Genomic DNA, 288,358 nt, shown 5'->3' with positions numbered 1-288,358 from the left:
GACTTAATGGGGCTATCAAAATGGCTAGGTAGGGCCATGGGTGAAAGTGGGGGGGACGAAAAGGAAAGTGAGTCTTCACTGGGAGTAGATGTAGCAGGGGGCGCCCACAGCTGGTCAGACGGTGGTATTTCTGGGGCCAAATCTGGTGGTTGTTGTTGTGGTTCTGCGGTTGGGTCCTTAGCTGGCGGTGGTTGTTGTGATGCTGGTGCAGCTGAGTCCTTAGATGGAGGTGGTTGTGGTGCTGGTGCTGCCGGATCCAAGTCTTTGACCGATGGTGGTGGTGGAGGTAGTTGTTGTTGTTGTTGCCGTTGTGCTGTGGTTCCTGGGACACTGGCTCGGTCCTTCCTTACTGCCTTTTCAGGGCCTTGGCCTCTATGCCCCAGAGCGTGGAGTAGGTTCTTTACTAACTCTCTTGCTCCACCTCTGTTCAGGTGTGGGCCTCTTCCCATGAATAGGTCCTTTCGTTTCCAGAACGTATTGAAGTTCTCAATGTAATAGAATCCTCTGGAAGCACACTCTCTGGAGAGCCAATTGTTCAGCTGAAACAGACGGCTGAACTTGAGTGACACCCCATCGATGTTAGGAAGAGGTCCACTGATGAAGGCTTCAACCTCTACTTTGTCAATCTCTTCAAATAACTTGATGAAATCTTTTTTCAAACGTTCAGATTGTTCTTTTTTGATATCGACAGCACCTACATGGATGATTATTCGTTTGACTCCTTGGTACAAGACTTTAGATAAGAGTCCTGTAATCACTGGAACAGTAGAACTTGGGCAACATAAAGTTTGCATTCTTCTGTGGCTGACTCCACTGATAGCGCCATCTCCAAGCAGCAGCGTATCTCTGACCTTGAGGTTTGGCACAGATTTTCTTTCTGCCTGTGCTTTGTTTCCAACATTATGACTCCTATTCTGTGGTCCAATTTCACTTTGTTCTTTAACATCACATTGTGTTAGGGGTAAAAATCTGTTTGTGAGCTTTATTTCGGATGTTCTGTCATCTTTACGCTTTGGCTTAACACAGAGTTCCTCCACAAAGACGCGTATGGAACTAGTCATTCACTAATGAATGCACTGAAATAGACCGGAACAGGGAGCTTGTGGCTCACCAATTGTAGAATTTCTGCTCCTGATTCACAACAATTTGAAAAAGGAAATACTCAGACATGCAGTTTTAAGTCGAATTTTCTTTACAAATGTCCTCCCTCATGTGAAAAATGGTAAAGAAAACAACACGATTTTGATCGGAGTGGGTCTTTAAATAGGCATCAGTTGTTATAATGAGTTTTTTTATTTATTTATTTACTTTGTATTTTATATTCTTCAATAAACTTTATGCTTGTAATTATAACTTTCTTCTTATTATGATTGTAGCCCCAGTTTTGTTGCCGTGATTCCTCAGGTGGCTGGGGTTCAGCATTGCTGCCTGACAGCTGTGGAACGGACCCTGAGTGGGCGCTGTCCCAGTGTGTGTATATATATATTTGCTTGTTTTTAACTGTAAAGTGCTTCAAACTCCTTAAAGCGTGAAATGCACTTTCTTAAAAATAAAGTTTGTTTTGATTTTGGTGGCGTCAGCAAAGCAGGCCTTCACATTTTTACTCTCACGTCTTCTGCTCAGCACCTGGGACTTTACTGCAATGTTTTTCTAAGGATTTAAGAAGACCCCCCCCCCCCCCCATCACCACCTTTCGAAGCACCCAGCAAACCCATCCCATTACCCAAGCGATGGTCAATTGAGATGATCAATTTGCATAATGGAGCATTAAATTGGGCCCATCACACCCTCTTCTCAGCAGCTTGCTCCCATGGATGGCTCACTGAGAATCGCAATTGCTTTTGAAAGAGGGGCATGTATCCTCCGTGCTGGAGTATCCTTTCATCATCCAGGCTGAAGCGTTCGGTCGGTGAACAGAACGCTCACCATTGAATAATGCATGCTCTTATTCGTGTGTTATGGACTTAACCATTCGAGCTAAAGCCAAGTTCAAGAAAAAAATGTTTGGGCTCAAATGTCAAAAACTACAAATCAAAAGGAAAATGTCTCCATTTTTGACATTGTGAGCTGGAACTTCAACAAAAAAAACATTGAAACTAAAACTAACATAAAAACTAAATGGTTCGTGATCAAACCTGTCAATTATAACAGTCAATGTTTTGATTAGGCAATAATTTAGCTCATTTTCCAACATTAACCTTACAGTGTGCTTAATTATGTTCTCTCATCCTTCGAGTGACCAGCGCTTATTTTGTAGACAGAGAGCAGATCGTTCTGATTAACACCCAACCAAGTAAACCCATGACTGCTATCTTAGGCAGATTAGTCGAGCCTTTCAGAGGCATGTCAGTGCCTAAGGACCTGTGACAAATTGCATCCAAAGAGCTGACTGGAACTGGGGCCAAAAGACTGATGATTGATGTGTGTCCCGTGAGTGGCAGAAAGAATGAGATAGAGACATCATGGTCCTTTGCTCTGTGTTCCCTTTTATTTGAGGGAATTCCTCTAGGGGAAATGCTAGAACGGGCAACAGACTTTATAGGTGTACAGGCTTTGTAAACTGGACTCTTTTAGCAAAACAATACATAAATTAAAAAAAATCTGCAGTGTTTAAAAATGTAAAGACCCACTCCAATGAAATTTGTGTTTTTGTATTTTTTACACATTCTTGTAGCATATTGCTCGCTATTTTTGTTGCACCAGTAATGCTGTGAGTGTGAAGAGCTTCAAGCAAGCAGGAGAGAATGTTAACAGATGGATGATGGGAAATGGGGCCGGGCTGACTCCATGCCAAAGGTCCAGCCAACAACTCAGAGGCAAATTTCTGATAACCTCCTGCTGCTCTGCAGGAACTATGTCCTAGAAAATGACCAGTGTTGGGGGTAATGGATTACAAAGTTTTGTTAGTAACAGAGCAATGTAATGAATTACAGTTCACCTTTTGGTAATTAAAATACAATTACTAGACTACAGAGACACTCATTACTTCATTATTGTGATTTTACGGCGTGAAATCATAGGTGACTAATAAAACAAATTAATTTGTGTAAACAGTTGGCTCTGACATTGTGTCTTGGTTAAATGAATCAAAATAGATACTAATAAAAAAACACACACACACAAAAACACAGTTACTGAAGTGTGCATGCCCGTATGCGCCCTAAAGCTGAGTTGGAGACAGGTCAAAGTAAGATGAAGAGAGTGGAAATATGGATCTGGACAAATTTGTAGGGTCATTTGGCAGCTGGGTGTTTGAAGTATTTCCAGAAAACTAAGGCAAAAACATTGAAGTCAAGTGCAAGTTGTGTCCTGGAGATGCACTACTTTCTACTCCCCTTGGGTCAATGAACAACCTGTCTATACGCTGTGTTGGCTACTATATAATGTACATTTTCTAATGTTCATATGGTGAATTTAATGAGGTGTTGCTAAAAAACCTAATTGCCCTTGTGAAGACTGATTCTATTTCTTGATTTTACAAGGATATCTTGTTTGTGTTAGCTTTATTCCCTTGAGAATATGCAAGTGGAAAAAAAGTAAAGTAACAAGTAGTGAATTACTTTTTAAATTAGGTCATGAGTAAAATAATTTAATTAAAATTTCATCCAGTAACTAAAGTAAAGTAATCAATTACTCTTTAAACGTAATTTACCCAACACTAAAAAAGACAGATTCTTTGACTTTGGCTAAAACCAGCATGATTAGAGATAAAAGACCACTGAGAACACTTTGGAAATACCTCAAAAAAGGAGCAGAACGTGAGTTTAAAATGATAAAAAATGTTTTTTTAATTGTCTATTGACAATAGTCCCTTTTTGGGGGGATGTACGAGTCATTTGAGTCATAAATGCTGAAAAGAAAATTTAAACCTCAGTGCTATGCTTCCCCCTTTTTCTCTTTTTCTTACCTTTGCTACAGGCAGCCTGTTGGGTGGCTGGCAACTCATCAGCTCCAGCCTGACAGGTGACTGACATCAAAGTACAAAGGCAGTTCTGAGTCAGTAATCTGATATGTTTTTACAATGCATCACCACTGAAAAAGAGAGAAAGTGTAGCCTGTTTTTTTTATTTTTATCTAAACATCAAAAAGACCAATCGAAACAATTATTAAAGAAATTCTGAGAAGAGACAGTACTGCCTCCAAAGGTATATCCAAACCTTAGAATGACAAAAAATAATGTATTTTTGAAAGGACACATTCGTATTAACTAATCAACTTCCTCCTGATTAAGTTGTAAAAAATTCTTGTGCAAAGACTGCATAAAGGCCCGTACACACCAGGACGAATTTCGCCCGCGATATTTGCCGACGTTCAACGCCTTTTGACTAAACAAAGGGCACCAATATGAGCGTGCACACCGACGCGAAAAAACGCCACGCTTCAAAGCGTCACTTTTTAAAAAACGCCTCGGGTTCGTTTTTTTGGTTTGACGCGCCGCGCCGAAAACTAAACGACCAATGACGATGGCGCTTTTGCACACGTGTCTGGAGCTTCTGAAGTTACAGTAAAACACAACTTGGGGGCGCTCAAACACAAAACTGCGTTGCTGAGCACACATACCAGCGAAGAAGATAGACGCCAAGTAGCGTCTACACAGCCGCGAAGCAATAATGACGGACATTCTCAAATATCCCCGAACCAAGCACCAGTTGGAGCTACTGGTGCTTGAAATAATCATGTTTTCTTTGTATGATTCTGACAAGCGTGTAAATACTTGCTCTCTTCTTCTTATAAGCGACTTTAAGAAGCGTAAAGTTGCGCAGCGCCACCTTGTCTACAGGAGTATTTCTGTTTTACATTAAGCGCCATCTAATGTCAGGGAATGAAATTGCATGTTCGCTCGGCTCATCGTCAGCGAAAATCGCCTGGGTGTGAACGCAAAAAACGTGGCGAAAAACGCTGGCGAATAACGCCTGGCGAATATTCGTCCCGGTGTGTACGGGCCTTAATGCTTAGTAAGACAAAGCTTTTTTTGGCATGCCTGTTCTTTGGATTGTAGGTGTGTATGTAACTGTGCTCCCCTTCCAAATCTTCCTATATGTGTGTCTCTGTGGGTGAGCTGGAGAGCTTTATCCAATCTGTTTTTTCTGTTTTGAGTTTGAAGCCTCACGCGGCCTGGTTGGCGGTGGGATTAATTGGTAAGCCTCTGCATGCCTGAGTGTGATCTAATTTACCCCATCACTTGATGCACAATGGTATATGTGGCTAAACAGGTATTGATGAAACACATTTGTGGGTTTTGTTCCTGTTCGGCGTCTGGTCCTGTTAAAGCAAATGCAGCCTGGTGCTTTAATTCAAGACCGTCAAAAAGGCCAGAGTAAAAACGTCCTGCTGTTTGACTGGAACCCAGAACTCCCTTCATTGCTTTCTAAATGTCAGGCTCCAAAGACAACATGACTGAGTATTTGCTCCTCTCTGCTCCAGATCCATACCATTAGCATAAACGGGGAATCAATTATTTCAGATCTGATGGAAATGATCATGGAGGGACAATAAAAGCAGAAGGAAGGAGTCATAATTACCAGATGACCTACGTCGCCTTTGCAGCATCACCACTATCTCAGCATTATGCTGCTATTTCATAGGTGAGTCAGTCATTTTCTGATAAGAAAATGCACTAAAAAAAGCCAAACATCTGTCCATTCTTTTTGTCTTAAATGTTGCTCTCTGGCTTTGCTGCACGGTCAAACATAACTTCAGGAGCTCAGTGGCTGCTCCAGTGGCCTTTCTGAACCCACAAAGACTCATCCATCGCACAAATCCAGTGCAAAAAAGCAAGACTCCTGCCCCATTTGATGATAATATCCAGCACAGCTCTCTGAGGGCCGAGGTATACAATTCAAATGGCGTTATCTCCTGAGGCAGAGGTGCTGCAATGTGCCAGGCACTCAGCGGCACAACCCACAACCAGCATGTGCACAGAAGTGGGGCTTATAAGGCTTACGTGTCAGGTCTGTCGAAATGAGAGAGGAGGGAACTGGGAGGCAGACCGACCGAGCAAAAGAAACACGTGAAGGAAAATGTGGGAGTGCACCGCAACTTTTATCTCTGGTGTCGCTGCTGAATTAAAAATCTCACCTCATAAAATCTGCTCGACTGGGTGCCAGGGGAAATGCCAAAGAGGCGGTATTAAGAGTCGCAAATGACTATCTGCTAAATGAGGATTGTGCCTGCGTCTTTTACACCAATCATGACCAGAAGCAACCTCTAAGCCATTAATCTTTTTACTGAATTCAGCCCTGAGCCCCATCCAACATTTATAACTCCTTTGATTCGAATAGACAAGCAGGCCTTTCATGCAGCATCATACTTGTTCTTACTTTTCAAGAGCCTGCTTGAAACATGGTGAGAGAAAACACTGGGAAACCAGCTGAATAGCTTCTGAGTGACATTAGCAAATGTGCTGCAAGATGTTCTGAATTATTTACATCACTGGAAACACAGCATCCTCTTTAGAAGATGACTTTAAAGGCTCCCTTCCTCCCATCTTCATAATAATTTTGACTACAGTAGCACAAACAAGCAGCATGCTTGTACGGTTCAGTCTGAGCAGGAATCGGTGGGAGATCAGACGCCACTTCGTCATTTTCAGCTCTGCCGTCCCACTGCCTGGCTTTGAAGTGCCTGGCTGCAAAGAATAATGAGGAGGCAAGGTCATTTGGGATGACTGGGGTACCAGCCCATGCACAAATGCACATCCACTCACATACAATTCAGAAACATGTCTAAGGTCAGTACTGAAAAGTCTAATGTTTAAATAATAAATCCTTTTATTTCTATTAAATTGTGCTAAATACTTCATGAAAGCACTGTGAATTGAATGCTCAGTTCTTTACTCCAAAACGTAAGAACTAAATCACAGAATTAATGCAAACTCATGTCTAATGAGGATCATAACTGATTTATTAATTATGCCATATAAAAGTTGGAAGAGTCTATCCAAAGAACTTTTGTTTCCACCTCCCCAGTGGATAGAAGAATAAATAAGAGCTGATGGTGAAGTCCTCAATTAGCAGAAATGTCTTCCAGCAGAACCTTGAATTTTTCACGAGTCAGGCCTCGTTTCTGGCACCTTTCAAGGCTGCTGGACTCACTTGTGTCCGTCATGTGTCGAGGCATCCTGGCAGAGCTACAGGAATCTGGGACAGTTGGACTCAGTAAGCGAACGGGGGCATCCTGCAAATCTGTGCCACCACAAGAGGACACTGTTGATGTAGAGCTTAGGAGATGCTTTCATTGATATTGATGCCCTAGCCTTTTTTTTTTTTTTTTTTTTTTAGAATTTCAAGCCACTTCAATTTGCCACTGCATTTAAGATCAGAAGTGTGTTTTCATCAATTGAGTATTTAAATAGGTGAAAGTATTTTTTCTTACTCTGAGTGCATGTGCACACACAGCGAGGACCTGTCACAGTGTATGACTTGCTGTAATTGTCCACAAGTAAAATGAGAATTTTGGGTTGTAAGATAGCAAACGATCAACAGTATGCGTTCTAATGATAAGGATACAAAGAAAATGACACAGAAGAAAAGGGAGTAGATAGTTATCACCAGAACTTCCCACAAGGCAACCTGAGCTCACAGATACTTTCTGCCGATTCCCAAATGACTTCCTGCCACGTTGATACAGATCAAGGCTCAGCTTTTGGGTGTAGAGAATCACAGACCCAGGTGCTTAATCACTGAGCGAACATTGTTGTGCTGCAAACAAACATTTTCATCATTTCCATTAACAAGCAGTCAAAGTTATATGCATTTTTGTTAGCAACAAATGGTCTCTAGAGCAAAAACTGGAGGCTACCATCTTTTAGATTGCTTTTCTTCTGGAGGGCGTTTGTTATGTTTTTATATCTTAAAGTTGAAGAATTAATTTGTCACACTTTCATAAAAATCCCAGGAGCTGAAGTTTAAAGGGTGGCTTTGTAAATCTGAGGATTTAATACAATGTTTTTCTCCTCAGCAGTTCCATTAAGTGGCTCTGAAATGTATTTGTTTGGACACTTTTTCTTTATTTCTTCTTCTAAATTCAGCAAAAAAGAGTTTATGAAGTTTTGAGTGGGCTGCCAGAACTTGCAAATAAATGAGGGATTGTTCTTAACTGTTAAACGTAACCTCAATGAGTTATTAGATATTCTAGTCTAAAGACGATGTATTATTTAAAAATATTTTAAAAGACGTGCAACGCTTTGACATTTTGCACAAAGCCTCTTCCAGCTGTAGGTACACAGTCTGTGCGAGCAACAAATGCTGAGGATTAAAAAAACAACTGTGCTTTTTTTTTCTTTTTTTTTTGTAAAAGAAACCTAGTTAGGGCTGCACATATTATTTATTTGTATTGACTTTTTACAAGGTTAATGGACACCATCATAATAATCTAAAATTTTAAACAGAAAATAACAGACACGTGAGTCTATTCACACTATGACAATACAATAAAGACACCATCAAGAAGAAAAAAGCAGAAAAAGAAAAGTAAATGAAACCTTTCCCAATGTTGCACACGGCAAACAGACGTGAAGTCAGTTTGATCACATTTCTGAATTTTTTTCCAGTCTTTTATTCAAAACAGGCTTAGGTTCCTCTTTTTATGTTCAGGTTCACTCACCTCCAGATTTTCTCGACTTTAACCTCTTGAAATAATCCAGATTGATCAGCAGGGCATAAGCAGAGTTCAATTGTATCAGAGCTGAAACATATCAAAATCATCTCTTTTAAAAAAAATTACATTTGTAAAATGTATGAATGCAAACCAACACAGCTGATGCCATTAATAAACAATCAAGTTACTTGTCATTTTTCAAAGAAAATAAGATTTTCATTTCTTTGGTAAATGTATGTTTTTACATGGTGGTTGCAGGATTTCACAGCTAAGGGGACCTGTTTCAAATCACAGCTGGCCCACATAATTTAGCTTCCTCTGTGCGTTTAAAAGGATTTGTGATAGGTTGATGGAAAATTATGAATTGCCCTGAGTGAGCCTGTGTGGTCAACTGTCAACATCTGACCCTGTAATGGACTGCAGATCCGTCTGCATGGGGCATAACCTGGTTTCACCAGAAGACAGCTGTGACCCCCACGACCTTGAACAGGAAGAAATGGGTGCAAAAAAAATGTATTTCCTCTTCTCATATATTGATTCAATGTTTACCATAGTGAGGAAAACCAATACAGTGTTACCATAGTCCACCAAAATATTTAGCCAATTACAGCAAAACTATGGTTGCATGTAGTGAAAACTTGAATTAATTAAAAGGCAGCTCATAAAGACGTGGCTGCATCTTCACACATCTTTCAACAGTTTCGGCCCTGTAACCCTTGTGCTCTTAGAAGACCCCACCCTTACATTGACGTGTTCTCTCTACCATGACAAAGGTGGAAAGATTTCATGTAATCCATGGACACCAGTGAAGATCACAAATCATTGAAGAAAAAAGGTTCAGTGCACTGTCTAGTGGGTCCAGATGACCCAACTCCCAATGTTAAAGTGCCTAGGATAGCACAAGGGTTAAGCTGACAACAATAAAACCTGTCTGTTAACAAAGAGGTGCAGCAGAAAAGGCGATTCAGGCTCTCTACAGAGTGTTGAAATGTTACCAAATGGCACTGCTAGCAATTCGTGAAGGAATTTCTTGCTTCATGAGTTACATATTTGCAGGAGACCGTGGCAAGATGCACAATACCCACAATCCTAAGCAGAATTTCAGGCTCTGAGAATCTCTCTTGGAGCTTACTGGTTATTAGGTTATGTTGTAGCTTGGGGCCCGAGGCAACTGCCTCGCATTTTCTGATGATAAAGCTTGGCTCTCCCTGCAGCAGTACAAAGCTGATCAACGCTCAGCAACATCTTGATTCAGGGCGTTTTTCACAACAATAGCTCTGATTGGCTAATTAATGATTGTTAGATCTCTGAAAGGTGATCATTAGACTCTTGCTGTTTAATTAAGAAGCATTGTTTTATGTAAAGATGAGAGGCTAGTGAGTAAACTAGAGTGACAATCAACATGTTCACAAATTCATGTAGCATGAAAAATCTCCACTGAACTGGATGAAGCAGCCGAATTACGTGGACAAACCCTCAGCTATGATGTATTTCAACGACACAGAAGTGACTCTCACTGTCATTTCAACCAGAAATCTTACAACTAAAAGAAAAAAAAACATCCTAAACGGCAGATTCCAGTGTGTTTTTTTGTTTTTTTTGGTGTTTTTAATATGCTCTTGTAGCATTTTTCTCATTAGGGAGGACATATGTAAAGAAAATTCAGCTGAAAATGGCATTTCTGAGTTTTCTTTGTTCAAACCAGGAAACAGACCAAAAAATGCAGTTTTTGCAGTTTCAAAAAAAAAATGCAGTTTCAAAAAAAAAATGTAGTTTTTACAACTTACAATCGGCAAGCCACAAGCTCCCTGCTCTGCTCCATTCTGATGCATCCACTTGCAGACAAATAGATCCATGTACGTCTTTGTTTTTCTTGTCCAAGCTGGGTCAGAGCTATATGGCCAAATAGCTGCTCCAATATTGCTTGCCATTTTTTTTGTACCAGTAATGCGAGATTGTAGGTGTGAGGGGCTGTACATGAGAGGAAGAAAGGGTATAAGCCAGTCCTGGTCACACATTTCTTAAGAATTCCTACTGCTCTGCAGAAACTATGTCCTAAAAAATACACAGATTTTTGATTTTGGTTGAAAAAAAGGCATGGCCATAATTATAAGACCCCTGGGAATACTTTTACAATAAATCAAAAGAAGAGTTGAGAGGGAATTTAAACCTTTAAGGAAAGTCTGTAATGAGAAAATTCACATTGTCATGGATGTCCACATCCACCTGGGACAAAGCATCTCTACTGTAGTCCTCATTTATATCGTTTACAGTCTTCTCTAATTACAATTACAAAACACTTTTTAGTTGTCAAGCTTCAATTTTTGCCCTTTTTAAAAAAAATGTACGCAACAGTAGTTCATGTTTATGTGTAAGGCTTTTAAATTTGATTAACTTCTTTAAAATTTAATGTGAATCATATTTTCAAAGAAGCTGTTACATCAACAGAAGACATTTGCTTGATCAAATCCTGTTAACTCTTAGTCATTTTTTATAAATGTAATTGTAAAATGGAACAGTGATGCACACAAGTTGACAGATCCTTCAATCTTTTGTTTCATGAACTCATTCTGTTTTAGTTTTATTAATAGAATTTTTGTAATCAGCTTTAAAACGACACCAACTGCTGTTTCCACTGAAGCCCTGATTGTACGAAGGGTATTTTCTAACCTCAGAATATGGTTTTACGTGTGTGCCATCCACTTCTCACTTGTGTTCAAAGCATCCTTTCTTGTTATTCCAAAACAGGTTTTCATGATTGCTTGCTGACCTGCATGTGTCAGTTTAGAGGTGATACGTCTGTGAACATGTACTTGTATCCATCATGCTGCTGGCACACAGAAGTTTCACATTAAGATAGATCTGGACTATTTTTAAGCTTTCAAAATTCATACAACACAGATCTTTTTAGGTTGTTGTTGATAAAGATGGTCCTATGATGCTGTGAGGCGAGGTATAGTTGAAGTTATGTCAAATACATAAACATTGAATAAAAAATGTCCTCCTCTCTGTCTTAAAAAGTTCTATTTAAGAAATTAATAAAATGTATTTCATTTTATAAAATTGTGGTTTAGCAAAAAAATGTGAATTTTAACATTATTCAAAGAAAATCCATTCACTTAATTTTTTTGCAATTTGACATTATGCCTTTAAATATAAAGTCATCATTCAGACGTGTAAATGGAATAAAGCTGTTCCTCCTAAGAGAAGCTTTACGGTTTTTAGCAAGCTTTGCGTGTCTTAACCTGAAGACCAAGGCGTTTGTTAAAAACACACCTTTCTGTTACCAAAAATTTCGTAGAGGAACATTTAGTAATCAACAATTATTTGAACTGAAGTCTTCTGGACTTGCCGTGTTAGAAAATACTGTGCAGGAATAAAAATCTTAGACGTGAAAGTCTTGCTGAACTTTCTACAAGAACGTTTGATTCAAGCAGATCCCAAGATTTCTAGCTTTAGCTTGATTTTCTCCTTCAGGCTAAATGGCTTCTCTGAGAAAAGACGGGAGATGTTGAACATGTGAATGATGGGGTTCAGATTCTTAACTGTCTTTGTTCTGATGAAGCCATGGAGCAGTGGTGCTGCTGGGGCTTTAAGGAACCTTGTTTGAATGTAAGTCTTTGCACCAAAAAATGAAAAAGGCTGATTTGATATTTTCGAGCTTATAAAATTTAAGAAAACATATGAGATTAAAAAAAAAAGTCTGTTCAACAATAGTAGATTCTTTTAAGGCTACTTAATAGAAAAAGTACGTACTTGCAATTAAGGAGCAATACTCACAAAGACCACCATTGTTGCAAGTGAAATTATGTCATTATAAGGTGTTACAAGCAAATTAAGAAAGTTCATATTCAGTAACAGATAGGAAGATAGACAATTTTTCTATTAAAAGAAACCCAAAAAATCTGTTATTTGAGGTCATTTCTTATGCAGCTCATAAAAGAAACAAAAGAAAAAAGTCTCATTTAGCCGAACACGTGTCTGTTTTATATGTTTATCTTGACTGTTGGAGGTCATCAGATATCTGTAAGAAACACATGTCTCTTCAAGCTGATAATGATCTGCTGACAGAACAAGACACTGTTGGTGCTTTTATAAGGTTAAATTCTACAAGCAAGGAGATGATACCAGCCAGCTGTTGGAACACAAACTTAGGCAAAAATCCTCCTTCCAGCCTATTTTACAACTACACACTGAAAGCAGGGTTTCCCCTGGTTCAAGTATAATAAACAACACATATAAAGATTTCCATATTTATTTAGATTCATCAGAGCAAGCTTGACGTACCTGTGGAGGTATGGAAGTGCCTAGGAGAGACAGCAGTGGAATTTCTAACAAGGTTGTTCAATAGGATTTTAGAGAGTGAGAAGATGCCTGAGGAATGGAGGAGAAGCGTTCTGGTTCCGATCTTTAAGAACAAGGGTGACACGCAGAACTGCAGCAACTATAGAGGAATAAAGTTGATGAGCCACACAATGAAGCTGTGGGAAAGAGTAGTGGAAGCCAGGCTTAGGAAGAAGGTGGAGATTTGTGAGCAGCAGTATGGTTTCATGCCCCGTAAGAGCACCACTGATGCCATTTTTGCTTTGAGAATGTTGTTGGAAAAGTACAGAGAAGGTCAGAAGGAGCTGCATTGTGTGTTCGTAGATTTAGAGAAGGCGTATGACAGGGTGCCGAGGGAGGAGCTGTGGTACTGTATGAGGTCGTCTGGAGTGGCAGAGAAGTATGTCAGAGTAGTTCAGGACATGTATGAGAGAAGTATGACGGTGGTGAGATGTGCTGTAGGTCAGACAGAGGAGTTCAAGGTGGAGGTGGGACTACACCAAGGATCAGCTTTGAGTCCTTTTTTGTTTGCTATGCTGATGGACAGGCTGACAGACGAGGTAAGACAGGAATCTCCCTGGACAATGATGTTTGCGGATGACATTGTAATCTGCAGTGAGAGTAGAGAGCAGGTGGAGGAACACCTAGAGAGGTGGAGGTTTGCTCTGGAAAGAAGAGGCATGAAGGTCAGTCGTAGTAAGACAGAATACATGTGTCTGAACGAGAGGGATCAAGGTAGAAGCGTTAGGTTACAGGGGGCTGAGGTGAAGAAGGTGCAGGAGTTTAAGTACTTGGGGTCAACAGTTCAGTGTGATGGGGGGTGTGGAAAAGAGGTGAAGAGGCGAGTGCAGGCAGGTTGGAGCGGGTGGAGGAAAGTGTCAGGAGTGTTGTGTGACAGAAGAGTGCCAGCAAGACTCAAAGGAAAGGTGTACAAGACAGTGGTGAGACCAGCTCTGCTCTATGGGTTAGAGACGGTAGCAGTGAGACAGAGACAAGAAGATGATTTGGAGGTAGCGGAGATGAAGATGTTGAGGTTCTCCTTAGGAGTGACCAGGTTAGACAGGATAAGGAACGAGTACATCAGAGGGACGGCTCATGTTGCCTGTGTTAGCGACAAAGTCAGAGAAGCCAGACTGAGATGGTTTGGACATGTTCAGAGGAGGGATAGTGGATATATTGGTAGAAGGATGTTGGAGATGGAGCTGCCTGGCAGGAGGGCAAGAGGACGGCCAAAGAGGAGATACATGGATGTCTTAACAGAGGACATGAAGTTGGCTAATGTTAGGGTAGAAGATGTCCATGATAGAGTGAGGTGGAAAAGGATGATTCGCTGTGGCGACCCCTGATGGGAAAAGCCGAAAGAGAAAGAAGAAGAGCAAGCTTGTATTAAATGCCTTTTTTTTTCAAAGATAACATCCTCTCTACTGACAATACTGAAAGGAATATTTAGGATGGAATTTTGCATCTTATAGGACAAATAGTTGTCAAATTTTTACAATGCAAAGCAATTTATTTACATATTTAAAAATTATACCGGATGTTTGTAACTCAATACCAGGTTTTTGTGGTCTCCCGAATATTTATGATTTGGACTTCTTTTTGGAGCACTCTTCAACTAAAGCTATGATCACACCAGGTGTGAATGTGCATTTTTGCGCTGTAACGGTCAAGGGGGCGGAGTACCTCTTTAGGTGTCCTTTAGTGATGAGGTCATCAGTTTGCTTCACGGCACTGAAGCGTGCACTCAGTTTGCTTCTGCTGTACCTACTTTTTTTGGTAATTGTGACACTCGGATTGTGCAGCTCCTGTTTTTTTATGAATATTTTGAGACAGTAGCTAACCTACCAGGCTTTAGAGGGTGATGGTCATTATTAATAAAGCAACGGACACTGTTGGAGCCCCAGAATCTGCTTATTCATGAAGTTGTTTTTTTTTTGCTGCCACCTTGACTTTTCTTCCCTGCTGAGCTCCCGTGGTCTTTTGTGCAACCTGTAAATGTTACACCACGTTTAACCCTTGTGCTATCTTAGATGACCCCACCCTTACATTGACGTGTTCTCCCTACCATGACAAAGGTGGATAAAGGTGGAAAGATTTCATGTAATCCATGGACACCAGTGAAGATCACAAATCATTGAAGAAAAAAGGTTCAGCGCACTGTTTAGTGGGTCTAAATGACCCAACTCCCAATGTTAAAGTGCCTAGGATAGCACAAGGGTTAAATAGACTACGCATTCCTAAGGGTGATGTGAATCTAGCTTCAAGGACCCATCTCTGCTATCTACTTTCATATATTCATTCATTCATTCATAGCACGAAAGTGTCACCAGATCAAACTTGGGAGGCGATTTTAATAGGGGGTGCACTTGTTTTGTGCAAAACATGCATTTCTTTAATTTTTAATCCCAATCCAGTGAAGCTCGGCTTGCAAAATTGTTTGGAAACCTGTCTACGGCCTGCAACAATGTTGTCAGAACTCTGCAATTACATTCACATGTTTTGGCTCCGTACAACATTACACCTACTGGTTTGACATTTCTGAAAAACTGTCAAGAGTTTTAGGGTCAGACATTCAGCTAAATGCAATGACCGCTTTATTTGGGGTTTCTTCTTTTATTGCTGACATCTCAAAATCCAGCAAAGATACGATAACCTTTACTCCTCGACTGAAGAGAAGATTGATCCTGTTAAAATGGAAATCCCAAATCTCACTTATTCACTCACAACAGATCAGAGAGGTTCTTTACTTTCTGAAAAAAATGCATACTTAAAGATGTGTGCTCTGAGGTTTAGTGACATGTTGAATAGGAAATTGTAAAAACTTAAGTAAAAAGAAATGAAAATTAAATCTTTGAAAACGTTTTTGCCTAAGTCATTGGTAGAGAATTAACTGAATCCATAGATTCAGAAAGCCTTAGGTTGCACATTTTTGGTGATAAAATCAAACTCACATTAGAGTTTATTGTTCTACAGGACTCAGAAATATTTTCCAATTCAACACCTGACACTGATGACTGAAAGAGAATTTTAAATCCTGTTCACGCTAGCTCTTTGAAAACTATAACATGCATATTTTATAAGATCGTATTTCATTTTCTTTTGTGTTCATACACAAATGAAACACTCAGTTTTGGCACTGTGTAAGCTACTCTATAGCCTTTTGTTTTATCTTTGTGTGACGACTGGTATAGGTCTGTATTTGGGTCTTTGTAGTTGTGACTCCATTATAATATGAAGGCATGAGGGATGATCAACACGAGTCGTTTCTGAGGCTCAAAACCTAAATCAGGATTCGGATGAGAAAAAGGTTATCAGGGATAAAGGTTGTGATAAGTTGGTTTAGTTTGGGTTAGAATCAGAAGCTAAGATATCCATTGGTAATAACAATCCCAATGAGATAGAAAGACAAGAATGTGTGTGTATGTGGAAACCATTATGGCTGTCAACCAGGCTCTCATCCAGTAAGTTACTTTCAGACATTCACAGCTGTTGGGACAATCCTCCACGGCAGTCCTGGTACACTTTCATTTTCATGAGCACTTATCCAATTAAGTCTGATTTCATTTTGGCTCAGGCCCAGTCACAGTAAAAACCTAGAAAAAATGGTTTCCCTTGATTTTCTGTGTCACTGCAAAATGTTTGATGCGTTGCTGATATCCGGCCTTGCAAATAAGCTTGAAAGGCATGTGTCTGCTTGTGTGGGGTTTTGCTGACAGCGGGAAAAGCCTGTGAGCCCTCTGGAATGATGCCTCAGATATGGAGTAGCCTTGTCATAGACTGACAGCTCTGCGTGACAGAACAGCCAAACCAGATTCACTCTTTGTTATGAGCTAATCAGTCTCTGACTTGTCAATAATTTAGTTTCTGTCCCTGCAGCTTCTTTAAGGCCAATCTTTTATCAACCCTATTCTTTCTGCCGGTGTTTGACACTGTCTTAATGGAATATTTGTACTTCTGTCTTTTGAAAAAAGTATTTACTTTTTTTTTACGTAAACAAGTTGCCTGCATCAGACCAAAAACAGATCTATGAAAAGAAGTATCTTTTCCAACACTCCAATCAAAATTTTTAGTTCTGAATTTAATTAAATACAAACAAAAAATAAATATGAAATTGTTTTATACTGTGTTTGTGCTTTGGCGAATGAAATAATTCTCAACTTAAGGTGCAGCTTTCTTCGTTACCAGTCCCCAATTTGGAGTTACTGTTACTGGACGCCTTTTTAAGGCTTTAAGTTTATGATTTTGTCCTACTTGTGTTTTAATTCTGCAGTATGACTTATGTTTTGTTTTTTGTGTTGTTAGCAGGAACTATAGCAGAAGAGATCACATCACTCCTGTGTTGGTTTCGCTCCATTGGCTCCCAGTTGATTCTAGAATCATGTTCAAGATCCTCCTGTTAACCTATAAGGCCTCATGGCCCCGTCCTATATTAAGGACCTCATAGTCCCTTACCATCCAATCAGAAAACTTCGCTCGCAAAATGCAGGACTGCTTGTGGTTCCTAGAATTAGTAAAAGTACGGTTGGAGGTAGAGTGTTTAGCCACCAAGCCCCTGTCTTATGGAATAAGCTCCCAGCTCATGTAAGAGAGGCCGACTCAGTTTCTACATTCAAAGTTAGACTGAAAACATTCCTCTTTGGACAGGCTTATTGTCAGACTAGTTAGTATTCAGAGATTATTTAACTTAATGTTAATGTGTTTAAATTAAACTTAATAACAATAACTATTTGTTTCAAAAGGCTGCTAGAAGTTGAAGCTGGGGTAACTATGGTACACTGGGGTTCTGTCCTCCTTTCTCATCTACTTCTACGCTTCCTCTCCTCTATTCTTGATTATTATTCATCATTTAGTTCTCCATGCCTCTGTTTGGTGCAGTGCGATTCATGTATTGTCCCTCTTTTCCTCTCCCCTCCTGGGGAGTGGGAGTGCTTCCAGACTCCAGTTGGCTCATCCGTGCTCCTGTTCCTGACCGTGTACCTCGCCTTTGCTCCCGCTCCTACACCTGGCTGTGGATCCTGCCTCTGGCTCATCTCTGCTCTGTACCTGGCCGAGTACCTCGTCTCTGCTCTTGCTCCTACACCTGGCTGTGGTTCCTGTCTCAGGCGCGACTCGCGCCTTTGACTGTCCCCACAACCACGGCTGGATGAAGCTCGTCTGCTGGACTTTATATATGTAGTTGTAGAGTTAGATAAGTTAATTCTTCTCTAAGAGTTCTGGTAAATCGCCTGTCCGTCCTGGGGGAGGATCCCTCCTTCATGTGGGCACCCCTGAGGTTTCTTCGTTTTTTTCCGGAATCCGTTTTTTATGAGTTTTTCCTTACCGCAAAGGGGGTCTAAGGGCAGGGATGCCAGTATAGCTTAGTCAGTTTGTTAGTTCATTTTAGTATTTTCCTATTGAACTCTATGTATTCATGATCCCTTTGAGTTCATGTTTCACTTCGAAGCCCATCGAGACAACTGTTGTTGTGATTTTGGGCTATACAAATAAAATTGAATTAAAATAAATTGAATTGATATTTGGACCTTGAGTCTGTATTAATAATCTCCTCTCCTCTCCTCTCCTCTCCTCTCCTCTCCTCTCCTCTCCTCTCCTCTCCTCTCCTCTCCTCTCCTCTCCTCTCCTCTCCTCTCCTCTCCTCTCCTCTCCTCTCCTCTCCTCTCCTCTCAGCAGTACAAGAAAACAAGGTAAACATTTTAATTTCTAAATGGTTCACATAACACCTCTTAGTATCTAACCTCCAGGGGCGGAGCTAGAACATTTTATATGGGGGGGGGGGTGGGGTGGCAGAAGACTTTAGAAGGGTGGCACCAGATTGTATAAGGATCAAAAATATGTATTTCCTAACAATTTTATCAATTAAATATTATTATTATTATTGTTTTATTTTCATTTAATATTGCTTTTGCTATTTTTGCAATGCTTAAAGAAGCTAGTATAGATGATTTCTTAATATTTGTCAATAATGATATAATGTTGACTCAAAAATTAGGAGGGGACGTGTGGGGCAAAGCTTTTTGTTTGGGGGGCAGCTGCCTCCTTTGCTTCCCCTGTAGCTCCGCTCCTGGTAACCGGTATTTCACTGATCTATTTTGTGGGTTTTAATGTTGAGAAGAAGGTCACTCTGAGTCCGCTGAGCCCAAGCTTTCTCTGTGGAGACAGTGGTGGATTATCCAGTTACAGTGGTTATCCCTCCGTATCTCTGAAGTGGATTTCCCCAAGACGTCAGCAGCCACATGGCATCAGACAGCACAGCCTGCTGTCATCTGTGTTGCCATTTTTATCCATATGTGAGGATGAGATCTCAAATGACTAGTGGATGCCAGAGTGGACCCTGACGAGTTTGCTCTTTTTTCATGACCAGAGGCAATGGGCAGTGGCACTGTTCCATTTTCCATGGTATATCATTATGTGTGACACCCCAGAGAAATGTCTACAGAAAATGTGCTCAGTCTTAATTATAAAATTTAAAAGAAAAGAAGAAAATTCCAGTCTTTCTGAGACACTACGCCTGACCAAACATTACCAGCCAGCTCCCCCTGCTACCTCAGGCAAGGTTGAAAAGGGGAAGTTCAGATTACCCGGAGGTCTCAAAGACCCAAATCCTCTAACACATCAATTTAGATAACTTAGTTTATAAATATATAAACCAAATCAAGATTAAATCTGATCAGAAAATGTGATACGGATAGAAAATAAGTCAAATTCAAATACAATAAAGCTAACTTATCTCCAGCAATTACATTTTAGTCCTATATTTCAATATATTTATTGGTATCTGTTTTCATGCAGTTACCCGTTTATAAAGAAAAATGTAGCTTCCAGAGAAAAGAAAAAAAACTCAACAGATTGCATTAAATCTTCACTTCTGTTCACTTCCCCTTCAAGCATATAAGGGCTGTGGGCAACAGTGGAGAGGAAAATTGCCTTTTAACTGGATGAGTTCTCCTGCAGAACCAGACTAATGAAGGATGACCATCTGGCTCGTGTTGGGGGGGCCGAGGACACAAACAAACACAAAGTTTAACACGATAACAAATGGCATATACATGCCTCACTCATGCGTAAAAATGTCATCACCTGCCTAGCATTGTGGTTTGGCTGTCAAAAACAGTCATTTGACTTAACAAGACCTGTTAAAGGTGCTGAATTATTTGGCACCAAGATCAAAACAGGACGGCCCTTTTGGAAATAGAAAATATCGGCATGAGTGACCCGACTGGTCTGCAGCTCCACTTATATCCAACTCTAACAAACGTTGAAATTTGATATCCATCCTCCCAGAACCAGCTTTAACCGCTTTGGTAACATGACCACACAAGTCAGCCTTTACAAATCTCTTGCATTAATGCATCTTGGATGACTTGATCCCACCGTCAGATCATCCTTTTTCCTTCTTGGACCACTTTTTAATAAAAACTGATCAAAAACACCATCAATAAACTGCAGTTTTATGTGTGAATGACTCACCTGGTTCAATTTCTCACTTAAATTCTTGCTCCTGATTCTTAAAAAAAATCAAGTTTGAAGAAACCTGAAACAAAACATTTTTTTAAAAACAATAAAAAAAGTTTGAGCCAAAACATCAAACAGTGAAGGATTCCCGGCTTACCAACATCAAACTGTGCACTGCTCCTACAGGAGAATAAACTCTGGGAAACATAAGAAAGCCTGCTTCCTGTGATTAGTATGACGCACTTAAAGCAGCTTGATAAACAATTAATGACTACAATGACAACTATTTTCCGTTCTACTCTGAATTAAACACGAAGCAAATTAAGAAAAACCATCAATTTGAAAAACAAGACGTCTCCAGCCAATTCTTCCCATAACCCTGCACCACTTCAGATAAGCTGAAGGCTTTACAAATGTTTTTGTGACAGCTTGGCCATATGGAACTGATTCATGTTGCCAAACGAAATCAGTGATTGGTAAAGCTTTTCTACATCCCTGTGGGATGATATTGCATGAGGTGAAATAAATATACTGTTCACTGAAAAATGCATCGACACATGCACAATAGGGTTCATGATATGCAGCACAGTTCAAAATGTATCCAGTGTTTGAATTACTCAAAATAACATTTCAACTATTGATCTTCTAAGGTGATCAAATTTACCACCAAATTCATCTTTGGACAAGCAACTCTGTCTTTGGTTCATCAGAGTGCATTAATTCAAGAAGTCTTTGATTCAATATTCATTGACATGCTGAAAACCTCATGATGCTCTTTGGATCTTGGTCCCATGGCAACGCACTTTGATTCAAAGATATCAGTAAATCTTGAATAGCCCTGCTTTTAGAAAAGACAAAACTGGTTTGTCAATTCTGATCATTTCAATCATATACCAGACTAACCCTCTGGTTTATAGATCCACAGACGTGTTAAACTTTTGAACTCGGCACACAGGTGGCCTGCAGGAAAAAGCAAGGTCATAGACCAGGGCTTGCCAACCCTGGTCCTCAAGAGCCACAACCCCACCACTTTCTCAGCTCCCTGGACTGCTTGATACCGATCGCAATCTTTGCAGTGCAGTCTGTTAGAATTTAGGAAATTTTGCAGTCCTGTGGGCACTTATTTATCAAAAACACACCTCATACAGGCAGTTTTTGTGTACAGCCAATAAGGAGCCAGTACGCACACCTTACTAATGACTAGAGTGTGGTGTAAGGGCACAATACGACAGGATCGCTTGTACATAATAAGTGTGTGTGACTTACATTTGTCTTATAAATACTTCACAATACACTTATAACAACAATGGCACAGTCCATTTTCATGATGTCCCATGAGGTAGCGGTACGAGCCTCAAGGGTAAGACACACTTGCGCTCCCCTTAAGATGCAGCTCCTCCTGTCTACGATCCGCCCGGTAATCAGACAACCCAAAAATCTGCAGCACCTGTACGAGTCAACCCCTCTGTGAGGATGCATGTGACTAAGGTTTTAGTTCAGTCACCAGTGGGACCAGATACATCAGTCGTTGAAGGAAACCTGATAAACTTTATTGGAGTTACTCTGCCTCACGTCGTTAAGTGATGAGGAATTTGTCTGGTTTGGGTCCATGTAGATTAAGAGCTCCAGTAGTCATAAATCCAAGTGACTCTCGGCAGTGGTTAATGGCTGACCTTTACTAATACAGCTTGAATCATTGGTGTTTGCTACCTCTTTCAAACCTGGTTGCGATGGGCCTTTTACAGTCATGCTGAGTGCTTGCAGCCTCTCTGCCCAACACAGAGGAGCTGGAGCTTGGCCTAAGTAGTGTGTGATGTAAGCTAGCCACAGGCCATCAACGTGCTGCTCCAGCTTCCCCTTCCCTTTCTTTCCCTTTCCCACTCTCTCGCTCCAAGTCTCTGAGGCATACTGCACCTGTCCCTGCACCAAAAATATCCAGGGATGCTAGCAACCCTGCAATATGTCACCTCCAGGGCCTTACTGACATTTTTAATCATAAAGTGATAGGATCACAGGTATGGATGATATTTACCCCTTTATCAAACTGGCTACCCATACTCAAGGCTTACCTTGAAGAGTGATTTGTGAGGATCAATGTGGTTGTGAGTGGTGCACATTGCTTTTGGAGAGAGGTAGTAAAAACAGGGGCTTTGTTTCCATCAGAGGTTTTTGTCTCTGCTCAGGCTGTGGGGGTACAGGCAGCCGGTGTTTGCTCAGACAGATGTACATCAGAGGATACAGATGATCGATACGAATTTCTCGACTGTTGGGAATAAGGGCCGGTGTTTAAAACCCGCTTTGTCCTTTCTCACCTTCCTATGGTTATTTGGACTCGGGAACAACAGCACTGTCTTGAACTTAAAGGCAAAATAATATAAAGTGCTCTAATAGCTTTTTTTTTTAAAAAACACTCACAGCTTTTGTCCCACTTACATTTTTCCCCAAAAAGTGAATGTTAACGAAAAGTTTTCATTGAAAAACATTTTTTGCATCAAGGGATAATGAAGCTGATGGAAAAAGTCCTCTGAGCAGAATGTACTAAATAAATCCAAAATGGTACTCGTTTTTTTTTCTTTTTACCTCACCAGCAGTAATGGATAATTAATGCCAACGTGAACAGAAGGAATTGGACTCCACATACGGGCAGATGTTCCCCTCAGGCGACTAATTTGTGGAGGGACTTTCTTTTCTGCACTTTTTTTTGCGTTGGACGATGGGAGGGGAAATTAGAGAATCCTCTTTAGGTGTGTGAGAGGAACGGTGCACGTATTCATTAGCGTGGCTGTGGGTTGTCGAGGCAGACAGGTGAACAGGGCAAGTAATCAAATGAGAAGTTCAAAATCCACCAACCCCACCAGAGAGATAAGCTGTGCTCCTCCGTCAAACTTAGCTGCTATATAATTAGGGGTTATGGAGTGTCTCTCATCTCATGATTCTCCACTGCTCTTTGTCAGTGGTAGCCCATAAAATCTGCTGTGGCTGTGTCCCATTTTCAAATAAAAATGCCCGGGTAGGGACATGGCTGTCATTTCCTCCATGCGATGTTCTCACTCTCCAGTCCTTTGGGGATTACACTTCTACTGTAACCTGCTAGAGTAAAGGTTGTGGCAGTAATTAAAACTAAATATTTAAGAGTCGGCTGGCTATCCAAAGCCGAATTTCTGGATCAATATGGGCCAAGCCTTTTGTCTTCCAATGCAGGGCTGAATGTGCTCCGTTGAGGAAGTCAAACACATTGCATCGCTTCAGCTGCTGGGTAAATCACTTCTCTGGTGTAAAGCTCTTTGCCTGACTGGGTATTTTTTTCCCTTCAGTGTTTACTGAAGACATGAAAAGGAAACAGCTGCTATGTTTTCAACAAATGGAGAAAAATATAATCTTCATGTTGGTCACACTAAAAGCAGCTATAAAATCGTTCCATCGCACTAAACTGACCACCTTGTTCGGTGCTCTAAATGTTTAGAATGCAGATGTAAAAAAAGAAGCAGCTAAAGAGCATTTTGCTTCTAGATTCTTTCCAACAAAAAGATGAAAGGCCATCCTTTTTCCAGAGCCAAAGGGTCACTGAACATTTTTGAACACCACTTTGCAGCAGCCTTGGTTCAGAGTAAAGTGGTGTCTTTTGAAACGAATGACTAATCTACATCAAAAATATTCTGACACTTATGGTCACTCAGTTTGGTCTCAAGGTAAACTATGATGAAGGCATGAAATCCTATTTTTGAGTCAATTTATTTGGTTTGTGTTAAACAAAAGAATCAACAGTCTTAACCCTTTGAAGACTCACTCTAATGAGAACCATGTTTTCAGTGTTTTTAATATGTTCTTGTGACATTTCCTCATAATGGAGGACATATACATAAAGAAAATTAAGCTTAAAGTTTCAAATCTGAATATTTCTGTATTCAAATCATTGTGAATCAGGACCAGATGGAAAAACTTAGTTGGAAACGGCTTAGCTGTGATGTAGGGGTTACAATGGACACGCCACAAGCTCCCCGTTTTATCCACTGGCAGACAAATGGATCCATGTACGTCTTTGTTTGAATCATTTGAGCTGCACCTGGCACCAAACTGTACGGCTGGATAGCTCCAAAATTGCTCGCCATTTTTGTTGCGGTAATTTTAGGTTGGGGTTATGGGTGGCTGTAAGCTAGCAGGAGATTTTTGATTTTGGCTAAAAATGGCATAATCTTAATCAAAAGACTACTTTGAATGCTTTTACAATAGATCAAAGGATGATCGGAGCTGGACTTTAACATAGGAGGTGTGGACGGCAACATCTAAGTAACAAACGTTTTTGACCGTATCTCTTGGCTGTTTCTGTGATCAATGTGAATCAGCTTATTCTGACGCGGATAAAAGTGTCTTTTAATACCATAACGTGGCTTATATAATGGTGCAAAGCCACTTTTCTCAGTTTATGTACATTGATTGCACTTCAGCCCAAGGCTGTTGTTAAAGGGTTAACAAGGCAGATAGATGAGTGCCGATATACAGGTGTCTCTGTGAGGATGGTCCTTAGCTGAGCTCTGATAGTTTTGTTTAAACAGAATTAATTTGTGTAAGGTGAAACTGAAGTCTAATACCAAAAAAAAGCTTTTAGGAAAACTCACTTGGGTTTCCTGCAGAACAGCTGTATTAAATTCACTAATAAGATTTTTGGCCTCCAGGTTATATTCACTAGAACAGTGAATATATTACTTCTGTTTTTTTACCCATAATGCCTGAGTGTGAGCACAGAGAATGTGTCAAACTTTTCTGCAATGATACGGTATGTGAGAAGCTCAGAAGCGTCAACATTAACCAACACCATTATTTCTGAACTGTTGGCTGCTTTTTTTAGTCGCCAAAGATTTTCATCAGACCTGCAATCAAAGAGGCTCCCCCCCCCCTCCATGAGTCTCAGTGTTCTGCACCGATTCTGCAATGCATGGACAGCTTTAAGGAGAAAGGTCACAATGCAGCTCACAGCAAAGCACTTTATTGTAGGCATTGATAAAAACAGGTCTGGTGATGATGAGGCATTTAGCATGTGTAGGATCCTTGGAAACTCCCACTAAAGCTGGCAATTTTTGCTGCAACCTAATTGAAAAAATACTTTTTAATGTGTCGTTCTTGGATTTAATATTGAATTTAAGAAATGATAATTTTGAGACATTAAAAAAAAGGAAACTTCATGACTTAAATTCTATTTTTCATTGTGTTTATTCTCAGCCCAAAAGCCCATAATTTCTAGCAGCTGCTCTTCCCTGCAAACCTTCTCATGTAGGCAGTTTCTGGGTCATCTGAAAACATTGTTTGAGTATCAGAGAAGCTTCCCCCTAGGCCAAAACCTTAAGACTTTACTGACTTAAAATATTCCCCCACCCAGTCCTCTTTATCTTCTGAATTTACACTTGATAATCGCGAGCGGAAAATAGAGTAGGTCACACAATGCAATTAAACAACTTTCTTGTGCATATTTCAGGATATTTTTACTGCACTTGTCGTTAAGGTTCAGCGTGGTTTCTTCAAGGTACTAAAAGATGTCAGTTAAGCAGGCAGCAGCATGGTCATGGCGTTCTTGGGAGAATAAATTAGCCGGCCTGAATACTTTTGAAACACAATTTAAATCTGCTGTAAAGACAGTGTGGCGTACGCATGGATTACGGCAGAAAATGGAAACAATTGCCGGTCCTTTGTTGTGTGGGGGCTTTTTCAGTGCCATCAAAGCCACTGAAGGAAAACCATTTGAGCAAGCAGACTGGGAGCTGAAACAATAGAATATTCATACAGAAGAGAAATGCTTTGAGCCTTGCTATATATTTTTTTAATGTTAGTTGCTTTTATTTTGAGCTTAAATGCACGTTGTGCTTCCAAGAAACGTTATTGTTTAAAGAATGTTGCAGTCAGGCTTCAACCTGCCTGCACCTTCTTACTGCTACATCTATGAGGCTTTATTTTGTAGCAGAACGCTTGAAGGAAGAAACTGGTTCGATAAAGGAATGAAGCTTAAAAATAATGCCCTAAATAGGTTTCCAGTCAATACCAACTGCTTTCCATCTTCATAACCTTTTGCTTTACCCTAAGCCCTCTTAGTGATTGCCAAAACTGTTTTTGAGGCAAACCAAAAAGCCTTCGTTTTGGTTTTCTTCAAAAACCAAGGATTTTTCTGTCTTTAGAGAAAAGAAGATACAGTCTATTTTACGGTGCAAGATTTATAACTGCAAATCAAAATGACATTTTATTGAATGTTTGTAAGTCAGGTATGATGTTGGACCTGAACTTTGCCATCTTAATGATTGTAGCTAAAGCAGACATCTGAATCCCCATTCCAAAATGATCAATTCTTTTAAAAACATATGCAGTCCGCCCTCTCTATGATACAGATGACCAAACCTGACAAATCAACAGAAAAATCTGAAAACAAAAATCTAGCAAGTCTCATTCATAGATTTGAATCGGAAAAACGGGATCAGAATAAAGAGAAAAGGAAAATCTACACATTTTATAAGCTTGAAAGTGGGCTATTTCCTAATTCTTGTTCATTTGTTAATTTTTAAAGTTGTTTACGTTGAGGACAAAAATCCTTTTACTGTTAAGTCATTTTAAAGTCTAATCAAAATAAACCACAGGATGAATGACAACTATGTCGTGTGACCTTCATATTAGAAACAAACCAAATTTTTGATACATTATAAAAAAATTCGTAAAAACTTTTAATAATGCTCTTTAAATATGATTTTATGCAGTTTAATATCTGAAGTAGTAAAATAAACCTCATTGTAACTTTGATCACTGATTTTTTTGGGTAAAAGTGGATTAAAGAGTAAAAAATAATTTAAAAAGTATTTTAACCTCACAGAGACCAGCAGAAATTACCTTCAAAGACCAAATGTGGTGACATGATTGTGTGAAGTAATTATTTTTTTTTAAATGTTTAAATCATGAAGCTGCACATTCTCCTCTTGGTGAGGACCTTTGTTATGGTTCTCATCTTCGTCACTTGCCATTCTAATAAAAGCATGACTGTTCTATCAGTCCACATGGTTGTAACTCATCTTGTGAGCTGAGAACAGAGATTCAAACAAGCATTTCTTTTAGACCAAAACAGGAATTTCTGTCGGGTGCACAAAGATGTTTCACTGAGAACATTTAAATTTTAAAAGGAAGACAATCCAGAGATCAAGAGCCAGACTTCTCTATTCTATTTAATTTTTATTGCTACATGAGTGGAAATCTTTTGGAGAGACTTTAGTCACATGCATGGGAGTGCAATGCATGATATCATGCACATAAAGGGCAATATTTACTAACATGAAAGGATGTCTGTCAAATGCTTCAAACAGAAAGTCCTTTAAAAATACATCAAGAACGTGATGGATAGGTTTCAGTAATATCAAATCCATCAAAAATAACTTGAAAATGGTTTGTTTAGCTTCTGTTTAGACTAAACCAATCTCAGTGGACTCAGATTTAAATTTTGTCCTCAATGAGCTATGAAACAATCAGAAGAACAAATTAATATTGACATGTATTGAGGGGTGTGTTAACAATAAACAAATAAACAGGCTAATTCTGATTATAAATCAAATTGTCAGCATGAGAATGTGTGCTGCTTATTTAATTGCTAAAGAAAGAAACGTACACAAACTGAATTGTTTAAATAAGCATTCAGTAATTGGGTATTTAAGTGAGGAACATAAAGGAACATTAAAGAAAGAATTGGAAAATGAACAAATTATTCCAGATAAAACGTTAAAAGATAAAAAGACAAAAAAGAAGCAGTTGTAAAATAAAAAAAATAAAAATTACTCTAAATATCCCTTTTTTATTTCCTCATTTCCTTATTTTGCATCTTGGACTTTTTTTTTTTTTAAACGATTTACCCTCTGCAGTTGCCCTTTCCATTTTAATGCTCATGTGACATTTTGGGTTCTGAGCTGTGAAAATGAGACTTAATGCTTCCCTTCTCCTTGAATGCAGCCAGATTTCAGTCTGCTAAAGTAAGGTCAATGTAAAATAATACGAATGTGGTTCTTTTACACTGATGTGTTCCCTGCTAGACGAGGCCCTGTGACAGAAGCAGGTCACTCAGATGGGACCAAACAGGGGGAAATCCCATTGTCTGCCTGGATAATGTAGTCGGGGGGGTGGAAGAAGGTGGTCTGGACTAGAGGGCTGCATTGGGATCGGGTCCCGCCGGGTCCCGCGGGACCCAACCCAAATCTCGCGGGATTGGGCGGTTTGGATTGTGCTGCGGGCGGGAGCGGGCGGCAAAAAAAAAAACCCGCGGGATCAGTGCTGCCATGAATATCTCATGAATATATATTAGCGGACTACGTTAGGCTGTGCGGCTGTTGGATTCTTATGTACTGAAGCTCCGTGAAGGCACCAGGTAGAGACGCCCAATGGCCTCTGTCATCTAACCTGATGTTGAGGGTGCGCCCCGCCCCGCCTCTTACTAAGAGCGCGCTTCAGGCCGTCTGTCTGCGCGCGCACACACGCACACTTTTAACAGAACAGGATTTGTGAAAATATATTTAATATTTAAATTGCACATTACACAAGAGGTATGCATCAAAAGATGAGGCTGGAGGAGGACATGAATCTCTTTAGTAATAATATCAATACAAATACGTGTTTTTTTCCTGCGGGACGGGGGACGATACAAAATCAATGCATCTCTATTACTGTGCGGGACTAAATTCTCTGAGTTTTGCGGGTGCGGGCGGGAGTGGACATACATATTGCGGGAGCGGGCGGGAGTGTAACGCATACGTTGCGGGAGCGGGCGGGATTGGTCAAAAATTCAGCGGGCGCGGGCGGGAGCGGGATGAAGAAAATAGTCCCGCGCAGGGCTCTAGTCTGGACCTCCTTGTCTGTTTTCTACCCTTCAAAGTCCCACCCCAATGAAAATTGTGGTTTCGACATGTACTTGTGGCATTTTTCTGATGATGAAGAGTATATATTAAACAAAATTCAGCTTAAGACTGCACTTCTGAGCATTTCTTTTTTCAAATCCTGAATCAGGAGAAGACGAAAAAATGCCGTTTGAAAAAGAGGAAAATATGGGTGGGCCTAAAGCTCCTTGCTCTACTCCATTCTGATGGATTCACTTGTGGACGACTAGATCCATTAACGTCTGCGTTTTCCTCGTCTGAGCTGGCATCTGGCTCAAAAACTGTACAGCTGGATAGCTTCAGTAAGCCTCACCATTTTTATTGAACCGGTAATGTTGGGGTGGGGGTGTGAGGAACTATAAACTAACGGGAGAGCTCATAAACAGCTCCGTTATGTGTGATGAAAATAGGGGGTGGGGTTGCTCCATGGAAATGGGACGGCCTAAACTCAGAGGCAAACTTTTGTTTTGATTTTTAACTTGTCCTGTCCAAACGCTGAGCCAACAGATGTGAGCTGAATGGCTCTTGTTTTGGACAGATTTTACTGTTCCAATAGGCAGGGTTATGAATCTGCTGACACACTCGGTGTACATTTGTATAAACTCTTTCCCCATTTGTGGCTAAACTTTATTTTTATTGCTTATGTTTGTATACTGTTTTTTGGACCGGCAGAAAAGGAAGAAGAGAAAGAGGGATGTTAGAGTAAGGGAAGTAAAGGAATGGGAGAAAATAGAAGTAGAGGAGCACTGTTGGTGTCTTTGACTGGCACTGAGTTGGTTTATGTTGGTCAACAGTGCAGTCATTTTTTTTTTGTTGCCCGGGTTGTAGCAACATGCTTGATTTACCTGGACACTTGTTATTTTCCTCCAGACAAACCTGCTGGTGAAAAATCAATAGGGTTCTGCTTGGTAACACGGCAGTGGGACGCGCTCACAATAACACTGTCATTGCACGTCAGGAAAGTTAGAAAAATAGCACACTTTGGCCGACCCACCAACCCCATGTGACATCCGCGAGATAGTACCACGACATTCACCGGGAGCAAACAAACGGCTCATATCTGGATTTTGGAATCGTGACATCTTTCATGCAGAATGTGTTACCAAAATGTTAATGTCAACGTAGCATTGTTGAATCAAAACCAAATCCAGTGAGAGCAATTGCTTACACAATTTATTTTTCATTTTGAAGAATCTGATCTAAAATCATGAAGAAAACTAGGATATTTTGGCTTCCTTTGTTGGAACTTCAGTTCCCATCTTTTCCCCCGTGTGTCTCATTTCTGTTTTTCCTGGGAGTGCCTCATTTGCTTCGTCAGCCGGAGCTGGAGCCTGGTCACTGGATGCTCAGGCTGAAGAAAACAAGGGCAAATCAACACCTCAGCTGATGACTCTCACCAGGAGGAGCCTGATGAGAGTCATCATGGCCTAATGAAACCCATTTCTTGGAAGGTCCATTTATTTACTGGGTCACCAGAGGAACCTTGTTAATACCTCGTCCACATCATACTGAGCTGGCATAAAAACCTTCGGAATTGTACACTTTTCCATTTGCTCTGCGCACTGAATCTTTCTTGTAACAAATTTGATTATTTTGTAAATTACACTTTTAACTCTGTGTCAGAGCTTTGAGGTTGTTGCGTTTTTGAATCACCTGCAGTGCTTTGTAAACATCCTCAAAATTCACACCGTCTCCGTGCAAAAGTTTGGCAAGCTGAAGTCCCACCGCTCCTCTTTATCTGATTATGTTCATGAGCGTTGGGACTGGAGGTGGAGCAAGGAAGTGAACTGATCAAAAGACCAGTTTCCTATGTGTGGGGGCCATGATGAGGGTAAGGATCAAACTGTGGGTTACTTTGTTCTTCAGCTTCTGATCATCCATCTTTCTAGTTTTAGTACACATGCAGCGGTTAACATGTTTACTATGTGGATCAAGCCACAAACACTAATAGAGCAAATCTCAGACTTTGCTTATATGAAATATTTACTTTTTTTAAGTTTCTTGACGTTTTAGTTGTACAATATGAGGCTAGTAGCACCATCCCAGTTTCTTATTGGGATAGCTGCAGATTCCCTACTCCAGTCGAATGCAAAAACCTGCGGCTTCCTTCCACAGCCCAAAAACATGCTTCATAGGTTAATCTGCATTTCTAAATTGTCCTTAGGTGTGCATGGGCAACACGCTAGTGAGCCTTCCTTCTTCCAACAGTAGTTGGGATAGGCTCCAGCAGCCCTGTTACCCTAAAAGGGATTTATAAGGTTTTGAAACTGAACGGATGGAAAGTTCTAAACATTTAAAAATTGAAATAGTTAAGTTTGAATGAAGTCAAACGTAAAAAAAAAGTTTAGATAAAATAAAATACCAAAAAAAAGCAATTGTGAATAAAAACCCTAAACATTGAGCTCTTTTTACGTACAGGCTGATCACGTCCTGGCACTCACAAGCAAATGAAGATAGAACAAAGAAAAGATCACATGTGAAGTTACCCAAATAGGGCACATAAGAGGAAAATTGTTTAAACTCTTCTACTGGATAATTCCAAAATTAAAATGTTTTATGGCCTTAATTTCTGGGCAGCAACAAAATCGATATAGCTTAGTGAGTCTACAGTTTATAAAGTCTTGTTCACCTTTTGGCATATCCCTTCAGAGATCGCCACAGCTATCCCTGATTTGCAGAGCTGGTATGGCAGAGTTTCACGCCGGATGCCCTTCCTGACACACTCTGTGTTTTATCCACCTGGGGACCGGAACAGAGAGACCCAGATTTTGGGACACCTTGTGACTACTTAGTTAGGCAGTAGCGCCAAAAGAAGTCTTGCCCAAGGATCCACACTGTGGAGTTTATAGCAAAGATTTTGTTTTTCAGGTAAAGTCTGTTATAAAAAACTATCTGCACTTGTGCGGGGAAAGAAAAGAGTAACAGAAATAAACTTTTTTTTAGAATTGGTTGAATTGACAGTAAAAAGAGGAAAGCAAATTGTGACTTAATACTTGTTCCAGTAAAATGACCTTTATAAGATGTTATTCACATAAAAATGTCCTTAAACTTTACACATTATTACCTAACTGATCAGTCAAAGTTTAACAAGACTCAGAAGATGGTTGTCACTTTTACCAATTCTTGTCAGAAAAGGGTAATGACTTGCCATTAGGTAAATTTTGTCACCATGGTCCAAAGCAGATCCCGACCACTGTGTTTTAGTCAGTAGGGGCTCTGTGCTCTTTGTGTCTTTCTGCAGGCGACTCTGCAGAGGGGCGGTGAAGGGGTGGTGGTGGGGGTCCTGTTGCTAGGATACAGATCGTGGTTCTTAAAAGGGAGCTTGAAGAAAACAGTGAAGCGGGTGATTTTGCTAGCAAACAAACCAGGCTGCTCAGCCATTACAAATATGTCACTGTCCAGTGACACCATCGAGTCTTCGCCTCATCCTGTGTTACAAGTGGAGGTGACATTCCCAAATTCATCTGCAGTTAGAAGAGCAAATGATCCAGAGAAATCAAGGAATTAGAACTTAAAAGTCATCAGTGATGTTGACATATAAAGTCTATCATTAATTTTCAGCAATCGTTAATTCCCCATTTTGTATCCTTTAATTGAATGAGTTAAAGCTTTAGAACCGTTTAGGTGAAACAAGCATCAGCCTTTTGTGCTGCAGCCAGGTGGTTAAAGTTCACAACACTTTGTTAAAGTGACTTTTTTCTCCCATCAATCAACAACAGCACTGACCCTGAAACCCTGCGTTGTAATTGCCTCCAGGATTAAAATGGATTGGCGCCTTGGCATGCATTTCCCATTAGTCGTCACGAGGAAGAAGTTTGCAGATGTGGACTTTAAAGTAGTGGGTGCGAGAAAAATCTTGGATTAGTTTATTCTCTATTCTTATGAATATTCAAAATACTGGCTGGGGAGCATAGAACATAAGAAAAGAAAAGCAGGCTAAGCTGTTTATCTTGACAGTGTAATTTGATTTGATTTTTTGTTTTTGTTTGCTTCACGCAAAGGAAAAAAATACTCTCAATACTGTAAGGAATTTTTCATGTGCTGAGTCTTTATTAAGAGATATGATCCTTTTAGGTCTTGTGTTGTCTGGAGTGAGTAATAGATGTAATTATATCAGACATTAGATTACATAACATTTGATTACAGCTGGGTGCCTATAGTGGATAGAGAGAAGGTCAAATGACTCACTAGATTGCCTGTAATGTGATTACACTTTAGTCAATGGAGAATAGGCGTCCATAAAAGAAAAATTATATCATCACATTTCTGTCACAGAAGCTGTGAGACGTTAATGTTTTGCTTCTGCTTTAAAAGCCAGTGCAGTGATAAAAATAGGAGGTATCAAAACAGTAGAGGTTTTGCATATTTATGACACAAAGAATATTGTTCATACATTAATTGGGGCTGAGCTTACTAGTCCATAAATAGAAACATGCAAATTACATGCTGCAACTAAGTATGCCCCACCCTTCCATTAATGACTGTTAACTCTCCCTTCGCTGCTGTTCTGTCACAGGGAAGAGCGAGTCCTTGTGCAGCTCTGGGGAGGCACTGCAACCTACTCCCATTAGGAGACAATGATGAGCTGTGCTGTCTTCTCCCTCAGTGCTGCAGTAGCATGTATTTGTGTGTGTGTGTGTGTGCGTGTGTGTGTATGTGTGTTCACACTCATTATTGCCAGAATTTAGCATACAGTATATCACGTCCCCCAATCTAGAGTTTGCTGCATAAATGGAGTTGCCAAAAGCACAAGCGTCTTTAACATGCATCAGTCGCTTGATGCTCTCTTATCTGGAGCTCCCTTTGACTCACTCATCAGCCGAAGAGGATCAATAAGGGACCAGATCATGCTGTATTTCTTCTGAGACCACAGCAAAGTGCATTCTGCTTGTTAGTGAAATATTTCACTCTGCTGTTCAGTTTGGTCTTGTTACTGTCTCGTCCTGTCTAGCATTAATTTCGGCATGCCAAATCAATGTTTCTTTTTATATAGAGAGGAAAAAGAACATAAATTACAGATAACTGCGAGGCGTCTCCACAAAGACATGTCTTGATGTAAGGGCTCTCTCAGTACAAGTTTGACTCATATTCCTTGTGGCAAGGTGCTTTCAAACACATTGCCCTTCAACTGTTTTCCTTTAATCTCTTCGCCAAGAAATGGAGAGTTTTAACGTGGGTGTTGTGTCCAGTAAGTCTTCACAACTAAAGATATTTCTGTAAAAAAACGGTTTTACCACCTTTAAAGTAAAGTCTATTGGATGAAAAACTGTGGTTTTGTGACTTGAGGTTGCATCAGAACTTGCTCACACACTACTACCTTATATCTTCCAACAGGCTGACAGAAAACATGAAAACACATTTTCTGCCTGAAATCATGGAGCTCTGTAATTGCAATTTTCAGCTGTAGCATGTTCTTTTTTTGATACACAATGAGGTAAAAAACAAAAACAATCCCAAAAGGACCAGTTCAGTCCCTTTGTCAGTTTGTTGTTGCATGCTGCTCCTGTGAGAATGGACTAAAACAATTTGCTCTGTGTTTTATTGAGCAGCAGTGGTGATGCTTCCATTTTTCTGCCAATTTGATGCAGAAATTTGTGTTTCTCATCTCACAGCAGGCTGCTGATCCAAAATAATTTTTTCAAATCTGAGAACCAACATTGCTCAAATTCTGGGCTTAAATCTTTATTTTTTGTCATAACCTACCGTGCTTTATAGCCGTATGCAATGGAGGGTCATTAGGGTGCAGATTATTGCAAAAAAAGCCGTCAGTAGACCATCGGTACATTCTTTTAAAATTTTCTTGGATTTTAGAAAGAAAAAATCTACTAAATCCAGTCTACAACAAATTTTATTCACTAATTTGTAAGTGCATAAATTAAGTGAATACATTAACAGAAAAGACAAACATGAAATGGTTTAATGAAAGTAAGACAATAAGATAAGAAAGAGATTTAAACTCTTTTAGCCTTAGTCACATGTATCCATACGGGGTGGTTCACCCATATGGGTGCTGTAGGTTTTGGGTTGCTGGTTCTGTGGAGGTTGCAGAGAAGAGTGGGTGCATCTTAAAAACCCACTTCATTCAAAATATGTTCTTGTAGTATTTTGTCTGATAATGGAGGACGTATTTAAGGAAAATTAAGATTAAATGTGCATTTCTGCGAATTTAAATTTGATTTTAATTTGATTTTATTGATTTATTTCAGCCATTGTAGTCAAAGCAATAAAGAATTTACACATATTTATCAAACTCATTACAGAAATGATGAAATGCATAGATTAAAAAGACAGAAGATAAAACAAAACAAAACCTCACTTGAATCACATTTGCTTAATTAAATACAGTGATCATTAACTAAAGTATAAGTAGAGTTTGATTTATTCCTTGAAAAGGAGTGGGAAGAAGCAAGCTTATATAATCCCACCCCTACTGAGTTCATTCATTTGATAGTTTTACAGTGTTTTAAATCCGGTTCTGATCAGATAGATTGTCTTGAAATAATAAAATCCAGTGCCTAGAAATGATTGATGATCTTCAGAAAACATTCATTCATGATTTCAGTAAACAATAACGGTACCGATATGTAATAATCATCGATTATCATTAGAACACATGATCACAATAAACCAGAAATTATTGCTACACATTGCAGATCAAGTTAACAAAATCAATAGCTTATTGATTGTAATTTAAACATTTCAGTAATCATTATTGCACATTACAATGTAATACTCAGTGGTTGTAATTAAAAGAGCTTTGATTATTTCACCACAATCAAGTTCACACATGTTTTTGGAATTATTCAAACACCTGTTGATCCTTAAATCCTCTTATCTTCATATCCTGAAATAAGAGTTTCTTTATACATTTTCTTGAATATTTGAACTTTTCTTGAGCTCATTACTTAACTCGTTCCAAAGTTTAGTGCTACACACGACACACAGAAACTTTTCTTTGTGGTTCTTATCAATTTGATCTTGAACTTCCTACATCCCCTCAGTTTGTAGCCTGCTTCATTTTCTAAGAACTGTTTTTGGATATTGAATGGTAACGATTTCCAACTGGCTCTGTATAAAAGTTGCGCAGTGTAAAAATCCACAAGGTCATGCAGTTTTAAAAGTCTTGATTGATAAAATAAATTGCTTGTATGATCAAGATATCCGGCTTTATGTACAATTCTGACGGCTCGTTTTTGAAGTAAAAAGAGAGAATGTAGTGAGCTCTTGTAATTATTCCCCCAAATTTCTATGTGAGTGCATCAGTATTTTCAAATTGTGGTGAATCAGAAGCAGACAAATCAATGCTTTTTGAAAAAGCTTGTAGTTATAGCGTACAAACTACAATGCCACAAGCTCCCTGCTCCAATCCATTCTGATACATCCAACTGCGGACAAATAGATCCACAACTGTCTTCATATTAGCCGTGCGCAGATATGCAACACGTGAAAGCGGCAAAAGTGCTTACTCAATCAATCCTAATCAGCTGATTCTGTCGACAGGAAATCTGATTGTGCTGCTAACGCAACGTGTTGGATAATGGCGCAAAGCAGATATGAAAAGCTCATTTTCTCCACGTCAGAATTAGTGGATTTATGTTGATTGTAAATGGTTGAAAATGTATGGTGTGTCAAAGAGCGTGAATTATTTGGTGTTAAAAGGTTAGGGGACGTCATGAAAATGGAACGTACAATTGTATGATCATGTCAGTTGCATCCACTTCTGATGTAACGGTGATGCTGTACCTAATGGCACACTCCAGTCATTAGTAAAGTTTACGTACTGGCTCCTTACTGATCGCGCACAAATGGGGTGTGCAGGTGATGTGTAAGTGCCCAGAGACGCTCATAGAATTCTCACATAAACTCTTATTATCTCATTTCTAACAGTCAGGCTGCATGCAAGGAGCGCACACTTATCAAGTGAACAGCACTAGGCCTAACGGGCCCCAGTTGGTGTGCAGGATAGTGGGGGGGTGGAAAAAGGACAAATCTATACAATCCGCCTGTGTCTCACCTACTTTATCCCTACGTGTTGTTTAAATCTTTCTTACAAGTTGTCGCCTGCAGCATGACTGTAGAAAAAAAATGTGCATGAACGTTTTTACTCTTTGGGCTCACAAAGCGGTCTAAGATCCTACAATTTTGTGAGTCACCCCCGTGCTTGGTACAGGTTTGCCTGCAGACAGCTCATATCTACCCCCAAGGGCAGTTGTGGCTATGGCTTTAGTAACACAAGCATTTATTAGGAATTTACTATTAGTAGTAGTACAAATCTCAGCAGAAGAGATGCAACTTTTCCTTGTTTGTGCAAAAGCATGCCTACTCAGTTTCTCTTACAGACCTATTGATTTATGGGCTGCCCTTTTGAGGGCTCAAGTTCAACTTTGGACATAACTAAGATCATGAGAGAGCTGAAGCTTTCAGAATAGAAGATGACAGGATTCAGAGACCCATTGAAGTCAGTCTGCCTGTAAGTCCCTGAGCTGCAGAAAAGCAAACTTTCACTCCTGCTTCATGTCTGGCTCTGCACCATCTATGTGTACAAAGAAATAATGTCCTTTTATGTTATAGTTCAGAATTCTTGCAGCAGTTTGTGAAACGATCATGAAACATAAATGATCTGTTTATTTATTCCTTCATACAAACACTTCCTTAAATGTAAAATTTTTATTTTATATGTTTTTTTTGTTTCACAAAGCCAAGCTAAAAGAAGAGGAAGCTGATTCATCACACTTTGCAGTTGTTTAGTAATGTTTCTCTTTGTGTACATAATTGTGGGATACTTCAGAAACCCCGCAGAGATCATCGCAGGTGTTTGATTTGTTCGTGTTTCACAACAGTTCAAGTCTTCTCTTTATGAAACCCAGAGTTGGACAAATATAACACGGTGAACGGAGGGCAAGTCTTGTGCTTAGAAGAGTGTTTTTCCGACATGAAGCCCTTTTTATTTATTTATTTTTGCCAAAATGTGATTTTATTTAAACATTTTTGGATGACTGGTTGCATCAAGCATCATCTGTCGGGAACTGGTGATGATGTGACATTTAGTATCGTGGCTTTAAAGCCTGTGCTGAGTAGTGGAGGGGGGTGTTCCCGTAATACGCGTATCAAGGTTTGACTCATTCAGGGGAGGAGCTGAAAAAGAGGATGTCCAAAGCCTCGTTGCCGGGCTGTATGGCTTGACGGATTCAGGAAGTTGTTTGGGTTTTTGCCACAAGTTTTGACAGAAATATGTGTGGGTGTTTGAGGAGTTACAGTCAGTGAAAGTGCAAAGATAGTTTGGGTAGAGGTAGAGAAGTTTGGAGAGAGTTTGAAAATGTAGAAGCTGTTTTTAAATAAAAACCAATTATGTGTCCCCTAAATCCTACTAACTTACATCAACATTACAAAAGCACATGTATACTAATCACTGCGTTCCTTTGTTTGTTGTAGAAGTTTCATTATAAAAATAACTCGCGATAGGTGAAATTCACAAAGTAGGATAATAGATGTTTCAAGGCAGTACACCCCTCACCAAAAACTTTACACTTCTCAGACATTTAAGTTCAAACCTTCATAAAACAAAAATAGGTCCAGTATTATAGAATGAAAAAAAATATCTGTTTGCAATTGAAGATTTATGTCAATTTTGAAGACTGAATGTATTCTGTGCAGCAGAAACAACAGGGAGGAGAATGACAAGATCTAAAAAAAATAAAAAAAATAAGTAATGCAAAATTGCAATGGAAAAAAATGTGAGATGTAAACTACAATATAGTGCGGTCCCACTGACTGCAACATACCCGTACAGGTTTGCATGTTTTGCAAAAGTCTTTATTTTGCTCGGTTTTATTATGCAGAACGCCACTCTTCCAATTCATACTATCTGACATGTTTGCACCCAATAGATGTCCTACTAGAACAAATGAAGCTTCAAGAAGCTTTGCACTGAAGGGAGTCAATTGGGTGAAAGGCTACAGTGCTTCACAAACTTCATCTGCCCATCACTATATTGAAAAAACAGAATCTTAGGTTAAAAAAAAAACATTTGTTTCAAGAAAAATTGTCCTGCAAGAAAAATAATCTCATCTAGAAAGTATCAACAGAAGAACAATCTTAGTTTGAGAAAACATGTCTGAGATATTCTTTTAAATAGGAATTCTTGGTGAGATCATTTATCATATCCCAATGGCAGAGTTGTTTGCTTTTTGAATTTTTTTTTCCTAATTTTGAGAAGCCTGACCTCTGTTTTTGCACAAGAACTGGTGACGGTAAACAGATACACCAATTTAAAGCACAACAAAACTATGAAAAAGAAAAAAATACAAAGAGATGACAAAGCAGACAACCTGCAAACCAGACCCTTAAATAGACTGAGGACCATTAACCTAAAGGAAGACAGCTGTGGATAATTAGCACTTGGTGTGACTGTGACGGGGAAAAAACCTGAGAGAAAGAAAGAAAGTGACAAGAAAATATAACTGAAAACAAACTAAAGGACACAATCTTTATTTCAGATGTTGTCTCTTAATGCAATGAGTTTCTATTCTGTTCAGATACAAAAGATGTCTTCTCACTGCCAACAGTCAATATATCATCCATAGGTCTCCTGTACAGGACACTACACCCATTGGCACCTTCCTCGTGTGTATAATACATCATGTCATGCTTTCAGTCGCTTCCGCAGCTTCTAAAACCAAGCTTCCCTTCATCAGTTCTTCTTTAAGTCTTCTTACTTGGACAGACTTGTATTTTTTTAGTCGCATTAGATGACAATGGATTAAGAGAAGCAGTTCCTTTTTTCCAAGAAAACTGAAAGTCAGGCAGCCAGCCAGTGTGCGGTGATTTAATTGGAATAATGTATAAAATGAGTCAGACTCGCAGGCAGGGAGTGTTAACTCTCAGCTCTGCCAGCTTCGACAGAGATCAATGCACCTAACCTCAATTCAAGAAAACATTCTTTAATGGATCCCCCCGGGATGTGAGCGTAGCCTCTTCCCTTCTTCTCACTTATTTATTTATTTTAATCATTCTTTTTCCTTTTCGACAGTGGCGCACACTTTTTAATTATCCGCCCGAGGATTACCATGCCAGTGGGAGAGGATCATTCTTTATCCTGTCATACCAGACAATACTGTTTTTAATGTGTTTCTTTCATTCAGGATCTTTTTCTTTGCCGTTTTTTTGTGCGTTGTCTATTCATGAGGATGCTTTACCTGACAACATTTGTCAAGCTATACTTTGATTTTTCACTGTCTTAACATTGACATTATGTTTTGGATTGAAAGCAGCTCAAACCTAAGCAGTCAAATGGCATAAATCTGCAAAAGCAAATCCCTTCTAAACATCTCTAGTGTGAAAAAGATTTTTTTTTGTCTTTTGCCCTTCTATTTTTCTGCAAAAAGTCAGACTTTTCTTCTAAATATGAAAACAAGCACATATGTCTGAATAATACAGTACTTCTAATTTTTTTTAAAGGCAATTAACCATTTGTAAAATTTTTCATATATACTAAATAAGATTCATTAAACAGCTGCAAAAAAAACAACTTTCTTATACAACGTACTAATAGGCTGCAGCCTCAAAAAAAGCAAACAAGAGAAGGAACTTTGTCATAGTTTATGTCTCTTTTTTCATCCACTTGGGATTCACTGATTATTCATGAGAGTGATTTAAGCCCCAACTAGGGAAAAAGATCTCAAACAATACCAAGAAAAAGCTCTGTTCAACAGTCTCGCTGCAGCTGTGTGTTCTCCGTCTAAACGTTTCTTTAAGTGGAAGCCAGAGGCAAGTGTCCATTCATGTGCCGTCACAAGTCTATTTGCCCTCTTTTATTCATAAAATACACTGTTTTTCTGTTAAGAAGACAGAAAAGCAATATAACATTCTTAACAGTTATACTTTTAACTTTCTTCTATACTGTTTGACCGAGTTGTGATGTATTTTGATGATTTACTCCATTTTCATAAAGTTATTCCACTTGTCTCAGTTTTGTTTTCTTTTTGGAGGTTTTGCAGCTACTTCATATTGATAGACTTGATAACATAGAGTTTAAAAATTCTATGTTTATTTAGCATTTTAGTTATACGGATTATACCTTCACTTTTCAAGGAAGTGAGCTTCTATAAACCCTGAAAAGTCACAGAAAAAAGATTTTGTCATGGTTTGGGTTTCTTTGTATTGGTTTTTGCTTTCTGTCTTGTTCTGTCATGGTTGAGTTCTGTTTCCTGTTTTAGTTTGAAAGGTTTCCTGTTTTGTTATGTTATTGAGTTTTACGTCCTTGGTCCCAATCTGCTCTGATCATGATCACCTGTGTCTTGTCAGTCCTGTCTGTAAATAAGTCTTGTCTCTGCCTTCCTCTTGTGCTGGATTAATGTCTCTCATGTAATGTCTTTAACGTCCCTGACTCCCTTCATGCCATGTTTTCATGCTATGCCACAGTAAATTTAGTTTTAGTTTTGTTACCCTGCTCTGCAGCGCCTTTTGTTAGTTAAATCCCTTGCCTTGGAACCGTGTGCCTCCGTCTCTGCATTTTGGGTCCTCCGTGCTCACCTGCCCCTCCCTACCTGACAGATTTTGCTTTCAAAACTGTGCAAGACAATGCTGGGATGTTTTAGTAGCAATATGCTAATTAAAATTCTGATTTGTCTTGAAAGAAGGGTACAAAGAGTTGGAGGAACAAAAAATCCTCAACTTGTGTTGAAATTCATTTAATTATGAGAATGTCTACACAAATGCAGATTTCCTGAACCTTGATGAAACAATAACTGGTTGAAGTGGTGGTTCTGTAGAGAAAGAAAAGCAATATGCCTATTTCTTTCATTTTAATAACATGAGTTACAAGATTATACACATTATTGCATGGTCTTAATTCCAATCACACATTTCTATTAGTTTAGATACCTAAGAAATGCAAATACACATTTTTATTTTATTTTAAAAGATGTTTGAGGTTTTCAACAGCCACATTTATAATGAAATAGTAGGTAAATATTGTGTTTTATTAAATATATATTTTTGCCCTGTCTTTCCCTTATCTGTGAAGATTTTCATTTAATATATTTGGTATCAGGTGTAATGTTGCAATGACATTTTTAGCTTTATTAGAGCAAATTTGTGGCTGTCCACGACCGTTCCAAGTACAGTATAGACCAAAAGTTTGGACACACCCTCTCATTCAAAGAGTTTTCTCTATTTTTTCTTGACTATGAAAATTGTAGAGACACACTGAAGGCAATCTAACTATGAATTAACACATGTGGAATTATATACATAACAAAAAAGTGTGCAACAACTGAAAATATGTCATATTGTAGCTTCTTCAAAGTAACCACCTTTTGCTTTTATTACTGCTTTGCACACTCTTAACATTCTCTTGATGAGCTTCCAGAGGTAGTCACCTGAAATGGTCTTCCAACAGTCTTGAAGGAGTTCCCAGAGATGCTTAGCACTTGCTGGCCCTTTTGCCTTCACTCTGCGGTCCAGCTCACCCCAAACCATCTCGATTGGGTTCAGGTCTGGTGACTGTGGAGTCCAGGTGGCGCAGCACCCCATCACTCTCCTTCTTGGTCAAATAGCCCTTACACAGCCTGGAGTTGTGTTTGGGGTCATTGTCCTGATTTGGTCCAACTAAACGCAAAACGAAAATAAAGAAAACTCTTTGAATGAGAAGGTGTGTCCAATGTACTGTCCGCGTATGTTAACGCAGTTTTCATGTGTTTCATTCTTTTATATTGTGTTTATGGCGCACATATAATATCTGTATGGTTCAAACTCATTGCAACATAAGACATGGTAGATCTTAGAATTTCTCAAGCAAGAGCAACAGGTCCAAAAAAGAAATGACACATTCTTTTATCAGTATTATTAACCTCTTGTGTGGCTAAATTAATTGCACTGAAAAACTTTATCTCCGAAACAGCTTCATCTAGACTTTAGGGTACCACTTGAGCTGTTAAATGCCAAACAACAAAGGCCAAAAATTACCCATCACAAAGCATCAATTTACTTCCCACACACTGAGAAGGAGGCTTTGGTGCTGAAAAGTCTCTGAAGTTTAATCTTTTGTGATCTTCTCTGATGATTGTCTAATCAGAAGCAGCCAATATTAAAGCATTCGAGTTATGAATCTATTTCCTCCTGAAAAAAAGCCAACTTTGCTACAGTCAAGCTTAATTTTATGAAACACGAACTCAAACACAACTAGTTTCAGTTCTGACATCTACTCAGCAAAGCTTGGAGATATTTGTGGTAAGGATAAATCTGCACAGTGCATACACTTATTCATCAAGACCTGTTGTTGCACTGTACTTGTTTTGACTTTAAGTGAAGAGCTGCATAAAGTGCATTGTGAGTAGAACTAAATGAATAATCATATCCGAACTTAAAAGCTCAATGCTAACAAAGTTGAACAAACTGTAGGGAAACCAAAATCAGGTTAATTGAAATCAAAATAATACTAATCCAAAAACTAGCGCCAAGTCAGCTAAATAATTTGTAGAATCTCAGAAGTTAACAAAACAATGTTTCAAAAATGCTAATAAAGACGCCAAATTAGCAAAGCAGCTTACGGTTTTGAAAAATTTAAAGTTGTACTGTTATAATGGCAAGCTTGTACAGTAATGTGGTTCAAGTCAACCAAATGATTTTACTAAGGTTTGAAAGCATGTGGCCTAAAAAAAAGCTCTAAGGAGCACAAAGGTGCCCCGTCCCTTTTGCAATATCAAATTGGTCTAGAGCCCTTTTTCAGAGCTCCTGGACCAAACTTTATTCAAACTAAATCCTTATAATTTTCAATGTCTCTTAAATGATTCTTTCTAAATATATAGAGCGAGAGGTTTTGACCAACACCACAGTTCCACTGGGTCTTAAAACTCACCTGTTTGGGGATTGTAGGACTGTTTCTCGTTTACAAAGACATCGTTGAACTTGATGGTCCCTGAAGCTCTCATGGGGCGAGTCAGTGCGGCAGAGATAGAAAGGCGTGGCACATGGGCCTCAGACCCTGCAGGACCTATTCAAAGACCAAAAAACACAAAGAGGAGGATTCAGTGTGAATTACAGATCAAAGATGCTCGGGTGCTTTGATTTGTTAGCAAGAACAACCTACCCTGTTCTCCTCTGAGGCCTAAATAATGGGACCAAAGAAAACCGAAAACACTGATGAGACTGTCAACCAAAAATTAAAATCTTCTTTATTTACATTTAAAAAGTTACAAATCTGATCTCATCTTAACCATCTGTTTGTTTTTACCTGGCGGTCCTTGTGGGCCTCTTGAACCTGGAAGTCCTACTACTCCCGGGGGTCCAATACGCCCTTGAGGGCCACGGTCACCTTCCTCTCCAGTAGCCCAGGTGGACCACGTGGACCTGGAAGAAACCAACATTAACAGTTATAAAGCAAGGCTTAAAAACATATCACTTTAGTTAAACAATCCTAGTTTTAATTTAGAAAAACAAAAATGCAATGTTTCCAGCTCAGACTTGAATTAAGCTTTCTGTCCTAATGTTTACTAGAATGTAACCTTAACACAGATTAAAATTCTTTCCTTTGGCCTGTTTTCACTTTCAGCCAAGTGTGTTATTATCTTTTGAGAGAGTTCATTTCCTTCACACGCGATAATTCCCATGATCCTGCCATCTATAACTCACCCGTAAAATCCTGTGCTGTGAAAACGCGGAACTGTCTTCCCAAATCCAACACAGAGGAGTTCAGACTGTGTATCTTGGATTGGACATTCTCCAGTTGGACGTTCTGTATATTGTCAATCATAACTCCGTGAGACGTCACTGTGACTTTGAGTCCATCAACGCAGCTCCATAGGCCAGTCACGTGTCTGTTCAGGCCGTCCTTGATCCTTTCTAGACTGTCGGAGAAGGAGTCCAAGCGTCCACAGACTCCCTCCAACTCGGAGAGTCTTCGGTCCAGACCCTCGCTGGACTGCAGACACCCCTCCACCTCTGTGATGTAGTTGCTCCTTATCAATTGGATCTCCTTAGTAAGTAAATTAAATCTTATTTTTTTCAATAAGTCTACAAAATTTGACAAATTTTAAAAATGTTTTGGTTATATCAAAAAACCATTGTGCGAAGTGCTAAATTTAAAACTCAGAAACATATCTCCAAACAGAGCAAAACATGCTGCTGCAGCTTTTTTGTGAATTGGTTAGACACAGAAACTTAATGTGTGAAGGTTCACACAGATGATCCCAGATAGCACTAATGAAGAAGAAAACCTTGCAAAAGGGAAGCCAGCAGAAGACAAAAAGGGAAAAGAGAGATTCCCCACCCACCAACCCAAGCATCATCTTGCTGGCTCTGCGGATCATTAGCACTCTGACAACCCACTGAATGAACTATCAGCTGATGTTTGCATTTCTAGACCTTAACTGCCTACTTTTAATTGCAACAGTGAGGTTCTTAAATAAAAAAAAAAACGTGTTTGCAAAATGGACAGGAAGTAGCTGAACTTTATCTCGCTTTAGTAAGTCTCATTTTACTATGCACTATATTTCATGTTTAAACATGTATGTTGCATTCATGTTTTATACATTTATATTTGTAATGACCCTGCAACAGATTGGCGAAATGTTTAAGATGTACCTCGCTTTCATCCAACAGTAGCTGGGATAGGCTCTAGCAACGCCACGACCCTGAAAGGAATTAAAGACCCACTGAAATTACAATCGTGTTTTCTGTTTTTTTATTTTCTTATTTGGTGGTCTTGTGGCATTTTTCTGAAATAACGAAATGAAGCATTTCTGGGAAATTATTTATTCAAGTTGCTAAGAATCAAGAAAATACTGTTTGAAAGATTGTATTTGTGAAATAATAAATATGCTGGGTAGGACACAAGCTCCCTGCTCCGCTTCATTCTGAAGCATCCACTTGTTGATGACGTTTTCCTCGTCTGAGTTGGCATCTGGCTCAAAACTGTACATAGGTTGCTATTTTTGTCGCACTGTAATGTTAGGGTGGTATTGTCAATGTCACAAGAACAGGCAGACAGCTGGATCCAAGTGCAGCAGGTTTATTAGCTCAGCTAAAACTCCACAAAACTAAATAAGGGTCAGGCAGGCAAGGGTCAATAATGAGCATGAGAGCATTAGAGAAGTTACAGGGTAGTCAGAATCCAGGCAATATTCAGGGCAGGCGGCAGGCAAACAGAGTCAGAAACAGCAGCAGGAAACAGAAGATCAGGTCTAGCTATGATGCTCGGTAATGCAGGCAGAGTGAAGTATAGCTAATTGTTTATTGTTTACACCATGCAATGTTTTTTAATATTTTTAATGGTGCTGATAATTTTTTTTTCAGAGAGATTCAACAATGTTCTAAATCCATTAAAGTGCCCAGAGTGGTTCTGGATTCTGTGATTTGTTCCTTCTCTGTTACAGACTCAAATCTTTTTGCTTAGCGTTTAAATGTGCATGTTTGTGTTGGATGACTTGCACCAAATTTGGGGGATCAAAAAGCGATGGACAATCTTTTGACAAATGAAGTCAAGGTTGCACACAAAGTAACACACAGACAAAGCTGTTTTGACGGCTCTACTCTTCATGTGGGTGACCAACAAACCACAAATAAAGAGTCACTAGAGACAAAAATCTAATAGATCTCTGGCCAAGAAGTGCTAAGAGAGCTAAACAAGTGTTTTTTTATATCCCCCTGGCATAGGTTAGCTGGCTGATCAAATCAGCAGCTGCCTTCACCAAGGACATAACCCCCACCTACTTCTCAGTGATCTTACTGTTTCCACTTTACTGTGCTGCGAAGCATCAGGAACTGCACACCTGCTCACAGCTTAATTAACAGAATTACTTAATGTGCTTTGGTCCTCCAGAAGGGAGAGGAGTTGTGAGGTGAAGCTGTGGGGGTTGATGGACCTTCCAAAGATATTTCCAGCTATTTTTAAGTAAAAGTAACTATCCATTTTGAGATTGATCTGTGATGCATTTCTCAGCTGGAATGCCAATCTTTGTTGTTTTGTTCAGTCACTGACCTGACTCCTAAACGCATTGCTCTATCAAACCAGCTACTTCTGAATTTAAAAAGAGTTTATAGATTTAAGGTTTTCCTGTCTGTGGTTGACTTAAATTTAGAATTTAATAGGAAGATATTTTTATTTTTTATTTTTTTTATTTTCTGTTGTAGAAGAATTGAATTGAAAAAACAAATGTTTTATAACACTTTTTGCACATTTGTTGGCACAGAGGAAAATAAAAAAGTATTTAAGAAAAGATCTCCTAGTCCATGGGTGGGTAATTATTTTGACTTTTTGACAAAGGGTTCTAAAACTATAAAGAAGGGCTGGACCAGGAGCAGATGATTGGTATGTTTCAGAAATTGATCTCTCTGAACTGGGATGGTTCAGGAGGAGCAGGCTAAGATTTATTATAATCGGAAATGAAGAATAAGGCAATCAATAAATATCAAACACATTCTTTTTTTTTTTTTTTTTTTTTAGAATGCACTTAATAAAAAACAGTGTTTGCAGCAAAAAAAATAAAAAAACGGTCAAGCTTTATAATTTTTCCCCAGAATTTTACAATTTGTTAAACCAAAAGTGGGTCATATAGTCTCCTTTTCGTCATTAGCACTGTATTTAGTTTGTAGGTTCAAAGTGTAAGTTGATCATGTTTATGCTTCTTTAAACGCAGATCCATTATTTACAGAATTTTAACACTATTAATAAAGACTAAATTACAAAAGTATTAACTTTAACCCTTTCAAAAATGATATTTAAAAAGTTTCAGAATTGTTTCTCCAGCCTGGATAGAATACAGGATTGTGTCAGGAAGGGCATCCGGCTTTAAAATCACTGCTAAATCACCTCTATGGTTCAGTGTAAGCTGATTCGCAGTGGTGACCCCCAAAAGGCTACGCCGAAAGGTGAACTGCAACAACGTTTCAAAATTTTGTAACACTTATTAATATTAAAGCTTAAAAATGTTAATAAATAGTAACTGTTAAAGTCACCTGTACAAAATAAACAGCTGCATTTTGAACAGCCTGAAGACACGCGGCTAGCAAAGAGTTACAGTAATCCAGCCTAGATGTAATAAATGCATGGATTAGTTTTTCAGCATCACTCTTTGATAGTATATTTCTGATCCTAGACATTCCCCTATTCACACACCCATTCACACACATTCAAATATTCACACACTAATGGTGTCTCTGCTGCAGAACACTGGCACCAACCTCCCACCAGAGACAACGGTGGGGTTCAGTCTCTTGCCCAAAGACACTTCTACGGGTGTGCAAGGGAATCGAACCCCCAATCTTCCTATCAGTGGTCGACTGCCCTAGTGCTATAGGGGTGATGTCTCTACATGGAAAAATACAAACTTGGAAAAATGCTGACTTTGTGTGGTATTGAAATGGCTAGAAAAATGACTGCCCAACTCAGAAAACACACGTGAACATTGGAAAAACAAATCTTCCAACAACACACCCTTCACCTTTCGGCATATCTCTCCAGGGGTCGCCACTCTACATGAACTTTCACTGGTTTGCACGTGTGGTTTGGCAGAGATTTTTATGCTGGATGGCCTTCCTGAAATACCCCTGTGTTTATACGGGCAGGGGACTGGCACAGGGGGACCCAGACTTGGGCTCCCTTGTGGCTGCATATTTAGGCTGTAGCGTGAAGGGTCTTGCCCAAAAAACCACACTGGATGAAGCTCATCGCGCCCCCTGGGAAACGAACACTGTTTTCTCATGAGCCAGGCCTTCATGCAGCCAACTGAGACATCCAGCTGCCTCGTAACACCACATAAATGTAGAATAATCTTTAGCATCTTAACAAAAGTTAATGTGTTTGTGGTGTGCCGCTTTATCGCTACCAGATTAAATAGCTTAAAGGGACTCATATAGCCTCCAGACCGTAGTATTCCCACATCTGTCCTAGTCCATTCTTTTAAAAAAAATCTCAAATTACTATATATTTATTGGAAGATTCCCTATTTTTGTTCATGTTTTGGATAACTAATCATGAGATATTTACCAACATCTTTGTTTGATTTACACACTTGCTGCAGCTCTGTTTTCTTGGTAAGCTCTCACTTTTTTGGTGTGTATCCTAAGCACACAGTATAGAAAAAGACAGAGAGTGTCTTTACTTCTCAGCTGAAGCTGAAGGTGTTTTTTTGTTGTTGTAACAACTCTAACAAACCCTCCTGTGTTTTATTTGTGTTGATTAACAATCATGCGGCGGGAAAAGAGTCGACACCCTGCCCGGCTGCCAGCTGAAGTGGCTGTTTGTCCAGCCTGTCATGAAGTGTTACAGTCAGTGTGCCGCAGTCACACTCAGGGTGAAACACAAAAAGCAGCGAAAGCACACTCAACACAAACAGACTGTTTGACAAGTGAACGTCGCTCTGACTTCTCAGATCTGAAGAAAAAATATTGTCAGCCAAATATTTCTGTTACAGAAAAACACGTTTGCATAAGCTGATGCAGCGGATGCATTTATTTTTGGTGTAAATGACACAGCATCACTCACAATAGTTTCTACCATATAGCTAAAAAAAACAAAAAATAAACTTCACCCACGATGCTGTGTTTACAGTGTTTTCATGCTCCAGTGTTCAGCAAGTGTACATCCTGATGGGAGGATTTGTGTGGTTAACAGATGTGACAATGCCTTTCCCTGCTGTTTATGCAAGCGTGGATCTCCTCCTGCCACTCCAGTCCCACATCATCTGCTGGCCATGACATGTCACACGGAGATCTCCTCATCAAAAGCCAGAGCTGTCACCAAACCCAGACCCCCCCCCATTTTCTCCACTCTCGGTGCCTTGTCAGAAAGAAAGCAAACCTCCCCTCCTTCCGTCCCTCCTGCTGCCTCTGTCAGTTAATTAGAAGGAGGTAGCAGAAGATTCCTTACATCCTCAGCATCATTTTTCTCTTGTGACTTGAACTGGCTTAATGTACTTTGGCGGCGTACAATAAGCAGTACGAAATTGGACCATTGGCTGTGGTTCTACATTAGTTCAGCTCACCATATCTTCACTCGAACGACAATATCCAAAAATTGAATTCAGTTAAGGTGACGTTGTGAAGTCAAATTCACAGTCTCTGGAACAAGGAATAAATGGCTGCTTTGTCCTCCTAAATTAAAGAACTCAACTTCTCCTACATATTCTGCCACACATGGCTGCCTCCATTGTTGCTCCATTGTGAGTTTATGAATACCCTGATTACAGCAATCTTGATGACAGAGGTATCTGCCCTCTGCATTTATTCACACAGGACTTTTGGGATGGTGTGGAGGCTTAGCTTCTTTTTCTTCCCCTTCTGTCTCACAAGTCAGGAAAAGAAAAGGTGGAGGTCAGAGGTGTTTGTAAGTGACATATTGTCCTCCAGTTTATGGCATTATCATTTATATAAAAATATATAATTGTGTTGTAACATTTAAGCAAAAAATTTTCAAACTAAATAATCTATAATTTTATATTATCATGCAATGGACAAAGCTTTGTCAATGAAAAAAATACACATTTTTCCATGATCTTTTTTTGAATATGTTCAATGTAAATATCCAAAAATATATCATTTATACATAAAGGTGAATTTATTGAAAAAATATATTGCTACAGTTCCAAAAGGTGATTATTAGCAACAACATTAACTTTATTTAAAAACACTGAAAATGAAGTTTATATGACTGTGTTTAACCATCAATAATAAAGTCTTAATTGATCCAAAATACAAATATTTTTAATTGTAATAGTTAATTCATAAAAACACAACAAAGGCTGATAACTTTTTTTATTTTGGTAGCCTAAATTTTATATCAGGAAAAATTTGAGTGATACTGCGAATCTAAAGACCCAAAGAATGAAGGATAAAAACTTTAATAATTTCTTTAAAAATACGAAACAAGCAAAAAAAAATGAAACAAATGCGAGGTAATAAAACTAAGATTAGAAAATAAATGTGACAAGACTAAAAAAACTGAATAAAATAGAGAAATTATAGACACTGAAACTATTTAATTAAGACATGGAGTTAGAAAAAACACTGGCCTAAGAACATGACACATAAACAAATTACCAGTTAAACTTGGTGTACAAAAAAAACAAGCTAATACAAAACCAAAAGAGTAATAATGACTTCAATAATATAAAGACTAAAACCAAGGAAACTTAATGAAATGGTTCCATTCATCCATACTAATCAATACCATGAGCACAATAGGGGTGCAAATGTTTACATTTGCTTCCTTTCACCCTTTTTCAAGCAATTATATAAGCAGTTTTTGACAGACTTAACATTTAATGAATTAATTGTGTCATGAATTGAATGTATAAGTGAAAATGTAAATTTATGCTTCAGATTAATCATGGCATCATTTTATACATGTATGATTGAATATGTACTTTAAATACCTTTTTTTGTTTCCAATCTAATTATGGCAAATCATTTCAAGTTTAGATATATATCACTATTGTTTATCTTCTTTGTTTGTGTTGATATCTTAAAATTAATCCATTTCAATTCTAATCTACTTGTGGTTCAGATGACACAAACTGGTTTGTCAAAACTTGAAAAAAATAAAAACACCAGGGTTTAAATACAAACAATGATCTTTCATTAGGTAAAGTTCTAAACTCATACATTATAGTACTTTGCTAAATCTGTAGAAGAGGCATGAAGGGGTGAAACTGTTTCATGCTGGTTGTTTCAAACTGAGCAACAGAAAACAGAAGGCACCTTAGGAAATGGCATGTGGCTGGAAACGAGGGAAGCTCAAATGTTTACCACAGCTTAGCTCTTGAGCTCTCTGGAGAACTGGCCAGGCCCACCCAAAATAAGCTTAGCCACAGCCCACTCACAGAACACCATCTGTACCAAACTATGTCAAAAGCATGATTGGGGGTTTGATTTCTCACCATCCTTTCCTGCGCTCCAAATACTCCTTCACCATTTGTGCCTGAGCAAACTTTTATGTTTGCTGGCACAGTAGGTGGTGGTTACACTTCTGCAGGCTTCATGCAGGCTTCATCAATCACAGACCTCCAATATGCATAGTAGGGGTTTGTGGCCGAGTGTGCAGCGGCTGGGATGAGGGTCAGCACCGCTAAGCCTAAGGCCATGGTTCTTGACCGAAGAAAGGTAGTTTCTCCTCTCTGGCTGGATGGAGTGCTCCTTCCCCAGGTGGAGGAGTAGAAATATCTCAGTATCTTGTTCACGAGTGAACAAAGATCGGAGCATTAGATTGACAGATGCATTGGTACATTGTCCACTGTTATGCGGTCACTGTACCGCTTCATTCTGGTGAAGAGAGAGCTGAGCCAGAAAGCGAAGCTCTCAATTTACCAGCCAATCTTTGTTCCAGTACTCACCTATGGTCATAGGTCATGACCGAAAGAACCTGGTCCTGCTACAAGCAGCTGAATGAGCTCTCTCGTAGGGAAGGTCCAAACAAAGGATGCAGGACATCTACAATCTTTAGACAAATGTTCTAACCACCCATGTTAATAGACTGCTTTATTGTAGCTACGCAAAACAATCTTCCATTTCTTCCCCCCAGGGAATCACCACAAAACCCATTGGGGTGCATGATTGAATGAGTTCTGCAAGTCCATAAAATACGTATGCAACTTTCTAAAATCCCTTGAGGATTTTTGTAAACTAGACCTCCTTATATAACACATTGTTATGTTTTGATATTGAACACCCATACAAAAAAAAATATTAAAACTCTTACAGTACTTGATCTTTTTCCAGACACGCAGACCATCTGTGTTTATTTATCTCTGTTAAAGCAAAATTCAAACGCAGCAGAGAGAAAAAATGCATTCGTAATTTTGTGAAGGGCACACGCGATCCATTCTTTAAACTAGTTTACTGTGCGTACAGAGGCACTCGGAGCCTGACTAGTAATAAAGCAGAAACATTGTGCCTGTATTGAAATGGTGTATAATGTGCATACTATTTGCATGGCATATTAATTCAATGCATATCACATGCACAGAAAATAGAGTGTCACATACCATTTTCAGGCACAAATGAACAATTGTGTTCTCACTAAGGTTTTTCTTTTTATGGCAAACTGCTTTTGTTGCACATGTCACCTTCATTAGGCTGCACTGCTTTGGTTTTCCACTTGTATTAGCATCTGCAGAGCAGATCATCACCTGTAACTCGTATTATCATTATCATCTGAGGAATCACTTTGAACAAAGAACAAGGGTCACGGCAGGTGAGCGTTTGTAATTCCTTTGTGTCTTTTTGCAAAGGATTTAAAAGCACACTGACTGCGCATTGTCACATACCAAATATGTTTTCTCTTGAGGTTGCCACAGCCAATCCTCTAACTCCATAACCCTACCTGCGGGATCCTCCTCACTGACACCAACCATACTCATGTCCTTCTTCACTACATCCAGTATGGAAGCTCTGTTCATCTTTTTGACTTTGTTGGCTATTCTATTTCTGGAGCTGACACAGCAAATCATCCACCTCCATCTAATTTAATTATCTGCTTTCTCTTCACTCACACCAACCACCCTCATGCCCTCTTTAACTACATCCATGACCTCTTCTTTGGTCTTCTTCTTTCCTGGTAGCTCCTACGTCAGCATCTTTCACTGTCTCTCTTAACACGTTCATTAGCTGTTCCCCTGATGGATTTATTCCTGATCTTATCCATCCTCATCACTCCCAAAAAAAATCTCAACATCTTCAGCTCTGCCTCTTGTCGCTTTTCTAGGGTCACTGTCTATAAGGCCTTAGTCACAACTGCTCTTCTGGGTAGATAACTGCGGGTGGAAAATAGGCATATCTGTGCAGATCATTTAGTAGGTCCGCAGGGAATTTTAAGATTGTAAACCATTTGGTAAGGCAAAAATGTTCATGCACGTTTTTTTTTATTTTTTTTTTTATGGGTATGTCCGGTTGTAGTGAACACTTAAGCAACACTCAAGGATAAGCCAAGGGGAAGTAGGTGAGACACAGATGTGTTCTACAGATTTTATGTGCATTCAGATGTGCATTCAGCGGAACAACGTCGTTTTTCCAAGCCTTAAAATGCCGTCTGCAAAGAAATATGCGTATGAAGCGCAGTTTTAACTGCAAGCTATCACCCACGCAGAGGAACAAGGGAATCGAGCAGCTGCCAGAGAAATCAATATTAATTAATCCATGGTTTGCAAGTGGAGGAAGCTGGAAAATGAACTCCGACAGGTGAAGAAGAAGCAGCTCAGTTTCCGCGGAAAAAAGGCGAAGTGGCTCGAGTTGGAAGACTGACTCAAGTGACTTAGTAATATTCAGAGAACAGCTGGGAGAAGCGTCTATACGGTCACCATTCGACTAAAGGCAGTAACGCTTGCAGAGGAAACAAAAATAGAAAATTTCAAGGAGGGCCGTCTTGGTGATTTCGATTTATGAAACACCAGCATCTTTCCATCCGGGCTAGAACTACAGTTGCGCAGCAACTTCCAGCGGATTACAAGGAAAAGCTGTCCATCTTCCGTTTAGACTGCAGCAAAAAGATCGCAGACAAACTTATCCAGCCCTGCCACATCACCAACATGGACGAGGTGCCACTCACTTTTGACATCCCAGTGAGTCACACTGTCAAAAAGAAGGGGACCATCACGATAGCAATATGCACAACGGGGCAGGAAAAGTCGGCTTTTACTGTTGTGTTTGGCTGCATGCCCACGGACAGAAACTGCCACCTATGGTGATTTTTAAGAGGAATACTCTACCGAAAGATAGCTTTTCAGCAGGAGTCATTGTAAAGGCCAATGAAAAGGGCTGGATGGATGAGGAGAAAATGAAAGAGTTGCTGAGTGAGGTGTGCATAAAGAGAGATGGTTTTTTCCATGCGTCACAGTCTCTTTTAATCTGTGACTCCATGTGCGCACATCTCACAGACGCTGTAAAGGTAAAGCAAATGAACTCGGAGCTTGCCGTAAACCTGGGAGGCTTGACAAAGGAACTCCAATCGCTGGACATTGGCGTAAACAGGGCGTTCAAAGTGAGGTTGCGAATGCCATGGGAGCAATAGACGATGGACTGCGAACACGGTTTTACTAAGACTGGGAGGCAGTGGCGGGCGAGTTACGCCACAATTTGTGGATGGACTGTTGAAGCTTGGGCTAACATGTCTGCTTCCACTGTTGTTCGAGCTTTTGCAAAAGCCGGCATCATTGATGAGGAGCCGCACGGCAGCGAGACGGACTCTGACAATGATAAAAGTAATCTTCCGTGTTTGACAACATTTTAGCCCTGCTGTTCATTTCTGATACCACAGATGAGGACTTTGATGGATTTTAGGATGCTGTTTTATGACTGAAAAAAAAAGTACAACCAACTCTGTTTTGCTCCCGCTGCCTTTTTTAAACACACACTTGGGCTGTGGATTGAGTGTGTGTGTGTGCCAAAGCCGGTGTGTCTCTGCGCTCGTGCGTGTGCAGTAAGGGGGGGGGGCAGAGTGCTCAGCGCGAGCGCATATTCAGTTTGTGTTAGTCAATCACGGAGAACGGTAAGAAAAAAGATTTTTTTCTATAAGATCGGAGATTGGTTCTCTCATTAACCCGCTTTGGAGGCTCTGAGAGTCCGAACAGGGAAGTGAACCCCGAAGGAAGATCCACCTTCCACCTATGTTTGCATACATGCCCGCACCCTAACACCTCTTTTGTTTGTGTCAAATACTGAAAAATCACTCATAACCGAGACTTCGCCCTATGGTCGTGAAAATACGGTACTTGTGTACACATCCCACCCATACTTAAAGCATTTGCTCGCAGTCAGTAAGCCAGTGCATGCACCTTACTAATGGCTAGAGTGTGGACACCATACGTCAACATTACCCGTATGTCTTAAGTGTCTGTAACTTACATTAGCCTTACCAATACTTTACAATACACTTATCACACACAGGTTTCATTTTCATGACGTCCCTTAAGGAGGCAGGACAAGTCTCAAGGGAACTACAAGACACACGTTTGCTCCCTTTAAGATGCAGCCGCACCTGTCTATGACCATCTATGACAACCCAAAAATCCACAACACCCATACAGGTCAACCTCCTGTACCAGAGCATGTGACTAAGGCTTTGACCAACAACATGGTTGCCTTCACCACGGCCTTTTACACCTTTCCATTCACTCTTTCTGACACTCTTTATTCACACATCACAACTGAGACCTTCTTCCAACAAAGTTCTTCACCTCTTTCCCACACTTTCCTTCTTGAACTTTTCTTCTACCCTGTACCACTCAAACAACTGTTTTGGAATGCTATTGACCAAACTCATTTAGCTTGATCTGCTTTTTGCTTCATTTTCTTTATTCAGGTTTCCACAGGAGATCTCACAGAGTATTTGTTCAGCTCACAGCCCAAATGCCCATGGTTATTCAGTACACATCTTTATTGCTCATGTAACAATTTAGATTATGTGAATGCCATCACAAGGGGGAACATTCCAGAGCTTTTATGTGCCAAGTCTGGCTAAGTGCAGGAGGTTGTGTCAAGAAGGGCCGAATTAAAATTACAAAGGTTGGCATCGAGTCCAGAAACAGAAGGGGAGTTCTGATGAATTGCTGAAATGAATAAGGATGAAGATACAAGAGGCCAAACCACACAGCTCAATTCTAGTATATAGGAGAGGTCATTTATTTAATCTCCTTTTCTTGGTGTGCACACCATTTTGGGTGCATAAATGTGGGTTTCTCCTAAAAATGTCTTGGAATTTTGATCCAGATAGTTGTATTGGATGATGGAGCTGAATGTCCCACAGTCCCCACCATTTATGTGTGAATGACCATTGTTCCAAAAATCGTCTTTTGTACCCTCTCGCACACTAGCCACAGTCAAACTAATGATTATGGAAACCTATGAATCAAGCTGTCAGTCAGCAGCTTTTTACCAGGTGCCACAGGTCAGCCAATCCTCTGGTTGAAATCCAACAGAGGAGAGCTGCTGAGGTGCCGCTAACTGCTTATTATGTCAAGCAACTATGAAAAAGCTGAGGTGAGGCCAGGGGGTCACCATTTATTTTAAACACTTGCCCTGAAATCATTAACAGGCCCTTGACTCTGCAGGCAGAAAAATACCATACCACAAGTAAACAGAGTGCATTTAATAGCAAGAGCAACAACAATCTTAAAGGTAATTGCGCACTTATCAGAGGGTTCATTATGGCTCCGTAAAACTCAAATCTGTCTCAGGATTGGCTCTTGTTTTGTGTGTAATTTTCTTATTATAGGAAGCTTGTTATTTCTGAGAAGTCCCTTGTAAATGCTCCCATCCGACCTAAATAACCTGTAAACATCTACGGTTAATGTCATGTCACACTCAGCCTCCAAATCTGCCGGAAAATGGTTCATTATTTTCTCTGCTTCAGCCTGACACGCCGCCCTCTGTAATGAAGAAAAAACACACAACGCCATCCTGGAATTTCTTGCCTCATCAGTCAGGTAAATTTGTTAGCACTGTGGTGATGATGATAGGCTTTACACTTATCTGTAAGTCTTTGTGGAATTAGTTATGGATATTACACCGGGCATTACTCAATTAACAACCACCACCTCCTTTAAAAAGATCGTTTCAGACCAAAAAAAAAATTACATCTCTATAAGGAGAATTAGAGAAGTTACAGACCAAGTTGGGGGTTGACAGGTTTACGTTGTCCGGCCCTGCAGAGGGTTCTAGAAAGGAGGGGCTGCCTTCATTGACCGTAAATAGAGAACTGGACTGAGCAAGCGATACTTCACCCATAGAAAAAAACTCACTTCCGGTTCCAACCAAATGAAGTCAATTTAGTCGCCATTTTTCTGCTAAATGTCAGTTGCCATGTTGGAACCAATCGTCCTCAGTAAGCCATGATTGGTCAGTATCGGTCTTAGTCTATATCTCAATGGCAACCAGTCTCTCCAATCAGCAGTGAGCATGTTAAAAGGCCACACCCCTTCCACTAACAGCGGGCTAAGGAGAATCTGTCAATCAATCGTTTCAAACGTTGGCTGCAAGGCCACCTATTTTTATTGGGGGATTATCAAGAACCTGTCAAAAAGATGTAGCACAGCGAGAATACTTATTCTGAAAAATACAATGAATAATTCCATGTTAATCTTTCAACAGAAACCTTTTTTGGGTCTAACGGGTACTTCCTATTTGGTACGTTAGGGGTCACTCCCTTCAGTTCTCTGTATACAGTCAATCTTGCAGCTCTGTCTTGCAGTTCTTTTGAAGCTCATGCAGCCACCTCAAGGGATTTCTTGACAGTGGAATATACTATTGTCATGCATCTAGTAAGTTTATTGTGAAGTAATTAAAACGAAAGTGTAAGCTGAATGCACTTATGACGTATGGGTGATGCTGCCATAAGGTGCCCTCGTGCCGCACTCCAGTCATTAGTAATGTGTGCTCACTGGCCCCTTACTGACTGCACGCAAATAATACATGCTCGGGTGTGCAGGTGATATGTAAGTGTGAGTTGGATGCCTGTAGGATTCCCTTACAAATGCTCTAATTTCCTCAGGCTGCGTGCAAAGGATGCGCAAGGAGTGCGCACCTAACAGCAATAAGGGGCTTCCTGCACAGTCAGCAGAATTTGGGGGAGGGTGGAAAAATTAAAAATACATACAATGTGCCTTGTCTCACTTATTTCACCCTTACCTACCCTTGTGTGTTGTAGGAGTGTTCACTAAGACCTGTTGTCCACAGCATGCCAGCAGAAAAAATGTTCTCAACCACCTAGCAATCTGATGCTTTGATACCTGCGTGCCTCCTACAGGTTTCCCCCTTTTTTGCCTGCAGACAGCCCACCCAGAAGGGTAGTTGTGACTAAGGCATGAGGGAAATTTAGTTAAAATAAAAGTAAAAAATACTAATAATTTGTTGAACTTGTGGGTCAAAGTCATGCTGCAGACTTCTTTGTGAAGCAGAACTGTTGCTTTTAACACATTTTACTTTTAATTTGTCAGCTCGAGTTCAGAAAGTGAATATCAGTGCCTTTGAACCCATCTGGCCACCTAACGAAACACTTCACAGAGATGCTTTGGTAAAATAAAATAATAACTTACAGCCTGATAAAAACATAGCACAAAAAAAGGGAACTTTGTGAAAGAAAAGGAAATAATAACAAAAGAAATTTTCTATTAAGCTTAAGATGATCAGAAAAAAAACCCACTTCTCAGGTCTGAACTGTGAATACTCATTGCTTTGTAGCCATTAATATAATGAAAATACAGCTAAATGCTTAGTGTTTTAATTGTCTGAAAACATAAAATAGTTTAAAAAAAGCGTAAAACTTAAAAAGTCAAATATGCTAAAGAAGTGCAAAAACAGAGCTACAAACACTTGGAGACAAAATAATGACTTAAACATTATTCTAAATTTAAGTGAGGTAAAATTGTGAATTTTAGCTGTTTCTGTCATTTGATTAGAAGACACTGTCATAATGACAGCTGACTAATTTTGCTGTGAATGTTTCCTTTTTTTCAGAGACACACGTTGGTTTAACTGCATCTGAATTGGCAAAAATCACAAAATAAAAGTTTCATCTGTCTTCCATCGTCACCTCTTTTCCTGCAATTACATGATTTGAAATATCATAGCAAAAGTCACCCCTTGTGGGGCAAATTCCTTTTTTGGCACATGCTCAAACTAACTTTGTGCTTGTAATGACTTCATAGACCAACACTTTAAATTTGCTCACTCCAGCAGACCATTCCTCACATCCAGGCTTTGTTCCACATTTGCATCCTCTAGACGCATTTGTGAAGACAGGCGATTTGTCAAATAATAAATAATGATAATGGTAATCAAATTAATTCTCCTGATCAGGACCCATGCAACCTGAATGTAGATTACCATGTAAACATAATCTGTGTGGTTTTGAAGGATGTGAGCCTAGATCGGGGCGCCGCACGCACTTCAAGGTCTAATGAAATAATAACTTTACCTGCTAAAGCACAGTCAGTCATCACAGTTTCACCTCTGCTTTTCATGCACTAACAACAGCTCTACTGCCTGCGATGCAACGTTAGCCATCAATTATGCAGTAGTTTGGAAATACCCAGGCTCTGCCACAAACTAGCAAATTACAAATTTTACACAGTTTAATGATTTCAGAGGATTGAAAAGCCAATACAAATAGGCTTTCAAATTGAGAAAAGGATGTAGGCTAATAGAGTTGACCTTAAAATGGCATTTTGTTCACAAATAAAAGCAGAATGCAGCAGCTTTTGGGTGTTAATGAGTTATTTTTGCTAAATATGTAGCTTCAGCTTGTCGGCACTTCTCACTTTTCAGCCTAACTGCTGAAAAAAAAAGACTTTTTTTTTCATTCTACAGCTGACATAATATTTATAGCTCTGTTTTTTTTTTTTTTTTTTTTTGTATTTTGTTTTTTTTGCACTACATTGCTGTTCTACCGACTTGAACATTTCTACTTGAACAATTTCTTTATGCAAATCCTCATTTGTACAACACAGATTTCAAGTAGGGTTTGTGTTATAGGATTTGACAGCAGGCCTAAAATGCAGAGCCATTACGCCGCGGAGGGCTGCTCATCTACACAAAAAGCAGGTGCGTGCGCACAGACTCCTCACAATGTCTCAGCATTAGCTGAGACATTTATGCATTGAATGTCAGCTAAGGCTGTGTATGTGCAGCATGTGGTGAATTGCTTAGAGCACTTTTTTAGCTGGAATTAATCATTTATATGGTAAGCTTTTAAAGCAGATATTCATTTATCCCCTGTTCAAGGAGACACACGGGGCTTAAAACACTCGTCAATGATGTGTTTTTTTTTAAAAGAGATCATAGTACGCTGTCAGGCGTGGATGGAATGTGCACCACGCACTGAGAGATCACTAAAGGCACAATTGTCTCTGCCATAAAGAGATGAGCATATATGCAGAATAATGGAGATTGGACCTGAGTTTTTTTTCTCTCCAGAAGCTGCCACTGCAAATTATCACCTGTCACATCTTTGATATTTCTGCAAAGGCTCTCGATGTGCTAGTGATCCTTACATCCTCTGTTAGAGCCTCATAATTCTCTGCCATATCCGTTGATCTTAAGATGATTGATATAAAAAATGAGACAGTTGGCTGAGATCAGAGCCAGGATAAGTAGTTTTGCAATTCACCATCGCTAATCATTAACAGGCAAGAAGTGCATGACAGATTAAAACTGTACAGACATTGATATGTTGCAGAGCAGCCTCAGATCATAGTTATATCCATGTCTGTCTTATGAAAGCAATAGAAATTTTCATTTTTTTATTGTTATTGCCTGTGTTGTGAGAACACACCTTCAATTCAGGAACCCAATAATGAGAAACACCTGTAATTACTTGGAAATGTCAAGTTGTGTGACAAAATAAGCAAATGTACGTGTTGTAGACACTGGAGAGTAACAGCTGCTATGAAAGCTCACGTCTGGAGGTAAATTGCACAGTAAGTCATTTGGTCATGCTGCCCGCTTCTTTAATCATCTTGTTTTTCTGTTGAAGTTTTTCCTAGGGGAGAGCGCTGCGATGCAGCTGACAGAGTCGGAGGACACGCTTATTCCCACGTGGGATTTTTTTGTCATGCGTCTCTGTGAAGGTAACAGGCCACCTTTTGGCTCCACCTGATTCCATGGGAGCAAAAGCTGCCCAGAAAATGCCAGTTAGAATGCAGACGAAGGCATTGGGCTTTTTAACAATGAGACACACGCACCTGTGATCGTGCGGGGTCTCCCCGTTCAAACACTGAACTCCTTGAAAGAAAGGAAGTCCTAATGTTCCTCATGCAGCTACTTTCAGCAAATAAATGCTTCAATGCTGCCCTTAAACTGTCAATGAAACACAAACCTGCCAGGACAAGGAAAGTTTCCTAAAATGCAACAACAAATTCCATCAAAAATCCTTTTACCAAAGCTTCCAAGTTAGTTCAACATAAGGAGGCCATACCATCTGCATCAACAAGCTCGTGAACTGATCCCACTTCAGTCAAGTGATGCACAGCATATATCCAGGTCTGCTCTGATTAGTTTAACCCAAAGCATAAAACAAAAGCCAGACTACTCACTGTTTGTTTTTAACTGGCTTTCGGGCCATAAGTGGAGCAACAGTAATCTCGATTGACAGAAACACAAACATGTAGGGGAGATATGTAAGCTGATAAAAAGCCTGAGACTTTGATAGCTTTAGATGATATGATCTGGATATTGGCCAAGTGAAGACCATGCAAATTTCTCAAAAAGAATCCAAATCTGTTAGCCTTCTGTTAGCATTACAAACAAAAAAATCTATCAAATCTACCCTTCTCAGTAGCTTTTAAGATAAATAACCATGGCTTCTTTTACACATCCCTGTCAATTTATCGAGGGGGACTTTGTTGCAGACAAGATCCAAACATCCTCAGCTGATTTTAGAATTGTAGGACCTTTTATTAAACTTTTTCATGTAAATAAATTGTGCAACATGAGGTTAAAATGGTAATCGTTTTATTCCTTTCAAAAAGGATATTAAAAAGTCTTCAGATTTGCAAAACTGTTACAAAAACTGTAGCTTTCCAACCCTTAGTGCGATCGACGTGAATTATGCCGGTATTTAATACTTTGTGTTGCATATCGGTGAAAATCTGGTTTAACCCTTGTGCTATCCTAGACACTTTAATGTTGGGAGTTGGGTCATCTAGACCCACTAGACAGTGCTCTGAACCTTTTTTCTTCAATGATTTGTGATCTTCACTGGTGTCCATGGATTACATGAAATCTTTCCACCTTTATCCACCTTTGTCATGGTAGGAATAACACGTCAAAGTAAGGGTGGGGTCATCTAAGATAGCACAAGGGTTATAGTGTTCCTTACAGGTGCAAAGCAGCTTTTTTCTGCCAATCAGCTGATTCGTGTTGATTGCGTAATGAGTCACTGTCAGAGCAAAGCAGGCTTTGTCAGAGACGGGTCCTGTGTTAAAAATTTAACACTTAAAACTGAAAAAAATAAAATAAACACAGCTGTTAGGGACACCAGTTAAATGAGTGATTTTGGACCAAAAAAAGAGCATTTTTCGACCAAAATGGGGGTAGCACATGAACGTTCAGTTCCGGACTTCCAGTTCCAGCTAATGACGCGCCACGTTGATATCTGCAACCAGGTCCTCTTGAATTTATCTCGAATTATCTTTGGTCACATGATACCAACTTATCTTACTCAGAAAGATTTCCTATCTTCATATTCCTAGCCATTTTTAAAACTACCCGATTAGTTTGTTTTTTTTTTTTATTCAAATTTTATACATAGTTGTTTTCCATGAAACATCACAAACAAAATCTTCACATCTGCATCTCTGTACCGAAAAAAATAAAATGAAAACTGCATTCACTGCTGCTTGACATAAATAATCCCTGGGAACATAAAATGACACCTTCACATCCTAAAAAAAACACATTTTGAGCATCTTAATAAGTCCAATGACCTTGAACGGCTATAAAAACTGAGCACAGGCACAAGTGAAACCATGAAATGTATCAGTAAAGTAATGCTACTTTTACTACCACTTTTACCTCTTAAATTGCCATAAAAAGTGACAAATGAAAAAAAGAATTGAAACAATAAATTTTCCTGAGCTCAGAGCAAAATCCCTGCAGAGGCAAAAGAGAAATGCCCCTCTTATAAACAAGGACCAAAGGCTGCAGCAGTGCAGTAATGGTGCTCAGGCTACAGCTGGACGAGCAGCCATCTCCGTTTTATCTGCAGCTAATGAGCACAGTCTGGAGCCTGGGTCAGCTTTGTGTGCAGATGATCATAAGGGGGATGTTCAGATGATGTGTGGTATGTTGACTGCTTTTCAAACAGCTAAAGTGGTTCATGAGCCAACTATCACCTCGATGCTGAACATCAGAATATTCTCTAACTGTCTCCTTTCTTACAGTCTCATTACTGGGACTTTCCAAAACCTCCTCAGAATCTTCATGCACCTGCAGCTGCTTGTCACCCTCACTATACATAAGAGCATCATTTGCAGGAATGTAATGGAGGACTTATAAAATTGTAGAAGCAAATTCAGAAAAATATCTCACATATTCAAATGAATGTTTTACTGAATTTAACAAGCCTTTTGATGATTTCTACATCACTTTTAAATTGCAACCAAAAATTATTTTGAAAAACTGAGTAAATGAATGGCAGCTATGCTGCTAACCAAAAGCCATTAAGTTAAAAAAAAAATACTGTAATGCAAAAATACTGCTGAATCATATTTACAGTAATAATTCTGCAAGAAAATACAAAAAAGTCATGGTTTTACTCTGTGGTTGATAATATTTTTAATCATTATTATCATTATTATGTGCTCTCTTGTTTTCATATTATTTCTCATTGTCAAATTCCTTTCAATTGTTGTTGTTTTTTTACAGGAAGTCAAATTAAGTCAGATGTCTTGCAGAAAAAATCCTGTTTTCTATTAAACAAAGCAAAAGTTCTGATCCAATACTTGCAAGCATGTATTTCAACTACTAAAGCAAGTTTTTTTTCACTCTGGTTACAAGTTGCATTAAAAAGGTATAATAAGAAATATCTGGCTGACCAGTTAATTTCCTCTTCTTGCCTAAACAGAGCTTAGAGCTAACCCTGGAGAGAGTGACAATGTAAAAGGAAAAACTTTCTTATCGTAACAGAAACAGCAGACTTCCGACTTTTCCATTTTTATAAAATGTCACGGTTTGGAGCGTTCAGTTATTCTGACTCAGAATCATTCAAAGGGGGGCGGGGCTGGTCACTTTCTTCACTCTCTTCACTTCGAAAGCTTGTTTTTTTTTTAAGTTTGTATATCTGTGATATATTACTTTTGACAAATTGCTCTGTTTCAGGTTTTTAGTTTTTTTTAAACATAATTCAGCTCATTTTCAAAGGACTTAATGAAGCGCAAGCTAACTTTTGTTTCCTCAAAGGTTTTCTGTGAAGCTTTTTTTCCCAACAAAGGAAATATTTCTTGTAACTAACAAAGAAAAGGATTTAAGAAAATCACCATGTAGAAGTGGCTTTCCAAGTGTGCATTAAAGCTTGAACCCTCACTACATACATTTCATTCATCTTCTTGACCGTTTATTCCCTTTTGGGGTCACGGGGTTGCCGGAGCCTATCCCGGCCACTTGGGCGTAGGCAAGGGATACCCTGGACTGGTCGCCAGTCTGTCGCAGGGTAGAATATCCTCAATCACACACCCATTCACTCTCACACTCACACCTATGGACAATTTAGAGTTGCCAATTAACCTATGAAGCATGTTTTTGGACGGTGGGAGGAAGCCGGAGATCCCGGAGAAAACCCACGCATGCACGGGGAGAACATGCAAACTCCACACAGAAAGGTCCCCCATTGATGTTGTGTTTTTCATGTCCCCCAGCCGGGACTTGAACCGGGGGCCTTCTTGCTGTGAGGCAAGAGCGCTAACCACTGCGCCACCGTGCAGCCCTACTACATACATTTACAATTTAAATATTGTATGGGGACCACACAGAAATTAATTTTAATTACCAGTTTTGTGCAAAAAAAACCACGACATGCCTTTTCATTTAGTTTGCTTTGTAATTGGGTCTTACGGTATAATAGATAGACAGTAACATTTATATTTATATCTATATGTGTGACCTTTACTCGCTTTCAGTGAGGCCTATAAAGGCTAAGATGATCTGCAGCATCAAGATGTATTTATACAAGTTTATGAAAGAATGGTATGTTTTTTTAGTTTTTTACAACCAAATCACATCCATAATTTCTTTTACAGAATGTAAACACACACACGCACGCGCACACACGCACACACGCACGCGCACACACGCACACACGCACGCGCACACACAAATACATTAGAGTTTCAAGGTCTACTTGTCCTTTTTATTTGATAGTTTCTCTTTTCTTTTTGTGCAATAAAAGCTTCAGAACTTTATGAAAGACCCTAACAAAGATATTAACTAAATACTACTGATAGACAAGCAAAGCAGAACGATCTTTGCAAATGATGCATGTATGTACGAAGTCTTAATTTCTTCAAAATAAACAGATATATGTTTTCTGCTGAAAAGGCTTTTGATCTTTGATGCTGCGGAAGGAACAGATTTTACGTTTTGGACATATTACCAAAACAACAAAAATAAACTGTTCAATGGTTTTCAACTTTTTCTTAATTAATTTTTCTAGAAGTTATATATGTGGTGGCTTTTCTTTTTGTTGTTGGTTTTTTCTTAGTTTGAAACTGGGCTTATTATTTTCATCTATATGAGAAAGAAGACAAAAACATCTACATTCTCTCTTCTTTAGTAAGTATTTTTTTAAGTTTTGGAGGGGCAGGTTGCAGTTTGACATCATGCTGCTAAAATTATTCAAACATGACTCTCGCCCCCCACAGAAAAGGGGATCTCTGAAGTTTTCAGTTTGTATCGTTCTCACATATCAAATTAAGAAATTCCAATCTAGAACTGGCTTGATGGCCGATAAGAAAAGAAAACAATTTTTAGGTTTTGTGAAGTAGAAAAAGTTATTTTTTATTCAAAAAGATTAAAAGATAACCACATACGTTATATTATTATCAGTACAAAAGGGTTCCCTTGTTAATCCTAAAGTCACGTTCTAAAAATACTCCATGAAAGGCAAAGTCCAAAAAGTAATCATCTTTATTTTTCTCAATTAAAAATTGATGTTTTAAGGTTATAAACTCCTCACTTCCAACTTTATATACTTTTCTCTGACAGACAAGAACATTTTTTACACTTTTCTCTTTTGATAAAATCCATCCATCCACCGGCTTAATCCCTTTTTAGGGTCACAGGGTTGCTGGAGCCTATCCCAGATACTGTCAGGTGAAGGCAGGTTTTCTGACCAGTTTGAAAACAGCTGTGATGTCAATTAAAGGACATACCTGAGTTCATCATGACCCCCCTGGGCAATTAGTTTTCAGTCTTTTATGGAGGTACCATCTTTTTTGTCCAGCCCTATTTCATTTGTTTTTTTGTTTTTTTTTTAATAATTCTGCTAATTAAAAACTCAAAAGTAATGGCTGATTTTATTTATTTAATTTTCAATACATTTTAATTTATTGTTGCTTTTGAACATTTCAGGTCATTTCAGTGAGCGTTGTGGACTTTCTTTCTTTAACTGAGGGGTACCAACAATTTTGTCCACCACTGTATTTGGATGCCTTGGTGCAATTTAGATTAATCATTTAACCTATAAAGCATGTCTTGGACTTTGGAAGAAAAATTGAGAAGACCCACACAAGATCATTCAAACTCTACTGAGAAAGTTCCCAGCCAGGATTCAAATCAGGCGAGAGTGCTAACCACAGCAGCATTACAGCATTTCATAACTCCTTCAAAAATAACTAAAGAACCTAACCTTCCATGGCATTAAAGGCTAGAAAGAGCCACCAAGGTCTCCTCATGAAAGACACTGTATTATTTGATCATCAGTAAGTGTGGGCACTTCTATAGAAGCAGGTCTAGAGTGTTTGCTAATGTTTATTGACACAGTGTCATGCAGAGATAACAATTGTGGATAAGCAGTGGTAGCTGCTCATCCATCTGAGAAGGGCCATTTTCTGTTCCTTTCCAGTCCATCATTCTTCGTGAAAAAAAGATGTGTGGAAAAACATTCAGATTATACAGTATTTTTGGCTCACAAAACATATTTGAGAAATTTTTATGCTAAATATGAATCTGTGAAAAACTGCATATGTATCTATTTTGGTTTTTTTCTTCTGAGGTCTCTGTGTCTCATTGTTTTATTCATTTGTGGTTTAATTCAATAATCCAAGGGGTTTATTTCATAATACCAAAACTTTCGTGGAGGGTTCTTTTCAAATATTGTAACCGCATTTGTAATTGGGAGCCAGCAGTTGCACTTTCACATGCCGCGCCCCAATGCAGAGTTTTAAAAAAAAAGTTCAAATTTTACAGCGACCGGACAATTTTTTTTGACATTGGTCAATGGCGGCCTGGGCACATTTGGTGGCACATTTGCTACACCTAATGTAGACTTCTGCTGAGGTTTGACCGCTAGGACCTTTGTTTTCTAGTGCTTTGCCCTTGCTAGGTGTTTTGATGGGCATGGTGTCTAAAAATGTTTAAATTTGCAAATGTGTAATAATAAATAATTTGTGCTCTAAATCTGATTTGCAAATGACCAGTGGTGCAGAATGGCCTACTTTTTACTGTATATAATAGCCCCAGGCTACCGAGTGGCTGGCGGCCGGTAAGACTTGATATGGATGGCCGCCGTCTGGAGACATTTACACATCGTCCAATCAGAGCTGATGCTGGACGGCGATTTGGCTGCCACAGCCCTGTGGCCCCCAGCTGCTGCCCAATTTTGTAATGGCATCATCCTCACCTGACTGACTGACGTCTGATGGCTACCGTCGACATTCATGACCACCACAATATTCCCCAAAAATTGGGCAGCGGCAGCCAATCTTGAAGATTCTGTCGAGGTTTCTCCATCGTGTGGTAGCAGTTGTATTATACATTCAATGGTTGTACCAAGAAATACAGTTTGTTTTCCCTGTGTTTTTTTTCTTTTTCTTTTTTGTCATGTTCGTCTTTTTTTTGAGTAAAATATAAGAAGGAAATATGTTGTGTCTGGAGTCAACAATTTTCTTTTTTAGCAAATAAACTTCAGCAATAAAGAATTGTGTCTTTCTCTTCAAAACTGTTTCTTGTGCTCCACTACAGGGACCAGATCACATATTTCTTTCCTGACAGATTCAATTAGGATGGCCTTAACCTTAAGAGTTTTGAACATTTAAACTGTAAGTTCGCTAAGAAAAGTTCAGTTAGAGTGCTTCCTTCTTTCGCTCAGTTTCTGCGGGGTGAATTTACACTGCAGATCTGTCCTCTTTGTCATGTCCACTCTCTCATGCTGTCAGGGTAATTCCCATTTAAACAGATGCCTTTGGCTGATATCTGCAAAACCATTAGTCAACCATCAGTACTTTGATTTTCACTACAGCTGAGGCTCAGACTGGCTGTCCTCTGATGGGGACAAAGCTTTACTTCGTCCAGCTCAGCCAATTTTATAACATCTGAACAGAACTTTAAATGTATTTAGACTGGACACATGTGGTTTAAAGTGAACCAGAGTTAGTTTTCCTGGATAATCCAGAGCAAATTTTCAGTATGAATACATCCAAGCAAACCCTGGTAATGGGACCAGGAACTTCTCTCGGACCAATCTTTTGAGGTGGTCTCGGTTAGTTTCCAATCGTACTGAGCTTCCGTTTGCTCTGAGATTCCTCAGTCTGAATACAATCCATCCTCAGAGCGGAACAATTGAACCAAGACGGCCACCGTAGCAGGTCGTCAGGTAATGTCAACAGATTAGAAATGACGCAACAGATGAGCCAAGGACAAATGTACAGCACCGATTGTCGTGTTATCAAACAGAAAAAAATGCTTACTTGTTACATTTATTTTAACGCAGCTGAAAACGCTTTTCTGTGTCTTGTTACACGGCATGCGCCCGGTGCTGCTGTGAATTCACCCTGAAATAAAATCTTAAAAACAATGTCATAACACTATAAGGAGGAGACACAGCAACTTAATGAAATGTAAATGCAGGCTTATTAAAACGACTTTTAACGTGATACACATTCCTTTCACTGTTTTCCAGAGAATCTATGTCATAAACACTTATCAGTGTACTTTCTTAGACATTGTCTTGCCAGTGACCACCTTGTAGCATGTCTCCAGCAGTCCAAAGTAGCAAGTAAAAAGTGTTGAGCTTGATGTTGATACAGACGTTCAAAATTGGTCAGTGGAATATAAAGTTTGTATAAGTCAACTATCCCAATAAGTATTACAAAGCGTAGAACTTCCGTAATTTCTGCCTCTAGTTGCTTTGCTCCACCTTCATGATTTCTGGCCAATGAGTTAAGAGATCTTTATTCACATGGTTTTGTTCACAAGCTTTGGTCTGGAACATGAAAGTACACTTGCCGGCAGTCTGAACACAGATGAAACACAAGGTTCAGAGCTCGATCCGGACTAAATTAGGCAGACTCTGTCCTAACAAATGGTTTTGTCAGTCTACATACACCCAAGTTTCATGTTAAACCCTTTGAGGTCCAAATTGTTGTTAGATTTAAAGCAGCATAAACAAAAGTCAAATAATTCAGCAGAACAACCTGAACAACTCAAACAAAACATGAATTAAATACAAAAAATATCTCAGATTCTCACAATGTATCATAACGTTTAAAAAGCGTATTATTCACTATTGTTGTTTGCTTAGAATAGATCCCAGATAAGAGAATAGAAAACAACCCAATGGTGGTGCAGAAACAAAAATGTATTACTCTTTTCATCCAACCCAAATATTATCAGATAAAACTCAGAACTCTGTCATTTCTGCTTTAACATTAAAGCCAACATCAAGCACCCACTACAAACTAATTACTTTCAGAGCAACTATTTCCTATCATTACCTTTAACAAGTTCTTTCCAACAGTGAAATAAATGTTTCGTTTATTTTTTAAACAACAGAAATTATAGTAGACACCAACACTGATATCTAAAAGCAGTACATGTATATGATGAAGATGCAGTAATATGTCTGGCTTGCTGGATATTTCTGTTGAAATATATAACCTATGAATAGATGTATAAGAAGTGGAAATTTGTGGACTACATTTTATTATGTATTTATTACAGCCATAAAATTGCATATTTGTTTTTTTCCAGAAGGAAAATTTCAATAAAACCTCCAATGTTCTTTGCTTGTTAGAGTGATTTGGGTTGAAGTGTGAGTCTTTATGTGAGAAATATTGCTGTGTAACATTACACAGACTGATGTTGGCTTACTCTGGCTGCAGCCCACATGTGCTTTGAGTCTCAGGGAGAGAAATCAATGCTTTCCAATGTTTGGAATTTGGCCTGGAGCACCTTTGTTCAATGCAGATGGCAATTGAGAAAAAAATAAATAAATAAACTGAGAATGACTCATAAACCACTGCAAAGTGTTACTGTCTGAGTCACTGATGAAATATGTTTCTGTATGCTGCCACTATTATTATGCACACATTTATTTTGGGTTGCAATGAGCTATTTAACCTGCATTAAATGCATTTTCTATTGTACTGTAGAGAAAGGTAAGCAGAATCCCCATGAATGAACCTCTTTTACAATTTAGTTTGATACAAATCTGCAACAAGTCAGAATTCCTAAATTCAAACCAAAACCTGTAAGCTGTTGGCATTTCATGATTATTGTGATTGTCACATATCACTTACACAAGACAAATGACAGAGTTGTTGGAACACAACCAGACTGGCAAATGTCTAAAAAAGAAGAGGTTGGTGAGAGGTTTGATACAAAATTACCATCAATCCTATTGTTAGAGATACTGAAAAAAGGTTTTGGAGCCAAACAAGTGAAGCTGTGATGCAATTTCATCTACCGGCCTTTACTTTGAACCAATAGGTAAATTGCTTGCCTTCTTCTTAGCCAATCACAATCTTATTTTTGCCTTTAAATTCACAAATGGTGGTCTCTCTCTGCATTCTAGACTGTTCACCAGCCCTATTTCACTCCTTTCTCCAACTAGAGCTATACTTTGAAATGTTTTGGCCTTTAACCACCATATATGATTTGCATCCTCTCTCTTTTTCCCTTGTGGGATATAGGTTTTGAGATAAAAAGCAAATACTTTGAGAAATAATTGATTAATTCGTTATACACATGATGTATTTTGTTTTGAAAGGAACTTGTATGTGCTGTTTTCTAAAACGAATAACATTTTATAAAAATTTATTGATCCCACAACACAGTAATAATTCAATTATAACTGTACAAATATAATAATAATAATACATTTTATTTATAATGCACTTTTCATTAAATGAAACCTCAAAGTGCTACAAGATATGAATAAAACTTAATTAAAAAGAATGTGCACATTTTAATACAAAACTAACTTAAAACTATAAAAGTAGCACTTAACAAGCAAAAAAATAAAGCTTTCAGCAGTCATAGGCTTTTTTAAATAGAAATGTCTTTAAAAGCGCTTTGAAAGAGTCCAGGGTCTGTGATGTTTTGAGATGAACAGGAAAGGAGTTCCAAATCCTTGGGGCAGCAGAACAAAATGCTCTGTCTCCCATCGTGCGGAGCCTGAATTTTATAAATAAAAGGCTTAAAGGACACACATATTTGTCCAAGCAGTAAAGTGGGACTTTGATGCTCTCTTTAGTCAATCAAGAAATATATAAATAGCTCTTTTAGCGCCAAAGGTTTCAGACCGCTGGTCTAGGGTCTGGGATTTATTCATCTATGGTCCAAGTTCAACCCAAGCAAGATGTCAACTTTGAAAAACTGTCAAAGATTATAGACATATCTGGAGCACATTTTTCTTTTATACACATAAATCTTTACTCACAGTCCTAATACTGTATCTCTACTTATTGAAATATGGTAATTTATGCTGCAAAGTTATGTTTTTTAACTGCATTTTTGAAGGAAACTATATATTTGATGTAATGTTAGCATTTTTTATGTCTTTGAATGATACTTCAGGTGTCTCTTACACTCAATGGCAAATAAACACAGTGCAGCACAAACACTAAAGAGCATTTGAATGCCTCACCATTAAAGCTCTCTTGTTTCGCATAGCATAATAGTCATCAAAGATGAAAACAACTTTTAGCAAATGCATCACTATTTGTTCCTCGTTTTAGAAAACACGGGCAGTGGCATGCTGAGAAGATTGCAAGGCTCCGTGTCTTAAGCATTTATTTGCTCCCATGTTTTGTCGCTTTGCCTTTGTTTTGCCTCTTTGAGGTATTATTTCCCCTTTAATGGCATGCCGTTCATTTGGGCTCCATTTTCTTGCAGGGAGAGGTGCCTTGTTAACAAACAGAGAAGAAAGACCATTAAAATGGATGAATTTCTAATCAAAAGGAAGCTACTAAAGCACAAAAGGCACATGTTGTTCTCTGAAATATCCTCTTAATCATCAGAAACAAAACCCAATTAAGGTTTTGTTCCCTGTGGACTTGGGCTGGTTCTCATTATTTGAATTCAGCAGCCTCAAAGTTCTTGCAGAGGTTCAACATACAAAGGATATAGAGCTCTAAGGATGTGTCACAGCACATTTTGATACAAATTTCCACAAAATGATGGAAAGAAAGAAGAAACCATGGCAGGGAAATATGTTAGCTCAGCAGGACATCATGCAAACAAACTTGCTCACCGTATTTTACTCAGTTCATCGTCGTCTGAAAATCTGGATGCTAAAGATACAGCATGACTCCGAGCCAGGTGTTTATGAGCGATGATGAATCATTGTTAAAGAAATCATCAGCAGCATGTTCAGCAGCTCCAGACAGCTGGCAAATGAATGACTCCATCTACTTAAGATACTCTTACCGGGTCACATAGAGAAGGTGTGCGGCAGATTTTAAACAATATATTCTAGAGATCCTATCAAGCGTACAGTGATGCTTTGTGAGGCACAAAATCTGTGCGTGTGCTCTGTCACAATGCCCTGTAATGACTTCCTCTCATGAGATTCCAGCTCAGATAGGATTGTGACAGCACTGACAGTTCTGAAGCTTCAGCAAAGTCCAACTGCTGGTTTTGGAAGACCAGCACAACACTTGATTAGTGATGCCTCTGCAGGGATGCTGTTGTGTTGTGCTGACATTAGAGTCAGGCAGGGCTGAGCCCAAAACAAAACAAAAAAAAACCAACAAGAATAGAGCTTTTTGGACCCTAAAATTATAGAGAGAGCAAAAGATATTATAAAGAAGGCTCTCACTGTCAAAGTTTATGCTCAGAAAAAACACCCCCCAAAACCCCCTCCCCGCTTTGCTCACACTGAATTTATCAGAGCTGGTTGTCCATATCTTTTTTTTACCCAAAAGACATTCCCACACACTCAAACTGGACTGATCATAAAAAGGAGTAAACAGATTAAGGCTTTAGTGACATGCACTTGTACGAGGGGGGGAGATTGACCTGTACGGTAGCATCTGAATTTTAAAGGACTATACCATGCAAAACCAATTTTTTGTTTTTTTATTTTAATCCGTTCACGCATTTCTGAGTATTCCACTAAAAACCTGCACTCTGAGCACCCGCCCCTCCCAACCCATGAAAATGAGGAGGTTCTCACGAGCTGACATAGTCGAGTGAGAACAGCCCCCAAGTGGCCAGCACCGCACACCCACTTTCATTTTATATGCACATCCATCTTTGCAAAAGTTCAGATGTTTTGTTTTTGTTGTGAGTGAAATGCAGATATGCTGCCCTGGCCGCGTCATGAAATGGGCGGCATCCACATGGTGCGAAAGCCGTTGCCTTAGAGATCGAGTTGTCTTATTGGAAAGAAACTCATATTTAATTGAAAAAAATATGTTCTTTTGAGTGCCACAAGTAATATGTTATGATTTTCCTGGATATTGTTTACTATAAAAAGCTTGAGGATGGCATGGTATAGGCCCTGTAAGAGGAGGTGTGTCTTGCTTTTCCTTTGAAGCTCATGCGGCCACCGCAAGAGACGTAGTGAAAATGGAACGTACCAATGTGGTGTGTGTGATAAGTGTGTCGTGAAGTATTTGTAAGAATAACGACTTATGAGTAATGCTGTCGTACGGTGTCCTTATGACATTTATTTAATAGTAAGGTGCGTGCCCTGGCTCCTTTCTGATAATAATAATAATCCATTTCATTTAAAAGTGCCTTTCAAGGAACCCAAGGACACTGTACAAAACAAAGGTCACAAATATAAATAGAAATTGACAGAAAATCAAAAGTGAATCAAAATGAGAAGGCAGAATTAAACGAATGAGTTTTGAGTTTTGATTTGAACATTTGTAAAGAGTCTATGTTACAGAGATCAGGAGGGAAGGAATTCCATAGTTTGGGAGCCGAGCAGCTGAAAGCTCTGCTTCCTCATGGTAACGAGTCGGGCTGGAGGAACAGAGAGCTGAACAGAGGCAGAGGACGGAAGAGAACGAGAGGGGGTTCTAATAAGGAGTTGGTTGGAAAGATAAGGAGGAGCCAGATCATGGAGGGCCTTTAAGGTAAACAGCAGGAGTTTGAATTTGATTCTGGAGGTTATGGGAAGCCAGTGCAGCTGGTAGATAACCGGGGTGATATAACTGAGGGCAGACATGCAAATGCTACATTTATGGGGTGTGCAAGTGATACATAACATTTTTGATCACCAAATGTTCAATGATCTTGCCTTTTTCCTGTAAGCCACCTGCTTACCCCGTACAACTTTGCCCATTTTTCTCCCACACCGCCCATATCCACCCGGTGTGACGGAGGCTAAGGAACACAGAACGGTGTTTTTACATAAAAAATGTACAAAAATGCAGGCAGGAAAAAGAAAATTACAAAACTTTCTAGGATCAAAATTTTTAATAAATGTAAATTGAAAACACAGGAAATCAATTAAAAAGACCAAACTACTTTATCAGGAACATCTTGTCCAATGGCCTAGTGTTGCAAATTTCTAATCAGTCAATAACTAATTTTAGGGTTTACAAAGAATGATCAGAAAAAGAGAAAATATCCAGTGAGCGGCAGTTCTGTTGGCAGAAATGCTTTGTTGATGCCAGAGATCAGAGGAGAATGGCCGGACGGGTTCCGGCTGATAGAAAAGCAACAGAAACCCTCTGTTCTGTAAACATCTGGTTCCTACAGAGGTCTACAGAACAGCATCTCTGAACGCACCACACGTCCAACCTTGAGGCAGATGGGCCACAGCAGCAGAAGACCACACTAGGTGCCATTCCTGTCAGCTAAGAACAGGAAACTAAGGCTCAAATTCACACAGGTTTACCAAAACTGGACAATAGAGGATTGGAAAAACATTGTTGGATCTGATGAGTCTCCATTTCTGCTGGGACTGGTTTCTTGAGCATGATGATTCATTGGACTCAAATGGTTTACACAGTCACCAGATCTGAACCCAATAGATCATCTTTGGGATGCGGTGGAACGGGGGATTGGCATCATTGATGTTCAGCCTGTCATGTTTACGAGGAACAAAAACAGACCCAGTTGCTGGAACCCGGAAAGACCACTGACACAAGGATAGATGTAGTCATACATTTATTGTCCAGGAGAAGAGACAGTCACTCTGGAAGGTGATCTGTGGCAGATAGAGGGATCTGCGAAGATCTCTTGGGATGATGGAAGAGCCTGAGTCCCAGTGGATGAGGGAGTGGCAACTGGACGAGGTCCAAGACGGTAAGTAAGCAATCTGTTTCCGTAGCGATGCATGGTTTACGCATGGTGAACCGAGGGAGCTTGTCTCGGAGGGTGGAGGAGGCGATTGCGTGGAGTCGTGGCATGGCTGGGGGTCGAGGGCCCAGGCGTAACTAGTCTGTCAGTAGATGGCTGGACCCAGGTCGGCGCTCGTAGTGTTTGATCCTGTTGACAAGGAGGCAGACGTAACTATATGAGAGGACGTGGAGCAAGGCATAACATAAGTACGTAGCAAGAGAACATAAACTGAACCATTGAGGGCAAATGAACTGCATATTAATACTGGAGAAGGTACCACTTAAGAAGTCTGGAGAGGTGAGGAGGAGAGTGCCAACAGCTGGGTCCAATCTGGGGAGGAAAAACAGAAAAGGGAGGAGGGAAAAAGAGAACTTCCTGGAGATACCATGACAAAGCCGACAAATCTTCTTCAACTGGGCGGTGCTATCATGTTAATATGGACGAAACTCTCTGATGAATGTTTCCAGTGCCTTGTTGAATCTATGCCATGAAGGATTAAGGCAGTACTGAAGGCAAAAAGGTGTCCAACCCAGAACTAGCTCTGCGTTTCTATTAAAGTGTATGGTGAGTGTGTAATGTAACTATGTAAATGACTATACTCCTTTCAGAATACAATTGTTTCAACATGCAAAAGAAAGTTGTTTCTTTGTTTACATTTTTTTGTAAAAGAATAAAAAGAAACAGAATTTAAGTATTTTCCGCTGAAACTGCAGGAGAGGGAAATTGGACTACTTATCCACTTAAAAAAAATTAAGCCAAACTGAATGAAGCTTCACAGAAAAAGCATTTTCAGTGTTCAAAATAGGAATGAAACTGCTCATTATCATTACCTGCAGAGGCTTATGGTCTAAGATCTTTGTTTTTACAAAACAATCTTTAGATTGTTTTGTATTGAATCAGAGAACAAGAAAAATCTTGATCCAACTCTGAAAGGAGATTATTTTAAGGGTCTTCTTTCTAGTATTAAGAAAAATACTATCAATCGGCTGCAACTTGTTTAAAACTCGTATGAACGCCTTTTAACTAGAACCAGAAAGGAGCACATTACTCCAATTTTGAAATCTTTGCTTTGGCTCCCAGTCAGCTTCAGGATCAATTCCAATTTTCTTTCATCAGTTTATAAAAAGTTTAAATGGAACTGGCCCCTCACAGAGGGTCTGTCGGTGCAGGTTTAGTGGTGGTTGCAAAAGTCAGGAAAGAAAAACACAGCGAGGCCTAATTTCGGCCTCGCCTGTGGAACAGCCTGTATGTAATTTAATTTAATTTAATTATGTAAGTTGCTGGTACAACTTTTCAAAACCTTTCAAAACCCTCAAGCCGTCTGAGAAATTCTACAACACTGTCCAACAAAGTAAAACATAATGCACAATTTGAAAACATAATTCAGTCTTTGTTAGGTTCAGGAGAACTTTCAGCTGCTAAAGAGGTGAACCTTTCAGGAAAATATATAACTGTGAATCAAACAGGCACATGTAAAGGCGTCCTAATATGCCATTGAATTCAGTTCAGAACACTTTTGTGAAAACTGAAACTAAATTCTTTTTAAGAAATAACAGCTTTGTTGCTCCTTTGAAGGAATTGAAGATGCAGTCGGTTCTACAGAATGCCTCTTATCCTGCATATTGACATCTGGAGCCACTGAAACTATTCTGTAAAGTAAAATGCCTAACATGTGAAATAAGTCCACATCTCTCTGTATTCTCACACAATTATATATTTATTAAAATGACTAAATACATTTCTTGCTTTGCGAAAGTCTTGCTTCTTTTGAAAAGGTTCATTTGAAAAAATGGATTTTTGATGTGCAGACAGAATATCAACCACGTCCAACGCGAAATTCACACTAAAGTTTCACTAGGACAGAAATTGAACCTTTTAAAACACAGAACAAAAGGAAGAGGAAATAACAAAGAGCACCAAACGACTCTTTAATATTGTAGTCAGACCTTTTTCTGTGTGAGAGTTTCAAATGGACCTTGACTTTTGCAATTCTTTGAACCGAAAGGCCTGTTCCACGCAGCAGCATTGATAAAACTTGACTGGCATTGACTGGGAGACTCTCTCATTGGTCAAAGCCATGCCAGCTCCCAAGAATTTTCCTGAAAAAACATATTTTTAAATGTTTTTATGTGATAAGTGAAAGAGCACTGCTGTCCTCACTGTCACACCCCCTAAAGACTGAAACTGAACACCCCTCCACTCCATGTCTCCTTAAACTTATGCAGTCTGGCAGGTGGAATCTGACTCCGATAACAAAAACCACTCTGTCCTCACTCGGGAGGGGGCTGTGAGTCTCACCGAAACACCTCTGCTTCTTACTCGAAGGCCTCCCCCCGGCAGCATCACCTCCAACCACGCATCCACTGCCCCTACATGTGTTGACACAAAGCTTGCTGTCACGCAGCGCTCCCTGTGAACCTCAGCTCTGTCTCTCTGCCACTTCATCTTTTCCACTTGAATTAGCACAATTCCAGACTTGTTGCACCATGTCTCTCAATCCAGTCCCAGAAGAGCAGGAAGCTGTCCTGTTTGAGACAATATTTACTGAGCGCACCAGGGTTTTACCGTGCGTCTGCACAGCAATGGCAGCTTTCCACAGGTCTTGTTTAGATTAGACATTGTTCTAGTTTTCCAATGGGATTCAAAGTTAAGTTGCTCAAAGACTACAATGTGAGGAAAACGAAAGATTTTCCTTTTCCAGGAGACCCAACTCTGTAAAAGTTGTAACTTTTAACCAGTTTTTCCAGCAAAACCACCTTACCCATCAACCATTTGAGTCTTCCCATTTATGTTTTGTCATTACAAATGTTCACCATTGACATCAGATATGATTTACAGCAATATGGACAACCTTTTTAGCTTTTCTTCATGCAAACAAGGACAGAACTGATCAGCACAGCCCATTAAACACCCATAATCTAATAATTAAAAATGAAAAAAACACCTGCACATACATTTAAAGAGACAAATTTAACTATTTTTGCTTGGAATATATTTTTTAATATTGACTTTTGAATATCAACTTTATATCAAAAAGCATAATTTGAATTTGATTGTGACCCCACACATGCACGAATGCACGCAAAAATCACTTTTAAACATGACAACATGAGCTGGTGATAACAAACTAAAGCTAAGCTCCTAAATACCCTGAGATTAAATTACTAACAAAGCAGCTGAGTTGATTGTAAATTTAAATCTGGTGTGAAAAGAGGCAGAAGCAGAAAAACTTATAACCTCTACAAAACCATTAAAAAAAATCCCTAACTCTAAATGTGTCTTTAGTGGCTTTAATTCCAACATCATACATATATCAAAGATATTTTAATTTCCTTAGCATCCAAACAGAACGGTTTGAAGTAAGACTATACACCATCTCAGTTACATTTAACTTAGGACTTTCGTTTGCTAAAGTTTTACTCACAGATTTACTGAACATGACTTTTGCTTGAATCATTTTACTTAAAACAGTCAGTACTTAAAGTACAGCTTTAATTGGCTTTTTTTGTTTTGTTAGATTGCCATTAGTTCTTGCATACATGTTTTGTAAGATTTGTAAGATTTGAGGGATGTACAACAATTTACTTTAAAATACTGCTTAAAATCTTTACTTTTTTCTCAGATTTCTACCCATTTGTCTAGCTGTTTTAATAACTTTGACAACAAAAAGAAAAAAAAACAGGAGGCTAATAAATAAATTAAAAATATTGGGTGGTATTTCTTTGAAAAAGGGATTGAATATTTGTTAACATATGCTTGAAAATATCAGTATTTTGTCAAAATTGAGGATTGTCTTTCTGATTGATTCAGTACGTGATTAAAGACATGTTAATGTCAAAAAGCATAAAAGCAGCATGTTATTTTATGATCAGCCAATTAAATTTGTTTCAGTGTCTGGAATTCGCTGAATTTCTACTTTCATTTCCATTCTTAGTTTTCCTAATTAAACAAGTTTTACACATTCATTATTTCACTTTTGAGCAATTACTTTTTACATTGACTCTAGACAATTGCTTTTGAAATTCTTCTTATGTATATTTTTCTAAACAACACGAATCTCACTTGTTTTTATTTTTAACACATAAAATGCAGCTTTTTGAAGTCATAGAAAAAAGAAATGGAAGCACTGGTTGGTTGACAGCACTATGGAGTGCTTTGTATTAACCTTATAAAGTAATGAGATTATCAATCCGCGTTTTTAAAATTGGGAAAATCCAAGAAAAAAGCTTGACTTTAGCCAGCAGGGGAATTTGAACAGTTTTTGTTTAAAAATCAGTGTTTTTAAATCTGGTTTTAAGAAAATCTGCAAATTTTAAGAAAGCATTGGTGAAAAGTCAAAGTTGAAGGGCTTCATTTATAGTATAAATAAATCAAATAGAAGCATGTCATCTACATGACAATAAAAATATAATATTAAAAATTGATCAAAATCAGAGTACAGCCCTAAGAGACAGGGGCAGAGAATAGAACCCTGTGGCACCCCGCAGGATGGAGCAAAGCAAATTGCATTGGTTAAATTTAAAGCAGGTTTTTTCCTTTTTATAGGAACATAAGGAGAAAACATAGCTGCTGAAGTTAATGCTATATTTCTCAAATGCTTTAAAATTGTGCATGTAAAAATAAAATCTAAAGACATTGAAATTATTCTGGTTGTTGTTCACATCAGGTATAATGAACCAATAGGAAGTACTCCACATGTGTTAAGGTTACTCATCCAAACAAAGCAATACATTTTTAATCTGGGCTGAAGCCAAGATGATCTTTAAGAATCCTTGCATAATGCTTTCATACAGGAAGCAGCTGCCACCTACATTTTAAAAGACTTTCCATAAGAGGCTTCAGAAGGGAGGCAGAATGAAGGCAGCTTGTTCAGCCTCTCTCTTCTAACACCATTTCAGAAACACAGTCTAAGCTTCTGGGGAGAGACTAAACATTGGCAGCCTTTTCTACCCTATTTTCCAATTTCCCAATGTGCCGTTTTCATTGTAAATTCTTTGTTGATGTCTTGCATGTGGCATTTTTGCCTTTGATTTCACACCATTTTGCAAGTTGGGAGAAACACAGCATTCTCTGCGGCAATGATTCCTGGATAGGAGACACTGATTGTGGTGAAGAAGCATGGAAATAGTTCTACAAACAAAGCTGTATTTTTGTTCTGCCCCTCACTGAGAACATTCACTGTCAGGATGGGGCCAACAACCTCAGCTGTACAGTAAACACCATGAAGTTTAAGATGAACGTAATTGGGATGCTTTTATAGATCCACACCAATGAAAATCATGTTTCTGGTGTTTTAAACATGTTCTTGAGGATTTTTTTTTTACGATGGAGGACAGATAAAAAGGAAATCAAGCTTAAACTGCATTTCAGGGTATTTCCTTATTCAAATAGCTGTGAATCAAATCAACCAAATCAAAATGAATTTAGTTTTCCAGGTGGACCTTCTTTGCCGGTAGAGACAAACAATCATCAGTAAAACCAATAAAACTCAAATACACTATAAAATACAGGCAATATGTACTTAGAGCTGTGGAAAAAACAAAGTGAAAATTTTAAAAGTACAATGTGAAAAACATTGTAGTTGTTATGTAGCAAATATGCTGGGTGGGTCACAAGATCCCTGTTTCGCTTCACTCTGATGCATCCACTAATAGACGATTAGATCCACCTATATCTTTGTTTTCCTCGTCTAAACTGGCACCTAAATCAAAAACGGCATGGCTGGATAGTTTTATTTTTGCTTTCCATTTTTGTTGCAACCATAGTGTTACGTTGGAGGTGTGAGGGGCTGTAAGCTAGTGGGAGAGAGTGGAAAGGAAGAGTCTTAGCAATGGGGAGGGGAAGGTAGTGGTCCTACCCACAGGTCAGAAATGAATTTCTAAAGAACTCCTGTTGCTCTGCAGAAACCATGACCTAGAAAACAACACACGTTTATATTTTGGCTAAAAATGGCATAATTATCATATGAAGACCACCGGGTACTCTTTGAAGTAGATCAAAAGATAATCAGGGAGAGTCTTTAATAAAGATCTATTTGTGAGAATTTGAGCTACTTTTGTTTTTTTTGTTTTTGTTTGTTTTTCTGTGCATAAAATTCAATGCAATGTAAATTTGCAAGACGAAAGAAGATAAAGGGATTGAGGTGCGTGTAAAGTAAAAAATTCAGAAACCACAATCACCACAAATAGATTAATTCCTCCTGCTGATGAGGAAGATTATTTCATCAACTGCTCTTTCTACCATCAGCAATGTTTACAATCATGGGTCAACAACATAAAAACTTTGTCTTCCTCAATCAAATATTCATATACAGCCGCCATATTTGAATGAAACAACACTCAAAAACGGCAAGACGCAGTTTAAAGCAGGTGAATATCAAAGGTAAATGTATATAATTAAACTTAAAACATCACAGATGGAGAAAAAGAGAGCTTTGAACAGACCTTCCCTGATAGATTTATGGAAATACTTTTGTGCAGCTGCTTAAATCCAGACCGAGATCATGCTGAGATAATACAGAATCCACGTCATGTGTGGGTAGCAAAGGCATGATTCATGCTGTTAGGTGTGTCATCGAAAGGTTTAAGGGAAATGATAGGTCTTTGAAGAGCTCAGGCATCAAAGCATTCAGATGTTCAGCCTGTAAACTTGGTAAATATAGAAACTTACAAAAGACTGCGCTTGGTGAGCAGACACAAGATGAATTTTGTGAATCTTGCATGTTTCCATTTTCCAAAGCTTTGCTAGTTTTTAATGACTGCAGCGATTTCCTTTAATAACTTCATGTCAGGCTCCTGTCCCAGTGCTCAGTCACCACTGACAGGAGACGTTCGGGAGAAAAAAATGGAAAACATTTCTACCAATAACACAATTTATTCCATAAATGATACACCGTGAAATATGGCGCACCGGAGCCATCAAAACCAGGCTCCGGGGTGAAACTGCATGAGGAGGCATTATCAGGCTTGTCAGCACGGCCTGTCTAAAATAAATACCATTTGCATCTTTCTACTATTTATCATGTGTTGCATTATGCCTGCTGTCCTCTCTTGTTGCTGATTAAATTTCCATTAGGCATGCTTACTGGTTGTGCTGGGGAGGGAGCCCCTGATAAATTCTCTCTGGATGTGTTTGCTCTCATAGATTGTAGGTTGGGTAATGGCGTGGCAGCGCGTTTTTTATTTTATTTTTTGTCTTCCTGGAGGGTGGCGATGGTTTGTGTTTGTGTGTGTGTGGGGGGGGCACCTTGTCACAGCACGTCTTTCTACCGTCACATTTTTAGCTCCTCCGTCTTGGAGGCTGGCAGGATAAGAATGCAAAGGAGGAAGGACAGTGTGCAGGATTCAAGGGCTGGAACAGAAGAACGCTTCGGCTCAAACGAAAACATTTATTTGGAATTTGCGCATTAGGACGAGAACCAGCGCTTCAGGGTGCTCAGAGATTATCTTTGAGGACGTATGCAAGAACTAATGGCAAGCACACTGCAAGATGAAGATTAAAGCAGACTTATTCCTCTTTCCAATTTTCTGTCATGTAGAGAACGTTAGTGTTAGATGTCCATATCAAACGTGTCCAAAATGAATGTGAACATAATCCTGTGATCCAGAAGCTCAGGCAGCTTTGAAGATGGGGTTAACTGTGTGTTTTTTATTTTTTTAAACACATGAAAACATTTTTAACCGCAGACGTTTTCACATTTCCCTTTTTATCCTCTTTTATTTTATGTTTGGGACATTTTCAGTTGCTTAAGCTTTCATCAAAACTACCCTAACGGGTGGAAACAGGCTGTCTGTGGGCGAAAAATGAACAAAGACATGCGGGACATGGAGGTGGCCCTGACGAAATTTTAAGAGCACAAAGGGCTAAGTAAGTCTGTAGTCTTTTCCTTTGGGCCTGCTGTGGGCAAGAGGGTGTAACGAAAACCTATGTAAAAAGTAAAGACAAGTTAAGGTGAAACAGGTGAGACGCTGACATATCATATGAAACTGCAAGATATTAAGAGCCTCAAGTGAACTGCTTTTTTTAACCCTTGTGCTATCTTGGGAGGAACTGAGGAGGAGACGACGAGGGTGCAAAGCAGGAGCTAAACGACGGATGAAGAGGAGGCGATTTAAACCCTGCGTCCCCGCGATCATCACCGGGAACGTCAGATCCCTGCCTAATAAGATGGATGAACTGGGGGCTCTCGTACGGACCCAGCGGGAGTATCGAGAGGCCAGTGTCATGTGTTTCACTGAAACGTGGCTTCATGAACTGACACCGGACGCAAACGTGACGATCACGGGCTTCCATACAGTGCGAGCGGACCGAGACACCACCGCGAGCGGCAAGAAGAAAGGAGGGGGGCTTGCTTTACTCGTAAACAAAAGGTGGTGCAAACCGGAGCACATCCATGTCAAGGAACGTGTGTGCAATCCCGATGTGGAGCTCCTTGCCATCGGACTTCGCCCATACTACTTGCCAAGGGAATTTACAAACGTGATCGCCATCAACGTCTATATTCCTCCGACCGGCAAAGCAGACGCGGCCTGTGACGTCATCCACTCAGTCACTGCCAACCTGCATACTAAACACCCTGGTGCCTTCTTCTTCATCACAGGGGATTTTAACCATGCCTGCCTCTCCTCCACTCTTCCCACATTCCATCAATACATCCAGTGCACAACAAGGGACAAAAAGACTTTGGACTTACTGTATGCTAATGTCACCAACGCATACACATCCACTGCACTTCCCCCACTGGGCAAGTCTGACCACAACCTGGTCCTGCTCTCCCCATCATACATACCGGTGGTCAAACAGAAACAAGTCACTGTGAGGAATATTACAAAGTGGTCTGACGGTGCCACGGAAAGCCTGCAGGATGCCCTGGAAACCACAGACTGGTCTGTTCTGTATGAAAGTCATGGTGACGATCTGGATGGACTAACAGACTGTGTCTCGGACTACATCAAATTCTGCACGGAAAACTTCATCCCGTCCAAGAGGGTGCGATGTTACCCGAACAACAAACCCTGGGTTACACGTGAACTGAAGGCCCTTCTAAATGAAAAGAAAAGGGCCTTCATGGCTGGGGACCGCGTGGAGCTCACTAGAGTTCAGAAGGAGCTGAAACGCAGCCTGAAGGAGTGTAAAGACGCCTACGGAAGGAAGCTGGAGGAGAGACTACAGAGAAACCAGACCAGGGATGTGTGGAGTGGGATGAGAGCAATCACCGGCCTTCAGAGGAAGGGAAAACCTGCAGCCGAAGGAAATGTGGATCGAGCCAACGAGCTGAACAATTTCTTCAATAGGTTTGATTCCAGCTCCCCCTCCCCCAGCTGTCCCCTTACTCCTCTGCTGAGTGATCAACGGTCTTCCTCCCACCTTCCAGGGCCATTAACACATCAGCTTCCCCCACCTCCCTCCCCCAGCTGCCCTGCACGGCATTCAAACCAGTTTTTAAACAGGTCTGACACCAGCTCCCCCTCCCTCATCAATCCACCCATTTATCCTCTGAACGACCACTGGACACCTTCCACTCATCTTCCAGGGCCATCATCATCATCATCATTAGCACCTCTGAAATCCCCACCCCCCTCCCCACAGCTGACATCCTTCACAGACCCAAAAACAGGCTCCACCACCCCCTCCTCCCAAAATGGCCTTCTCATCACATCCACTCAGGTGAGGAGGGAGCTGGAGAGGCTCAACCAGCGTAAGGCTGCTGGACCTGATGGCATCAGTCCCCGGGTACTCAAAAACTGTTCCAGCCAGCTATGTGGTGTACTTCAGCATCTGTACAACCTGAGCCTTAACCTTCAGAGGATCCCAGTGCTGTGGAAGACTTCCTGCCTCGTCCCTGTGCCAAAGAAAAACCATCCAGAGTCGCCTAGTGACTACAGGCCTATAGCACTGACCTCCCATGTTATGAAGGTCATGGAGCGGCTGGTGCTGTCACATCTCAGACCCCTGGTGAGCCCTTTCCAAGACCCACTGCAGTTTGCATACCAACCCAAGGCGGGAGTGGAGGATGCACTGCTATACCTGCTGCAGAGAGCATACTCCTCCCTGGAAAAGCCTAACACCACAGTGAGGATCATGTTCTTTGATTTTTCTTCAGCCTTCAATACCATCCAGCCGAGACTGATGAGGGAGAAGTTAGAGAAGATGCAGGTGGATGCCCCCCTGGTCTCATGGATTGAGGACTACCTGACAGGCCGACCTCAGTTTGTGAGACTGCAGAGCTGTGTGTCTGAAACCCTGACAAGCAACACTGGAGCCCCTCAGGGAACCGTGCTGTCCCCCTTCCTATTCACCACATACACAGCTGACTTCCAGTACCACTCTGAGCTCTGCCACCTCCAGAAGTACTCTGATGACACAGCTGTAGTCGGGTGTGTGAAAGATGGATGGATGGATTTGAACAAACTCATTAGGAAAGCAGGGTCTGTCATTGGCCTCAAGCCTGCCAAGCTGGAAGAGGTGGTTGGGGACAGACTACTGGCCAAACTGGGGACCATCATGGACAATCCCTCCCATCCCCTCTTCAGGGAGGTGGACAACCTGAGAAGCAGTTTCAGTGGCAGGATCATACACCCTCGCTGTGCCAGAGAACGATACAGGAAGTCATTCCTGCCATCAGCCATTAGACTCCACAACTCATCTGGCAGACTCGGATGTACATGAAAATTCTAGTCACAGACTACACTTTTCAAATTGTATTTTACCCAATTTTTGTCCTGTTCTACTCTCTGTATTTTTTGTGTCTGTGTTTGTCTTTACCCCCCCCCCCCCCTTTTCCCCTTTTCCTTAGTGCTGCTACTGCAACTAAATTTCCCTTCGGGGATTAATAAAGTTCTTCTTGAATCTTGAATCTTGAATCTTAGATGACCCCACCCTTACATTGACTAGTTCTTCCTTCCATGACAAAGGTGGATAAAGGTGGAAAGATTTCATGTAATCCATGGACACCAGTGAAGATCACAAATCATTGAAGAAAAAAGGTTCAGTGCACTGTCTAGTGGGTCTAGATGACCCAACTCCCAATGTTAAAGTGCCTAGGATAGCACAAGGGTTAAAGGTCATGTCATATAGTCACTGCCTGCATGTTATGGATGAAAATTGGTCATGCCTGCATATAGGCGGAAATAAAGTTAGAAAAGTTGTGGTCTTTATGTGAAATTGTCACAGATGTATCACAAATTAATCACATTAAAACCACAGAAGGGATACGAATAAACCATGAAAAAAAAACATGTAAATCAGTATGGACCATGAACTGTGCATGATTATTGCACTGTTTACTTTCAATTCATTAAGGATTTGTGCATCAATTGCAAAATGTTTATGTGATATATGTGTGCCAAATCCCAGATATAAAGGTTATACATCGGCGGTACATGTGGGAAAAGTCCGTTAGACATATGTGGACACATGTGGAACAGTTATTGTAAGCCACAAATTTGTGTATGCATCTCGTAAACATCACGAATGATCGTGAAAGATTTATATAATAATTGCATATAAACTACGTTTACTATGGATAAACTGCATAGCTCTGAACCAAGCAGAATTTTTGAAGTGCTCAAAACCGAATTCAACTCCTTAAGATCACCAATAACTTAGCTGTGACTGCAAACTAGGTTATTACAGTTGTAATTACAGGGTTGGGATGTTGAGTTATTTCCTCTCTGGATGACCTATTGTATCCTATGCTAAAGCAAAAGCATCACGTCTTTGCTTTAGTGTAGAATTTACTCAATTGAGATCAAAGGTGACTTAGTTACACACCTAACCACGACTCTCCGGGTTATTTTACTCATCCTAACTTTCAGATGGTTTCCAAAATCCTCCCGACACCCTTTCTGCTCCAATGTACAGTACAGACCAAAAGTTTGGACACACCTTCTCATTCAAATAAATGGGAAGGTGTGTCCAAACTTTTGGTCTGTACTGTATATTCAAAAGGGTCCCTTTTCATCATCCAGTCCTTTAAACGAGGTCATCCAGAGTCTGATCACATGGACTGGTTTCTGTTTTTCTGATATGGTTCCGTTATTTCTGATGGTTCTGTCCAACCTGTCTGTAAAGCTGCTCTCTCCACCTTAGAATGACAGACTCGGATCATTTTGTTAGACTTAAACTTACTGTTACAAGTCAATGTAAATTAAACACTTAGGATAATCAAGTCAGTCTTTTTGTCCATTAAGTAACTTGAGATCTCATGATACTGAGCTGTCCAATGCCGAGAGACTGCAAACTCAAGAGAGGAACCCACCAAACAAGGAAAACGTAGACTGGATTTGAAAATATCAGTCACTTTTTTTTAGAAATAGAGATGACATGTTAAAGCACAGTACAGGTGCAAGAAGTGAGCAAAAACATTTCAGACCAATAGTCAAGCATGGTGGTAGAAAGCTCATGGTTTGAATTCTATTTGCCCATTTCCTTTCTCCAACATTAGTAATCTAACTTTTAGGTTTTAATGAATCCAAAGTTCTAAGAAAGTTTGAGAAGCACTCTTAAAAAGCCAGATTATAAATGTAAGAATGAAGTTGCAGTTATCTTTTCTTCTTCTTTTTTGCCCTATTAGCCCTAAGGATTGATTAGTGCGGGAAAGGAGGGGTGGACCGTGTGGCCCGCTGCCTCATTACTCTCGGTTTGCAGGTGTTCTAGATGCTTCAGTGCTCCTGCTGCCTTGGCAAAGAGAAGACAGAGGACAGAGACCAGAGCCACCTCGTTCATCTTGCACCCCATGATGGAGGTCACGCAGGAAAGCACTCTTGCTCAGAATAAGTCGCAGGAAGTGACAGATGGAGTTGCAGAGCGGGAGGGGATCAGCTTAGCCTCAAAGGTTTCATTTGTTTTTCATCTCAGGAAGGCTGCTGTGGGCACAGTCTTCATGACAGCACCCGCCAGGCTCGCTTTTTGGTTATGTAAGGCTCCCTGACTCTGAGAGTTTGAGCATTAGCACAGCTCAGTGTAACTGTAAAACGTGCGCTGCATGCATGTTCATTGCAGGGTCAGAACAGAGTGTTGCTTTTGGAGAATTAGAGGAGCTGCTGCAGCTGCGGGAATAAAAACAAAAAGGCTTTTGACAAAAATCTATCCTCAAAAATTCTCAGAGTATGCACACATGCTAAATGTATACAAAAGTAGATTTGAATGTTTAACTGTAAGTATGGTTCCATTTGTTACATGTTCAATAAACACCTTGGGTCATTGATGTAGTTTCAAAGCAGTTTGAACTGAAAAAAGCAAAATGAGCATTTAATTCCTAATATTACATTCATCACAGTTATGTTTAAATATACTTTTTTTTTAAATAACTGAATTAAAGGGTTATTCTTTAGAAATAGGATTCAAGAAATCGAAGGGGTTTACTCTCATATGCACAGTAATGAAAAGGGTTTCCCTGTACAATGAGATGCTTACTTTGCTGTCTGCTCGAATGTCAAAAGGTTAAATAAAATAAAATAAAGACAGGGTTCCAAAATATGTTAAAAAAAAAAACTTCTAATGAGTGTCATCTCTTTTGTTGCCTTTTACAGAATTAAAGGAGAATACTATGCTGATGAACATGCTTCATCAAACAGCGGATTAGCTTAGACTGAGGTCATTTATATATCATGATTTTGAATCTATTTATTAGTATGACTTGTCAAAAAAAATCATCGCAGATTTCTATTCATTTCTAAAAAGTCGACCTTTTTAATCCTTGTGGTATCTTAGATGACCTCACCCTTACATTGACTAGTTCTTCCTACCATGACAAAGGTGGATAAAGGTGGAAAGATTTCATGTAATCCATGGACACCAGTGAAGATCACAAATCATTGAAGAAAAAAGGTTCAGAGCACTGTCTAGTGGGTCTAGATGACCCAACTCACAATGTTAAAGTGCCTAGGATAGCACAAGGGTTAAAGGGCTGTTTGTGTATCCATTTTTAAAAGGATCAGGAAAAAATGTGTCAAAACAAAGTTTGGATTCTTGTCTTTTTTTTTCATTCTTCTTAGTTGAAACCAGAAGAAAAACAACAGCCACTTTTCCGTCCAGCTCGTCACAGCTGGCCTAATTGCTGTGACAGCGCAGAGATCCGTCTGAGCCACAGGTCTCATTATTCTGACTTTTATTTCACAAATATTCTGCAAATTCTTCCCAGACTTCAGCTTCTGTCACTTATATGTTCCATCTCTGAGCAGAGGAGTTCTGGATGATAAACTTCATCTCCTCACATTAACATATTCCCCTCCAGAGTCACAGAACCTGCACTGGCCTCAGTTGTCTCCTCAGGTGGAGGAGGGGTTATCATAGAGAAGAGGAAGAAGAAAAAAGAAGTTATCAGGCAGAGGACCTGCACAGACTCTGAGATGAGACAATGTGACCGTTCACATTGTTCAAGTCTCTTCAATTTAAACAGCAAATTGCTGCGCCGTGCCTTTCCTCCGCATTCTCTTTGGGCTTTAATTATTGGAACTCTTTAAAGTGTGTTGTGGAGTTCATCAGCGCTCTGTAACACTAAACACAGCGCTGCCAAGACGAAAAAGGAGTTGGCAGGTGTGTGTGTGGGGGGGGGGCAATTAGAGTGGAGAGCAGCTTCTCACTCCTCTATCTTCCCACAGGGGTTTTGTCCTCACATTCGGTTCCAGTCAATAATCCAGCTGCTGGATTGAACTGTATGTCATCATATCAGACTCCCCTTTGGAACTGACTGATTCTTTGAGGGGCTGACGGGGAAAGACGACTGAATGCTACAACCAGCTCAAACACTATTATTGTGGAATCATTTTGTCTTACAGCCATGGTTAAACAATACCAACTTCGTGGCCTCGTGGTAGAGTGTCCGCCCTGAGACTAGAAGGACATGAACTCAAATCGACAGTCGAGTAAAAGCGAAGACTTTAAAAATGGGACCCAAAGCCTCCCTGCTTGACAGTCAGCATTAAGAGGTTCAAGTGAGGGGGTTAAACCACCAAATAGGGAATCAATCAATCAATCAATCTTTATTTAACAATTTTCATACTTGGTAATGCAAAGTGCTACACACCAAGATAAAAATATAAAACAAGTAAATGAATAAAAAAATAGAACCACCCCTTTGCCCAGACCACCCCACCCCCACCCCCTGGAGACCCAGAGGGACAGGCTCCAACTGAGGAAGCACTGGAAATAAAATGATCCTTAAAGTACAAATAGTAATACAAGCAATGACTAATTAGACATTAAAAAAAGGGAAATAAAAATAATGAAATAAGCTAAAATCCCAGTTGAAAAGACAGTTAAACCTTTTCTTAACTTAGTCTCTATGGTCTTCACGTCCTATGGCAGACTGTTCCATAAACAATGGACAGAATGCTGAAAAGATGCCTCTCTCTAGGTTTTTTTTTAAAATTTATTTTACTCACAATGGCTTCAGAAAATAGTTTTTGTTTGATTTAGCAAATTGGAGTTTAGGTTTGAAAAGTGTGCCTTTGGCTTTTTTAGGTTTCTATCCCACCGTAATAACAAACACTAGAATTAATATTCTTGAGAAGGTGCCAGATCACTTGTAAGATCAGATCATGTCTGATCTGGCTCAGAGTCACTGATACCCATGATCCTCCTGGTTTCAGGTTAGAGGAACCCCTCTGACCAACGTGTGAAAGTGCTTACAGTTGCTGTAATTCACTAACAGAGCTCACTAAATCCACTTTCCACTGGAGAATTATCAAGGGCAACATTTCAAACATTCATTATTTCTTATGGGAGCCCACACACTGATGCTGTCTTGTCAGCATTCCAGATGAAACCCTTCTCCTATATATTTACCCCCTTTATGTTTTTCTATGCCTCTAAGGATTCTTTATTTATATAAAACTTTAGTGTAAAGTGCAAATCCAGTTTCATTTTAACCGGAGCACAAAGAGAAAGCAAAAACTTTGTAATTTACCTCCTCGTTGACCTACCCACGTCCAGATGATTGTTTCGTACACTTAAAGCTGCATACATCACTGTTCACAGGTTTGAAAAAAAAAAAACAATTCTCTGTATTGCTAAACCATAAAAGCAGCATGGCAGTGCTCTCTAAAACGCAGCAGCGCTCAGCTCACACCAGCACTCATTCCAGGACACATACCAGGGCTTTTGAGGATTAAAGGGCTCAGATTAATCAGAGATGTAAGGGATAACCTCATATCCCGCCTCCTTGAGCTTCAGTTACAGTGGAGTGTGTGAATCTCTGGGACAACAAAATAAGTGTTCAGCTAACAACAAAATGTACACAGGTTTTTTTTTTCACTCACATATTTCACTTAAATCTATAATTCTCATAACTCATTCCCATCTATTCTCTAGTCTGTTGCTGACAAATTTTTGTTTGGATTCTAAATGTTTGTGACATAGAAAGCATCACTTCAAGTGAAACTAAAAATATATGAGAGAAAATATCTGCCAGTGAAAGTACTCAAAGCCGTTCCTTTAAAACATAAAATGAAAGTTCATTAATGCTGTGGGGTTATTTGACAGTCATCAATTCTGCAAGTTGCCCCTCTTACAAAGACAGCAGAGGTCTGTAATGTTCATACACCTTCGAGAGACAGAACATAAAACAAGAATCCACAAAATCTCATTGTATGTTTTTTAAAGAATTTATTTGTATAATGTTGCAGGAAATAAGTATTTGGTTAATAACAAAAGTTCACTTCATTACTTTGTAATGTAACCCTGGTTGGTAATGACAGATGTCAAATGTTTCCTGTTGGATCCACAGCAGGTTTACAGTGTATCTGCTATTTTGGTCCATTCCTCCATGCAGCTCTTCTCAAGAGCTGTGATGTTTCAGAGCTGTTGCTGGGCAACCCAGACTTTCAACTGTTCAACAGATTCTCTATTGATTTGAGGTTTGGAGATTCACTAAGCCACCGTAAAACTTTGAAATGCTTTTTCACAAGGACTCCTTAGCTGCCCAGGTGATGTGTTTGAGATCATTGTCCTACTGGAGGATCTGGCCAAGTTTCATCCTAAATACTCTCTCTTTGCCAAAAATCTCACAATTCATCCTTTCCTCCATGCAGATCAGTCGTCCTGTCATTTTTGTAGAAATGCTGCCTCAAACCATGATCTTTCTACCCCAATGCTTCACAGTGGGCATGATAGGAAATAAGATGTGACTCATCCTTTTTCCCCCTTCAAACATGGCAAGTGGTGTTTAGACCAAGAAGTTCAATTTTAATTTCGTCTGACCATGACATTCTTGTAATCCTCCTTTGGATCCTTCAGATGGAGAACTACAAACGGGTCTAGACTTATAGCTGGTAGAAGCAGGGGGACTTTTGAAGCACTGCGGGATTTAAAACTATGTAGTGATGCATGTAGATACAGTAATACCCAGCTCTCTTCAGTTCATTGACTCTAGTTACCCCACGTAGTTCTGGGTTGTATCCTCACTGTTCTCAAGATCATTTCTCCCGTACCAGGGGGGATCTGGCATGAAGCACCATCTGGAGGTAGATTGTCAGTGATTTGGAATGTATTCTATCATAATTAGTTTTGTTGACATGTGAAGATTTTTGGAACCAACATGTTTGTGGCATTTGGGTGTGTGTGTGGACAGGCCCCCCCCTAATAGACTTGTACATCTGAACCTCACTGTAATTATTATAACCATCCAGCAACTTGTTGCTTTATGCTGCTTCATGGTGTTACCCCCCCCCCCCCCCATAATCACCCTCCTACCCCTTCCTCTCTTACATCTCTCCCTCTTCTTACCTCCTTTCCTTTTCAGTCCAGTCCAACACAAATGGGGTTTATTCAGACAGACCTCTGGTTTGTCAGAAGATTCATAACCCCTGTTGTTAAAGTAAAATATTTCCAACACAAGAGGCTTTCAGCTCTCATCTGTTGGACAGAACAAGTTAAAAAAAAAAAAAAAAACCTTGCTCAAATTCCGCTTTTAAAACTTATTTTAAGTAATTATGTTCAGGAGATAAGATGTACTAATTACATTTGGTGTTTTAAAAACAAACACAATTATTAATCAAAAAAGATGAGCAAGACTATTAAATTAAATCTAGAAATCTGTTCTTTTAAATGACATTTTCATGCATCATTGTTGTCAGTTTTTGTCATTTTAGGATTCAGAAACCAATTAAATTCACAAAAAATAAAATGGAAGCAAATTTTATTTTATAGTTTTTTCTTTGACAGAACTCACTTTGACCTCAAAATTTTTCTCTTTATTACAGTTCTTTAGCGACTCTCAGATTTTCCTCCTGTGGCTTTTGTAGATATGAATTATTCAAATGAATCGACAGCTCGGCAGAAGCTTTTTAGAGGCAATGAGAGCTGCTTGTCTGAACATCGTTTGAGAAGTCCGAGTATCGATAAAGCTTAGAACTCTAAATCACATAATCATACATGATGATGATTATGATAAAAACAGATTTCAGCTGACATCGTTCTTGTCTAATAATGGATGAAAAGCTGCAACCACGAGTTTAAATTCAGTTAAGAGAAAAAAATGTTCCCCTTATTTTTAGTGTGATTCCACCTGCATGAAATCACCAACTTAAATTGAAACCCACAAATCACAATCCTAAGGAAGCAACAGTGTGATCTGCGTCCCAGACAAAAATTTTGTTAAATGTGCAAATGAACACCTGAACTACAGAGGAAGTGTTGTCTGAGAGGAGAGTGTGACCAACTCCACACTGGGAGGAGAAAGCCATTGTGAAAAAAGCAGATTTCAGTTTGCAGCTGCACATGTTAAACTCTTTATTTTGGAAACACGCTTTTGTCATGCAATTAAACAACTATTTTAAAGTCTGGAGAAAAGAAAAGGAAGAACAAAACCCCAGAAAGCCATGGTTACTATAAAGCACAGAGGTGGAAGAATCATGCTGTGGGGCTGCTTTGCGGCAAAATAAGGTAAAACTAGATGGTAACAAAGGATGACTAAGATTTACTTCAAACTAGTTTCACAGTGGAGGTTTTGGAGTGATCCTAAAAACCTGAAATTGCTCAGAAATTGTGCATTAGATCAGTGTTCCCCAACCTTTTTCGGACCGGACCGGTATGACGTCACACAAACTTTCACGGACCGGTCTTTCAAATATAGGCAGATGATTATTGTAGCATTACTAGGATGATGGAGGATCAATATTATATACACACATATATATATATATATATATATATATATATATATATATATATATATGTGTGTAAAAAAAAAAAAAAAAAAAAATCGCCCCTCTCACCCTCCGTGGGTGGTTTCTCCTACGCAGTATCTTAGCTGTCTTAGCACTGCGCTTTTCTGGACTGAGAGGTCTGAGGTCTTTCCAGGTATCTGTTGTAGCCACTCCTCCAGCTTGGGGGTTACTGCCCCAAGTGCTCCAATTACCACAGGCACCACTGTCACCTTCACCTTTCCAGGCTTTCTACAGTTCTTCTCTCTGAGTCCCTGGTATTTCTCCAGTTTCTCATGTTCCATCTTCCTGATGTTCCCATCGCTTGGCACTGCCACATCCACCTCAACAGCTTTCCTCTGTTCTTTATCCACCACTACAATGTCTGGTTGGTTCGCCATTACCATCCTATCAGTCTGGATCTGGAAGTCCCACAGGATCTTTGCCTTCTCATTCTCTACCACCTTCGGAGGTGTTTCCCATTTTGACCTTGGGGTTTCCAGTCCATATTCTGCACACATGTTCCTGTATATTAGTCCAGCCACTTGATTGTGGCGTTCCATGTATGCTTTCCCTGCCAGCATCTTACACCCTGCAGTTATGTGCTGGATTGTTTCAGGCGCTTCTTTGCACAGCCTACACCTTGGGTCTTGTCTGGTGTGGTAGATCTAAGCCTCTATCGCTCTGGTGCTCAGGGCTTGTTCCTGAGGTGCCATGATGAGTGCTTCGGTGCTGTCCTGTAGGCCAGCCCTTTCTAGCCATTGGTAGGACTTCTTGATATCAGCCACTTCAGTTATGGTCCTGTGGTACATCCCATGCATGGGTTTCTCCCCCCATGAGGATCTGTCCTCCAGCACTGTATCCTCTGTTCTCCATTGCCTGAGACATTCATTGAGCACACTGTCAGTTGGGGCCTTGAGCTTGATGTATTCATGGATCTTGGATGTTTCATCCTGGATAGTGGCTTCTACGCTCACTAGTCCTCTGCCTCCTTCCTTGCGGCTAGCATACAATCTCAGGGTGCTGGATTTGGGATGGAACCCTCCATGCATGGTGAGGAACTTTCGTGTTTTAACATCCGTGGTCTGTATTTCTTCCTTTGGCCATCTTATTATTCCTGCAGGGTATCTGATAACTGGCAGTGCGTAGCTGTTTATTGCCCGGGTCTTATTTTTGCCATTGAGCTGGCTTCTCAGGACTTGCCTTACTCGTTGGAGGTATTTAGCTGTTGCAGCTTTCCTTGTTGCCTGCTCCAGGTTGCCATTTGCCTGCGGAATTCCAAGGTACTTGTAACTGTCCTCAATGTCTGCTATTGTTCCTTCTGGGAGTGAGACCCCCCCTGTGTGGACTACCTTGCCTCTCTTTGTCACCATCCGGCTGCATTTCTCGAGCCCGAATGACATCCCAATGTCAGTACTGTAGATCCTGGTAGTGTGGATCAGGGAGTCAATGTCACACTCGCTCTTAGCATATAGCTTGATGTCATCCATTTAGAGGAGGTGACTGATGTTGGCCCCATTTCTGAGTCGGTATCCATAGCCAGTCTTGGTGATTATTTGACTGAGGGGGTTGAGACCTATGCAGAACAGCAGTGGGGACAGAGCATCACCTTGGTACATCCCACATTTGATGGACACTTGTGCAAGTGGCTTCCCATTGGCTTCAAGGGTGGTTTTCCACAGCTTTCTTTGAGTTTCCTATGAAGGCTCTTAGATATATATATATATATATAAGGCTCTTATATATATATATATATATATATATATATATATATATATATATATATATATATATATATATATATATATATATATATATATATATATATATATATATATATATATATAATATACTATTAAGAAATGTTTGTTTATTAGTTACATGTTTTTGTACATTGTTGTTTAGTGATGATTAAAAACTACACAGTAAGATCACACAAAAATACTTTAGTATTAACATATATGAGGCGTTTTATTACAAAGACAGAAAGCAGCGACTATCGTATGTCATGCTCTGCTGTAAACGGTGCAATGCAGGGAGCGTGGCATTTCCAAGCGCTGCTGGCTCCGTACAAAGCGCCTGCCACGGGAAAAACCCCGCTTCCATAATGAGCTCGTATTTATCGGGCGAGAACCGCAAAGCTGGTAGCAGAAGGACACACGGGGCGGCTTCAATAAACACTCCGCTTGTCCGGAGTGGTTTTATCCCAGGGACTTGAAGCGCTGCAGTCAGAAAGCGACTTTCTGATGACAGACAGAATTTGCGCTCAGTGAATTTAAACACGCCTGTGCAGTGACGTAGAAGATGTCTGATTGGCCGTTCTGCATGTCAATCTAGTCCCGTACTTCTCTGTGAGGATTTTGATTGGCTGGTGGATTGTTTAGAACAGGGGTCGGCAACCCATGGCTCCGGAGCCACAGGTGGCTCTTTCATCCTTCTGTTGTGGCTCCCTGTGACTTTGGAAAATAAAGAGTATTTTATAAAAATTAAATTTTATTTTAGTTTGTTCATTTTTCATGGCATTTCAAAGGCGCTGCTGGCTCCATACGAAGCGCGTGCCACGTAAAAAACAGCTTAATAATGAGCTCGTATTTATCCGGCGAGAACTGCAGAGCTGATAGCAGGAGGACACACGCGGGGCGGCTTCAATAAACACTCCGCTTGTCCGGAGTGGTCATCTGCCGGGAACTTGACGCGCGGCGGGGCAGAGAGCAACTTTCTGATGACAGAGCGTTTGAACTTAGTGTTTTTAAACACGCATGTGCATTGATGTATGTTTCAGAGCAGGGGTGCTCATTACGTCGATCACGATCGACCGGTTGATCTTCAAGGACATAAGGGTAGATCGCGGGACAGAGAAGATTAAAAAAAAAAAGAAAAAAAAAAGTACTTCTTAAAAGTCCACCAGCCAATCAAAATCCTCACCGAAAAGTACGTGACTTGATTGACATGTAGAATGACCAATCGCACATCCTTTGACACATACGTCACTGCAGACGCTTTTTTAAATTCACTGAGCGCAAACTCTCTGTCATCAGAAAGTCTCTTTCTGCCCCGCTGCACATCATGTCCCCGGCAGAAGACCACTCCTGACAACCGGAGTGTTTATTAAAGCCGCCCCGCATTTCTCCTCCTGCTATCAGCTCTGCAGTTCTCGGCCGATAAATGCGAGCTTGTTGAGGAAGCTGCGCGCTTCGTACGGAGCCAGCAGCGCCAAATGCCTCATTATATGCCACGCTCCCCGCATTGCACCGTTTACAGCAGAGCATCACATACGATGGTTGCTGCTTTCTGTCTTTGTAATAAAACGACTCATCTGTTAATACAAAAGTATCTTTGAGTAATCTTACTGTGTAGTTTTTAATCATCATTACATAAACAATAATGTTCAAATAAACATGTAACTAATAAACACGACGATTGAAAGAAAGAAGTACTTTTTAAAAAAAAATCTTTTCTGGCCCGCAATCTATGCTCATTTGATTTTGATTTTTGACTTTATTGATTCATTTCAAGCATTGTAGTCAAAGCAATAAAGAATTTACACATATTTATCAAACTCATTACAGAAATGATGAAATGCGTAGATTAAAAAGACAGAAAATAAAACAAAACAAAAACCTCACTTGAATCACATTTTCTTAATTAAATACAGTGATCATTAACTAAGTATAAGTAGAGTTTGATTTATTGCTTGAAAAGAAGTGGGAAGAAGCAAGCTTATATAATCCCACCCCTAATGAGTTCATTCATTTGATAGTTTTACAGTGTTTTAAATCCGGTTCTGATCAGATAGATTCTCTTCAAGAAACAAAATCCAGTGCCTAGAAATGATTGATGATCTTCACAAAACATTCATTCATGATTTCAGTAAACAGTAACGGTACCGATATGTAATAATCATTGATTATCATTAGAACACATGATAACATCAAACTAGTAATTATTGCTACACATTGCAGATCAAGTTAACAAAATCAATAGCTTATTGATTGTAATTAAAACCTTTCAGTAATCCTTATTGCACATTACAATGTAATAGTCAGTGGTTGTAATTAAAAGAGCTTTGATTATTTCACCACAATCAAGTTCACACATGTATTTGGAATTATTCAAACACCTGTTGATCCTTAACTCCTCTTATCTTCATATCCTGAAATCAGAGTTTCTTTATACATTTTCTTGAATATTTGAATATTTGAACATTTTTTGAGCTCATTACTTAACCCGTTCCAAAGTTTAGTGCCACACACCGACTCACAGAAACTTTTCTTTGTGGTTCTTATCAATTTGATCTTGAACTTCCTACATCCACTAAGTCTGTAGCCTCCTTCATTTTCTAGGAACTGTTTTTGGATATTGAATGGTAACGATTCAGTAACGATTCAACTGTATAAAAGTTGCGCAGTGTAAAAAATCCACAAGGTCATGCAGTTTTAAAAGTCTAGATTAATAAAATAAATTGTTTGTATTATCAAGCTATCCGGCTTTATGTACAATTCTGACGGCTCGTTTTTGAAGTAGAAAGAGAGGATGTAGTGAGCTCTTGTAATTATTCCCCCAAATTTCTATACAGTAGGTGAAATATGGTAATATTAAGGAGCAGTACAAAAAAATATCTACTGTTGTATCCTAATATATGTTTAGGGAGAGCTGAAAGCCAAATACTTAAATACACTGGGGTTCCTGCAGCTAAATGGAAATAAGGGACACTATGGAGAACCCCTCCCTAGAAACAGGCAGAAGGAGGATCAACGACGTACCAACGACTCTCAAAGGACATAAAAACATGAAGGGAGCAGTCCCTGCAATCCTCCTCAAGATAGGAAACATGAATAAGGGGAGGACCAGCAACCAACCATGGGAACAGGATGTGTGATGAAGAGTGGTTCAATTCAATTCAATTCAATCCAATTTTATTTGTATAGCCCAAAATCACAACAACAGTCGTCTCGATGGGCTTCGAAGTGAAACATGAACTCAAAAGGATCGTGAAAACAAAGAGTGCAATAGGAAAATACTAAAATGAACTAACAAACTGACTAAGCTATACTGGCATCCCTGCCCTCAGACCCCCCTTCGCGGTAAGGAAAAACTCCCAAAAAAACGGATTCGGGAAAAACGAAGAAACCTCAGGGGTGCCCACATGAAGGAGGGATCCTCCCTCAGGACGGACAGGCGATTTACCAGAACTCAAAGAGAAGAATTTACTTATCTAAATCTACAACTACATATATAAAAGTCCAGCAGACGAGCTTCATCCAGCCGTGGTTGTGGGGACAGTCAAAGGCGGGAGTCGAGCCGGAGTGGTCCTGGCAAACCTCCTCAAGAAGGTAAACGATGGGCTCCTATGTGTTTCCCTCCAGAACAGAAGCATGGATGTGGCGTAACTCATTTGATGTGGCATGGCATGGGATGATGTGGAACTAAGAGGCAAAAACCTTACCAAAAACTTTCCTGATGGCTCCTGGGTGGTCATGTCATACTGTCAGGAACTGGTAGTGTAGGACCCAAAATGCAGGAGACCAAGCTCGGTGTCAGAAACCTAAACATTTATAAAAAAAAAATAAAAAATTTGGAACGTGACAAAACCAAGGGGACAAAACAGACGACCTGATCACGAAGACCTGAAAACCAGACAGTTAAAAACCCTGGGGGGTCATTAACACACATCAGGATAGCTGTGGTCTGACTGACAACAGAAGATGATGAAAACTAAGGAAACATCACGAAAATCCAAGTGCAGAATTCTCACAAAACTTCACCTAACAAGGATTTAGGCTTCTCACTGCTGAAGGAAAGAAAGAGGAAAAGGCAAACAAATGGAAGTAGAAAAAAAATTTGTAAGTTATTATCAAATGTTGGGATTAAAAAGAAAATGTTTTGGTTGAAAAGTGTTAGTTTGTGTTGGAATATAGGAACTTTTTTGAGGTCCAGTAACTGTATTTTAGGTGCAGTACAGTCTGGACTTTAAATAGGTCATAGCCTCAATTCTTTCGTTTTTCTCTTCTTCGGTGCTGTGCCCCATATCATTGTCTCGGTGCATGACCTGATTTTAACTAAGCTGTCAGCTGTCAGAAGGATGGCTTCACTTTTGCCTCTGGAAAGCTCTGGTCTACAGAGGAGTTCATCATCATCTCCACGGCAAAGTGCCAATCGTCTGCTCACCTCTGTGCTGCAGAAAAAGGGTGTTGCTTCTGGGCACCACCACGCGGAAGATCTCCAGCATCTCCTCATCACATAATTGACTGGAAAACTTTTAGACTGTCACATTCATGAATACAGAACTGGGATCCATCCTCACTGCAGGGCCGGTCCAGACAATTCTTCTGGAACAGAAGAATGTTCCAGAAAAAACTTGTAGCTGTAATGCAGAAGCTACAGCCGTTGGCCACAAGAACCACTCTGCTCCATTCCGATCCAGACCACTAGATCCATGTAAATCTTTGTTTTCCTCGTCTGAGCTGGAATCTTGTGGCCTTTCTTCATGATAGAGGACATATATTTGGAAAATTAAGCTTAAAATTGAATTTCTTAGTACTTCTTTATTCAGATGGTTGTACATTTGGAGCAGACTAACAAATGCAATTAAAAAAAGATTGCATTTGTTATGTAGAAAATAGACTGGGCGAGCTCCATTCTGATCGACTTGCAGACAAATTGATCGATTAACACTTTCGTTTTCCTCGTCCAAGCAGGCATCGGGCTAAAAACTGTATGGTTGGATCCAATATTGCTAGCCATATCTTTTTAACGTTAGCTTACTGTTGTGAGGGGCTCTAAGCTGGCGCGAGTGTAAACAAGGGATCATGGGAAAAAAGCAGAGGCTAATTCCTAGTCAACAGTTCCAGCCACAACTCAGAGATGTGTTTCTGATAAACCTCTTGCCACTCTGCAGAAACTATGTCCTAGAAAACCACAGGCCCTTTGATTTGGTCTAAAAACAACATTTTTATAATTAAAAGACCACTTGAACACTTTCAAAATAGATCAAAAGATGATCGGAGTGGGAACTTGAAGAGAATTCAACTCAATTAAAAAATAAATAAATAAATATATATATATATATATATATATATATATATATATATATATATATATATATATATATATATATATATTAAGGGTCCTTTTCTGTACATAAAATCTTTCAGAAATAACAAATAAATGATTAAAAACTTAAATAATTCAAGTTTCTAATTTACCTTTAACCATTAAAAATATTTTTAAAAGAATTGTAAAAATGAAAAGGAAGCCAGGAAAAGTTGAACCTCTGAGGAGAGGATGTTGTCTTGGTGTTGATCGTAGGAGGAGGTTGCGTCCAGGCTTTGGTTGGAAGACGCTCCTCAGGTCTTGATTCAGTCGTCAGCGTCACAGAGAGAGGCGCTTCAGATAGCGAGCTTTCAAACACAAGCATTATCTCAGGCTCTGCATCGCTGGCTGGCAACTTATTTTCCAGCTGACTGGAAATAATGAGAGACAGGTTGACAAATGCTTGATGCACCCGCTTTTCTGAATGGCGTGCCCCTGCCTTACACTTTAGCAGCTTTTGTTTTTAGATAGTGAAGAACTGGGAGCGTCGCCATCATTTACTCCTTGTGTTCATACTGGATGATGTGAGAAATTTAGAATAAAAGAGGCCTATAGATTTTATTTTTTGTGTCTTTATTCTCCTTAAACTTTAAAGTAAGACTTTTGCACAGATAGGATATGGTGAATTTTTCTAGTTATTTGTTATTATTCTTCCTGGCTTTGACAGGAAGGATGGCTTCTGCAAGCAAAACAACAAGCATATCTACCAAGCTGAACCCACTCTTTTTTTCTTTATCCTGACAGCTCAGTATGCTGCTCAGGAACGTGGGATCGTGACTGCAGGAGCCAGGCAGCCCCTGGTGTTTAGCATTATAGAACCCCCCCATTTTAAACTGGAAAAGGAAGAGTTTCATTAACCACAAGGTCAGGCGGAATTCTTTTTCTCTCTTTAGAGAAACTACAGAGTTAATCATCTCATAAGAGCATGAATATGTGAATCTTAGAGGAAGACCTGCAGAAATCTGTCAATTGATGGTCTAAAAAATATAAAAATAAACAACCTCTTCATGCAAGAAGAAAACAAACTGTTGTATGGCGTCGCAGAGCAGAGCTGCAGCAGGATCAGCTCGTCATGTTTCTCTCAAACTGGCATCCACCGTCACACAACGCTGGTCCACAAATTAAGTCTGCCTGTTTTTAGATAATTTTTGTTGTTGTTGTTTTTGGCATCAAGTAGAGCATGGCAGCTGTAGAAGAGCTTGCATAAGCAAGCTTTAAAGTTGGAGATATAGCTCAAAAGTTTTGTAATTAGTCTGTGCAAAGATTTGTTGGGATTCAAGGAACAAAAACACATTTAACTCATCCATAAAATACTTTAAAGGCTCATTCTGAACAGGCTGAGATGACACGGCTGCAGTACAGAAGGCTTCAACAGAACAGGGCAATTCTGAACCGCAGGGGTGAATGGAAGGGCTTCGAAATGGGAAGTTAAAAAATTCAGGGGGAGGGAATGTGAGGCCATAAGAATACGCACAAGCATGAATATTTAAAATCCTCTTATCTTAAATTTAAAAGTGGGGAGATTTCTGTCTCTCCTGTCAGGCAGGTGAGGCGGCGCTAGCTGAGGGTGGGTGGCATGACCTCGTTTTGTATTTTACATCAACGTTTCCTTTTTATCTCGACTTTTCTGAGGAATGCCACACCAGGAGAGGCTTAAGTCAAGAGGCAGTCGAGGAAAAATTGGAGAAGTGTCTGGTCCTGGGTAGGTGTATTGTGCGGCGGAAGATGCAGTGAAATCAGGAGGATTTACGCGAGGATTCATGTCAGGCATCTATGCTGAGTGCATTTCAAAGTGTTGTGAGACAAGTGGTCTTTTGTCACAAAAAGGATTTAAGGTCAAAAGTCCAACCACTAGAATCACTTATAATGAAATTATTCTATATTTTTCACAGTTAAAAGAAATATGTCGAAAGACCCACTCCAAAGAAAATGTTGTTTTTGGTGCTTTTAACACGTTCTTATAGAATTTTTCTAAAAATTGAGGACATGTATAAGGAAAATTAAGCTTAAAATTGCATTTTTGATTATTTCTTTATTCAAATTGTTGTGACTCAGAAGCAGACGAACAAATTCTTTTGATAAAAGAGCTTCTTTATTATGTAGAAAATACACGGACCTTAAGCTCCCTGAAACGCTCCATACGGATGCATCCACTTGCAGACAAATAGATGCATGTAAGTCTTGGTTTTCCTTGTCTGAGCAGGAATCTGGATCAAAACTGTATGGCTGGATAGCTCCAATACTGCTGGCCATGTTTTGTTGTCCTAATAATGTTAGGTTGGTGGTGTGAGGGGTTGTGGGAGAGCGCATAAAACAGAGAGCTTTCAGTAACGGGAGGGTAAAAGGGGGCGGGGCTGCTCCATTCCAACCCTCCCACTCGCAACTCAAAGGCAAATTTTAAATAACCTTCTGCCGCTTTGCAGAAACCATGGCCTAGAAAATGACACTGGTTTTTGGATTTGGCTAAAAACGGCATAATCATAATTAAAAGACCACTGGGAACACTTTGAAAATAGAGCAAAGATGACTGAAATGGGATTTTTCAGTGCCACACACATTTAGATGATGTTTTACATGTTTTAGAGTATTTTATATGAAAAACATTTTTTTAACTCTTAGAAATATTCCACGATAAATTACAGCTTTTTGAATATTTCTCAAATCGTGTGCCCACATTAAACACACGGATGAGTTCCTGCATAAAGGTTGAGGCTGTTTGAATATTGTTTTTCTTTTCTTTCTTTTTTACAAAAACATTGAAATAAGCTTAAGAAAGAAGCTGGAAGTTTCCTAAAATATCAACAGCAAAAAAAATCCTAAGTCGTCATGTCTATTTGCTCTCCTGTGTATCAAGTGGATGCTAAATGTCTGACCTTTTTACAGACAGTACTTTGGTGTGGGACTCGTCGCCCCGGCAACCGAGCCGTTGGAGAAGAAACTTGTTGGTCTCTGTCATAGTGACATGTCATTTTAACACATTACGTGCCTTTACCGCATGATGCGTGTTTCCAAAGGTCAGGCTAATTTCACACGTGTCACCAGGATGAGGCTGAAAAACTAATTTTGTGAGGAACCCTCAAATGGAGTTGAGATGGTTCTCCATGTTCCCACAGTTTGTGATTAAAAAAGTTTTTAAAGCACATTTACTACAGAGGGTCAAAAAATCTATTTTTGAGACGGAACAAAAACCTGAAAAGAACATCTTTCAGTTATTTCCCCAAGAAAGCCAAATACTGGACTTCTCAGGTGAAGACGCACGGCAGTGGAGCCTTTCTAGTTATCACACAAAAGATTTAACCCTTAAGTGTACAATTAGTAAAAACCCTTCTGAGATGGCAGAAACAATCCAAGCGAGATGTCCCTATGATCAGCCCCTGACCTTCGTCACCTCTTCACTACCTCCAGCTGAGGTGGAGAAACCCAAATTTGATTTTTCTTTATTTTTTATATTAATTCTGGAAGGCACTGTTTTCCTTCGTCACCTGGAAGAGTTTCATTTTTCTGGATTAGATGATCAAAAACCTCAGTCTGGCATGTATGTCAAGGCGATGTCACACAGCCACTGCGTACATTTTGCGCGTATTGCACTGATGAAAATTGATCACACATGAATATATGTGCAAAAAGTGAGAAAAGTGGTGTTCTTCACATGAAATTTTTCACAGATGAATCACAGATGAATCACAAACTAACCACGTGAAAAACATGGAAGTAGTAAGGGTTAATGGCCGATGAAGTATGCATTATCACTTTTTAACGCATGCCGTGGAAGCCTGAACTGTCCTGGACGGTCGTCAGCGAAGTGCGTTAAAAAGTGAAAATGCACATACTTCGAAGGCTATTAACCCGCTCATACCATGGTCACTTACAAAAGAAATAAATAGTAACTAGTTTTTAGTCCTTATTTCTTGTATTTTTTTTCCCAACTTGGATCACTTTTCTCACAAAAAGTGCAATGTGTGGCACCACGTAAAAAAATAGTCCGCGTCGCGCCGCACCACCGCTGCAGTCAAGACTCTGCGATATAAAGCGATTATATATATGCGATTATATATATGCTGATCTTTCCGATGGGTTGAATAAAGCATCATTTCAGAGAGAAAGTTCACCTCTTACTGCTTGTTTTTGTCCAAATGATGAAGCAAAAGGTTGTTTTAAAGAAGCGGGCGCAGTGATACAGAGCATTTAAGGTAGGTGACTGGAACTTCTTTTTTCACCACGCGGTTATCCTGTGGTATATCACTTTTTAACGCACACCCAGCAGCCAATCAGAATCGAGTATTCACCCGGACCATGGTATAAGTACAAATAACCCACGCAAAGAACACGTAAATCAACGTAGAACATGAACCGTGTGTGGTTATTGCACTGTTTATGTGCAATTCCTTAGTTATTTGTGCGTCAATTACGTAATTATAACGCGATAAGTGCGCAGTACACTCGTGAATTACGTCTTTCATGCACATATCACGAAAGACTGAAACTCCTTACATGGTAAATGAGCCAAATGTATGTAGTGGCTGTGTGACATGGTCTTAAGAGGTAATCCACACCCAAAACTGATGGAAAAATATACATATAAAAAAAACAAACTTGAGGGTTTTGGTCTAGTGGGGAACAATTACCTGCAGAAATGTCCAGAGGAGGATGTTGTCTCATTAGTATGGCTCTTACAGTAATAATGACAAACCCCTTTGTGTGCTCATTAACTCAGATGTGAGTTTAAATTGTAACATGAAGAATTTTATTGCAAATAATATGGTTTGATAAAAAGGACTTGTTAATACCATATTCAAAAGAATCAATACCCAGTACATTTCATATGGAATAATAGCATGGCCTCAAGGGTTTAGACAAGCAACCAGCAAAACTCCAAACTATTACCAGTATGCCACAATAGTTATAATGATTTGAAACCAAAGAGCATTTGTTTCAGTTCATCAGCAAATGGAAAGAAATCACATACAAACACAGCCTGGTGATCTGTAGAAGGTATGTATTTTTCAGACCAGGTTCATGAACCAAAACCTTTGGAAAAACAAAAGGAAATGCTTCCATTCAATAAAAAGCCTGAAGATCTGTTAAATGTCCACCTTAAAAACACAGGTTAACTTTGACATGCAGTACAACCATACTCTCTGCACATCATCGAACACGCAAGTGTGTGAAAACTAGGACTACACACTGGCTCTACAGATCAAAAGGTACCTATTTTCTCCAAATATACACACATTGATTATGCTCTATAATACTGTTTATACTGGTTCACACCCCCTCTGGTCCAGAAAAGTAGGTCATCTGATTGCACACCTTGTTCCTTCGGCGTACCTTAATCAACAACAGTTATGGAATCTAAAAGAACCCAACAACATTATAAACTATGCCATACTGTGCCTTTTTCAAATACACTTTTACATATTTCAAATGCATTGTTTTTCATAAAGGAGGAGAATAAATAAACCCATTTGCAATATATCTTAACATTTAAACAAGATCATCTGGTGCAGTATTTTTTATAATTTTGTAAAACAAGCCCAGAAGAAAAGAAAGGTTCAAAAACAAACAACCACAAGTCGAATGACAGTGTTTGTGCTTTAAGTCTTTCAGCTGTGTTAGCTATTGTTCGACAGATCTGCAGACACAAGTTCATGTGGGGAAAATCCTTCATAAACTTGAGCATTGAGCCCCTTCCTCGTGGGGTAAATGAGAACACAGTCTTAACCCAAACACAACCGGCGGACATGTTAACCGGCACCACAGATACTGATGATCTGACATGTTTAAAAGTACCTGCAGGAGCCTTCAGCTTGTTGATATAATGCCTCATTCCAAAGACAAGTCAGCTTATGGTTTATGAACATTCACTTATCAGTGTGTCGGACGGATGAGCTGCTTCAGAGAGAGAGAGTCGCTTTGATTGAAGGGAAATCCATATTTATGGTACTATTAAGGCATTACAGTGCAGTACCTCTGTTTCAACCGCAGTTCGAGGATACTGGAGGATGAATGACAGATTCATGTGGAGACTACAAAACTCTTGCAGTAACGCAGATTTCCAGGCCTTCATCTGGTTGCCGTGTTACAGTACTTTCTGTCGCTTATGTCATGATTTCCTTTGCTCCGTTAGAAGCTGACTTTGAAGGTTTAACTCATGTTTGTGGAGATGAGCTTTCTCCCGGTGTGTCGGTGAATACTAAAGGAACTCAGGAGACTATTTGTTGTAAAAAGGAGTTTAAACAGAGTTAGCTAAACAAGTTTTTCTGCCTAAAGTTGTAGCTAAAGATCCCGTTTTGCACCTGCAGGGTCTTAATTTAAACTAAGCCAAATTTGGAGACAAAACCATCCAATATAAGCCAAATTTAAACTTAGGCTTCACTTGTTTTTAAAAATAAAACTTGTAGTGACATTGACTTTCTGTCCTCAGAAAGGAGCATGGGTGATGATGTACTGTGGTCTTTTTTAGGAGAAAATGTAAACGCAAGAGATCAACGCTCTTCCTGTACAAAGTAATGGTTTCTGTTTGTGTCCTTCGGATGAGAAAAAACTGGTCCCACTTTCCAACAAAGGCCTACACTATATAAAATATAAAGTTACAATACAGTTTCTTTTGCTACTTTGATGGCTGCTTGATCAAAGCTGTTCGGCAGGTTGAATAAATGAAGGACCCATTTCAGAATACAACAAAGCACACCTTCAACACTGTTCATCCACCTACTGAGTAGTCATGACAACACAGGTCCTGAAAATGCCCTGCCTATTTTTTAGTTTTATCTTTTTTTTTTATTCTTTTTTTTCTTTTATACATATTTTAAGCACACCCCTTAATCAAAGTGTATATTGTTAGGAATCTAAATGTCTTTCTTTCTTCAACATCCCATAATGCATACAGTACAACATTGTCATGATAATTTGGGAGAATTGGCACAATTGTTGTTGTTTTTTTTAAGCCATGTACAAAAATGAATGGGATTTTCTCACGATTGGCCGGACGGGGAAAAGATGCATGAAAGTAACTCGTTTGAAGCCTCGGAGCCTTTCGATATGATCGGAAACGGTAAGCAGTGATTCACGAGGCGGTCAGTCAACCAGAAGGGAAGGAAATGACAAAGGAAATAAAACCAATTAAAAAAATAAAATAACACATCGTAGTATTTACATGACATTGATTTCAGAAAGAAAAAAAAAATCCCACACAAAGTGAAGCTGATTATTTTTCCCACTTCCGCTTTCCGACAAACTGTACCAGATCCAGCCATCAGCAATGTCAAAAAGGATTCATAAATGCTGTTGACAGTCATTGTGTCTGGGTTGGCCTCTGCTAGTACACGCTGATGAGGGAGGAGAAGGCCAGGATCAGGTACCGGCAGGCCTGTGGGATGTGCGCACTTCCTGTGCTCCCATAGGGTGCAGTGTTGGGCGCTGTGGGCAGCAGACAAGAAAAGCTCTGATTAGTGGTGATTGCACTTTCATTGGGCGCCACTCACCATCTCCAAAACGCACAGTCAGCTTGGTGGGACGCCTGCAAAATGAGTCTGTGACAAAGTGTTTCTGTTACACACAACAGCAGAAACTTTGCAGAGTTTGATGTCATCTAATAAAGGTAGATTGTTAAGAGTTTGTTTTATTAACAATGTTGGAAAAGAAAAGTTTTTCCTTAAAGCCCTTCATTTCGGAATTTGTTTCTAATTATATAAAACATATATAATAATGCACAGTGTTTTCTCTTTTTAAGATGATGCTAAATTAAAAGAAGATCTGGAAAAGATAACAAGATTGAACCAAATGAAATATATTAACTCTTAGTAGAAGCTCCCTGTTTGAACTTTTATTTCTACTTTAAAATGTGATCCATTCATTTATTACTAAACAGTTTTTGCTCGATATCCATTTTTTAGTACAACCATAGCTTCTAATTTTTGATATATAAGTTTCATTATAAACACAATCATTCCACAATGAACCTGTTCAAAAAACTCAATTCTGTGGTAAATTGTTTTTTTTACCTCCAAAACAAAAAATAATAGATTAAACAGTTTTTAAATTATATTAAAAAACATAAAACATGTAGAGACAAAATAAAAATGTGTAAATCATAAAAGAAAGCAAATACAAAACAATGTAAAAAAAAGTAAAAAATAAAACAGGCAAAAGCTTCACAAAACTGTATAGAATCTATTCTAAGGGAGGTTCCAATCATGTGTCATAACTATTGTTATGCTTGTTTTATGCCAAAACTCTCAAAGCCTTTGTGTTAAATTTCGAATCAAATTTTCACTAATGGTGGGGTCATTTCTAAAGCCATAATAAACAACTGTGATTGGGCACATACAACAGTGAGTGAAGGGACAACGAAGGGTTAAAAAGCAATGGAATAAAACAGCCAAGAAGGCAGATGGTTCCAATTTGCTAATTACTTTCAATATGCGTTAACTATTTTTACGAAGCATAAAACAAATCTGTCCTTGACATTTAAAAGTCAGTTAAATGCAAAAAAGCAACAAACAACAGTTGGAAAAAGACACCAAACGAGATTTGCGTCAATGTCCAGACGCCACCAGAGGTTCCGGCAGAGCGTTTGGAAGCGCCAAGCGCAGCGCTCTAGCAACAGTGCTTTTTGGGCGGTGTGGTAGAAATTCTGAGCAATGTTTCCATAATTCAAACGATCAGAACTTTGGTGAAGAATTTGCATGGTGTCAGTTAATCAGGATCCCGCTTTGGCCTGTGACGGGTTGATGACATAAACAGCAAGTGGAGCCCAAAACCATCATGGAGGAGAATCCGATCCCTGATCCATGATCTGGAGAAAATAATAAAAAGGTCCTCAAATTTGATCTGTATTTTGTGGGACAGCAAGTCAAGTTTATGAACGCATTTTGGACTGCGCATCACAACAGAGGTGATGTATGGGGCCAAATCAGGATCAGCGTGAAATGAATGGAAATTGAAAATTGCAAATATGATGGTTTGGTTTTTCATTCGCTTTAATCTGATTTTGATTTGAACCCATAGCGGTGGACCCAAATCTACCACACACATCGCATTTGGTGTGTAGGTAGTATTAGAACACAGTCTTTTGTTAAAAACATGAAGCTTCTGTCTTATCTTTTCATGTTCTACACACTCACACAAAAACAGAAACCACACATTGCTTAGGTCTTTTCCTCTTTGTTGGGTAATTCATTGGCACTGGAGTTTCTTTGCAACATTTTCTTACTGTTATTGTTTTTAACAACTTTTCTAAAGGAAGGCTTAAGGCGGAGGGATGAAGAAGAGCAAAAAAGAAGAAGAGCTTGAGCTATTGTGTTGCTGTAATAACGTGTCCTTGGGCGAAATACGCAATAGCACGTTGCTCCTGGTGCTTTCATCTGTGTGATTGTGCTTATGATAGAAGAAATAAAAGAAGGTCCAGTACAGACTGAAGAAAAACTGTACAGAGTAAGAGAGTGCTTCTTAAATGCGTTGGGGTTTTAGACCAGGAAGGAGCTATTTCAGCTTTCTGCCTCTTCCCATTTTCTATTTCTCTCTTTCCTTTTTATCAGCTGGCCAAAAGAAAAAAAGCTATCAGTGGTGAGGAAGATAACTCCAGGCTACACATGCTATTTTTTTCAACACATATTTGAAGGAGGAATCTTGTTTTTAATGTTTTCTTGATGGTCAGACAGCCACAATAACGTGATAATGTCTCAGCGACTGCTGCGTCAGAGGAGGAGAGCAGCCTTTCACACTCTGCCTCCCCGTCAGAGATGAAATCTTTTCTCCTGTAGCTCAATAAAAACTGGCCTGGCAGGTTACAAAGCAGACACTCTATCAGGGCGCACATATAGCCCCGTGTACGGGTCACATGCATGCCTGCACACGAGGCGGCGCAAACAGACTCTGGTCCGCCAGGGGAAATCATGCGGCGCACAGCCCATATCAGCAAGGTGCCTCTATTTACACGGTCATGTAATTAGTTCACAATGTACAGTAGCTCCTCTGATGTACCCGTGCTGCACACACAGCAAAATGACCACACAAACACGGAGTGGGCAGACGGCTACGCACCAGAATTAGTGGTAGCTTTTAGTTTGTTTACAGAAAAAATAAAGGAGCTTCAGAAAAGTCACACCTTTAGTTAAAGTGTTAAGAGTGAAATTCACCACCAGGTAGATGGAGACGGGACAGGTGTTGTGACTAATGTGCTGGTGTAGATTTTAATGACGCAGTTGGACGCATGGAACCAACTGCACCGCCGTCCTCTTCCTTGTTGTTTCTGCCTTTTCATCTTCTCCTTCCACCTCTCCGCTTCCCTCCACTCTCCTTCTGTCCAGAGTACAGGATAATGACACAGTTTTCCTGGGCTGCCAGAGCCAGCAGAGAAACGGTAACCATAGCAACAGCTCCTGTCCTGCTCAACCGCTCCACTGTTGCCTGAGCTTGAGTGCGCCTCATTGTGCCAGCACAGAGGATGCTCACAAACGGACGGATGTCGCTGTTTACATTCTTCGGCTCCTCTTTGGGATTAGTGCTGTACAGTCGGTGGCTCGGTAAAGGCTGCGGTGATCGCGCTCACGCCGCGCTCACGCCGCGCTCACAGCTGATTGTTCACGCTGTTGTTCCACACAAAGAAACGACTAGTTAGTGCTGCCTGACCTGGAGAGCAACAATAAAGCCCTTGATGCTTTGGGAAAAGAAGCGATAAGTGAGGATGGAGTCAGCTCGCAGCGCTTGAGCTGATCCTTGTTTAATGTCTCCCCGTGTAAGCGGGAAAACAGGGGCTTCTGCTGTTTTGACTGTGTGGGCTGTAACTTTCTGTTTTAATTAACTCTCCAACCAAGAAGCGGCTGCAGCGCCGTCACTCTTGTGATTAACGCAAAGGGAATTAAGACAGGTACGAAGGAGAGACAGGTACACAGACAAGACGGCATCAAAGCAGAGAAAGGAGGCTGAAGAAGAAATGAAAGGCTGAGAGACTTCAGCTGAAAGTGGACCTGGAAGAGTTGAGAGGAGGGCTGGGAGGGGGGCTCTGCTGGAGTTTTTACTCTTTCGAGGATCCAATTTAATTGCAACGTACGTCAGCGACAAGCTTCCATGACAAACTGCAGTCCTGACAATATATCACAGAGAAGCAACTGTGCCAAAACGCACAAAGACATTCAGCACTGCAAAGAGAGAGGAGATAAACGGGGATGTTTACAGCCGAATTCAAAACCAGAAACCTCCCCAGCAGTGACCAGACTCCTAGCAAAATGAAATAAAAAGAAAACCGCCTGGTTTTCTCTGATGCTGGACCGGAGCCACTGGCTTTAAATAGCGCTTTCTCTGATGAAAGACTCCCTCGTTTTCTCATCGCTGTTTCCATCTTTTCACTCCTTCAAATCCCCAGGAACGCCACCTCCTCCTGAATCAAAAGCGGCGGCGCTGATCCTCGGCCGCTGTTGACAAACTGAGGAAATATAAGTGAAATGTGCATCTGTGACACAGAAGGTGTCAAGCTGGACTGTCATGGAGCAACATATAATTGTTTCTCATGAAATGATTTGTGCAGATTTCTGTTCCTCCTTGTTTCTCCTTAAGCCTCTCAGACAGTGATTTACCAACACAATCTGCATTTAAATAAACCTAAAAATCAACAAATAATACTCTAATTTCCTTTTTTCCAGGAAGCATTATTGTCATTTAGGGGCAAAAATCGAAATCTACTTCCTTTTTTTAAGATTGGATAATTTATAGGTGTTTATTTTTTGAAGCATTTGCACTTTTATTTGAGTAAAATCATGTCCTGCCTGCAGAAGGGCGTTTAAACCGCTGCACAGTCAAGGAAGTTAATGAATTAGTTGTGTGGAAGCTGATCCGTGGCTTTGCTTTGCTGCGGCCTGTCACTAACGGCATCCAGGCGGCAGGCAGCCAGGCCTGATTCCAGTCCCCTATGGAGCCGGCTTCAGAGAGGGTTCCTGTGAGCTGTGGGAGGAGGAGGAGGAGTTCAGTGTCCTTGACCATCAATCAGTGGCCTCTGGTCCTCCACTCACTGCTCCCCAGAGAGAGCCCACATGAGACACTCTAGAGCCAGGACTGATCCTGTACACACCATGCTGTAAATCGAGCTAAATCCCTCTACAAGAAAAGGTTCACAGAAGCTGCCAGCACCGTCTGCAACAGTGAAGCAAACGTTAAAAGCACTTTTCCAAGCGGCCCACAGGTTTGGTGAGTACTGTGAAGGGAGCATTCATTATCACGGTATTTGAAGACCCACTCCAATGAAAATTGGTGTTTTTAACATACTCTTGTGGAATTTTTCTGATAATGGAGGACATTTATTGATAAAATGAGAGACTTTCTTTATTAAAATCATTACGGATCAGGAGCAGACAAAAAAATGCCGTTGGAAAAAGTTTGCAGCAGTGACGTAGGAGTTACAACGGCAAGCTAAAAGCTCCTGCTTCGCTCCATCCTAATACATCCACTTTCAGACAAATACATCCTTGGTTTTCCTCGTCTGAGCTGACATCTGGCTCAAAACTGTACAGCTGGATAGCTCTATATAGCTCACCATTTCTGTTGCACAGGTGATGCTAAGTTGGGAATGTGAGGGGCTGTAAGCCAGAGAGCGTGTCAATAGAGGGATGATGGGAAATGGAGGCAGGCTTACAGTTGCACCCACAACTCAGAGGTTCATTTCTGATGAACTACTGCCGCTCTGCATGCACTATGTCCAAGAAAACGACACAGGTTCTTTGATTGGGGCTACTTAAAAGACCACTGGGAACGCTTTGAGAATAGATCAAAAAATGATCAGAGAGGGACTTTAAGCACAAAAGTGCTGTTTAAAACTAGGGATGCAACAATTCACGTTCCCCACAATTTGGTTTAAACCTCAATTTTTGCTGTGGTTGTATATATGAATTGTGTATAACAAAACAGCAAAACAATCAGAAAAAAGCCTTTTTTATTATTTTTATTAGGTAAGGAACAATGGAGGGAAGCCTTTCAATTGGCTCATAATGTAATGTGATATAACAATAAATAACAAATATATCTAGTGTTTCAGTGCAAACACGTGGAGTGGGAATGCAACAATTCACCCTCCCCACAATTCGGTTCAGTGGTGTAACGTTCGGTTTTAAACTGAGAATTGAGGCTTCCTTAAGTGAAACACACTCACCCCCATCAACATTTATCTGGCCGTCTCTTGCCTGTAGCGCGCTGCCATATTGAGCTGGAGCACAATTGACTTGCCGACCTACAGGCTCATTCATCCATTTCCCGTTTCCATTCCTTCTGTCCTTGTACAAGCAAAGTGTTCATCACCATCAGATACGGTGTTCAAACTCATCACCTGTCTGCCGCTACCATCCTCACGCAGCGCCGCTCCGCAGAGCTCTCCTTTACCGGCACCTTCGAGCTCATTAGCCCCACCAATCATTTGCATTAGTGCTAGTAAATGAATAGCCTCCATTAATAAGATGGCCTTCAGAGATCATTTACTCTGCTCCACCTCCCAGTGCTGCCATATTTTCCCTCCCATTTCAACACGCCCTGCTACCTGCCGGATATCCACACAGGGCGGGACGCATCCAACAGCTCCTCTCAGCATCAGTGTCTGAGCGGGGAGTCAGTGAGCATGAGACAGGTCACCAGACAGCTCCCCGTGTGAGCTGGGGGGCTCCTGACTGAAGGCAGGCTTCGGCCTTCAGCTTGACTTAATCAGCCCGCGTGTGGGGTATCTGGACACTTAAGAGAGCCCTCTGCACGGTTAGAGCAGGAAGGAATCCCAGCTGAAAGGACATTTCCGGCATTCCACCTGCAATTACTGTTCCCCTTTCTTGTATTGATCGCTTTCTCCGCTGCACACTGCACTTTCTCTTCCCTTCTGCTCTTTTCCTTTTTTATCTGAAATGCAGCCAGGTGTTCAAGAAAATCCTAAATGCACGGAGACCTCAACCCCAGTTTATTACTCCTATCAATCAAAGGACACGCTTAAAGCAAGAAATCAATGAACTTGAAAATGATGTGCTTCGCATGCATGCCTGATGGGTAAAACTCAATTTTTAAAGTGCTTTCTTGTGAAATTTTCCGTCAAAGCTAGAGGGTAAATTCATATCAGCTTGTTTGAGGATAAACAAAAGAATCCAGTGCTGAGTGGATTGAGAGCATTTTTAATAGCAGCATTTACAAAAAGCGTAATTACGCTGCGACTTCGGCTGCTCCCTCTAAATCTCTTTTATGTTAGCGGCTTAATAAAATGCACGGGGAGACAAACAAATGGCGTCAGCATGTTGTAAGTTCATCCAGCCGCTCGCTTTCGCACTGTCTCTGTAATAATCTCCCCTTCATATTCGGGTCCCTCGCACTCACTCTCTAATAATTCCCCATGGTCCCGTTTTTCCTAACTCTTTTAATGCTTATCAGAGGTTTATTTCTGTGCGAGTCCTGCTCCAGGCCCCAAGGATTTTTGCTGAGTCAAGCACTCCCTCGCTCTCATACCTCCCTCAGACGACAGCGACAATCTGGCAAAGTTATGAGGCATGTTTTGGAGGAGACTTTCATCTCCAGAAGCTGCTGCTGCATCAGTGAAGCCTGATAACATCTGAGAGGCAACCTTCTCTCTTAAAGACAGCTCTGTTGCCCCCATTTCTTTCACTTTCTGCCACCTCCTACAGCAACCCCCCCCACAGTCATGCAAGTGGGATTACAATAAGACAAGAGCCCTCCACTGTTTTCCATTAGACTGCTGATCCCACAGCAGGGCGGAATTGCAGAGGGTAAAAGTGCATTTTCTTTTTGATGGATATGTGATAACAATATCACCGCAGACTGTATTTTTTAATCACATTTCACCTGGGGCAAGTCAAAGCCGATGAGAATTTGCTCATGCAGAGCGTGTCTGCACAAACACACCGGCTGCAGCCAGAGTTTGCTCAGACGTATGCAGAGCAATCCATGGTTTTTGTTCATATTTACACACACCGAGCTGCCGATCGATTCCTCCCAGATCAATGCAACGGTTTACAGATATCATTGGACCAATGAAGAACGAATCAATCGGCAAGTGATTAGCAGGTGAAGTGGATCACTGGAAGCGAGGCGGCGCACTTGACTTTAGGCAGAGGGGGACGAGAGACACAATTCAGGGAAAGCTCCTGCCATATGCTTACATTAATTATTGCTAACAGAAAATGCACGCCCAGAAGCTGTTGGAGTGCCACACTTGAACTATTCCTTTAATTTAGAAAAACGCAACCTTAGGCAGTGAACGCAACGCCGGCTTTCTCCGCCTCGCACTTCAAATAAAAGCTAGATTGCGTGTAAATGGTTGCATCGGATATACGGTTTATTTTTTTTAGAGGTTCTAAAAAAAATTAAGTACACATATAACTTGGTCTTTGAGTGAAAACTACTTTTGTAATTCACAGCACAAAGTACTGGTTAAGTAGTTTAGTGATTTAACATAAGTTCTCACAAATCTAGCGCACAAAAAATAAAATGAAGTAACAAAAGTAATGCAACAAAGTTAAAAAAATATATTTCAAACTAACTTCATTTTATTTAGTAATGATAGTAAAAAAAAAAGAATCAATTTCACAATAAAACTAGCAAACTAACAGTAGAGCTGGTGATTAATTCTGATAGCCTCCATCTGTCGTCCTGGAAACGAGATGCACCAAAATGGCTGGAAACTAAGCCACTGATGTCAGCAGCAGTTAATCTGGTGACTGTATTTAAGGCACAAATAAAGAGGGGATTTGACATCTCTGACATCCCAGTGCCATTACTGTAGTCGGGCAGAATGAAACATGGCTTTAACAGATAATTACGACATGCAGCCTGTGCTACAGGTTCAGAAATGTGTTCTCTGTTATTAACGCTCTGTTACCTCTGTCTGTGAATGAGAAACAACTGGAACCATTTAAGCTCTCTACAATAACCTCACTGTTTTTACTCAGAATCATTCACAGTGGGCAAAATTGGTGCAAAAAAGATATTTTGAAAAAATAGTAAGTAGTTTAAAGCCCCACTCCAATCATCTTATGTGAAAGCGTTCCTAGTGGTCTTTTAACTATGATTATGTTGTTTTTAGCCAAAATAGAAATCGTTTTTCTAGGACATAGTTTCTGCAGCAGTACAACTTTGCCTCTGAGTTGTGGGGGGAATTGTGAGCATGGAGTAAGCCAGAGGTGGGCACTGAGGGCCGCATTCCTGCACGTTTTCCAGCATACCCTGCTCTGGCATGTTCTAATTGGCTGGACACACCTGAACCAGGTAATCAGCCATGAGTAGGGCAAGACTATCTGGAAATCATGCAGACACACCGGCCCTCGAGGCCTGGAATTGCCCACCCCTGGAGTAAGCCCTTCCCCATTTCCCATCATCTATTTGGTTACACTTTTTCTCGCTAGCTTACCAACTTAGCTTAGCTAACCTAACATTAGAGATGCATCAAAAATGGCGAGAAATCTGGCCGTGCAGTTTTGAGCCAGATGCCAGCTCAGACGAGGAAAATGAAGACGTCCATGGATCTATTTACTGCAAGTGGATGCATCAGAATGGAGCAGGGAGCTCACGGCCCGCCGATTTTCACTGCTACAAGATTTTACAAACAGCTTTTTTGTCAACTTAGGATTCACAACGATATTAAGCCAAATTTTCTTTTTATACGTCCTCCATGATCCGAAAAATGCCACAAGAACATCTTAAAAACACCCAAAAAACAATTTTCATTAGAGTGGGTCTTTAAATAAACTGCACTAAAACTGCAGGTGTTTGTGAAAGTGCAGCTTGAATGGAGGCCTGCACTTTATACTAAAACGTTGTGTTTCTAAACAGCAAATGAAACTTCCTCTCAGAAAATTTCCAGTGAAAATGACTCATGTCCACAGAGCTCTTTGATGCCTCTTGGTTGAAAAGCAACAGTTGCACTATAACAGTGAAAAGACAAGTTGGATAAAGTGAATATATATATATATATATAAGTGTCTCTTGTCAGAGTAAAAAAACTTTCTCTGTAAACTTTTAGCAGTGCAACTATTGATTACTGAATCTCAGCCAATGCAGAAATCAGTATTTAGACATGAATTTAAAGTAAAATATCCATATGACCTTTAAACCTAAAGCACATTTCATCCAGAATGTCAGTGCAGACACTAAAACATGCTTGAAGTGCCTCTAGAAACAATACATTGTTGATACTTTACACTTAGGCAGTGGTTACTTTAACCTTTATTTTCATTTTTCAGATAAAAACATTTTTAAAAAGAATATTCTGCCTTTAAAAGAACAAGATGTTCAACGAAAACATGAATTGCTTTGAGTCAAATAGTAAAACATCTGTAATGAATGTTAGCATTAACTCCTCAGTGAGAAATGCATCATGGGGGATGGTCTTGTTTGATGACTGGCTTTATTCTGTTTTAAGCATTAGAGTGATGAAAAGGAGCTGTTAAAACTCAGCAGAAGCTGCAACATTAAAGCAAATTGTTTCTAACAATGCTGTAACATTGGAAACTTATCTCTGTGTCGCCTGCCAACAGTTTTGTTGATTTCATTTGGAAAATATCAGGTAAGGTTTTAATCTCCGCATTTCAGATCTGTTTACTTTTAGGTTTCTCCAATCAATATTTGACAAAAAAAAAGGAAACACAAAGTTCCAATTATCCCTAAGAAATCTTTACCATTTATCTACCCGTCCACATCCATCATCTACCCAAATCTACTTATGTCTATTATAAGCAGGTTTCTTCTCCCTCTGATGCAACACTATCAATATGTTGTCTCAAAATAAGTAATGGTGATACGTCTATTTCTGTATTTATTGCCTTTGATGAAATACACACTTGGTGGTTTTGCATCCCTTGTACAACTCTCTGCCTCTGTGTTCCTGATTTTCTCACGAGGTCAAACATTATCGACTTGATTCTCTAAAGGAAGCGAGTCTGCATTTACTGACAAATTGGACCAGTGAACTGACCTTTGGTTCAACTTCAGCCAGATTCAAGGAGCAACAAATCTCAATGCAGCCTTTACAATACATAAACATATCTGTGTCATTAGGATGGCAGATTCATTCGTATTCATCCTCAAAATGGTCCAGTTTTTCATTGAAAGGTTAAGGGTGAGCATAGGAAATATTGCTTCAGTTATAATAGATTCATGATAAGATAGTTGCAGAAGCATTTACATGGGCTGGAAAATATCCCTACAGAAATCCTTAAAGCCACACATGTCCAGAAAGTAATGATTTAAGGTTTTTTCAGCTGTTTGAAAATGTTTTATTGATTTGTGTAACCCGCAATCCAATAAACAGGTCTGTCTTTGGTCTAAATGCTAATTTGTCTTGGAGTAATGTGTGAAAAAAACAAAAAATGAAATGAACCTCCATAAGACACTCAAGGCAGTATTTCCTGTACACATGTCCCATTTCAGTAAAGTCATAGAAACGTGCTGGACCCAGATATAATAACTAGCTATGATAGTAAAAGAAGTAGTACCAGAAGTTCTAACTTCTGTCCCAATCAGTTTGGTGTTTCAAACAAATCCAAGAAAAAGCCTCAAAATGCCCATTTCCCTTTGGAAATACAGACAATGTCAGCTGTTAGAGCTACACCACCTTATCTGAAAGAAAACTTCTGACCTTCGGGCATAAATTCTTTTTAAAAAAAATCTATTTATTCTTTTTTTTTTAAATCTATTTGTAACCCTTTAACACTGAAGATGTTGCTGGCAACACCTAAATAACACACACTCGTCGACATACAGTAACTGCTTGATCATTTACACAATCTAGGTGAATCCACTCTTTTTGAAGCAGAGAAAAGCTGCTCTACATTTTGGCTTTGCACTGTGTAAAATGTTGTATGACGGCGCAAAGCCGCTTTTCTTCGCTACAGAGTTAGTTGGTAGTCGAATGAATGTCAACACTGGGATTAAAGCTCAGGTGTTCCAAAGAGACTTAGAAGAAGTCTTCTCAATCGATCTGTCTGAGGCAGAATCAAATCAAATCGACCAGTGATTATCCTGTATTGCAGAAGTTGCTGAAGTATTTTTGGTTGAAAAAGAAAGAATCTCTGCTGATGTTTAGCATGCACTAGAATGCCGTCTGAAAACTATCTTGGGTAATTTATTGCTCTGTCTCAGCTCTGCTCCACAAGTAATTAAGATTTCTACTGATTTGCAGAAAAAGAAAGGATCTGCCAGTCAGCTCAAAGTCCACATCAATCATCCAAATGTCCAAAATAAAAAGCCAGTAAAAGGGAAAAAAAAGAGCTCATTTTGGCGTGTTGCAAGACGGTCAAGGGTCTGTTTCCAGTCATTTTCTGCCTAAGCTTGTTGGGATGCAGATCTGTAGCCAACGGCCCACTGGGAACCACCCACCATTACTATGATCTCTGCATGGAAGATGGCATTAGGAATAACAAATATAGAGCAAAGAGGTCTAAACTGCTTGTTCCCTTTCAAATCTGCTCTGACTGAAGCATCTGGCATTCTTAAGTGCTAATTAGCCATGTCACTGGTGACGCGACCCCGGCTTCGAGTGGCTCATTGATCGTTTTAAACATGCAGGAAAAGAAGCAACGTTCAACCCTTCAGAGGACGTTACAGTTTTGGTGCATTAAATGTGAAAAGGATGGCAGTAAAGGCGGCTCTCAGAACGCTTGTTGACCTTTATTCATCATTTGTGGACAAACCCTGGAAGAGCGTATCACCTGAAAGCCTGAGGAAATCCTAAACGGTTAATGTCTGCTGTGAGGGCCTCTAAGGCTTTCTTTTAAAGTACTTGCATTTCAGTTTCTCTGTTGCGTGAGGAGGACCGAGGAAAGGAGTGTGGAGCTGAGATAGCAATGAACACAGCACTCCGCGTAAAAAGTGTTTATGTGTGCTGGCATTTTGTTTGTGTGTGCGAATACTTAGATGCAAAGTAGTGTATCATTTACTGTCAGTATCAACCCTCCCAGTCATTCAACTAATGCATCTGTCCAAACACACATGAAACAGGAGCATCCTTATACTTTGCGAGTGCTTGCATGTGCGCGATAGCCTTCTCTACACTCTAAAATGTGCATTAAATATGAGTGACATGGCGTCTTTTTTCCCCATTTGAAAAGGGAAGCCTCTCTTTAGAGACGCCAACAGAGCCAAGAGGCTTTGAAATCGAGCAGATAAAACTAACCTTATTTAACGGACAGAGACCTGAACCATTTCCCCAAAGAGAATGCCCTTTCTGAATGTCATGACCTTTTTCTAACTGGGTTTTAAAAACTCCAAGGTCATTAGGGTTTGGTTTGTCAATAAAACTAACCTGAAGACTGTCGACAAGCCCTAAACAAGCAACAGAAGCTTTACTCTAATGTATCTGCGGTGAAGTGTTTTTTGGGGCTGAATAAGAGTGTTTTCCTTAACCCTAAGCACTTTTCTCTCCTCTATGCAAGTGTGTTTGTGTGTAAGTATTGAATTCATCAGCAGGCACAGATGGGTTCAATAGAAGTAATAAAGAACGTCAGGGACACCTCTGTGTATGAACACAAATTGCGTCTAATCCAACAGAAAATGTCCCGGTGATTGACAGTGAAGTTGTTTAAAGGAGCAGGTCTTTTTGTTCGAGCCCTTCAGAGGTAAATGTCTGCCAAAGAAAAGCAACACTTTGCTGCAGGTTGGCCTAAAGAGCGCTTCAACACTGAAGACCTCCATCCTGACCACAGAATTAAAAGGGGAAGAACTAAATAACTATAAAAACACATGACGAAAGGTGGAAAACCCTTGTCAGAAAGCCAATTTTACCCATCTATGTCATGTCCTCTGCTCTGACTGTGCTTCCACAGTGGAGGCCAAATGCATTTGGTTTCTGGGCTGTTATGCTTAGAGGAAACTTGAATTCTGCTAAAGTCAAGGTTGGAAATGCAAATCAACAAGAAAACTATTCACGGCTGTGATGACTGAAAGGCACTTTCATATACAAGTACTGTAGTGCGCGGTCAATTGCTGAAGTAGGGATAGAACACAGAAGTTAAAGTGAGGTCGCTCCAAACAAGCCTATGACGTCTTGTTATTGTGACTCAGTCATGTTGCAGTGTGGTGTCAGTGATCAGAGGAGCCACACAGGAGGGTTCCATGCTTTAAAAATGTCTCTTAGCTTACTTTTGTTCTGTTTATTTGCATTGAAATTGGTTGCAAGGTAAATATTACATGTTTTTTTCTATACATTTTGGGTATCATTCCAAACTATTACAAACATACTAAAAAGTTCAATTGCCATCATGTGTTCATGGGCCACCTGGGTAGAACTTAAAAATATGTTGTTGTTTTTTTTACCTTGTTCATTTAGCAAATTACAGTTTATTTTAAAAGAGGCATTTTTACCGACCAATTTCATTTTGTGTGATTTTTTTGAACATGTAATCTGGAGCTATACCACAAACGTTTTTTTTCCCTTTTATTAAAAAAAGAGAGTTTCCTTTTAAGACACATGAATAAAAAAAAAAAAAAAAAAAAGTTTTATTCCCCATCAACATCTGTAGCATCAGATTTATTTCAGTAAGGGACGGCGATCTAAGTTTATCTGATGGCCACAAATAAATAATGAGCTTTTTTTTGTTGTTTTAGGAAGAATATGAAACACATGATTTTTATTTCAAGCTGAAAACATTGTTTTTGTTTTAAACTCTTAGCAGTTCCAGTATAGCATACTCTCACAGAATGTGACACTTTAGAGATGAGAAGAGTCTAAAGTTCTGTTTATTTTTGTTTTTACACCTAAAGGATTATATGAAACTCACTGCAATCCACAGATTGTTTAAACAAGTTAGTTTTTGTCCATATTATTTAAAAAGATAGTTGCTTTGGTTCTGATAAGGTAGATTCAAAACAACCTAACTTTAGTGCAGAGTATGTGTAATATTACACCTAGTTTTGCATTTATCTTGTTTATATAGAGTTTTGCTACTAGTATAATGGTATGGCAGTTTAAAGAGTGCAGATATTATTCCTGAAAATCCTATTGCTGAAAGGCTTCAGGGAACATTCATACTCATTCTAATAGTCTAGATCTTCCTGGAACACCACTCTGCAGCTGTAGTCCTCAACTTACATTAGCTCCAGCATGAGTGAGAGTGCTACCAGACTATCCAATTATCTTCTACCAGGGTTTTACCACTACGAACACATCTACTTCCATCTCCTCCTGTCGAAAAAGAAGGCTCATGTCATTGATATTGCCTTGCTGGACTAGAGTGTAAAGTTACAGATTTCCTGATCTCAAAAATAGGAAACATTAGAAGAAGCTCTCGCTGTCTGGAGGTTCTCAAAAGTGTTTGTCTAGCAGCTGAGAGCACAGCGGAAGGCTGGCAAGTTCTTTTACCACGGCCATGTGCTAAATGGACCGTATCTCGGCAGAGTGCACGCAATGGCCACAGTATTTATTACTTCCACTCTTTTATTTTTTGGTGAACATTTTTTTCGCATCAATTTGCAGTGGTTTCCTCTTGTAGATAAAAATCACAAGCTATACTAGCCGGCGTTTAAAGAAGAAAACAAGATGCCCTTGAGATAAAATCACTCACGTATGGCCAAGCCAAATGGTTTTGTTTGTGTTCCAGAAATTATGCTTACAACTTAGTAAACTGCTGTGCAGCATAGATTATTCTGCCTTTGGCTGCCTTTTTGTCCTCTGGACACCGGAAACATACCTTATATGACTATAGAAGCGTGACCACAGTAGTACAAAAAAAACAGACGAGATTGGAACAAATATCTCAATGAGTTGTAGCAATTTGCTTTAGAATACAAAAAATTATTAATTAATAAAAAAAACAACGACAATTTTGACTAGAGTTATCACTAAATTCTAGGAAACTTTCGTTTCATTTTTTTGTACCCAAGTACTAATGTAACCCAAAGGAAGTAGAATAGTTTAAGTCACATTTTAGCTGCTTATTTCCATTTCTTTTACATTAAGTTATTCCTATTGACCTGGTTCAACTAAGTGAAGAATGGTAAAAAGTTCTACCTTAACTTGGTTTTCTTTGCATTTTCACATAACCAAACTAAATTCCCTGAAAAAGTCTCTTAGGTCTAACAATTGCCTAGCGAGAAAAGTAATCGTATCAAGAAAGAAATAATCTCAGTGTCTTAGTGACAGAATTTATTTCTTAAAAAATTCTCGGTAAGAGCATTTTTCTCACCTCATTTACTGTTCTTTTTATTTACTTTTAACCAAATGCACATTTTTCCCCTTCTTTTTGTTCCTTTTGCTCTCTTGTGCTCTCGACAGTTTGTTAGCATTACCACTGTCTGTAAACCACACCAGAGTTCCTTTGCCAAGTCAAACCAAGGCTGACGTGTTTGCATGGGTGAGTTCAAATCAAAGCACACTAACAGAGGGAATTCATCAGTGTCATAACACCCTCTGGACCAAATCTGGGATATTTTGGACTATGTTAGCCTTGATATAAAAGTAGGTTTAAACCCTTTGGTAGTCTATGTTATTGAAGCTTAAACACCTTAGGTGGTGTCCAAAACACACGATGATTTGAAGAAAAGCTTCTTTACAATTAATTAAGACATAACAAAGCTGTTTTTTTAATTTGTCAAGGACGATGGCAACACATGTAATCCGCTCGCCCTATGACTGATAATATTCTTATTTAACTTCTCAGTGGACTGTTCCTAACAGAGATAAGAACCAGAGAAGAACCAAAAGCACAGGGTGAACCCACTGCAAGGCAGAATCTGGCCCAAAAGCCATCTTTTTTGGTATACTGTAGCCTCTACTGTTTACTTTGTTCAATCACCCTCCCATTACTGCTAATCCAGTAACCATTACCCACTGTCCAAAAAGAAGAATATACCTACATGTCGCAATTCTATACCAAAAATGACTTTTTATGGCAGCCCATATAGAAGTGAAGGAGTATCCATTTTCTGCTCCAGCTCTCACACAGCCACCACACAGGCCTGGTTGTTTTTTGGGGAACTAAAACCCATCTTTCCAGCTGAATTGTCTTATTATTCACCCTGACTGCTGTGGTGAGGTGCTAATTAAAGCTGGGAAAAGATTAGCATTTTCTTTTTCTCTGCCCCGTTACTTTAGCTTCTCCTATGTGGCCATTATTTCTCATTTGCAAAACCGTAGAAAAGCGGGCTCAGTTAATCTTTTTTTTTTGTAGCTGTGAAAACAACATCATAACTCACAAAGAACTAACCTAAAAAAATACAAAAAAAAACGTGCTTTATTTTTTATTTACACAGCTCACAATATGTTGGATCTGTCGTTTAGCAAACCCAGAAGAGATATAACTTAAGACGGAAATAATGACAATTTTAGGCTGAAATAAACTCATAATAACTTACAAATAAAAAAGGCAAAGTCTTGAAAAAAATGTTTTTGTTCCTTTGAGGACATTTTTGGTTCTAATATTCACATGCAAGTCTCATCTCTCAGAGAAAGGAGCTGACAGCAAGACCACGTATAGATTTATTACTCCTGGAGAAATACGATGGAGGAGATAATCAGAGGTAGAGGGGCAAGAAGGGAGCAACAGAACAACAGGGCTGGAAAAAGACAGGCAGAGACAGAGAAACTGACACAGATGTGAGGTAAATACAATAATCTGCTGACAGACTGGGGGCTAAGCATTTATAATAAAGACTGACAAACAGGTGAAAGGCAGCGGTGAATGTGAGCCTTTTCAGGGAGCAGAGAGGAACAGTGAAGGTTAAGTCCAATGAAATACGGATAATAATCTATTTATGTAGTTAACACTGGAGGGATGAGAGGTAGGTAAGTGGGCCTTTGAGAGAGGGTTAAATGTGTCTTGAATACTTTATGAGTCTGGAAAATGTCAGACTATAGAGTTTTAATGCTAACACGCACTTGCTTTTCGCAGATTTTTCCGATATCCTAATTAAATGTGCAGCTCATCAATCTGCTTTAGGCTCTCAAATGGACCTGGGAAGCCACAAACCCCCTTTGCGGGGTAAGACATATCAGGTTTAATGGGCTGGTAACTACTTTGCTTCTTTTTTTAACTTGTAGTCGAATAATCAGTTTCCCTTTAAAATGATTTTTTTAAATGTCCAGTCAAGAGTCCATTTCTAGCAAGATTTCTTTGCAGCTAAAATTTGGAACTTATTTTTGACTCCCTCACATTGCAAAATGGGATTGTTGTTTTTTTTCTTTTTGAGGTCATCTATTATCTACAGTGTGCTCAGCAAGCTCAACGTACTAAATACCAATTTAGTTTCTACATTCTGTTTCTTTTTTTCACTAAATGAATAATTATTATACTTGGTTAGAGAAGCTAAAGTAATAACAATTTTTAGAGATACTTTGTTAAAAAATGAGCAAAAAACCTGTAACTTTTTTTCTTTTTAATAAAGTAACTACGCCTGTATAAAGCCTGGGCTGATCCCTGGACTTCATCCACTTAGCACAACTCAGTGGTCTAGTGGAAGAGTGTCCAGCCTAAAGCTATGTCACTGCGTTCTTGGCAACACCCTTTAAGCCAAATTTTCCAATGAAAAGTCTGTGTAAATGCACCTTTCTGGCTTTTGCGTTAAAGAAACTCTAATGCGTAGCTACGCATGTTAAAACCGTTTTTGAGCTTCATGTAAGAAACACGTGGTAATTGAAAGTTTGACCAATCAGGGACTTGGATTTGGTAGTCATGTATGGATGGCGTCGCTTTTATTTCCTGGAAGTTCCAACTGTTTGAAAAGTGATCATGGAGGACAAATGAAAAATTGCACTTTGTGCCTGGCGGGAATTCTAATCAGAATCAGCTGAGAATGAGCTGTGAAAGAAAACGCCTGGAGCAAGATTTCCAGAATTGCACCACTTTGACATTTTGCATCAAGTCCATTTTAACTGTAGGCGGTGGATATGCGCTTGCAAACAGTAGAAAAAGAAAAATAAGCAGAAAAAACCCCTTGTTCAGTGTGAACACCATGGGTTAAATGCACATTCAAGAACACTGTTTAGCACTTTCTTAACATGGGTCACTTGCCTTGTGTGTCCATAACTTAAGACTGGAAGTTGGTGACTTCAATCCACAGTCGAGTCACACCAAAGGCTCTAAAAATGGAACCAAATGTCTCCCTTAGTCAGCATGAAGGGGTTGGATTGGTTTGAGTGGGGGGGATTTGGGTTAAACCACCAAATGGTTCCCGTGGTGTGACTGCAGCTCACCGCTCCCCCAATGGGATGGGTCAAATGCAGAGGACACATTTGCATATCTGACAACTAATAGGACTTTAACTTCATTGAGACGTCTGAAAAATCCCTTAAAATGGTACAACAATGGTACCATTTTTTTGTTTTTATTTAACTTAACCTTGGCATTCGGAGCAGACAGCAAAGTAAGAATTTCATTGTGCAGGGAAACCCGTTTCCTACTGTGCCTATGACAACAAACCCTTTGAATCCTGAAACGGTATAATTGAAAAAAACAAACAAACTGCGATGCTACTGCACAAAACTGATGAGTAAATTAAAATCAAGCCACTCAAATGAAAAAAACTAGCTGGAATAAGTTTCTACTTCACAAAAAGTCTTTTTACAAGTCATCAGCTGAGATTGATAGAATAACAGAGTTGGCAGGACTGATAGAATAGCAATTGATGGACTTTAACAAACAAGCTTTTTTCTGTGGCAAATGAGGCTAAAACTGCTTTTCTACTGTTGAATACCAACATGTTTTACTTTGAGAGGCTGATGTTAATACTAATAGGAGGCGTGTTTTTATGTGTTCTGGCAGCCAAAGAGTGGGAAGTTTCACTCAGAGTACATAAAAGTAGGAACTGGAAACTTCCATTACTGGAGAAAAAAAGAAAAAGACGTGTAATTTAAAATTAGATTTGATTTAGTCACAGTGATATAAAATATTGGAGCAAGCACAAGCAGTGTGTTAGTAAATCTCTTCTTTATTACGTTCAAGTGAACTTTCAAACTGCAGGTGCGTAACACAGAGGTCATAGAAGGCGATAAAGATAGAATGGCTGGAAAATTCTGCTCTGCTCGGGTTTGTCATTAAAAAACTGAATTAATTTGTTACTAAATTATGTAATTCTAATATACTAATATTGTAAACATAAGAATTATTGTTCATATTACAATTGCTAATGAAGTAATTTCTCCTATTTAAGCCTTTTTGGAGTATTTGCTGTGCTGCATAATTATAACAAACGTATTTCTTAAATTTGCTAACATTTGTCTGATCCAAACTAATTATACATTGTTTAAACATGAATTAGAAAAAATAATAAATAAACCATTAAAGTGCTTAAATAATACATTGGCACAGTAAGTACACTTAAGGAACTAAAATGCATTTAATTGCAACTCAACCAACCTCAATGAAAGGGAATTTGAAGGAATGTCTTACATGACATGAATAAAAGAACAATAATTTGATCAAATTATCCTTTATCAAGGATTTAAAAGATACAAAAGGAGATCATATGTGGCTTAACGCGGGTTTCTTTGATGAAAGCACCGACTTTCAACATGGCATGACAAAACAAGTGTTTGAGTGGGAATGGGAGCTGTTGATCAGTCAAATTAGCTCTGGCAAGCTTTGATAATTCACAGTGTTGAGCTACAAAGCCGTGGAGCAACACCTTTAGTCTTACCATGTCTGCAGTAATGTAGGGAACAATACTTTTTAATATGCAGTTAGTGGAGACTTTTACCCTCCTGCCTGCTTTTCAACAGTACAATGTTTTTATGAATGAAGGTTTTTCTTCATCAGCATGTGCATTTTCTCATGAAGCCATTGTATCAGGCTTTTGTTTGTAGGGGGGGGGGGGGGGGGGTCGCATGTTTCCAGGTAAAGGACAAAATCCATCATCTATTTACACTGTCCAAGGATCAATAGGTCAAGTTTGATGGACGACAAGCCATCTGCTTATCAGGCCCTTCCAGAGGTGATTGCAGAGTTAGCACCCGGTAAAAATGAAGGTCAGCATATCACCTTAAAAAAAATGAAATGCATGAGGGGCAAGAGCTGTGGCAGCCATGCAGCAGAATGCCGAGGGGGGGGGGGGGGGGGGGGGACGCGCTATGGTTCGTGATCTTATAACCATGAAACTGATAAGCTGGTAAAAAATGCACAGCCAAAAAGGATTATCTGTGGGCAGCTCAGTGTATCTGACACCAGGCATGCTGGGTAAAGTGGAGGCTGTTTACTGTAGAGGCTCCACAAGCGATTTAACACACTAGTGTCAACAAGTTCAGTGCTCGAGGACTGAAACTGTTCGAGTCTGTCCACTCATGCAAGACCCCCCCAAAGGTTTGTGAGTTTGAGATACTCTGCTGAATATTTAGTAAAATACATTAAAAATGTCTCAAAAGAGACTGAGAAATGCTGCTTGACAAAACTCCCCTTCAGCATTTTTGGCTATCTGCAATGGACAGAAAGGTAAAAATCTGAACATCTGTTGAATGAACTAATATTTCCCACTTGGAAAATTACTGTTTAAAACAAAGAAAATCTTGAATATTTTTTAACTTTTAACACTGCGCCCCCTGCTGGTTCATCACCGTGGTGATCAAAAATCCTACACCGTCACAGCTCTAACGCCAACTATTTGCTGCCATTTAACTTTCTGTCATCACAAGTGTAACACTATGGTATTAGAACAAGAATTCTGTAATCGACTTTGATGCTGTATTATTACGTTATATGGAGCTCATTCATTAAAAAAACAAACAAAAAAAAACATTATCATCTATAAGAATTATACTGGAATTTATGGGACAATAACATTAAAATATTGTTGTTCTAATGTAAATTGTGTCTTAAATCCAAAAACATTGTAACCTGTGAGGGCCTAGTGAAGTTTATTTTCATCAGGAGGAGACTAGATGTTCTGGATTTATTTTAAAGTTACAAACAAAACCACGAATTCAGAACGGCAGCGTAATAAGAAGTGAAGTGCTTTTTGGGGGATTTTTTTCGCAATACTGAGTAGTGTATGTAAATATTTACACAAGTTATGTGTAGAAGAAGTGCACTGTTAATGTTTTATTAAATTATTTTCCATATATACTCAACATGGTTTTTTAAGGTTTAGTTAATTATGTCATATTAGTAAATCCTCACAAACATTTGATAGTTTAGTTCATTAGTAGTTGGCTAAAATTTATATTCTGATTAATTGTGTTATAAAAGAGCAAAAAAAAAAAGAAAACATCAAGGCAAAAACTGAAATATTCATAGATCTTAAACTTATTTTTAGGAAAAAATATTGGATTTCGAATGAAATGTGTTCCAAACAGCTAGCTGGCCGTGCCTGTTTTAGTTAAAACTGTCAATTAGAAGAGTCCATGTTCTGCAGGTCAAACACATTCAGAAAATGAATGAGCCTCATTAAGAGCGTGTGCAGCTGCAGAGACGGTGAGGACAGTGTTCACTCATTATACATGCACAATATGACTTGGAGAGACATGCTCACATGCAGCGGCGTTCGCGTCTGTTCCCACTGTAAATGGAAGATGCAAAATAATGATGGAATAAGAATTACATGAAGGCCACTAAGTGTTAATTGCTAATCTGCACGTCCTTGGTTTGTCTGTGATTTGCAGCCAATTGTTTGTCTGTTTTTGCTTGATACTTTATCATTTCAAACACAAATAACTTAAACATCCAAAACAACAAACAGAATTTATGAATGAACCAAATTTGGGGATGCAGAGTAGATTTTGTGAAGATCTAAAATGTGCACAGAAAAGGAAAACAAATGCAAGTCCCAAACTTTTAATGTAAATCTTGCTTTAAATAGTTACTGCTTTGGGTTGTGCCACATCACCATACTATTTAAATGATTCATTTTTGCTTTTAAGTTTGGCTCTTTTGGGCAGGAAGAGCCTCAAGTAAATAGTGGAAGTGAAAACTTGTATACCGTTCTTCTTTTCTATAATACCAAAGACAAAAAAACTAAAGACCCACAGTCAAGCCTGACATTATTTATTATATATATTCCTTTTGGTTAAAATGTAAAACGTTTTTGGGAGATGTCTGTGTCAAGAAGAAACTTGCTGGTTGAACAAAAGCAATTTGAAGTTAGAATTTGCTGGGCGTATGAATAACTGCAGGTTTGACTGTGCAACAGTTTCCTGGAGCTTTATTGAGGTCTCTTTAAAGGAAACTGACCAAGGAGCAGCATGATAGTTTTGAATCACAGTATTTCTTATTTCTGTTTCTCCGATTCATATGATTATAGGACATATAAATAAATACACAGTGGAAAATAAGTAAAAAGTTTTATGCAAATGTAGTCAGAAGTCTTTAGTCTAAGAAATTTCTGAAAGAAAAAAGCTAAAAGTGGTAAATGCACTTAAAGTGACTTTAAATCTACCCTGTGGTAACATCAAAACCTTCTTCTTTAATGCCATTCTCTAAAAACAACATTACCTCAGAGTTAAAATTATATATTTTTTGATTAAAGGAGCTTCAAATGTTGAAAAAATGTTGCAGTGATCTGATTAGCAAAGCCTTTTTTGCCTTGGGGAGTTGGTGACTGACTTTCATTTGGGAAGATCTCAGCAAAATACTTCAATAGGTAGATCATGTCTTTGATGTTTTGCTCTGGACCTTGAAAAAAGAAAGATGTAAAATCCACTTTCAGTCTCAATCATTTAGAGCATGAGCTTGATGAAGCAGCAACTATAAAAAGAGAGCAGGCCTCCAAAATGTAGCTTTACTTTCTCCACAATTTATCCTGGTATACTTTATTCCGTATGTTTGTATTAGAAGCAGAAAAATGTTCATTTTATCCATTTTCAAATCACGACTCAAAATCATCATATAATACTCATCTTTGTCTCCATTATATCTGATTAATTTTATTTTGTTGTTACTACTGTGTTTTATTTATACAAATTCACTTTTTTTAACAAAATCTATTATTATTATTAATAATAATCCTTTGTGTTTTTATTTTGATACTTTCAACCTTTAGGTTGCTGGTTTTTGCTTTAGGTACATAATATATTTTGTTCCCTCGGTGGTGCTGAAGGATGAACCACACAAAGAGTTTTGTGGCTAAGCACAGTGATAAATTTACTGCTTTTCTACTGTCAAGAGATTTGAAAAAAATAAACAGACCTGGCAGCCTGTGGGAGCATATGCTATTATCGCAGATCTACATTTCATTAGGATGACAGGATGGCACAGAGCCAGATGCTTTAGAGTATTGGATCTGTGGTTTATGTTTTGGTAAAAGCACACAAATCCATATGCTTAAGATGAAACGAGCTTAACACCTTCAGAGTGAATAAAAATACAACATAATGAAACCACAGTTTGCAACAATGTAAAAGACACGTGACCTTTTCTTTTTTGGTCTATTTCCGTGAAAGCTTTTAACCTTTGAGTGATCTTAAAAAACCACAAATATTTATTATTTTTATAAAACATATGTTGTTAATGAATGATCCATTGCTAGAATCGCCCCTGTGTAGTATAACTTTCTGACACAGTCACAGCACAGTTCATGCTTTGTAATTGCTTGACATTTAACTATGTGTGGTCCTTTTGATTGGTTTCTATAGCAACCCTTACCAATTTCCAAACTAATTGACACCTCATGGAGGTAGAAGGGATTGAATGTCCCATTGGTCCTGAAAGCTGTTGACCAGGCCAGTTAACCCTTGGGCGGGGTCTTCAATAGCAAATTGGTCCTGGTTAAGAGACCAGGGAGGGGGCAAGTTAAATAAAAACACGCATAAAATACGGATGCCCTTGGGTCAGGCTAGGAGGCAGGACTTTACTGTGAGCAGTATTGCTCAGATGGTTGTTAACCTGCTCCAGTCTAGACCAGATAAGGTACATGTGGCCACTCCCACCCCAGTAGATTTGGCTCTTAAAAGATCATATATACCCCCATTACACCGTAGAAGCACTACAAACCACTGACGTGAGACTCGCAGTCGTTAAAATAAAACACTTTTATAAGTAAAAATCAATATAAAACGCACAATAATCATACTGAACACACAATGGGGCAGCAAATATAATCATATCAGCAGAGCATATTCACTTAAGACTACAGACAAAAAACAAATTGTTAGGTGTTTCAAATATTTTAATTGTTTATGAGCTGTGTGTGAAATTAATACACAAAATACTCATTAGATCTTTTTTGTAAAATCTGGTTTCCTGTAGATCTATACACAGTAATAAAGTAATTAAGTAGGAAATTGCAAGAGGACCTGGTTGCAGACAACAACGTGGCGCTCCGACATCATTAGTCCAGTCCATCATTAGTAACTGGAAATTTACATTTTCCCGCCTCGCCATTTTGGTCGGAAAATACTCTTTTTTTTGGGTCCAAACCCCTAATTTAACTGGCGACCCTAATAGCTATGTGTTTTTCCGTTTTAGGCGTCAAAACTGTTACTCCAAACTCTGTCAAAGCCTGCATTGCCCTGACCGAAACACCTTACCTTACCGGCGCAAAGCCGGTAAGCAATACTTCAGAGCCTTTTGTTTATATCCTTTTTAAAAAGGAATAAAACAATTACCGCTTTTGCCCCGTTTTAAGCTCATGTTGGACACTGAACCGTTTATGCAGATGAAAAAGCTTTGCTAAAAGGTGCTAGAATTCTGCAAGCTTGTAGAATTTCTTTTACGGCTATTGATGCCTGGGTGCCATCTCGTCTCCAACCAGGTCCCCCTCGAAAATTGGGCCAACAACTGTCTGTGATGATTGCACTAATGCCTTTTGTAACAGATTATTTGTGCAGCATCATCTGTCACTGCACAGCTTGTTTTAGGTAGAAATGCAGCAACAGCGAAGGCCGACTGTCTGAAAGCGGTTTGAGACAGTCAGATAAAGGCGAGGGGATGCAGCTGGCTCTCTGAATACTCACAGCTTCTGCAAATGAACAGCTCTATGGATCTACCTTTGTCTTTCAGAGCAAAAGCCAGTAGCTGATAGTGTTGCTGAGGTTTAGTACGATAAAAGCAATTAGGAACTACATTTTTCTTTGTATGTCCTGGTTTAATAGATACCGCTCTGCTTTAACAGTGTTGCATCTTCGCTACGTACACACTGAGCATGTGATATGAGTTCAGATTATGCTAAACAGGCATTCTTCAAGGTGCTTTTAGCATATGGTGTTCACAGTAGACTGGCGCAACATTCTAGCACATATCCGTCACCGACAGTTAAAAGAGGCTTGGTGTCAAATGTCAAAGCGGTGCTAATCTTTTAAATCTTGGTCCAGGCTTTTTCTTTCACAGCTCTATTCCGATATATGAAAGACTTGGTGTGATGCAATTTCAGTTGCGCACAAACCACAATTATTATTTTCCCCCTGATCACTTTTCAAACGGTTGGCTATTCCGTGTTTTTAAAAAAAGGACACTGCCCATGCGTCACTACCAGATCGGAGTCTCTGATTGGTCAAAGTCCAACTTAACTTTCAACACGTTCAATGCCCTTGCATTTTCTACACAGAGCCCAAAAACTGACACTTAAAAACGTGTGTAGCGATGCGTAAATGCAAGAGTTTTGAACACACAAGCTCAAAATGCGAATGCGTGTACAAAGACTTCATTGGAATAGGCTGCTTGAAACTGCAATTCCGAGCCTGGTGGGAACGTAGCATTACACAAATGGCCTCTACAGAAAAAATTACAGTTTGCAAAACAGTTTGTTGTGCAGCATCTTTAAATCCCTAAAGCATTGGGCAATGCCTCCTTCCTGATGGGACTAATGTTGCCAGACCTGCCCAGATAATTTTATGTCCATCTGTAAATGGAGAATGAGAGAGAACAACTGAGGTTCTGAGGGTGAAAGTATGTTTCTAAATTTGTTAATGTGAGTCTACCCTGACTTGTAGCTTCAGCTGTTAAATGCTGTTTGTAAAACCTGCAGTTTTATGGAAAATATAAGACTTTTTTCTGTCATAGGATGGGATTTCTTTAGACTTCGCTCCACGGACATCTGTGTTTCAAATATAAAGGTCAAGTTTTAAACTGAATACCACATTTTTTCTGAAACCTTTCACAGGGGAAATACAAGCAGATAATAAACTGCTCGAGTTAATTATCAAAATTAATTACAAACTTTTTGGGACAAGAAGGCATTTACTGGTATCTGGGCAAAAAAAATCCCCTTAGGAAGCCACTTACAGAAAGTTCCATCAAAAAAAAAAAAACTTCTAACACAACTTGGAACAAAACAAGAACGGTGGCTCGCTCAGAGACTTTATCTGGGTCTGAAACCAGTGGTGTTCCTGTGAACCATGAAATTGTCATTTGTTCTGCAAGCATTCAATCAAATGAGAGTTCAAGGCCATGCCCCGATTGTTTGTTGTTACTGATTTTTTTCCACCTACTATTTGACTTAATCTCCAAGGATGAAAATGTTCAGTACAGACAGACAGACAGACAGACAGACAGACAGGCAGGCAGGCAGGCAGGCAGGCAGACAGACAGACAGACAGACAGGCAGGCAGGCAGACAGGCAGGCAGGCAGGCAGGCAGACAGACAGACAGACAGACAGTCAGAAGACACACAGACAGACAGACAGGCAGGCAGGCAGGCAGGCAGGCAGGCAGACAGACAGACAGACAGACAGTCAGAAGACACACAGACAGACAGGCAGGCAGGCAGACAGACAGACAGACAGTCAGGCAGGCACGCAGGCAGGCAGGCAGACAGACAGACAGACAGACAGACAGGCAGGCAGGCAGGCAGGCAGGCAGGCAGGCAGGCAGGCAGGCAGGCAGGCAGGCAGACAGACAGACAGACAGACAGACAGACAGACACACAGACAGACAGACAGACAGACAGAAAGTCAGAAGACACACAGACAGACAGACAGACAGGCAGGCAGGCAGGCAGGCAGGCAGGCAGGCAGGCAGACAGACAGACAGACAGACAGACAGACAGACAGACAGTCAGAAGACACACAGACAGACAGGCAGGCAGACAAACAGACAGACAGACAGTCAGAAGACACACAGACAGACAGACAGGCAGGCAGCCAGCCAGGCAGGCAGGCAGGCAGGCAGACAGACAGACAGACAGTCAGAAGACACACAGACAGGCAGGCAGACAGACAGTCAGACAGGCTAGGAAAAGGCTTCTATCCACAGATCAGGATGCAAAGCTCCTAAAAACACTCTACAAACGAATCATGCAGTATGAATTGCACACATGAGGTGATGGAGGAATAGATGAGTGGAACTTCAGTTGCTGAGTCTATAAATTATTTGTGGAAAATAATGTAACTAGCAGGGGAGATTAAATTATGAGACTTGCTTAAAACCATTAGAAAGAGAGGGAGGGGTTTAGCCAGAGAGGATTACTCTGTGCTGGAACGTGGAAGCAGGAGGACGCAGAGACGAGGGGAAACAAGGGTGACATTGACTGTGCAGCACCAACAACAGCAGCACTGGGAGGTTGCACAGATTTGCAGAGAAGCAACTCAGAGGAAAGTCAGAGAAAGTAACAAGAGGAAAAAAAAAGAAGAAGATACGTGAAGTCTCAGAGAAGAGTAGACAAAAAGCAGATAAAGCACAAGGACAGCAGCGATTTCATCTGACAAAACAGCAAACCAAAGCCCTTTGCCACCAATAATGTCCTTTCTTTCATCTACACTAGTAGAGAAGGGTCTTTTAATACAAAGCCAAAAAGGGATTAAGCAACATGAAAAGCACCAAACCCAAAAAGTATATGGAACAGCCACTTGATGATGCCACTGTTTGCTTTAATCGCGCATGGTGGTAAGGGTTGTGATAAAAGAAACAAGGGGGAGGGCGCTGCAATGTAGAAGCCAGCTCAAGGTTACACGTAAGATATTGAATTGATACAAAAAGACAAAAAATAGGCAATGCAAAAAGGACATATAATGAAGCTATACACCCAGCAGGCATTCCAGCCAAGGAATCAAAAAAATCAAGATGGTAGGGAGGGGACTCCAGCTCAGGTTAGTATGAGGCAGTGGACCTCTTTACTGACTTGGTGTACAGCATAGTAACATATACTGACCTGGGCTTGGGACAGCACTAGTTGAGGTGGGTTCAATAATTGCTACAGGGGAGGAAAGGGGGGGGGGATAAGGGAAGGGGGAGGGAAAGAGGACATTCATGTATTATTAACAGAATGGAGACGTAAAACAAAAGGAAAAAAGAAATGCATGCAAGGACAAAAAGGACAGGGAAGGGAGGCAAATCCTTTTCATGCATTAAGGACTGATGTCTCTGTGCGAGGATGCAGCTGTCACATGCTCACAAACATGTTTTATTCCCCCAGCTGTCTCAGATTTGCATGAGTTACAACTAAGACAAAAAAAAAAAAAAAAAGTGAGATGAGACCAGGAGCTGTTGCTGCTTAAACATCCGAGGGGGATTTGTGGCCGGGTGAAATCTCTATTCTGGCATGTGGTACAACTCGCCTTTTCTTGCTTTGATGCCGTATCACATCATGCTCTGTTCTACCAACAGTTTCAACAGCACCTTCTGGAAATGTACTAAGTTGTACAACTTTAATCTGTCCTTTGTCTCTGATGGTTGAAGCTCTGTCTTCTCTGTTTTTTTTTTTTTTGTCATGCATAAACTGATTTAAATGGCAGGGGGGCGAGGGAAACTCTGAAAGTCGCTGTTTGATCCCTCAGAATAGGAAACTAAGCTCATTCCGATTATCTTATGAACTCATTTCAGTCTGATCCCTCGGTATCCTGTAGATAAAACAGTGTGACACTGACATAGTTTTATTTTCACTTTGTAACAACTCAGGCTGTAAGACTGTTTTTCTTTTTAAAAATGCATGTTCCCTTGAGGATAGTACGGCCACTTTAAGGGACATCATGAAAATGGAACATCCTATCGTTGTGCGTGTGGTTTGTGTATCATAAGGCAAATGTAAGTTGGTCGCCCTTATGACATACGATTGATCCTCTTGTACGGTGCCCTTATGCCACAATCTAGTCGTTTGTATGATGGGTATACTGACCCCTTGGGATGTGCAGGTTATACATGAGTGCCCATAAGACGTCCTAAGAAAGCACACAAAAATTGGGCTCTGATTGCACAAGGAGCATGCAAGAGGTACGCAAGGGGTGCACATCATCACCCCTTGCGTACCCATAAATAAATATGTGCATTATGTTCCCTCTACAGGCTCAGCAAGTGGTCTACGGCCTTGATATGTTGTGCCCCTTACAGGTTTGCCTATTTTTTGTGCAAGGATGGCCTATAAGGGCAGTTGTGACTAAGATATTAGGACTGAACACTAATAGTAAACAAATGAAAGGTTTTTATTTAAGTTTTTATGCCAAGAACTGCGCAGCAAGATGCTAAATCTGAGATAAAGTTATCAAAAATCATTTAGTCTTTGTTTTTCTGCATAATTTCATTGTGACATTCCTGGTATAGCTATTTATACTTTTAATAAAGTTATTACGTAAGCTCAACTCTTCATAGATACTTCATAGTGAAGCTTATATATCACAAGTCATGATTACACTTCACATATTTCCATTTCAAAATAAGAGTTGCACGCTGAAGCTGCTGTATGTAGGCCAGGCCATAATGCAAATGCATGCCCAGACTTTTCATTATAATCCATTTACTTTGGAACTCAATGTGGCTGCTTTTGATTGCAGGGCAAATAAGGTACAGTGTGATCCACGCAGCACTCACTCTGTCTACTGCCTGGCTGTGATCTTCTAACAAATGTGCAATTATGATGTTGCTTTTTAACAGAGTGCCATCATCCCCACAACAGTAAAACATTTGCTTTCATCCCACTATATGACAGGGGAAATATTACTGGAATCAATATTCACACTTGGAATTATACGACTGCCCTTTTTGGTAAACTAGTGAGGGGACGGCAAAATTTATCTTTTCTTCCACAAATCTAGCTCCTTTGAGCATTTCAGGGGGAGCGAACATATAAAGAGCGTGTCTTTTCAGTTCTTTCTTAAAAAGGCAGCCGGGTGAAATCTGATTAATTCTTGAGCATGAATTCACCAGTGAATCACTTCATGAGCTCCCGACACTCCTCCATTACTGTGGAACATATCTTTTGACATGCAATCCCTCCTCCGTAGCTCCACACTGACTTCTATTCTCTTCCATTCAGCCGGGCTACACATCATTTCACGTAGTGTATATGCCATCCATTCTCATATACACAGCCAGCCCGCTTGCAAGATAAAATACATTAGTCTTCACAGCTATTTCATTGCCTGGATTGCTTTTCTTTTTGTTCTTTGTCAATGGGACAATTCAGGAGATTTATCTGACATGATTTGAGGAGACCAAAGTTCATGTGTGGCTCTGCTCAGGATGTACAGTCGGTCATTTCATGCATATAAGTGAGTTTCCTTTTGAAATGGATCAAAATACTATTAAATCTTCAGCCCAGGCTAGCTCTATTGGCTAAAACTTGCAAAAGCTACTCAGATCAGGAGTTGTGCCAAAATCGATCAATTACGATCTTTAAACACGCAAACAAAGCAGCCAAATGTGTTCGCATACGGCAAAGACCATTGCTTTTTTGAAAAAAATCAAAAAAGTTTCAGGGAATCCAGGACTAATGCCTTCATTCAAGGGTTTAAGCTGCTTTCTTTAGGAGGAAACGATTAAAATAAAACAGGGGGGCGAGGAGATGAACTAATGGCAAGATTGAGGAGCATTTTGGAAGCTCTAGCTTTAGGTTCCACCCAAGAGGTTTGACAAAGAACTCAACTTACGGACAGCTCATATATATCTGGATATCTAGATAAATATAGCTGAATGCAGGAGGGAGTCAGTGTTTAGGATTGACATCCACAGACCTTCTTGAAGGTTTATTTCTAAACTTCACAAATTCCACCTGTTGGGAATCTTCTCAAAACAGAATCTATAATTGAACTGAAAGACATGTAAGCCATGGAAAGAAATAATTCTAGCACTCAGTTTGATCATTCTATCAGTTTAAACCTTCACTTAAGTCGTTCCTCCTTGATGATGGAACAGTTACAGTTAAAGGTTGACTTTATCTGTGAGCCATCAAGCTACTTCTTCTTTTTATGTGATAGGGAAGGTTGGCCAGAGAATGTCTCATCGTGTGGGCGCACACTGGCATGACTCGTCCAGAGTGGAACAGTGGATGGTTCTAGCACAACTTGGCAAGGGTGGGTGTGGTGTGGGTGCAGTCAAATGTCATGCATTTACATTTTCTTATTGCTGGGACACAGAAAAAAAGTGCTAATGGCTTGTCTGTCAACCAAATCTGGAAAAAAATAAAACACATTAAAATGATTTGTATTGAAGGGAAGTGTCATTTGGTGTAAAATAAAGTGAACATAAAAAGGCTGAAAACATTTATATTTAATGTTTAAACTAAGACTAAAAACAAAAAAAGAAAAGAAAATGTGAATGAAACCCAAAAATTAGAACCAGCTGATTAACATCCACAAAGCTCATGGTGTGATTCACCACCATTCCAGGCTTTTATCACACACCTACATTTTGGATTTCACCTTTAGCTTCCATTATGATGGATCTGTGACTCAGGAAAAAATTCCACGGTGTGGGAATAAACAACATCATCAACAACAAAGGCAGATGAAGAGATGTGTCAAAATCACACCTACACATGCAGTGACTGATGAGCATGACAAATGAATAAAATGTTCATTAACCTACAAGCCAGCAGCGTCTCTCCTGCCTCAGTGACATAAAAGAGGGAGTCACTCCTTTTCCTCCACACCGGTCTTTTCAGGAATGAAGAAATAATAGATAAAGAAAATCTCCTTATGGGCTAAGCTGAAGTGGGCTGGGGGATGAGAGCTTCACCACTTAAGGGGGACAAATCCTCAGAAATTTTAGGTTTGAGCCGCCCAGCCCTTTTCACCAAAGTTCACTTCCATCTGCCACAATTAAAACAAGGACGCCAACCTGTTCATTGCAATACCTCACAATTTTACTCATTTTGGCATTTTGAATATGTTTTATTGATACATTTTGCCACAACAACTCCAAAATTTCTGCTATATAATCAAAGCCATGACCAGCAATCTCTGATGTCACCCACAGGATTCTGAACAGACAGACAAAATAAGGCCTAAATGGTGCAGCTCCACTGACTGGAATGTCATGCCTCCAACTCTGTGGCTCAAAAATTGGTTAGTTTTAAATTTTACTTTTTAGCAAGGGAGTCCATGCCAAATTGAAACCAACTGCCAGTGGTCACTTAGGGGACTACAAGCATTGATAATTTTTGATTTGTTTCAGAGGTGAAGGCTCAACCTTTATTCCTAATTCAAAATAAGAAAACATTTCAGCAAACAAATGTGGTTTTAAATTACAGTTGCTAAAAAAACAACAAAAAAAACCTACATTATCAAAAACAAACTGAGCAAATTCAAGGGGCCATTGTGTTATTATGTCTCTTCACAAAAACATTTTTCTCCTAAATGAGCTTTACTGAAGGGGAATTTTGCTAAACATCACCGTATGAAAATAACTTAATTGGTGCAGGGGTATCTTATTTTGAAAAGCAATAATGCAAATGAGTGTACACAAAATAAATAAATAAACAAACCAGCAATTTCTGCAGCACAGCCACAAACTGAGCAGGCGGCAGCACATCACCTGAAAACATGAGGGTGCCATAAATGCCAGTGAATCATGCTTGTTATAAACTGTGAAGCGACATCACAGGAGCGTAAACTAGGACACAAACACCAAAGGCTCCCATTGGCAAAACAGGACACAGCCACTGAAGGCCTCTGCGGCTACCGCATACAACATGCTGACAGACCACGGACGGAGCATAAAAGGGGCAGCAGCAGTGAAAGTTTGAAAAAAAAAAAATAAATGACACAACCTTACACATAAAAAAGAAACCCTTAGTAACTTTTCACTAAGCAGTGTTAAAACCTGAGAAACCCATGGAAAAGAAATGGAGTGTTATATATGTGGCATTTCATTCTGATGTGTTTTCAAATAAACTGCCTTATTTATATTTTGGGAAAAAGGTATGGTTGAAATTAATGGCAATTTACTTAAAGTCTTAGTCACATGCACCTGTATATGTGTTGCAGGTTTTTGGGTCGTCCGAGCCCATGGAGGGTCATAGACAGGAGCGGGAATTCCTTAGGCGAGCGCCTGTGTGTCTCGCAGTTCCCTTGAGGCTAGTACGACCCCCTCAATGGACGCCATTGAAAATGGAACGCAGAATTTCCGTGTGTGTGGTAAGTTTATCGTGAAGTATTCGGAAGGCTAATGCAAGTTGCGTGCACATATGACATACGGGTAATGCTGTTGTATGGTGCCGTTACGCCGCACACTAGTCTTAAGTAAAGTGCGAGTACTGGCCCCTCACTGTTCGTGGTGTGCGAATGCCGCAATCACGAGTTGTGCGCATGATACGTGAGTGCCTGTCAGAGGCCCTCACAAACTACACTCTGATTTCCTCATTTCCTAAGTCAGGCTGGACGCAAAGGGCCGGACTTACCACGTAAACCAAACTCACGAGCCCCTTGCACACTCTGCAAGATTTGAAGGGAAAAAAAAAAGACAATTCCTTTCCACGCGCCTGCATCTTCACCCTTACCCTTGCATGCGGTATAAGTGTTCGCTATGCCCCTCCGCCAGCATCATGCCCGTAGCAAAAAGGACATGAACATTTTTGCCCTACAGGGTCACAGAGTGATTTTCACGTATTTCAAGCAGGCCACCTCTGTGCGTCTACAGGTTTGCCCATTTTTCAACAGCCTGTTTCCACCCGTAAGGGCAGTTGTGACTAAAACCTCAGGTTGGTTTCAATTCACTTAAGTGACGATATAAAATATTACAATTCCATTCGAACATGAACTATAATTTATTCAAACAACCCTGCATACACATTCTACCTCATTCAAATACAGATATGGGAATAAAAGGAAGTGTGTGAGGGCCCAATAAGTCATGACAGAAGCTCTACATGTGCCTGCTTTGATGTAGTTTTACTGAATATAAAACACATCTTCATTTCAAAACATTTTTACATCCGCTTCATTTGCTTCCATGCACCATTTAGCTCCATTCACTGCTCCCTCTTCACGGAGCTGTTGTTCAAAAGTACTGACAATTGTGACAAGTGCTTCTCCACTTTGGTGTTTGTTCATTTACAGATGACCCAGGGGGCTTTGTTATTCAAAGTGTATAAAAAGATATATGCACTCTTGCACACTCGCATATGCACGGCATACGGTACTCTAACAAGTTGTACCAGAGGCTGTGTGATTGTACTCCTCTTCAAAGTTGGTGTGTTTTTCCACACATTTCAACAAAAGTGCCACTTTGCTGAAAGAGTTCACAGTCCCTGGGAGAAATTTTAACAGCATCAAATAAACACCAAAAAGTTCTAAGAAAACAGAATTCAATAGAAACTAAAGACCTAATAAATGAAAGGTATCTATTATGAGATATAGAATGTCACAGATTCTAACTAGGTCTTTGACTGGATAAACTAACAAATAACTGATGATTTCCCATTCCTGTTCTCCATCAACATTGTTTTATTAAACTCTATTTTCTAATTTATGCATAAATTTGGATTATAAAGGGATGCTGCTCCTGGGGTTAAGTTGCTAGGACACCGTCTCTGGCGAGGATCTTGAAGGTTTTTCAGCTGTGGCTAATCTCTGACTCTCTGTGTACCGTTCGTTGCCAAACCATTAAATCAATTCCATTTTGATTCAAAAGTTTACAGTTCAATTATATTCTGTTCCTTATTGTGCAGATCCTAAATCTCCATTCCAAAGCAATTTTAAGTGATTTTGTGAAGTACTCAACTAGTGGAGCTTTTATTTAGGACACTTTTGAAATATTGCATTGAAACTAACCAAAAAGAGATTATATTTGAACTCAGTCTTAACTTTGTTCGTCTACCTATTTTTAAATCTGTCGTTGCCTGACTGTTGTTTTAATATGTTTGAATAATGAAAAATCTAACAAACTGACGTTATTTTTGCTAGTGTTCTAAAGCAACAATCTTTTTCACTCATGAAGCCTTATTGGACTAATGTAAAAAACAATCTTAATAAGAGTTTTACAAATGTTTCATTATGATCAAGCTTGGATAATACTAGCACAGAGGAGGAAAAAAAAACAATCACAGAAAAACCTCATTATCGTGCACCAAACTTTCTCATCTCTTTCTACCTGGACATCTTGATCAATGTGATTTAAAACCACCCTTAGTTTTTTGCCGGTGACGTGTGCTGGAGACAAAACTTGTATTTTTATCGTGGAACTGACCTTTCCTATTAGTCTAATTTACAAGAGAAACAGGAACGGATGAATCGGGTTGTTATATGTTTGAATGTACAGTAGAACCGGCGAGGAGGCAATATGTGAAAAGTTAGAAAGAGATGAGATACAGTAAGAGAATGTAATGAAAAGATTATGGAATCTGAGTTAAAAAAAAGCCATGATAAAGAGAGAGACAGACAGAGATAAAGACAGAAAGGAGGAGGGAGAGAAGTTGGGGTTGGCTGCTTTCTCTGTCTATTCTTTGCTGCTCTCCCTTTGAGGCCTTCTTGGTGTCACATTAAGATCATCCATTTCAGTATCTGAGACAAGCCTTTGATGTTCTTTGTGCATACACAAACAGGGGAATGGAGGGCTCCTTTGACAATTGCCAACTCTACAGAAATATCTCTCTGATATTCGGAGTCTCTGCCCTGGTAGGGACAATGTTATCATCAGAGAGCGCCAAGCAAACGAGTGAATAATTTAATCTACCTGTTCATATTTTAGCACTGAGTGCATCAAAGTGGGTTTTTCCACCCAGCTCTGCTCTGAAACACAAAGATAAATACATTAGCCGACTCAGTCTGCCATCAGTTTTGATAAACAAAAACCCAAAAGCAACTGAGAGAACAAACTCAGCTTTATGCAGCATTACCTGGGAGAAAGAAACTCCTAATGGAGTGAAGCTAAATAAGACTTCAACCTTAAGGCTGTGTCACACAGCAACAATGTATATTTTGCGCTTATTGCACCAATGTAAATGTGTCATTTGTGACTATATGTAGATAAAGTGAGAAAAGTTGTGGTCTTTTGTTAAAGTTAAAATCCCAGAAGTACAAATAAACCACGCAAAGAACACCTATATCAAGATTCAGTTATATAATTTTATTCTATTTATTCATTCTTCTTTATTCTCTCTCCTAAATACATAATTTTAACATGATATGTGCATCTTATATGTGATATAACAGTTATACATTTTTATAAAAAACACATTGGAAAAGGAAAGCTACAAATATTCATATGCATATAGCAAAAAATCATGCACAGTTGCGCAAGATTAATCGTGTACAACCTACGTAAAAGATGCATTAAGCTTGCACATTCTCGACTAATCAAAAATTTTGAACAGCTCAAAACCGAATTCACCCATCAGCTCAACCCCTATACCGACGTCAGCGCACATCGACGAATTATGAACACAAGAAACACTAATGAATTATGTATCTCACGTACGTATCATCAAAGACCAAAATGTCATATGTGGAAAATGTATGTAGTTCCTGTGTGACACGGCCTTTAACAGCTAAACTCTCAGATGTAAAAAAACAAGGAAGAACTGTGGGCTTCTCTGTGTTTTCTTATCAGATAGCAACTGAAAAGAGGAATATTTGAATCATTGAAGTATGTTTTGATTTATTTTACAGATGATTTTGAGATTATTTTCAGTAAATGGATGCTTAAGTACTGTGGGAGTTGGACACAGTGCCTGACTATTACTGGAGTTATACCGCCTGAACTGAGTTTGTGATCAACAACAATACTGATAAACATTTTAATTTAGCATAGCAATTTTGTAGACTTTTACAACAGACTGCAGGAATCACTGCTGATCGGTGATATACTGAGCTTTTCCCAAACATCATCAGGCCAAAAACAGAATGCTTCCTGGATGGATGCTCAGTCCATGGCTGCCTTTCCACCTCAGAGTCATTAATGTGGACAGGGGTGTGATAACAGGCTCAATCATCTCCTGCAATTTTGTTTTTCTTTTCTTACTATAGCCTAAAGCAGGTTGCCTCATAACCTAAAAAGCCCATCTAGCTCCCCAGGCTTTTTAAGGGTTGACTATTTTTGTTATTATGTATTGTTGGCAGCTTTTTGAAATTCTTTCATGTGTCTAAACCAAATCATTTTAATTATAAATCAGTCATTTTTTTTAACTTAGTTTGAATAGAGGAGAAATGGTAATCAATGATACATGCTGTTATGTGATTAACATTGAACAAATGTGGCTAGTCATTAATGTATGGGCTTACAAATGTGAGTGAGCAAGCAAACAAATAAAGGTTTTCTCTAGCAACATCTTCGGTCACTTAAACATTTGTTTGTTTTTTTAAGAAAATATTATTTTATCTTTAATTTCCACCAAAAATAAAATTCAAAATAAAGCTGCAATGTGTATGTGTCTTGCTGTATAGTAAGCTCTCATACTTTGCATCTGATGTCTGCTGTTGTTTTTTAGACCTTTGGATCAATCAGTGACATCATTTAATAAAGAATATTTGCTTTTGTCCCTGTTGTTCTATAACAACACACAGACTCATAGAATACATGCTTTTTAGATCTGAAAAAACTGAACCTTTTATTAACCTGTTTCAGTTAAAGCTTGACTACAATTTAAATTTTAAATCAGACACTCGTTCTCACACAGATTGCGACCACAAAACATCATATCATAGCTAAAATACAAAAATAAAAAACACTTCCAGTGCTTAAATGTGGACTTCCAGTAATAGCATTGAGTTTACCGTGGTTTCCTTAATTTCGTATTCACCAAATGACCCTTAATTGAGGCTACTCCAGCACAACACTTAAGGACACACACCTCTCACTGACACCTAGAGCACTCTCTTAGCCGCCAGTCATTTAAGCACTCCACTTAGCCACAAGAAGGCGGAATGACAACTTACGAATAAGAGGCACACTGGCATTGGCCTTTCCTAGCTTGTTGGTGGCGACACATGTGTAGTTCCCGTAACGATCTTCTGTCACGTTGGTCACAGTGAGGACTGATCTGGAGCTGAGGCTCTTGATGTCAATCCCCTGTTCCTTGATAATCCTGATAAGAACAAAAGAGGAACAAATGAGGTTTTAGATTTTTCCATGAAATTGAAAAAGAGCAAAGACATTGCATGAACCAGGGTTGGTAAGAAAAGAAATATTTGTAAGTGGATCTGCAATGGCATAATAGTTTTGAAGACTTTTCAGCAAATCTCAACACCGCACTCTCTCTTCCTTTGGTAAACGGGACATTGTTATTCAAACACCCCCCACCAAAAAGAAAAATTAAAAAACCTTGTGCATAATGTGAGTTGACAAAACACTACACATCCTTATCTAAGCCAGCGTTTACACAATAGCTCCTCTTCCAACATAATTATGTCTACAGTCCTTAAATTTAATTCCTTTTTGCTTGAAGTTTTTTTCAAGTTTGACACTTTTATCTTTGAGGAAGATTGTAAAGCTCTTCTTACTGTTCTTTCAAAAGAAAATGTTGGTGCCACATATCAACTAGTGTATTTACTTTTGTTGTCATTTTGTGTATCATTAGTTGTATCTAGTACAGGGCTGTAACAATAAACTGACTGCTCGGATGTTCACAATCTGTTCCTGAAAAAAAAAGGAAATATATTTGTGACATCTGAGATCGCTGATTCACAAACTAATGTAGTAGAATATAGGAAAAATACTCTTTAGGCAATGTACTTTTTTATATAAAATTACAGAATAATATTGGATTTTATGTATATAAACCACAAACTGAATGTCAGTAATGGTAAATAACCCTTCAAATTAAAAGGTCTTAAAGGTTCTCATTTTCAAAATAAAACTATTACCGTACGTTTTTCTTTTGTAGATGAAAAAATGAGACTGAAGTTCAGTTTTGATGAAAGGACTGTGAGTGTTTTCTAGTTTATTGAGGTGTTGCTGTTTCTTCCCTTACTATCCTCTTGTCATCTCTCTACTGTAGTTGTGGTCAGTAAAACTTGGAGGATGGAAAAACTGTGGAGAACATTTTCAGGATTGGTTGTTAAATGATCCAAAGCAACAATGACGTTTCTGTTTTGTTGACGGCTGAAGTCAATCAGGAAGGTGGCTGAAAACCTTTGTGTGTGACATTGTTTAAAGTGTTTAATGACATTTCTTTCCTTCTAAATCTGTGTTTTTCTGTTTAGTTGATTCTGACTTTCTGTTCTAAATAAATGTATAAATGATGGTAACTAAAAACATACTATTTTTTATTTTCATACATGCAGTGGAAAAACATAGAAACCATTCAAATCTAATATATTAACTAGTAAGAACGAGTTTGATCCGTGAGTCATTGGTCTTGATTGAAGGCTTGTAATGTTTTGTTTGTATTTAACTGTGGCTGTGTGTCCTGTTTGCACATTTTCAGTCCTGTTTTTTTTTCCTTAAAAGACCAAGCCCAAGTTGTGAATCAGAACATGTTCTTGATCTGTCTTGCTTGGTTATACATGCATTATATAAAATCATTTCTGGGTCTTTTGAGTCGGCTTTAGGGAGATGCTGTGAAGGACTAAGACAAGAGAAAAATGACTGCAGGGTGAAGCAGCAGGGCGTCCCACGTCATGCTGTTCGTCCTTTAGTTTGAGGTGTGAGGATTAGAAGAAAAGTCGACAACTGTCTGGTGCCGACATCTTGTCCGAACAATGTTTTGTTAGATTAGTTGGTGTTGTGACTTTTGAAAGCCTAAAAGGATAACATTTATTTTGTCTAGAAATATGCTATGCATCCTGACAGTCGGGTGGCTGTGAAGGCTGTTTATTTTCATCTCAGTGGCTGCTGGGAAGTCCCAGTTTTGGCATTGCAAACAACAAAACCCTCCATTAAGAAGGCATGTTGGTGTTGGTCTTGTTGTGCCTCACTCATAATCTCTCGCTGAGTTCAAGATGCTCAAGATACACTATGTGTGACCTCATGTCCACCAAATATCCACAAATCTGTTGTTCCCTGTCCTGCTGTGACTCTCAGAGCTAGCTTAAAAATAACTGATAGTGTCTCCATATGTGTGTCCCCATCATTGGTTCAACATCAGACCAGTCAGTAGCAGAAAGCTCTTCAAGGTGTTCTTTTTATAACACATCAAATCAAAATTTACTTGTCAAAATTGTCAAAGTGTATCTGAAAAGAGCTGGATTGGTGTTATGCTTATATTAGCACAGAGCTTAAAGCAGGATTCTTCAGCCCATGTACAGAAAAGGTAGAGAAGAAATGTTCAGGTTATAAAAAGTGGAACATGTTTTGTGCTCAAGTCCTCTCTCAGGTGTTCTGTTCATAAGTAGATTGAAAAAAAAAATATCATAATTTAGCCATCTAAGAAGGTATAGACGAATCCAGTCCTTGAATTAAGCGAAGACTAGAATCATGCCAACTTGCCTCCTTAGCAATTTGAATAAATTGAATTGAATCACCCTGTAATTACAATTAGCACAGTGTGAGCAGATGATTGAAATTGTGCTCACCAGGAGTAGGTAAATGATGGGTACTAGCTCTAATTTGGCTTTTAAATTCAGGAACTGACACTTGAAAACCAGACTAATTGATATATGTGTGGCAGATGACTTAAGCCAGTTTCTGGCAAACGTTTCATTTGAATGCAAGGTGAGGTTCAGGCACACATGAGTCTGGCTCGAACACTTTCCAAGTCTCTGGAGGAAAGAGAAAACAACCAACAGGACAACCAAACAGTGCTTTAATATAAATGGAAGATGTTACTAGATGTTGCTATTGTCAAATGTCAAATGAAATGATTTTAAAGATAACGTCTGTTTGATCAAATGTCTCTGCTTTACCCATAAAGTGAAGCAACTTTCTTCTAAATGTTTTTCTTTTTACTATAAGATTGTATGGGAGTATTTTGGGGTGGCTGTGGTGCAGACGTAGAACGGTCGACCTCTAATCAGAAAATAGGAGGTTTGGTTCCCGCCCTGCCTGCCTATTTGTCCTTGGGCAACACACTTAACACTGCATTGCTCTTGGTGGGTCTATGTTGCCACAAGTGTTAGTCAAGGCACTGTGAATGTGTGTGTGCATGGGTGAAGGGACTGTGACTCTAAAGCACTTTGGGCCTTTTTAAGAAGGTAGTAAAGCGCTACATAGGTACAGTAAACCCTTGTTTTTCGCGGGGGTTACGTTCCTAAAGGAACCCGTGATAGGCAAAATCCGTGAAGTAGAATTCTTTTTTTTTTTTTTTTAACAATTATTATCCAATTAATTACTCTGTTATACATTGAAAAGAAAGAACAAACCATTTTACAGGCTCAAGCATTTGTTTCGCAAATAAAAGTGCTTTAGAAACGTTTTCTTCAACAAATAACTTCTGTACTGCACTGTCTAATAATAATTTTAATCATCATTGTGAACCGAAAGCTTCAAATTGCGGAGATTATCCCCGCCCACCGCGACCCGAGTAATTGGATTAAACGGGAGAAAATTTAAAATGATTATGAAAAAAATACAAAGTACAGTCGGACAAATAGTGACTCAGGTGTATTTCACTGCTCTTCAGACTGAGCCGCTGCATCCTGACTCCACTCTGCAGTGTTTTCTTCTTCTGAAGCCCGCGGTGCAGCTGTGTTTGTTCGGGTGAAGAACATAGTGATAGGCAGTTGTTGTCGCTCTTTTTCTATGGGTTTTAAAGAAACTCAAAATTGCTAGAGAATTTGCACGTATGTAATTTGAATTTGGCAAGCTGTTTTACATATTAAACTGCAACGTTATTGATGCACAGGTAGAGAAGAAGCAGAGTGACTTTTTAGCCAATCAGAATGCAGAACACAATGCACAATCCCAGCAACAAGGCTAAATATTTCCCCTAAAAACTGTGCATAAATCTATTACATAGGTATTTACTCAAGAATATATGTATTTTAATAACATAAACCTAGAATAAATATTCAATTACATAATTTTTTTTTTTTTTTTTTTTTAACTTGTCCTGTCCAACAGCTAGGCAGACAGATGAGAGCTGAGGGCCTCTTGGGTTGGACATATTTTACTTTAACAAGAGGGGTTATTAATCTTCAGACAAACCAAAGGTATGTCTGAATAAACCCCTTTTGTAATTGAGGCCAAACTTTATTAATTTCAAACATGTCTGAAAATCTTTGGTGTTGGACCGGACGGAAAAGGAAAGAGGGGAAGAAGAAAGAGGGACGTTAGAGAGAGGGGGGGTAGGGGGTGATAATAGGAGGGGAAGGGGGATAAGACCATGAAGCAGCATAAAGCAACAAGTTTACTGGTTGTTAATCATTATGGTAAGGTTCAAATGTAAAAAAAAAAACAAAAAAAAAAGGGCGGAGCCTGTCCACACACACACTCAAATGTTATAAACACACCTGTTAGTTGCAAAAATGTCCACCTGTCGACATGTACACAAAACAGATAGTGTTCACACGCATACTTATGCCTTAAAACCAACTAGTGTGAAATATTTCAGTCATTCAGTCTGTTGAGCTAACACCTGTGCTCAGGTGAGTGTTTATGTTCTTCTAAAATGGATGGTGGAACGTGAAAAGAAGGAGGGAGAGTGCCCAGCCATCCCCACCCCAAGACCCCCACCGCACCAGCAGCGGCAGCCGGATTCCCCCCAACACCACACGGGAACCGGCAGGGAACAACCGCCGCCCGGGCGACCAAGCCCGCCACCCAGGCCAGGGCCAGCAGGGCCGCCGCAAGGCCCCCAGAGCCAGAGAGCAGGGAGGCACGGAGGGAAAGAGGGCGCCGCCCCAGCCCAACCAGGAGAGCAGCCCCCCCGCCGCGCCGGGAGAACCCAACGCAGGGCCCCACCGGAGAAGGACGCCCACAGCCCCAGACGAGCACCCCACCACCACCCAGGAGTTCCGGGCATCCCCCCGCCCCAACCCCAGGTACGGGCCAGGACCCCCCAAGGGAGACCCACTCCGCACTCCAGGCAGCCATCCGCCCGGCCCACGGTTGGTCCAGGGAGGAGCGAGGCAGGGGCCCGCCGCCCCCGCCCAGGAGGGGGGAACCCCGGGGAAAAAAGAGGGCCCACAAGGGGTGTTGTAAATATGGCCCGACCAGGCTCGGCCACAGTTGGAAATTTGGCGGGGCCCAGCACTCAGGAGCAAGGACCAGAACCCACCCCCCAGGGACACGAACACCCCCGGCTCAGATGTAATGTGAACCCCCCCACCGCGCGGAGAGAGCACCGCCGGGCCCAGGAAGCCAGCACCCCGGGGACACAGCCGCCGTTGCAAAGGGGCCCGTACCCCCCACCAGGGAAGAGGCAGGGGACAGATGGTCCTAGGTCCCACCTTCCTTGCAAAATGTGTGTGCGTGTATGTGTGTTTGAGAGAGTGTGTGTGTGCATGTGTGTGTGTTTATGTTGGGATGTATATATTGAGGGGGGAGGGGTGTGTGTACTAAGGGGGGTGCGGTTAAAATTGGCGGGTAGGGCACTAAGGGGACGTCTCCTGATTACTCACAGTGACGTCCCCTCACCCTCCCCACCAAGGGGCCCTAAATGTCTAAGGTGCGGTTAAAATTGGCGGGTAGGGTGCTAGGAGGACGTCCGCTGCTTGCTGGCAGTGATGTCCAAGCACCCCCCCTACCAAGGGCCCTACATGTCTAAGGTGCAAATAAAACCGAAAGAGGGGGGGCCCACTCCATACGGCAACCACAGGAGGGGGGTCACTGCCTAGTAAACCCCCCCCCCCAAGGCTCATCGCAGGCTAAGCCCCCCACCCCCTCACCCTATTATGAGGTTATATGAGGAAGGGGGTAAGTTGGGGACAGATGATAGACTGTCCCCCGGTGGTCAAACAGCCGTCCCCCGCCCCCCCCCCCCCAGCAAGGGGGCCAGGCCCACCCAGCCCCGGGGCCCCACCCCCGGAGGCGCAGACACCCCAGGCCCAGCACCACCACCCCCACACAGAGAGAGGGGAGCCAGAAAGCGCCGCCCCCCCCGGAGCAAGCCCAGGCCCCTTCAATTACATAATTGAATACAAATATCCTAACTAGCCATCAGACAACACTCACCTTTTTTCTCCCTTGTACCATTCAAACGTTGGAGACGGCACGGCAGCAGCCTCGCACCGCATCAGAGCTGTGCGCCCCAAACCGACGCCGTGACTTTTCATTTCGTGGATTGATGGGGCAACTGAGGAAAAACAAAAAAAAAACACAGGATACCTTAAAGACACATATCTTTGAAGGGAAATGTATTTCTTTCTTTTTTTTTTTTTTAAATCTGCATCTTTACATCTGGCGGTGATAAAAGGGTTGAACTTGACATTTCAGTCATTCCACACATTAAAGACTGAACCCTGAGGTTGAGCTGGGAATGGAGAAAAGGCACCCATGCTTGGTGCTAGGAGAAAGAAATGAATAGCACAGAACTGTGATAAATAGCTTAATGGAAGTTCAAAGTCTGACTGGTAGGAGCAGGTTCTGTGATGCAAAATGAGGGCTCCTTTATGTGCTGAAACGTGGTGCAAATCTCTTTGGCAGAGTTATGAAGGAAGCTTTGAGCTTGGACAGCTTCCAAAGTAACAGGGTCTCTCGGTGCATTTACTTTCCTTTAGTCATGTACTAAAAGTCATTTTGTAAAATGCTCCATGTAATGTATGGCTGGTGGAAAATATCCTAAAAATCACATACTTTTTTGTTCAAATCAATAATACTGATGTTATTGAAAGACCAAGTCCTTCTCATCTGACAGATATTGTACTTGAGGTCACAAGAGTTTCCAGATGTGTTCTCTCCTTTATCGTGGGAGTTGTGTAATGTTTGCGAAAAAGTCAGCTTTATCTTTTACTACTACTGTTTTATAGATTCTTTAAGACTGTTAAACCCTTCACTTTTCTCAGACAGAGATTCATATTTGCAGACATTTTTCTCTTGTTTAAACTCTTTAAGTTCAATCTTTCATTAAAAAAAAATCCAGAATCATAGAAATAAAACCAAAGATCTGCTTGTGATCACGAATGTGTAAATTAGGTAAACTGAACGTATTCTGTACAGGAAACGTGGCACATGGGAGATTGATTGACAAAGTTCTAACTTGAAATAAAATAAAACCATTCAACATTATACTCCAACAAAAATCCATTTCAATACAGTAGCTGTGTTTCCATTCGTTCCCATGGAATTTGAAATTGTGCAATTTGGATTTGCGATAATAAATTTGCCTAAAAAAACGCTCCCATGTGTAAAAAGTTTGCCACTCAATGGCCAGAATACGCCACCAACATCTCCTTTGATAGATGATGATGAGCGCTAGTGCTGTGGCAGGAAGTGGAACTGAACTTTTGTAAATCAAAGTGTTGTTTACATTCATCGCTATGTTTTTGAATGACTCATCACTTTTGTTTATTAACATTATTACGATTTAACGGAAACAGTTTAATTGCGAAATTGTGTTTTTTTGACATTTCTAGAATTTCGATATGTGTAACCGAATGTGCATACGCGTTATGGAAATGCGGCAAGTGAAAGGTGAATATAGCAAGGGACCTTTGACCAGAACCTGGATTTGTTTCAGTGGTTTACTTTTCCTGTGATGCTAATACTTTACTGCCATGTCATGTAATTTTAATTATCTGCACTACCCCAATTTTTATGATAATTTCGGCTGTAAATTAGCATGACATTACACATGTTGATTTGTACATACTGCCTTTGTTATCTTGTGTTGTCATCTTTTACAGATGTGATAAATTTGGCAATGTTCTCTTAGTGTTTGTTTTTTTCTTTTAACAAAAGCTATTTTAGCCAGATGCTGGTAATGTGAGCAGACACAGCAAGTGTCCAACTGTTCAGCTTATTACTTTGGTGCAAAAGAGCCCTCCGCTTTAAAAAGCTCTGATTCCCTGCAGAACTGTGCTCATATTATGAATAATTTTCTTCGTATTCATAATAATAACAGAGGCACGAAAACAGAAAAACCAATCATTTTGACACACATGGCTCAATCTGTCAGTGTGGTGAAAATTTGGCTTGTCAAATCCTGACAAACACCAAATGTCTTCGGAACACACGAGAATCTGACCCACAATGCATGCATAATGGCTTTGCATCATTCACACTAGTTCTGATTAAAATGATATGATGCAAGGGAAAGTTCAGAATCTTAAATGGAGGTCATTCCTGCCTCCAGCAGTAAATTGCCTGAACACATTTGAAAGTAAAACTGGTGACTATTTATACTCTTGAATACAAGTACTTCAGAAAAATGTCTAAAACCTAAAAAGGTTTTCCCATCATATAAAACCAAACTTTATTGATATATAAGTATTTATATGTAAACAAAGCAAAGAAAAATATTTAAATTAAGTACAGGAACCATTTGGTAACAAGAAAAAAAAAACATTAATGACAGTAATGTGTTTTGTAGAAAAAAATAATTACGAGGTAAAATTTGCTCCACTGAACCTCAAAGTGGTAACTTTTAGGTATGTTAGGAAAAATAAATAAATAAATAAATAAAACAACTGGATTACTTCCTTCTTTTTTTTACTTTTGTTTTATTTCCTTTTTTTTTTTTTTAACTTGTCCTGTCCAACAGCTAGGCAAACAGATGAGAGCTGAGGGCCTCTTGTGTTGGACATATTTTATTTTAACAAGAGGGGTTATTCATCTTCAGACAAACCAAAGGTATGTCTGAATAAACCCCTTTTGTAATTGAGGCCAAACTTTATTAATTTCAATCATGTTTGAAAATCTTTGGTGTTGGACCGGACGGAAAAGGAAAGAGGGGAAGAAGAGAGAGGGACGTTAGAGAGAGGGGGAGGTAGGAGGGTGATAATAGGAGGGGAAGGGGGGTAAGACCATGAAGCAGCATAGAGCAGGCAGGTTTACTGGTTGTTTATCGTTACGGTACGGTTCAAATGTAGTACAAAAAGGGCGGGGCCTGTTCACACACACTCAAATATTATCAACACACCTGCTAGCCGCAAAAATGTCCACATGTCAACATGCACACAAAACAGATAGTGTTCACGAACGCATACCTATGCCTTTAAACCAACTAGTGTGAAATCTTTCATTCATTCAATCATGCAAACTATTAGTGCAAAGGTGAGCTAACACCTGTGCTCAGGTGAGTGTTTATGTTCTTCTAAAATGGATGGTGGAATGTGAAAAGAAGGAGGAGGAGCGCCCAGCCACCCCCACACCCATACCCCCGCCGCAGCAGCAGCGGCAGCCGGAGCCCCCCCAACGCCACACGGGAACAGGCAGGGAACAACCGCCCCCCGGGCGACCAAGACCGCCACCCAGGCCAGGGCCAGCAGGACCGCCGCGAGGCCCCCAGAGCCAGAGAGCAGGGAGGCGCAGAGGGAAAGAGAGCGCCGCCCCAGCCCAGCCAGGAAAGCAGCCCCCCGCCGCGCCGGAAGAGCCCAACGCAGGGCCCCACCGGAGAGGGACGCCCACAGCCCCAGACGAGCACCCCACCACCACCCAGGAGTTCCGGGCATCCCCCCGCCCCGACCCCAGGTACGAGCCAGGACCCCCCAAGGGAGACCCGCTCCGCACTCCAGGCAGCCACCCACCCGGCCCACGGTTGGTCCAGGTAGGAGCAAGGCAGGGGCCCGCCGCCCCCGCCCAGGAGGGGGGAACCCCGGGGAAAAAAGGGCGGCCCACAAGGGATGTTATAAATATGGCCCGACCAGGCTCGGCCATGTTGGAAGTTTGGCGGGGCCCAGCGTCCAGGGGCAAGGACCAGGACCCACCCCCCAGGGACACGAACACCCCCGGCTCAGGTGTAATATGAACCCCCCCACCGTGCGGAGAGAGCACCGCCGGGCCCAGGGAGCCGGCACCCAAGGGACACGGCCGCCATCGCCAAGGGGCCCGCACCCCCCACCAGGGAAGGGGTAGGGGACAGATGGACCCAGGTCCCACCTTCCTTGTAAAATGTGTGTGCGTGTATGGGTGTTTGAGAGGGTGTTTGTGTGCATGTGTGTGTGTTTATGTTTGAATGTATATATTGAAGGGGGAGGGGTGTGTGTACTAAGGGGGGTGCAGTTAAAATTGGCGAGTAGGGCACTAAGGGGACATCTCCTGATTACTCACAGTGATGTCCCCTCACCCTCCACACCAAGGGGCCCTAAATGTCTAAGGTGCGGTTAAAATTGGCGGGTAGGGTGCCAGGAGGACATCTGCTGCTTGCTTGCAGTGATGTCCAAGCACCCCCCCTACCAAGGACCCTACATGTCTAAGGTGCAAATAAAACCGAAAGAGGGGGGGCCCACTCCATACGGCAACCATAGGAGGGGGGCCACTCCCAAGTAGCCCCCCCCCCAAGGCGACTATTTATACTCTTGAATACAAGTACTTCAGAAAAATGTCTAAAACCTAAAAAGGTTTTCCCATCATATAAAACCAAACTTTATTGATATATAAGTATTTATATGTAAACAAAGCAAAGAAAAATATTTAAATTAAGTACAGGAACCATTTGGTAACAAGAAAAAAAAAACATTAATGACAGTAATGTGTTTTGTAGAAAAAAATAATTACGAGGTAAAATTTGCTCCACTGAACCTCAAAGTGGTAACTTTTAGGTATGTTAGGAAAAATAAATAAATAAATAAATAAAACAACTGGATTACTTCCTTCTTTTTTTTACTTTTGTTTTATTTCCTCTCTCAACGTTTAAAATGTTTAAGTTCACTAATTTGTATTGCTTACTGTATAATTTTTTTTTTATTTCTATTTAGATAATAGCACACATTTCCTGTCTATAGGAGATAGATATTGGAATTTGACACAGTTTTTAAGGTTTAAATCATTTCTTTTGCTTTTGTAAAGATAATACTTAGTTATAGCTACAACTCTTTATTTTATATAGTTCTTAGGGTATGGAGATAACATCATGTTGCCAATCAGGCCAGGGTAAGCACTTTTAGGTGAAGAGCTTTGTTTTAATTAAGTGAATGCAGAGTCAGCCTGGTTTGCGATAGCTTTTCTGCCAAACTGAAAATCAGCACAGATGGATGGGCTGGTGCATAACAGATCTGCACAGAATGAAAGAAACATGTAGTCTCTGTGCATGTCATGCACGATTATGTAACACAGACACAGTGAGGTGACTGTGCTTTGAGATGATAGATGCCCTTTGGCAAACCTTCCTTTGCATTCTGATAAGCACATTCATATGTGGAGACCATGTGGGTTTTATGTTCTTGTACATTTGCAGCAATTACAGTTAATTTTCTCTTCTCTGACTCAGCTAAAAAGAAATAAAAAGAATAACCTGGAGATGAAGTAAATATAAAACCATGGGTTATTCTTGAGCTTTCTCTGATCATTTGTTTAAGCTTCGGAAGGTACATACCATACTGATGGACGGTCATGCTGCCCATGCCATGCATGCATGGGTGGTAGTTTTTTTGGAAACATGCTTATTCTTCCTTTTGACTACTCCCTTTATGGGTTGCCGCAGTAAATTCGTTAATGATAAGCACATGTTATCTGGCTTCATCGTTACGGTTGGATGCCCTTTCTGGCCCGACCCTCTGTACTGACCAGGACTTGGGACACGCACAAGAAAACACTGGACAGTCCTGGGTATGTCCAGAATAACACGGCTGTACATTTTGATAAAAAATGTTTATCTAGTGTGTGAACAATTTGTTACTTCAAAGACTTCACAAATCATTTTACATCCTAGAAGAACTGGAAAGCGATTTTGATCCGTGGGATGACTGCAATCCTACATAGACAACAATGCTAATGAAAGAAGATCTGCACAATATTATCAGCACGTTTTTAGTACTGGCCCATGTTTTTCCAACTCTTGCTTATATAGTTCTGCTTTGATTATCATGGTGACCCTATACTTTTAACACATTGCCTGTGTTGGGACACCCTGTCAGTTTGTATCATTATGGTGCACCCTCTAATTAATGTCATCCACTATTTTTAAACATCGCTGCAAGTTTGCCTTTTTAAGATTCCTTAACAGTTATTTGTAGCTTTAAAAAAAAAAAAAATTACAAGGAGGGAACCACTGTTAAAAACACGACTAACAGTAGACTTCTGAACACAGCCCAATGGAATTTAAACAAAATCAATGAAGGTATCTAAACCTCCCCACCTTTACTGGCCTTTCGCAACACTTGGCAAGCACCTTGACTGAATTCTATTTTTGATAGATTAGTTCATAGGAAATTAAAACTCTGATGAACATAACATTTTTTAGATTTTATTCCGAATGACATTAACTTTAACTTTCAATGTAATTGAAATTAAATATAATTTGTTAAAAACTGCCTTCTTGCTTTGTTTTTTCGTAGATTTTTTTTTTCTTTCATAAAACAATCCATCTTCTAAACCCACTTAATCCCTATCGTGATCACAGGGTTGGTGGAGCTTATTCCAGCTACCAACACCTGTTTTAAAATATTGGCATTTCTGAAATTGGCAAAGGTTTCAAGTACTTCTACTTAAAAAAAGACACAATAAACCAAGACCTGTTTTAAATGTCTTTAAAAAAAAAAATCAAAATGAAACTGGCAGCGGGTAATTGAGTGGTTGTAATCCCCTATTGGTGTCATTGCGTTGACCCATTGATTATCTGAAGTCTGTGAAAGTATCAGGGTGACCTGCTGCCGCTCTGTACTGTTATCCAGACAGCGGACACAGTGGCCCAGGCAGGTGTGTCAATACATGAAACCCCATACACAGGGTCAAGCGTCTCTGTTACAAGATTGAAATCCAAGGGGAATTTTCTCAATATCTGTGCTCCTTTTGCAGGGCAGAGCTTTTCCATAAATGTTTTGAGTCCGTAGGACAATATTTTGACAGGTAAAAGTTGTGTAAAATCATAGACCCGACCACAGAGTAGATTAAATGAGGTGGACAGTAGGGTTGTCCATCGTGATGGCTGACTGACATCACGATGGAGATACACCATTGTGATGTCACGCCCCCGCCACGCTGCGAGTCGACACCATAAGCCGTGGTTTCATGTGCAAAATATCTTGATCGGATCAATGGTCGGATTAGAATTCAACCGTGTACATGGGCCCAGAAAACCTTTTTCCGATTATAACATACGTTCACATAGGTCACACTTTCAGTCGGAATAAATCATTTGCACATGCGCAGTAGTGTTTGAAATACCGGTAGAGGAAATTAGTCCCGCTGTAAACAACCCGAGCTGCAACATAAATAGATATCTGGCAGCTCGGTAATATACAAGATAATTTTCTAAATCTGCTTTTATTATTGTTACGGATATTATGAAGCGCCTGTTCGCTAATCATTTTAATTTTAATCTGTGTGGTCAGTGTTTTTTTGTGGAAGAATGGAGCCAGAAGAAGCCAGGGTTAGGAGAGGCTAACATGGGCGAACAACATTTAGCCTTTGATGAACATAAAATCCACGCGGAAAATGCTGCAATCTGCAGCTTGGCTGCAAGTTAATATGTGGGAATAACATCAATAACATCAGTCGGGACACGACTGGAAACACAAATCCACGTGATTGTTTGAACGGTTTTTATGGACTGAGCGACAGTCCCTAAAGACGCTGTGGGAGCTGGCGGTCCGAGCTCTGCCCGGACACACACTTTTACCGGGAGACCCAGTTCTCCTGAGTTTGGTAGCTCGTTCACCAAGAGCTGCGGGACGGATCGCGGTGTGAGGTCTCCCACACGTAACAAAGCATCCTCCCTTCCCCGTCAAACACAAAGCTGCAGGAGCAGACTACTTCTTTTCTATTTTGTTTGTTATTTTTTTTGTTAAAGTTACTTATCCTCATTTTTTCATCCCGGATGAGTCATTAGTTGGGAAATAAAATAAATAAAGTAATAAAGTAAAATAACGAATAATAGTTATATAATAACGAAAAATTATCCCCCCCTCCCCCCCTCGATGATATCATCGTCTATCCCGATGTTTTTCAGTAGACATCGTTAACTGCCAATTCTGGGACATCGCCCAACTCTAGTGGACAGTTATTGGTGAACTTTAGATGAATGCTAGGAATCTCCAACAAACATTGTGAAGGTTAAAAGATGTTCATGAAGTTGTTGCTCTTCTCTGTTGAACATAAAAACTAACACTTGTCGGAACAGTTTACCAAGCTACTTCAATACCATGAAAAGCACACTTTGAAGTCCAATATGCAAAACATTTACAGCAACAGTAATAACAAATTGTTAAAATATGTCAAACTTTGATTCTTTATTATAACTTTATGCACACAGTCTCCAGACATTTTTAAAGAAAGGCTCAAAGGCTTTTGTACTTTCAATTTCTTTTTTTGAAAATTTGAGTTTTGATTTTGTAACAACTGAGTAAGTTTTCTTACCTGGCTAGCACAGGAGCTTGGGATTTTTGGTCACAAATTTCCCACAAGCTGATTTAAAGAAGTCATTCAACCACCCTAGAAGCCAAGTGACCTTAACCGAGCGAGCCTTACAGTCTTTTTGGTGGAGACCAAAAACTTTCCTCCACCTAGCTGAAGAATGCAGTGCAAGGCGAGAACACTACTTTTCCGACCAGATCGCTGTTAATAGGACCTTCCTCTCATTCTCGATGGGTTAAATCAGGCCAGCTGTCTTCAGCCCTTCGCTCGTGCAGTCCCTGCTTGGCGGACAGATTAAAGATTAACTTTGAAATTACCGATGTGAGGTAATGGCTTACCTTTCCCCTTTGCTTTGAAAAATTGCAAAAAATCCACTTCCTCTCTGCAGAATCATCTTCTTCTCATTATGTAACATCATTGATTTTACAGACCGAACACTCAGTACCTCCACACAAACACACACACATATGTTATCTCTTTTTAATTTTGATTTTCCAGTTTATTCATTTAAACTCATGTCTATGTTATTCATATATTTAATGCTCTTTAATACTCAATTTATTCAATAATTATTCAAATGACATTCAAGCGATATAAATGACTAAGGGTGTATTCAGACTGGAAAAATCCGTTGGTCCGGATCCAGTCCGCTTAATTTGGTCCGGATTGAGTCCTCAACCTTGTGTTTAGTCTGTATTCAGACTAAACAAACCCTGTAACTAAACATCTCTTCACTCATTAGGCAGAATTTACGAGGGTGGAGCAAAGCAACTAGAGGCTGAATTATGGAAGTTCTACGCTTTGCATTCCTTGTTGGGATAATTCACTTATCCAAAATTTATATTTCAAACTAAAAGTCCTGCACTTTTAGTTCATTCAAACTTTATATTTTTCACACAGGTTTTGAACGTCTGTATCAACGTCAGGTTTTTTTTTTTAATTCACTTTGTCAGTACGGTGCCGGCACGCTGCAGGGCGGTTACTGACAAGAACACACCTAAAAAGCCACACTAATAAATGTTTGATATAGATTGTCGGGAAAACAGTGAGAAGCAATTTGTATCACATTAAAAGTTGTTTTGATGAATCTGAATTCATCCAATCCCATTTCAATGAGTGACTGTGTCTCATCATTGGGGTGTTTTGCCGTTATATCCTGATAAGAAACTACAAGGTAGCTTTTAGGATGACATCACAGCGGCGCCTGTCGGGTGCGTGCTGCTTAACAAGACACAGAAAAGCATGCAAGAAGCGTTTTCATTAACGTTTTAACAAGTAAACAGTAGGACCCTTTTTTCTGTTTGATAACACGACAATCGTTGCTTTACATTTGTCCGCGGCTCATCTGTTGCTACATTCCTACTCTGTTTACAGCCATTTTGGTGCAGTTGTTCTGCTCCGAGGACGGATTGTTTTCAGATTGAGGAATCGCAGATCAAACCGAGATCTGAGTGTGATTGGAAACGAACTCAGATCACTTCCACAGGTTGGTCCTAGATCAGTTCCTGGTCCCGCACCAGGGTCCTTTTGGGTGCATTCAGACTGAAAACTTATTCTGGATTATTAGGGGGAAACAAACTCCGGTTTACTTTAAGCGGACCAAATGTGTCCAGTCTGAAAACACTCTTAAAGTAAAGAAATTCATTTTTTATTGCATTTTTGGTTGGGTAACAGCTGATAATTATTGAGAAATATTTCTCCTTATGTCCTTTTTTAAGGTTGAAAATCTACTTGGAACTGCTTGAAAAAGCAGTCAATCAAATGAAGCTTTACTAGTAAAAAAAGAGGAAAAAATATCCTTCAAAGGCGCTGAAGGAGGTCCAGAATGCAATAGTTTTTTATGCAGATCAATAATTTCAAATAATTCCAATTTGGATTTTGGCAGTGGAATCTGTTAAGACAAATCACCCAGTCAAAACCAATAATTAAAATTTGTACTTGCTGGCATGTCCTATATCATCATATGGTGCACAATACAGCCGCATGATTTGAAGGGAATGCAAAGTAGTGCACTAAAAAAATCATGAAGCCCCAATAATCCAGGCAATTTAGTGTCTAGAGAATGATGTAGCCATGTTGTAAATCACGCTTGAAGCCGCAGTGACTCCAACAGATGGGGTTGAGGGGTTAGGTCCAGGAATAGCACAGGCATGGCAGAAAAATGAGCCCTATAAGGCTATGGAGGTTGACAAATGGGCAGTTGCAGGTTCATTGCAAGCTAAATTCTTTTGCATTGGTGTTATCCTCAGCTTGTCAAAAGAACAATGTTCCACACGTCTTTGTAATGTTGACAGATACTGATTAGTCAAAAAAAAAAGCAAACATTTTGGTCAATTCGACCTTGAAAAAATGTTGAATTTTCATCAGGAATCACTAGTGAAATGAAGGTCTACATTTCACTAGATGTTTTGAGCAATATTTGGGTGACTATTGATGACTGATTGTCTTTAAAGAGTAAATATGATTTATTTAGCAAACTTTTGTTTGCTAGGAGAACCCTGGTTCTGCCAGCTTTTTAATTAAAAGATCAATTCATAACCCTACCTCCTTCAGCCAGATTTGAAATGAGTTTTCACTGCAATTAAAAAAATGGACTCATCAGTGCATGACTTGTCAGCTAACACACACATGCACTGTTCCACACTGCCATCTGTGGGCTTCATTGTCCTGCTTTTAGAAAGGGTTTTACTGCCAACATTTATTAATTCATTAACAATTCAATTCAAAACAGAGAGAACATTGTGTTCCTTCTTTTTAAACAATGCAGGGAATATAAATAACCACCTTTGTGGTTCAGGACCGTGTGGGATGACAGCAGGGATCCAATCTATTGTCTGTGTTTAACACTAAATGGTTCAAGGTTCATAAATCCCTACAAATTTCCTTGAATCAACAAGAGCCAGTCAGACATTTCTGGTGTAAGACAGTCGTACCGGCAGGATATATGAAAACGCTACCAATCTGGTTCCCTACAGAAGTTCATCTCTACTTGTGTAAACCCACATTTAATGCTATAAGCAGCCGGCTGTGTCTTACTACACATATTAGCATTTTGAATAAATGTAGGTTGAAATTTAAGCCAATGAAGCTGCAGACCATGAATAAGAATGAAGTTTCTGTGTGCCAATGTATTCTGAAATCTTACTAACCAGAACATTCGTTTTGCAGGAGATGAAGATTCCACTCATTTATTCAAACCCCTTATGCATGGAGACATCCAAATAGCAATCAAGATGAGAGCTTTGGAGAGATGTAGAGGGATAGATTTACATCTAAACAGCTTGAGGGCACTTGCTTTTTACTCTACTTAGGATTGGATCAGACTTCAATTCTAGGAAGCCATCTCTTTTGATTTGCTAAGGCAGAGTATTTCACTTTGGTGCAAAGCGAGACTTTGTACCCCATTTTAAAACACAGAAAATGAAAGCTTTCATTAAGATGTCAAATGAGCGTTTCTGTTAATGTTAGAGCTGTTTTGGAACCTGCCATTGAGCTCAGTCCTGCACTCACATACACAGCATGTCAAAAATCTATGTTGTCAAATTTAAATGAACACCTATGCAGCCAGTAGGGAATATATTGACTGTCTGTGCAATACTGCGAAGACAGGCCCACACTCCAGCAGTAATTGGACATTTTGTCATCATTACTTGACAATGCAATATAGGATTCTTGTGTCTTGTACCTTTTTTTTGTGATAGTTATAACTCCAAAAAACAACTGTCAGATGTTGATGATGATGTGGATGTCACTGAGAGAGGGCATGAACTTCAAACGTCTCTCGGGTGACTGAGCAAAACTAATGTATATAGCGTTTATGGTATTTTTCGGAGTCTATGTCATATTCATTTTTAATAGCTTTGCCAAGGGTGCGACTTATCCTCAGAAGCGAATTGTATCGGATTAACAAAAGGCAATAGGTAAAAGCAGCTAACAAAACTCTATTGCACTGTCTCTTAGATACAGTAAACTCAAAACTTATTTTACATATTAGGAGGACAATATTAAAAAAAAAAGCGAAATTAAATGGATGAAAATGAAACATCACTTTATCAAACCGTTTTTCCTTATGAAGGACACTACCTTATTTGTTAAATTTTCTCAACCAAACAAAATTGTGTGTAGAAGGAAATTTAAATAAAGTAAAACATAATATGGATGGTATTGTATACATTTCCTGCTTCCCACTTCTTTTCAAGAAACTAATTAAACTATTTGAAAAAATCTTATGCCCATTGGATTTTCATGTGTGTTCTGTATGTATAAGTGCAGCAGCAATTATATAATGTCCGGAAACTAGCATCATATTTCTTTTTTAAGTCAATATATGAATAATATCTTAATTTGATGTATGTCTGTATTTGTTTTTTTTTATTGATTACGTTGCTTTGTTTTGCTAGCGGAAAATGCATGAACTAAACCAAATAGAGCAGTTTTGTATTAGTTCGGTTTGGATTTGATTCAGTGGTTTTGCAAAGATTTTCAGCCCTAATCATTCATAAAGAACTCAGGTACGTTTGAGGGTAATGTGATTACATTTGATCATCACAGTAATCGTTACAGATCAAAGGTAACCTTTTCCTTATTAAAAGAAAAGCTGCTGGAAAGGTGAAAGTATCAAAAGAAAATGCAAATAAACGGTTGAGATTTAAAAAAACAAAACAAAAGAAAAGCACATTGTAAAAGAGAAAAATTAATAGAGCAATATAAATAGGCTCATTTATATTCCACAAACAACCGGTTGCCCTTTAGCTGTTGTTTCCCGCTAACAACCACTAGAGGGCCCTGTAGGTGTATGTTTCAGTATTTGCTACCAAGAGTAACACAGAAGAAGCAAAACAATCAAGCAAAACAAAGAGGGAATCGTTCTGTACATTCTGCTTCTGAACATCAGGACATTTTTCTAAATTGCATCGAGACATTAGTATTTTGGTTTATATTTTTGTCTTCCTCTGACTAATGCGGGACAGCAAGTCATCAAACTGGGAGTACCACCTAAATCCCTGTCACTCAACCACAGCTCCTACACTACAAGAGAATAGATCACCACAAAAAAAAAAAAAAAAAAAAAAAAAACGATCTCATGAATCCAGACATGGAGATGTGATTACCGATGCTTTTGTAGGGCTCTTCAAAATAAATATATAATCCCTAAATATCATCCGTGTTTTCCATGTATTGTGAATAAAATATACAATCGATGCCTCCATGCAGCGATGAGGTTGAAAACTTCTCATGTAGCTTCTTCCACACGCGACAGGAGCGACAAGTTTGGTGAACACATTTTTAGACAAGCATTAAGCAACAAATTTGATACGTGAAAATAAAAGAAAAGATGTAGTGTACGTGAATTTAATGCATGAATTCGATGCAGCATTACTACAGACTTGGCAGATTTTTTTTTTTTTTTCTGGTAGCTTCCCAATGACTTTCTATCTTTCAATTTTTATGTTTTATTTTTATATTGTGTTATTCAGCAATTGTTAGCCGAAGAGGAAGAAACAAAAAATAGGTGTTTTTGGTTTTAAGAAACACAGTCACGGTGCATATGGAAGCAGAATTCACAGCTGCAGGGTGCTGGAAGAGGAAGAGGGCGTGAAAATGGCTGGCACACACCGAAGCACACAGGGCACTCTCCACAAAGCAACTACAACACAGCAATGAAGAAAAAGAAGCATCTAACGAAACAGCAAAAGACAGGGACGAAACCCTACACTCTTTTACCGTGGATCAAAAATAAGTATGCATAGATATAACAAGGAAAAAAAGACCAATTCTTCCATGTTGCCAAGCAAATATTTCATCCAACTGTTTGGACAGCTTGGCATTTCAAAAAAGTCCTACGAATCTCCTAACCTAAAGAAAATGCAGCTGTTTTAAGATGAGAACATTTGAATCAGCTATATAGGAAAAGAAGAAGACGTGCCATGAAAGAAAGGTTCCTTGTAACCCACATCAATATTTTAGGCACTATAACTTCTTCTTTTTGCTATTTTTCCTCTGAAAACTGACTTTATGTGTGAAAATACAAACCTAAATAGAAAATCAGGAACATCTGGCGTGGTTTTCAAACAACTTCATCTGAAATATAAAATACATCAAAAGCCAGTCGGCTGTCTGCTTTTCTTTTGCGCCCATCTAAAGTTAGTACAGACTGTCAAATCATATCTCGCAGCTACAAAGTGAACAGCAGATAAGTGTGTTTGGAGGGAAACAGCTTTAGAAACAACAAAGCGCGGTCAAACATTTCCTATCTTGATACAGGAACAGGTTGTAGTTATTAATTTATCTGTAATACTAGTGAAGGATCCCTTCATCCTGCCTTCACTCTTAGACTAGAACCCTTCATTAATTCATCAAACATTGGGTTTTTCTTTTCTTTTTTTTTATCTCAGACGGTGGTTTTCCACAGTGGTTTCTTTCCCATTCATCCTTCTAACTCTAAATGCGATATTTATGCTTTTGAGTCCCACTGTGCAGAGAGAATTCCAGCCAATAACTGCACCCACCTGCAGGGAAGATGAATATGCAGATCTGAGTAGCGGGTCAGAGATAACATTTCATTGGGTTAAATCACAGCTGAAAGATCCTTTCGCCAAGGAGGCCCCACAGCCAATCAGATTATAGTGCAACCTACTGGATGACTGCCATCCTTCAAGGTTCAACTGATAAAAGTCGGCCTTCATTTATCACCGGAAGTATAAAAGCAAGGAGGCCACTCAGAGCGGTAATTTAATCAAAGTTGTCTTTAGAGCGTTGGAGAAATCAAAGCTGAGGTTAGAAGAGCTGAGACTCCAACCGGCCGTCTCAAACTTATATCAATGTAGGCAACATTTCTGGAATAATGCTCGGCTGTTATTAAAACTGCACATATGAAGGAGCTTAATTTTATTTCCATTAACTTGAGTTTGCTTATTTTAATTAGCGGCCCTAATCTGCAATTAGCCCACAGATCAAGTGTACTAGTAACTATAAAAAGTGATTGTTTTGAAAGAGCGCGTTAATTAAACTGTTAACCCATGAAATGTCAGTGTCACTCATCCATAAGCTGTCTTCTTAGAGTCAGAAAAAAAGAAAACAAGAGACAGGACTAATGAATATTTGACTTCATTTCACTGAACTGAACTGCTATTAATGACAAAAAGCCCTATCATTGTTAAGGCTTTACTCAGGTCATGTAAATGCATTCTTCCAAGAGTTGACTACAAAATCCAGGGACATGTTGAGTCAGCATAAGAATAAAAAAACATGAATTCCTCTAATGAATCCCTCTTATTTGAACTTCTATGAATAAAAAACCAAAGCACACTGTTGATTAAAGACCCACTCCGATCATCTTTTGAGCTAAAAGCGTTCCCAGTATAGTCTTTAGAATATGATGATGCCGTTTTTAGCCAAAATGAAAAACCTGAGGTTTTATCTAGGACGAAGCTTCTGCAGAGCGGCAGGAGTTCATCAGAAATTCATCTCTGAGTTGTGGATGGGGCTTGTAGTGCAGAGTAAGCCCATCCTCTTTCCTATTGCAAAATTCCAAAAGGAAACATTGACAGAATAGGAGTAAAGCAGTAAACCAAAATGAATGTGCTCCCATACAGTCTATGATTTTCAAACCCAATCATGTCATTTTTCCTGTTATGTAATGATCCTCTTTTCTTCCTACTTTTCATGAACATCTATATCTTTGCTGAGAATACGGCGCTCTTAAGGCTCATTAATGCCTCACGCTACCAGATGAATATGTTCTAATGTGGGACAGTGGAGCATGAATGATGTACAACAGGTTATGATATGATCTTCTCATTATGCTTCTCATCTTCCTGCACATAAGAAGAAGTGCAGCAAGGTGGAGAGGAGGAAGTGAAGAGTGAATGCCTGCTGGCTCTTTTTTAGCAGCACTTATTAGTCATTTTTTTAAGAAAAGTAAAAATGTGTAAGAAAAAAGGCAATAGGTAAAAGCAGCTAACAAAACTATATTGCACTGTCTCTTAGATACAGTAAACTCAAAACTTATTTTACATATTAGGAGGACAATATTAAAAATAAAAAGCGAAATTAAATGGATGAAAATGAAACATCAGTTGATCAAACCGTTTTTCCTTATGAAGGACACTACCTTATTTGTTAAATTTTCTCAACCAAACAAAATTGTGTGTAGAAGGAAATTTAAATAAATTAAAACATAATATGGATGGTATTGTATACATTTCCTGCTTCCCACTTCTTTTCAAGAAACTAATTAAACTATTTGAAAAAATCTTATGCCCATTGGATTTGGTGTATCATGTGTGTTCTGTATGTAAAATAGCATCATCTTTCATTTTTAAAACAATTCATAAATAATATCTTAACTTGATATATCTCTGTATTTTTATTTTTTAATTGATTAATTTCCTTTGTTTTGCTAGCGGAAAATGCATGAACTAAACCAAATAGAGCAGTTTTGCATTAGTTTGGTTTGGATTTGATTCAGTAGTTTTGCAAAGATTTTCAGCCCTAATCATTCATAAAGAACTCAGGTACGTTTGAGGGTAATGTGATTACATTTGATCATCACAGTAATCGTTACAGATCAAAGGTAACTTTTTCATTATTAAAAGAAAAGCTGCTGGAAAGGTGAAAGTATCAAAAGAAAATGCAAATAAATGGTTGAGATTTAAAAAAACAAAACAAAAAAAAAGGTGCACATTGTAAAAGAGAAAAATTAATAGAAATGTTGCTAGTTTTCCTTGTTCAAACCTTATTGGAACGTATGTTGTTCATTTTCAAATGTTTATTGGTTGTATAGCAATTTGACAGAAAAAAGAAAAAGTCTTTGTGAAGCAAGAACAGCTCTTCATCTGGAAGTCTGTGTTAACCATAAATCAAGCAGCAGATAAGCAACAAAGAGGGAATTAAAGCAGCTCAAGAGTGAGCAGACACAACCATCAAGGAGACCAAACATTATTCACACATTTGAAATTAAAATGCAGCTTATTTGCACTGGAACTGGCTCAACTGTCTGATATCTCACGTCAAGAGATATTACATTTTGAGATACTCATCACTTATCACCCTCGAACATGAACAGTGTCTCCACCTTTAATGATAATAACGCCTGATAAAAAAAAATAAAAATCTTGCTGCAGGGAATGGAGCAGCTACTTTTTATCTCAGTTTCAGAGGAATCTTTGCAGAGTTTGGGCCATTTCAATGATCATTGAGCATAAAAAGGCCGTCACTGAATCCCCAAAACAAACACTTTGGAGATAAGACACGGACTCTTAAAATCCTAATGAAAAGTTAACTCTACAATCATTCTGCAAAGTGTTGATAAGGCTGTGCACTTAGTAGTACGTTTTAGGGTTAATGATTAATCAGTTACACTGTTATGAACCATGTAAAGTTGAAATTATTCAGCAAATCAGCGCCAAATGAAAATCTATATATGTTTTAGTTTGAATGAAACTCTGACTGAGCTTTTCTGTGTGTGACCTATGAGAACCTCGTTTTTGATTTCAGCATAAAGTACCTGCTAGTTGTCTAAACAACCATCACCATGGAATCCATGTCTACATAGAGCTCTGAATAACTGGTCCTCAAATCTACACCGAGGTGTGGCTCAATAGAGACAGACAATGACTACAGAGACGGTACAATTGAATAGAAACATAAAGCATAAGCCCAACATGGAGCCTTATTCCGCTCATCTCTGGAAGGAACTGGTTGTCGAAAAGAAGATGGAAACGCATCGACACAAAAAACAAAACAAAAAATCATTTGAGTAAAATACTACGTAAAGAAAGAGACCAAATGGCAACAGTTCTCAGTTGTCTTTTCACAGACGGTTAAGTTTCATGTGATCACAACAGCTAAAGCCCGCCATCATTCACTAATGCCTGAGCTCCTAATTACCGTCTCCCCACACTTTGGAAAGACTCATTACCTGCATAATGGAATGGTGCTTAGAACAGTCAGACCTTTGCATTGTGAGAATAAATGACCTACATGCACAGACAAAACAGGGATTCTTACATTAACTACAAAGAACATTCCACTATGGAGTTTCCCTTTTTTATTTGTCTATAAGGTGTTAATGCATGAAAGCAGAATAGAATAAAAATAAAAGACATACTTACAGTTGACTGTGACTTTTACTGTTTTGGTATCCGGAGAGGCAATATCATTTAAAGCGCTGCACTCGTAGTTCCCACCTTGGTCTCGTGTGATGCCAGTAATGTTGAGATATTCGCCGCTCTCGTATTTCTTCCCTAAAAAAAAAAATAAAAATAAAAAATGAAGCAAAAATATTTAAAGGAAAAAGGGTCTAACGGGGATACAAAGCAGCACCACGCTTTAGTTGTATCATTGTTGAGCGTGGAAAACTGCAAATTGTGGGAGACAGATTTCTCTGTACAACCTGAACAGAAGCTTGTCAAACTCCTAAAACAATGCAATGGGATGCTTCAGTTCATGGTACAGGAGTCTGCAACATGTGGCTACAGAGACACGTGTCTCTTTTAAACTCTCCATTGTGGCTCTGTGGCGTTAAAGAAAAACGTTAACAATGTGAATTAAATGGGTTTGTAGTTCCTTGGATAATAGAAAACTATTCGTTTTTCATCTCCAAAGTGTGCAGAAAGGCTTTTTCCTGAAAATGTCTTTTAACAGCTTTCTGTGCCTTTACTGGATTAAAGCCACAAACATCTGCATTCCTGTCCATTCAGTGCTCCACCAAACACAAAATTCTTATTTACTAACAGTCTTATAACTAATTCACTTTAAACACTCAGAAAATGCATGAGAAAACAGGAGGCTCTTAAAAAGATCCTTATGCGCGCACTCCAGCTGAGTGTGCTTTCCAGGTATTTATTTGTGCACACACTTGAACTTGCCAAAGAGGCTTTTTTCATTTGCAAGTTCAAAACCAGAGCAGCAAAAGCTGGAAAGAAAACAAAGGCTTTGACTCGGTTTCATCAACAACGAAAGTCGGCTTCTATCAGAGTTGAGTGCATGCCGCTTATTGTCTCCTTTGGCTTTACAGCTCCAATGAAGATGCTGATTTATTGATGGCTAAAAAATTAAGCTGGCAGCTATTTTAGGATTCCATTAATCTCGTTGCTCATTCATCATGAACTCCAAGGTCCCAGTTTCACTGTATTCTCAGGCTGAATCTGAGCCGGCAACTGTCTATGAAGTCTACAATGCTTGTCATACGTGCACTAATCCATCACCTTGGGCTGTGCAAAACTGAGTGCATTTTTCAGTTTAAGGCAGATAATCAATAATTAATCAATCTTGAAAATAGTTTTGACTTAAAGCTCATTTTAGTCTATTAGAAATGTGTTCAGGATGACAAAATAGAAAAGAAAATAGGTCCCCCAATCCAAGAAAAATAATAACAAATTGCAATGAATAAACATATGCAGAAGAGATATATGGGATTAATATAACACAATGACTTTCACATTTAGACAAATCTTTTTCCAGTGTTTCTGTGTTGAATAAAGTGCTTTTTGACCACAGCAGGCTGTGTGGATGCAGTCGTTTGTCTTTGTGACCCGGTGACTCTCACTGGAAAATTCACACTACATTTCACAGTAGTGGAGATTGGTTTACGATAGACGATGCACACTCATATTTAAAGAGGCGTGGAGGAACAAACAGAGCGCGCAATCAGGCAGCTGAGATCCAAACACTATTCAGAAACACCAGGGCTTGACACTGACTCAGCAATATCTCATTAAAGAGGAGCCGGAACCAAAACAATAAATGCTTTGAGAGTGGAGAAACCTTCACTCGGTGGAGACAGTTTCTACGCAAGTGAGTTGAATTCCTAAATGAAGGCATAGCCTTATTCTGAAACACTGCTTGCTTTTTATCCACTGACGAAGAAAAAAAAGAAAAAGAAAAAAAGTGGAAACTTGAAACTAAAGGCCCTGCCGGTAATGAGCTTCTCTGTCTCTTCTCTCACTGTGGCTGCAACAATGAAGTCCAAGAGCCTTTGTAGACATATCGGTGCCAACGTAAACAGCAGTAAAGACAGAAAGTGGAGGAAAACAAGAAATTCCAAAGCAAAGACAGGATGTGCCTAAAAGCAAACCTCTAAACAAGCCAGGAGAGTCTCTGTTCTGTTCATTTGGAAACATTTTCAGCAATTAAAGCCTTTCAGTTTTTATTCACATTATATCCTCAGGGATTTGGGAGAGGTGCAATGAAGGGCATTTATGATTTGGGAAATAACTAAAGCTGAAAAAAGGAAAAAAGATTTAGCTGAGAGTTTATTTAGAGTCAGATTCCTCTGAAAACGAAAACAATAAAAAAGCATCTTGGAGTGACAGTGAGAGGATGCCGTTTCAGGACTGTGTGGAAGTTTTACAGCAGCGGAAGAGTCAGCTCCCGCTTAAGCTGTGAAGAAGAAGTTTAAGTAAAAGGATGGCAGATGCAGAGGGAAGGCCATTATCTGTTTCACTGAGCAAGTAGGTCTCATGGTACACCAGCAACCAAACTCTGAAACCTGCCTCCTCCTTCCACTGAAGATGTTACACGGGAGAAAGGGTTTGGACTGGTTGTGCTGTTTCTGTAACACCATGTAAACCATGGTACTGCATCACCGTTTCTGAAACAATTATTTATAAAATGTAACCCTAAAACGTAACATTTATTCTCTGTTGTTCATTGGGTCAATGACTTGGTGAAATGTAAAACATACAGGGCTGCTCTGATCTTGCCCAAAAGTAGCATAAATCAGAGATTCATTTTACTGAACGCCTACTTATCCCAGGCAACGCTTTCACTTATTAGTACCGTCCATTAGAGTCTGCCACCCACCCGCCCCTACCACAAAATACACTATATTATTGCGCAACACTGATGATTTAAACAACTGGCTTTGATCTGGAGCTACACAGTGTTTCACAACAGCATCGCACACATAGAAATCCATTGAGCACACTTCAGTCTTTCTGTGACATCAAAAGAAAACTGTGAAACCAGGTTCTTGGTGCGTCTGCAATTTGCAAAACGCCCATTTCAACTGCTGTTTTTCACCAGGAGGCATGAGGACTTATTTTGTTGTGTTGCTTAGAACTCATTTGGCAAAGGAAGAAGTCTGCTTGTGAAAGATTAGAGCAATTAGAGAGAAAAAAACATTAATATGAAAAGAGGCTCTGGAAGATGTTCAGATAGCATAGCAAAAGGGTGCAACAGAGTAAACAAGACAAAGGTTGGCTGAACACCTTTACTTGCAAAAAGAAACCCAAAAAAACCTGCACACTTTGTGCAAACTCCATGTCTCAGGGTAATCTGCACAAAAAATCATAACCTTTGCTAAAATGATTCAGATATCAACCTTCCCTTCTTGCTCATTTTACCCCACCGGTTGCCTGTACATTTTACCATCATTTTAAAAACCACCTAATTTATTTTTGCTAATCTAAATACGTCTTCTCGTTGTTACACCCTGACCTAACACCCCTTCTTATTTACTTAGGACAGCTGATCAGCCTCTCCTCAGTGTCTGTAAAAGTGATTATAAATCTAGATCAAAACTATTGTTGCTATTTTTAAACCTTAAACAATCTGAACCTAAATTGCTCCCTTACCTCTCTGGCCCCTTCCAATGGCTCCAATTGTAGGGGCATTTGAAGGTGTAGTGGTGTCCGTAAGTGTTTTTTAAAACGAAGCCATAGCGACTTAAGGCTAGCCATCCCTACGCTGGTAGGATGATCCATTTCGCGCTGTGGCACGGAGGAGAAACACATTTTGTCATGTGTGTGTGCTCTGAAGCACAGAAATTTACATTTAAAAGTAAGTTCTGAGTTTTTGCTTTTGCATGAATTTTTTAAATGATAAAACCAATATTGTGCATTTTCCAAGCCCTGGCAGCTATGCACTAACGTAGATGACCGGGGACTACTGATGACATCATCAAGAGGTAGTAACGTCCGAATTTGGGGGTTCTCAGCTTGGAGGGATAAATGTAGGGATGGGGGCTAGACATAAGGGTGGGGAAGCTATTGGAATTCAGCCATAGACACGCTTATGCAATGTCGTTTTTTCTTCACGACCCCTTGGTCCTGTATTGCTGTTTTAAAGAACTTTAATTAGTGTACTACAGTTTGGACTAGAGTTATCCGAATCAGAAGCCTTTGTTGTCATTGTATATAGTAATACAACGGAATTGTAGCAGCCTTGGAGTGGTAAATACATCTAATCAAGGAGCAGGGCCTAACTCCATCTTCATTAAATTACAGGTAAAAAGAGGATACCATGTAAAGTCCAAACGTCAGAGACCTTTGCAAGTGTAAATGCTATTCTATGGTTATTTTTTAAAATGTCATGAGTATATCACTGATCATGGACTCTTAAAAAGCTACGGGTATTAGACTAAATGTTAAATCTTCAGTGCAAAACAATGTGAGTTTGCCTTAAAGGAGAGGTCCTGTTGAAACACCATAACCTCACTGCCTTGGCTGCATCTGACCATGTGAGTTTGTCAGAAATACATCTGGTTTTCGAAAGTTTTATGCGTGTAAAAACCTCTGCAGTCGAGCAAAAACATGTTAAAGTATATTTACTTGATTGAGTCTGTTAACTGAGCACATGACATTAGCCTTTGATCCATATGCAATATTAGGGTTTGTGTCAAAATGCACCCAAAAAGTGGGAGGAGTAAATACAAATACTGTAGATTAATGAAGCACAAGCAAAGAGATGTATAAAATGTAAAGCTGAAAAAAAATGATAATTTGTACTTGACCCAACGTGCTAGTCATCTATTTTTGTGCACGCACAGTTTTGAGGTCTTTTTTTTAAGGTAAATTTCTTTCCATTCTGCAATCAGTAAATTTTATCAATGAGTCAAACTTACTTTGGTCTGATTGTCATAACATGACATAAATAACAAAACACATTATTGTTTTAAAACAGCTTTAAGTATATTTTGAAGAATTCTTTATATTTATTTGTTTTAAAGGGAAACACATGAAGCTAGTGTCTTTTTAAATAAAATAAAAAAGCCAATATATGATTTCGGTGGGGGATCTTGTTGCATCATTTGGCTGGTGCTGCATTTAGCGGTCCTATTGATCACAGCAGAATATGTGCTGTGCAAAGGTCAACGAGGCCAATAAACGGGAGTCTCATTCCTTTATGTACAGAAAGCTTTAGATGAAAAATGGGGGGAAAAAATCACAGTAAAGAAAACCCACACAATATCCTCTCCTTAGGAAAATGAGAGAACGTAGAACACTATCTCCAGTGTAAGGAATTCAATGGGAAGATGAATGTGAGAAGATATTGAAGAGGGATATTTGAGCCCCACTGAAGCCCTCCTCACCTGAGGGAGATGTCACTTCCAGAAAATTAAAGAAATCATAGCTAAGTCAACTCAGTATGCAGTGCCAATGCCTGGCTAAGTGCTGTTGCAGTAAGCAATTTCCCACGTTGTGTACAGGAGCCGAGCATACCCTGCCTTCAGGGCTGTAATATACAGATAGGGCAGGCATCACTGAAGAATCCATTATAGCGTACGGAAGCCTTTTCTACATCAATTTATCCATTTAACTCTTGAAAATGGAGAACCACCCTCACCATTGCACTGGCCACTGCTGCCTTCTGGCCCCAAATCAAGGTGTGGGCTAGATGTAGGGGTAGAATCGCATTCTGTGGAGAGCCTGTCTATGAAATACACTATTAGTCAGCCTTCATATATAAACTCTACTTTGCTCCCCTGCTTCCCATCTGAGCTCTCTAAAATTTAAAGAGTAAAACTCAGCCAAAAAAAAAAAAAGCCTCAAGTCATGTCTGATTGACTGCATGTGTTTGGCCTCCACAACACGTATGACCACCTCCCTGTTACTTTCTGGGCAAACATATTTGAGCAAATGAGCTGAGGATAGATGCTGCACCGCTTAAAGAACTGTCAGTTGTACGTTGGACGGTCCAGAATGCATTAGGAGCCCGTGGAGTGAGAAGGAAGCTCAGGAAACATGAAAAAGAATAAACAAATAATTTTGTAGGAATAACATTTTCTGCCAAAGTATTGAAAGGCTTCTTACACTACGAATTGTCTAAAACTTTGTATCTTAAGGATTAAAGATCTTTACATTTCAAGACATTGTATTACTTTTATGAAAACTTGTACTTAAACAAAAAAGTACTTCATAGCCTTATATTCAAATGTGACAAGCTTATGTTTCTCTCTATTAATGTTCTCGTGACAAACAAATACCTGTCAAAGGTATTTGGGGGGTTTCTCTATAGCTTCGTTTCCACTGTCATCCAGCAGCTATTTTATTTTTCTGCTTGGCTTTTGGCACTTAAAGCCACCTCATTTATATTTGTTTTGAGAGAAGATTGCAGGCGGCGGAGAAGAATACGCCGGCTCTCGTCTGGTGCTTACTTGTGACGTAATGACCTTCTGCAGATCAATGGGCTTCATTGTGTGATGACAGTAGCTCCGCCCTAACCGATCCCTTACATTTTTCTATTGACCTACAACCAACAGGGGCCCAAAAATGTTATGGTTTGGTTCCGGCTTAATGGGTTTACTTTATAATTGGAAATGCTCAAAATACCGGGCAGGACTGGACCGTACCACTCAGTGAAAAAGAGGCTTAAAAGTCAAAACCTTTAAATCAAAAACAGGGTCAATAGTGAAAAGGGATTATTAGTGAAAAGGGACTAAACTGGTCATCTTTTCCTTTTCACTGACCTGAAGGAGAACTGAAGAAGCAGTCAGGTCCACAATAACAAATGTGGCGTAATTAACTTTAACATAAAAAATGTTTGATTTCCATTTGCAAATTGAAATAGAAGTCTAAAGTAAATTGAAAAATAAACATGTCAAGATATTGATGAACAGATAATAAACTGAATCATGGGTTCACAAACCATTTATGGTGAACCTTTGTGAAAAACAGTTTATTTTCAGCTGTAGTTTTCTGGCTGACTGGAAAGCGAAGAGGTAAAAAAGCATACACGATCCAGTAAGTATGAGTGCAGAAATGTGACAGCAAGTCAGTGCAATTTATCATTCTGTCAAACTTTACTGGCTGCTGTAGCACAGCTATCTAGTGCAAAAAAAAATCCCCGACCTCACTCAAAAATGCCAAAATGATGAAGAGAGTGAAGCCAAATCAAATCCAAACTGCCACCTAGGTATTTTTGCCACCTTCCAGCCATTGAAACAGCTTGACCTCACACATGGCAGGCAACAAAGAACTGGAGATAAAAATATTTCATTGAGTGTAAACCAGGGATACACCATATTGGATTTTTGCTGATACTAAATATGCTTATACTTTCAAAAATATTTGACAAAGCTAATACAAATTCTCCAATAATCAAATGTTAAGACTTTTGAGGCCAATCAAGCAAAGGACTTCCTTTTTTGTTGCTGAGCTTTTTTCGGTGCTTGTTAACTGTTGTGAAAGCACAATGTTCCTCATAAGATGCATCTCTTATGTTTTGACTTTAAACCTGTGCTCAAACCACTGAACAGACCTGCGAAACGCAGCGGAATGACAAAAACTGTGATCAAACGTTTGCACCACAGAATGGAGGTGACAAAGTTGATGTCCAAAAGTGTTTTTCAATTGAGAATCTTTTTGTGTTCACACAGTGGGACATTAATGACTTTATGAGGTTAGGTTTAAGCGCCGACGCACAAAGCCCATACCCAGCAGCTGTTTTCCAGGAACTTCCAGCAAATCTCAGAGCTACAGGTAAGCTTTGAGTGCAGATCAAAACTAGCGAAAGAGGCTAAGAAACTTACAGGTAGTTACAACATTGGTCCACATTGTTGCAGATGTGCTGATGCATTCATGGTCATTATGGTCAAAGCACAACCGCCTAGAATGTTCACGTTGGGCCAAAGAGATATATACAGCTTTAAGTAATTATCTGCTGACGGCGATAATATCTGAACTTTATGGTGCATCCCTTTGTTCCTCCTTTAGATAAGTATGCTACATTGCTAAATATTTGCTTTCTTTTTTTTAAAAGCAGGGTCTAAAAACCATATTAGATTCACTTGTGGAGCAACAACACAGCAGGAAGCTGATAGAACGCAGAGTCGGCCAAAAGGGAAAAGCTACTTTTATCTTCAACATTGAAAAAAATTGAATTCGATTATTTATTCTGATAATTCCCAAACTGAACCGATATTTAATTTCAATCTTAAAACTTGTTTCTTTTCATTGCCTTGCTTTTAAAATAGGCTCTTTCTTTCGGTTTTATCTGCAGAGTGTTCCTGGTAAACATAGTGCTGACAGTCATAGCATTAGCTTTGCTATTATGACAATAAATGTATGTCTGCAACAGAGACCAGGTTGCTGTTGGTCCTCCCTTTGTACTTCAATAGGATAAAATGGTGGTTGTCGTGGATACAACTGCGATAAACACTACCGTGGTCATCCCGCCTCGGTTGTACCACTGTAGTGTTCTGCATTCTGTTCACATACGAAGATGAAATAATTTGGGTAAGGTAAGGTCCCTAGCAGCTGGGAGAACCAGGAGAGAACGGAACCAGCCGCATTAAAGATCATTCTAGACCATAACTAGTGTTATAAGATAAAAGACACCAAATAATGCTGTTTTGATGGTTACTTGAAAAGTCCAATATCATAAAAAAATCGGATAATGACACTTATAGACAGCAGCTATTCTCATACGTTTCTCATAAGTTTCTCTTCAGCAATAAAGACATGGTGAAAAGTAACATCTTTTTAGTTCCCAAACCACACTTTTTGAACATTGTGTGGAATGACAGGATGACAGTGTGGACCAGACCCTGCTGTTTAATAAAATTACACACAAAAAAGAGCTTGTTGAATAAGCAGATAATATGAAATGGCACAAAGAAAATGAATATACGCACGTAAATTTCCAAATAAGTGCAGCCAGTGTTGAACCTTTTTCTTGGCCGCACAGACCCAGAGGAAGGGTTAGGTTTAGGATTACGGGTTAGGGTGACATCGAACTCAAATCGCGCGGCAAAATGGTACAGACGCGATCTGAGGTCGAGCTGCTGCCCTGCAAATGTCTTTTTTGTGCCTAAAACACCATAATCATGATTAAAATACCACTGGAAACACTTACAATAGATCAAAAGATGATTTCAGTGGGACTTTAAAGTGTGGGTGACATGGCCTATTTTAATAAGCCAAAATATAGTAAATAGTTTCTATTTCATGTTGCGATTGTTTTTAATATTTTTCGAAAAAGAATAAATAGCGAAAAACGCAATATAAACAACGAGGACGGCCGCCGGCTTCACGCATTCCGCCGAATTCGCGCCGCCCTGTTTGTGACGTAACGAAAGGAAGACAAGGCAGACAACATGGCTAGCACCGATAGCGAAGCACAGAGTGATGCTACCGTCTCTATTAGCGATTTATCATCAGATGAACAGAAAGATGAAGAGGAAAGTTGCGGAGATTATCATGATGATGAGTCACTTTTGCAACCGTATCGATTCGAACCCTTTTGCGAAAGTGAGGAGGATATAGCAGAAAGTAGTAGGTCTAGTGATCATGCCGATCATGACGATAGCCAGCATGAAGATTCGGCTAGACTCCAGTAAGTCTAAAAAATGTATAAAATTAAATTACTCCACTTACCCTAAAATATACTCAAAATGTCCCCTTTTGGCCTAATCTAAACAAAGGTAAACACTGGTTTTCAACCCAATTTACAAAATAAATGTCACAAAATAAAAGTTTCCCAGATGGTACTACTCTTTAGTTAACAAAGTCACTGTATACCATTAACAACTGTGGAACATTAACAGTTTTACCCGTTTGAACCCGTTTGAAACCTTTTCTCGTGCGCGCGCGCGCGCTCACACACACACAGTTCAGTTTACTCACGGTACCGGCACCTCAAAAGCAAAAGAAAAAAAAACGTTGCAGGCCTGTTGCTTCTCTTGCAAAACATTGAGTGCGTTGAAATACTCCAGTTGGATCCAAGGACAACAGAAAACACGACTACTTCGCCTCAATGTGATCCATCGTGATGCACACTAGCTTAGCAGCCTCCGCTCCCGACTCCAGCGCCGTCCTCTCCGACCCAGAAAACGGCTCGCTCGCTTCCAGCTCACCCGCCTTTCCTCGACTCAGAAGCCAAGATCCTCCTCCCAACTCTCCGTTCAAAATTCTTCGTTTGTGTCCCGGTTTTTGTCCCTTCGAAAACGCAGACTTCTCTCCTGCAGATCTGGAGGGAAAAATCCTTCGCCGTCCACCTTCTTGAACTTTCCCCTTTTCAGCAGCGTTTCTTGTTTGGGAATTTTATACACAGATACACTTTCAGTAGATGTATTGCTACATCCAGCTGCCACACAACGACTTGGCATGTTGATGATTAACAGATTTAAACACGAGAGAAACGAAGACTACCGGTTTTGTTTACATGCTGTCCGAAGCGGAACTGCGAAAATCAACGCCTTTCATGACGTCACAGGTCATATCGGGTTCACTTCCAGCCTGCGCTCTAGCGGCAGATCCAAATCTCTGATTCCTTCGAAAGATGTCTATTATTCATATGCTTCGGATTTTTTTCGACGCGAACTATTGGTATCAATAGAATCAGCGTTTAAAGGGCTTTTTTATTTGACAAAGTTGTTCAAAGCATGGCATCCACACTTTAAACCCAAACTTTCTGAATAATTAATAAGATCAACAGATAATTAAATAGCTTATGATTAAAGCTGTTTTAGTCTGCTGTTTTCTGAACCTCAAAATAACCAAAAGGTAATGGATGTTTGTCATCGGTATGTAATTAGCCCATTCCGACCTTCTACCTTCGCCGGATATCTTAGACAAACGGTGTGTGCGACAGCTGACTCAAAGAAAGCCCTTTCTTTCTTTTCTGCTGTCCTGGGAAACGGAGTCTGTGATTACATTAAGTCCAGGCCCTTTCATTTGACCAGCATATCATTTCCTTTGAAGTGTGGACACTTCAAAGTAGAAGGAGTGACTGCCACTCGGACTCGGAGGATAGCTCTTTTGATCATCTGCTGAAAACTCCCCCCTAATGCAATCAGTGTGAACGTGTAAGGGATGGGGGGGGTTAACAGCCATAAGATAAATGCAGCCATCCTTATAGCTATCAGATAAGCAGCACGTGCTCTAATCCATTAATGTGAAAATGAGAGAGGACTACGAGTGGCTGGGTTGGGGTTTTGGAGTAATAGATAAATGGTCCAGAATGATTTTTCAAGGGAAATATTTGGGGTTTAAGGAATTTAATTAGGTGTGTGTGCCCACTGATAATGATAATAATAAAAGACATAATTTGTAATGCACCCCAAATGATAGGTTGCAATTTGTCAAAGTAAACCTAAGGGACGTTGGCTCCCGTTGTTTAACATCCCCACAGCAGTTAGTGTGAGATTTAAAGTCTTGGACAAAAAGCAGAAAAAATAAGCTCCTTCGGGTAAAATCATTGTAGAAACGTTGATGATATTAACACACCAAAATGTCAAATCTTGCGAATCTTAGTCCAGGATTTTCCTTTTACATTTTTATTCCGATACATAACTGACTTGGTGTCACGTTTTTCCGGCCAGTCACAAACCACAATTATTCATTTCTCTTTTATGATAACTTTTCAAACGGTTTGTGGTTCCATATTTGGAAAAGGACTGTAAACATGTCACTACCAAACCAAGTCCTTCATTGGTCAAAGTTTGACCTGGTTTAACTTTTAACGGATGTTCAATGGTTGCGCGTTTTGTACATGGAGCCCCCAAACTGACTTAAAACCACATGAACACAAGTCTTGAACGCGAAACCCTGAAACGTGCGTTTATATAAACGTTTCATTAGAAGTGGTCACTAGAACACTCATTTCTGAGCCCACTGTGAATGTGGGATCAGATATTAAGCTAATAAACTAAATAAGAACATCATTTAAAAATCAAATCAAGTCCCAAAGAAACTGCACGTTTGTAATTTTAGCTACAAATGTCATCACTGATAAACATGTTGTCTGTCTTCTTTCCAGGTCCTTTAATCCAATACAACAGGAAGTACCCTTTACTTCTCAAACAATTGCTTTTTAATGCCACTGATGCCTCTTCTTTCTCCATTCTCCATTCACACACATCCCCATCCCTCCTCCTATCAGCGTCTGTGAACTCACCTGACGGGGTTATGTGTCTCCAGGAAATGGCTGGCTGAGGCTTCCCGCTGGCTGTGCAGATGAGAGACACGTTGCTGCCCTCGTTAACTGTGATGTCAGAGGAAATGTCATATATCTTGGGAGGAACTACAGCAGCCAAAAGAAAGGAAACACAAAAACAGATTATTATTATTATTTTTGACCACAGCTCTCCATTTGTTTGTATACCAGTTTGCTTTAGAGACAATGAAGCTCCAGCTAATTTGTTTACTGTCAAAAATGACCCATAGTTCAATCTAAAAATATAAAAATAGCAAATGCTCCGACACTTCACTGTGAATAACACACACGCCCACCTTGGTAAGTTTTCATATTTCAGGCTCATAATGTTAAATAATACATTTAAGGAAGAATGGGATTATCTCTCTTTTATTCACTCGTATTCCCTTCAAAAATGAAAAGAACTGGAGTTAAGGTAGTGGCGAGCTAACAAAAGTCAGTCACAGTAAGGTGCCTGTAAAAACAAAATAGAATAAATTTAAATGAAAGCCTTTTGTCTATCAGGAAACCTCAAAGAGTTTCATTATTTGCTTGAATACAAACAACTAAGGGACCTGTTTTTAATTAACCAAAGACAAATAACTGAGTAAAACCTATTGGCTCAAAAGCTGATTAGGGACTTAATTAAATATATTCTTTAGCTCCCACAGTGATAATTGGTAATGCATCCAGCTAAAATCAGAATAAAAAATAATAAGCAAAAGTGGACAGATTTGTGTTGTGCTTCTGTCATGTGGTCGCAGGACAGGGAAGTCTTGTTAGTATCAGAAGCACAAATAGAGATACTAGAACAGAAACAATAAATAAACAAACACACACAAAGACATTAAGGTAGATCTGTTTAAACTATGATACATGGTCAAAGATTTTAGGCACCCAGGCTTTTTGGGCTTAGCAGTGGTCATTCTTTTTGAATGCATAGAAAAATAGCACACACAGTAGGCCCAAGTAACAAAAGCTATAAACTTTCAACGTCTTTTAGCCCCAATGTAGACGTTCTCTGAACTACTGTAACCCTTCAAGAGTTTACAAAAATGACGATTCTGTTGCAAATCCAACAGAATCTAAAGGGGAGAGAAGCAGTTAATATGGTACACATTACAGTAGTAAAATGTTTAAAGAGTCAACTTAAGCCAGCTGGCTTTGTGTTGTTATGGGCAAAGCTGCTTTTTTCAGAATCCGTCGGAATTCTATTAATTGCAGAAAGGGTTGAGGAGTTACAGTCATTGACTCTATAAGAAAACTGGACTTACTTCCCACTCCAATGAAATTTAGTCAATACAACTGCCATTTTTCTTACAATACAGACAGTGCCATGTTGGAGCCAGATGACGTCAGTAAGCAATGATTGGCCCAAGTCGGTTTGAGTCATTAGCCGCGTTTACATGGGCAAAAGTAATCGGAATGAACGCCTGATCGGAAAGAAAATGCGTCATGTAAACGCGCCGTTCGGAATACTCTGCCCCGATCAGACTCATTCGGATCAGAATTTCTTTCCGATCGAGATAGGTGGGTTATACCGATCGTTTATCCGATCGTGGAGCATGTAAACGGTCATTCCGATCGTGTGTCACTGCTGCTCTGGTTTACGTCATGCATAGAAGGTGTTTCGCTGTGAGAAAGCTTTGGAGCGCATACGGGACCGACCAGCTGCTCTGCGGACGCCCCGTGAAAAGCGCCGCTCCGCTCTCGCCCCGCTGGCTCTCCCCTCTCTTACACCCCTCACGGGGGAGATTCGGAGGAGGACCGCTTCGTGCCCCCTGACGCTCACTCGGTCCACTGGCACCCGAGTGAGCAGAGCAGCTGGATTAATAATTTTGTGTCGGGGGGGGGGGGGGGGGGGGGGGGGGGGGGGGGCTTTTTTACGTGTGCGTTTTGTTGTTTTCTTATGTGTGGGAGAATTCAGACTGCGAGCCGTCCCGCCGCTCTGGGTTAGCGGCTGCAGGACTCAGGAGGAACCGTGTTCGAACAGAACTCGGGCCGCTAGCTCACAGAGTGGCTTTGGGGCGGTCTGTGTGAACTTTCAGAGCAGAAATAAATGTCGCTCAGTCCTTAGAAAGCTGCAGATTGCTGCGTTTCTCGCACGGTCCTGGATTTTGTGTCCATCCATCAGGCTAATGATGTTAGCCCGTGTTAGTCTGTCCTAAGCTTTCGTCCAGCTTAATTCTTCCACAAAAAAAGCACTGACCACACAGATTAAATATAACGATGAGCGAACAGGCAATTCATAATATTCATGACATTAATAAAAGCACGTTTGGAAGATCGTCTCGTATGTTACCGAGCTGCTGCATAAATGTCTGTGGAAGCGGTTTGTTTACAACGGGACCTATATCCGCATCCGGGTGATTTTTACACTACTGCGCATGCCCAAATGATTCATTCCGAACGAGAGTGTGAGCCATGGGAACGTTTGTTCTAATCGGAAAAAGGTTTTCTGTGCCCATGTGCACGGGTGAATTTTAACCCGACCATTGATCCGATCAATATATTCTGCCCATGTAACCGCGGCTATTGTTTTCATGGCAACCCACTACCCAATCAGGAGTGAAGCCCACAACCTTTCCCACTTAAAAGCGTGCTTGGGGAAATCTTTTGAACGAAACCTTTCAAATCAAAAGTTTGACGTGGGGTCCAACAGGCACCTCTTACTTTTATTGCGATATCTGGCCAGTTCATAACTTGAATAATGTGCACTACCAAAAAAAGCAAAGCAAAGAAAGAATAGTTGTTTTGACAAATACATTGACTGAGTAATAGCTGTTTATTTCTCAATAGAAGTCTATGGGATTTTTGGTGTCTTGGAGCCACGGATACTTCTTTTTGGAAAGGCGAGGTGGAAGGGGTCACTCATTCCAGTTCTCTTATACAGTCAATGGATCTGGTAGTTCAAAGAGTGTGTTATTTCGCTGCCGCTGGCGATAGTTCTAGTATTAGATGGTTAAGTACTTGTCTCAAGACAGTGGGATTTTACAGAAAAGATCTGTTGTTGTGCAAAGTGAAGACTAGTATGAGCAGCAACATAAATGGCTTCAAAACTGCTTAATGTAAACCTGCTGCTGCATATTTAACCATTAAATATAAGTTTATCCATCATTATAATATGAGCCAAAGATGCACAAGACCAAACACAAATAACAACCAGCATCTTTAATACAAAAGCAAGTCTACATTAGGAGCATTTGCAATGAAACTCAGACATTATTATGCTAATTGTAGGATTTGTGAGCAAAGCTTTGTCACTAAAGAAGAGTTTAAGAGTTTAAGTGACACTGTAAAACTGATCTCTTTGTCTCACTCACAAGCGCATCAGTGATTCATACATTTAAATCCAGGCTACGCTTTGAGGGCTCTGGAGGCCATCGACTCTGACTCATCTAGAAAAGCCCATTGGGGGAAAAAAAAGTGAAATGTTCCTTTTTCCTATCTAGAGCAGCTCATCAGCAGTCCCTGCTGGACATCACTTTAAAGTATAACCGACCACTTTTAGTGCACTTAAATCATCGTGGAGCTTTGATGTTAAAAGCTTCTGTATTTATGCATCTGAAAACATCGAGGCACATGCAGCCACCCACAAAGACATTTAAACACATTTCACTGGACACACACATGCGGCGCCATGTGCACAGTCACACACACATTCTGGAATTTCACGAGCCACTATTTTAATCTGCGAGATCTGAATCTCAGAGGGAGCCTTTCTGCAGTGAACTGTGCCATGCAGTAATAGATTCTCGGTCATATGGGCCCAACTATTCTCCAAAGATCCCGCCCGATGGCTGCTAAAGATGCAACAAAAGCAAAGTTGATTGAACAAATTCCAAAGTTGCTCTTTGGTACCACCACCATTTATTCGATCTACCTACAGTCAGGACCATAAATATTTGGACAGAGACACTTTTTTCCTTATTTAGTTTCTGTACATTACCACAGTGAATTTTAAATAAACCAACTCAGATGCCATTGAAGTGCAGATTTTCAGCTTTTATTCCATGGGTTGAACAAAAAGATTGCAGAAAAATGTGAAAAACTAAAGCATTTTTTAAACCCAATCCCTTCATTTCATGGGCTCATAAGTAATTGAAATAACTGAAAACAAAATGGTCATTACTAATATTTGGTTGAAAACCCTTTGTTGGCAATGACAGCCTCAAGTCTTGAACTCATGGACATCACCAGATGCTGGGTTTTCTCCTTCTGAATGCTCTGCCAGGCCTTTACTGCAGCGGCTTTCAGTTGCTGTTTGATTGTGGGCCTTTCTGTCTGAAGTTTAGTCTTCAACAAGTGAAATGCATGCTCAATTGGGTTAAGATCAGGTGACTGACTTGGCCATTCAAGAATATTCCACTTCTTTGCTTGAATAAACCCCTGAGTTGCTTTGGCTGCATGTTTTGGGTCGTTGTCCATCTGTATTATGAAACGCCGCCCAATCAGTTTGGCTGCATTCACCTGGATCTGCGCAGACAGTATGTCTCTGAACACCTCAGAATTCCTTGGGCTGCTTCTGTCCTGTGTCACGTCATCAATAAACACTAGTGTCTCAGTGCCACTAGCAGCCATGCACGCCCAGGCCAGTTTTCCAGAACTGTGCTGGCTATTTTAGATGCTTTTCAGGAAAGTCCAATCTAGCTTTCCTATTCTTGAGGCTTATGAGTGGCTTGCATCTTGCAGTGTACCCTCTGTATCTACTTTCATGCAGTCTTCTTTTTATGGTAGACTTGGATATTGATACGCCTACCTCCTGGAGTGTGTTGTTCACTTGGTTAGCTGTTGTGAGCGGGTTCCTCTTCACCATGGAAATGATTCTGCCATCATCCACCACTGTTGTCTTCCGTGGACGTCCAGATCTTTTTGCGTTGCTGAGTTCACCAGTGCTTTCTTTCTTTCTCAGGATGACCCACACTGTTGATTTTGCCACTCCTAATACTGTAGCAATTTCTCACATGTTTTTTTTCTGTGTTCTCAGCTTAATGATGGCTCCTTTCACCTGCATGGAGAGCTCCTTTGACCACATGTTGTCTGTTCACAGCAAAATCTTCAAAATGCAAGCACGAGTCCTCTAATCAACTCCAGGCCTTTTATCTGCTTCACTCATAATGACATAACAAAGGAATTGCCCACACCTGCCCATGCAATAGCATGGAAGTCAACTGTCCAATTACTTACGAACCCATAAAATGAAGGGATTGTGTTTAAAAAAGGCTTTAGTTTTTCACATTTTCTGCAATGTTTTTGTTCAACCCATGGAATAGAAGCTGAAAGTCTGCACTTCAATGGCATCTGAGTTGTTTTATTTAAAATTCACTGTGGTAATGTACAGAAACTAAATTAGAAAGAATGTATCTCTGTCCAAATATTTATGGTCATGACTGTAGTCCTCGTTGCCACTGAACTCTACGTTTTCACTGAATCCCACTGCTCTTTTGCTTCTCTTTGCTGCTTTGTGGGCAGCAGCAGCACAAAGGATTTGGTGAAAAGGATGGTTGTGCAGAGAATGCCTCATACTTCAATGAGATTACATTTCAAAGACTGAGTCTTGATTTAAAATTCTTTAATGCATTTTAAATTGTTACAAAACTGTACATTGATTATCTATGGTATGAACTGACAGTAAAAAAATGAGAGAATAAAAATTACTATAAGCAGTAACAGATGTATAAAAAAACAACAGAAACAGAAAAGGTAAAACCTAACCAGCTGATGGATTCTCCTACAGGCACAAGCCTCGGTGACACCAGGGACAAACTACGGAAAGGATTTATGTTGTTTTTTTGCCAGGCGGAGGGGTTAAAAGTCCTTTTGGATCAACACTTCTAGATCTAAATGAACTGAACACGGATGACCTTCAGAGGGAGAGCAGTGGAGGTGATGCTGAATCGAGGTTATTACTTGTCCTCTGTTTACTTGCTGTAGGAGCCTAGTGTTGACACATCATCTCAGTGTCTGATAGCACAGAATTGAAAAGATTGGAGTTGTCCTCTGATCCTATCTACCTCTGGCATTGGTCTGAGGCTTTTTTTTCCAAATGTTTGGATGAAAAGTCTTTCCAATGGATCTCTGCTTAATAATGTTTCTCTTATTTACTAGCAGCCTCACAGCACATCACATCACAAATTTAAAGATGAAATAAGTACATTAGAATAAAGTTTTTTAATAGAACGCTATAACATGATAGAATTAAAATTGAAGAACTGAGAACATAGACGCTTTCAAGCTCACAAGAAGGGTCAGACCACCTCCATCCGTGGAGGTCACTTGGTGTGTGTGCAAAGCCCTTTTCAGGTCTTTCTGCAGCTTTGCGGTGGCCTGAGTGGTCTTCCACACTGCTGTGTGCTGGGCAGGAGGCAGCACAGACATGGACAGACAACAACTTGATGAAAAGAAGAAGTTCTGTCCCGGGCTCCATCACGGAGCCAAACAGAAGGATGATGCCCATCATGAACATCTTCCACCTCCCTGAGCTACAAGGTGGAGGGCTGAGAAGCTCCATTCCGGGTCAGTCCTCCCCACTGCCGTAAGATTTCAAAAGATGCAGTTGCAATGTGAACAGAAACGCAAAAACATCTCATTTAGTTTCACTTTATTTAAACTGGTCTGATAATTGTTGACTTTGTAACGTCTTTGTATTTGTGTTTTCAGTTAAACACTTGGTACACTCACTTTCTGTGTGTCATGTTGCACTTTCCAATTACAGCTGATACACTCTCCTTTCCCCTTGAATTAGGTCCATCTTTTCTTCTCTTTTGCACTAGTTAGTCTGCTGCTTTTTGACCAGTAAAAAAGGTTAAAGGTCATATCTGCTTTAATGCAGAGGAGCTTGAATTTTTAGTATCCTGGTAAATATCTAGCAGTGAAAATGCTGTTTTGAACATGTTTATTTTTTATTTCGAAATGGTTTTTTTGATTTTGAAATGGTTTATTTCAAGCAAATTAAGTAGAAATAATACACAACAGCAATATAAACATCAGTTATACATTCATACAGTAACTAATCAAACTTAGGATAATTAGACATATTAATAAATATTGCTTGAAAGGGAGTGGGAGGAAGCGAACTTATAAAATCCCACCCCGTTATACTGTAACCATTTTATTACATGATTTATCAATATCCGGTTCCCAGTTTTTATCAGACAGAATTAAAAATCATAAGATATCGATAAAGCACATGACAAAGATAAATTACTTAAGTATTACGTCAAAAATAACTATTTTAGGAATCAACATGGCAAATGCAGATCAGTCATCTGAAATATATGCAGCTTATGTTACTTATAAAAGCCATTCATATGAATAAAACATAATACTATATTATTAAAGCAGACAACACTACTTCAGGAATTTTCATAGCAAAAATTTCATCAAGTATCAAAAGTTAAAAACATGTGCAAAATTATGCTACATTAGGAAAGATTTTTGAATCAATTTATCAAGTTTTGGAGAAAGTGTAGTAATATCATTAAAAGTCAATCAATTTAACAATTTTCAATAAGTGATTAATCATTTGTTTTACTTTTTTTTAAATATTTTTTTGTATTTTTTTTTTTTTTTTATAATAAAGAAATGCTGTAGGGGAAGAGTAAAAAGGGTCCATAACTGTCGATTGTCCAAGGTTGGTATTTCTTCTTTTACTGATAACAGCTGATCTCCTGGGTTCAAAATAGAGTTTATAGTTCTCTTCGATGTTATGTCTGCAGACATTAGATTCAGGTCCATATCCTTCTTCAGCTGATATCAGCGACGGTGAAAGTTGAGGTCAAGTTGTCTGCAGGTCAGAACTCTGCTGTTATTCAGGTTACGTAAAGTGATGAATCCACGTGTCATATTTCTTGAAATTATTTGGCTCTTCGGTTTATTACTCCACGTTGTTTCAGACGACCGTGATCAAACACTTTTCAAAGTCTTTCATGGTGTTCACAACCACAACCTTTGACCGGTCCTCTGGACCGAGTGGTTTGACATAAATCCTGCAGCCTTTAACCCAAGTGTTCTCAATCTGCTTACGCTTCCTGAGAAGCCGTGCATGTTTTGAGATTTCAGCATTCCTTCTGGTCAGATGGTCGTTCAGATTAACAGCAGACCCTCTGAGATTTTTGCGTTGATTCATCAGAGCTAGCTTGTGTTTGAGATTCACAAACCTAATGAGGATCGCTGGTTTATCCGTCTCCTTTCTCCTGGGGAGCAGGTGGCAGGTCTCGATGGTATTGAGATCCAGGGAAATCCCTTTAGATGTGAGAAATGAATGTATTTGCTGATCCAGAGACACAGCACCGATCTCCGTATTGGCACTGCTAGCTACGCTAGCGCTAACATTAGCAGTGCTAGCTCGAGGCTTGATTGGTACTCCAGTGAGAATGACATTATTCATCCTTACTTGCTGTTCCACATCGTCCAGTCTTTTCTCCAGAATCTCGACCTGGTTTTCTCGCTGCTCGTTTTGAGCCCGAAATCTTCGGAACTCTTCCATCATATCCCAAAGGGGCGTTAGCTTAGCCGACACTTGTTCCATAAAACTTTTCAGCGTTTCTTGAATAATGTCAAGAGTCTTTTTGAGATCTTCATATTCCTGGGGTTTCTTCGGGGGCATGGTCAGCTCTCTTTTTTGGAGAAAAATCAACTTTTTAAGTAATTTGAAGATAGTTGTATTCGCAGAGAGGCACGCCACGCGTCCTGCTGTATAACCCGGAACCGGAAGTAAGGAGGACAAGTTTAACACATTCAACCCGTATGAATATTTCTCAGCTGATTTATTTGAAGAAGACAGGAAAGTAAGACACTTCTAAATAGGACAGACATTCTGCATCTGGAGTCTTTTTATTTTTATTTATTTGTTTGCATACTTGCAAAAAATACATATTTTTAGGCTTATGAGCTGACAGATTTTTTTTATTTTAAATTTGGGAATAATATATTTGTGGGGAAAAAATTATTACTTATGAATTACCAAATTTGAAACATTTGCTGGATGGGTAAACATGCTTTCAATACAACGTATGTCATCCTAAATTTGCTGCAGCCTAGCTATTATAGACGAAAATAGGCGTGAAAAGTGCTTGATTGTATTACCTCCATCCTCAGAGGAAAATTATTGATTTAACATTATCTTTAGCGTCTGTCCATTATGACTTTCTGAGTCGTGGTTATTTTCTCGTTTAGGGTTGGCTCTTGTGATCCATCATGAAACAGATAAGTTATGTGGGACATCTTCCCCAAAATACGTCCACACAACTTGCCACATGCTTTCCATACTTTGTCACCAACAGTGCTCTGATCATCACGTTTGATAACTCCTTCTCACATTTGTCTTGACTCGCACAGCGGGATGGAACTGCCGTTGCTGATAGGAGTGACACGTTTCCATCCTAGAGGAACGCTCAGCTAAATAAGCCATTATTGGTGACACATGTTGAAATAGATGCTCTGTTGCAGAGAAGGGTTCCTTCTTGTGTTGCAGAGTGGAATCTCGCCAACCGGACTCTTCTCTGAATCCTGACAGTCCTCCGTGGGATGACGTCGCAACTGCATTTGCCGATCCTGGCGTCACGCTTTCTGCTAAAGGCAGGGCTTCGAGAATGTCAATCTGAGGGATGAGAGGATGCTACGGAAAAAGTAGGCCAAAGTACAAATGTCCTGTTTCATTTCAAACCACTCACACATTTAAATGGACATGGGTACTGTCGGAGCCCTCAGCACGTTTCCTTTTTCAACAATGTTTGATAAATTGACCTTTTTTAAAACACAGATGTTTACTGACCTGGAGACACATATTCTTTAATCAAAACTGTGAGGCTTTTCGGAATCAAATCACAGTCAGATTAAAGTTTATTATCCGTCTGTGCTGGATGCAGTGAAGAAATATGGGGGGGGGGGGGGGGGGGTTCGGAATAGCTTGTTAATTTTCAAAAAATTACATTTTCCAAAGTTCTCACATGCTGCAGGTTGTTGAGATGGCACTAAAGCAGATGGATTAGGAAATCCCCGTAAAATGAACCTGTGTTTGTGGGGTGTAATATTCAGCTCCGTAATGAGACAGTTCACACACAGCTATTTCAAAAGGTTTTTAATTCCCTCTCCTCATGGTAAGGAGCAGAAAAGAGCTAACTTCAAGCCTCCTAATTAGGTGTCAGACTCAAAAATAAACAAACAGGAACAGATTATATTAAAAGGCTTAACTTCATTTGCTGTGTCAGAAAACTGGCACAGTTAAGTTGTAGAGTTGGAGGAAATTTTCAAATTTACTTGGGTTCCTGTTCAGATGCTTATTTTGTACGTTACACGATTTTTCAAGTTTAATTGGAAAGATTACACTGTTTATGAAAAAAGACCAACGTTTTAAAAGCAGAGAGGAACAGCAGCAACTAAAAAGGTTGGTCTACACTTTCACGTCTGCATGCTTATACACTTGAACGTTTTTGTTGTTGTTTTTTTCCACACACAAATGACAAACCCTGGCATTACACAGAGCTCCAAGACTTTGAATGAGAGCTTAGCTTTTTGTGTGTCTAATATTTCCATCTGTGCCTCTTATAGTGTTATTAAACAAATCAATCTCCCTTTGAACACACAAACACACCACAAAAAAAAAAAAAAAAACACAATAAAAGAGGAAATATGTTTTCCCCTCTTTTTATGTGAGCCCAGAAGCAACAGAGTAGAACGACTAAGTGCTGGAAAAGCACAGCAAATATAAAATCTCATCAGCTCCTATTACTTGTCTTATTTTGGCATCTCCTATACTGAATGATCTCCTTGTGTCTAACACGTTGGTTAGGCTAAAGGATGGAGATGTGAGGAGCTGGAGCAGGCAGCAAATGGGTAAAGACACAAATAGATTCCTGGCAAGCGCACATTAGCTGATGAACATCATTGCATAATGGTGTCATTACGTATGATGAATTCCCTGATTTACCCTATTAATGTACAGCAGGAGTTTGCCTGAGCATCCAACCAGTGTGTGCTGCTGGCAAAACGGGAAACAGTGTATTGATATGCAGCTGCATGTGTGTTTTTGTGAAGTCACCGATGTCTTCGATACAAAAAATACTAATCAAACGGTTATCCCTCGCCACAGTGGTGCTGTATGTTGTGTGTTTCTGTGTGTAGCTTTGACCTAGTTGTGTTTTGTTGCTGGATCTCACCTCGCAGTAACACTGTAACAACACCTGACATATGTTCCAGCATTAAAATCCACACTCGGTACCTGACTCTATATTTTTAATCTAAATTTATTGCACTGCCCCACTTTCAGGCTTCGAGGGAGGACTCCCGTCTCAGCCTGACGCTGAAAAGACTCCAGCACTGCAGTCAGATGATAACAGCTTTACTTAGAGAAGGGAATCAAATAATAATAAGCCAAAAGCCACAAATATGATTAAAATAAATGTTGGCAGCAACATTTGCTAAAACGGTATAAAACGAAATACAAGAATTCATTTAAAGAAACGCTCCTGGAGAAACTTTGGATGAGAAAACGGTTTAGCCTAAAATAAACATCTGTTTATGAAGACCCTAATGGTGCAAAAATACCATGCATCTGCAAATGTCACAGGAGTTATGTGCGATAAGTAATTACCAGTGAAGTTAATGATGCACAAAGCATGATTATGGAGCGCTTGTTACCAATTCCATGCTCTTCTGTGGGAATTCAGGAAGTAGAGAAAATCCATTGATGAAAATGAACTTTTCACAATACCTTCTGAAAGGCAATTAATCTTCAATAAGGATGCTGCACTGGGCATGTAATTCAAAGATAAGATATCTCATTTATGCTGCTATATCTTGCTTATAAACAAAATTCCTCTACATTGGGAGAGCTCTGTGGTCACTCACAGTGAAGTGGTTGCTTTTTCATAAGGGGCCGTTTGATAGGTGCAGTCACATTACAGATGATTTCAAATAAGTCATTAGTAAATATTCCCACAATAACGTAATGTGTGCTGCCTTCCAACTGCAAAATATCAGCATGTGACCTAATAACCCCTGCTTTGGGGGACAGTGTGTGTGTATGTGTGTGTGAGGCGGGGTATGTGAGCTGGATGATTTGATGTCAGGACACAGAGCTTTGCCTCCATCTGTCACTGGGCCTTGACTTAGCGGTAAAAGTCAAAGTTCAAACTTTGGAACCTGGGTCGTGATTAATGAGGAGAAAGCAGTTGGCAGCCACACAGACTTCAGTCAGTCACAGGAGAGGAGATCGGCTCTCTGCAGGTGTTTGGATCGCGTCTTTACTGGCCTTTTTCTCATCACTTTGTCATACTCTAAAGAAGGACTGTGTCAGAGCAGACAAAAGCCTTTGGGGACCCGTGCATTGTTGTTGTTGAACACAATTCCGGATCATGACAACAGAGTAAAACAGTCCTTTAATTGACTTTGATTTAGATTGAACATTCTTCAAATTGCAAATATATTAGAGCACAGAAGAGGGGATTTGGGGAAAAAGTCATTGTGTATTGAAGCAATAAGCATTGTTTTTACACTGGAAAATATTAATATTAACTTATAATATTGTAAAGCTGTCATGTCGACAAACATCAATGCAGATGAGATAACACAAAGGTAAAAGAATGTTCCTGTTTTGTTTGAATCTGCAATGTATGCCCAATAAATCAGGGGTATTAAATTGGCAACCTGCAAGCTTCATCCAGCAACGTCTGATTGGCCCATAGGATAACGACTGTAAAAATTGAAAACAAATATTTGCAAAGCATGAATAAATTATTTAAATCTGTGCAGAATTTTCCACCGGCTTTTACTCCGAAAAAGGAACATACTGGGTAACTGAAGGTTCTTTCCTGCAGATGTACTTAAAAAACAAACAAGCTACTCTATTTGAACCAGAGCAGACGGTGTGTTCATTAAGCTTTTCTCAATTTACCCAGGACAGAGCCAAAGCACTTTGGCCCTTCACCACGAGCATTCCTATCAGCTCTGAAGCACAACATTTGTCGGTAAACAAAACATCCTCACACTAAGAACACTAACCCAGAATCCAGTGTAATATTATGCATTTACCTGTCAACTGTGATTTGTATGACTTAAGCAGAGGCACATTTCCTAAACCTCTGACTTTAATGTATTAGAACAGCTTATCCCATGGTCCGGGTGAATACTCCATTCTGATTGGCTGCTGGGTGTACATTAAAAAGTGATAAACCACAGTGATAACCGCACGGTAAAAAAATAAGTTCCGGTCACCTAGCTTAAATGTTTTGTATCGCTGCGCCGGCTTCTTTAAAACAACCTTTTGCTTCATCGTTCATCATCGCGTTGGACGGTTCAGGCTTCCACGGCGTGCGTCGTCGGCCATTAACCCTTACATAATGTACGCTGGATTGGTCTATATTTCCATCTTAATATATAAATGTTTGATTTGATTTTTTCTCCTTTCATGGCAGTACATGCTTCCACACAATAAGCATTCTACTGAACTTCCAAAGCTACACTAATAGCACATATTTACAAATAATAATAATAATTTACCACAAACTGCAGAACACAATTGAAAAGGGGGAACGAAAAGAAGAAAAGAAAAAAAATCACATTTTCGTTGTACCTCTTCACTTAATCTTTGTGAAAAACTACATTTTAATCCTCTTCCTTTCAACTAGTTCACTACAAAATTTGGTGGCCATTAATGTGGCATCATGTCACACAAGAAACTCGTGTTTTGTCCCAAACCAGAGATAATTATCATAATATTTCACAATTGGGAATCATCTTAACAGTAATGTTGATTTCAAAAGTCTAAAAGAAATATCCAAATTGAGTAGACGAGAATTATAAAGTAGCATCATCCAGTTTTTAGGAAGGTTTGTCGTATGTAATCAGATGTTTATTTTGGTTCTGTGTTGTGTTTTTATCGGTCAAAACAATCAAATAGTCTTTCTTTAATGGTATGTGAGTCCACCAAAGGTTCACTTATTATTTTCAGATTACAACAAAATATCTCGTACGTACGTCTAAGTAATTAATATGATCATAAAGGTGCTTGCAGATGAAAATCAAAGTTTTTTTTTTCCAACTTGATCAAGATCTGCCTCTCCAATTTTAGAGCCACTAGTACTGCTTGCATCAGAAAACCACACTGCCCCAAAAACAAATCATTGTCTGTTCTTATAGGAGCACACATATGACTACATACAGGTGCATTTATCATAAGAATGTTGATTTGAAGTTCAGTAAATGACAGGTGCTACATTCATTCCTAAATTGGTGTCCTGTATCCTCACAGCTGTCCTCACAGTCTAGCATGTAGTTATTGAGTCATAAATATTCAATATTTGTTAAAGCTATAAATACTGATCTCATAAAATGTGTTTGTCATCTTACTGCAGTCAGGCACAGATGATGCACCAACTACGGTCAGCTACTCTAATCAGTGTAAAAATGACGTGTAATATATCAGATTCTGAATTGTTTTTTATAATTTGTCACTTTACCATTACATTTTGACTCTATAGTGGCAGCCTCCTAGACTCCAAGGGGATTTTGCAACCACATTTTATTTAAACTACAAGTCAATGAAGCAGAGCAGGAGAGAAATCCCCTAAAGTCCAGTGAAAGAGGTCACTGACTAACAGATCCTTTTTAAGAATGAGACAGGTCAGTAACCCCCCCTTTGCTGGCGGTCGGTGTGCTTTCAGTGAGGGATGGCTGCAGCAGGGCTGTGGGGGCTGTGGGACGCAGCTTGCGATATTTATTTGCCCAATTAGGGCTGGTGTATTTCGGAGATGGCTTCCTGTGTCTCACCTCCAGGAAATCTCTGTTGAGAAGCGCACGGTTCGAAAAAAGCTGCCTGCAAGGCGTGCGGTTTTTCTTGATTCACAGAAAGCAAAGCCAGAGATCCCACGTTTCAATTGTAGTTCACACCTCTGAGAACCAACAAAAGCCGAGAACTCGCACCCTTAGCTGATTGGAAAGAAAATGTAAATATAGACTTTTCCCACACTAATCCACACTGACACGTCTCATGAAATGACCAGACTCAGTCATCGTGTTTACTGACATCATGATCTGATGATTTAAATTATAAACAATTTTTCATTAACATACAAAAGATTAGCATTTAAAATGACTATTTTAAAGTCTCAGTGTTTTCTAAATTGGGTTGGCTTTTCCCAGCCTCCACCCTGAATAAACAATTTACACTGAGGAGAATTAGAGAGATTAAGATGCCATGGCAGCAGCACCACTGTCACACACTTTATCACAACTGCTTAGTAAGCATGAATATTATGGTAATAATGTGAAAATGCACTTTCAAATTAATTTAGCATAACAACAGGTGCTGCTGAGATAAAGGCAAGCCGTAGCAAGAAACAGCTGAAAGCTGTGATGAGGCAGCCAGGCAGTTCAACAGGGCACCGTCACCATGGCAACGTCATTGTTAAAAGCAGGGCTGAAAAAAATAAACAAAAATGCGGTCTTTGCTGGTGGAAGCACTCCCCAGATAGATGTATTAAGTCAGTACACAAAGTTTAGTGTCGATACTTAGAAGTCATTGAGAAAGGATTTCACCTTTTATAACAGAGCAGAGAAATTGTTAAAATGTCTCTTTCTAAAAGAAAAAACCGTTGGGCTTAGAATGAGGATGTCTTTACTTCAGTTTGTTACATATACCTAAATATAAAGAGACAAAACATAGTTTCAATGCCAAATATGCAGCATTTCTTTTCAATGCTTCTAATAGAAACTGCTAATGTCAGAGAATCAGAATGACTTCAATACTTTGTCTCTTTCAACTGTAAAGGTGTTTTCGAGGTGTTGTAGAACGTTTCAACAGTAGTTATGCATAATGGATTTGTGGTTTACTGCACAGCTAGCATCAAAAGCCCTTTTTTATTTCTTTTTTTTTTTTACTAACTATACAAACTAGACTCCCAAGCCTACAAGTATATTTTTGCTTTGGATTAAATCCAATGATCCTTCTTGACCATTGTTTTGTACTTGTAATAAAAGCCTTCCCAACACTCCTACAGAAAAACTTTCAGTTTTACAAAAACAATGGTCAAGAAGGAGTGCCCTACGTTTTTCTTTTTTTAACTATTGCCCTTTTCTATCAACAAAATAAATAGGAATGGAATGGAGGGGTACAGTACTGGTCTAGGCAATTCTAGAGCATTTCCCCTTACAGTTAGTCTGTCATGCAAGGTGAAGCTACCAACAACAATGGAGGTCATCCAGTAGCTCTTTTTTTTCTGGCTTGTCGTACTTCGTATATACAAAGCATTTAATGTTGTTTGAGAGAAGATCGCGGGCGGCGAAGAAGAAAATAGCTGGAGCTTTCTTTTGTGGTAATGACCTTCAGCCAATTAACAAGTTTCAATATTAGCTCCGCCCTAACCGGTTCCTTCCGTTTTTCTATGGACTTACAACCAAGGGGGGCCCAAAAATGGCACAGTCCGGTCCATCTTAGTGGGTCCATTTTATAATGGAAACGCTCAAAATACAGCACTGGACTGGATTGTATCATACAATACCGCTCAGTACATTCCAGGCTTTAGTAAACTGAAACATATACTACTTTCTTTAAATGTTTAAATCTTAACACAAGCTGAATCATATAAAACTATTTTGTGTTTACCGTCAAACAATCAACTGTCCACTTAATAGCGGTATACTTGTTCATATACTTGTTCTTTTTCTGTATTAACCCCTTAACTTCTTTAATACAGTGGTCCCTCGCATATCGCTGGAGTTACGTTCAAAATAATCCACTATAGTTGAAAATGCGAAGCAGTCCTTTATTTTTTACAAGTCTAAAGGCTGTAAAACTCCTTACTACAAACTTTATACATTTTTCTCAAACTTGCACGAACATTTTCACGCTTTTCTCTTTTGCTTAAACTCTCAAAGTTCAAATATTTGTAAATCAGTCAATATCATTGGAAATAAATCAATTATAGATTGAAAACAAAGATCTGCTCACATTCAAAGGTTTATATAGATTTGATAAAACTAAACGCATTCTGAACAGGAGAGAAAATGACAATGGTCCACAGAAAATCAGGACACAGAACACAAGTAGTAAAATAAAACATGCAAAACTGCAAAAGGTAAATCACGATATAGTAAAGGACAACTGAATACCATTTCATTCCATACTGATATTTTCTCATTATTCTCTTGTGCTTGGGTAATGGGTATTCCTAAGCTGATCTTAACTACTTTTTAGTTGGATATTTAAAGCATTTTGGGGACAAACATATGTGATAAAAATCTCCAATTCTGATGCAGGAACTGCTATTTTTCAGTTTGACCCCCTCATCTAACCACCACCATCCCACACACCCAGCTATTCTCACTGGAATCTGCAAACAACACAAATCTTGGGAATAAAAGCTCATGTGTCAGAATAGATTCAGCCAGTCATTTCTTTTTACTTCAAAAGCTCAGAGAGGCCCAAATAAAAATGTTAAAGTTCATATCTCCTCAAGCTTTATCAGTTTCCTTTTTAAACAGAGACATGAGAGCTGAGAGGCTGACCCCCGTGCCCTTTCTCATTTTAATTAAACACAACTAATATCAGCCATTTCTATGATGAGGACCAACATTTCTGCACACAAACACATAGACATCTACACACCACCATTAAGAGACACATTCAGTGATGCAGGCATGTGCAACTGCTTTACAGAGGCAATGATTAGGATTCACCAACACACACACACACACACTCACACCAACACAAATGACAATGATTAGTGGCTAACTAAATGTCAGGGACCATAAGGGCAAATCTGTTCCTCTGGATGCACTCATATTCTCTCCACACTTTTCTCTGCAATATCAGTGGCAGACCACATTGTATTAATGTGTAATTATTCATCTGAGACATAATTATTTCAGCTCTTCTCACAGCACACAAACACTGAGCACAAAAACATGAAAAGAAGAAAAAAAAGCATGCAACAGTCCACTCAACTTTGATGCTGTCACAACGAGAAAATAAAATAAAATCTCAATTTTTCAGACCAATCACAGAGGTTCAAGCAGTAACACTACCATTTTTGTGTATCAAAAGCATTTATATTTCAAGTAATGTTTTTAAACTAGCTAGGATACATTCATTTACCCCCAAAAAATGTCAGAAATCCACACAGATGCAGATTGTAGGTCTTCCATATCAAAATAAATGAAGGGTAGAATGGCAGGTAAACATTTTTAGTCATGAAGGACTTGGTTTTCCTTTAAGCTGGTCCTTTTCCAACTAAATGAAGCTTTAACCATTAAGGGTGATCAAATACCAGCCCTCTCTTTAACCTATAGTGATTATATTGACTAAATGTCATGTTATTTATTACTTTCAATGTCATGGAGAAAACACAATGTTAAGTTTCCTGAGCTCCTCGACGCAACATTTAGATCGAAAAGTGTTTTTAATTAATGTCCTCACAAAGTACAATTGATTTAAAAAATGCATTAAAAAGCAAAATACAGATAGGTTCCAATTATAGTTTAACTTTAGATGTTTCTAATCCTCCAGAGAAGCTCAGTAAGCAGTAAGCAAAATGGAAATGTCAACTTGAAGGTGTTTGTTCAGTGGATCAACTCAGAGCGTTGCTTTAAAGGTACTTGACAGGGCTGGTTTTTGGACTCCGTTCATGGAAAATTTAACATTTTTTTAAATGCCAGGAGTAACTGATAAAAGTCTCTGGGCTCGAAAGGAAAAAAGAAAAAAAGAAAAAGTGGATGAGCAAACTTCTGAAGTGCAGAAGTCCTTGAAGGAATATGTGTGAAGTGAGGAATCTTGATTTATTTTGGTGCACAAACCAATCATAAGGCTAACTCACAACCTGTTTGGAGAGTTTTCACCTTGAGTACAGGATACCTAAAATAACAATAAGTGCAAGGGAAAATAAGCAACAGAGGAAAGAGGAACAAAACAAAATCACAATCATGATGATAACCAATCTCAAAAACCTATAAAAGAAAAGAAAGCTACATTTGAAGGAGGTAACAAGTCCAAACCTAAATTGAAGTCCAACTGATCCATGAACGATTAGGCTTTCAGGCTTTTCTTTCTCACTTTTTTCTGTGTTCTTTTTCTGGGCAGATGTAAATATGAAGAGGTCCACTGGGTCCAGATTTCATAGCTTCCTTTCAAGCCCACAGCCTTTAATCCATTCAGTATAATTTTAGTCCCATGACTGGCACTGAATCTGCTCTAATTTAAGCGTGAATTTAGAATTCTAAAATATATTGTAAACCCATCTGTGGGTTTACAGGACAGTTCAGAAATCTAAGGCCATCTCTCCTTTTCTAATGAAGTACTTTTTCCTGTCACTCAAGACTGAAAGATCTTCAGATTCAGTTCTAGACGTCTATCTGGAACTCTTCCAACTGTTATATCACTCGTTTTTAAATCTACTCCAGGGGTGCTCACACTTTTTTGGCGTGTGAGCTACTCTTGAATCGACAATGTCTTGAAGATCTACCTATGAAATATATATATACCGTAAATTCCGGACTACAAAGCGCACCCGATTACAAGCCGCACCCACCCATTTTCACGTGTTTAATTAGTTTTATACATACACAAGCCGCGTCAGAGTACAAGCCGCGCATATGTTAGGCGATATTGCCATCCTGACAGATCACGGCCAGCATCCCAGAGTGAGTGCAATTCATTAGCACATTGTGGGTGGTGCCAGCTTTGCCTCTGGCTCAAGTATTTAAGTGTATCGACATCTGCCAAACAGCATGGACCTCTATTCTGTTCACAAGTTCCTCAGTTATGGTGTTTTTATTTCATTTTTTTTTTACTTATTGACAATCTAGGTATCATACATAAAATTACAAACAGTAACCATATAATCAACATTACATCCCTCAGTTATGATGAGGAAATTTACATCCGCGATTCCACATTTCCCATGAGTCTTAGGGGCTAAAGGCGGGGCCAACGCCCGGCTCGCCATTCTGTTGTACGTGTTTACGTGCATGGAGGGGTGAACGGGTAAAGCTCTCCTTCCGCTTGTGTCGCGGCAGCGTTATGGGAGTAACAGGGCTGGTTAAAAAACACACCGGTAAAATACAGCATAGCGCGCGCCTCAGCGCGATACGCGATGCGCCGCAGAATTCAGAAGCCTCTGCACTCCGCAGACGCCTCCGCGCTCCGCTCCCGCCCCGCGCGCTCCTTGTCTCCCCTTCCTATCTACTCCGACACCTCTGGCCAGGGCGGCTTCAAGGAGGAGCACTTCGTCCCCGTTGCGCCGGTGGATGGAGCAAATCGTTTCTGTGCAAAGCAATCGGACTTAATACTGTACGTTTTGTGTATGAGGGGCGGATGCGTTGTTACGTGTGGGAGCCTTCAGACTGCCATCGGCCCCGCAGCTCAATCAGCAGGAGAAGATGTCTCCAGCTCACACGGAGGCTGTGAGTTTTTCAAAGCAAAATTCCGCTTTTACGGTTTCCTTAGAAACCGTAAATGGAGTGTAAATTCACTCCATGCGCTGTTCTCTCCGTCACGCAGCAAACCGGCTTTTCCAAACCCGTTGGTGACGGTGGACTTTTTTACGCTGCTTTTAACGATTGCTTTTAAGTTGAAAGCTTCATCATAATGTAGCGGCGATCTGGTGCACGTTGGGTCTAATGGCACCAAAGGATTCTGGGATGCGGCGGGGCATGCGTGTTTCATTTTGTTGAACCATGACTGAAGTGTCTAAGACCTGAAGTCAAGTCCATGCTGTTTGGCTGCTTAGAGGTGTGTTGAAAAATAAATGCCTTGTGCTTGGTGTTAGACAAAGCAGGGCTCGACATAGCCATTTGTCCGCTGGCCCGGTCCTGTTTTTCGAGCAGTGCGGACCACAAGACTTTACTTTTCACTTGTCCGCTCGGGCCACTAAAATATCTAACGGTTTATATATTCTTCACCTTTTTCAATAAAGTAAATTTTGCGAAAACGTGTAGATTTACCTCATCTTCATAATTTAGTTTTTCTGCTAGTCCTGTGTTCAGACTTCAAGGGTTTCTATGGGAAACCTTTGATCACTTCTCCTTCTCTCCCGCCTGCTCGCGCGCGGCATTCACTGCCGAGCACCACGCGGCACGCGCTCACTACTTTTTTTTTTCAAACTTTATTGAATGTAACAATTCAATACAAAACAATGTTAAACAGCAACAACGAAGGCACAAGCCAGTGGGTTATTATTACCTTTTATTATAAATCCGACACCGTCACTGAAGAGAGACTGAAGCATGTCAGAGATGTGGAAGACATGGCAGGAATAGATAGGAATATGTTGGATGGAGTAGTGGGTATAATTAGTAGTATGGACAGCAAGATATTTAATGAATGCATTGAAGATGAAACTGTATGCAATAAGCTTTAAGATGAATGTCAAAGAATCAAAGGCAACTCCAAATACCTGAATCTCAGACTCAAATGCAGTAGAATGTTAAACTACTTAATTTTGTTTTTCTTTACAACACTGTAAGCAGTAAGTATTTCTAGTTAGCTGAATGATCTCAGTTAGACCTGCACAATATGAGGAAAACTCGCGATATGCGATATCAGAGATTAAAATTGCGATAACGATATAATTTGCGGTATATAAACAAACAGCAAAATAACCAAATAACCATTCCCAGTTTAAAAATTATACTCCAAATGACCCACGTTGACATAGGTTACAAACATCTAACATAACAGGGCTCCATCTGATTGGTCAAATGCATTAAGGGATTTATTTGATTCGTTAAATGGTTCAAGCTGCCATTAGATTGTTTTAACACATTTAAGGTTTATGATTTATTGCGATATTTGCAGTTAAAAGCACCATGAAAACTTCTTAACTAGTGTTACCTACTACACTGCAGTGCTCTCTTCAAAACATCTGAAACAGACTAGAGCAGATTTAAGTTTGATATGGTCTATTTTCAGTCATTGAAAAGTGTAGAAATAAGTGATGTCACCAGAATGCACCAAATTGCACCATATTAAAAGTTTCCGGGGGGGCAGGCCCCCGGACCCCCCTAAAGTTGCAAGCACCTGCGGAGCGGCGGGTCCCGCTATGCGCGGTGTCGGGCCAGTAACTTTCAGGCAGGGCCAGTAAGTTTCAAAAACTACTGGCCCTGTGGGCCAGTGCAAATTTCTGGGCTATGTCAACCCCTGCAAAGAATTCAAACTTTTCACTGAGTTCGAAAGTACGTACATGGCTGCCGCTAATTAAATCCATAAATTAGCCGCGTCACTGAATAAGCCGCAGGGCTGTAAGCGCAGGAAAAAAGTAGCGGCTTGTAGTCCGGAAATTACGGTATATATATATATATATATATTAGGGCTGCACGATATGAAGAAAACTCGCGATATGCGATATTAGTAATTAATATTGCGATAACGATATAATTTGCGGTATATAAACAATTAGCAAAAAAATATATATATATTATTCCCATTCCATTACAACAGCTTAAAAATTATACTACAAATGACCCTTGTTCACATAGGAGGCGAACATGCAACATAATAGGACGCCATCCGATTAGTTAACAACGTGAAGGGGTCCATCTGATTGGTCAAATGCAGAAAGGGATTCTTTCAATCCATTAAACACTTCAAGCTGCCATAAGATTGTTTGGCCACATCTAAGGTAACCATTTATTCCAAATTTGCTGTCTTTTGCGATATGCATATTGCACAGCTTGATATTGCGATAACGATAAATTTGCGGTATATTGTGCAGGCCTAATATATATATATATAAAATACTATTAGTAAATGTTTGTTAGTTATGTTTATTAGTAACATTATTGTTTATGTACTGATGATTAAAAACTACACAGTGAGATTACACAAAGATACTTTTGTATTAACAGATGAGGCGCAAAGACAGAAAGCAGCAACCATCATATGTCATGCTCTGTCGTAAACCGTGCAATGGGCGGAGCATCATGGCGTTTCAAAGGCGCTGATGACTCCGTACGAAGCGCGTGCCTCGGATTAACAACTTCCTTATGAGCTCGTATTTATCAGGCGAGAACTGCAGAGCTGATAGCAGGAGGAGACACGCGGGGCGGCTTCAATAAACACCGGTCTTCTACCGGGAACTTGACGTGACGCGGGGCAGAGAGCAACTTTCTGATGACAGAGTTTGCGCTCAGTGAATTTAAACATTGGCCGTTCTGCATGTCAATCAAGTCCCGTACTTCTCGGTGAGGATTTTGATTGGCTGGTGGATTTTTAAGAAGTACTTTTTTTTAATCTTCTCTGTCCCGCGATCTACCCTCATGTCCATGACGATCAACCGGTCGATCGCGATCGACGTAATGAGCACCCCTGATCTACTCTATGTGCTTTGTTTTGTTTTTATTGTTAAGATGCTTAATGCTCAAAAAACATAGCAGAACTAATCACCTGCAATAGGGCTGGATTGTTAAAAATGCAGCAAATTCCAATGTTTTAATACCGGTAGTCTTTTTTTAAGTTTTCTCACAAACACATGGAGTTCCTTCTTTACATACACACTGGGTTCATTCATGCTCATGCAAACAAACACTGCTGTAGCTTTGACAGACCTGAGTGAAACATGAAAACATTTATTTTTGTTTAAAATTGGGAACTTGCAGGAATTCCAAAAGTTGCATCAACCACACAATCAGTGGCTTATCTTATTCTGGAACTTTGTTGCTTTTCCATCCAAAAGGAGATTGACAAAACCAAACGTCAAACCAAAGAGACAGAGGCACACAGACGATCAATTTCAATGTTCAAAAAGCCAAAGAAGCCCAAACGCTTGCTCTGTTGTGGTTTGAACTGCATTTACATTTTCTTTCTAGTCTTTTGCTTTGCAATTTCCTGCTCCCGTGTTTTATCAAGCTTCGGTACCATCCACATTAACATCAGACTGTTGCTTTGCTTTATGAAGACTTTAACTTCAGGACTCTACAGCTTTATGACACAAATCACATGAGAAGGTCAGATTAAAAGCTCAGAGGAGGAAGACTTTGGTTGTATGCCAACATAAGAGAAAGTAGAACATTTGACTGCAAATATTGTGAAAGCAATCCTCTCATTGATTGTAAAAGACAATAAGGGGTCTTCAGTATGACAACGTTGAATATAAAAAAAGCTAGAGAAGTAGTATTTTACAAATAGTACTACATACTTTTTTAAATAAACTTCAATAATTCAGTACTTCAGTCCTTTCTATGTTTGTTTTGCTACTTTTGACTGGCTAACTAATGCTCCAGTTCAGCAGCTGGTTTCTAACCATAAAGCAACAAGTTTGAATACTTTTTCAACAGAAAAACACAAAATATCACAATGTTGATACAACCATCCATCACAAGAAAACAAGGGAGCCCGACCTCAGCTGCAGTCTGGCAGGATTATTCTGATCCAAATATCAGAACTCATCAAAAGCTAAATGGTTTCAGCTATAAGTCATCAACCAGCTATTTGGACACTTTGCCAACCAAATTCTTGAAAAATCTTTTTTCAGCGTTATTAAAAACATGGTCTGAAAATCAAAAACCCTCCTGCTCAGACACTTTTCACACTCACTCCAAACTCTTTTTAAACATCTTCTGAAGAAAAGTAGGCTGGATCCCCCTATATTACACCTTTTACTGAATATGGTAATTTCTAAATAAACATTTATGAAAAAACAATGATGAAAAAACAGTTTTGATCCAGCTGAACAACTTTCTAAACACAAACAACCTCTTGGACAATGTTCAGTACTGTCCTAATTACTATAAGTACAGTCCTAACCATCACTGCCGGAACAGACACACATCTTGTGTGTGTGGGTGGGTGGGTGGGGGGGGGGGGGGGGGGTGTTTCCATTGGTTACCAAACATCAAAAAAGTCTCCATGTCATGTGGAGTGCCTCAGTTTGAACAGCTGTCTTAATGTATCCTTATACATAATTTTATTTGTTTTTTTTTTGTATTCTTTCCATTCAATTTCGCTGTAATCTTTAATATTTTTACATCATTGTAAAGCAAATAGAATTGCATTTATGTGAAATGTGCTCTTTATATAAAATATTCTTGCTTGAATAGCATTTTTAAAATGACCAAGTCCACTGCAGACATACATTTGATTCAGAAAAGTACCAGAATAAATATTTCATATTTGTTCATTTAGGACACGATTTAGGCCAGAATTTTACTATTAGTTAATGCTAAACCACATTAATAACCAAAATATTGCCACAATATTTGCTCAAATGCTCTCTTGAGCTCAACAACAAGTCAATATGAAATATTATGAAGGATGATATTTTTATTCTTTGATACGTCTGGCACTCAACTTTATTTCTGGCCTCACCTCAAAGAAAGCAGCTGGAACCTGGATCTTTAATCCTCATTTCATTGAGAAAATTTCATATCCAAGACCTTATTAAAGTCATAGAAAATGGTTTTTACAAGTTTTGAAAATTATGAATCTATACATTTTGATGAGGAATACAATTTCCTGTAAGGTCCTTATAATTTAAGGTGTACTGTTGAGGCTCTTAGTCTTAAAGCGGATACCTGAGAAATAGTTAGGAGACATACAGTGGGTGCTGCACGTGTGTATTTAGCAGAGAGCTGAGTCAATCAATGCTATGTATGTAAGATATTGCCTAATTAATTTGTAAGATCAACTCTTTGCTCTACAGAATGTCATTTCCAGGGATGACAGCCTGAAATGCATTACTAACACTCATGTGAGCTGTAACCAGGGAGGGGAATCATGCCTCTTTACCCTTCCTTGTTGGGACAAGATATTCTTAGATGAGAGGTGCTGTGCATATTTAATGCTTTATCACATCTTCAATCCTAATTAACCAAGATGGAGGGGAGGAGGGGGGGGGGGGGGTAGCAGCTGAGGGGGAAGACAGTCATGTGATGTATGGAAGGGCTGAGTCTGATACTAATCTCTCGTTCTTCTCTATCCTGTGTTGGATAACGCTCAGGGTGGACTGGAAATGGGTCAGGAAAAGCACAGATGAGTGTTTCCGAAGGAAGAGCAGCTGTTAACACGCAGTTAGCAAATGAAAACAACTGAGCTCATATCAGATCAGACGTGACATTGTGAACACCTGCCTAATGTTCTGTTGATCACCAAAACAGTGTGATCAGTGGAGGTTTGGACTCCTATAGAAGGCGTGATGTGGAAGGTTGAAGCTGGCATCTTGATGTTTGCAGCAGATCCTTTAAGTCCAGTAAATTGCCAACTGGGACTTCCATGGATGAAACTTGTTTGTTCATCACACCCACCAGATACCAGATTAGATTGAGATCTGGGGAATTTGGAGGTCAGGTCAACACCTCAAACCCCTCTTGGTTGTGCTTTTCCTGAACTTTTTTTTTTTTGTTTCTGTGCAAATTATCCATCTGAAAGAGCGCACAGCCATGAAAGGGAGCATGTGGGCTGCAAAGAAGCTTGGGTAGTTGGTAAGTATCAAATTAACATTTTACAGGGATAGTCAGAACGTTAATCAAAGCATCTCACTGCCTCAACCTATTTTTCCTACCTGTCCCAGTAGGTAGGAATTCTTCCCAGTAGTAGTATTCTTGCTGTACAAGAGAAAACCAAGATTTGTTAAGACTCTGCCACTTCCTTTTATTGGTGTTCAGATTCTCACATGTTCAGTGTTTGTGAGTTTAGCAATGAGGTGGGATCAAAATGGGCAAATTGAATCTTAAGGATTTGCAAAAGGAAAAGTAAAGTGAGGTCCTTTTTTCCCAAATTACTTTTAATTCAGATGCAGTAATAACTGCTTTAGCCTCGCTGACCCATCAAATGGATTGGAACATGGGCTAGAGTCACTTAAACTGCATCAATAAATATTGTTTTTCTTTTTCTCAGATCATCACTATTTTTGTTGGGACACCTATATTTGATATAACCACTGCAGACCAAGAAAAGTCCCATAAAAGGGTTTTGGAGAAACATGGAACAAGTTGTCTAACTATCACAATATGCTCTCATCAAGCTCCTTAAGTTGCCTCTTTTGCCTTTTTCCTTCAAATTAACAAAGCAACCTATTTTCCCTTCCTCCCGACAAAACATTCTCTGTCTTAAGTGCCCCACCTTCTGAGATATGTCATGAAAAAGAGGTAACCTACTACGCACTAGCTCTCAATGATGTAAGAATATTTGAATGTTGGTGCTTAATAGGCATATAACCAAAACTAAGTTGAAAAAAATAGTACATGTTTCCTGGAACAGTCGTTTCATTGGTCTCTGGTGACTACTGTCTCTACGGTTAATTCTACAGTATAGCAACTACTTTTCAATGTAAGATTTTACAATTTCCCCAATGAAAGTCACATCTTTATTAGCTCAGGTAACTGGCTATGAAGGACTGTTCTCTCATGATTAAACACAATGTACTTTAGAATGGAAATCTGACAAATTTCATGCTTCATTTCAATTATTTGTGAACTGGGGTTCGATAAAATCAAATGTAAGTAAATCGCAGAACTCTATTAAAGTTTTCCAAATGATTAGTGCAAGTATTCACAAATTTGTGATACTGTCGACTTTTTCGGATTTCTGCTTAGGGTTGGCGGTGCCACTGTGGGCTCAGCCAACATATTGGTTATGGGTTCAACTCCTAAGCTTGTTAGTTATTGTGTCTTTTGAAAGAAACCTGAATGTTTTCTTTAAATAATAGTCTTTACTAAAGATCATATACTTTTATGTTGAAATGCTTCCCACCACACTAATACATACAAAAGTCTAAGTTTTTCACATAAACAAACCTAAAGTTGCATTTTAGCATTCCATCCATAAAAGCAATACAGCAAAAGCCAGGTACTAACTAGAACAAAAGCACAGGAAGGTAAAATAGCAAGAGGATGTAAAAACAAAAGAAGTGCAAGTGCTAAAGAGGAAAGCAAGGAGGAGCAGGTGTAGCAGTCACTGGTTCTCCTCTTGCTCCTCTAACCTCATTTACATCCCACTGAAAACGCATCTCAAAGCCACTGCACTAACCATGATGCAACAGCTCCTTTGGCTGTTCACTACACTGTTTCAGTTTCCTTCATGCTCACCAGTAAACTTCCAAATGTATTTGACCTGACTGATGAGCTGCTGGGAAAGCAAAAACTACATGATCATCTGTCCTCATTTCCACTTCATTAAATTGAAATCTAACACAACCATTGTTTATTGCCTCGCCGCCACAATGCTCCCTCTCTTTCTTTGTCTTGAATACAAGGTATTGATATTTTCATTTCCACACCCTAAAATAGATACTTCTATGACACAATGCTCCAAGAAAGCCACACAGAGTTGTCATTTAGATAAGGATCACTGCTCAGCTGCTTTAGAATGCTACCATGCACCTGAAATGAGTTAAAACCAAGCCAATCAACAAATGGGACCCAAACATGGAGCTCCTCAAAAGACAACTGGAAGCAATTTGCAAAAGAAATGCAATGTCATATCGACTTGTATGTTAAATTGTGTAATATTACTTTAAATGTATGAACAGGTGATAAAAACGTATAGGTACTTTTTTCTTTTGTTTTTATTCATTTTTTATTGGGAGGTAGGTAAACCCACATTGGCCTTTTTTGGATCGTTGTTGAGATTGATGGATTAAACCAAAGTCAGCAATCCTGACCCACTTCAGGCTTCATTTCTGCTGGGGAGAATTCTTCACATGATGTCAGAAAACCATGACACATTTTCCTACATTTACAGTAAAACCTCTCTGCTCACACGTTCTCAAACATTTGTCCCAAAGGCTGATTGCCTCCATGTTCATTGGTGCAGTCAGTCATGCAAAAGGAAGCCCAACCAAGTACTTAGTACATAGAAATAAACGCAGTATTTAGAAACTTGGCATTTGTGCCAAAACTATCATTTCTTTGGTTGATCTGCAATGATGTTTCTATATTATTTTAGAAATAATATAATATAATAAAAAAAAAAAATACAAAAAGAGTAAAACAAATGATTAATCACCTTTGAAAATTGTTAAATTGATTGACTTTTGATGATAGTACTTCACTAGCTCCTAAAATTGATAAATTGATTCAAAAATCTTTCCTAATGTAGCATAACTTTGCACATGTTTTTAACTTTTGATACTTGATGAAATTTTTGCTATGAAAATTCCTGAAACAGTGTTGTGTCTATTTTACTGATATAGTATTATGTTTTAACATAATTTGCATATATTTCAGATGCTCCATTTGCCATGTTGATTTCTAAAATAGTTATTTTTGACGTAGTACTTAAGTAATTCATCTTTGGCATGTGCTTTATTGATACCTTATGATTATTAATTCTGTCTGATAAAACCTAGGAACCGGATATTGATAAATCATGTAATAAAATGGTTATAGTATAACGGGGTGGGATTATATAAGTTCGCTTCCTCCCACTCCCTTTCAAGCAATATTTATTAATTATGTCTAATTATCCTAAGTTTGATTAGTTACCGTATGAATGTATAACTGATGATTATATTGTTTTTGTGTATTATTTCTATTTGATTGCTTGAAATAAACCATTTCAAATCAAATCAAATCAAAATGTTTAACATAATCTATAGGCAATATTATAGATACACGTTCAAAATATTGTAATATATGTGGTGGAGCTTAGAAAATATGATTTTAAGTTCCTGAATTGACCATCAAATAAAACCTGGGCTTTTTCACAGCTTTTTAGCACCTGGTCACTTATTTAGGCTGTTGTCACGCAATCCAGAGAGTCTGGCTTTCCTGAAACCAAATTAGATTCTAGCTATTTCAGTTTTTTAAACCTTGATATTAAGGATTTTTGCTCTTTTTGTGGTGCTTTGAGAGGGCCTCAGTGGTGAACTGGTACTTTACAAAATTAACTGAAATTAGTCAATAACCATGTTTGCACTCTTACTGTCTTACTGCCACTTATCATGTTTCTTAGAAGAAAATCCAACATATCCGTTGCAGTGAATGAAAATAGAGCTGTGAACAACAATTAGCACCTTCGGTCCAAACTATTGCAACAATTTACCATCTAGGTCACAACCATCAGGAAGATTGCCACTGCAAACATTTCGTCCAGCTGGCAGCTGGCACATTAGCTTTGCTTTGATTGTGGCCATATGGCCAGTGGTGAGCAGATGCCATGACCTCAAATACCTCTGGTTGGATTCAAATTACTGCGCTTCCTTCAAAAGGACAGCGCCTACAAAAACATGATAGTCCTGTAGTGACCATTGCTACCTGCCAAGTGGATGATGACTGTTTATCACGACACATTTGGATGCATGCGGCACAGAAGCACAGCCAAATGCTAACTTTTTCATGAGGGTTTTTTAATTAGCTTCACTGTTTTATAGATCACAGAGAAAAAAATTAAACAGCTTTGAATTTCCGAGACTAAAGTAAGCCATTGAAAAAAAAACAGAGAGAGCAGGCTTTTGTTTAACAGACTGCTCTTAATAAATTCTGGGTTTGTTTTGTTTTCTGGTTTTTGGAAGGAGGAAAAAGGCTGTTTACTTGAAGAAAGGTTTAGCAAGTTGTACTGTAAAGTAAGAGGCAGAAAGTATACCTCTGTCACCTATTAACCCTTGTGCTATCTTAGATGACCCCACCCTTGCATTGATGTGTTCTCCCTACCATGACAAAGGTGGATAAAGGTGGAAAGATTTCATGTAATCCATGGACACCAGTGAAGATCACAAATCATTGAAGAAAAAAGGGTTCAGAGCACTGTCTAGTGGGTCTAGATGACCCAACTCCCAACGTTTAAGTGCCTAGTATAGCACAAGGGTTACAGCTGATTCAGCCACACAGTAGTTAACAAACATGATTATCTTACAGGCCTTCCTTAGCAAACCATATCATTCTTATTGAATTTTAAAGCTGGCGTCATCTGCTTCATGAAAAAAAAAGTGGTCCCTCGCTATATGGCAGTCTTACTGTTCCCAGGATTTATTTTTTTTTATTTTTTTTTCTGTATCCTGATTGGCTGTTAACCTTGTCAATTAATCTCCACGACCTCTTCTACAGAATGCATTCAATTTTACACATTTACATAAATCTTCTAACGCGTCCAGATCTTTGTTTTCATTCTATAAAACCAAACTTATTTTTCTATGGAGGTTTGAACAAGAGAGAAGTAAGTGTACAAATGAGGTATTGACTGGTTTTAAAGCCTTAAAAACATCTATATTCCTACTTAACAGATTTCATATTTCACAGGTTATTTTTAGAATGCAATCAATGAGGGAACACTGTATTTTCAAACCGCTGTTTTGGATGTAGACTTTTAGTGAGTCAGATATCATTTCAATGAAATGGTAAAGGTACCTGCTCTTCAATCAACGCTAACCTATCAAGTGTTTGGTTTTAGAGTAGCATCAGATCAGACCTTTCTTCCCTCTACTCATTTCTGTATTAGTAATGAGGATATCTCAACGAAACATTTGACATTAGAGTTGTAAAGTGCAAACATTTTTCATTTTAGATAAGCAGGTTTGACCCCTGGCTAAGAAGCAAAAAAAGACAAAAGGCCTAATGCTACTTAATCAAAATGATTATGATTTAATTTAAAACTTAATGTCAGAGCAGATGAATCTGTGGATGTCATTTTTTTCAATCAGACAATTTAATGTTTCAGCTTTTCTTTAGAACATTCTCTTTGTACAAAATCTGTTGCTCAGCATTCTCTGACAAACGAAATGAATGACTTGACTGACCCTTACCTCTAGTGAAATGTTGCAACTGAAATGAATGCTAACTTTAACTTTGTTAAACAGTATAATATGTTATGAACTTTGAGTTAATCGGATTTCTGCTTGAGGCTACAAGAAGATTGAGAGCAGAGAATGTAGGCCATTACAAGACGCTGTTAAACAGAACAAAAAAAAAAAAAACGGTGCTTTTATTAGAAAGACTGTCGTAAATCATCATTTGGAAAAGGCCCTATTGAACAGACAAAATGAGGCACAGCTCACAGCAGTTTCAGTGAGACACATCAACACAATTGTGGTTCCAACACTGTATGTTGCATTCAAATAACTGTAAAAAAGAAGAAAGGTTTAGACTCAAAAGACTTTCCATCTTTCTGTAGCACCTGCTGTGACCAAACTGAGGGAGTTCTGATTAAAGCCGGTCTGCCTGCAGTCAGTTAAACCAACAGGCTTCTACTTTATGTAGCACTGCCTAAAGGCACAATGTATATTTGCCTTCTTCTGCTTCTTACCTTGTAAACGACAAATGTGACTTTGGGTCACACAAACGTCACAACCTTCAATAAAAATCAAACAAACACACCTTTATAGAATAGTCAAGCAACATATGGCGCAATACGGACAGATAAAAGAATACCGTGATTAGGGCTGCACGATATGAGGAAAACTCGCGATATGCGATATTGGTGATTAATATTGCGATAACGATATAATTTGCGGTATATAAACAAATATCAAACCAACCAAAAACATAATTTCCATTTCAATGCAACAGTATAAAAATTATGCTCCAAATGACCCTTGTCGACATAGGAGGCAAACATCAAAGGGCTCATCTGATTGATCAACAACGTAAACGGGTCCTTCCGATTGGTAAAATGCATAAAGGGATTTATTTCATTTATTCAATATTTCAACCTGCCATGAGTTTGTTTTAGCACATTTAACCCTTGTGCTCTTAGATGACCCCCCCTTACTTTGACGTGTTCTCCCATGACAAAGGTGGATAAAGGTGGAAAGATTTCATGTAATCCGTGGACACCAGTGAAGATCACAAATCATTGAAGAAAAAAGGTTCAGAGCACTGTCTAGTGGGTCTAGATGACCCCACTCCCAATGTTAAAGTGCCTAGGATAGCACAAGGGTCAAGGTAACCATTTATTGCAAATTTTCGCCGTCTTTTGCGGTATGCACATTGCACAGCTTAATGTCGCGATAACGATAAATTTGCGGTATATTGTGCAGGCCTAACCGTGACTTTAGAAAGTAAGAACAAGAAGGCAAAAAGTAAGCAAAAATGTTTAAACCCTCCCAAAAAAGGACAATAATGTAGAACCTCTACGCACCTTTTACAATGAGGTTGAGGAGCTTTGGCCGTGGGTTCCGCTCACTCTGAATGGAGCAAGTGTACACTCCGTCATCGAATACATCCACTTTTTGTATCTGAAGGCTGTACTCGTGTTTGTCTCGCACGCTGGATACTATGGACACCCGGGGGTCCACGGACCACTTGTCGCTCCCTGCGAAGATGATGCTGGAGCGGTTCAGCCAGGCTCCTTTAGAGATCCCATCCAACAGATAGCACCTGCATGACAAGAAACACTCCCTTCAAAGCCTTGAACACTTTTTTAATCAACAAGTGGAGTTATTTCTTTACTCAATCCATCAATAATTCATTCGCTTTGACAAACATTTTCTAAAATATGAAAGCAGAACAGGTAAAAGACTACCAAATGTGCTGTTCTTGGTGCTTTGATGAAAAGAAAGAGTCATGTCGCTCATCCAAATGCACTCACAAGGAGACATTTTTGCTCATTAGTTGAGTAAAGTTAAGTTTCTTAAACAGATGCAGTCTGAGCTTGAGTAAATGTCTCCCTCCGGAGTAATCGCACTAAGCTCTTGCCAATGGACTCTAGAGGGTATTTATAGTCCCATTATGAATATCCATTGCTAATATATACAATACTACTGTGTTTAGTTTCCTTCATGCTCACCAGTAAACTTAAAAATGTATTTGACCTGACTGATGATCTGTTGGTAAAGCAGCAACACCCTAAAAACTATACTTTTCTGCCTAGATTAATAAATCCCCCATAATAAAGTCTAAGTAACTCTAAAAATGACTATAAAAAATAAAGGCCATTCATTTTTGATTGTACTAATCCCTTTGGAAAATGATAGGGACAAAAATGGATCAACACTTTCATTTGTATTGAAATCAAATCATATTTGTGGAAAATGTAAATGCATCCAGACCAAAGAAATCGCATCACATTCTGTGACAAGTACTGTAATAATGAGTAGGAAAACAGGCGATCAAGTTTGACTCTTTAGCTGTTGTCAGCATGCCGTGCGTCCTGCCAACACCGGCAGTAGAGCCACCAAAGAAATCAGCTTGGCGGGAGCCGCAAAGCTCTTTATCGCCTTTGCCAAGAAAGTGTCTGTCAGGAAGGCAGACGGAGAACAATGCCATTCTAGACGTGCCCCACATCGCTTTTCTCAAAGAATTATGTTAAATAAGTGTCAGACAATGCAGGCTTGATGGTGATTAAACACAAAAAAGCCACAAGAGAAAATTCAGGTTATATGGAAAACCGGTACAAACATGTCAATTATCCTACTGACCACCCATGAACCAGTATTACCAACAAATAGCTTTTTATTTCTCCTTCTTTAATGCTTTTATTAAAGCATTACTTCATCTTGAAGAACAAAACATTGTTAAATACAGTCCATAGGTTGGCATTAAGTTCTAGTGGTTTTAATAATCTCCTGCATCTGTGCAAGCAGCTTTATAATCATTAAAAAATAATATTTTATGCTTTTAAGGGAAGGGAATCAAAGTTTCTCTGATGTGATGGTCCACAATTATTCATTTATAACAGTCTTTTACTTATGAAAGGGTTAAACATGCAAAAAACGTCATTCTCCCGCGTCAATAACATCCAAAAAATGTAGATAGGTCTCAAATATAAAATACATTTCCTGGAATGTTGAGTGATCAGCTTGAATCAACTTTAAATCTGATGCCCTTCATTTTTTCCTAGAAAATGATGAATCTCACAGCAGGGTCAGCGGTTGTTCCTAGAATTGTTTTTATCCTACAATGGGTGGTAGAGGTTTTAGCTTCTGTTCAGAAAGCACCAAACTTTCCTTTTCGATAAAGCTTAAGGTGAAGGATAGCATGGGTGGCCCCGAGCCAAATGTTCTGTTTAGCTGCTAGAAGCTGAGAGTGCCAAGGGTCATTTTAGGAGACACGTGGACAGGCTTTAAAACATTACCATCCATCAAGTTTAGTGTTGAGAGAAGAGGGTGAGGGGAAAGAAGTTATGCCTAATCTTGGCAGAGTTGTTGTGGTTTTAGAGGTATGCACATATCCCATTTCCTCCCTCTTCTTCTTCCTACCCGACCTTCTCCAAATATTGTAAAACCTCTCATAACATCTGTAAACTTAGGGTGAAGTGGGCATTTCCCTCCTTGTCTTTACTGTACATCTTTCTTTCCAGAGTCTGCACTCATAAATGCAAAAAGCATTAATGCAGTGCCGACCATGCATCTTTTATTTTTTGATAAATGATGTTCCAGTGGCCCTGCAACAGACTGGCGACCTGTCCAGGATGTCCCCCGTCTTCGCCTACAAGTAGCTGGGATTGGCTCTGGCGGCCCCGTGACCCCGAAAGGGACAAAACGGATTTAGAAGATGAATGAATGAATGTTCCAGTGTGTTTTGGTCATCTTCTGCTTTTCCTCATGGTTGCAGTATCTTTTGTATCTCTGTATCTTTTTATTTTGACAAACTAAAATGTGAATACATTAATTGTTGTTTATTTGTTTGTTTATACACATATTATTTTACAATTGATTATCTTGCAGGAAATACAAGAAATCTTCCCCTGCACTGTTCAGTATCAGGTTTTTATCTCTGAGTCACACTGGTTGAAGTTTTGTCCCTTAATTTTAGGTCAGTAAAACTGATCGAATCGATTGTTCAAAATGAATCAAAAGACTCGGAATTGTATCACGAATACCACGAATGATGATAGGAATCAAATCATCGTCAAAATGAAGGGTCACAGCTCTATTTGTCTGTCGTTGCTGGACTTACATATTTTCTCTGTCCTATTAAATAAATCTCCCGCTGATTTTATGCTGAACTGCTTTATTCTCTCACAGCTGCCAAAAGCAACTTCTTTTCTGCCCTATAACCAATGATGACATTTTGAGTTGGTCGGCCTTCCTTCTGTTCTCTCCTTATTGCCGTTCCTAGAATGTTTTTTGTTTTGTTTTTTTCCAACGTGACATTTTGTGGTTTTTTTCTTTCTCTGTAATCAGAATTCTGCGATTCTTTTTTATATGATAACAGATGTTCCCGTATTTCTGTCTTTGTTCCCTTTTCTGTTCTTTCAGTTTCCAACTGGTCATGGCAGATGGTCGCCCTCATCCAGTCTGCTGAAGGTTTCTACTGATTCTTCCATTGACAACGTTTTTTTTCTCTCCACTGTTGCCTTTTGCTTCATCATTACACCAAAAACCGTCCAAATCAAACTGTTGATTACTTTTATAGGGTACACTCTAAAAAGAAAGTCGATCCAACTTAATTGAATCACTTCAATTGATAACATGTCATTGAATTAAGTTTATTCAACTTAATTTTTATGTCCATCCAACTCAATTTAATATCTGATCTAACTAAATTTTGTATTTTATTTTTTTTGTTTATACAACTTAAATGAACACATTTATCTAACTTAATATAATACATTTATCCTACTCAATATAATGTACTTCTGCCTTTGGACCTTATTTATATATATTTTTTTCACTATGATTTTATCAATCTTACATACATTTTACATACAGCAATGTCTCGCACTACAAGGCAGGAGCTCACGTGTCGTGAACTCTGTCTTTAATATTAGGACATAAGGTGTCTCTCTGCACAAGGGGGTTGGTCATCATCCTCTCCCACACTCTAACTCATGGTGCAGAAAGAAATAAAGCTAACAGTTTAAATTACTAGTTAAAACAGAGTAAAACAGCTCAACAAAACACATGGACAAAAACTCACACTTAAACCCCAATCTGCCCAGAAAGGCAAAGAAAATGGTATCCCACAATTCCTTCCTCTGCCTTACGTTATCACGTCATGACACATTTGACAGCTTCACACCAAAGTTACACCAACTTCATTAAATTAAGTTGAGTGAAAGTAAAATAAGTATGTCAGACAACTATGTGTTATTCTTAAATTTAATGAACTAAAAAAAACGTTGTTGTTTTTTCACCAAACTAAATAATTAAGTTAAATCAATGTAAAAAAAATTATCTTTCCAACTACTCTTTTTAGAGCGATTAAGATTCATGTTTTGTTTTGCTTTTGCCAAATAATCTGGACTGGATTAGATTATAATCCTAATGATGAATGCCTTTAATGTTTATTTTCTTTAATTGAGCATCTTGAGACAACCTGGCAACAAGCTTGAAGGCTTGTCATTATCATCACAAACCAAACTAAACCAAAGCAGCATCTTTAAGCTCAAACAGCTCAAGTTTCATCAGAAAATACCGAAAACATCCATAACGCGCTTCAAAAATGTCAGTCTGGCTCGGATGTGACGCTGTGTCAGCAATAGAGATTTTCTTGGATGATGATCTTAAACGCCTTTCCGAAAAAGCCTCCACAGCAACAGCCTTCTGTGACACATCAAGTCCAGAAGAAACCAGTGCAACAAAGACCGTCTCTGCAGATACAATGATTCTTGCTGACATCTTTGACAAATGTCTTTCTCCAAAGTTGCAGAAATCTTGTACGTTCATCTACACTGGGAATTGTTTCTGATTTAGAAAAAAAAAAGGAAAGGTTTGGGGGGAAAAAAAGGTGTTTCTGTTTGAGAGGAAGCAGCCACTGAATTATGAGTTACAGGCTGATTTTTTTTTTTGTTTTGTTTTTTAACTCAGATTTTAAGGAGTCTTTACTTTACATTCATTACTTTATCAGGGTCTAAACATTGGAAACATTTTTACTATGTAAAGTCTAATAAATCAGTGTTTTAGGAAAAGGCTTTTTATCTGCCCTCAGTGGATAATGATTATAACCTTTGTGCATTTTGTTGACAGGAACAAAGTGAAACTGAATAATGAAAATCTTTCCCCTTGAAAAGATTCAAAGCAGAGAAAAAAACAAATGCTACACTGTGGACCTTTTTCGTTTTTACTTTGTAAAAAAACCTTCCTCTGCACGTCCAACACATTCCATGATCTACAGCAGAGCTGAGAAGATGTTCTAAGCCTTTCGTTTAAGAGCAGTGACAGGTAAGACTCACTACTGGTCTGCACTTCTCGTTGAAAAGAAAAGAAATCAAACAAATGTCCCTTTGATCCTGTTTATAATCCGTTTGGCCGTGGAGGACAGCAGGACAAATCTGAAGTTTTCAAGCAGACTCAATGATGAAACTCAACTACCATAGCAAACATGGAGAGGACAGAAGAAAAAGAAAGAGGGCCACATATGCTGAAACTTCTGATCACTGTCAAATCAGGCCAGTTTCATTCCTAAAGCTCCATAAACCAAATTAAAACGAAAACAAGGTGCTAAAAATTAAGTTAAACACAAATATTATAATAATCTACATATTTTGCAAATCTAGTCACCCATCATCAATGCTTGTTCTTTAATGCTGTGAGCATATTTATTAAAAGTTGATGTTGAAATATTGAATGTTTCCTCTTTGAAAGTAATACCACAGTTCTTTCCACATTACACAGACAATGGAAAAGACTCTTCATGTCAGTCTCAAGTCTTTTCAACAGAACGACTAGTAATTCAAGTACAGAATTTTTTTTAACTGGATGATCTCAGTTTTAATTCTTTTTATTGATTTCCTTTTTTTTTTTTTTTCATTCATTGTTGAGATGAACACTCAAAGGAATACAAATGAAAACGGCTTACAAATAACTGGGCACGTAAAAGCAGAGAGGTAGAACTCTGAAAGGATGGAACAGACTTAATGGATGAGCATTCTGCACCCGAGTGAATTCCTCGTTATTCATGTGTGAATATGTGCTGCATAATGCGTCCGTATCAAAACGCCGTCCACTGCCGGCATTCTTAAATGTCACATTAAAAACCCAATTTGACAAACATGATTTAACCGCCGCGCCACACCACCCTTTGTTAAACAAATAGTACAGCGTCGCAAAATTTATAATCCAGAATCCAACGCAGTTATTTAATACCACACTGTCGAAAGCACGGCTGTCAGTGAACGCACAATTAAAAGACGACGTCAGAAGTGAATCACAGCGGTACAGATCACTAGAATACTGAGAGGTCAGGACTTCTCCATGCAGTGTAAGCTTTTTTTCATATTAAGCTATTAGCTGCACAGAAGCTCAGAAGATGGATTTCCCTGATAACTGTATCTCATTTAAAGCTCTGCGTGCAATGACTCAGTGTCCTGAAAATACAATTAATGAGACTGTTTCTTTTGTGAAACTGAACAAATAGCATTCTGAGGGCAGAATTTCAATCGCTTCAGTTTGTGGTTTTAGCAACAACATCGGCATGAATGAGCAGCTAGACGAGGGACGCCGCTTCCCCGCACACGCCCAACGTTAGTCCGACCTTAGCTAGGTTTGGAGTTTGGCCTGTCAATGCCCGTGCTCTGTCATTTCACAGTCGCAGGGAAACTGCAGCTCTCACTGCTGTGACTGTCATTTACCAACACTATTCAATTTGCTTCTACTCTCCCTTTCAAATGCATGTTGGTGTTTTCTAAAAGCAAAATACTATTTACCACCTGGAATGCAGACATTCTGAGCCCCGTCAGTAAAAAAAGGAAGCAGACAGAGCGTCTCGCTTGCATATCTCCACTCCACTGCATTCAGATCACTTCATTCACCAGCTCACGTCTTTGTTTCCACACAGTCTTATTTACTGTAACTATCTGAATCATAGGTCATTGATGGGGAGGGACCAATTAAGTCAATACTTCTGTTAAACTTGCAAAAACTGTATGTAGGGGTCCCTTGTTTATCGCGGAAGTTCTACTCTAAACATGACCGGCGATAGGTGAAATCCATGAAGCAGTCATCCTTATTTTTTACAATTATTAGAGATGTTTATGAGCTAAAAACGCCCTCACTACACACTTTTTTTAACATGTTTCCCTTCAGTTTAACTCTCAACGTTCAAACATTCATAGAACAATTAGTCCAGTATTAAAGAATAAAACCAAAGATCTGCTTGCGATTGAATATTTATTAGCAAACGGAACTCATTCTGTGCAGGAGACAGCACAGAGGAGGTTGACTGACAATGGTCTACAGCCAATCAGGACACAGAACACAATCAACTGAAAACAAAAAAGAAAATCCACAAAACAATGAAATCACAGAGAGATTACTGTACAAAGTGTTCCCTTGTTTACCGTAGGGGGACCCTTCCAAAAATAACCTGTGATAGGGGAAATCTGCAAAGTAGAATTACCCATTGGTGTAGTAGGTAAGAGTCAGTATGATTTGGAACAAATGTATATGTTACACATTTTTTTAAGGAAAAATTCATTTAGTTCAATCAGAAGTTACTGAATAATTTAGCCAGAATATGTGATCACCTTTCTCATCTTTGTCCCTCATATACAGCCCACAGTTGTCACTAAAATGACACACAACAAGCACGCAGAAGCAGCACAGTTCTAAACACAGCAGCCTGTTCACTCAGTGGAATTGGAGAGGCTTTTGGAGAGTAATGAAACAGAAAACTAAAGAATGGCCATGCATAAAATCTCAGAGGTGCAATGATTTAACATTCCCAGATATGGATTTTTTCCACTTTGAAATCTAAAAGAAAAAAAAGATAAAGTGTGAACAAAAAGTGAATCGTTAGACTAACACCCCCAACAGCTGCTCCATCTGCCTCAAATACCACCACAAAGTGAAAGGTTAGCAGCTTGTTCTGGTGCATAAAATTCTACCTTTAGGCTTGGTTTGTTTCAAATATTAAAGAACAACATCTTGAAATTCTTAGCAGAAATATCATGATTCATATTTTAGTAAAAAAAAAGGTGCTGCCCTAACTGGAAAATGACATGGGGTCTCCTTTTAAAACTCAGTTTGGTGAAGAAATCCTCTTCGTTTGAAGTGTTTAAACATTTTTGTCACACCACTCACAGAGACACTGAGTTAGAAGACCTGATAGGTGTGTGTTTTGTATGACTTCACTGCAGCTTGAAAATAGACAAAGAGCACAGTCGACAGGTTACACAGTCGAACTGTCGCTGACGGAACAGTGTCAGCTCAGCTGTGGGCGGATGATGCTTTTGTCATGGGGAAAATAATATGGCAGCGGGGCTCAGGTGAGGCGGCAGGAAGAAGATGAGGAGAAGGTAATGGCTCTGCAGGTGTAAACTGTGAACAATACAGCTACAGTCTATGCTTCTGAACTTTATTACCTCCGTTTGAACTACAAACCTGATATTGATAGATCTTTAAACTTCAATAACATTGAACATTGGAAAAAAACAAACCAGAAAAACCGAAAAAAACGAAAATTGTTTAACATACCGGAAGTGCAACATCATAAAATATGATCATATGACACAAAAATAATCCAAAACACTGATTACAGCTGTGTAATGTGTGAAGGAAGAGTAAGGGGTAAGAAGAGAGTAGCACATGTCAGGAAAGGACTAGCTTTAAATAATATAAATGCATTCATCTCATCCACTCATCTCTTTAAAATCCATAGAGTGGACATGTAAAAAAGCAAAATAGCTTTAAATCTACTTGAGATTTATAATAGACTGTGCCAAAATAAAAAACTGTAAATGCTTCACTTCATCATGTATTTGAAACCCTGAGCAGGGTTTTCAACATGCTAAACCTTTGAATTAAGTAGTTTTGTTTCTCCTAAATCATGCTTTACAGTCAAATCTAGCTTTTAGTTTCATACATTTTTAATGATTGTTGTCTTTTATAGCTCTTAAAGGAAAAGGATTGTCAGTAAAACCACAGATAAAATGATACAACAACTTGGAATCGTTCTCTTGAATATTGCCTCCCGGTCACTTCCTGTTGGAAAATGATTGACAGGTATAAGCAGACAAAGTTAGGAGTTCAGGAATGTCCTTCACAAATATAGCAAACTCAACTGTTAGATTCAAAGGAGCCCAAATACGACCCACAATGATTGTTGTCGTCATTCCTTGAGTGGTTCTTTCTTTTTTTTTTTTTTTCCAAAGGATGCCTTTTCCTGTCAATGAGTACATTGTGTTGTTTTCTAACACTCATCTATGATTTTATTCAGTTTCTCCTTTTTAGTACCCCCCTAAGCAATGAATGAATGAACTTCATCTCCTTATTAGACTGTACCTCAAACCCACAATGAGCACTTCTTGTGTCTTGCGATTCCAGCACATACTATTCAAGAATGTTATTAATGCCGTCGCACGAAGAGGCGGGCAGATCACCACAGAAACAGACTTCCCCTGCAAGTGTTTGCACTCTCTGATGAATGCATCACTTATGAGCTTGGGTTGAGTAACTGGAATTTGTCATTTACCATGAATAAGCGTCTATGTCCTTTCTGTTCAAAGCAGGATGGGGGGGGGGGGGGGGGGGGGGGGGGATTGCGTGCAGTATACGTGTAGAAGAAAAGTATGTTAATATAATGGATAAATTCTTTTCAATAAGCATTGAAGCTCCAAAGACTAAACTGGGTTTTGTGGTTAACAAACCCCAGACAGTAAGTCTATCCGTCTATGATTACATTCGATTTTGGCCTTTGAAGGCTATAATTTTTATTCATTACATTTTTAATCAAAAGCACAAAAACAAAACAAAGAAAATAAGAAAAAGAAAGAAAAAACAGCACAACAGGAATAACAGGAACAATTTTCCCTCATTGACTAAAGCAATACATTGTTTTAATAATAATAATTAATAATTTCAGAACATTTTGCCATAACACTCATAACATTATCTTTTATTATTTGGTAGAAAAGCATTACGTGACAGTCACATTTAGCCTCGAATGACATGATATATTACTTTTAGCATCTAATTTGGATTTAATATTGGCACTAAAGTACAAGAAGTACTAAGTGGGTTTGGGGTTTAAAAGCAAACAGTGACATTTTAGTAGAATGTGACCCACCAAATACACTTTTAAAAAGCCTTTCTGTGACCATGTGGGAAGTTGAAACTTTAAAAGATGTCAAAGACCCGTATTGGTTCACTGTGTTTTGTTAGGATTACTTTTGGGAAAAAGGAAGGTGTTTTTTTTTTGGCATCTGCTTCCTCAAATCTACTCGTATTCTGAGGTAGACTATGTCTTCTATGTTCTTCTGTCACTGTGTCTGGGCTGCCAGGGGGTACCCTGAACAGCTCAGCAGGGACATCTGCTTCCCAGAGCCATCTGTGCCTACATCTTCCTAATCCCTTCTCTCTGTCAACCTCCCTTTCCCTCCTTTCTTAACTCTTGTTATCTCGCTTTGTGTTTACTCTGTCAAACGTTGGCATATTTGCAGATCTACAGTGGCAGCAAAAATTAAAGACAAAAGTGGAGGAATCGAAAATGAAGCAAAGCTTAAACATGTGTTACGTAGAAATCCCCCTCCCCCTTTTAGACGTCCACATTTTCAAATAGAAAGAAAAAGTCCAAAAAGAATCTTACAAAGTTTTTGTAGGAAAAGATCATTGATAGTGTAGAAAAAAAAAAAAAAACTGAAGTATTAGGCTTTAGCCAGAATAAGAGAAATCTAACTAAAACATATATATTGCGCTGAACTTTATTTATGGTTTGGCACCCACTGACATGGACCCATAGAAATGATCTTAAAAAGCTGAGTTTCCCCAAATATCAGTTGTTCCATCTCATTACTAATTGGAAATTATTTTGATAATGATTAAAGAAGGGATTAACAATAACAGGAATTATGTCAATCCTAATACTTAACATAGTATAATAAAACTAAAACTAAAATTGCTAATTGTTTATTTGTGTTGCTTGCCATTGTGGTCTAATGCCAGACACATTACTGTGAGTTATCTGGGGTCATAATACTAACAGGCCCACAAGACATGTGATAAGTTGAGTTTTTCAAATGTTATTATAACATTAAACTCCTTAAACGATTGTTTAAATAAAATAAAAAGTATAATGATACTGTTGCTCCTCCAAAAAAGATGTTTGCTCTTTTGAAAACCAAATGAAACCATTCAGCTTAACTCAGCCAATCATGACTGCTAAATTCACTAGGACCAAATAAAATAAAAAAATTACCAAATCCTTTTCCTTTTTGTCACTTGTCAGTGGAACAGGTAACAAACACAGATCCATGTACAATGGAATGTAAGATGTTTTATGGTTTTTCACACTTGGTAAAACAAATCAGTATATATTTTTTCCATGAGTAGATTTTGCACTATTCTAAAAACAGTATTCGTGTTTATTAATAAGATTAACTGGTTTATTTTATGACTTGTTGAGCTTTTCAGAGATGCTCCTGTTAGATTAAACCAACAATTACAGTTGTTAATGTTTGATATCAAAAACGGATGAATTGGAATCAGAATCAGAAGTACTTCAATGGCGTGCATTGATAGCAACAACCTGAAGATGTTAATTAGACATCTCAACTGTACTTTATAATGCTTTGATGGTAATACCAGCTAAATATATTACAGGAAATGTATGTGCCTTTTCCTAACTTGACAAAAGCATGTTCCTTAATAGCGAATAGACTCCAGCAGCTGAAACAGAGAAACACAGCTGTAAGTCTTGTTTTTATGAACTGTTCCCACTGATGTTTGTCAGCACTTATGAGCCTGTGTACGAAAGTGGTTCCTATTATCCATTTGTGCGTCATTGGGTATTCTGCTAACGTTCAACCACACACTCACTGCCCAAGTGACAGGCCAGGCCAGGCAATGTGCCAAAGAGATCAGAGAAAGAGGAGTCAGAGAGATAGGTCAAGGCTGGAAATGGGGTGTAAAGCTCCCGACTGCTCCTTAGGCTGCAACCACTGGGGTTTACAAATGGTTATATGGTGCCCAATAACAGGGTATAAGCATACATCCTAGCTAAAGTTCGCAAAAAATTTTTTGTGAAGATTGCAAGAGTTTTCTGAAATGAATTTTTACTAAGCACAACTCCTATAGGGATTCTTCGTCGAGGACATAAAAGGTATGATGAGAAATGATCGGATAAGCAAAGTTCCATTCTATTGATTTCCCTGCTTTCTCTTTATTATTTTTATAAAAGCCTTTTCAAATAAATTGTTAGCTGGCATTTCAATGGACACCAGATGGTTTCCATTAAAAGATGGTTTCCATAAACAGATTTCGACCATGCATTTATGCGATTTGACCATCACTAAATGCTTCAGTTAATGGACTTTATGATTGTACTTAATGGTGCAGTATGCTTTTTGGCTGGCAATGAAATAGAAAATAATTTCATTAAGAGCACATTTACTTTGGGAATTATTTTTTTATATGCACAATCAAAGCCAACATGTCAATTAGTGATTCTATTTACTCAGTAGCCACCAGATTTTGGCGTGAGCTTTGCCACAACTATAATTATGTCATTCAAATGGAAAAGAAGAAAGATATCTTCAGGTCATGTTGACCATATCTTACAAGAAAGTGCTACATAGGAATTGGCCTCCATTATATTCCTCCTAGGGGCCTGATTAAGTCAGATTTTTAATAAAGTCTGCAAAATGTAAAAAATTGCATGTGCTCTGATTAGAATTTGCAGGTGACCAACAAAGCAGAAAAGGTGAGTGCTCTCCACTTTTTATGGCATCTGTGAAACAATGACAGCAGCCGTTTGTGCGTAAAGTTGTGCAAGCTTGCACCTGTCATTCAGATGTGCAACATACAGACAAAACAGCTGCCCCAGTCTTGCTTTAAAGTCATTAAATAGTTGAATATTTAATGTACTTGCATCTACTTTTTTGCAGTTTCTGCCAGAAATGCCTTTACAGCACATTTGAATTGTTTTTCCAATTTAACAAACACGATTTAAAATAAGTTGGCACACATTTTTATCATCTCATATATATTTGAAACATTAAGTTTGAGGAGAAATAATCGACAAGACTTGTACAAAAGTGGTCCACAGATTCTGTTTGTCCAAGCATCGATGCATCCAGTCCTGACCGTTTGAGTGTTTCCTAGTATGAATACAAGCTGCACTTAGTCACGGATGTAAAAAAGTAGAAGAAATCGGAGAGTGTGGTAAACTGAGCTGCTCCTTTGATTTTGACTGTTCTTACAAACACGCAGCCTTTCAATTCTACGAGTTGTGTTCTGTCAGGTTGTCAATAATCCAGTCAGATGTGGAGGCATCCACCTGCATTTGCTGGAGCTTCTTGAACAGCAGAAAAGTCTGGAAGAGGTTCAAAGCACTGGAGAAATCAAAGAACATAATCTTTACAGTGCTTCATTCAGATGAAAGTAGACTCTCAGAAGAGTGGTGGTGATGACATCTTCATCTCCAGCACCTCAGCAGTGAGCAAACTACACCTGGCCTGCATCCACCTTTTCAGTTAAGTCTCCTCAGCTGCTGCTTCATCTGATTTCTGGTGACAGATGAGAGTTGCAGGGGAGATGAGGATTCAACTGTATCAACATCCATGACTGATATAGAAGATAGGGAATGACAGGCGAGCTGTGCTGTAAGAATCTGTGTGGTTGAGGACAGAAAAAAAGAATGCTGAGCTATGTCCTGAGCTAAAAGTATTCAAATTTGTGTTTAGTTTAATTTCCTGGTAGACCTCTTTGCTGTCTGTAAGCCTTTTTTTTTGTTCTTTGTAAATTCTGTACACCTCTTTGTTTCTCTTTGTGTACCCATTAAGAGCCACAAGCTCTCCTCTCTTCTCCCCAATTTCCCTCTGCTGGAAAAACAGAGCCCTTACACCAGGGGTCGGGAACCTATGGCTCGCGAGCCATATATGGCTCTTTTGATGGTCACATGTGGCTCGCAGACAAATCTTTAATTCAAATTTTTTTATCTTCATTAGACCAGTCCTTCTCGTGCGCGATGCGATGGCAGAGGCGCGCAGTAGTAGCGGTGCTTAGAGAGACAAATCTGCGCCAGCACTAGTATAAGTTTAAAATTGTCTATTAATTCACAGAGTTTGTACCACCCGGAAACCTGTGAATTGCCGTGCCTAAAACTGCGCGCTCCCGTCTCTGAGAAAGAGCGCGCAGATGCGGGGACGGGATGTGTGAGGGAGAAAGCAGAGGGTGGGGCTGAGGTGTTGTGGGGACAGGCAGCAGGTGAATCGCGCAGGGATGGTAAAAACGTAAAACCCGCTGCCCGTCACTCACTGCAGCGTGTGAGTGTGTGTTTGGCTCCAGGTCCGCATGTGAGCAGTCTGTCTCACATCTACAAAACATTCATACCAACCTAAGATCACGTTTAAAGTCTCAACGCCTGCATGAAGCAGAAACTCACCAAGTAAACCAGACTAGACCATCAGCAAAACTACCACGAGAAATACACATCATTTATTAGAAACAGCATAACAATGTTATTAAAAAGAATCCACAGACTTATTGTACTTTAAAAATGTTGAAATTACATCAAATGCACACATTCACTTGTATTTTAGTTTTAAACATATTGTCGCGGACTGAGTTGGATGGCTGTTGGGCCGCGTTAAAAGTTCTGGAGTTCATGGAACGCATCGATCAAGCAGAGATCTGATTGGCCCTCAGTTCTGTCGCTCAGCCTGTTGTTAGGTAGTTTGGACCAATGGGGTTCAGCTATGGGCCGAATAAGGGAAAGGGGAGGGCTGCAGCGGGAGCAGGTGAATATAAAGTTGGGAGAAGCGCTCTCGTCTCGGCGAGAGAGATTCAGGAGTTGCTGAATTAATTGTTCGGCGTTTGTTGCGGTCTGCAGTAACCCGAATAAAGAACCTTAAAAGAGGTTAAGTCTCCGTGCCTCAGTGTGGGAACGGGACACTACATTATTGTATGGCTCTTTCGAAATTACATTTCAAAATATGTGGCGTTTATGGCTCTCTTGGCCAAAAAGGTTCCCGACCCCTGCCTTACACTCTCCGACTTGGGTCGCCATGGTAACATTTAAAACATGCCTTAAAAAAGATAAAGATGCCCCACAAAAATTAAGTGCATGAAAATTTTAACTAACCATAACCCTAAATCAATGATAGAACTGAGCTTGTTTCTCTGCAAAGAGACAGTCTCATCTGAGGGTAATAATAGCAGATAATGACAGCAGAAACGTCAGTTGTCTCAATGTCTTTGGCTTCATCCTTAATACGCCAAATCTCCATGTTAGCCAACAGAGAGACCTGAACCATCTTTTAAAAACAGCCTCTCATAGAAGTATTTGGCAAATGTCTTTTGCGGAGGCCAAGACCAATTCGTCACCAACAGTTAAAGGCTTTCTAGCCTTGGCAATACAATTAGCCACCTATTATGATGCTCTCAGTGCATTCACATTTATTTAGGAGTGGCTCACAGTAATTTTTTTCCGCTTGTCTTTCTGCTTGCTCCAGTAGCATGCTTGGTTTTCAAGAGGCATAGCAGTTTTGAAGGCTTCACAGACTAATTAGAGGAGCACTTCCTGAGTATTATGCAGAAAGGTCTTGGTGTGTGGGAATCACCTGTCTCCATAAAACCACATTTTGAGGAAGTCTCCAGGTATTACCTGCTAAAAGCTTTTTTCTTGAAAGTTTTAGGTTTTTCTGTGTACTCACTGGGCCTTTTCCCGTGCCTAAATAAACTGTCCAAAGACCTGTCTGTTTCTTTGTCCTTTTGCTAACTTCTTTCCTAAAACCTGGGCCCTTAAAGGACCAAGGTGTAACTAAAAGACTATTGTAATATTTATAAATTAAATAATACTTAAAATAAAGATTGTTAGGACTCAAATAATAAAAAAACAAAACAGAAAATGAATAATTTCTTGTGCAGCCCAGCACCATTCGATCCACATACCAGCACTGGTTTGTCGCCTGGGGGTAGAGCTCATTGCAGATTGACTCACGCGAGTGTTGTTCAGGTGTTCCATCTTGTCCCTGGTGTTCCTAAACAACTCTTTGGTCTCGGCCATTGTGGAAAGGTTGCAGTCTGACTATTTAAGGGTGTGAACAGGGTCTTCCATGCAGATAAGCAGTTCTAATCCTACGTTCACACCGGGCATGTGTCATGCATTTAAAAACGCGTTAAACGCTGGTTTTTGAACATCCATTTAGTATAAAGTGTTCACACTACCCTGTGGCTACCCGATAATAGCACATGTACTTACATCAGGCTTGGTGCAAAATGTTGAAGCAAATCTTGTGAGTATTTTTCTAGGCTGTTTCTTTCGCAGCTCTATTCCGATACATGAAAGACTTTTGTTAAATTCTTTATCATGGTCAATTTTCACTTCCATGAATTAAAACAGACTACTAAATCTGAGCACCTGATTATTCAAAGTTTAACTGGTTTGACTTTTAATGTTGTTTTGAATGGTGAGCCATAAAATTGACCTCATAACTTGTGTAGTGACAAAAGCAAAAAGTGGAAGCCAGAAACGCTAATATACGTATGTTTACATACGTATATTAGCGTGAACGTAGCATAACAGGAACTATTGGAGGACAAAATACATTATTTAAGAAGTAGTCAACAGGTCTTGAGAGACTTAATTTCTGCTTGTTTGTCAGAGCTAAATACTTATTTTCTGCACCACTGTTTATAAATTCTTGCTGTGTGAATGTGTGTGTGCATGGATGAATGAGACTGCGACTGTAAAGCGCTTTGGGCCTTAGAAGGTAGAAAAGTGCTATATAACAATACGCCATTTACCTTTTACCAAAAATTAATTATTTACTAGATATTTTCCCCACATCGTGTCTCTCACAGTTAAACTGTACATGAACATTAGAAAACTCCTCTTTTAAAGCAGGAAACTTGCAAATCAATTACTGCAAATATTGGTTTATCCCATTGTATAGAGCAGTGTTTTTCAACCAGTGTGCCGTGGCACACTAGTGTGCTGTGGGAGATGGTCAAGTGTGCCGTGGAGAAATTGCCCTCTAACTGATCTAAAAACATTTCCCATTTCCAGGAAATCAGCTCTTTGTTCATCCAAACAGGCCCTGATAAAACACTGAGGAGTTAGGAATATAAAAGATCATAAAATTATTTTTTCTTTGCGTTTATTTGATTCTATTAAAGACATTTTGATAAGAATGACGGTACCGCGAGTTAGCTGCAACTAAAGCTGTTTGCGGAAAAGTCCTGCCCCTTTAACTGTCTCCGCCAATCATTCTTGAAGGCTTAATCACATGTCATCAGTCTGACCAATCAGAAGTGTTTAAAGTCTTAACTTCCTTGTTCCAACTTAGGTCAAAAAGTCGCTCAGTTCTAAAAAAAATACCAGCCAAAGCTCGTCTTTAGCGGTGTAGCTTTCCACAGAATCCGGTATCAGACCGTGGAATTAGTGAACAAAACAATGAAGCTCAGAGACGCTGCCCTCTTTCTGCCCTTTTGCGGCAGTTTTCACACTACATCTCCCATGATGCATTGGGTTAAAGTGACAGAGCCTCAGCGTCCTTGTTAAACGTCTTGAAACCACAATGAACACACAGTTTGTAAATTGTCTAACTTAACTTTTATGTCATCTTTTAGAAAAATCAGCTGCAACTTCCTGCTTTTTCTGCCACAATTATCACAAAAATGCACGTGAGATTGCGGGGTGGGGGGGCTGTAGATCAAAACAGACCATGAGTTTCTGTTTTTTTTTGTTTGGATGCTGGTGTGCCGCGGGATTTTTGTCAAGGTTAAAGTGTGCCGTGCCTCAAAAAAGGTTGAAAAACACTGGTATAGAGGATGATCAGAGGACATCAATCACCACTTTTTAAAATTAACAAGTTCAATGCTATTTTCTTAGGTGTGGTTCACAAACAGCTTAATCATTTGGGAATGTTAGCAGGTTGGAGGCATTACTGATGCCTCCTGATAGTGAAGGCGGTGAACTGAATTGAGTTTGTGGTCTGGAAACATTTTTGTTTTTTGCAACTTCATCAAAACTTCACCAAAGATTGTACATTTAAGAATTATTCAGATAAATAAATACGGGTAGTCTTTTTGAATTGATGTAGAGATCTAAAGTAAAAAAAAAAAATGTTGCCAAGAGCAAATGTCATATGAAACCAGATCATATTTTTCCACTTGACTTGGTAAATTCTTTAAATTCACGTTGTTATAAACAATAGCACTTATAATGGGTTGTTTGTTACTGCTTTACTAAAGGACTCAATTCACTCTTTTTTGATGTACTCTGTCCATAGCACTAATGGACAATCCTTTAATGTCTGCAGAAATTGGAAGTCCTGCATAGTTCTGATAGGTGAAACCACATTTATCATTGTGACATAGGGAAATAAGCAATTGCCGCTGCACTTAAATGGTTTCACTCATCTGCAAATATTGTAATAAATACACTGAGCAAAGGAGAGCTCCCTCTGGGTATAGTCATATTTTACAGGGCCTATTTGTGCCTGCCTGCTACTTTTGGGACTGGTCTTTTCCAGACTGCCTTACTGTATTACAAACATACATCAAGTAGACATCTCTATACTTCTTAGACGTCTAAAAATAAGCCAGATGTACATCATGGAGTGCTAAAACAGACAACTAAAAGTAAAAAAAACTTCATGCTAACAGTAAACCAAAGTGTCAATGGGGAGAGGTTAAACCCTGTTGCTGGGAACACAAAGTAACACATGGGCTATGTCCGAATTCCCACCCTAATCCCTATCTACTAAAAACCTATACAGTGTGGTACTATGTAGTGCCCTGGATTTTAAAAGCAATTCGGACACCATGCTCACTACTTGTTTTTTTTTTAATTAACCTGCAGATATGACGCCATTGATTTCACAAAGTTAAAATCGCATTCATATGAGCGTTTTGTGACAATCATTTATGAGTCCGCTGACTTCTGAAGATAAAAACGTTGAATGTTTATTAAAAAAAATACATTTCAATACATTTTTTTGGCAAAAATTGTTTTGACGAAATGCATTGTGGTCTATATAAGTCAATCTAGTGTGCACCAACGCAAACTGGTTTTTGGCAGAGACTTCTGGGAGGTTTCTAGGCGACTCGGTTTAGGAATTGTAGATTCGGACAGCACTACAAAATGGAGAAACGCACTATATAGTGCATAGTGAAGGAATTCGGACACAACCATGCTCTTCGAACAACCTTAACTTTGATCGTTTATGCAATTTCCATACTTCCAACGGATTTCATTTTACTACTGTGAAGTGTCGCATATCTGCGAAGAGCTGCTTTGCTCCATGTCAGAACCAGTTGGTTTACGTTAAACTGCATAGGAACTTAACACTGTAAAGTGTTGCATATCAGCGCAAAGAACGCTTTTGGAATTACGTAAGCTTTTCATTACGTAAGTAGTTAAAATAATTTAAGGCTTTTGCTCCATTCTTAATGCGCGAATAACAAATAGCTAGCAAAAGAACTCCATATTTTAAATGATTTAACAATAAAATGTAAACGATATTAATATCTCACAAATATTATTTTTAAATCATTGGCATTAAGAACTATTTTAATATCTTAACTTTTCAAGTTACTGCCAAGCTAAGTAGTGAGAGAAAAACAGTTTAGTAGAAACATTTTAGAAAAATATGCCGGAATTAAAATCATTCAAAAGTAAGGATTTCCATCAGTAGCCACAAAATCACATCTCACAAGCTAATGCAGTATCTCCTGATTACTACTACAGTGTTCATCTTCACCTTTTTAAAAGATAAAAAAGACAAATCAAACTATTTGTTTTGCAAACCCTGTCCAATCAATTTGATTGAGCAATAAAAAAGAAAAGGCAGTAGAACAACCTTTTTAATCAACACCTGATTGAAACAAACAAAAGCCAAAAAAGCTAAAGAATATTCAATAAATAAACATGTTACGACCCTGTGACAGACTGGAAACCTGTCCAGGGTGTCCTCTGCCTTCGCCCACAAGTGGCCGGGATAGGCTCCGGCAGCCCCGTGACCCCGAAAGGGATGAAACAGTTTCATAATGATATCTAAGCTCATTAAATGATAGTTTTATGGATTTTTTTTTTTTAAACCAACAATGTGCCTGCAGTAATCGAGGCCAGCAGGAAGATGCATGTCTAAGTGAACAGGTTCATTAAGCTTGTGTAAATTCTGCATTTTTCAGGACGTTAAAATAATGGCATAACTAAAAACACCCAGCTGAGAATCCATCTCATCCCTTCCTTGGGCGTTATTCTGCCCTACCAGCTCTTGCTGCTCATTACCAACATGCACACATTCACATAAACCGATGGCAAGTGAGCACACACACAAACACATACTCTCTGGGGTTTGGGGGGATGGAGAGGATTTTGCACTTAATACAGCAAACTTACCGCATCACAACACTGACGGCGAAAATCAACACTAAACTGACTTTGTTATTTTGACTCATTACTTTTCAGCAAGTGCTAAACTGAATCACCGTACATAGGTTCAAATAAAACAAAGGCATTTTCAGGAGTGCTCCAAGAGTGAGCCACATTAAAATAGTTTAAGCAAGCAATGTCAGATAAGCTTTTAATTAGATGCTTAAATAAGTGTAGAAATTCATAGCTCTAGAAAGTATTAGACAGCCACTACAAAATAATTACTGTCTCTTTCGTTAACAGGTTTGTTTTTAAATAAAGGGGTTTTAATTTGTTCTATTCTATAAACCACATGGAATATTAATCCAAAATGTAAATTTAAAATGTAACTCTATATCCTCTATATACCTTCTTAATCCTGGACATGGTCACAGGGATGCTGGAGCCTATATCCTATCCACTGTAGGGGGAACGGGGGAACATCCCAAACAGTTCCCCAGTTTATCGCAGGGCCACACCAAGACAGACAAACACACACCCACATTCACACCTCCAATTCAGAACCACCAATTAACCTTGAAGCATGTTTTTTTTTTTTTTTTTTTTCGACTGTGGGAGGAAGCTGGGGTGTTCAGAGAAAACCCACATATGCACAAGCAGAACATAAAAACTCCACACACAGAATCCACAGAATCCTTGAACCAGAACCTTCTTACAGTGCTGTCAGAGTGCAAAGTACTTCTGCTTCTTGAAGTCAAAATTGATCCTGTAAAATCATTTACTGGCAAACAATAGATGATCAAAATCAAATTAAAATGAAAACAACTACGTCGGTTTAAAACAAAAGAACGTGAATGCTTTGAATTGGAAGATGCTCATGAAGGACAGAAGATTGTGGCTTACGAACTTCTTTAGCTTTCCATGTAACCATTAAGAATTTGTTTGGAAAAAGCTTCAGTCTGACTGTAGGAGGATGAGAAATGTTTCTTTCTTTTCCGAACTGAACTGCAGCTTTGGCTTATCTTTACTTCTTGTAGATGAAAGGCTTTTTTTTTTTTTTTGGCTTCATGACTTTAGTTCTGCCCCTAAGACATTTGTATCATCATTCTCCTCACCCCAGTTGTGAATTGCCATTTTTGTAAATGACTTGACATCATCCTATGGTTGTTAAGCAACATGTGAATGAGTTCACAATCATCCAGACATTTGAAGAGTAGCTTTTGTTGTGTGCTGGTCCGTTGCTCAGTTTTTTCTTGTTTAATTTCTGGCCATTAATCTTAGAAATGTTATCACATTCTACAGCTAAAACTGACCCGTATTTTTCTCAATCTAAACTTTCCTTTTTTATCTATTTTTCAGGCATAGTATTTTCCCCCCTAACTTTTAGCTAGTCTATTATAGTCTATTTTTTTTTATCTATAAGTTATTCTGCCAATGCAATATTTGTTTTTTTATTAAAATTCTGATCCTTACCTTTAAGTCCCTGGCAGGTACAGTACCTTCTTCCCTCTCCAGTCTGCTTTTAAGATATTCCCCCCAAAGTCTTTACGTTCCACCGACCAACTTGTATTAATGGTTCCCAGAACCAAACGTATGTTTCGGGGGGACCATGCGTTTGCCGTGTTGCCTCCTAAACTGTGGAATCAGTTGCCACTGGCAATTAGAGAGGTCACATTCCTGAAGAGTTTAAAAAAAGAATTGTTCCTCCATTTTAGCGTTTTAGCATCAGCCTAGCCCTGGTTTTAATCTCTTTTATGTACCTGCACAATATACCGCAAAATTATCGTTATCGCAATATCAAGCTGTGTGTCGCAAAAGACAGCGAAATATGCAATAAATGGTTACCCTAAATGTGCTAAAACAATCTTATGGCAACTTGAAGCATTTAATGAATCAAATGAATCCCTTTATGCATTTGACCAATCGGATGGACCCCTTCACGTTGCTGACCAATGAAATGGAGACCTATAATGTTAGATGTTCGCCTCCTATGTCGACGAGGGTGATTTTAGTATAATCTTTAAACTGTTGCAATGAAATGGGAATGATTTTTTTGGTTGTTTTGCTCTTTGTTCATATACCGCAAATTATATTGTTATCGCAAAATGAATCACCAATTTCACATATCGTGAGTTTTCCTCATACTGTGGAGCCCTAGTTTTATGCTTTTTATTACTTTCTATTTTTGTCTTTAAAATGTTTTAATTTCCTTTTATGCTTTTTATTTTATTCTATTTATGTCTATACAACGCTTAATTTGGTTTTTAATTCTTGTTTGTTTTGCTCACCATGTGTAAAGCACTTTGGGCCTCCTTGGCTGGTGGTAGAAGGTGTTTTATAAAAAAAAATGATGTGATGATGATAATGATGATTTTTTATCCAAGTGGTCATTAAAATCTGCACTTTTGTCAGGAATAGTGGTTTGGAGGACCCAAATGTGACCCAAAAGTGGCTTATTGGCAGAAGGTATAATACTTTAATAGTGATGTTACAAATTATATAAAGGCATAAAATAGCATGTCACTGATAACCTTTCAAGTCTTGCCTGCCCTTTCTGCTGACACATGGTTCATTTTTGATGGTATGTTTTGATTATACAACAATCTGTAGAAGTGGGCTTAAATGGGTCGGGTGTAGCTGCCTTTGAAAAAAAAAAAAGCAGCTGTGAAAGAAAGTTTTAAATCAAAATTATTTTTAACATAAATTCTTGTTACACACAAATGAGACACAAATATAACAACTTTTGGTGTTAGATTAGATTAAACATATCAACAAATTTAAGCCATTTTTTGCATTTGCAGATAAAAATAAAATTCAAAATAGATCCAGCATCCAGCGTGTTTTGTTTACACTAAGGATTTGCCTTCATTCAAACACTATCCTGTAAATTTTCAGAGACCAGTTGGCTCTTGGGTGTTTATTGGAGGTTTGAAGAAATAAACGTATTTTCAAGCATATCTGGCTGAGAGCCTCGTCAAACCACTGATAAACTTTTCATGAACAATCTCAGGCATGATATACACACCACTGAACTTAAACATTAGGGGGAAAAATGATGGAGACAAAACGATGGTAACACAAAAGGCCTGACAGCGACCAACCTTGGGCTTTAATTCAAAGGAAGGGTAATTAGCCCTAACAGAAACAGCTAGGGATGAGTGAAACTAAAAACAGGTGTGAGTGTGACTGAGAAAGACAGAAAACCTGGAAATAGACAGTAACGTAAAAAAAAAAAACATAAAACAACAAAAATAGACAGAAAATGAACCTATCCTCACAACTTCATTATAGGTAGAAAGAGCAATGACTTGTTTCAAATTCGATTTTCAAATGGGAAGTCTATCATGCATGTAGAGATATCGCAACATTTGAAGTGGTCCTCTAATTGTGTTTGTATTATATACCCTATAACTCGGTCTTCAGTTGTTCATAAAAGACGTAATTAGGCTACAATGAATGGCTAAATAATATTGACTGACCTACACTGTAGCAGTGGGTATTGAGTAGGATGATGCTTAATTGCAAACAGTTCTATTCATGGGTTTATGTGGATGTGATGAGAGGGAATCCACGCATTTCTTTTAAAAGAAGGATCAGACAATCAAACTGCTTGGCTTTTTTGCAGGCACTAAAAATGTGTTGTTTTGGTGAGCTCACTCATTCGACACTGGTAAAAAGCTGACAGCAACCGACCTTTGACAGCATGATAGGACATCCTCCCATTATGAAGGCGAGATACCAGTAACTATGTCATTCATCACTCTAGCACTGAACCAAACACAGATCAGAAAGCTGAGATTCACTGTCCCTCCCTACCTACAATGTAGGTACAAGGATAGCCAGCATTCTGGTCTTACTGCTTCTAAAAGGATACAGAGTAATGTCGCTTTTTGTCAGTGCTTATTGATGAATGGCGCTTTGAAGTGTTGTGGGAGATAGGGCCACCAGCCGGTGCCCTGGTTATTACTCACACACTTACAGACAACGCAAAGATACTATTTCATTCAAACAGTTACACCCACAAGCTCTCAAACACATTATTAGATCATTAATGTGCACAGACATATATGATCTAAATACAGTTGACCTTTTCTCTTAGGGATTTTTCTTAATACCTCATCTGTGTTGTTCTCATAGTTTTTGATTTCTCCATCTGTTTTATACTTATCAAATTCAACACATCAGTGGAAAAAAACATATACTGGCTCATGTTTGTACAAACAAGACATTGTGGTCTCTTGTATTTTGCTATAACTCTAGTATAAAAAGAAAAACAGTTCATAAACAAGGCATCTGAGCTTCTTTCTCATTATTTTACACTTAAGGTATGTATAATTATTGGATTCATCAATCTGTTCTGTCATTCAGACACTGGTCTCTGTTCAGTTCTTGTTGCTCACGACTACATTCAAAAATCCCTTTAAAGAGTGGTGAAAAGATTGATGCTGCACACACAATATTTATGAGCTTGGAGAGTGCGTGAAGAGAGGTTACACGTGCAATAAACCAAGAGAGATATAATTAAGTTGTCAGGGTTACTTTTCTCCAACAACTTGGTACTCATGCTACTGCATTCATATGAGCATACAAACGGAGGGGTGTTTGTATGAAACATTAATGGGCTGGTTGCTTAAAACATCACATTCATAAATATTTCAACTTACTCAATGGATTTTTTTTAATGTCATTATATTATACAAAGTGTTGTCGCGATGGAGTAAAAACTAATTAGAAAGCATTTTATTTTATGAGCAAACTCTTCCTCATGCCATAGTTGTAACATATAAAGAATAAAAAAAAAAACTCTGTTAGTAGATCTCAAGTAGTCATGTCAAAAAAATGTCAAATCAAGCACACAAGAATCCAGTATTATATTCAATATAAGTTGAGCAAAGAATAATTTACAAAAAGCAAAAAAAAAAAAAAAAAAAGCCCTTCTTCTGCAGGTAATTGACATTGTTTTTATTATTATAGTCAGTTTTCTATGGTTTCATTTTTTTGATTCATGCAATTCACTTCATCAACAAGTAATACTTATGGGTCATTATTGAAACAGCACACATGTATCAAACCAAGGTTAGCCAGGTATTTAACAAAATAATGGGCAAGACGTCACACCGTGAGCTCATCGGCAAGGTATTGCCGAGATGTTGGTCTTTCATCATTTCCAACAAGAAAAAAAAATGAATTAAGGTTACAAAACCTGGTATTTCAAGGTGTTCTGCCAGCCAAGGACTTGCCAGGTACAACCCGGCTTTGCCTCCAACATCAGACGAGAAGCTGCAGCATGGCCGAAAGTGGGCTTGTTGGTAGTCAGTATGATACTTGTAGATAATATGACAACACGCTGCCGCAATGTAGACAGAAAAAAAAAAGTTGATCACCAACTTTCTTCAGTAACGCTTTCTTTTACAGTACAGTACTTACAGTGTACTTACGTGGTATTTACATGGTACTTATTGTGTAACTACTGGGTACTTTCAGGGTTCTTACATGGTACTTTTTATGGAATTTACTGGGTACTTACAGTGTGTTTACATGGTACTTTACACTGTAAGTACTGTACTGTAAAAGAAAGCGTTACCCTTTCTTCTACCTAAGTCAACACATAGCCATGTCCTTGTCAGTCATGCTGGTGACTGTCAAAGCCTCTTCTGCTGCCTTGTCACCACTTTGGAGAAGCTAGAGAGGATGAGCACTTTGAAAATGTATAAAACATCAGCTACCCAAATAATCCTTATTATCTTATCACAAAAAATAGGTCAGAATGGTTTAAACCCACCTGAGATCGCTGTCCTTGCATGAGGCCAAACCACGGTCATCCGATCTGAGGATAACCCTTTAATACAGGAGCTTCAGCCGTAATGTTGATGTCCTTTGAATAAGTGTAAGTCTTCAACCGTTTAAGGCATGTTTGTAATTTTAAAAGATTACAATGCAGTCACAGCTTTGCAGAGAAAAGCAGTTTCACTACTGCATGTCGGCGTGAAAGATGTTGCACTGTAGTATCGCAAAGTGTTGCATATCGGCACAAAATTGTTTTTCTTTGCTTTAGAATATGTTGGAATTATGGAAATTGTGCAAATGGTGTTGCTGGTGACATCTCTGGTATTAAAGGGTTAAGTAGGCTAGTTTCTACTCTGTGCTTGGGTACTTTTCTGATTTACAAAAAAGACAACGGTTAGTCATCTACACAACAACATACTAAGCACTAAATGCTCACTGTGTGTGTCTTAAGATTTACATGAAAACCTTTTTTGGCATACAAAAAGCATAAACCATGATGCAAGGAAGCAAGTTTAGATGCTACCGGATTCATGCTAATCAGTACTTGTGCAAGAGGGGAGTGAAGAAAATCTACAGCCATACATTAAAGCTAGTTTTCTTCAAGCGTTGAACTGACAACTTCCAATTCATTTGGATTAGTTCTTTGTTTTCTTCTTCCAAAGCAAATTACATAAATCAAAAGATGTAGAAATGAATTGTATAACATTAGAGAAATTGGCATCTTAAAAAATAAGGAAAATTCAAAGTTAAAAGGAAGAATAAATTGTCTACATATTTTAATTCTATTGATGATGTTCCTGTGTAAAGTTAGTACAATTCTACTAACTAATACTTTTACTGTTTTACAAAAGAAAAAGGAAGAAGATCCTAATTTTTCAGGTCATCCTGGAAATCTGTCAAACTTAAAATTACTCTGTCACAGTCTGATAGTTCTTCACTCCCACTGGTGCTTCTTATTAAAAAGCCACTATTTCCTCTCTGAGAGAAACTTTATGTGAAGCTCATGTTACTGTGGTTTCAAGACATCTAAGTCCACTAAGTACTGTTGACAACAATGAACCTTGTGACTTCAAAAGTATGAAAATCTGGCTGGCCTTATCACTAAGAGGGGTACACATGTGGGACAGACCCAAACCAGGCATTGAAATTACCATAAAGTTGATGTAGTAAAGAAAAATTGCCAGAAATAAGGAATAAAAATGTCAAAAAAAATTGTCAAAACCGGTTAAGCATTCTATGAACTGGAGCTTTCAGACATTTGTTATTAAAGTTACAGGGCAGCATCTGCAACATATTATTATGTGTCCCATAGGAAAGATTTCCTTTAAATATTTCCTACATGGGCAGTTAACTGCTGTGGAGTGGAGAGCATAAAAATAGCAAAAACACTTGTAACAGCAAATGTAATGCCTAAAGCCTTAGAAGATTCTGCATCAACTATATTCCAAAGATAAGGTCCTGAATATATTTCTAAGCCTTCATTAAAAGTACTGACATTGTAAAGACTGCAACAAGGCAGCAAGGGGCCCTCCTAAATGAGAGACATTTTTTAGGATGATTGACATTTCATTATCATTATACCCTCCATGAAGAGCCAAGAACCCATTTCTGGAAACACTGCAAATCTCTGAGCCAGTGTTACACAGAGCATTAGTGTTTAAGTCTGACGAACAGTTGGCTATAGACGAAAAACCCACAAGGGATTGGAAGCTGCGTGTAAACATTTGACAGGTGGAATTTATAACATTTGTCAGAGGTCATGGCACATGATGTTGCATACTAACACTGTTTGCTGAAGGCAATCAATTATGACACAAATTGCAAAATGAGTATTTTCCAATTCTTGTTGATAAAAGCTGCTAATCAAAAAGGCAAAAGTGACACTACCTCATAAGCCTTACTGCATGTTTTGAATAGATTGCATTTATTCTATTATTAAGTGAAAGAAAGTATTTAGAGAGACAGACACAACCACGCATTTTAAGCGTAATCCGTAATCCTAAACTTAACCCTTCCTTTGGATCTGTGCAGCCAAGAAAAAGGGTTCTGTACTGGCTGCACATATTTGGAAAATTACGTGTGAATATTCACTTTCTGTCTGGCATTTCATTTTATTTGTCATGTAAGTGAATTCAACAATCTGCATGTGCTAGCATCAAATCAGTTCTGAGCCACAGCCAGTGCTGCTTGCTGCTGCAATGTAACTTAAATTATATTGCTCATTTATTCATCTTCTAATCAGTTTGTTCCCTTCTGGGTCACGGGGCTGCTGGAGCCTATCCCGGCCACTTGCGTTCAAGGGCAGGGGAACACCCTGGACAGGTCACACAGATTGGTGGAGTTTGCATGTTCTGTTTGACGTCCCCCAATCGGGACTTGAAACATAGGGGCCTTCTTGCTGTGAGGCAAGAGTGCTAACCACTGCACCACCGTGCAGCCTAAATTACAATGTAATCCAAAGCATTTTTCATGGGCTTGTGAAACTTTTCCATGTGTAATTTTATTAAACAGAAGGGTCTGGTACACACATTTGTTTTGTCATTACGCACATAATTCAAAAAGTGTCGATTTGGAGCCAAAAACATGACATATTTCCCAGTTTCTTTATTGCTAAAGATAAACTTTTAGAGACTAGAGACAGTCAGTCGGTGTTGTTTGTGCCCCCCCTTGTGTCAAGCGCTTCACTCTTGCAAGATGCAGCCTGCAGAAAGGGTGGATCAAGGGCGGGGCTACTCAGCTCAGCACCAACGACCACACCCATGTAGAGGAAATTTTAGAAACAGAGGCTTCAGATAAACATGAACTATGGCATTGTAAGACATGTAGGTTATGGGATTTTGGTTAAAAACTTCAAAATCATATTTAAAACACCACTGGGAACGTTTTTAGACAAAAGAAATATCATAGGGGGACTTTATAGACAGACTCTGATCATCTTTAAGAAATTCTAAAGGTGTTCCCAGTGGTGTTTAAATTGTGATTTTGGGGTTTCACCCAAATCATAACAATTGTGTCGGTTTCCAGGCCAGAGTTACTGAAGAGCATAAGTGGTTCGTTAGAAATTTGCCTCTGAATTGTGGGCAGGACCGTTGGAGCAGAGCAACAATGCCCCTCTTCCTCTCCCTATTGCTGAGAGCTCTCTGTTTAGCTTACAGCCCCTCACCCCTGAACCTAACAATTACCGGTGTAACGAAAATGGTGAGCAAAAGTGAAGCAATCCAAACATCCAGTTTTAAGCCAGATGCCAGCTCAGACAAAGAAAAGGAAGATATAAATAGATCTAGTTGACTACAAGTGGATGCATCAGAGTGGAGCCAATCAACGTGTCCTGTATTGGCTAAGATTTTAGTCAAAACTAGTCAAATCAAGATTCTGTTTCTATTTCTGTTTTAAAAAGTTTTCTAACAAAAGCCTTGTCTTTATTTGAGGAGAATCTGCACTATCTATATAGCTTGCATTGGATTTTGAGCTCCAATAATTGAGATTAGTTTGCACGAGCTCTAAGTCTTGTGATTAGAAGAAATAACAACCTGCCAAGCCAAATAATACACTAGGTAGAGCAGCGGAGCCATTGCTAAAAGGGGAATTATTCCAGTGCTCAAAATGTATCAGAAAAGTAAAATGTGCTTTTTGACCTCAAGAGCTACACTTTGCTATTGTCAATTCCAGAGCAAGCTGTTGATATTGTTGGAAGTGTCTGGCTGTTGGTATTCTCTCCTCCCCTTCCTTCTTCTGCTGCCAGATAAGGAAAAGGGTTGGAACAAGCCTGGAGCTGAAGTGATGATTGATGACACACCTCCTCCGGTGTACACTTCCCTGCTGACGCACTTTCACACTGCTACACTTTTCAACACTAATTGGGCAACCCTGCAAACTCTCCTCCCTGTGCATGTGAGCTTCTGGTCTAAGCCAACCACCCACTCAGCAAGGAGTCTAAACTTTACTGATCTCCCTAAAAAAAAGGTTTTCCTGTTTACTGTGGATTGTGTGTTTACGGTAAATCAGGGAAAGTTCAGATAAGAAGCTATAATAATAGATATGAAAATGCATATAGATGGCCAAAATTCCCTCTTTGTGCTTACATAATGCATTAAGATATCAAACATTGATAAAGCAATACAATCCAGACCACAGCAGCTTGACAATCCACACCACTATGTTGTGAGGCAAGGTGCAAAATTAGGCTTGTGTTGTCCTCCTGACTCCATCAAGGGTGACTTGCATAACCTATAATATGTGTAGAAAGCCTTTATGGAGATGGATATTAACTGACACAGTTTAGATTAACGGTAAGTGCCTCACCCAAGGACACACCAGCAGCAGCCACTATGCTTGTGTTGGAACTGACAACCTCAGGATCATTAATCCATTCAGAGCCAAAAGGTTTACAGTGCAGCAAGCAGTATAAACAGAAGGCCATTGTCCTTTAGGGCTGTTTGTTAAACAACACGGCATGTTTAGATCATGAATTCACACAAATGGTGTGTATTTTAGACAAAAAGCAATCATTTTCAATGCAAACCATATGGCTGGAAAGACATGTAATAACAGTATGTTGTGTGTTCTTGAGTTTTTTAATGAAGGACATTTAGCTTGTGGGTTGAAAAATACCTACTGTCTTCTGAGGCGTGACTAGTCTTTGCAAATAGCCACCAACTTTGACCAAATTTGCGGAAAAAAAGGAACAGTTGAAAGAAAATAAAAATATTGGAGAACTTCTGGGTATACGTACAAGATGTACACATTTTTTGATTTTGCCAGAAAATGGCAGGAAAACCCTATAAAATAGTTTTTCTAGTGTAATTTTTCTGGTTCATTTTCTCCCGTTCTGGTATTCCCCCTCTCATTATACTTGTCTCTTCATATCCTGCTTCTATCCCCTACATACTGTAATTGTTACTGTTCAAGTATCGCTGGATCTCTAGGCCCTATTATTAGGACCGTCTCTTCCTCTGTACCAGAGTAAACCGGTCGAAGCTCGAGTGTCATCTAAAATAAATTACAAGAATTCAAATCGAGGAGGAGGGGAAGCTCATATGCAGTCAAGCTTTTTGAATTTACTCTCTGGCTGACTCTTCTAGGTCTAATCAGGTAGTTTTAAGGACATCTCTGAACTGCAAAGTGATTGCTAGTTGATTAGCTGTTACTGAAACTACTTGCATAAGCTTTGAAAATGAACATTTGGATGCCCTCCTAAAGCTCAACCAAAAAAAAAATGTTTGCATGAATTACAAATGAGTCAGTATGCAGTATGTTAAAGATCCACTCTAGTGAAATTTTTTTCTGTGTGTTTTTATAAAATGTTTTTGTGTTAAATATTTTTCTCATGATGAAGGACATGTATTTAAAAAATAATTAAAATTCCTGAGTATCTCTTCATTTAAATTGCTGTGAATCAGAAGCAGACACAAAAATGAGGTTTGCAAAAGAGCATATTCGATCCGTGTGCGTCTTTGTTTTCCTCGTCTGAGCTAGCATCTGGCTCAAAATTGGACGGCTAGATAGCTCCTACGTTGCTCGGCATTTTTGTTGCTCTAGGGGCTGTAAGCTTGCGGAAGAGAGTGTAAACAGATGGATGATGGGAAGTAGGGGCGGGGTTGCTCCATACCAACAGTCATGCCCACAACTCAAGAGGAATATTTCTAATGAACTTCTGCCATGCTGCAGAAACTATGTCCTAGAAAACAAGACAGTTTTCTTTTTAAATATATTGGTCAAAAACAGCATAATCATAATTAACGCTTTTAGAATAGCTCAAAAGATGAAAGGATTTGGACCTTAAGTGAGAAAAATTAACATATCGGGAACAGAATTTTGTGCAGGAACTATAAGGAAACATTAAATGTTCACATCAAAGTCAATAAAATGTTTGTAACACGTCAGCCTTTCGAAAGCACATTCATGTCATACAGATTATGTTCTGTTTATTTTAATAAACAGAAGTGGCCACAAATGTTTGGCATTTAGAACAAAAAAAAATGCAAACTTAACAAAGTACTGTAAAGCCATCTTAAAGTTACTAAGTGCTCTGAATTTAAATAGACACAAATGATTTATCATGAATATATTTAAATACAATATAAAATAACTAGTTTGCATGGATGTGTAGAAGAGTCACCTCACAGCCAGATGGCCCAGGTTCAAATCCCAGATAGATTGTCCCTTAGGTGTGAATGTGAGTGTGTTGCTGTCTTTTTGTGGCACTAAAATGGACTAGCAAACTATCCAGGGTGTACCCAACCTTCACCCCTCATTAGCAGGATAAGCTCCAGCATCCCCATGACCCCACACAGAAATAAGCTGGTAAAGATGGATGATATAGTATTTTTGGCACTTTATGTTTTTCTAATGTTTGGTTTTTCTGCAGTACCTCAACAGCAGGAATCCATTTGGTAGTACAAGTAAAACTAATACTTCCCAAGTAAACAGCAAATATCTTGTTAGCACTGATAAAGCCTAAATGAAACTTCTCAGATTGTGCAATCACTTATTAAGTTTATTGGGAATAATAAAACATAATTAGGATGGAATTGTCATTTTTCACATATTTTTGCAAGAATTACAAATTCCACAGTCCAAGCCTGAACATTAAAAAATCAACATCTTTCATCCATTCACTAAACCTGCTTCATTCCTGTTTGGGGTCACAGCTACTGAGGGGTGAAGGCCGGGTGCACCCTGGGCGGTTTGCCAGTCCAACACAGGGTCACACAAAGACACAACCACACACACTCACACCTTTGGGAGAATTTAGAACAACCAATTAACCTATGAAGCACATTTCTAGATCGAGGGAGGAAGCAGGAGTGCCCGGAGAAAACCCCATATGTATAGGGACAACATATACAGAAAAGACCCAGCTGTGATTTGGAGGGCCTTCTCACTGTGAGGTGAGACTGCTAACCACTACACCACTGAGTAGCTCCCGAAAACATTACAGAACAATACAAAACATAACCGAATAATTGATTGACTGATTACGGCAATCAATCTGTCCAACCAGGTTGATCTGTCTGAGGCAAGTTGTCAATCCAATCCAAACAACTTACACCATTATGAAATTCTTTCAATTATATTGCTGTTGGAAAATACCATTTGAATTGTGGCATAGTAGGTTTATTTTAAAATAACTTAAAAAAGACCAAGTGCATCACAGCAAACAACACACACAAGATGACAGCAAAAAAGGGTCAAACCATTAGTCCAGTTCACAGAAAGACATGTGACCATACTGTGTGGTAGAATGTTCTAATAATGTTCTGTCTTGGATTATTTTATGTGGAAAAACAACAACATTTATTAAACTAAAATGTGAATGGATTTGCAGTTAATTTTTGTTAACTTGTTTGCTTACATATTTCATTTACACTGGAATATCTTGCAAGAAATACAAGGAATCTGGAAAGTTTCACCTGCACTGTTCAGTTCCAGGTGCTTATCTCTGGTTGAAGTATTAACTAAAGATGTCCTGGTCAGTGAATCGGACCATTCAAAATGAACCAATACAAACTATGAATCGTATCATCAACCACAAATTATGCTATAAATCAAATTGTTGTTAAATGAATCGCTACACCCCTTGTACATTCCTGACCATTTTTGATGTAGACTACTGTGTCATTACACTTACAAAGTTTATTTTGTTAATTAGACAACCAGTTTTGTGTTCGTTTCTTTTTTTTTAAATCTAAATTGTATCATTTTACTTGTGAAAGAAGCAGCCATTCAATCAGTAAATTATAGTGTTCATAATGCCTAATATTGTCCAATGCACATTAAAAACGCATATTAGGTGTAAAAACCCGTATGTGCCATTCTCATTCATGATTGTGATGCATTACAATTAAAAGAAGGGTGCCTTCATTCTCTCAACCAGTTTGATTTATTAGAAAATGTTGAAATGAAACTGCTCCCTGTCTACTTCATCCCTCCTCCTTACCTACAGTGTATTGATGGACAGATTTTTTTTCCGCTCATCTTAGTGTCAGATTTTCACCTTTTATGTAACATTCGTCTTTCCAGCAGATCTGGTATAATTGTTACAGCTTAAAATAATAACTTATTCAAATCAGTGCACACTAAATGTAACAAATAAATAAAAAATAATACGACAAAAAGGGGTTTATACAAATCTACACTCTAGTTTCTTGAAGCTATATAACCTCTTTTTGTGATAGTAAAACCTGTCCAACACAAAAAGCCTTCAGCTCTAATCTATTTGCTCAGCTGTTGGACAGAACAAGTTAAAAAAAAAAAAAGAAAATGTTGAAATGAAAAGATACTCAGGCACAAGTGTTAAAATTCAGAACAGTCTGTTTTTAATACCACAAAAAATTGGCATTATTAAGTTTGAGATTCAATTGAATCAACATCTGTATTCTTGTGCAATTTAAGCATAGGGGGCAAAGTTTTCATTTCAAACTTTCCAGTTCCTGAGTCTATAGTGCAAATGATTAAAATGTTTCTTTATCAAATGAATGTATAAAGGGCTGTTTTCCCACATTGCCTGGAGAAATGCTGCCTTCTGTTAGTGTTTTTGATAGCAAAACAGAAAATTATCTGAATACGGAAAGAAACAAAAATGTCATTTTAGTATCTACATGATCAAACATGCCTTTAAGGAAAAACTGATATTGTGCTTGTCAATACCACAATGTCATTCTATACAATTGCTTAATGTAACAACAAACCACAAACACTGAAGAGCACTTTTTTTCCTCCTTTTAAACCTGCTGAATAGCCCTGAGGTGGCCGTGAAACAAAGTTGACAGGATTATCCTCCCCAAGCTTTGAAAATAAAAAAAACGTTCCCATTAGTAACTGCACAAGCATAAACTAGGGTGAATTTCTAAAATGAAAGTGACAAGTCATGCAGTGCAAAAAAGAAAGCAGCAGGGGCTTTTGTTGGAATCAAAGGCATCGCCTGGATTGAGGTTTGCAGCAGAAAGACGGGGCCTCCACACTTCTGAAGAAGACAACCGACTGCTTGAGAGATTCCAGAATGAACTGTAAAAGCCTGAGAACTGATTGCATGCCTCAGGACATTTCTATTGTGGAACACAACCTTATTTCTCAAAGCACTGTCAGATGAAACAGTGCATGTGTTTCAACCAACCATTGGCCAATACGATGGCTACATAAACTATGTTAACTTTCAAAGCATCAAGAAACCAATGTTAATTAGCTGGGAGAAGCTTACTATTCACCAGACAACTTTCCATTATGGTTAAGAGAGCAGCAATTTTGTTGAGATTTTTCAATAAAGACAGAAGTTTATTAAGACATAAAATTTGTGTTGAAAGAAGAGGACTTCATTCAGAAGGAAACTTCAAAAGACACACAGAGGACTAAGAAAGTACTTTTAATTAAGCAGAACCTAAAAGAAAATATAAAAATAGCCCAAAATGATATTACAGGACAATTTTATAAAACTTTTTTATTATACTTTTCACATTGTCAATAGTGGCTCAGGCAGGTCGTCTAATGACTGAAGGGTTGGCGGTTCGATCCCCGCTCCCCCAGTCAACTGCCGTTGTGTCCTTGGGCAAGACACTTCACCCCCCCCGTCTCCAGTGTGGCTCCACTGGTGTGTGAATGTGCATGAATGTCCAGTGAAAAAATAATGGACACGTTGTAAGTGCTTTGAGTGTCTGGAAAAGGGCACATATATCTGATCCAGTATTATTATTTTTTTAAGATTTTTGTTTGTATGCAATTCTTATCCAAAAAAAGTTGTTATTTTTTTTAAATATAGGTGTAAAACACGTCCGTGGTTTCTTAAAAGATACAATACTCTATCCCTTGAGGGTGGAATGAATTTGATAGAAAATACCATTATGTTTCAAAGTTATTTTTCCTAGATCATTTGGGAACAAGTCAAGGGAAATTGCTTCATAAAAGGTGACATTTCAACATATTTATGACTTTCTTGGTTGGGACCAAAGAATGCTATAGTCTGTGATCATGTAGGCCTGCTGTGAAAGAGACTCTTTCAAATCCCTTGCACTATTTCTTCCGTTTCCATGTGCTTTGAACTTAAATCCAGTTTTGAGAGTGCTGCAGTTTCAGTGATTTTTTTCTTTTCTTTTTTCACGTCTGGACATCTTACCACCCACAGCTCGTTGTTCCTCTTCTGCTGTGCAGTTATCTCCATAGTTCTGTAGTGCTGTGCTTGACCTCAGAAGCCAAAAGACTCCAATGACTTCCATGGGATTTTGGTTGCTTCATAAATTGAAAATAAATCTTCATACAGATCTGTTACTCTTTATCTCACATGTGAATACCATGCTACAGATGCATGACACAACTAATGATGTATTTAAAATTAGGGATTGTCCTTACTATTTTTTACAGAAATCTGTCTATTTTTTACACTATATGTGGAACAAGTTTGCATGAATAATCTTTAAAAAAGGCATACTTCATTTTTTATAAACTTCTGAAATTTTATGTAATGGTTTTTGCTATTTGTTTTGTTTCATTGGTATGCTTCTTTGACATACAAAACTAATGCTGTAATGTACCTTAAATTTCCAGATTATTCATTCTGTAACTCAGTGGCTTGATGGAGCCCACGATTACCCAAAGATTAAATGTTTTAAACATTCTTTTTTCTTCTCTATGTCTGATTTTGCCCTCTTGCTTAAACTCACTTACAACAGCCTGGTTTATGCAGATGTAAGAAATAGATAATCTCTAAACTGTAACTTAAAAGTAAAAAGAGCAATCTACATCCAGGGGTCCCCAAATCCAGGCCTCAAGGGCCTGCGTCCTCTATATAAACCAATGTATTGACATTTTTGACTCAAAGGCATCATTTGTAATCATATGTTGGGCTTGTTGGTTTTCCTTTAATCTTTCAAAATGCAATATATTTTGTTTTTAAGATTTTCTTTTATAAAGTTTGATGATCTTTTGATCTCTTTTAAAAGCATTCGCATTAAGCTGTTTTTAGCCAAAATGAAAAAAACTCATCTTCTGGGACATAGTTTCTGCAGAGTGGCAGTAGTTCATTAGAAATTCGAGCTGTGGGCAAGACATTTGGTTCAGAGCAAGCCTGCCTCCTCATCCCATTATCCATATGTTTATATTCCTTTGTTCATCCAGTAAATAAAATAATTAATTACTAGGGGTGTAACCCTAACCCTAACCCTAACCCTAACCCTACACTAAAACTTCAGTTCGGTGCGATACAGAATTTCATAGGCTGTATTGTGTAAATGTTGACATGTGAACATTTTTGGTATGTTTGTGACATTTGAGTGTGTGTGTGTGGACAGACCCCGCCCTTGTATTACATTTGAACCTCACTGTAATGATTATAACCATCCAGCAACTTGATTTATGCTGCTACATGGTTTTACCCCCCCCCCCCCCCCCCCCCCATAATCACCCTCCTAACCCCCCCTCTCTAAGCTCCCTCTCTGCTCTTCCCTCCTTTCCTTTTCCGTCCGGTCTAACACAAAAGATTTTCATGTATGATTAAAATTAATAAAGTTTGGCCTATATTACAAATGGGGTTTATTCAGACAGACCTCTGGTTTGTCATAAGATTCATAACTCCCTGTTGTTAAAGTAAAATACAGTCATGACCATAAATAGTTGGACAGAGACACATTTTTTCCTAATTTTGTTTCTGTACATTACCACAGTGAATTTTAAATAAAACAACTCAGATGCCATTGAAGTGCAGACTTTCAGCATTTATTATATGGGTTGAACAAAAAGATTGCATAATAATGTGAAAAACTGAAGCATTTTTTTTAAACACAATTCCTTCAAATCATGGGCTCGTAAGTAATTGGACAATTGACTTCCATGCTATTGCATGGGCAGGTGTGGGCAATTCCTTTGTTATGTCATTATGAGTGAAGCAGATAAAAGGCCTGGAGTTGATTAGAGGACTCGTGCTTGTATTTGGAAGATTTTGCTGTGAACAGACAACATGTGGTCAAAGGAGCTCTCCATGCAGGTGGAAGGAGCCATCATTAAGCCAAGAAAACAAAAACCATGCGAGAAATTGCTACAGTATTAGGAGTGGCAAAATCAACAGTGTGGGTCATCCTGAGAAAGAAAGAAAGCAGTGGTGAACTCAGCAACGCAAAAAGATCTGGACGTCCACGGAAGACAACAGTGGTGAATGATGGCAGAATCATTTCCATGATGAAGAGGAACCCGTTCACAACAGCCAACCAAGTGAACAACACTCTCCAGGAGGTAGGCATATCAATATCCAAGTCTACCATAAAAAGAAGACTGCATGAAAGTAGATACAGAGGGTACACTGCAAGATGCAAGCCACTCATAAGCCTCAAGAATAGGAAAGCTAGATTGGACTTTGCTAAAAAGCATCTAAAAAAGCCAGCACAGTTCTGGAAAAAATTCTTTGGACAGATGAAACCAAAATCAACCTCTACCAGAATGATGGCAAGAGAAAAGTATGGAGAAGGCGTGGAGAAGCTCATGATCCAAAGTACACTACATCATCAGTAAAACACGGTGGAGGCAGTGTGATGGTCTGGATGTGCTGGCTGCTAGTGGCACTGAGACACTAGTGTTTATTGATGACGTGACACAGGACAGAAGCAGCCCAAGGAATTCTGAGGTGTTCAGAGACATACTGTCTGCGCAGATCCAGGTGAATGCAGCCAAACTGATTGGGCGGCGTTTCATAATACAGATGGACAACGACCCAAAAAATACAGCCAAAGCAACTCAGGAGTTTATTAAAGAAGTGGAATATTCTTGAATGGCCAAGTCAGTCACCTGCTCTTAACCCAATTGAGCATGCATTTCACTTGTTGAAGACTAAACTTCAGACAGAAAGGCCCACAAACAAACAACAACTGAAATCCGCTGCAGTAAAGGCCTGGCAGAGCATTCAGAAGAAGAAAACCCAGCATCTGGTGATGTCCATGAGTTCAAGACTTGAGGCTGTCATTGCCAACAAAGGGTTTTCAACCAAATATTAGTAATGACCATTTTGTTTTCAGTTATTTCAATTACTTATGAGCACATGAAATGAAGGGATTGTGTTTAAAAAATACTTTAGTTTTTCACATTTTTATGCAATCATTTTGTTCAACCCATGGAATGAAAGCTGAAAGTCTGCACTTCAGTGGCATCTGAGTTGTTTTATTTAAAATTCACTGTGGTAATGTACAGAAAATAAATTAGGGAAAAATGTGTCTCTGTCCAAATATTTATGGTCCTGACTGTATGTCCAACAAAAGAGGCCTTCAGTTCTCATCTGTTTGCCCAGCTGTTGGACAGGACAAGTGTAAAAAGAACAATAATAATAATAATTTCATAAGGCTCGGTTCGGTATTTTTTCACTACAAAAAGGCAGAAAAAAATGACTTACAAAACAGATTTATTGGTTTTATATAACAATAAATAAAACTGACCTATGTAGGTGATCTGCTATGTCAAAAAATACAACTATTAGCTGTCAGGAGCCAAAAACTTTGGATAATTAACACTGGCCTGAAAAACAAACATTTCAACTTGCACATTTTTTTCTTGTAGACGTCGTTATCGAATTAGTTGTGTTACCTTTGGCATAAGCTTTTCTCCGTGTAACAATGTCGACACAAAGCATCCAATTGTCTTTTCCCTTCATTGATGCTGACAACAAAGCCAAAGTGTTGTATTTGGACCTGATCTTCTGTCTCCTGACCCTGTTAGCCTGTTGCCTGACCTGACTCTCATCTGGATCCTGACTACCCTGTCTCTCCTCTGATGATCTCATGCCAGTTATCGACCCCTCCCTGCCTGACCCTGGTTTATTTTTTTTATTTTATTTTTTTTTACTTGTCCTGTCCAACAGCTAGGCAGACAGATGAGAGCTGAGGGCCTCTTGGGTTGGACATATTTTACTATAACAATAAGGGTTATTAATCTTCAGACAAACCTAAGGTATGTCTGAATAAACCCCTTTTGTAATTGAGGCCAAACTTTATTAATTTCAATCATGTTTGAAAATCTTTGGTGTTGGACCGGACGGAAAAGGAAAGAGGGGAAGAAGAGAGAGGGACGTTAGAGAGGGGGGGGGGGGGTAGGAGGGTGATAATAGGAGGGGAAGGGGGGGAAGACCATGAAGCAGCATAAAGCAACAAGTTTACTGGTTGTTAATAATTATGGTAAGGTTCAAATGTAGTACAAAAAGGGCGGGGCCTATCCACACACACACTCAAATGTTATAAACACACCTGCTAGCTGCAAAAATGTCCACCTGTCGACATGTACACAAAACAGATAGTGTTCACACGCATACTTATGCCTTAAAACCAACTAGTGTGAAATATTTCAGTCATTCAATCATGCAAACTGTTAGTGCAAAGGTGAGCTAACACCTGTGCTCAGGTGAGTGTTTATATTCTGCTAAAATGGATGGTGGAACGTGACAAGAAGGAGGGAGAGTGCCCAGCCATCCCCACCCCAAGACCCCCACCGCAGCAGCAGCGGCAGCCGAAATCCCCCCAACGCCACACGGGAACCGGCAGGGAACAACCGCCGCCCGGGCGACCAAGCCCGCCACCCAGGCCAGGGCCAGCAGGACCGCCGCAAGGCCCCAAGAGCCAGAGAGCAGGGAGGCACGGAGGGAAAGAGAGCGCCGCCCCAGCCCAACCAGGAGAGCAGCCCCCCCGCCGCACCGGGAGCGCCCAACGCAGGGCCCCACCGGAGAAGGACGCCCACAGCCCCAGACGAGCACCCCACCACCACCCAGGAGTTCCGGGCATCCCCCCGCCCCTACCCCAGGTACGAGCCAGGACCCCCCAAGGGAGACACACTCCGCACTCCAGGCAGCCATCCGCCCGGCCCACGGTTGGTCCAGGGAGGAGCAAGGCAGGGGCCCGCCCCCCCCCCCCCCCCCCCCCCCCCCAGGAGGGGGGAACCCCGGGGAAAAAAGAGGGCCCACAAGGGGTGTTATAAATATGGCCCGACCAGGCTCGGCCATGTTGGAAGTTTGGCGGGGCCCAGCGCTCAGGGGCAAGGACCAGGACCCACCCCACAGGGACACGAACACCCCTGCCTCAGGTGTAATATGAACCCCCCCACCGTGCGGAGAGAGCACCGCCGGGCCCAGGGAGCCAGCACCCAAGGGACACGGCCGCCATCGCCAAGGGGCCCGCACCCCCCACCAGGGAAGGGGTAGGGGACAGATGGACCCAGGTCCCACCTTCCTTGCAAAATGTGTGTGCGTGTATGTGTGTTTGAAAGGGTGTGTGTGTGCATGTGTGTGTGTTTATGTTGGAATGTATATATTGAAGGGGGAGGGGTGTGTGTACTAAGGGGGGTGCAGTTAAAATTGGCGAGTAGGGACTAAGGGGACATCTCCTGATTACTCACAGTGATGTCCCCTCACCCTCCCCACCAAGGGGCCCTAAATGTCTAAGGTGCGGTTAAAATTGGCGGGTAGGGTGCCAGGAGGACATCTGCTGCTTGCTGGCAGTGATGTCCAAGCACCCCCCCTACCAAGGACCCTACATGTCTAAGGTGCAAATAAAACCGAAAGAGGGGGGGCCCACTCCATACGGCAACCATAGGAGGGGGGCCACTGCCAAGTAGCCCCCCCCCAAGGCGCATCGCAGGCTAGACCCCCCACCCCCTCACCCTAATATGAGGTTATATGAGGAAGGGGGTAAGTTGGGGACAGCTGGTAGACTGTCCCCCGGTGACCTGACCCTGGTTTAGCTTTGTGGACTTTTAGCGGAGCTAACAAACCTGCTGCATTTGGATCCAGCCGTCTGCCTGTTCTTGTGGCAATTATGTTCAACAGCTAGCAAAGCACTTGTTATCTGGTTTGGCTTGAGCTAAAGAGCATGCTGTCAAAGCTGATCTGTTCATAAAAAGTAAAATTATGTTATTTTAGGTTGTTCATTTTGGTGGGGGGACTCTATTGGTGGTACGGTGTGTTGTGGTGAAAACATTTCCTAAAAGGTTTTCCAGGATGAATTAATAATCCTTTCATAATTGAATTGTATCCTCTTAAACCAAAATTGAACTGAAATGTGAGGTGACTTAGGTTTCCAACCCCTACATAGTACCTGGAAAAATGCAAATACAAATTTACCATGCTCCATAAATTATCAAAATTACGTCTCAAAATCTTAGGAATGAAATGGAAAAAAATGGTGCTCCTTCTCCTCCGACAAGACTCTCTCTAGTGGTACATTTATGCTGAATAACTTTTAATATTTATGAATCTTCTAAGGAACAGAGTAAAAAGACTGAAGCTCATTAAAATATAAACGTATAAAGTTATTCAAAATAAAATCTCTGCAGAGTAAAGTTATCACCATTAGGCTTGAAAAACAACTATCTTATCACAAAACCACTTTTAGATTCACAGATGTATTTCTATGTTTGACTTTTCTCTTCTTTTTTTTTCCACAGAATCTGATTAACTTTAAATTTGACTCCTGCATTTCTGTATGATGTGTTAGTGCACTGTCTGATTTGAGATCCTCCAAACACATTTTTTGGACAGATGTTGCATTCTCACTATCTTGCAACACAGCTAGATTCCCATAAGGCAAGTAACATCCCAATCCCTGCCTGTGCTGCCATGCCCCTATCTGCTGCTTCAGTATCAGTTCAAATAAAAATGCAGCATCTCTTGACTGATAAAAGAGCAAATAATATTACTCAGGGGTTTTATTGACTGAAAAATGATGCCCTTCTTTCAACAGCTGGGAATGACAGAAAATAACAGGATATAAATTCTTTCTATAAAAAAAATCATCAAGAAAAATGTGTTGCCTTCCAGAGAACATCAGAAAGATCATCCATTACAAAGTCATCATGATTGCAATTGGCTCTCAAGTTCACTTACAGATGCATTTAAGGCAATGGAAATTAAAGAAAGGCAGAAGGAACATAAGAAGAATCAGATACTAATTTATAAATCAGATCCTAACAACAAGCTACTGGTATAGTAAATAGCTAAATTAAAGAAAAAAATCCTAAGCTTTCTTAATAACCCATCATTAACCCTTTCAGTAAATGTATTCTTCTGTTGCCAGAATAACTCAACAAATGCAAAAGGGACGGTTTTCAATTCCACTTGAGCTGCGCCAATGTTTGGCCTTTTTAATTGGATTATTCTACAGCAACAAACCACTGTGCCATCTTTGTAAAAATTGAAAAGCCTTAATATACTGTCATGAATCTGTAATTAAGCAGTAATTCAAAAGGGACAGTCATCACAATTCTCAGTTATCAACCAGCAAATTACAGCATTGTAATAAAAATGCTTTGTGTCATTTAGAAGCTATATAAAAGGAACAGAGCCTACATTTTTACCCAAAGTGTTGAACTATATCAATCTAAGCAAAACAACAGTGTTTTTTCAGCATAATCTGGATTATAACAATACTTTGATTCCAGACAGACAACCATTGCAAAAACCATGTTGTAGGACCGCAAAAACAAGATTACAGACCTAAAAACCCTCACTGAAATCCAACTATATGAAAGCTACAAATAAAAATAAAAAACACACAAAATTAATAAAAATATTCTAAAATCATGAAAAGCTAATGGATACGAACTCAACTGTGACAAGAAATTAAACACAGTCATGCTAACAAAAGAGAGGGTCAAGAAAAAGACACGCCAAACTCCAGATTCTAACCAAAACCTGTGGATGAACTCAAGAGTGTAGGCTGCAGCCGGAATGACTTAACTTATATCAGCTGTTTTTTCTTTTCTAGCAAAATAAGATTTACTTCATCAGTCCATCTGAACAGAGTTTTTACTAAAGTAGAATGGGCTTAATTTTACCAGAACTAGTTGTTTTCTCATACAGGTTAGTAAACTGCTGGAAGCACTACCACCAACGGTGGGAATAGTACCAGATTTGCACCTGAGGCATTCAACCTCAGCCAAATCCCCATGCAAGTCAATTCATTTTAGCCAACCCCCCTTACAATGGGTACAAGCCAAAAGACTAAAAAAAATCCTTACACTGATCACTGTTTATATATATATATATATATTTGGACTTAAATAATTAATGAGTTGTTTTATACTTTGATGTTTCTTGCTTTTATTGTGTAGGGCCTCAAGGCAGCCTTGTTTTTAAATTGGCTCTACAAAATAAGCTGAATTAAATGTGAACTCAAAGAACCTAAAACTGCCTTATCTTTCTTTAAATCAGTAACAGAAACTACAGATATTCGAGTATCAACACCTGTTTAGATATTCCAGCTAAATTACTTTTAAATGCTGTTCCCTGAGTGGCTCCCTTCCACTTTGAAGGTCACATCATTAGTGACACTATTAAGGGACCATGTCTCCTGCTAATTATTGAGTTTCACATTCCCAAATAATATGGCTTTAGATCACAAATAAGATTTTGTCATGCAGAGCAGGATTCAAAGACCCGCATAAAGAAAATGCCCTGATCACCAGAAGCTGATTGAGATTTGATAGATCTTTCGAGTCACCAGCCCAATCCAACAGACATGCACCGTTTTATTGTCCTTTTTCTGCATTACAATGGCAGGCTTTAAAACATGATGTAAGCAGATTTTGTTTCTAAACAGCTGACATGTGCAGCATGCCAAGACTTGCTGGTATAAAAGCTCAACTGAGAAGGCACAGAAGAGATTATGCAGTGTTGTCAGAGTAGCACAACTAATTATCATAAAACACAAGGAGATGCTAACTGATTGATTAAGGATTTTAATTGAAGGGGCTCTAAGGGATGGTTCTCTCAGTGATGAAAGTATAGAAGACTTGGCATTGCAAGTGAGAAGGCAGTGCAGCATTCAACAAAGAGCTTGTAAAATTGACTTGACTCTGCAGAAACTCTAACAGAAACAAAATCTGCAACATAAACAGAAAAGTGGCATCCAGAAAAAAAACATGATAAAAAAAAATGACTTCTGTGCATATGACAACTATTTACTAAAACTGTAGGAACTGTAGAAACCACAATCAAGCTACATTTGCATTTATAGAATGCTTACTTGGTAAAATCTTCAGTATTTTCTGAGGATTATTAGTTAAAACGGATTAAACAGTACAAACTGAAGTTCATTTAGCGGTTATATGCTGGTTAAAGTTTCTTTCATTTGGCTAAAAATGCTACCATAAGATTTTCTGTGTGAACTTCTATCATGCAGAGCCAAAAAATGGTGGGGACTCCATTTTTAACCCAAATAAATGTCCCTTTTCCCTATAATTGTGGTGATTATAAAAGAATTATTAGAAATATGCTTTAAAGTCTAGCATGGCATCCATTTCTCCAAAAAAGAATTACCTTGAGAAAGCATTTCCATTTAGACTAGAATTCAGCAGGCACTCAATCACTTTAGTGCTAATTGAAATACATTAGAAAAGAGAAATGCTTAATTTTTTAAAAGCTCAAAGGATTGACTTGTCTGACAAATGAAGGCCACAAATGCAATTCATTTAAAAGTGTTTGCTGTTTACATTGAGGTTTTAAATGCATGTTAACCCACGACATTGTTGTCGTCTGTGGTTAAAAATGTATGATTTATAAAGTATGGTATGAAGATGGACTAAATGAGGTCGGAAGCAAAACAAAAAAAAAAAAAAGTGAGCTGCTCGCCTATTATCTTCAGATTAGGTATGTTTGCACAGTGAACATACAGTTTTTGTCCCATGGGTTTGACAGAATAACTAACTTCACACAAAAAAACTCCCATTCACAAGTGAGACTAAAAATGGAACATCTGTGAATGAACAGAATGGGGCACAACACTGAAAAACCCCACAAAAAAATAAATTGCTAGATGTAAACAAGAGCATAGTATTGACTAATAACTGACATTCTGGCTATTCCAACAGTGTAACCATGACCACTGAGTTTTTGCTTTATCAATCTCAACCAACACTTTTGGTGATGAATTCAGTTTTATTTATTTGCTGTATCTCAGCAAATTTATTTATAGTAGAGGCTTACAGATACACTAGAGTTTATGGGACAGGAAATAATGTGGGAAACAAACTGCATTAATTAATTTAGTAACCATCCATTTTAGTTTATGTATGTATTAGTACCTAAGATCCCTAGGTGTGACTGTGAATGTGCGTGTGATTGTGTAGCCCTACACAAACCTTTGTAAAATTGCTTTGGTAATTAATTTTTGGAGGTGGCTTTCCATTACTGAGCCCTGTTTATGATTTCTATGAAGGGACATCCTTTGCTCAATAATGTCACAAGCTGCAGACTACTTTGCAGTGCTACTAGTACTTGTTTGTCACAGTTTTCTTATACATATGGATAGAGATTGATCTTTTATGCCTTTTCTTGGCTCTCTCTACTTTCATGAGATTTTGCGACATTTGGTGAGGTCAAGCTATGAAACAATCAATCAAAACTGTTAAACTGATAGACAGTTTCCAAAATACAATCGGAAGGTTCACGGAACATTGCAGTGTGATTTTAACAATAACAGCAGTAAAGCATCAGTCCGCTAGCTTAATGCTATCGTATAATGCAGTTTTCCATAGGATGGCTAATGCTAATGCTTGGTCGCCCTATACATGCATTGCTGACTAAATGAACAGCTTTTTATACTCACAGGCGTGATTTATTTTCCAAACTCTTTAAACGAAACGTTTTTGTAACCCTTTCGCTATCCTAGGCACTTGGGAGATGGGTCATCTAGACCCACTAGACAGTGCTCTGAACCTTTTTTCTTCAATGATTTGTGATCTTCACTGGTGTCCATGGATTACATAAATCTTTCCACCTTTATCCACCTTTGTCATGGTAGGGAGAACACGTCAAAGTAAGGGTGGGGTCATCTAAGATAGCACAAGGGTTAAACTAAACATTTGTGGTCATTTGCACCACATTTTTGCTCAAATCTTTTGGAATAAAGTGCGATGCTATAACACGAGCTCCACCTGGTGGCCAAACTGAAACGCCCTCCAGGACAAGCAGAACATTTACATTTGTAATATGATCCTATTTAGAGCCGTTACAATGTTAATGATCTGCACATTTTTTGTTGGAGCTTCTCCATTTCGGAAACCATTTAACACTGTATGGTGTTAACAGTCTCATTGGTTTAGTATTTCTCAAATAAATGTTACAGTATGTGAACTATATCAGATTAATATGAATATCTTCAAAACATGTATAGATTATGAATGTATTTCTATACAAATATGTGTAAATGTAAAAACTGTGTAAATTTGTGAATCAAGTCAAATTGATTCTGGAAATAATTGATGATACTCAGCTTTAATTAAAACACTAATGAAGTTATTGATCAATCCCCCAACCTTCTGTTTTTAGTTGTTTTTAGATCCTAAAACACCTACAAGCAGGAATTTCCTGGTTGTTTCAGGTTAATACATATATTTGACACCGGTATTCAGAAAATTGTCCGTGCAGCTGTTTTGTTGAGTGCAGAAAATATTTGCAATCCTAAAACAATGTGCTAAAAATTAGGAGCTTTTTTTTGTACTTATATTGCAGAAAAGCTGTTTGCTGAAGAAGAATTCTGGAATATTTCAAGTAGTAAGGCCACTCTTATGTCACATTTTTGATCTCTCTGGTCTTTTTCAAAGTGTCTCCCTCAGAGCTTGAGCAATCACTTAATATTATTCTCTTCTATTTTGCAAGAATATGCTTAAGGTGGGGCTTTAACTCATTTAAACTAGATGTTGTCACTGGCACAAGTACTTATGGTAAATGTCAAGACCTTTCAGAACCATAATAATGATGTAGACAAAGAAAATGATGCATGGCACCATTTTTGTCCTAGATAGGGCTATAAAACACAGCTCCACTTCAATCATGAACAGCCAGAAAAGATTTTTATCAACCAGTCTGCTGACATGAAGTAATGATTTTAGATTTATAGGAATACCAGACTTTCAAACTCGTGACAAGTCAATTTTGCACCATTACGGAGACAAAGGCTTTGTGGTACAGGCCTTATTTGTTGCTGAGAGCAGACTGTCAAACTAAATAACAAAAAATAAGCTGAGATCATTGTCTGTTGGTGTGTACAGAGTTGCCCCCACTTCACTGGCCGTGCTGCTGCTGTCTGCCTCCATACAATGTCAGATGAAGTGTAATAGAGCAAGATCATTATATCACTCCAGATGAATACCCCATGTGTGTGTACTTTAAACTAAACTGCAATTCAGACATGCATGGATAAAACACAAACCAAGTCCAGTATTATAGAATTCAAACAAAAATCTGCTCGCAGTCAAAGATTTATAGAACTCTGGCAGGCTGACCGAATTCTGCACAGCAGACCAGCGTTGCCAACTGCACTGAAAAAAAATCTGCAAAACAGCGAGACCGAAAAAAGGTGAATATTAGCTTAAGAAGATCAATAATCGATTCATAAAAGTAGAGATAGATCTTTTATGCCTTTCCTTTTTACCTAACATAACAGCAGTAAAACCTAAGTCTGCTAGCTTGATGCTAACGTGTAATTTAATTTCCCATAGGATGACTGATGCTAACGATCGTTCAAACTAAACATACATTGCTGACTAAATGAACACCTTTATATACTCATGGGCATGAATTGTCCAAACTCTTTTAAGGAAACTTTTTAAAAGTAACCATTTGCACCGTTTTTTTTTTTTGCTCTAATCTTCTGGAATAAAGTGTGAAGCTACAGCGCAAGCTCCACCTAGTGGCCAAACTGAAACGTCCTTCAAGAGAGGAAGAACATAATGATCTGCACATTTTTGTTGGAGCCTCTCCTTTTGAGAAACCATGTGACACTGTATGGTGTTAACAGTCTCATTGGTTTATTATTTGACAATTACATTTCACAGTGTGTGAACTGTATCAGATTAATATCTATATACCTCTTTTGCATTTATAAAAAAATGAATCGAATCAAGTGGATCGTGCATTGAATCGTTCAAGGCTCTGGTGAATCGAATCGATTCTGGAAATATTGATACCCAGCCCTATATCACATAGTACATGTCATAGATTAAAATCCTGCAGTGCTCGAAATGTCTCCCTGCTTAAGGCAGTACATGCGCAGGCTATACAGGATCACTGATCCATATTAAGGAAAAGATGAATGGGCCCATGTATGCTGAGATTTTGAGCGGTAGGCATTGAGGATAAAATCTGGCTGGATCTTCCAGCATGACAATAATCACAAACACACCACCCAGGCAGTGAAGGAGTAGTTACGTAAAAGCATTTCAAGATTCTGGAGCCTAGCCAGCCAAGTCCGGACCTCCATACAATAGAGATCTGTAGAGGACGATGAAAGTGTTGCCCCCCAGCAGCCCTACACATGCAAACGCTTGAGAAGATCTGCATGGAAGAATGGACCAAAATAGCAACAACAGTGTGAGGAACCCAGGAAATGTTTGACTTATGTCATTACCAACCAGGGTTACATACAAAGTTTTACATTATTTTTTTATACACCAAATAAATTCTTTAAAAATCCTACAATATGATTTCTTTGTTTTGTTTTACATTCAATCTCTTCCAGCTGAAGTGTTCCTATGATGTCATTGCAGAGCTTAAATCTTTTAAAGAGGGACAACTTGCTAAATCTGATGAGTACTTTTTTTTTTTGCCTTTTATTTATTTATTCATTTGTTTAACAGGGACAATGTACATTAAAGGCATGGCTGCAATGCGCCAGAATTAGCCCAAAGGCTATTTTTCATCTGTAGTCCCTGGACACAACCTAAAAATTGCGAAACATGAATACTGTATCAGGGCTCCAGACTAACTTTTTTCACTAGGAGCACAGTGGCCCCTAACTGAAAATTTTAGGGGCACAACCAGAAAATTTAGGGGCGCATACCGTAAATCAACATGCTAACCAAATGTACTAATTTCCACTGTATTACTAATAAATACTTTAATAATAGATGCAGAAATTACAATGTGCTGTTTCTAATTCAGTGTCGCATTTTATTCTTCACTTTTGAAAATGCAACAACAGGTAAACTGACAGCACCATCGCTGTCATGACAGTACAAATAAGTAAAGAAAACGGATGGAAATTTATCTTTGTGACACCAAATAGGTGCAGCCAAGATGCACAATAAGCGTGTTTGAGATCACCCAGGTGAACTCAAAGCTGCGCAGATCACCTGGTGAGACATATATTTTTGGTTTTGCTCCAACATCAACTGTCAATCATCACAAAAATATCGCGAGAAAGGGGTGGGAGCAAGGGGCAAACCTACCCAGACACAGCTGAAAACTGAACTGACTGAAAGCTGCCCTACAGACTACAAAACAATGCATTATGGGACATGTGTCCTGATGGTCTATGTAGTTGAGTGATTAATTAAAATAATTTAAAATACCAATTCATTTAAAAAGGCTACATGCATTACAAAACATTAAAATAATCATAAAATAAATATATAATAACACAGATCATACTGAGGGGGAGAAGAATATTGAAACTAAATTGAATGTTAAGGACAACTCCAACATCCTGTTCTCCTTCAGTCTTGCTGCAGATTCGCCTTCATCTCACAACCCCCCCCCCCCCGGCCTGGTCTCCCCAACGACCCAGGCGAGGTGCCGGTTCATCTCAAACACGTCTATCGTTGCATTTTCCCCACGTATTTTCAGTGTGTCTGAAACTAATGTTGTTTTTGCTCGAGCGTGTTTAAAGTTCAAGCCCCGTTAGCTGTCACGCATGTAGGTGTGGGACATTTATTCTCCTCAGCTGACCATCTCCCGCGGGGGCGGTGTGCTGCTGTATCAGCCGTTCATAAACCGTTTGATGCGCCGCCGTAATCGTAACCAAAACTTAACCTTCCTCCGGGTCTGTGTGACCCAGAGAAAAGTTCAGCACGGACTGCATGTATTTAGAAAATTACGAGCGAAGAGATACAGGAAAGTAAGGAACTCCTTCATGTGGTCTGGGGAGAGAGGGGGGCTGTCAGGTGTCCTGCTTTCAGGCCCTGTCATTGTCCCGCCCCCACTGTGATTGGTTGGTCATCTCCGTGCACGACAATGAGAAAGTGTCATTCATTAAAACTGGCGGGCTGCAGTATCATTAAACCTTCATATTGAGGCGGGGGCCGCAAAATATCATCTTGGGGGCCGCAAATCGCCCGCGGGCCGCGAGTTTGAGACCCCTGCTGTACACTCTGGCACTGGTACACTAGCCGCAGGTCGGAAGAACGAATCAATAGTTCACTTACTTATAGCTCAGACGCAATATGAGGTTGTGATATTTGTCTCTGTTTCCTTCCCACAGATGTTTACGCGCGCGCGAATATCTCTAGGCCCCGCCCCCTCCACATATTTTAGCCACTTACAGTGACTTATTAATCTCACGCGCAGTGGCCGCCTCACAGACGGGCATCACGCGAGTGTCTGTGCTTGCGTTTCATGAAAATGTGCGCGAGTGTGTGTCTGCCTGCGTGTGTGTGCGCTCGCGTCTCATTGATAATTTCATTGACCATTGACGTGCCCCTTCCACATTTAATGTATAAAAAAATACGTAGGGTGGGGGAGGCAAATTTACTGGTCGCACATGTGCGACTGGATGTAAAATTCAGTCGCACACTCTCAAATTTTGGACGCAAAATGCGACCAAATGGTCGCAGTCTGGAGCCCTGTGTATATGTATAATTCTGTACTCACTACATTCATAAAAGCAAGTTTAACAATGTTTCATGCCAACGTTCGTTAATTGTAATAGCGTGTTTTAACGTGTCAGCCATCTTGAACTACATGCTTAAACAATGGCTCTTTGCTGTTGTTTACAGCTGGTTATCCATGTGGAAGAGGTAGCTGTGGCCCATGTGTGTCTCCTGGCAGCGCAGGAAAGAAACTCTTTTTATCCTGCTCCCTGCTTTCAATGGCTTTAACTGTAGTGCCAGATGACTAATTTACTGAGGAGAATGAAAATTTTTTCAGGTGAATCCAGTGGATGGAAAAGAGAGGAATGCTTCTCCAGTTCACTGGGAAACGTATAGTATCCATACACAAAAAAAACATCAAAAATCAACATAAAATGACACCTAAATTAAAAGTATGTGGATGATGCTGTGAAAGCAGCACAACACTGACAAACACCTAAGCCTAAAGGGTTACAGAAAAGATTTAAAGGGCCATTAAACATTTGTGGACCATCCTATATTTAAAAAGCCCAGATGATGTTATTGATCTGAAACCACTGTCCAACGTCAATTGGATGAGAAGAATTCTATCCCAAACCCTCAAGATAGTGAAAATTGGCATACTGTAGCAGAGGAACCTCTTGGGAGCCACTCCATAATCCAGAGGCAGTGACTAATTGCATGCTTCTGGGTTTGTCGTATTTGAGAATGCTCTCATTCTTAGCCAGCAATCAGCTCTGGGGCGCAGCAAAATTGCCCTTGACTAGTCAGGGGTCTCCACAATGGAGAGGCTCAACAAACAGGGCCTGTTTTCAGCCGATCCTAGACAAAAGACGGTTCATTCATGCATTGATGTCTGACTATCAAGACCATTGATAAAAAATAGATGGAAACATTTCAGAACTATGTCATCTAATGTGAGTTTACATAATGTCGGTTCAGCTACAGAGCAGAACATCTCATCACTCTTAAGAAACATGAAACCGATGCAACCAGATCACCTTTGGCATGCAGACAAACACATACATGTGAGAAAGGAACAATACAACTGTAAGAACCCTCAAATGAGTTTCTAACTTCCGTTTCTTAATGTTTTTTAGACTAGCTTGACAGTGACTTCTTTCCCAGAAATTGGAGATGTTCGTCTTTAAAGAACTGATATATTTGCGAGCAATAAGCTACCAAAAGCTAAAACAACTCAGATGTCAGATACCCTTTACAAAGCCCCTTTGCCAGGATGACTTTTGAATATCCGGAAAACATGAAATGATCATGTTAATAATGTAAATTAGTCATATTGTAATTTATTGTGGCATGCATGTCCACCGAAATTGAAGAGGCAAAGCAGTGAAAACCAGTGACTAAAAGCCAAGCAGACATAGCAGCTTCATATGCATGTCCACACCTTGAACCTAAGAGCCAACGTTTACAGAAATCATACTGAAATGGGGCAGAAATCCCTCTTCAGCAATTCCTCTGAAGCATCAAAGCAGATATTTGATACTGGCAGTCATTTATCATCACAATCCCTCAAAGATCCACCTTTTAAAGTAACATGTTGACTTATCTTAGACAGAAATTGCACCAGGATGTGTTTCCGATTATAGATCAACACTTAAGAAAGATGTGTAAATGATCTTTTATAATGTGAATATTGAAGTTACTTTTCGGCAGTTGGATTGTGTTTCTGGCTTCTGAGTTTAATCCCAGATTTTGTAATCACACCCTTCTTTGCTCGCTGAAGCAAAATACCACTTAATTTAATCCCTAATGAGTGTGTACCTGTGCAGCTGGCACCGGAGCCTACGTGATGGATGGACGGGTGGAGGGGGGCGCGTGATGAAGACACAGCGTCACTGCCATAACTCGGCTCAGATCGGCGCGCGCGCGCGGCGCTCCTCCGCGTGCCTTTGAAGCTGCGACATACCCTCAAAAACACCCCCAACATGGCCACGTCTGGCAATGATCTCTTTTTTTTTTAAGAAACGGTGGGGACTCAATTACATAAGTGATGCGCAGCACAATTAAGCGAGACGTTACCACACGAAGCACTTTGCTTGTATTTAGGGCTAAATGTAAAGGAAAGTGGCGAAAAGAACTTTAAGAGGCAGCTGGGCTGCATTTGTCTCCAGAGCAGCGTCCTGTGAGCTCGCGGCACTTGCCACCACCCCCCGTCAGGGGAAAACACGGGGTTGGAGGGAAAACGACCTATTGTTGTGTATCACGCAGGCGCTAAAATGACAACCGAGTCAAACAAAGTGCACCGAAACCCCCCCGAGCTGCGGCTAAAGTGCGGGCACGGAGGGGGCTCTCACTTCTTGTGAGTAAATAGGGCGGTGTGGTGAGGAGAAAGTGAAGTTGTGTACTGTTAGCTTGTTTTACCTCAAAAGAGCCGTGTCGCCTTGTCTGCTGACCACACTTTCAATCGACGAATAGTCCACAGTTTGTCCAGCGGGCAAACAGGACGGCAGAAAGCAGCACAGGCTAAGAATGAACGCGGTAAGCCACTGACCAGACACGCAGGCATCCTGCACCGCAATCATTATGTCCATCACAGCTGGATTCTGCTGTCGCTAGTTCTCCCAAGTCTTCTGGATGCCAAAAGCGAGCGTCAGCCTTACACAAAATCTGCCGGAGAATCGAGCTTTAGTTATCCCCACACTTTTCCACCTCGGAGTCCGCTCAGGAAGTGTTCCGTCCTGTAGTTTTCCCAGGTCTGTTCGGATGGAGGCTTCACCGCGCGAGGAAGTCTTCTCTCCAGTGACTTGCACACCATCTAGTGAGGAAATGCGATTTAAAATGAGAGCAGACCTACAAGCAGACAACCCCCAGGCTCTGATCCTGTTGCCATGCGGCCGTTTCCCGGGCAACCCGTTCCCAGTGGCTCGTGATGGAGCAGTAAAACCGGTAGGTATTGATACAGCCCAGGAGCAATTAAAGGCATCGACTGGAGAACCACCCCCTATTTATTCTCCCTTAACCAAATGAACAGCCGAGCGTTTGCTGGAAATGGAGCTCGGTGTCAATGACGCAAGTGGATCCCTCGGGAAAAGTCTTGAAAAGCTTTCAAAATGTCACACTTTAGGAAAATATGTGACTTTATGAAATATCTGTGATTTAAAATCCACTAAAATTAAGATTTTCCAACCCATATAGTATTGGCCAAACTAAGACCCCCCCAAAAAACACTGCTCTCAGAAAAATGTCACTTTTTTTGGTAAAGTTTGTTTTAGACCCTCACATTATGTATTGCTGTAAGCCTTTTGACTTAGCCTACATAATACTTAACAGACTGTACAGCCGTAACCATGGGAATGACATACATTTCTCTGAGGTGACATGCTTCCATGCTGCCCCTGAGTTGCAGCAGATGACGTCTAATGTGTTATGATCGGCATATAGGTATTTTAGTATGGCAGTAGAGAAGACACTAAATCAAGCAGTCACAACAAATGAGCGTCTAAAAGAGAATGCACATCACTCAGTTTAAAAATCTTTCCTTCGTCGGGGATGTTCTGATTTATGGAAAATCCTCAAGTAACAGACCATAATCCACAGCCTAATCCCTATTGTTTTTTTGTTTTTTGTTTTTTTTAATCTGTGCATCTATTACTATTTTTTTATTTTATTTTGCATTTTCAGAATTATGTTAAACTGTTAGTTTTATGAATTCTTCCCATTTTATAAATATTACCATAGATATCAGTAGAAAGTTTAATGATGAATAAAATGTTACTGAAATCCTCAGAGTTGCACAAAAGCTATTTCTTACAAAATACTAATGGCTTTTTTCTTCTCTTGGCTGTGTTTGTTTTGGGCAAAAATGGCGCCCAAAATAGCAGTCGTTTTAATGGCGTGGCATTTCCAGGTGGTTTGTTCCCCACTTATGAGTGCAGCGAACAGCAAACAAAATCAAATTTTCAGCAACACCTGCCCATTCAAACTAAGTTCACTGAACTGTCCTTGTGGGAAAGCATGGCTTTAAATAGCAAAATAGCCTCCCAACTTTGCCAATTGTTTACCCATTTTAAGTAAGAAAAAATGTGTAGGACTCCAGTGAGTACTGAAAAGACAGTACTGAGTGTAATAGTGGTTGCAGTAGTCAGAATATCACAGCGCTAAAGAGAAAAAGAGTTACACCAATGCCATAGACGGCTTTCAAGGGGACTTGTTTTGCAGTTAAAAAACGTCAAATTGAAGATGCTACTCTAATTACAGGGTACACGCTTTAGACACTACATGGGACATTTTAGCATATAGTGGAAATGAGTCAACAACTACTATTTTGTAAGAGCAGCATTAAAAGAGAGTCAAAAGTTCATTTTGTCACTAACACTTGTAATTTGCATAACTGAAGCTCTTCTGTTAATAGCTTAGATCATGTAATCAGTAGAATCAGCTACACACTAGTTGTGTATTGGAAATATTCTTCGGCTCAGACGGAAGATATTTTCCATTTTTAGCTTGTCAGTCATCTTTTTTTTTCCCTGTCATTTCTATGAACCTTTAAATTACCTCAGAAAATGTACCTTTCCATGCATGAAAGCTATAATTACAAAGACTCCATTTAGGCAGACCATAATATTCAACACATAATAACCTCAAGAATTTTGAACAAGATGAAAGGGATCTGAGCTGCTGTCCCTATGTCAGAGTTGTTTTGAGTAATGTATACCTCAGATGCTTTCTTTAGGTTTTAGTTGCTACTTGATCTCCCAAACCTGCAGACTGCTCAGTGCACACAGTTTGCTTTAATGAGAATCACATAACACACATGAACAACAGGTAAGGTCCATGCGTGTATGATGTGGAGTATGCTTTACAGAAATGAACACTAAAACTCATTGTTTTCAAGGGATTACCAACATACAATTAAATCACCTCTCATGACCTTTACCCTTTAACACCGGAGTTTTAGCTCTGGTGTTGATGCACTTTAAAATTATTATAACTCATAGACCGTTTGTGCAACAGATTCTGTAGCTAAGAAAAAGCTGCTTTACAGTAGGAATGTGTTTACGCAATCATCATAAATCAAATGTATTCGGACGCAGAATCTGATTATTTGCACTAGTATGGTTATTGACACAAAGCTGTTTTATCAGCTTCAGAATTCTTTGGAATTTTTTAATTGTTTTTATTTAACCTTTATTTACCAGGAAAGTCCCGTTGAGATTAAAAACCTCTTTTTCAAGGGAGTCCTGGCCAAGCGGCAGCAGTGAATTATGTTAATTGTGTTAACGGTTGAAGAGTTAAGGTAGTTTAAGGAGCATATGTAATTTCCTGTCGTCTGCAACAGCTCTAGTTTATAGAATGATGCAATTGTTTTGTTTCGGGACCTAACATTTAAAGATTTGATTATTCTGTTAAATCAAAGTATACAGTTGAACCTAAACACGTGTTCACATGTGTAAAAATGCCTCTTATTGTTATCGCTGTGATTTCCTATTTAGATACCTTGAGGTCTGAAGCCTATTGACAGCCAATTTTATCTTGAATTTGTCAGGCACATTAACCTTTTTACAAATTAGTTACCTGGCTTGTTATTATGATAATAGATAGCATGGAGCAGGAAAGTGTGCCAATCGATTCAAGCAGAAATTGATGTGTGCAGCTGTTCTATATGTACTGTAGTTGTGCATGATAATAATAATAATAATAATAATAAGCTTTATTACAGACTCAAGGTCCATTTGCCACAAAATATACAAAACCTAAGGACTTAAGGATAAAAATAGTATAAGTGTAACAAGTATAAGAAACAATGAGACTTACATTGCAAGAATAATTGATCTTGTATTTTGTTACTAACTTAAAATAGAAATCCATGTATTCATTTGTGAGCATATACAAGGTTTGCACTGTACATCAACTCAGAGTATCTAATCTATACATTTATTTATTATCGCTTGCTGTATTATTCTTTAATGAGGATTTAGAGAAGAAGACATTTTGAGTGAATTTTGATGACATATGTCCTCCTCAAGTCAAGTGATTTATTTTAAGATTTACCTTTTTTGTTTTCCCTTTTCACATGCTTCAGAAGCCAGTGCACTCGTGTCAGAACGGAAATGTACTTTCAAACACCGTTGATGACACTTCATTTATGGTTAGTTGTTAAAAAATGTTATGAGTTATTAGATATAGCTAGAAAACGATCCCAAGAGTGTGGTTCAGTCTGAACTGTCTTCAGAATGAGCTGAGCACCCAAGTGAAGTCCATCTGCCATCCATATATCATTATTCTTTTGCTAACCCTCAACCAAGCCACAAGACAGGAGCTTAAGTACAGATGCATTGACTCCCCTCTTTCCCAGAAACCCTCTCCAGTTCTGCCAGGGGAACTTCAAGGCACTCGCAGTCAAGCTGTGAGACACATTTCCTCCAACACATCTTGAGTATTCCCCAGGGACTTTTCCAGGGAGTTATCTAGGAATCATCTGAAAGAGATGCTCATCCAAGCTCCTCCTGAGAAACCGAGCTCTTCACCCTAAGGAAGCGCCACCAAGAAACTTATGTTAGCCACTTCTATGCACATTTAGAAGATAGTCTCCTCCATCTTTTCGCTGAGTGCGTGTTGGTCCAACCAACAAAGGTTTAGCATGGCGAAATCTGCTATAGCTGTTGATGGGGCTCCAGCTGTCATCGAACAGCAAATTCAGCGGGACGCTGCAGGAGACTATCTTCTAAATGTGCTTTATTACTGTTGTGATTATTGTTAAGGGCCTGCTCGCTCATATTTTTTTTAAATCCGTATGGTCAGTGCTTTTTTCTTCGCTGCAAGGAGGACGCGAAAGACGGGTAAGCATTAGGCTAATATGTGCTTAAAACATTAGCCGTGGAGGTACAATTCAATTTTATTTTATTTGTATAGCCCAATTCACAACAACAGTCGTCTCGATGGGCTTTCGTATAGGTAATTGAAAAAGTTAAACATAAAATGAAAAGGATCATGAATACATAGAATTCAATAGGAAAATATTAAATTCAACTAACAAAGTGACTTAGCCAAACTGGACATCCCTGCCCTTAGACCCCCCTTCGCGGTAAGGAAAAACTCCTTAAAAAGACGGATTCTGGAAAAAACGAAGAAACCTCAGGGGTGCCCACATGAAGGAGGGATCCTCCCCCAGGACGGACAGGCGATTTACCAGAACTCATAAAGAAGAAATAACTTATCTATCTCTACAACTACACATTTAAAGTCTAGCAGATGAGCTTCATCCAGCCAAAGTTTGGGGGACAGCCGGAGGCGCGGAGTCGAGCCGTAGACAGGATCCACAGCCAGGTGTAGGAGCAGGAGCAGAGACGAGGTACACGGCCAGGTACAGAGACAAGCCAGAGGCAAGATCCACAGCCAGGTGTAGGAGCAGTAGTAGAGGCGAGCCAGGGACAAGGTACACAGTCAGGCACAGGAGCACGGATGAGCCAACTGGAATCTGGAAGCACTCCAACTCCCCGGAGGGGAGAGGGAAAGAGGGACAATACATGAATTACACTGCAAAAAAACAGAGGGAACTAAATGATGAATAATAATCAAGAATAGAGAAGAAAAGGAGGGGAGAAGTAGATGAGAAAAGAGGATAGAACCCCAGTGCACCATAGTTACCCCAGCTTCAACTTCTAGCAGCCTTTTAAAACAAATAGTTATTGTTATTAAGTTTAGTTTAAACACATTAACATTAAGTTAAATGATCTCTGAATACTAACTAGTCTGACAATAAGCCTGTCCAAAGAGGAATGTTTTCAGTCTAGCTTTGAATGTAGAAACTGAATCTGCCTCTCTTACATGAGCTGGGAGTTTATTCCATAAAACAGGGGCTTGGTGGCTAAACGCTCTACCTCCAACCGTACTTTTACTAATTCTAGGAACCACAAGCAGTCCTGCATTTTGCGAGCAAAGTGTCCTGTTTGGGTGGTAAGGGTCTATGAGGTCCTTAATGTAGGACGGGCCATACCATGTAAGGCCTTATAGGTTAACAGGAGGATCTTGAACTTGATTCTGGAATCAACTGGAAGCCAATGGAGCGAATCTAACACAGGAGTGATGTGATCACTACTGAAAACTTAATTGCCCATTTTGAGGCACTTAAAACTCTGAACGAGCAATGAGCATCTTGGATGTAAATATGTGGGAATTACATAATCCTTTATTTTGTTCTGGACACCACTGGAAACACAAATTCATATGGTGGTTTCTCAGATCGTAGCAGCACTTCCGCCTTTGGCAATGGGGTGCTTCGGATTGCGGGGATTCGCGCTCCTCTATGCAAAGGCAGCTGCCGGTCCGAAGAAAAAAAGCTTGTCCGGGGGGGGTTCAACAAACCGCGGTGCATCCGCAGAAGGCGGAAATGCTGCTACGTTGTCCTGAGAAGCTGTGTAAAATCATCAGAAGTTCACAACCATCACAAAGCCCTCCTCTCTGCCGCTAACACAAAGCTACACTGATCCAGGTGTGTCTGTGTCTCTTAGCAGCGAAAGCACTGACGTCATCGCCCCGCCTCCCCGCTTGAAATGCTAATTCGAATTGAATAATGCGACAATGTTCGCAGGGTGGATGTTAAAATGAAAATGCAATCCCCTCTTTGCATCTTCGTTTTAATTATGACACAGAAGAAGCGTTTTTTTAAGTAGAAATGAAAAAGCATTTTGAAGAATTGCTTTTTCATTTTAATTTTGAGTCAATTGATGCAGTTACATTTTGAAAATGAAAAAGCATTTTTGTTAATCCATTTTATTGTCAAATTAGACATTTCTAAATGAATTTTGCTACACATTTACCAGAGAACTTTTTTGAAAATGAAATGTCAAATACCATTTTCATTGTCATTTTAATTATGTGACAGAATAAGCAGTGTTGAAGAAGAAAATGAAAAAGCATTTTGGTGGATTGCTTTTTCATTTTAATTTTTAGTCAAAAAATGCAGCTTCATTTTGAAAATGAAAAAGCATTTCTGGTTTTGAGTTTTTTTTTTTTTTTTTTTTTTTAACTTGTTCTGTCCAACAGCTGAGCAAAACAGCTGTTGGTTGAGTTTTATTTTTAATTCTGCTACAGAAATGCTGCACTACGATACAAATTACCCTGTGTTCAGTTTTCGATACATCTCTTGATAAGACATTGTTCAGAACATTTATGTTCATCTCCTAAAAACGCATAGCAGCTGTCTGGATTAGCTGAATGCCTAGTTGAGTGAAAGCAAAAGGGTATTTGATGAATCAGTTATGCTGTGGGCAACAAAATATTGAAATTTAAACAGATGAAGCGGTGAAATTAACTGTCAAAACCGTAAAGTGATATTTTTAGCAACAGAAAATAACTTGCTATTGCAGGCAAAAGTCTTACATCCCAAAATGTTAATGTATCACTTTTAATTACATCTATTTCAAATTCTTTCTTTTCACAAATAGTAATACGGAATAAAACTTATACTTCTGCAACAGCTGGACAGCTTGAGAGGGTTTAGAAGGTTGTGAATTGTTTGGTCAATGTGACTATACTCTAAATGTTTTATTTCTACCTGGATGCCAATTAAAATGGTTCCAATGTTGTAAATAGAGAAAAAGTGCCCATGCGGAAGGGAGCTGGGCAGCTTTTTATGCTTGAATACTTGGTAACATCTTAGTCATTTTCTGTTCCAGTAAAGTTTTCTTTGTTTAGAGCATGTTGAGCCTCAAGGCAGCATTCATATTGCAAAAAGCAGCTCAAAAAGGGGTTTATTCTTTCATGGAGGGAGTTTTCATCTGGGTAGACTTATTATCTATATTTCTGTCTTGATAGCACTTAATAAATCTTTGAAGACTCACCTAAGTCTTCGACACATTGACAAAGTGAAATGAGGATATCATACATTCAGCATAAATCTATACTCAGAAATATTATTTTGACAAAGGGAAGCTTTCCAGTTTTGTTACACCCGGTATGACTCATATACAGACACACACATAAGGAAGATTAATTTGAGAAAAGAGTAAACTTTATTGAATAGGTGATGATCCTAGAATAGAATAATTTATCCAGGATTCTTTAGACATTTTTACTTATATACAAATCTAAACGTAGTTGGTAACCAAAATAGATCAGAGGACTTCAGGATGTTTCTTTGTACACTGTATTCTGAAAAATTGCATGTTCTGAATAAAGTTTTGTTTTAAATAACTTCTTTTTAAATGCATTGTATTGAAATAATGCACCATTAGTGAAAGATTAGATAATTGTACAGCACATTTTCCTCTGAACAGATGTCTTCTTTATATTTTAATCAAAAAGTCAATAAAAAAAGTAATTCTAGATCATATACGGTAAGTTAAACCAAGATACAATTGAAATATTGGTGTCCATGCGTGTCAGAAAACTACAGCCAAGTATCCCTTTAATATACTAGATTGATTTTAATTTGATTCACAAGTTCATTTAATCAGTTACAAATTCAATTCAATAAATGTTTATTTTTATATAATTTTATTTCAAAAATATTGATTGGGTTCTAATTGACACTTCAGAACACTAAAGATATGAATTCAGCAAAGATGGAAATTTTATGAATACATTTAGGAATGAAAAGTTTTAAATTTTAAACAAAACAGATTTTTAGATTCGATTCATTGACTTTTTTAAAGTTAGGATCAATTTGATAATCAATTCATCTTTTTTATTAAATGAGCGTAAATGTATGGTGGTTTGAGATTCCAGTTTTCTGTGGGCATTTTGGCTTTCTTCCACAGTTAAATAAAACATGCTTTAAAGGTCAATTGGAGATTCTAAATCACCCTAAAGATTACATGTGAGGGTCTTTGGCTCTGTGATGGACAGGTAACAAGTTGTGTGATGAAAACCAACTAGAGATGTCAACAACTGTAAGCAGGAAAGGAGGAGGATGAAATGCCACAATGAATAATTACACAACCAGAGAGCAAATAAAAGAATAAGGTAGCAATGTAACCCATTTATTAATGTAATATGAACACAAAACATGACCTAAATAAAAAAAAGTTGTATTTTCTTTTTTAGAATACCCAGTGAAAGGTCTAAATTGAAGTGGAACTGATGGAGATAATGAAATAAGGAGGAAAAAAAATCACTAACTCCAAAGGGTCAAATACAGAAACAAGGGGAAGGGGGGGGGGGGGGGTCTTTTTTTTAATGGAGCTCAAGGCTGACATGGCAGATCAGCATGTTCTGAACATACTTTAAATTCTTAAAAAGATTTAATCTGATAGCCAGAACAATATATTCCACAGCATCTTGAACTGTGTCTCATTTGAACTTTGTCTTATGTGTCTTCTTAGTTATATTCCAAAAAAAGTAGAATTTCAATCACATAAATGTGTGATTGCTGTTTGCACAGTGAAGCCTTTGGCTTTAGTCTCAACCCTTTGAATGTAGACCTCACAAAATGCATTGGTCACACTAAAGTTGTTTCGAGCAACTATTCATTTCAGTGCAAAAGTCTGACGTTTGTGCCAGAAGACTGAAAGTTCCCTTTGCAGTCTGAAACTGTGCGACTCCAGCAGACAGCTGTCATAGGAAACTGGCATCTTCATTGCAAAATTTTATCTGTCTGACCTTCTGGCACAGAGAAATAAATGACACAGCACTACATCTTCAGAGCCTCTTTTCTCACTGCCTGCTTCGTCATATGCATACCAAAAGGCACATCAGCCTGGATTCTTTCTCATCATCAGTTTGGGTTTTTATTTTACATGAATAGTTCAAGATTTAGGTCTGACATGATTCTGTTCTTCTGGTCAACTGAATTTTAAAGGCTTGGTCTAGAAGACATTTTGCTGTCCATCTGAGTAGCATCTTTTTTGTGCTCAGCCTACTTCTCATTGTCCATTGCCATCAGTTAGGGGGTGGGAGGTGTGAAAGGAGTGGGGGGCTAGGTACGGGGAGGGGGGCCCTATTTATTTATTTATTTTTATTTATTGATTTTTAAATCGTCAACGCTTGTTTTTATATTTTGTTGTGCTTTAATGTAAAGCACTTTGTGTTATATTTTTATATGAAAAGTGCTTTATAAATAAAGTTTGATTTGATTTGATCTTAAGTTTCAACTGCTGACAGGAAATTCAGAGGTGTGACAAAAAGTTAAAAGGCCTACATCATGCAAAATCAACTTTTTGAGCGTTTAAATGTACTGTAATGTTCATTCCTCACAAAAAAAGTACCCAAAGCAGTATTTTGCTCCATTCACACATCTCTGAGCATTCCTCTAAAACCCTGCGCTCTTAGCACCAGCCCCTCCCAATCCACGAAAATGAGTGGGTTCTCATATTGTGATGTAAAAATGTGGAGAACATGGATATGGTGTACTCTGGAAGGCTTGAGAATCTCATGATATAAGCCATTTAAATAACTTGATGTTATGTGAGCATGTGCCAATGTCAATGATCCATTAATAATAGGGATGCTCAGCTATTGTACAATGACTTGGTGGAGGTCTTGGTGTGGCTCAGAGGTGGGAGCACTTGTTAGTAGTTTATTGCTGAAGTATGGTGGGTGTGAATGGGACCTTAGTCTCCTGGGCAAAGATGTCAAAACAGGATTGTACATGAGAGACAGAAAATGTCTTTGCTCATCACCTCTGTTGAGAGGTGGTTCCTGGGTTTTGACCTAAATGGCTTCCTTGACTCTTCTTTCACATTATTTCTCCTCTCTGTCCATCATGTGCTCTTTTCTGTCTTCAAAGGAGTGTCCACTGACGTACATAAGTGAACCACTGCATTCAAAAGTCAGTAGTTTTCTTCAAAAGCACTTGAAAAAAACTTTTGGATTTGTGCGTCTTTTGATCACTTTTAAATCAAATAAGCTCAGATATGCCTCCAGGTTTCCCAAATCTTCCTTCCAAGGAATGAAAAAAAAACACTTTCTCCCCAATTTTCTTAGATTATTGCTGAAAAAACTTTTCTGAAGATAAAGTATCTGTATGTAACAATCATTTTGTAAATCTGAAATGACTAGTCAGCCTGCATACTAAGAGAAGGTAAAATGAATAATGAAAGAAAAACAAATTATGAGAAGGGATACCATAGAAAACAATACCAATTGCTTTTTTCCATGCTCAGTATAACTTACAATCAATCCTCAGGGGAACAACGGTTGTGTTGTGTTTTTCTTCGAATTGGCTAGGTTGAAAGATTCTGCAAGACATAATGAGAAGTGATATGCCTAAGTGTTGCTGGTGATGAAAAGCCTGAGGCTTTCAGGAATGCTTTAAAAAGTGTAGAGCAGCTTCCAGATTGGATGAGCCTTACATTCACGACAAGCATAAAAAATCCAATTTATCTGACTGCTGCCAGCCCCCGCATGTGCTTTATTGGACGGCTGACCCTTACTTTACCAAAGACAAACAAAGCCACAGTGGAGTATATTGTTCACCCTTTTCATCTAAATATGAAGGGAATGAAACAAGTCATTACAGTTTTATGCCTGCTTTACAGCCACACTTATGTTTTTATAACCTTTGTGTACACTCACTCTATTTTGAAGCTAAACGGAGAAACAGATAGAAAAGAAGCTTCGAAAACGAGGCGTATAACTTCTCTAACTGGAGAGACGGAGGCAATTTGTTACCACCCTTGCTTGGTGGTCCAAAAAAATGTATTTCACGTTGTTTTGACTCCAACAAAAGCTTGAGTTCCTCTTTTATTCCCCCGATGGCTGACAACCCCAGCAGCCCTCAGCAGGATGGTGAGGGTAGAGGTGAATGTGTCAGTGTGAAATGAAATGCTCTCTATCTCCTCAGGAAGGTCCTTGCTTTATGTGGCTCGCGGTTCATGGGGAAAAAACCTTTCGGAGAACACAATTTTGTGAGGCGAAAACATGAATGCTTGACTTTGAGGTGGAACCCCTTTAGTTCAGCAAGGAAAATACCACATGGATGAGGTTAACTGAGCATTTCTAAAACTGAAGTGCAAATTAGATCCTAAGTACAAGAACACTGCAGGGAGACAATAAAATAATAAAAAATCAGTAAATTCTTTTAAATGTTAAACTCCAGGTGGAAATTGTGGAAAAGGAGATTGTTTCAGAATCGAAATCAGTTGTGAAGACCATTTATTTCATTAAATTTCCACCCAGTGTTTAGATTCATAAAGTAATCATTTTAGATTATGATTGTTTTATGTGTTCCTGTAGAGTATGGAATACCACATGAAGAACAGTTGCTATCATGTTATTATACCTATTAAGCTTGCCATTCTTTCATTGCTCCTTCACTGGAGCACATTTTCTTTGCCTAATTTAATTTATTTATTCAATTAATCTCTGAAACAACAGGTCCTTTATTTCATGCAAAGATTGCCTTGTCATGAAACGTCATGTGCATAAAAACTGAACCAACTAAAGTCCCTATTTAAATAATATCATCTATTGTTTTGTTTTGTTTTACCTGTGTACAGTTTGACAAATGGCCACAGAAATTGGAACCCTGTAACATTCAAAGTAAAAGGATCTACAAATGATTGCTAAAATAATGATTTCAATGATAGCTTGCGATATGAATTCATTTTTTCAACTCCATCAAGCTGACTTAGGTTTTCATCTGAATAATTTAGGGAAGCTAATTGTTTTAGTTGTTGGAATGAGCTATTTACACAATGAGCCAGTAATTTGATAACTCTACGAAGGAAGAATACTTTTTTGCTTATTTGTATATAAATCTGACCTAAATATTACATAACGAGCACCTCTTCCTGGGAGAACATTACATACTAAAATTCATCCAAGTTATTATCCTTGCTGAGGAAAAACAGGCTGCCAATCTGAAATTCTTCGGATCCGGGCAAAATAGAAAAAGATGTGCTTTGCTAATGACAAATGTCATGATGGGAGCTGTACTTTACCACCATCTAGTGTTTGCAGGATATGACGTGTCACTTTTTTCACCATTAGGTAGGTGTGACCATGCTATAGATAAAATACATCAATAATATCTCATTATTGCTCAAGAGGGAAAGTTCCTGCTGCCTGACACTTCAACTTAAGCTTTGAATCTGTGATGTTCATGCAGACACAAGCAAGTTTTAGCCTTAACATTTCAACATTCTGTCTGCAAATGCTGATGCAGTTTGTTATGACTGATGATTGAATTTGTGATGTCAGTCCTAGGGAAAAGATAAATGTCCCCAAGAAAAAAGCTTTACTAGCCAACATCTACAATCTAAAAAATAAAGTTTGACTAAGGAATTAAAAATATTCCAGTCAAAAACACAAATATAGGACAAAAAGGAACTAATAAATACTTAACACAAATTCTTAGTTCTTGCAAAACCCTTTTCAATAAAAAGTGTAGTTTTAAAACCATGTGTTTTTTTTCAAACTTATGTGTTACCAAAATGAAATTAAAGCTCAACACAAGATTCTGTTACAATTTCCTGATAATGCTAACCCATTTGCATAAATTCAGAAAAGCCCTCAACTGTCAGAAGAAAAAAAAACTAATTTACTTGCCTTTGCAAAATATAGTTGTACGGAAGAGGATTAGGGCCATGGAGAAAGAAAAAAAAAGTCATAGAAAATTCTGACTTCAATCTCAGAATTCTAACTTTAAAATAAAGAATTCTGAGATTAAAGTCAGAATTTTCTATGACCTTTTTTTTCCTTTCCCCATGGCCCTAATCATCTTCCGTTAAATTGAAATTCTTCTTCCGGAATGAAGAGGCTGCTATTATCTTTACTTTTCTTTGTTTTTTGTTTTTTTTTTGCAACATATAATGTTGCTGAATAAAAAAAAGATGCCACGTCTGATGTCAAAATGTAAAGTTGTGTTGATCAAAAACACTGCAATAAAATGATGTGGGCAAGAAAAAAAGTCATTAGATGAGTTCGTAAAAACTGGATTAATTTTAGCTGGTCTTTTTTCAAAAGCACTAGCAGTTTTTTCACTGAAAAATCACCTTGACTCAGGAAAAAAAAACATGTTGGCATGTTTGAAGCAGCCTGGTGTTAAAGGGTAGACCTGAGAGGAAATTGCCTTTTTCATTTAAAAAATGGTGATGCCCTTTTTCGTTTCAAATGTTTTAAATGCATCAAGTAACGAGACCGGAGTCATTACCTAAATTAAGATGATTGGAAGACCTACTGGGTGGTAATGATGATGGAATTTTGTGACTATCACCCTAATTTTGTAATTACTTGGCTTAGGTGCAATCAGTATTCACAGCCCATCCTTCAACAAAGAGACCAGCACATCTATTACAGCAAAAATTTAAATAGTTCTACAAATGTTTATTGGTCAGCCTTTGTTTTTTTAAAAATACATTTATGTTGGTAGTAATTGCTGTTTTTAGAAGGTGCCTCTTTAATTCAAATCACATTTTGGTTTTTCACATTATAAAGAGCAATCATGAGCTATAATTTTCTGCTTTAAGGGAACAGTTAGACTTTTGCTGTTTGACCACAAACCTTGATTCCAAAATAGAGTTTTCTTATCTGAATTTTCACGCTGTACAAAGCAATTACTTCCATTATTTTCTCTCTTTACAGTATGACTCTTTTCAAGTCCAAGAAAGTTTGGTTTCATTGAACAGTTAAAAAAGAATGGGACACATTCTCTTATCTTGTAACATTATTTGTTAAATGAAAAATTTAAAGTTCAAGTATTTTGAACATTCTAATGCTGCATTCACACCGTACGTGAAATTTGCGTCTGCCGCCTCTCTTTTGACGCATGTCAAATTTACTGCTTGACGCCTGCCCATGCCACTTTTCTAGACTTCATTTGTTTCCACATCATGGACAACATGGATTATGTTGAGCGAGTAGCTTGGGTTTAAATGTTTTGTAGCTCTACAGAGGTGGCGGCAAGCACGTCGCCATGTCTGGGTTCACCAGATCCTTCAGAGACGTTTTACCATTTACTGCAGAAGGTGCGCCAAGATGTGATGGCTGTTTTAAACGTTTCTTCCATTTGTCTGTGCCCCAGTTTGAAGAGTTTCTTTCCAGCATCAACCCACGACTATAAAATAAAAATAAACTGGAGGGTCTTTTCATTATTGTCTCAATAAAAATAAGATTAACACTATAAGCCCACGGAGATGGAGCAATTGTGCCGGCTCCGACAGCACCCGCGGCGGCTCTCCGTCTGCCAGGCTGCCAACCCAGGATCTGGCAAAGCTCTGCCACACTGAGTTGCTGGAGACTGTCCCCATTACCTTTGAGGGAAAGCTGGATACACCGAGAGGTCAGCAGCCTGTCAAAGAGCACATGCAGCTGGAGCGATCGAGCCCGCTACACTAGCCAGCTGCCTGGTGGACAGCGTAGCAAGCCCCGCCCACCACGGTCTGGCAGAGCTATGGAGCGCCGCTCACTAGTTCTGCTATGCCAGCATAGGCCAGCATAGTGTGTGCCAGCTGCTCCAGCTGCATGGACTCTTTAAGAGGCTGGCAACCTTTCCAGGGTGTATCCCGCCTTCGGCCCAACGGTAACCAGGACAGTCTCTGGCAATCCAGCGGCCCAAGCGGGTTAAAAAAATGTATAGAAGTTCAGGATTAAAATCCTTGCATCAAGCAGCCATATTGAATTTTTTTTTCAACCCGCTTGAGTCACTGAAAACATCATGTGCCCAAAACTTATTCCCTGATTGGTTGACGCGGCTTGTCGCATCTGCCACCCAAATTGCGCCACACCCAGCGCCCAAATCGCTCAGCAGTCTGTACATTGAGTTAACATTGAAACTTGCTGCAATCAGTGTGCAAATTGCATCCGGTGTGAATGCATTGAAAAAAACAACCTTTAAGAAATGCATATTTTACAGATATTAATGGACTTTTTTAGATCTGTGAATTAATTGAGCATACTAATTATAAATTATTGACTGATGATACAAAAACTTTACACAAACACCTTCTTTTTCTCAGAACCTCGATTTGATTCTTGATTATCCCTTGTGCTATCCTAGGCACTTTGACATTGGGAGTTGGGTCATCTAGACCCACTAGACAGTGCGCTGAACCTTTTTTCTTCAATGATTTGTGATCTTCACTGGTGTCCATGGATTACATGAAATCTTTCCACCTTTATCCACCTTTGTCATGGTAGGGAGAACACAACAATATAAGGGTGGGGTCATCTAAGATAGCACAAGGGTTATACGTAGTCTTCCTTGTTCAAAAAGATAAGCAAGAGCTTAAAAACTTGGATGAGCATCAACTAGACTTATGTCCCGCGGTTAAAAAAAGTCCAATTGTATCTGGTTATAGCAAACAAAGAAATAAAAAAAATTAAAAAAACTATGCACACAGACCCACAGACACACAAACATTCACAGGCCAAAAAAAGGAAAAATAAATAATTTAAATGTTAAAATAGGGGTCATTTCTTGTTTGACAATTAGCAAAAAAAATTGATGAGTTTGTGAAAGAGTGAAACATTTTTGAACCATAACTTTTTGCTTCATAAAGTTTATGGCTTTGAATGGCTGTTGGCTCTTGAAAAATGTATCACTCAGTTAAGTATAGAGAAGTAGTAATATTAAATACATTTCAAGAAAATGTCCAAACATTTTCAAAAATATTCCTAAAACTTTTTCCAAAAACAGCAAAAAGGGAATTCTCCTTATTTAGAATTTCATTAAACAATTCTCAAAGCATTTACCTCAGAATAAGTGCCAGACATACGGAGCCCGTGTCCTGACATTAAAAAACTAAAATATTTCTTGTTCCCACAGATTAATATCTTGTTACCACAAATTAATATTTCGTTCCCACAAGATAATATTCCGGTCCCTCAAATTTTATTTCGTTCCCTCGAAATAATTATTCACGTCATAAGTCATTCATAAACA

General features: G+C 39.2%; 2 protein-coding genes and 2 long non-coding RNA genes across 7 annotated transcripts; 1 reads left to right on the top strand and 3 right to left on the bottom strand.

The window, feature by feature from the left end:
• Positions 1-42,000: 42,000 nt before the first annotated feature.
• LOC144992017 (uncharacterized) lies at positions 42,001-45,205 on the bottom strand. Of its 2 annotated transcripts, XR_013655724.1 has the most exons (5): positions 44,889-45,205; positions 44,491-44,606; positions 44,347-44,364; positions 44,116-44,250; positions 42,001-42,866 (listed from the first exon to the last, which is right to left on the bottom strand). It is a non-coding gene; the product is annotated as an uncharacterized LOC144992017 (long non-coding RNA). The 2 variants fall into 2 exon arrangements; XR_013655725.1 differs by lacking the exon at positions 44,347-44,364.
• Positions 45,206-76,284: 31,079 nt separating this feature from the next.
• On the bottom strand, positions 76,285-102,653 carry LOC144991870 (uncharacterized). Its single transcript, XR_013655529.1, has 3 exons — positions 101,067-102,653; positions 76,753-76,805; positions 76,285-76,622 (listed from the first exon to the last, which is right to left on the bottom strand). It is a non-coding gene; the product is annotated as an uncharacterized LOC144991870 (long non-coding RNA).
• On the top strand, positions 84,299-87,143 carry LOC144991990 (uncharacterized). Its single transcript, XM_078946456.1, has one exon. The coding sequence runs from the start codon at positions 84,570-84,572 to the stop codon at positions 87,141-87,143; it is 2,574 nt and encodes an 857-aa protein (XP_078802582.1). The 5' UTR covers positions 84,299-84,569.
• A 4,780-nt stretch (positions 102,654-107,433) lies between the features above and the next one.
• On the bottom strand, positions 107,434-272,552 carry negr1 (neuronal growth regulator 1). 3 transcript variants are annotated; one of them, XM_023954181.2, is made up of 8 exons: positions 271,957-272,551; positions 218,150-218,388; positions 185,131-185,256; positions 173,124-173,255; positions 154,732-154,852; positions 148,617-148,765; positions 138,683-138,724; positions 107,434-110,131 (listed from the first exon to the last, which is right to left on the bottom strand). In XM_023954181.2, exons 1-8 carry the CDS (start codon positions 272,124-272,126, stop codon positions 110,031-110,033), a joined length of 1,080 nt encoding a protein of 359 aa, XP_023809949.1. In that variant the 5' UTR covers positions 272,127-272,551; the 3' UTR covers positions 107,434-110,030. The 3 variants fall into 3 exon arrangements, with proteins under 3 accessions (XP_023809949.1, XP_023809950.1, XP_078801973.1); XM_023954182.2 differs by lacking the exon at positions 138,683-138,724 and having other exon boundaries at positions 271,957-272,552; XM_078945847.1 differs by lacking the exons at positions 107,434-110,131; positions 138,683-138,724 and adding an exon at positions 111,146-114,652.
• Positions 272,553-288,358: the final 15,806 nt, after the last annotated feature.

The sequence above is a fragment of the Oryzias latipes genome, chromosome 4 (genome assembly GCF_053564925.1).
Source record: "Oryzias latipes strain Hd-rR chromosome 4, Olatipes_Hd-rR_3.1".
NCBI lineage: Eukaryota > Metazoa > Chordata > Actinopteri > Beloniformes > Adrianichthyidae > Oryzias > Oryzias latipes.
This window is presented reverse-complemented; position numbering and strand designations above follow the sequence as displayed.

Coding starts and splice junctions, on each gene's coding strand:
- LOC144991990 (XM_078946456.1), top strand. CDS start 84,570: ATGAAGAGGAGGCGATTTAAACCCTGCGTCCCCGCGATCATCACCGGG.
- negr1 (XM_023954181.2), bottom strand. CDS start 272,126: ATGGACATAATGATTGCGGTGCAGGATGCCTGCGTGTCTGGTCAGTGG. Junction 185,257..218,149: donor CCTCAACCTCATTGTAAAAG/GTGCGTAGAGGT, acceptor TGGCTGCTGTAG/TTCCTCCCAAGATATATGAC. Junction 138,725..148,616: donor TGCCAGTGTGCCTCTTATTC/GTAAGTTGTCAT, acceptor CCTCCCCTGTAG/CAATTATTGAACCCACCTCA.